At 50.6% G+C, this 281,234-nt stretch overlaps 9 protein-coding genes, 1 long non-coding RNA gene and 1 pseudogene across 19 annotated transcripts in view; 7 read left to right on the plus strand and 4 right to left on the minus strand.

The window, feature by feature from the left end:
• The first annotated feature begins 270 nt into the window (after window positions 1–270).
• LOC307202135 (uncharacterized protein) lies at window positions 271–36,169 on the plus strand. 2 transcript variants are annotated; one of them, XM_079951841.1, is made up of 12 exons: window positions 271–458; window positions 1,913–2,299; window positions 5,582–5,698; window positions 7,153–7,539; window positions 10,822–10,938; window positions 12,392–12,778; window positions 25,846–25,962; window positions 29,438–29,824; window positions 32,381–32,494; window positions 32,755–32,782; window positions 34,454–34,518; window positions 35,420–36,169. In XM_079951841.1, exons 1-12 carry the CDS (start codon window positions 452–454, stop codon window positions 35,599–35,601), a joined length of 2,295 nt encoding a protein of 764 aa, XP_079807967.1. In that variant the 5' UTR covers window positions 271–451; the 3' UTR covers window positions 35,602–36,169. The 2 variants fall into 2 exon arrangements, with proteins under 2 accessions (XP_079807967.1, XP_079807968.1); XM_079951842.1 differs by lacking the exon at window positions 25,846–25,962.
• Window positions 31,048–32,353, minus strand: LOC307202348 (gamma-glutamylcyclotransferase-like; annotated as a pseudogene). Its single transcript has 2 exons — window positions 31,892–32,353; window positions 31,048–31,524 (listed from the first exon to the last, which is right to left on the minus strand). The product of its transcript is annotated as a gamma-glutamylcyclotransferase-like (transcript).
• Window positions 36,170–37,547: 1,378 nt separating the features above from the next.
• On the plus strand, window positions 37,548–46,743 carry LOC307202249 (2-acylglycerol O-acyltransferase 2-like). The gene is made up of 6 exons (XM_079952102.1): window positions 37,548–37,692; window positions 38,866–39,044; window positions 41,967–42,171; window positions 42,885–43,059; window positions 44,685–44,884; window positions 46,147–46,743. Exons 1-6 carry the CDS (start codon window positions 37,599–37,601, stop codon window positions 46,299–46,301), a joined length of 1,008 nt encoding a protein of 335 aa, XP_079808228.1. The 5' UTR covers window positions 37,548–37,598; the 3' UTR covers window positions 46,302–46,743.
• Window positions 46,744–71,707: 24,964 nt separating this feature from the next.
• LOC307202256 (2-acylglycerol O-acyltransferase 3-like) lies at window positions 71,708–167,029 on the plus strand. 2 transcript variants are annotated; one of them, XR_013832827.1, is made up of 8 exons: window positions 71,708–71,936; window positions 73,176–73,283; window positions 75,129–75,199; window positions 75,544–75,748; window positions 77,272–77,443; window positions 80,242–80,444; window positions 80,958–81,181; window positions 166,954–167,029. XR_013832827.1 is itself a non-coding variant. In XM_079952111.1 (8 exons), the coding sequence occupies exons 1-7, from the start codon at window positions 71,870–71,872 to the stop codon at window positions 81,110–81,112; spliced, it is 981 nt and encodes a 326-aa protein (XP_079808237.1). In that variant the 5' UTR covers window positions 71,708–71,869; the 3' UTR covers window positions 81,113–81,153; window positions 155,144–155,315. The 2 variants fall into 2 exon arrangements, 1 of the variants encoding a protein (XP_079808237.1); XM_079952111.1 differs by lacking the exon at window positions 166,954–167,029 and adding an exon at window positions 155,144–155,315 and having other exon boundaries at window positions 80,958–81,153.
• Window positions 125,710–155,315, plus strand: LOC307202253 (2-acylglycerol O-acyltransferase 3-like). Of its 2 annotated transcripts, none has more exons than XM_079952107.1 (8): window positions 125,710–125,864; window positions 126,623–126,718; window positions 139,666–139,773; window positions 141,788–141,858; window positions 142,203–142,407; window positions 144,334–144,505; window positions 151,636–151,838; window positions 152,376–155,315. In XM_079952107.1, exons 2-8 carry the CDS (start codon window positions 126,652–126,654, stop codon window positions 152,528–152,530), a joined length of 981 nt encoding a protein of 326 aa, XP_079808233.1. In that variant the 5' UTR covers window positions 125,710–125,864; window positions 126,623–126,651; the 3' UTR covers window positions 152,531–155,315. The 2 variants fall into 2 exon arrangements, with proteins under 2 accessions (XP_079808233.1, XP_079808232.1); XM_079952106.1 differs by lacking the exon at window positions 125,710–125,864 and adding an exon at window positions 126,194–126,402.
• Window positions 161,166–167,029, plus strand: LOC307202255 (2-acylglycerol O-acyltransferase 3-like). The gene is made up of 7 exons (XM_079952110.1): window positions 161,166–162,080; window positions 162,398–162,505; window positions 163,674–163,744; window positions 164,089–164,293; window positions 164,922–165,093; window positions 165,991–166,193; window positions 166,738–167,029. Exons 1-7 carry the CDS (start codon window positions 162,014–162,016, stop codon window positions 166,890–166,892), a joined length of 981 nt encoding a protein of 326 aa, XP_079808236.1. The 5' UTR covers window positions 161,166–162,013; the 3' UTR covers window positions 166,893–167,029.
• A 12,994-nt stretch (window positions 167,030–180,023) lies between these two features.
• On the plus strand, window positions 180,024–196,646 carry NAT16 (N-acetyltransferase 16 (putative)). Of its 4 annotated transcripts, none has more exons than XM_079951994.1 (5): window positions 180,024–180,157; window positions 185,460–185,600; window positions 189,442–189,660; window positions 192,641–192,865; window positions 195,411–196,646. In XM_079951994.1, the coding sequence occupies exons 3-5, from the start codon at window positions 189,472–189,474 to the stop codon at window positions 195,966–195,968; spliced, it is 972 nt and encodes a 323-aa protein (XP_079808120.1). In that variant the 5' UTR covers window positions 180,024–180,157; window positions 185,460–185,600; window positions 189,442–189,471; the 3' UTR covers window positions 195,969–196,646. The 4 variants fall into 4 exon arrangements, with proteins under 4 accessions (XP_079808120.1, XP_079808121.1, XP_079808122.1 ...); XM_079951995.1 differs by lacking the exon at window positions 180,024–180,157 and adding an exon at window positions 182,325–183,414; XM_079951996.1 differs by lacking the exons at window positions 180,024–180,157; window positions 185,460–185,600 and adding an exon at window positions 192,006–192,199 and having other exon boundaries at window positions 188,598–189,660.
• A 45,025-nt stretch (window positions 196,647–241,671) lies between these two features.
• On the plus strand, window positions 241,672–246,274 carry VGF (VGF nerve growth factor inducible). 2 transcript variants are annotated; one of them, XM_079950986.1, is made up of 2 exons: window positions 241,672–241,760; window positions 244,322–246,274. In XM_079950986.1, exon 2 carries the CDS (start codon window positions 244,343–244,345, stop codon window positions 246,083–246,085), a length of 1,743 nt encoding a protein of 580 aa, XP_079807112.1. In that variant the 5' UTR covers window positions 241,672–241,760; window positions 244,322–244,342; the 3' UTR covers window positions 246,086–246,274. The 2 variants fall into 2 exon arrangements, with proteins under 2 accessions (XP_079807112.1, XP_079807113.1); XM_079950987.1 differs by lacking the exon at window positions 241,672–241,760 and adding an exon at window positions 242,568–242,667.
• Window positions 246,275–247,895: 1,621 nt separating this feature from the next.
• Window positions 247,896–251,167, minus strand: LOC307201688. Its single transcript, XR_013832740.1, has 3 exons — window positions 251,069–251,167; window positions 250,296–250,551; window positions 247,896–248,336 (listed from the first exon to the last, which is right to left on the minus strand). It is a non-coding gene; the product is annotated as an uncharacterized lncRNA (long non-coding RNA).
• A 5,163-nt stretch (window positions 251,168–256,330) lies between these two features.
• AP1S1 (adaptor related protein complex 1 subunit sigma 1) lies at window positions 256,331–268,516 on the minus strand. Of its 2 annotated transcripts, none has more exons than XM_079952215.1 (5): window positions 268,400–268,516; window positions 266,036–266,214; window positions 264,420–264,528; window positions 261,487–261,624; window positions 256,331–257,114 (listed from the first exon to the last, which is right to left on the minus strand). In XM_079952215.1, exons 1-5 carry the CDS (start codon window positions 268,400–268,402, stop codon window positions 257,067–257,069), a joined length of 477 nt encoding a protein of 158 aa, XP_079808341.1. In that variant the 5' UTR covers window positions 268,403–268,516; the 3' UTR covers window positions 256,331–257,066. The 2 variants fall into 2 exon arrangements, with proteins under 2 accessions (XP_079808341.1, XP_079808340.1); XM_079952214.1 differs by having other exon boundaries at window positions 261,481–261,624.
• Window positions 268,517–270,044: 1,528 nt separating this feature from the next.
• The window catches only part of SERPINE1 (serpin family E member 1), a 13,304-nt gene continuing 2,114 nt past the window's right edge, over window positions 270,045–281,234 (minus strand). Inside the window, exons 3-9 of the mRNA XM_079952025.1 lie at window positions 278,510–278,743; window positions 277,518–277,712; window positions 276,458–276,656; window positions 275,170–275,270; window positions 274,270–274,356; window positions 273,267–273,350; window positions 270,045–272,070 (exon numbers count right to left, since the gene is read on the minus strand). Of these exons, the coding sequence (XP_079808151.1) occupies window positions 272,033–272,070; window positions 273,267–273,350; window positions 274,270–274,356; window positions 275,170–275,270; window positions 276,458–276,656; window positions 277,518–277,712; window positions 278,510–278,743 (938 nt within the window). The 3' untranslated portion in view covers window positions 270,045–272,032. The remainder of the gene's footprint in view (window positions 272,071–273,266; window positions 273,351–274,269; window positions 274,357–275,169; window positions 275,271–276,457; window positions 276,657–277,517; window positions 277,713–278,509; window positions 278,744–281,234) is intronic.

Raw genomic sequence — 281,234 nt, forward strand, 5'->3', positions numbered from 1 at the left:
AAGGAGATCCCTTCTGGGAACTCCCACTTGAATTCTATATTATTCTTTTTAAGAATTTGTACCTGTGGCTTATAGGGGTCTCTCCATTTCAACAATCTAATTGGAATGTCTTTAAAGATAATTATGTAGCTGCCGTCTATAGATAATCTTTTTTCTCTGTTTTTTTGGAGCACCAAGTTTCTCATGTCTCTATCCTTAAACATTATCAAGCAGTCTCCTGGGAATTTCCTTGCCTTGGTCGTTCTCACTTTCATTCTGAAAGCATTCTCCTGCTCCTGGAGGGTAGGACTCGAACCCGTGGCTTCACCTCTTGAATTATTATTCTTATTTACCCGCAACAGGGAGTACGGACTCATCCAAAACGCCGCACGGGGCGGCAGTTGGCGAGAGCAATGGGGCGTTTCAGAGATGCAAGCGCTTGGAACCGGACCCTTCGAGGTGGATCGGAGGAATGCAAGGTTGGAAGGGGGCACAGAAACCCCCCAGGGCACTCCCACCCCCCAGGGCAGAGGGGGAACCAGGGCCTTCCTCCTAGGACCAGAAAGTGGGCCGGCTGGATTAGGCCAGAGGGGGGCCACCTGGCCCAGCATCCTCTTCCCCCAGGGGCCAACCAAAAAGTGGTGTTGGGGGATGAGTGTTCGGACCCCTGGGCTCTCACTTGTGGGGTGCCTCAGGGTTCCGTCCTCTCCCCCATGCTTTTCAACATGCAGCCGCTGGGAGAGATCATCAGGGGGTTTGGGCTGGGTGTTCATCAGTATGCGGATGATACCCAGCTCTACCTCTCTTTCAAATCAGAAACAGTGAAGGCGGTGAAGGTCCTGTGTAAGTGGAGGCAGTTGGAGGACGGGTGGCGGCTAATGGATTGAAGTTGAATCCTGACAAGACAGAAGTACTGTTGTTGGGGGACAGGGGGTGGGCAGGTGTGGAGGACTTTCTGGTCCTGAATGGGGTAACTGTGCCCCTGAAGGACCAGGTGCGCAGCCTGGGAGTCATTTTGGACTCACAGCTGTCCATGGAGGCGCAGGTCCATTCTGTGTCCAGGGCAGCTGTTTACCAGCTCCATCTGGGACGCAGGATGAGACCCTATCTGCCTGTGGACTGTCTCGCCAGAGTGGTGCATGCTCTGGTTATCTCCTGCTTAGACTACTGCCATGCGCTCTACGTGGGGCTACCTTTGAAGGTGACCCGGAAACTGCAATTAATCCAGAATGCGGCAGCCAGACTGGTGACTGGGAGACCACATAACACTGGTCCTGAAAGATCTTCATGGCTCCCAGTACGTTTCCGAGCACAATTCAAAGTCTTGGTGCCGACCTTGAAAGCCCTAAACAGCCTCGGTCCAGTATATCTGAAGGAGCATCTCCACCTCCATCGTCCAGCCCGGACACTGAGGTCCAGCGCCGAGGGCCTTCTGGCAGTTCCCTCATTGCGAGAAGTGAGGTTACAGGGAATCAGGCAGAGGGGCTTCTCGGTGGTGGCACCCACCCTGTAGGCCTTGTGGAGTTATCAAGCCATCACTGTTTTTTTAATACAAATAATGTTTGAAACTGTTGCCCTTTTTGAAACTAAATTATACTGTCTGTGTACTCTTGCTGCTGTATGGAAAAGCACATGAAATACTTTGTAAGTAAACCATTTTAACTTACCAAACATGTGGTCTCTTTTATGCCATGGGAGGTGGGAAACTTTTGGAAGCGACTTAAAAGGAGATATTTTAAAGGTAAAACAGGGTATATTGCCTGTTTTGTGATTTTCAATCTCTGTTGTGGCTCTATCACCAAAAGCGCTTTCTCCCAAACTTGGATTTATGCCTCCAGATCATTTTCCTTTTATCCGTTAACCCAAATACTAAAATAACCAGTCTTTTCTTCTGTTTTTCTTTCTCTCTCTCTCCGTTCTGCTTCCTTGGCAGATTGTACCACTTGCTTCCCGGAATACCACATCTGGCAACCTTGCCATCTCACGGCCAGGCCAAACGGATCCGTCACCCTGCCCTGCACCTTCAACTACACCTGGGAGGCTCAAGAGACGGCCCAGGTGTATTGGCATGTAGAAAACTTTCATGGAGAGTTCCTCTTCAAGCACACCCACGACCCCACCCACAGGTACACCCACCCAAACTACACAGGGCGGGTGTCTCTGGTCGGGGACCTGTCAAAGGGGCTCGATGCGTCAATCCAGATTGAGAATCTGCAGGAGTCGGATTCCAATCTATATTTCTGCAGCGTCTCCGTACAGACACTTCATGAAGGTGTGCTGTATTGGCGAAACATTGAGGGGACAAACCTCACGGTCACAGGTGAGCTGGCACATTTTTAAAAATGATGTTCATTTTTGAGTTTTTCAGTTTTACAATTACACTTCCATCCCCTTCTTATACAATAGTTCTGTTTGACTTCCCACCCAGCGTTCCATGACTGTTCTTTTTACATTTTGTAAAAGGTAAAGGTAAAGGTACCCCTGCCCGTACGGGCCAGTCTTGACAGACTCTGGGGTTGTGCGCCCATCTCACTTAAGAGGCCAGGGGCCAGCGCTGTCCGGAGACACTTCCGGGTCACGTGGCCAGCGTGACATCGCTGCTCGGCCAGAGCCAGAGCCAGAGCCAGAGCCGCACACGGAAACGCCGTTTACCTTCCCGCTGGTAAGCGGTCCCTATTTATCTACTTGCACCCGGAGGTGCTTTCGAACTGCTAGGTTGGCAGGCGCTGGGACCGAGCAGCGGGAGCGCACCCCGCCGCAGGGATTCGAACCGCCGACTTTTCGATCGGCAAGTCCTAGGTGCTGAGGCTTTAACCCACAGCGCCACCTGCGTCCCTTTTACATTTTGCTTAGCTTCAAATACATTAATTATTCCTTCACCCTATTTTCCACACTCTCGCATCTTTCATAGTAACAACTGTTGGTCACAAAGTACCTCCCCACCTGGAATTTATATTTGAGGTCCATTTTTTTTGCAAATATTCCTCTAGGTATTCTCACTCACTCCCCATCAATTTATTGTCTTGGTTTCTTATTTTAGATGTCAAGCTATACAGGTTCGATTAGTTTGTATTGCCGTTGCTCTGTCCCTGGGGTCTCTCCCCATTTATTGGGGAAGGTAAATTTAAAGATTTTATTTAACTCATTGTATAAAGGTAACAGTAAAGGAACCCCTGACCATTAGGTCCAGTTGTGGCCGACTCTGGGGTTGTGGCGCTCATCTCGCTTTATTGGCCGAGGGAGCCAGCGTACAGCTTCCGGGTCATGTGGCCAGCAGGACTGAGCCGCTTCTGGTGAACCAGAGCAGCGCATGGAAACGCCGTTTACCTTCCTGCCGGAGCGGTACCTATTTATCTACTTGCCCTTTGACGTGCTTTTGAACTGCTAGGTTGGCAGGAGCAGGGACCGAGCAACGGGAGCTCACCCCGTCGCGGGGATTTGAACCGCCAATCTTCTGATTGGCAAGTCCTAGGCTCTGTGGTTTAACCCACAGCGCCACCCGCATCCCTTTTAGCCTTAGCCTAGTTACATAATCTGCACTGCAAAATACAAAGCAGCTCATTGCTCTTCAACAAATCAGCAATGCGATGAGCCATTGGTGCCGGGCAGTGAGGTCTGCCCTTTCTCCAGAAGCCATGAAGGCTGTGGGCTTTTTTTGGTAATTCATTCCCAAGTACACCTATGAGAAATTCTTTCTGTTTCTTGGGGAAGGTAAATTTAAAATTTTTCTTTAACTCATTGTACACCACCTCCCTAAAGTCTTTGGCCTATTTGCAGTTCCACCATAAATGAATAAAGGAACCCTCTGCTTCAAGACATTTCCAACACATTTTTAAAATTTATTTTGTACATTTAAGCCAATTTAACCGGTGTCAAATACCATCTATACTGCATTTTATACCTATTTTCTCTTATTTGATAACATGCTGAAAGAGTCCATAATTTCCCCCTCTCATCAGTTCTGATATTACGCCTTAATACTTTGTTTAATTCTTATGTTGTTTGGTTTTTTAATTAATTTTTGTTCATTTTCCATGATTTGTTTTAGGATTTCTTTCTTTTCTTTCTCTCTATTCTTCTTTTTAATTGAATTTTGTTGTATAAGAAACCCTCTCATCACCGCCTTGCTTGCATCCCACACTATACTCATCTTCGTTCCCTTGTTACAATTGTCCACAAAATATTCATTCAATTTCTTCTGTGCCTCCTGTACAAATTTTTGATTGTCGAATAGATAATCATTCATTCTCCATCTGAATGTTTTTTCTTCGAAGCCTTTGAGTTCTAATTTAATCGGGCTATGGTCTGAGATTACTCTTGGTTCAATTTCCACTTGTAGGATTCTTGGAGTTAATTCATTAGAAATCCAAATTTGATCAATTCTGGACATTGACTGATTTGCATCTGAATAAAATGTAAATTGTTTCTCCAATGGGTATCTTAGCCTCCAGATATCTATTAAATTACAGTTCTTTACCATTTCAAAAAATGTTTTGGGTAGTTTACCTTCTTTCGTTCCACTATTTCTCAGTCTATCCATTTCTGTAGAAACTACCCCATTCATGTCTCCCATCACTATTATCTTTTGATCCACATATTCCAACAATTTTTCTTCCAAACTTTTGTAGAAATCAGTTTTATTTCCATTGGGTGCGTAGATCCCGACAATTATTATTTTTTCGCCTTGCCAAGTGATTTGAACAGCAATAATTCTTCCTTCTTCATCCTTGAAGATTTGTTGAGCTTCAATTTTACTTTTTATGTACAAAATCACTCCTCTTTTCTTTTCTTTATCTGAAGATATAAATTCATTTCCGAGTCTTTCGTTAATCAGAATTTTTCTATGCCTTTTTGCCACGTGTGTCTCCTGCAAACAAATTATGTCTAAATTCTTTTTCTTTAAAAATGGTTCCACTTTATTCCGTTTTTTTATCGTTCAGTCCATTAATATTCCAATTCCATATTTTTAAAGCCATGTTGTTTCCAATTAATAAAAATAATAATTTTCCCTAATTTTTTATTATAATCTTTCCTCTTCTTCCTCTTCCTCTTCTTCTTCTTCTTCTTCTCCTTCTTCTTCTTCCTCCTGTTTTTCACCATTTTTCATCTTTCCCTTCAAGTCCTTCACTCCCTTAGCCACCACTCCTCCTACTGCTCCTTTAAGTTCTTCTTCTTCCTCTGTTAGTAATTCTTTATATTTTCTCTGGAATTTGCCTATCTCTTCCGGGCTGGTCAGTCTGTGCCTCTTGTTTTTGTAAGTAAAGGAGATCCCTTCTGGGAACTCCCACTTGAATTCTATATTATTCTTTTTAAGAATTTGTACCTGTGGCTTATAGGGGTCTCTCCATTTCAACAATCTAATTGGAATGTCTTTAAAGATAATTATGTAGCTGCCGTCTATAGATAATCTTTTTTCTCTGTTTTTTTGGAGCACCAAGTTTCTCATGTCTCTATCCTTAAACATTATCAAGCTGTCTCCTGGGAATTTCCTTGCCTTGGTCGTTCTCACTTTCATTCTGAAAGCATTCTCCTGCTCCTGGAGGGTAGGACTCGAACCCGTGGCTTCACCTCTTGAATTATTATTCTTATTTACCCGCAACAGGGAGTACGGACTCATCCAAAACGCCGCACGGGGCGGCAGTTGGCGAGAGCAATGGGGCGTTTCAGAGATGCAAGCGCTTGGAACCGGACCCTTCGAGGTGGATCGGAGGAATGCAAGGTTGGAAGGGGGCACAGAAACCCCCCAGGGCACTCCCACCCCCCAGGGCAGAGGGGGAACCAGGGCCTTCCTCCTAGGACCAGAAAGTGGGCCGGCTGGATTAGGCCAGAGGGGGGCCACCTGGCCCAGCATCCTCTTCCCCCAGGGGCCAACCAAAAAGTGGTGTTGGGGGATGAGTGTTCGGACCCCTGGGCTCTCACTTGTGGGGTGCCTCAGGGTTCCGTCCTCTCCCCCATGCTTTTCAACATGCAGCCGCTGGGAGAGATCATCAGGGGGTTTGGGCTGGGTGTTCATCAGTATGCGGATGATACCCAGCTCTACCTCTCTTTCAAATCAGAAACAGTGAAGGCGGTGAAGGTCCTGTGTAAGTGGAGGCAGTTGGAGGACGGGTGGCGGCTAATGGATTGAAGTTGAATCCTGACAAGACAGAAGTACTGTTGTTGGGGGACAGGGGGTGGGCAGGTGTGGAGGACTTTCTGGTCCTGAATGGGGTAACTGTGCCCCTGAAGGACCAGGTGCGCAGCCTGGGAGTCATTTTGGACTCACAGCTGTCCATGGAGGCGCAGGTCCATTCTGTGTCCAGGGCAGCTGTTTACCAGCTCCATCTGGGACGCAGGATGAGACCCTATCTGCCTGTGGACTGTCTCGCCAGAGTGGTGCATGCTCTGGTTATCTCCTGCTTAGACTACTGCCATGCGCTCTACGTGGGGCTACCTTTGAAGGTGACCCGGAAACTGCAATTAATCCAGAATGCGGCAGCCAGACTGGTGACTGGGAGACCACATAACACTGGTCCTGAAAGATCTTCATGGCTCCCAGTACGTTTCCGAGCACAATTCAAAGTCTTGGTGCCGACCTTGAAAGCCCTAAACAGCCTCGGTCCAGTATATCTGAAGGAGCATCTCCACCTCCATCGTCCAGCCCGGACACTGAGGTCCAGCGCCGAGGGCCTTCTGGCAGTTCCCTCATTGCGAGAAGTGAGGTTACAGGGAATCAGGCAGAGGGGCTTCTCGGTGGTGGCACCCACCCTGTAGGCCTTGTGGAGTTATCAAGCCATCACTGTTTTTTTAATACAAATAATGTTTGAAACTGTTGCCCTTTTTGAAACTAAATTATACTGTCTGTGTACTCTTGCTGCTGTATGGAAAAGCACATGAAATACTTTGTAAGTAAACCATTTTAACTTACCAAACATGTGGTCTCTTTTATGCCATGGGAGGTGGGAAACTTTTGGAAGCGACTTAAAAGGAGATATTTTAAAGGTAAAACAGGGTATATTGCCTGTTTTGTGATTTTCAATCTCTGTTGTGGCTCTATCACCAAAAGCGCTTTCTCCCAAACTTGGATTTATGCCTCCAGATCATTTTCCTTTTATCCGTTAACCCAAATACTAAAATAACCAGTCTTTTCTTCTGTTTTTCTTTCTCTCTCTCTCCGTTCTGCTTCCTTGGCAGATTGTACCACTTGCTTCCCGGAATACCACATCTGGCAACCTTGCCATCTCACGGCCAGGCCAAACGGATCCGTCACCCTGCCCTGCACCTTCAACTACACCTGGGAGGCTCAAGAGACGGCCCAGGTGTATTGGCATGTAGAAAACTTTCATGGAGAGTTCCTCTTCAAGCACACCCACGACCCCACCCACAGGTACACCCACCCAAACTACACAGGGCGGGTGTCTCTGGTCGGGGACCTGTCAAAGGGGCTCGATGCGTCAATCCAGATTGAGAATCTGCAGGAGTCGGATTCCAATCTATATTTCTGCAGCGTCTCCGTACAGACACTTCATGAAGGTGTGCTGTATTGGCGAAACATTGAGGGGACAAACCTCACGGTCACAGGTGAGCTGGCACATTTTTAAAAATGATGTTCATTTTTGAGTTTTTCAGTTTTACAATTACACTTCCATCCCCTTCTTATACAATAGTTCTGTTTGACTTCCCACCCAGCGTTCCATGACTGTTCTTTTTACATTTTGTAAAAGGTAAAGGTAAAGGTACCCCTGCCCGTACGGGCCAGTCTTGACAGACTCTGGGGTTGTGCGCCCATCTCACTTAAGAGGCCAGGGGCCAGCGCTGTCCGGAGACACTTCCGGGTCACGTGGCCAGCGTGACATCGCTGCTCGGCCAGAGCCAGAGCCAGAGCCAGAGCCGCACACGGAAACGCCGTTTACCTTCCCGCTGGTAAGCGGTCCCTATTTATCTACTTGCACCCGGAGGTGCTTTCGAACTGCTAGGTTGGCAGGCGCTGGGACCGAGCAGCGGGAGCGCACCCCGCCGCAGGGATTCGAACCGCCGACTTTTCGATCGGCAAGTCCTAGGTGCTGAGGCTTTAACCCACAGCGCCACCTGCGTCCCTTTTACATTTTGCTTAGCTTCAAATACATTAATTATTCCTTCACCCTATTTTCCACACTCTCGCATCTTTCATAGTAACAACTGTTGGTCACAAAGTACCTCCCCACCTGGAATTTATATTTGAGGTCCATTTTTTTTGCAAATATTCCTCTAGGTATTCTCACTCACTCCCCATCAATTTATTGTCTTGGTTTCTTATTTTAGATGTCAAGCTATACAGGTTCGATTAGTTTGTATTGCCGTTGCTCTGTCCCTGGGGTCTCTCCCCATTTATTGGGGAAGGTAAATTTAAAGATTTTATTTAACTCATTGTATAAAGGTAACAGTAAAGGAACCCCTGACCATTAGGTCCAGTTGTGGCCGACTCTGGGGTTGTGGCGCTCATCTCGCTTTATTGGCCGAGGGAGCCAGCGTACAGCTTCCGGGTCATGTGGCCAGCAGGACTGAGCCGCTTCTGGTGAACCAGAGCAGCGCATGGAAACGCCGTTTACCTTCCTGCCGGAGCGGTACCTATTTATCTACTTGCCCTTTGACGTGCTTTTGAACTGCTAGGTTGGCAGGAGCAGGGACCGAGCAACGGGAGCTCACCCCGTCGCGGGGATTTGAACCGCCAATCTTCTGATTGGCAAGTCCTAGGCTCTGTGGTTTAACCCACAGCGCCACCCGCATCCCTTTTAGCCTTAGCCTAGTTACATAATCTGCACTGCAAAATACAAAGCAGCTCATTGCTCTTCAACAAATCAGCAATGCGATGAGCCATTGGTGCCGGGCAGTGAGGTCTGCCCTTTCTCCAGAAGCCATGAAGGCTGTGGGCTTTTTTTGGTAATTCATTCCCAAGTACACCTATGAGAAATTCTTTCTGTTTCTTGGGGAAGGTAAATTTAAAATTTTTCTTTAACTCATTGTACACCACCTCCCTAAAGTCTTTGGCCTATTTGCAGTTCCACCATAAATGAATAAAGGAACCCTCTGCTTCAAGACATTTCCAACACATTTTTAAAATTTATTTTGTACATTTAAGCCAATTTAACCGGTGTCAAATACCATCTATACTGCATTTTATACCTATTTTCTCTTATTTGATAACATGCTGAAAGAGTCCATAATTTCCCCCTCTCATCAGTTCTGATATTACGCCTTAATACTTTGTTTAATTCTTATGTTGTTTGGTTTTTTAATTAATTTTTGTTCATTTTCCATGATTTGTTTTAGGATTTCTTTCTTTTCTTTCTCTCTATTCTTCTTTTTAATTGAATTTTGTTGTATAAGAAACCCTCTCATCACCGCCTTGCTTGCATCCCACACTATACTCATCTTCGTTCCCTTGTTACAATTGTCCACAAAATATTCATTCAATTTCTTCTGTGCCTCCTGTACAAATTTTTGATTGTCGAATAGATAATCATTCATTCTCCATCTGAATGTTTTTTCTTCGAAGCCTTTGAGTTCTAATTTAATCGGGCTATGGTCTGAGATTACTCTTGGTTCAATTTCCACTTGTAGGATTCTTGGAGTTAATTCATTAGAAATCCAAATTTGATCAATTCTGGACATTGACTGATTTGCATCTGAATAAAATGTAAATTGTTTCTCCAATGGGTATCTTAGCCTCCAGATATCTATTAAATTACAGTTCTTTACCATTTCAAAAAATGTTTTGGGTAGTTTACCTTCTTTCGTTCCACTATTTCTCAGTCTATCCATTTCTGTAGAAACTACCCCATTCATGTCTCCCATCACTATTATCTTTTGATCCACATATTCCAACAATTTTTCTTCCAAACTTTTGTAGAAATCAGTTTTATTTCCATTGGGTGCGTAGATCCCGACAATTATTATTTTTTCGCCTTGCCAAGTGATTTGAACAGCAATAATTCTTCCTTCTTCATCCTTGAAGATTTGTTGAGCTTCAATTTTACTTTTTATGTACAAAATCACTCCTCTTTTCTTTTCTTTATCTGAAGATATAAATTCATTTCCGAGTCTTTCGTTAATCAGAATTTTTCTATGCCTTTTTGCCACGTGTGTCTCCTGCAAACAAATTATGTCTAAATTCTTTTTCTTTAAAAATGGTTCCACTTTATTCCGTTTTTTTATCGTTCAGTCCATTAATATTCCAATTCCATATTTTTAAAGCCATGTTGTTTCCAATTAATAAAAATAATAATTTTCCCTAATTTTTTATTATAATCTTTCCTCTTCTTCCTCTTCCTCTTCTTCTTCTTCTTCTTCTCCTTCTTCTTCTTCCTCCTGTTTTTCACCATTTTTCATCTTTCCCTTCAAGTCCTTCACTCCCTTAGCCACCACTCCTCCTACTGCTCCTTTAAGTTCTTCTTCTTCCTCTGTTAGTAATTCTTTATATTTTCTCTGGAATTTGCCTATCTCTTCCGGGCTGGTCAGTCTGTGCCTCTTGTTTTTGTAAGTAAAGGAGATCCCTTCTGGGAACTCCCACTTGAATTCTATATTATTCTTTTTAAGAATTTGTACCTGTGGCTTATAGGGGTCTCTCCATTTCAACAATCTAATTGGAATGTCTTTAAAGATAATTATGTAGCTGCCGTCTATAGATAATCTTTTTTCTCTGTTTTTTTGGAGCACCAAGTTTCTCATGTCTCTATCCTTAAACATTATCAAGCTGTCTCCTGGGAATTTCCTTGCCTTGGTCGTTCTCACTTTCATTCTGAAAGCATTCTCCTGCTCCTGGAGGGTAGGACTCGAACCCATGGCTTCACCTCTTGAATTATTATTCTTATTTACCCGCAACAGGGAGTACGGACTCATCCAAAACGCCGCACGGGGCGGCAGTTGGCGAGAGCAATGGGGCGTTTCAGAGATGCAAGCGCTTGGAACCAGACCCTTCGAGGTGGATCGGAGGAATGCAAGGTTGGAAGGGGGCACAGAAACCCCCCAGGGCACTCCCACCCCCCAGGGCAGAGGGGGAACCAGGGCCTTCCTCCTAGGACCAGAAGGCGGGCTGGCTGGATTAGGCCAGAGGGGGGCCACCTGGCCCAGCATCCTCTTCCCCCAGGGGCCAACCAAAAAGTGGTGTTGGGGGATGAGTGTTCGGACCCCTGGGCTCTCACTTGTGGGGTGCCTCAGGGTTCCGTCCTCCCCCCCATGCTTTTCAACATGCAGCCTCTGGGAGAGATCATCAGGGGGTTTGGGCTGGGTGTTCATCAGTATGCGGATGATACCCAGCTCTACCTCTCTTTCAAATCAGAAACAGTGAAGGCGGTGAAGGTCCTGTGTAAGTGGAGGCAGTTGGAGGACGGGTGGCGGCTAATGGATTGAAGTTGAATCCTGACAAGATAGAAGTACTGTTTTTGGGGGACAGGAGGTGGGCAGGTGTGGAGGACTCCCTGGTCCTGAATGGGGCAACTGTGCCCCTGAAGGACCAGGTGCGCAGCCTGGGAGTCATTTTGGACTCACAGCTGTCCATGGAGGCGCAGGTCCATTCTGTGTCCAGGGCAGCTGTTTACCAGCTCCATCTGGGACGCAGGATGAGACCCTATCTGCCCATGGACTGTCTCGCCAGAGTGGTGCATGCTCTGGTTATCTCCTGCTTAGACTACTGCCATGCGCTCTACGTGGGGCGACCTTTGAAGGTGACCCGGAAACTGCAATTAATCCAGAATGCGGCAGCCAGACTGGTGACTGGGAGACCACATAACACTGGTCCTGAAAGATCTTCATGGCTCCCAGTACGTTTCCGAGCACAATTCAAAGTGTTGGTGCCGACCTTGAAAGCCCTAAACAGCCTCGGTCCAGTATATCTGAAGGAGCATCTCCACCCCCATCGTTCTGCCCGGACACTGAGGTCCAGCGCCGAGGGCCTTCTGGCAGTTCCCTCATTGCGAGAAGTGAGGTTACAGGGAATCAGGCAGAGGGGCTTCTCGGTGGTGGCACCCACCCTGTAGGCCTTGTGGAGTTATCAAGCCATCACTGTGTTTTAATACAAATAATGTTTGAAACTGTTACCCTTTTTGAAACTAAATTATACTGTCTGTGTACTCTTGCTGCTGTATGGAAAAGCACATGAAATACTTTGTAAGTAAACCATTTTAACTTACCAAACATGTGGTCTCTTTTATGCCATGGGAGGTGGGAAACTTTTGGAAGCGACTTAAAAGGAGATATTTTAAAGGTAAAACAGGGTATATTGCCTGTTTTGTGATTTTCAATCTCTGTTGTGGCTCTATCACCAAAAGCGCTTTCTCCCAAACTTGGATTTATGCCTCCAGATCATTTTCCTTTTATCCGTTAACCCAAATACTAAAATAACCAGTCTTTTCTTCTGTTTTTCTTTCTCTCTCTCTCCGTTCTGCTTCCTTGGCAGATTGTACCACTTGCTTCCCGGAATACCACATCTGGCAACCTTGCCATCTCACGGCCAGGCCAAATGGATCCGTCACCCTGCCCTGCACCTTCAACTACACCTGGGAGGCTCAAGAGACGGCCCAGGTGTATTGGCATGTAGAAAACTTTCACGGAGAGTTCCTCTTCAAGCACACCCACGACCCCACCCACAGGTACACCCACCCAAACTACACAGGGCGGGTGTCTCTGGTCGGGGACCTGTCAAAGGGGCTCGATGCGTCAATCCAGATTGAGAATCTGCAGGAGTCGGATTCCAATCTATATTTCTGCAGCGTCTCCGTACAGACACTTCATGAAGGTGTGCTGTATTGGCGAAACATTGAGGGGACAAACCTCACGGTCACAGGTGAGCTGGCACATTTTTAAAAATGATGTTCATTTTTGAGTTTTTCAGTTTTACAATTACACTTCCATCCCCTTCTTATGCAATAGTTCTGTTTGACTTCCCACCCAGCGTTCCATGACTGTTCTTTTTACATTTTGCTTAGCTTCAAATACATTAATTATTCCTTCACCCTATTTTCCACACTCTCGCATCTTTCATAGTAACAACTGTTGGTCACAAAGTACCTCCCCACCTGGAATTTATATTTGAGGTCCATTTTTTTTGCAAATATTCCTCTAGGTATTCTCACTCACTCCCCATCAATTTATTGTCTTGGTTTCTTATTTTAGATGTCAAGCTATACAGGTTCGATTAGTTTGTATTGCCGTTGCTCTGTCCCTGGGGTCTCTCCCCATTTATTGGGGAAGGTAAATTTAAAGATTTTATTTAACTCATTGTATAAAGGTAACAGTAAAGGAACCCCTGACCATTAGGTCCAGTTGTGGCCGACTCTGGGGTTGTGGCGCTCATCTCGCTTTATTGGCCGAGGGAGCCAGCGTACAGCTTCCGGGTCATGTGGCCAGCAGGACTGAGCCGCTTCTGGTGAACCAGAGCAGTGCACGGAAACGCCGTTTACCTTCCTGCTGGAGCGGTACCTATTTATCTACTTGCACTTTGACGTGCTTTTGAACTGCTAGGTTGGCAGGAGCTGGGACCGAGCAACGGGAGCTCACCCCGTCGCGGGGATTCGAACCGCCAATCTTCTGATCGGCAAGTCCTAGGCTCTGTGGTTTAACCCACAGCGCCATCCGCATCCCTAGTTACATAATCTGCACTGCAAAATAGAAAGCAGCTCATTGCTCTTCAACAGATCAGCAATGCGATGAGCCATTGGTGCCGGGCAGAGAGGTCTGCCCTTTCTCCAGAAGCCATGAAGGTTGTGGGCTTTTTTTGGTAATTCATTCCCAAGTACACCTATGAGAAATTCTTTCTGTTTCTTGGGGAAGGTAAATTTAAAATTTTTCTTTAACTCATTGTACACCACCTCCCTAAAGTCTTTGGCCTGTTTGCAGTTCCACCATAAATGAATAAAGGAACCCTCTGCTTCAAGACATTTCCAACACATTTTTTAAATTTATTTTGTACATTTAAGCCAATTTAACCGGTGTCAAATACCATCTATACTGCATTTTATACCTATTTTCTCTTATTTGATAACATGCCGAAAGAGTCCATAATTTCCCCCTCTCATCAATTCTGATATTACGCCCCATATCAACAGCCCATTTTATCATTGCCTCCTTAATGAGTTTGTCTTTAGTCTCCCACTCTAGCAGTAGTTTATATATTTTAGAGATTAGTTTTTTATTGGGCCCCAAAATCACCCTTTCAGATTCTGATCCTTCTTGCACAAATCCTCTCTCTTTGTCTTTTTAAAGCTTCTCCTTTTTCTGGAAGTATTGAAATGAGTCGTGTATCCAATTAGACACCTCCTCCCTATCTTTTAATTTTATGTTGTCATCTTTGTATCTAAGGAGATCTTTGTACTTTCCCCATATTCTGTCCACGTTTAGCTTTTTCACTGCAACCGCTTCCACCGGTGAGATCCAACCAGGAGTCTTTCTTTCCAAAATACCTTTATGTCTCATCCAAACCTTCCATAGACTCCTTCTAATCATGTGATTCAAAAATCCCTTGCACACGCTAGTTTTCTTACACCAGAGGTACACATGCCATCCATAGAGCAAATCAGCTCCTTCTAAGCCCAGTACATTTGCATCCTTCAATTTGACCCACTCCTTCATCCAGCTTAGACAGGTTGCTTCATAATATAATTGCTTGAACACCATTCGTAAAGGCCAATCCGATGTCCATATAATCTAGGATCTTTGTCATAAAGGTCCATGAGACATTGTCAAAGGCCTTTTCCCAGTGGTGGCAATGTTATTCTTGAACCTCAGTCGCCATACATGGTGACAAGACATCTCAAAGTGTTCACATTCTGACAATCCCCAGTCACAAAATGCGCCTGGCGCCTGGCTAATTTCAAACGCTGCCTCAGCCCACATCTCTCTCCACAGCAGCCCCCTTCTCCCCAGGGTTAGCACTCCATTCTGCTTGGTTCAAAGGGCCCCCCGGGGGATGGCAGTGGAGCCTGAGCCTGAGGCAGAGCAGAAAATGGGGCTCCACCCTCTTCCAGTCGAAGGGCTAAGTGACCACCCGAGGCAGGTAGACCCACAAGTGCTTCCCCACCACCACCCTAGACAGCGAAAATACCACACCACAGAAAACACATTAGCTACATCTTCCCAGAGAGAAGATGGAGCCAGCTTGCTTCCTGCTGCTCCAGAGGGCAGGACCTGAAACAATGGCTCCACATTGCAAGAAAGGAGATTTTGACTAAACATTAGGAAGAATTTTATCAGGGTAAGAGCTTGTTCAACAGAGGAACGGTCTCAAAAAACAAACAAAAAACAACAACACAGAGGAATGGCCTCCCCATAAGGTGGTGGCCTCTCCTTCCTTGGAGCCTTTTCCTTGGATGGCCACCTGTCAATCACAGCTGAAGACCCGTTGTGATTCTGTATGGCAGGGGGTTGGGCTGGATGACCTTGAAGGTCCCTTCCAAACATGCAATTTTATATTTCAACGAGGTGCTGCTCTCTCCCCAATGCTGAGGAGGTGCAATTGCAAATGGCAGGCACCCAGATCAGGAGTCCCTTGAGAGTGCATGAATCGGCTTGTGGGCCCCTGTGGGTGCCCCCCCCATACTTGAAGGAAATGCCCTTGTGCCAGGCCACTGCAGTGTGTGCCCGTCCTCAGCCTCTGCCTTTTGCATCAGCCTAAGTCTTGCTTTCTTCCTGCCCCCCAGGTCCTCCACTGCCGGACCCCCCCAGCTTCAACTTCAGCCTTGTAGGTCTGGTGATTAGGGGAACCCTTGTAAGTGCCCTCCCTCTGGGGCTGCTGGCATTCCTTGTATGGAGAAAAGGTAGGGGGGCTGTCGTGGGGCAGGGAGGGAGGGGGCAGTTACTGCGCTAGGGTCTGTCTCTCCCTCCAACCTGGCCCTTCAGAGGCAACAGCCGGGAAGCCCCCCCTGCATTTCTGTGTGATGCAGGAATTCATGTATAGGTTGGGGGGGTGTTTGCCCCTCCAGCAGATATCCTGCACCTGCAGCCCACTACCAAAACCAGCACAATCGCTTTTGTGACTTTTGTGACTTGTCCCCACAAAACACTTCATCACAGTTTCTTCCTATCTATTCAAAGGGCCATGATAGCAAATGTAAGAATTCACTGATAAATGGATCTCTGTACTGGCTCACTGGGAAAACACCAGAAATTCCTATAGACACGTGAGCTCAGCTCCTCAGCAGCCCCTCTGCCTGAGGGATAACCCCTGGCATCCTGATACCTGAGGGCCAGACAGGTAGCCATTCCAGAAATAACAAGCCCAGAGGAAGACACCTGGCTTGAGAGCAGTACATGTGAAAAGGATCTAGGAGTCTTGGTTGACCACAAACTTGACATGAGCCAACAGTGTGACGCGGCAGCTAAAAAAGCCAATGCAATTCTGGGCTGCATCAATAGGAGTATAGCATCTAGATCAAGGGAAGTAATAGTGCCACTGGATTCTGCTCTGGTCAGACCTCACCTGGAGTACTGTGTCCAGTTCTGGGCACCACAGTTCAAGAAGGACACGGACAAACTGGAACGTGTCCAGAGGAGGGCAACCAAAATGGTCAAAGGCCTGGAAACGATGCCTTCTGAGGAACGGCTAAGGGAGCTGGGCATGTTTAGCCTGGAGAAGAGGAGGTTAAGGGGTGATATGATAGCCATGTTCAAATATATAAAAGGATGTCACATAGAGGAGGGAGAAAGGTTGTTTTCTGCTGCTCCAGAGAAGCGGACACGGAGCAATGGTTCCAAGCTACAAGAAAGAAGATTCCACCTAAACATTAGGAAGAACTTTCTGACAGTAAGAGCTGTTTGACAGTGGAATTTGCTGCCAAGGAGTGTGGTGGAGTCTCCTTCTTTGGAGGTTTTGAAGCAGAGGCTTGGCAACCATATGTCAGGAGTGCTCTGATGGTGTTTCCTGCTTGGCAGGGGGTTGGACTCGATGGCCCTTGTGGTCTCTTCCAACTCTATGATTCTATGATTCTATGAAAAGGGTGTGATGAACTTGGCTGGGAAACAAGGAAATGTAAATATCTCTTTTGTTCCACTTGATGGGTGTTTGGTGGAGGGCAGGGGGAACCATGGGGCAGGGTCCAGGATGCTCAGATTACTGCCACCAGACCTCCCCTTTCATGATGTAAACGTGATGTATGAGTGATGTAGTTTAGGCGGGGTGTAACATGGGGATGAGCAGCTAATAAAAGTTTGGTTTCTCTTTGGGGGGGGGGGAGGAATTTGTTCATTATTATTATTATTTTCCAAAATATAGTCTGGCCCCCCACAAGGTCTGAGGGACAGTGGACCGGCCCACGGCTGAAAAAGGTTGCTGAACCCTGGCCTAAAACTTGCCTCTCTAAGCTGCAAAGGGATGCTTGCTGCTGAACTCACAAGGAAGGAAGGAGAATTTCTAATGCTCTCTCAGCATCTATTCACATCCCTACAATCCCAACATTACAGATCTCTTAATGTTGGGTCACCCGGTCCAAGCCCTGGGAGTTCCCCTGCCAGCCAGACTTGAATTTGTTCATTATTATTTTTCCAAAATATAGCCTTTCCCACCACATGGTCCGAGGGACGGTGGACCGGCCCATGGCTGAAAAAGGTTGCTGACCCCTGGTTTCGTGTTCTAGCCAAAGGCCATGTCAAATTTGTATTCGGCAAGAGTATTAATAAAATTATACAGAACATCCACCCATAGGCTTAAAATCCACAATATAAAAACTTGACTTTGCAGAGTTCCTGATCATTAAAATGCAGTTTCCCTTGTGCATCTCCAACAGCTCCAATTCTAACAAGATTTCGCCTTTTAAAGATTTTCCAACATCCGTGAGTTAAGAGAGAGAGACAATGCCAGGGACAGCAACAAACGTACTGTGGGATATTTACAATTCTCTCCTCGCATCTCTACACATCCCTACACCTAAATCTATCTTGATTTCAGATTAGACCTCCGAATCATCAAAACAATTTATAGCAATTTTATCCAACTCATTCTTTTCCTGTTGTTGTTTTTCCCAGCCTGTGCCAAGAGAGCTGCTCCATCTGTCACAAAGCCATGATTGTCGCTCAAAAGAAACCGACCCATTTCTGCCGGCGTGTGTGAATAAATGTCTCAGAAATCGATGTCTTGGATAACCACAGGGTGCCTACAAGGTCTTTTCATAGTGGGCTGTATATAAATTTAATTAACAATAACAAATAAATACATTTATTAATGAATCAAATATATTTATATTATATTATATATCAAATATATTTAATTAATATTAACAATAGCTGTCTCACGGTGCCAGAGGTTAAAGAAAAATAGGGGTCGCCGCTGCAGCCCACACCTCACTCGAGGGTCTTGCAGTCCTGCAAGGTCTACTTGTGGGTCAGGAGGAAAGCAAGAAACTGCGGCCAGGTATATAGAAAGCAGGGCAGCTAGTAAGCCTGATATTTATTTTGCTGAGGTGGCTCTCGAAATTCCAGGACACTTGCTGTTGCTCAGAGAACCACTCCGGTTCACTCTGTGCGTGACGTCTTTGGTTTGAGTTCCATTCACAAACTATTCCATTCATTAAACTATTTCCATTCACAAAACAGGACTTAGCCCGTGTCTCCACTTCACTGTCTGCTGTTTGACGGACAAGGTCGCTGTTGAGTAAGGGGGTCACAGTTTCTTTAAATGTTCAAGGACAAGAGGAGGCAATCCCCCCCCCCATGATTTTTATTAGTTTTCCAAATTATTACAAATCAAATTGAATTAATTTAACACAATTTCTTAAAATCTGGTTTCCCGCTCTGGTTCCAAGCATAGGCTCATCATCATTTCCTCGCATATATTTAGAGTCCAGTTGACGTCGTTCACTTGCCATTAGACATTCTTCCAGCTGGCCACTTTTTCCACCTTACAAACAGCGCCTCCGTTACATCTTTAAAATAAGTAATCCGTTTCACACGTGTATTCCTTCATGTACATTTTTGTTCCAGACCTGGTGTGCTGGGAGAGCTCATTACAGTGGTACCTCGGGTTATATATGCTTCAGGTTACAGACGCTTCAGGTTACAGACTCCGCTAACCCAGAAATATTACCTTGGGTTAAGAACTTTGCTTCAGGATGAGAACAGAAATCATGCTCCAGCGGTGCGGCGGTAGCGGGAGGCCCCATTAGCTAAAGTGGTGCTTCAGGTTAAGAACAGTTTCAGGTTAAGAACGGACCTCCGGAATAAATTAAGTACGTAACCAGAGGTACCACTGTACTATCTTCCATTATTCAGTTCTTTGCAGTGTTTACCTGGATGGTACAAGGTCACATTCTGTTCTTTCCGCTGTTTACAGACTAGCGTGTGAGCTGCAGCCATAAATAACTCACAGAGTGCATCTCCAGTCTCCGCCATAAAAATTCCGCTCTGGAGTTCTTCCTCAGCACACAAGATTTTTTCTCAAATTCAGCCTCTTTGCCAGATCTGTTCGGCAGCAGTTCATTCTTTTTTCACTGTGTTGCTCCATTCACACTCCTACTCCAGTCCAAGAATAATTTTAAATAAAGTCCATTCAGCCTCGGTTGAAGATTTGTTAAGTTCCCCTCTTTCCCGAAGTAACAAACAGAATAGCACAGCAGCGGCTGCACACACCTCTTTCATTTTGCAGGGGAGGACAAGAAGAAAAGAGACAATTTGAAACCCATAAGAAAGCACAAAGCACCTTGCCCTCCCCTTCCTTTCCCGGCTGTTGTCAGGATTCTCAAGCTTCAGGGGGAAAAATATTCAGATACCTTCAAAGAGCCAAGCCCAGTCCTTTCGGCAACTGACTGATTGCAGCCCCATCGCATATGTCGGTCCAGGAGCGCCTCTTGATTCATGCCAATTGCCCGAATTATGGAGGAAGTAGGCAGACCCTTGCGCTTCAGCGGCGCAACGGGGTGCAGGGAGTGTGGGATGTAAAACTGCAGCCAAGCACAACATTCCTACAGTGGACGTGTCAGGGGATGTTTTGTCCCACTCAGGAGAAGACTTCTAGTTTCCTCCTGAGCTGGGACAGACTTGAAGAGGGTGCGGTTTGTTGTTCTAGCATGGAGGAGCCCACGGCCTCCATGTTCGGATCCGTGTGTCTTCTCCATTTTGGATGTTGCTGTGTGTTTGGAGAAGCGGCTGCTTAGTCGCAGTCACTTAGGACTCACTTCTTTATGGAATGCTTCTAGTTGTTATGTAACCTAAGTCTGCCTTCAGGGATATGCCTGTGAACCTGAATGAATCTGTCAGTAAACTACTTTTATATTAACATTAGTCACATTCATGTGTTTGTTCTTTTTAAGAGGGATTAGAAAGGTGGCGCTGTGGGTTAAACCACAGAGCCTAGGACTTGCCGATCAGAAAGTCGGCTGTTCAAATCCCCGCCACGTGGTGAGCTCCCGTTGCTCGGTCCCTGCTCCTGCCAACCTAGCAGTTCGAAAGCACGTCAAAGTGCAAGTAGATAAATAGGTATCGCTCCGGCGGGAAGGTAAACGGCGTTTCTGTGCGCTGCTCTGGTTCGCCGGAAGCGGCTTAGTCATGCTGGCCACTTGACCCGGAAGCTGTACGCCGGCTCCCTTGGCCAGTGAAGCGAGATGAGTGCCGCAACCCCAGAGTCGGTCGACTCCTCAGCTCGGGAGCAAGGTGGCACTCTCGGGGTGGGGAGGGGTTGAAGTCCGAAGTGGAGGCAGCGGCAGCAGCCCTTAGCCCTCATCTGGAGAGCTCTCAGGCTTCCTGGGCAAAGTGAAGGGCAAGGTTCAGGCTCTCCGGGCTTTCATAAGCCCAACTTGGGATGGTCCTCAGACGGAGGTGTGTGGCAAACCCAGGAGTCGCCTCCGGGGCTGGTGGGTATCCAACGCTGCCGCTTTTAGTTGATACAATGCTTGCCTTGCCCAGGGCACTGGCAACCCGTGCTATGCCACTGCTCAGGGGAGCCCCTCTAGGCCAGCCTCCTGTTCTCACAGTGGCCACCCAGGTCCCCCAATGGGAAAACCACAAAAGCAGGACCTGAGCACAAGAAGGTTTCCAGAAGGTGGCATTCAGACGTTTTGCTGCCTCTGACTGTGGTGACAGAGCAGAGCCATCTTGGCTAGCAGCCCTCAATAGCCCCCTCCCACTCAATAACAATAACAATAACAATAACAGTTTTTTATTTATATCCCGCCCTCCCCAGCCAAAGCCGGGCTCAGAGCGGCTAACAAGAATAAAAAGTAACGCAGCATTCTAAAATCAATTCATTCTAAAATCAATTCAGAATCAAATAAATGGCAACCATTGGGCTAGAGTGCTATGAGGATTACAGAAGGAGAGAGGGGGTCAGGCTGTGCCTCGGCCAAAGGCCTGGTGGAACAGCTCCATCTTGCAGGCCCTGTGGAAAGATGTCAAGTCCCGCAGGGCCCTAGTCTCTTGGGACAGAGCGTTCCACCAGATCAGGGCCACGGCCAAAAAGGCCCTGGCCCTGGTCAAGGCTAGTCTAATTTCCCTGGGGCCCGGGATCTTCAGAGTGTTTGCAGACCGTAAGGTCCTCCGCGGGGCATACCAGGAGAGGCGGTCCCGTAGGTACGAGGGTCCTAGGGCTTTAAAGGTTAAAACCAGCACCTTAAACCTGATCCTGTACTCCACCGGGAGCTAGTGCAGCTGGTATAGCACCAGGTGAATGTGATCCATGAATTGGCCCAGTCCTCTTTCAAAGCCATCTGAGCTGGTGGCCACTGCTGCTTCTGGTGGAAGGGAGTTCCACAGTCTGCACGGCGTGAAGGGTTTTGTTTCATCTGCCCTGAGTCCTCCAAGATCCAGCTTCGTTCAATGTCTGCAGGTTCCACTGTTATGGCACGAGGTGCCAGGCAAAGTTTCGTAATTCCACTCTACCCCCCTCCCCCACCAGCTGGGGCCTCCCTCTTCAACTTCCCCCTTTCCCCCCCCCCCCCGGGCTCAAGTCCAGTTGCACCATTGCCTCAGAGGAAGGAAGGAAGGAGGCTGGTTCTGTGGCAGTGAGTCAGGCGACTTGGGGCATCTCGACTGCCCCCTCCTTGCTGCCCCCCCCCCGGCACTTTGCTTGTGTCACAGCAAAGGAGGAAGCGGAAACAACATCCGTAGCATTGCAAATACTTAATGGGCATTTTGATGGCATCAGCAAGCATTTCAAGGGATCCTGAGAACAATATCTGGAGGGTACGGGGGGGGTCGTTGGTTGGCTCATTGTGGCAGGATCAGGCCAAAGAGGGATTCTTGAGCTGTGGTTCTGGCATTGCAGTGGGCTGGACTAGATGGCCTTTGGGGTTCCCTTCCAGCTGTGCCATTCTGTGTCCCTGAATCCCCTTCTCACCTCACAGGGGGTCCAGCAGGTGCCTGTTTCTTGCAAGAAGGGGCAATCTCTTTCTTGACTGAAAGCGCTCCTGAGAATCTGATCTTTTCCCAGCAGGGCAGAAATAAAGACAGCCTAAGCACGTGGCGCTAAGGGTTAAACCACAGAGCCAAGGGCTTGCTGATCAGAAGGTCAGCGGTTTGAATCCCCACGATGGGGTGAGCTCCCGTTCCTCGGTCCCTGCTCCTGCCCACCTAGCAGTTCGAAAGCACGTCAAAGTGCAAGTAGATAAATAGGTACCGCTCCGGCGGGAAGGTAAACGGCATTTCCATGCACTGCTCTGGTTCGCCAGAAGCGGCTTAGTCCTGCTGGCCACATGACCCGGAAGCTGCATGCCGGCTCCCTCGGCCAATAAAGCGAGATGAGCGCCGCAACCCCAGAGTCAGCCACGACTGGACCTAAAGGTCAGGGGTTCCTTTACCTTTAAAGCGAAAAACGAGGCAATAAGCCCAAGAAGAGGAAGGAAAATGAAATATTCGTTTTCAAATGAAGCAACATTAGCCGCAGAAATCCATATGCCTAATGCCCACAACCAGGGCAAAGGGGGCACCAGTCAGTGTTGTGGTGGGATAGCCAGCTCTGCAGGGAACCGTAGAACGGGAGAGTTGAAAGGGCCCCCCAGGGGTCATCTAGCTGAACCCGCTTGCCGTGCAGGAATCTGAGCGAAACCATTCCAGGCAGGTGGCCCTCCGTCCTCCAATGAGGATGTCCTTGGGCAAGGAGGCAGGAGCCCGCCTGGTGGGGCAGCCTTGCCCCCAGTCCCAGGAAGGTGGGGGCCTCATCCATTGCTGGGCTGGGGGGCTCAGAGGCCTCCCAGATTTTCAGGCGAGCGACACCCCACTTCCTCCTCCTCCTCCGTTGCCTATCTGCTGGCTGTGACAACAGGACTTCCCTATCAGATGGGCTCTGCTGTTGCGCAATCTGCCACCCGAATCTCCAGCGCTCAAGGGAGAAGAGGCTTGCTGGATTTGGCCGTGTGTGGCTCCTGCGACTGCAGCCGGGCTTCCGGGGGGGGGGGTCTTGTTCCTGCTCCCTGAAGCCACTAGAGAGCCCCAGCAGCAAAGGATATGATCCACCAGGGACTGCTGCTGCTGCTCCTGCTGGTCCTGGGCGGAGGTAAGTGAAAGGGCCAGGCAGAGGAAGGAAGGAAGCTCGGGGGGGGGGGGACAGAAGGGGAGCCCTCCTGGATCAGGCCAAAGCGGCCCACCTAATCCAGAATACTGTTCTCACGGTGGCTGAAGAAAGCAGATGTAATAAACAAAAATCTGTCCTTATGGGGGACACAAGAGCCCTTCTAGAGTCCTTTGCAGGTTCTCCATCGGTCGGAGAAAATAACAGAGGCCAACCAGAGAATATTGAGAAGCAAAGCAGCTAGTCTGATCTATATTGAACTCTTGCAACAGGGTGCCCCCTTCACACGCAGGAAAGGAGGAGGACCCCGAACCAAGGTGTGCCCGCCCTTATATAGACATTTTAAATTGCCCACCCTGGAGTCCAAGATACATCATACCTACATCGCGAAAGGGCGGTCTACAACAGAAATCTGAGTGCATTGTTTACCTCCTGTCTGGCAGGATACCTGTTAATGCCCACTTGATTGGATACCCTGGGGAGCCTGGCCAGTCTTTCTTAATGACAAATACTTAGTTCCTGGGCCAGGTCACAGGCTCACACCCTATTCATACACAGACATACCCTTAAGACAGGATTTGTGAAGGAAAAGACAATGGGGAGGCTTTTCCATTTGACTTTCACTTTGCAGAGAAAACATTTGGTCAGCCAAAATGGCTTCATGGCTGTTTCCCTTTGCTGCTTCAGGCATGTGGTATATATATTTATGTACGTGTTTGCTTGGTACATTTTATGAACATTTATTATATACATAAGACCTTAAATTTTTTATTTCACAGGATTAGAGCAGGAGAGTGACTCTCCCCTCCTGCGGCCCCCGGCACCTGGGGGGGAGGGTCCTGCTTGGCCCTTGGAGACTCCTTCCAACTCTTCAGTCCTATGGTTTTAGGGGCGCATACTTCCAAAGCTGGCTTCATGGGAGGGAGTCTCAAGTCTGAGGCCAAAGCTTGTTGCTCTTCCAATTCCCATCATCATCATCATCCCTGACCATTGGCCATGCTGGCTCCTAGGAAAACAGGGCGCTCCCCTAGACCGAGTCTAGACCTTTGAGGTCCATCCAGTCCTTCTTCACACAGTACATACCATATTTTTCACTCCATAAGATGCACCTGTTTTTAGAGGAGGAAAACAAGGGAAGAATATATTCTGAACAAAACAGTGGATTTATGATTTTTGTGGTTCATGCTATGGCCACAGACGTGATTTGACAGTGATTTTGGGGTAGTCCAATGCAAAAATCCTGAGGATCCTTTTGGATTCGTGCTTTGTAACCATGTTTTTGCACCACTGCGGCCCCACAAAACAGAGGGTGCGTGGTTTTTTTGGGTGCAGGCTGTAGCCATGGACATGCTATGTGACCTGATGGTGAATTTGGGGTGACCCAATGTAAAATTCCTGAGGATCCATGGGCTGTTACCTCCCCCCTCCCAGGCAGCCTCGTTTATATCTAGCCTCCCTCATCTCGCTCCCGATCGCTTGCCGGTCAGCGGCTTTCTTTCAACAACCCCTTCCCTCTTTCAAAAAAAAAAAAGAGCATGATCTGCTTTTTGCCCCTGGGCAATTCGGCTCCAGGGACCACGCATTCACTCCATAAGACGCACAGACATTTCCCCTTACTTTTTAGGAAGAAAAAGGTGCATCTTATGGAGCGAAAAATATGGGTAGTTAGACTGCGGAACTCCCTCCCACCGGAGGCAGGGATGGCCACTGACTTGGATGGCTTCAAAGGAAGATGAGACATATCCATAGCCCTGGTCTGCCTCCATTTCTCAGAGACAGCGGTGCTTCTGAATGCCAGTTGGTGGAAACCGCAGGAGGATTGTGTTCGAATCCTGCTTGTGCGTTTCCCATTGGGGCATCTACTTGGCCCAGGCATAGGCAAACTCAGCCCTCCGGATGTTTTGGGGCTACAACTCCCATCATCCCTAGCTAGCAGGACCAGTGGTCAGGGATGGTGGGAATTGTAGTCCCCAAACATCTGGAGGGCCGGGTTTGCCTCTGCCTGGCTTGGCCCCTGTGAGGACAGGAGGCTGGACCACATGGGCCCCTGGTCTAAGCCTGCAGGGCTCTTGGTCTATGTTCTTAAATGATAAATTAGTCCCCTGATTTGCCGGCACAAAATACTTTCAGTTGTGTCCCTCAGAGCCACCCCTGCTGACACGAAGGGAAAGGGCCATGCGATGATATTTCCTTCTTCCTGAAACCACCAAGAGCTTTTGCTACTTCCTTTTCAAAGCAGAAACCCACAAACTTCTGCCTTTTGGGGTCTGTTTAGTCTGGGAAAGAGGAGACTGAGATATTGGCCATCTCCCAAGATCTCCCCATGGAAGAGGGAGCAGCCTTGTTTTCTCCTGCTCCTGGAGGGAAGGACTCGAACCCGTGGCTTCACCTCTTGAATTATTCTTATTCTTATTTACCCGCAACAGGGAGTACGGACTCATCCAAAACACCAAATGGGGCGGCAGCTGGCGAGAGCAATGGGGCGTTTCAGAGATGCAAGCGCTTGGAACCGGACCCTTCGAGGTGGATCGGAGGAATGCAAGGTTGGAAGGGGGCACAGAAACCCCCCAGGGCAGAGGGGGAACCAGGTCCTTCCTCCAAGGACCAGACGGAGGGCCTGCAGGATCAGGCCAGAGGGGGGCCTACCTGGAAGCAGAGAACTACTGTTGTGGCGCGTGTCCCTGAATAGCTCTCTCCAAAAGATTTGCAAAATCCTCTTTTAATGCCACCCCCTCCAACCCACTGGGACCCCTTTCCCATCTGAGTTGCAGAGGGGCAAATGGAAACAAGAATTTTAAAATAACAATAGCCCAACTCACCATACGTCCAGGTTTTCCTGGAAAACCTGGACGTACGGCAGCCCTTTTTCTAAGAGATGGGTCAGATGAGCCACGAATGTTGCAAGATTCAAGACAGATAAAATGAAGCCCTTTCCTCACAGACTATGGAACTCTCTGCCACAAGAGGCAGGAATGGCCACCAGCTTGGATGGCTTGAAAAGAGGATTGGGTGAATTCATGGAGGAGGAGAGAGCTCTGCCCTCCTCTGTTGGGGGCAGTGATGCTTCTGAATCCCAGGAGTGGACAATGTTACTCTTGTGCTCAGACCCTACTTATGGGTTTCTCTTTGACCACGGTGAGGTTGGGATCATGGACTAGATGGCTTGGTCCAGCTGCTGCAAGCCTTTTCTTAGTTTCTTATGGTTCCTAAAGGGAGCCTCCATGGGCAGAGCTAGTCTATCTTAAAATACTGGAGAATAAGAGTGGGAGAAGGTTTTGCTCTCCCCTACTGCCTGGGGCTTTTCAATGTTCTGTTTTACCTGTTTTTGTGGGATAAATCCAGCCTTATATAACCAACCTGATTAATTGAAATTGAAATACTTGATTGTCACTTGTACAACTTGCATACAGTGAGATTACATGAGCACCCCCAACTCAGCTCTCTTTGTCTTAATTCCCCTCGTTTACTGATGCACACCCACCAAACCCGAAAGTCCATTGCCCTGTTGTTATCTTTTCATTCAGCAGCCCAACAGCCCCCGGATAGAAGCTGTTCTTTACCCTGTTGGTGCGACTAATCATGCTTCCGTATCTTTTGCCTGAGGGCAGGAGATCAAGAAAGTGCTGGCCAGGGTGTGAATCATCCCTGAGAATTTTCCTCACTCTTCTTCACTTTTCTTCCGCTATTTCATCCAGCGGATTCACAGGATAGCCCATAATATCTTGTGCTGTATTCACCACCCTCTGTAGGCACTTTCTATCAGATGATGTCAAACCAGCGTACCACACCGTGATTAACCACCTGGGTTGTATTGATTTTCCAAGTAAGGTCTTCACTGAGATAAACTCCTAGGAATTTAACGGAAGAGACTCTCCCCACACAGCGGGGCTAGTTCTCCTCTCTTCCTCCAAAAGTCCAACACCATCTCCTTTGTCTTGCTGGTATTAAGGTGCAAGTTGTTCCCTAGGCACCATGTAGATATTTTTTGGACCTCCCCTCTATACGCTGATTCGTCTCCACCTGTTATTAAACCCATTATGGTGGTGTCATCTGCAAATTAATAATTGCATTAGACGGATCAGATGCATAGCTGTCAACCGTCCCTTATTTGGCGGGAAAGTCCCTTATCCCAGCACCGTTTCCCGCTGCTGTCCCTTATTGATGATGTCCCTGAAATTTCCCGGGTTTCAAAGGAAGCAGCTCCTCTCCCTCCCTCCCTGCCGGCCAGGGAGGAGGGAGGCTCCAACTGGGTTGCTTGGCTGCCCGGCCTGCCCCCCTGCGGCCTCCTCTCACCAGCCCCGGTCCCCGGGAGCCCCTGCCCGCCGGGACTGAGGAGCCTTGAGAGGAGAGCGAGAGCAAGCATAGAGAAAGCAGTTCAGAGAGAGGAGGAGGAGGCGGAGGCGTGGGCAGGTGTTCCAAGGGCTACAAGGGTAGGACCGCAAGCGCTTCTCCCATAGATTTGTAGTGGTAGACTAGCATAGATGGTCTGATCTGCGGGTTTACTTTGGGCGCTATTCCTTTCTCCCGCCCCGCCTGATGGAACTGAGAGCTGCAGATGGAGCACGAGAGAAAAGATACAGAACTGCAGCAGCATCTTCGTAGCTTGGACTTTGTTTTGCGTGAAAAGTGGTGGCTTCTTGTAGTTATTTATTGCAGTGTTTCATCAGCTGGTGTCTTGAGCAGCAACCTCTGGAAACAAAGACCTAAAAACCGGCGCTGCTCTCCCAAATTATCTGTAACCCTTTTAACTTCGTATTTCAGCTGGTTGGCTAAAATCCCTTATTTTGGCTGCTGATCCCTTATTTTCAAGGCTGCTGGTCCCTTATTTTCAAATCTGTAAGTTGACAGCTATGGTCAGATGATACACAATCGTATGTATACAATGAATACAGGTAGGGACTTAGCACACATCCCTGTGGGGTGCCAGCGATGATTTTTAAGGAATTCGATGTTACGTGTCCAATTCTCACTGTTTGTGTCTGATCTATCAGAAAGTCTTTAATCTATTTTTAACTCTAATGCATGGAGAGGTTAAGATCATAGAGTCAGCTGTCCTGACAGGTTACTAGGTCACATGCCCTCAACTTGGGAGGAAGAGTTATCAAACTTTGTTCTTTCTTTCTTGTTGTTTCACCGTGTGAACTTCCCAGTAAGGATGTTTGAGCTAGATGCTCTGAGCTCAGACCTTATGGAGAAGCTGTTTAGTCCTGCTGGCCACATGATGCTGAAAGCTGTCTGTGGACAAATGCCAGCTTCCTCAGCCTGAAAGTGAGATGAGCACCGCACCCCATAGTCGCCTTTAACTGGACTTAACTGACCAGGGGTCCTTTACCTTTACCTTTTTTACCATTGTGTTTCTGTACAAATAATTTTGAAACTATTACCCTTTTTGAAACTAAGTTGCACTGCCTGTGTTCTCTTGCTGCTGTATGGGAAAACACATGAAAATGACCTTTAAAGACTTTGTAAGTAAACCATTTTTAACTTACCAAACAGGTGGTCTCTTAGGGAGGTGGGAAACTTTGGGAAGCGATTTAGAAGGAGATATTTTAAAGGTAAAACAGTTTATATTCGGTTGCTGCCTGTTTTGTGATGTTAAATCTCTGCTGGGGCTCTCTCGTTAAAAAGTACAGTGGTACCTCTAGATGTGAACAGGATCCGTTCCAGAGCCCTGTTCACATCTAGAAGCAAACGTAACCAGCGATGGTACGTCTGCGCACGCGCACGTCGCTTTTCACCGCTTCTGTGCATGTGCGTGACATCATTTTGAGCATCTGTGCCTGCGCAAGCGGCAAAACCCGGAAGTAACGCGTTCTGTTACTTCCGGGTTGCCGCGGAGCGCAACTCGAACGCGCTCATCCCGAAGCACATGCAACCCGAGGCATGACTGTACCTGCTCCCAAACTTGGATTTATGCCTCCAGATCATTTTCCTTTTATCCGTTAACCCAAATACTAAAATGACCAGTCTTTTCTTCTGTTTTTCTTTCTCTCTCTCTCCGTTCTGCTTCCTTGGCAGATTGTACCACTTGCTTCCTGGAATACCACATCTGGCAACCTTGCCATCTCACGGCCAGGCCAAAGCAGTCCATCACCCTGCCCTGCACCTTCAACTACACCTGGGAGGCTCAAGAGACGGCTCAAGTGTATTGGCGCTTAGGAAACTTTTACGGAGAGTTCCTCTTCAAGCACACCCACGACCCCACCCACAGGTACACCCACCTGAACTACACAGGGCGGGTGTCTCTGGTCGGGGACCTGTCAAAGGGGCTTGATGCGTCAATCCAGATCGAGAACCTGCAGGAGTCGGATTCCAATCTATATTTCTGCGGCGTCTCCATACAGACACTTCATGAAGGTTTGCAGCATTGGCGAAACATCAAGGGGACAAACCTCACGGTCACAGGTGAGCTGGCACATCCTCAGGAGGAGCCCTCTGTGCCTGGATCTCTCTTGGCCCTCTGCCCCACACCTTTCTCCGCAGCAGCCCCCTTCTCCCCAGGGCTGGCCCTCTTTTCTGATCGGTTCAAAGGAGTATGGGGGGGGGGTGGCACTGGTGCCTGAGGCAGAGCAGAAAATGGGTCTCCACCCTCCTCCAGCCGAGGGGCTGCAGGGTACCCAAAGGTATTACAGCACCTGAGGCAGGGAGTTCCGCAAGTGATGCTCCTCCCAGGCAGCAGAAATAACACAAGAGGTTGAGAGCATAGCCGCCTTCAAGCATCTGAAGGGTTGCCCTGTGGAAAGTGGAGCCAGTCTGCTCCCAGGTGCCGCTCCGGAGGACAGGGCTCGATCCAGGAGTAAACATGAGGCCCCTCCCTCCTTCCTTGGAGGTTTTCTATTATTAAAGCTCAAGGGACCCCTGACCATTAGGTCCAGTCATGGCCGACTCTGGGTTGCGGCACTCATCTCGCTTTCTTTGCCGAGGGAGCCGGCGTACAGCTTCCGGGTCATGTGGCCAGCAGGACTAAGCCGCTTCTGGTGAACCAGAGCAGCGCACGGAAACGCCATTTACCTTCCCGCCGGAGTGGTACCTATTTATCTACTTACACTTTGACGTGCTTTCGAACTGCTAAGTGGGCAGGAGCAGGGACCGAGCAACGGGAGCTCACCCCGTCGCGGGGATTCGAATTGCCGACCTTCTGATCAGCAAGCCCTAGGCTCAGTGGTTTAACCCACAGCCATAGGCGCCGACTCCATGGGGCCTGAGGGGGCCCGAGCCCCCTCAAAAATTCGTTTGGGGGGGCTCTGCCCCCCCAATAATTTAAGAAAAACAAAGCCACTCCCGATCTAGAGAGGGGGTGGGGTTGCGGGCTCTCGACCCATCAACAATCTCGCGGGGCTGGCGTCAGCCACGCGAGAAGCGGGGATTCCCCCTAGCTCATTAATATTCACCGCCCACGGCGGCAGCCAATTGGCTGCCGCAAAGGGCGAGCCCTCACAGGTTCACTTAAGGTCGGGGCAGCCCGGGGCTCGCCCCTTTCGTTCCCCCAGCAGCAGCGGTTTGGAGGTCTTGGGCCCCCCCAATATTTTTTATAAGTCGGTATGGGCCCCCGCCCCCCCAATATTTTTTATAAGTCGGCGCCCCTGCCCACAGCGTCACCCGTGTCTATTATTATTGTTATTCTAAAATGTTTCTTTATTATTTCATTATCTCGTTTTCACCAAGGGCAGCTTCAATTTCATCAAAACCTGGCATGTGTCCTGCATAGTCATTCGTCTGTATGGAGTCTAATTTCTTCTGGTAGTCCACTGGCAAACCGTTCTGCTTTGCACCCATAGAAATGACCTTTTTATATTTCGGGGAAGGAAGGCCTAAGACATGGTCTGTCATTTGGTAGCTACGACTCTTAAGTATTTTCCCTTCTTGAGTCTGGACTGTAACTTCTGTTGGGATGTAAATAGCTTCTTCAACTCCCTCTTGTCTATCCAGAGAAGGTAAATCGGTAGTACCCATTCTCTATACGACTCTCCACACTTCATCGCCAGGACTGTGGATTATAGTTGCTGTACTTCCATGCCAGTTAGATGAGAGCCAAAAGCAAGTTTGTAATCCAGTAGCTATGCCAGAGTGAGAAAAACTGCAAGCGGATCTCTTAACATTATGCTCTCCCACAACCAGTTACTAAAGGTAAAGGGACCTCTGACCATGAGGTCCAGTTGTGGCCGACTCTGGGGTTGCGGTGCTCATCTCGCTCTATAGGTCAAGGGAGCTGGCGTACAACTTCCGGGTCATGTGGCCAGCATGACCAAGCCGCTTCTGGCAAACCAGAGCAGCGCACGGGAACGCCGTTTACCTTCCCGCCAGAGCAGTACCTATTTATCTACTTGCACTTTGACGTGCTTTCGAACTGCTAGGTTGGCAGGAGCAGGGACTGAGCAACGGGAACTGATCCCGTCATTGCAGGGATTCGAACCGCCGACCTTCTGATCAGCAAGCCCTAGGCTCAGTGGTTTAACCCACAGCGCCACCCGCATCCCTTAACCAGTTACTACCATAGGCAAAATACAATCAGCTTTCATTCCCAAAGCTTTGGACATCCCGCCTTTCACCCAATCCGGTTGTTGTACAGTGCTTAAAGGTTTCCATCTGCTAGAAAGGAGCCCTCAGCCCTGCCTTCCTTGGAGGTTTTTAAACTGAAGTCAGATGAGCACATCTCAAAGGGCCTTTGGCTGCGAGTCCTTCACTGCAGCGGGTTGGTCTGGATGACCTTTGGGGGTCCCCTCCAACCGTACGATTCTCTGTTTCTGCAAGATGTTGCCTCTTCTCGGGCGTCTGCCTCTCTCGGCCTAACACTGACGCCCAACTCAGGGCGCAGGGAACTGTCTCCATCCGGGGGCTGCTAGGTGTGGGCCCCCCTCCTCAGAAGAAACGCCCTTGTGCCTGGCCACTGCAGTGGGGAGGGTGCTTGCGGGTGCCCCCTGCTTTTGCCTCAGCCCCTGCTTTCTCTCCCCCCACAACCAGGTCCTCCAATGCCGAACCCCCCCAGCTTCAACCTCGTGGGTCTGGCGACCGGAGGGGCAGCCGCTGCCGCCGCTGTTGCTCTGGGCCTGCTGGCATTCGTCGCCTGGAGAAAAGGTACAGGGGCTGTTGAGGGGGCAGGCAGAGGGTTGGGGTTGTGCCAGGGACCGGCTCTCCCTCCGACCTGGCCCTCCAGGTGTGGCTTCTTCCCAGTGTGGCGATGGCTCCTGCATCTTACCTGCAGAGGCACCCTAGCCCTGCTGCCTTGTGAGGCTCAGCCTGGGCCAAACCACTGCCCCCCACCCATTCTCCAGGGCTCCCCCCCCCCAGGATCTGCTCTCTCTGAAGGCCATTTTCTCTTCTCTGTTCCTCCCCAGGTTGCTGCCCAAAGTGTACCCAAAGGAGGTGAGTGCCTTTCCTGCCTCCTGCTGGTAATAGTGCCACTGTATTCTGTAATAGTGCCACTGTATTCTGTAATAGTGCCACTGTATTCTGTAATAGTGCCACTGTATTCTGTAATAGTGCCACTGTATTCTGTAATAGTGCCACTGTATTCTGCTCTGGTCAGACCTCACCTGGAGTACTGTGTCCAGTTCTGGGCACCACAGTTCAAGAAGGACACGGACAAACTGGAACGTGTCCAGAGGAGGGCAACCAAAATTGTCAAAGCCCTGGAAACGATGCCTTATGAGGAACGGCTAAGGGAGCTGGGCATGTTTAGCCTGGAGAAGAGGAGGTTAAGGGGTGATATGATAGCCATGTTCAAATATATAAAAGGATGTCACATAGAGGAGGGAGAAAGGTTGTTTTCTGCTGCTCCAGAGAAGCGGACACGGAGCAATGGATCCAAGCTACAAGAAAGAAGATTCCATCTAAACATTAGGAAGAACTTCCTGACAGTAAGAGCTGTTTGACAGTGGAATTTGCTGCCAAGGAGTGTGGTGGAGTCTCCTTCTTTGGAGGTCTTTAAGCAGAGGCTTGACAACCATATGTCAGGAGTGCTCTGATGGTGTTTCCTGCTTGGCAGGGGGTTGGACTCGATGGCCCTTGGGGTCTCTTCCAACTCTTCTAGGATTCTATGATTCTATGATTCTATGGTCTCCTTCCTAACTGCGGGGGGGGGGGGCTGACAGTGACCCTAGATTGGCTCTGTGGGCAGGGCATCCTGTTAACAGAGAAATCTGAGGTCTCCCCTGGACGAAAAACAAGGACCCCAGCCAGGAATCCCAGAGCAAAACAGCAGCCAGTCGGCTTGGTCTTGATTGAAGACTGTCGCGATGGGACTCCCACCTGCCACCAGGTGCAACAAGATGGAAGCCCCAAACAAAAGAGAACCCAAACTTTTATTAGCTGCTAATCCCCATGTTACACCCCCCCCAAACTACATCACTCATACATCATGAAAGGGGAGGTCTGGTGGCCATAATCTGAGCAGTGAATTCTTACATTTGTTATTCTTCAGCAGAGGCCCTTTGGATAGATAGGAAGAAACTGTGACGAAGTGTTTTGTGGGGACAAGTCACAAAAGTCACAAAAGCGATTGTGCTGATTTTGGTAGTGGGCTGCATGTGCATGATATCTGCTGGAGGGGCAAACACCCCCACCTATACATAAATTCCTGCAACAGGCCTCTTCCCTCTCTTATATCATAACAATGCAGTAATCTCTCATTACACCTGTTGCTCAGTTCAAATCCTGCCCACAAATTCATCATTCTATAACATTTCTTTGCATAGACCGAAAAAGGCTTCCATTCATCCACAAAACAATCGTCATTTGGTTCTCTTATTTTAAATTGTTATGTTTTCTGATTCAACGCTGCCCATCATCCCTTTACCAATTATTCGTTCTTCTTCGGTGGGAATTTCTTCATCTTTCCATTTCTAGGTATAAGGAATTCTAGCTGCTGTAGTTACAGGCATAAACAACCATTTTAAGCCTGGTGGCGAAAATCTGCCTCTTTCCTTTTACATCAGTTATTCTTTTGAATTCAGTCCTTCTTGCAAGGCCCCCCTACAGCCCCAGGTGCTTTGAGGGGGGGGGCAACTATGTGACCACCCAGAACTTTTCTTGCAGGAGCGCTTCACCCCAGAGCAAGAAGACACCAGAGGAGAGAGAATATGAGGAGTTTCCCATTGAAGGTGAGCTGGGGTGGAAAAGCAGATAAAGGGTAAAGGGACCCCTGACCATTAGGTCCAGTCACGGCCGACTCTGGAGTTGCGGCGCTCTTCTCTCTGTAGTGGCCGAGGGAGCCGGCGTAAAGCTTCCGGGTCATGTGACCAGCATGATTAAGCCACTTCTGGCGAAGTAGATAAATAGGTACCGCTCCGGCGGGAAGGTAAACGGCGTTTCCGTGCTCTGCTCTGGTTCGCCAGAAGCGGCTTAGTCCTGCTGGCCACATGACCCAGAAGCTGTACGCTGGCTCCCTCGGCCAATAAAGCGAGATGAGCGCCGCAACCCCAGAGTCAGCCACGACTGGACCTAACAATAAGGGGCCCCTTTACCTTTAACGTGCTACTGGATGTTCTTTAATTCTTTAATTTATTTCGACTGCCTCAGACCAGCATGGCTACCTACCTGAATCTCATAATGCTGTAACTCTGGGCATACCGTGAAGCAGAAAATTCAGGGCAGATAAAAGGAAGTTGCACCTTCGTGCAGCGTGAAGTTAAACTACGGAACTCCCTGCCACAGGAGGGGGAGAGTTGCTCTTGTAGCCGGGCCCCGCTTGCAGGGTTCCCTTTGGATACTGGACTAGATGGGCTGGTCTCTTGTGGCCTGATGCAGGTAGCCAGGCTGTTCTGATGTTCTTGTGGAACCTCCATGCCCAGAGGCAGCCTACCTTGATTCCTAGGTTCTTAGGCACGGTATTTGGCCCCTGTGAGGACAGGGTGCTGGTCTTTTCCTCTGAGCAGTCTCCTCCTCTGCCCAGGGCCTGCCTGAGCTGCTCTGCCGCTGGAGGGAGGAGGAGGAGGAGGAGAAGGGTGATATTCTGTTCCTCTTTCTAACCTGCGTTGTCCCCCCTCCCTCCTCCTGTTCCAGGTCCCAAAGCCCCCCGTCCCGCCTCCCCCCAACCTCCTCCTCGCGCCCCACCGCCGCTTGCCCCCAAAGACTCCGGCGGCCTCCTGTACGCCGACTTGAACTTGGCCGGAGGCAGAGGCAAGAAGAAGATGCCCGAGGGAGGAAGGGCCGAAGAGAGCACCTATGCCATCCTGCGCCACTGAGAGGGGGCAACGGACGACTGGGGGGCCCACTTTCCTTGGCTGCCTCCAGCCCCCTCCTGCCCCCAGCCTCCTCCTCTTCTGCTTCCTTCTCCCTCTCCTAGGTGGGAGCGAGCGACCTCCCTTGCAGGATCAGGGCCCTGAGTGGATGGCCGCCTGCTGGAGCCTGCTGGAGCCGGCCTGCTCTGCAGGGGTGTCATAAGGAGCCCTGAGACAACCAGAGGGGGGGCGTACTATAAACGCTCCCCCCTCTGCTGCCAGCCAACTGCCCCCGAATAATGCCCGAACGAATTATTGCAATACGGGATCACAGCGGCAAGAGATGTGCAGAGAGGGAAAGACAGCTCCATCAGTCAAGCGTGAGACCCTTGATCTCCAGGTGGTGGGTTCGAGTCCCAGGTGGGGCGGAAGATTCCGGCACTGCAGGGGGCTGGGCTGGATGATCCCGATGGTCCCTTCTAACGCCACGATTCAATGACCTATGACTTATTATTATTGCCCCCTGTGGAAGAATGGTTGCTGAAATTAAGGGATTTGGCAGAGATGGCCAAGTGGACTTTCTGAATTAGAAGGGGAAAACATTGTTGCGTTTATGAACGATTGGAAGCCCCTTACGGACTTCCTGTGCGAAAAAGGAAAACAGCGGGTTTGAAGACTGAAAAGTTTGGTTTACGGAAAGTAGGAAAGTTGAATGTTGTTATGGAGTAAGAGGTCTGCAGTTTTTTAAGCTGATACTTAGAATAAGGTTACCAGACGTCCCCGTTTCCCGGGGACAGTCCCCGGATTTACAAATCAGTCCCCTGACAAAATCCATTGAAGTTGAAAAGTGTCCCTGCATTCATTGAAAAAAAGTCTGGTAACCTTAATCTGGTAACCTTAAGTAAAGACTTTTTGTTGTTGTTGTAAAAAATAGCGCTTGCTATTAGATGTTGATTTCTGTATGTTGCTTTTTATTCCATTTTTCAAACTTTAATAATAATAATAATAATAATAAACAGCTTTGGAAATAATAATAAATAATTCCAGTTGGTGGAAATCAGCAGTGAGGAGAGTTGCTGTTTGTCGCTCTCTCAGCTCCTCCTCCTGTGAGTGCAGGATGAAGCCCTGGCACTTTTCTTGAGGCCAACAGAGAGCAGGGCACCCAACCTCTCAAGGGAAAGGGGCGATTTTGGGGGCCAAAGGACCTTTTCTACTTGCATAATAATAAAGTACCAACGGGTTCGTGTGTCTCCATTCCAAATATTTGCAGAGGCAAGGACTGACCCAATAGGGTGGCATTATGGGATGGAATGATGGGAGGGGGGGGCAGGGGGTACTGCATGCTGGGGCACCTGCTTGGCCACTGGGAAAGAGGCAGGGGGCATCTTGGGCCTGATCCTGCTGCTGCTGCTGCTGCTCTCTTCCCACATTCAAGACACCACACCTCCCTCTGGGGCAGAGCCAGGTGGGGACACAGGCCGGCTGGTAGGGCTGGTGTCATGTGAAATCCGGGTAAAGGAGTGCCCCTGAGCACGTGCAAAGTGATTCCCTCCAGGCTGTGCTTCCTTTTTCGGTCTGTGTCCCCTTTAACTTGCTGGGAAGGGGGCGGAGGTTCCTAAGAGAGAGGCGGGAGGGCCAGGCCACCTGCCAGGGATTGGTCAGGGGCTGGACTAGATGGCCTTTGGGTTCCCTCTCAGCCCCACAATTCTAGGGTTCCTTAGGCCCCGGAGTAAAAGCGGCGTTTCAGCTTCCTTGCCGCAACCCAGCCCCAAACAGCCCGCCCGCCCGCCCGCCCGCCTCCTCCCTGCGCTTTTACAGGCGCAAATCCAACCGGCGCAGCTTTTGCCCGGTGGGATCACAGCCGGCCAGGTGAAGCCTGCCTGTTTGGGAGGCGGGCGGGGCGGCTGCCCGTCCAATGGGAGCCTGGGGGGCCAGGCGGGGCCGGACTTTGCCCCTGATAAGCGCCGTCTCCGGCGCCGGCGGCGTTTTCTGCCTCCGGTCTCTGCCCCGCGGCGCTCGCCATGCTGGTCCAGTTCGCCCCGCTGCGCCTCCCGCTGCGCCGCCGCCTCCAAACCGCCGCGGTGCTGCAGTGGGTCTTTTCCTTCCTGGCGCTGGGTGAGGTCTCTGCCAAGGGGGGGGGGGGGCGGGCTCCTCCTATGGGGCAAGAACCCAGGGCGCTGCTGCCTGGGGGGCGCGTGGGGAAGGGGCTGGTTTCGGGGGGCGCTGCCCGCAGGTGGCGAAGAGGCAGGTATTCATTTCGGGGCGAGGGGGGAGGAGACTTTCCTGTGCCCATTTCAGGGGGGGGGGCTGCAGGATTTTCGCTTTGGGGGGGGGCTGTGCAATTCCGGGGATTCTTTAACACAAAAAGTCGAGGCGGGGAGAGTTTGGCGTCTTTTGAGGGGTTTGTGGGCTGCCTTGCTTGGCTGAACGTGCGTTGCCTCGGGGGGGGTCCCCTCCTAGCTCCCCACTAGAAAAGGGGCGACTTTGCCAGCTTGGGTGAAAGCAGGGTGCAGAATCCGCACTGCTAAGAAGGTGTCGATTTGGAGGAAGCAGGGAATGAGCTTTGGGTTGGCTGCGCAGGTGGGTGGGAGGCTGGGAAAGGGGGGGGGGCTTGGAGAGGGGTCTCTTCTGCAGCATCCCATCAGCGTCTGCTCCAGAGCCACGGCCACAGCAGAGTGCCTCTGAGCATGTGCAGAGAGAGGTCCCTTGTTGCTGGCTTCTGAGTAGGCATTCATCGCCACTTTCCTGTTTTGTATAGTTTGTTTAGCTTTGCATACTGACCTTCATCTGGGGGCGGTTTGCAACTTAAAAATGCAACGTAAAAAAACCGCAAAATAAATAATAAACGAGAGCAAATACAAAGAAATGCATATTTCAAAAGGTATTGGGTGTTAACCAGCCAGAGGCTGAGGCTGAGCTGAGACATGGAGCATGCGCAGAGCGCTTTTCCTTTCAGAGTGCGGGGCAGCCCAGCCAGATGGGTGGGGTATGAATAATAAAATTATCATCATCATGTTCAAGAGAAACATTTTAATGTATTGTGAAGGAGCAAGCTGAAACTCCCTTGAACGGGACCCCAAGGGGTCATCCAGCCCAACCCCTTTGAGGCAGGAATCGGCTGTGGTGGAGCAGGGGCCGGTCCCTTTCCCAGCAGCCAACCTCTCGGAGGGGCTTGTGGTGTGGGATCTGCAGGCATTGTATGTGTGCTGGTTTTCCTGGGTGGGGCGAACACTGAGGACTAGCCTCTTGAGGGCACCTAACCTAACGCAGGCTTGCCTCTCTCCCCAGCACAATGCTGCCTGGTCTTGTATCTCGTCTTGCTCCTGGGAGACGGCTGGGTGCTGGCTGTCCTCTACGCCGCCTGGCTGTACCTGGACTGGGAGACCCCGGCCAGAGGGGGCCGTCGCTCCAACTGGGTCCGCAACTGGACTGTGTGGCGCTACTTCCGAGACTATTTCCCCATGACGGTGAGCAGGGCGCGCGTGTGTGTGTCTTTGGGCTGTGAAATCTGAGGGCTCCCTTGGACAAAAAACAAGGGCACCAGCCAGGAATATCAGACCAAAACAGCAGCCAGTCGGCTTGGTCTTATTGAAGACTGTGGTGACAGGACTCCCACCTGCCACCAGGGGGAACAAGATGGAAGCCCCAAACAAAAGAGAACCCAAACTTTTATTAGCTGCTGATCCCCATGTTAAGAGGGACACGGGTGGCACTGTGAGTTAAACCACAGAGCCTAGGGCTTGCTGATCAGAAGGTTGGTGGTTCGAATCCCCACGACAGGGTGAGCTCCCGTTGCTCTGTCCCAGCTCCTGCCAACCTAGCAGTTCGAAAGCACATCAAAGTGCAAGTAGATAAATAGGTACCACTTCGGCGGGAAGGTAAATGGCGTTTCCGTGTGCTGCTCTGGTTCGCTAGAAGCGGCTTAGTCATGCTGGCCATATGACCCAGAAGCTGTACGCCGGCTCCCTCGGCCAATAAAGTGAGATGAGCGCCACAACCCCAGAGTCGGCCACGAGTGGACCTAATGATCAGGGGTCCCTTTACCTTTAATCCCCATGTTGCATCCCCCCAAACTACATCATGGTTACATCATGAAAGGGGAGGTCTGGTGGCAGTGATCTGAGCATCCTGGACCCTGCCCCATGGTTCCCCTTGCCCTCCACCAAACACCCATCAAGTGGAACAAAAGAGACATTTACATTTCCCTGTTTCCCAGCCGAGTTAATCCCACCCTTTTGTCTTCATCTGGGTTTGTTCTTTCTGGCATGGCTACCTGTCTGGCACTCAGGTATCAGGATGCCAGGGATTATCACTGAGACAGAGGGGCTGCAGAGGAGCTGAGCTCACAGGTCTAGATGAATTTCTGAAGTTTTCCCAGTGAGCCAGTACAGAGATCCATTTATCAGTGAATTCTTACATTTGGTATTGTGCAGCAAAGGCCCTTGGAATAGATAGGAAGAAACTGTGATGAAGTGTTTTGTGGGGACAAATCACAAAAGTGATTGTGCTGGTTTTGGTAGTGGGCTGCATGTGCTTGATATCACCTGGAGGGGCACCCCCCCCCCGCAACAGGGCCTGGCGTGCCCTGTGCCCTCCTTGGCAGGGTGGCGGTGCAGAGAATTGCAGCCTGGCTGGTGTCAGACGTCTTGCTCTGCCTTCCTTTGGCGGCCAAGGGGTCTTGGCGTTTGGGCAACCCAGGAGCTCCAGAGACACTGCCCAGGCCTGTGCACTTTGATGCTGCAAACACAGACTTCACCCCAGGAGACAGAGAGTTGCCAAAGGCAGGAGTCGGAAGGGGGACCCTCAAGGGACATCTAGCCCAACCCACTTGCATTGCAGGAATTGCAGCTAACGAATCCCTGATCCGGATGGCTGGCCAACCTCAGTTAAAAACCCTCCTCAGAGGGAGTCTGGACCACTGTTGGAATGCCTCTTGCAAACAGAAAGTTGTTATCTGTAAAGTCAAATAAGAGAAATGTATAACACATTGAGAATTAATTGGTTAAAGGGATGAAAATCTATTATGCAGAGAGATATAATCTATATATCCTTCCGGCTTCTCCACATCCTCCTTTGGCCACTGCCCACCTCCCCATGCCCTCGCCGGACTTCCCTCTCTGCCCCACTTGACCTGGGCACAAATTCCACCTCTGTTTGAACAGCAGGAGCAAACATTCAGGAAAAGCCACATTCCTTCTGTCCTGTGGAATAGAGAAGACTTCCCTGGAGTCCTTCGCAGACCCATAAAAGCTCTGCAGCCCCATGGGAGGGGGTCAGTGTCTGCCCCATATTGGAGAGGTGTGTGGGAGGCGGAGGCTGCAATGGCAAGGCTGAGCTGAGACACGGAGCATGCGCAGAGTGCCTTTCCTTCCACAGTGTGGAGCCGGCGCTGCTGCAGCTGCCTCCTAATACCCTCTTTGCATTTGTAAGGAAACTCTGGAACTCCCTGCCTGTTGATATCAGCTTTTGCAGGGCTCTTTTTGCTGAGAACATTTCTGCTTAGAAACAGACCTTCGGGATAGCTCAGATACTTAGACCGTGGTGCTGATAACGCCAAGGTTGCAGGTTCGAGGCACAGCTGCCTACTCCTGCATGGCAGGGGTTGGACTAGATGATCCTTGGGTCCCTTCCAACTGTTAGTCCAAGGCCTGTTTTTAGTTGATTGCTAGCTTTATTCTTCGATTGTTCTGAAGAGTTGCTTTTACCAGTATTTTTATTGACAGCCTCTCTTCAATTTAGTTGGCCTTGGTGAAGATTTGACGTTTTCATCCCCAAAAAGTTTTTGATTTGAGTTTCTACTGAAATGAGGCTGCATTTTAACGTTGTGTTTTAATCCTGTTTTTATGCTGTATTTTAATCAATTGTTTTTTATACCTGGTGTTAGCTGCCCTGAGCCTGGTCTTGGCTGGGGAGGGCAGGGTATAAATAAAACTTATTATTATTATTATTCACCAATTGCTCTCAGGTTTTTTTTTTCCTCTGTGTGTGCAATAAATAAAACCCCACAGGTGTGCTGCAGGTTTCCATCTGGGTTCAGAAGTGGGGCTCCCCAATGGGGCTGGCCCTGGGAACCAGAGAACGGCTTTGAGCCACAGAATTGTAGGGTTACGTGGGACCCCCAAAGGTCATCCAGCCCAACCCTCTGCAGTGCAGGGGTCCAGTGACAACATCTGCGGGAAACACCCATATCCCTCTGGGGTAATTCATTGCGGGGGTCACCATATAGCCCTCTCCCCCTACCACCTTTGGGTGCCCTCCCCTGCCCGAAAAGTGAGGTGTGTGAGGAATCTCCCCTGCCTCCCTTCATGCCCCCTTGTGCTGCCTGCCCCCCATGTTTCCGGCTGCTTCCTCACCCTGCCCCCCCTCCTTCTCCCCCCGCCCCACGGCAGCTGGTGAAGACGGTGGATCTGGACCCCTCGCGCAACTACCTCTTCGGCTTCCACCCCCACGGAGTGCTGGTGGCTGGCGCCTTCGGGAACTTCTGCACGGAGGGCACCGGCTTCTCTGTCCTCTTCCCAGGACTCACCCCACACCTGCTGATGCTGCCCTTCTGGTTCAAGGTCCCCTTCTTCCGAGACTACATCATGAGCGGCGGTGAGAGGCTTGGGGGACCCGGGCAGGGGGCTGCCCGGCTTGGGTGGGTGTGGGGCAAGAGGAACCTCCACGTGCCATTACATGAACTGAATATTGCATACGGTTCTGGTCGCCTCGCCTTGAAAAGGATATCGAAGAGCTGGGAGAAGTTCAGAAGGAGATGATGGAGCGACTCGCCTATGAGGAAAGGGGGGGCTTTTAAGCTTAAAGACAAGCAAAAGGCTATGAAATCATGTGTGGCATGGAGAAGGTGGAAATAATAATAATAATAATAATAATAATTAATAATAATGAATTGAATTGATTTTAAAATGAATTGATTTTAGAATGTTGTGTTACTTTTATTATTGTTAGCCACTCTGAGCCCGGCTTCGGCTGGGGAGGGCGGGATATAAATAAACTTTTATTTATTATTATTATTACTACTATAATTTATTGTTTGTAGGCCACCCATTCGACTGGGTTGCCCCACCCACTCTGTGGGGGCTCAACAGCAAATAAAAACACCACAGAGGAAAGGTTTTCTCCCTTTCTCAAAGCACTGGGACTTGGGGGAATCTGAATGTTGGAAGGTTCTGGACACAGAAAGGAAAGTCCTCCTTGTAGCACAGACTGTGGAACTCCCTGCCACAGGAGGCGGGGATGGCTACCAAGTTCGTTGTCTTTAGAATTGTAGAGTTGGAAGGGAGCTCTTTCTCTCTCTTTTCCCGCAGGGCTGGTTTCCTCGGACAAGAGCAGCGCCGCCTACCTCCTTGGCCACGAAGGCGGGGGCCAGGTGGCCGTGATCGCTGTTGGGGGGCCTCCCGAGTCGCTTGATGCCCGACCCGGAGCTCTGACCCTCCAGCTTCGCAACCGGAAGGGCTTCATCAAGATGGCGCTGCAGCACGGGTGAGTTTTGGGGCGCAGGGGGACCTCGCCTGTTGCTCCTCGCGACTTGTCCGTAGCGAAATCCCCTAGCCCTGATCAAGCCGGGCTCTTTTTAAATATAATTTTATTAAGGCTTTTCAACATGCAATTAAAAATAACAAAAAAAACAGAAGCAAAACAAAGATATCGGAAAGAGAACGAAGAGGAAAGCAAGAGGAAAGAGAGAAAGGAATAATAACAGGAGAGAGGGAGGGAGATGTAACGGTGGGGGGGGGGACGTATTTGATCCTCTGCTAAATTTGCCCTTCTGACGAAGAAATGACCCGTCCATCATTTTAATGGTAGGTTTATCGTAGCTGTGAAAGACAGAATAACAACAGGAAAACCCCCCAGAAACCCAGAAGACAAAAGTCAGAGATTGGTGTGCATTATAAATAAGTATTTGATCCCCTATCAACTAGCCAGATGTCAGGACTACCTGGTATCTTCACAAATACTTATTTCACTCATTATATATAACTCACATCAATCTCTGACTTTTGTCTTCTGGGTTTCTTCCCTGTTGTTATTCTGTCTCTCACAGCTAAAATTAACCTAACGATAAAATTATGGACGGGTCATTTCTTCGTCAGAGGGCAAACGGGCGAATTTAGCAGGGAATCAAATATTCCCCCCCCCCCACTGTAAAAATGACTTGCAAGTATCCGCCCATCAGTTATTCCTGCAAAATTCCTCGTAATAATCTGACGTTCAATCCTGAGTAATGCCCAGATATTCCTCCCTCTGCTAGCTGACGCTTTCCCAATTTTAAATCCAGGCACCACAGGTTAATTCCTTTTCCTTCCCACCCAAAAGTCAAAAATTATTATTTATTGTAAGTGTCAGCCTTCATCTTCCTCCAGTCCCAACCTCACAACTTCACTGCCAGATTTAGAAAGAAATATTCACTCCTTATTCTTTATTCCTCATGAGTTTTTTTTGCTGCGTTTATAGAAAAAGACAGTGCTTAGGGAGTCCTCGCATTTTTGACTCAAGAAAATCACCATTTTATAGTTCAAATCAGGAAAAATAAAGTAAATGGACAAAAGTACAAAGATTCACAAAATATTTAGGCGTATGCGTACCCCTGCGTTACCCCCCCCCCAAAAAAATCTATGGGCTACTTTTAAAATGAGGCTGCATTTGCATTTTAACCTGTATTTTAAATTGGCTTCCCCCCTCCTATTATGTTTTTACTGTAATTTTATTGGTGTTAGCCGCCCTGAGCCCGGCTCTGGCCAGGGAGGGCAGGGTATAAATAAAATTTATTATTATTATTATTATTATTATTATTATTATTATTATTGTTATTGTTATTGTTATTATTGTTGTTAAAGCAGTGGAATAAGACCCATAGCTGTAACTGATTACGAATTATACCAGCAGGGCTCTTTTTATGGAACCTCCTGTTCCAAAAGCAGTCTATCAGGTTCCTAGATTTCTTAGGGGTATTTGGCCACAGGCTTCTCGACTGGGTGCCCCCCCCCCCCGGCCTGATCCAGCAGCGTCCTTAAGGTGCAGCCTGCTGGCCAGGCCCCCATCTTGCGCCCCATTGCTCATTCCCTCTCTCTCTCTCTCTCTGCCCCCCATCTCTCCCTCCCTTCCAGAGCTGCCCTGGTCCCCGTCTTCTCCTTTGGGGAGAACGAGCTCTTCAACCAGGTCTCCAACCCCCAGGGCTCCTTCATCCGGGCAGCGCAGGAGCGGCTCCAGAAGGCCATGGGGCTGGCGTTGCCCCTCTTCCACGCCCGGGGGGTCTTCCAGTACAACGTTGGGCTCCTGCCGTTCCGGAGGCCCATCTACACCGTCGGTGGGTACAGCACGGGGGCAGCGTGGGGGTCTTGACCTGTTTGTCAGCAGAGTCGACTCCTTTGGAAAGTTGACAATCCACCAGCCTGGGACTCTTTGGCCGCCATCTGCATTGCAGCGGGTTGGGCTAGATGGCCTCTGGGGGATCCCACCCAACCCGCGTACGGTTCTTTGCTTCTGCCACCTCGGAAGGTGGCGGGCTCTCCTTCACAGGAGGATTTCAATCAGGAATTCTTCGGCTGTCACTCCCTGCATTTGAGAGGGTTGGGCTGGATGACCTCCAGGGAACCCCTTCCGACTCTACAATTCTATGCAAAGCCATTTCTGGACGAGGCCAGTGGGGCCTCCCCTCCTAACCACCCAACCTGGGCCTCTTCTGCCTGCCCCACGGCACCTCTCGTCTCTGCCCCACTTTGCTCCTGGGCTGATGCAACACCCCCCCCCCCAACGCTGACTTCTGTACTGTCTCTGCCTTTTGCAACCCCCCCTCCCCTCTGGGCCTTCCTGGCAGCAGAGCTGTCGCGTTGGACTTTGGCCTTGGCAGAAAGGGGGAATTTCGGGCTGACTCAGCGTGCTGCAACTCCCGGAGGGGTGGGTCTCTCTTTGCAGAAGCCAAAAACCGGACCCTTTGACACCCCCCCCCCTTTGGCTGGGAAAGGCTAACCCTCCCTCTGCCGCCTTCCTTTCCCAATCCCCGCCCAGACTTTTTGCTGCAAGCTTTCACATTTGTGACCCAAATGCTATGGGGGGGGGGGCTGGTGTGTTTGCCTTGGGATAGAACTGTAGCATTGGGAGGGTCCCCTAAAGGTCCTCTAGTCCAGCCCCCTTTCACAATGGTGGAGTCATAGCGAAAGAATCCCTTGCCCCAGCAGCCCCCTAAGCCTGGGGTGTGTGTGTTTTATGAAGGGGGGGGGGCAGTCAAGCACTTGGCTGTGCAACTAGCATCCTTCAGGGCCGAATCCTGGCCTTGCCCACTGAGTCCTGCTCTAACCACTTAGCCAGCGGAGGAGTTTGTTGTGACCCGCTCTGAGACCGGCTTCAGCTGGGGAGGGCAGGATATAATTAAAAATTTATTATTATTATAAAAGAAGCCATCAGTGTGGGGTGATGTAACCCCAGGGGACAGAATAACAGAATTGAGTTGCAAGGGACCCCCAGGGGTCATCCAGCCCAACCCCGTGCAATCTGGGGCAAGCCAAGCAGCTGGGATACTTCTTGGTGTCGAGTTCGAGCACTAACACTCTCTCTGTCTCCCACCCACAGTGGGGGCTCCGATCCTTGTGCCCAAGACCCCCCACCCGTCATCCGAGGCCATCGACGAGCTGCACAAAACTTACCTGGAGAAGCTCAACCAGCTGTTTGAGGAGAACAAGGCCGCATACGGCCTCCCCGAAGACAGGCACCTCGAAATCGTGTAGGGCACGGTGGGGGAGAGAAACCCACAGACACCCCGCCCCCACCCCGAAAGAAATCCCCTGTGGGGAGCCTATTTCCTGGACTGCATGAAGGGGTTTCTGGCGAAGGAGACGGATGAGGAACCATTCCAATACTGGGGGGGGGGGTCCCCCAGTCTCAGGAGGGGGGCACCCTGATTTTTGACCCTTGAAGATTCCAGGGAAGGAGGTGGAGGGGGGTGATGTGCACTTATATGGGGGGGGGAGCTGGTTAATGGCTGCTTTTATGAAAGCTGTACACTTGCCTCCTGGGGGTAGTTCCCTATTCTGTGCCTGCCTGAACCAAGGGGGGTGTGGGTTGCCCCCCCCCCCATGTATGAAATGCTCCTTCAGCCTCTAAGCAGTTGCCTCCCCCCCTTGTTCTCCTTCTGCAGAAGTAATAAAGGGCAGAATTGTCTTTTCAAAATGATGTGCGGCGCAGGGTTTGTGCAAAAGACAAAAGGTTGCCTCCCCTCCTTGCCCCCTTTACCTGGTTCAGAGATGGGCTGCCACCTTCTTCTCCTACTGTGCCCCCCCCAACCCACTCCCGAAAAATACAGCATGGAGAAAGCCGTAAGGCTGAAATAATTATTTGCATAGCGCAGAGTTAAACTGCGGAACTCCCTTAGGCTGTCGATGGCGCCTAGCCAGGAGGGCTCTGGTCTGAATGTCAGAGCCTGAGAAGCACAAGGAAGGGAGATTTGTGGGTTTCTCAGCTGGCAGACCACGATCTTCCTAATCTCAGGGTTGTGGGTTTGAGCCCCGCCTTGGGCAAAAGATTCCTGCCTTGCAGGGGTTTGGACTAGAGGACCGCCAAGGTCCCTTCTGATTCAGCCACTGGGGGGGGGGGGCAGGATGCTGTGCTAGGTGGGCCCCTGGCCTCATCCTGCCTCTGTCTCTTTTCCCTCCTGCGCTTTGTGACAGATAGTGGCATTGCCTCGCTTGACCTATCCAGCTGTTCCAAAGGCCATGTCGGAAAATGGATCCCAGGAGAGGCTGTGGTGGCGTCGGCGGCGGCCTCCTCTAAGGCTAAGAATAACCTTTCTTGCCCAAGGGCTGGCTGGCTGGGGAGGTGCGGAGAGGCCTAAAGCAGATGATTACTGGCTGCACGCAGAGTCACGGAACTGTAGAGCTGGAAAGGGACCCCGGGGTCATCTAGTCCAACCCGCTGCAGTGCAGGTATCGCAGCCGAGAGCCGAACCAGAGCTGGCATCCTGCAGGCGGCTTAACACTTGCCCTGTGCAGCCGGCCACATCAGCTGCAGCTCTTCAACTCTGTTGGGTGAGGAGGAAGGCTGCTCTGCGCATGCTCAGAGGCGTTCTTGGCTAAGCAATGCATGCACTGAGCAAAGGTGGTCAAATAGGTTCAGGGGTGAAGCCCAACAGCTTGGGATAGGGAAGACCCTCCCTCCTCCTTGCTATTTGATGCTGGCAAATACGTTTTGGCGTGCAAGTTGGAATGCGGGGGGGGGGGGAGTGTTTCATTCCCTAGCCCCCAGCTTCAACTGGACAAATGTGGATTTAATACACTAGATTCCTCCCCGTCATGATTTAAATGTTGCCAAAGGAGAACCCTCAGTGGAACCAAACAAGAATCATCAAATTATAGAGTTGGGAGGGGCCCCGAGGGTCATCTAGTCCAACCCCTTGTAATGCAGGAATCACAGGTGAAGAACCCTCTGGCAAGTGACCATCTGGCCCCTGTTTAAAAGCCTCCAGAGAAGGAGAGTCCACCATCGAACGGCTGTTGCTGTCAGAAAGTTTTTCCTGATATTTAGTCGGATTCCCCTTTCTTGTCATTTGGATCGGTTGAGTTATGGAGCAGCAGCAGAGACTCTTGCCTTCCACCTTCATTGGGGACAAATTCCTCTTCCTTTGCCGAGATTCCTCGCTGGAGGGCGGAATTGGAGAGAGTTGTGCAAAGAGAGAGAAGATCTGCCTCCACATCCTCAGAGCCAGCCAAGAGGTGCTGCTGATGAAACACTCTTGTCTGCCATTTTCCCGGAGTGGGGAGCAGAAAAAACGCCCCCAAGCCCCACTCTAGGGACTTACGCTGCCTCAACGGTCAGATTAAGATCAGAGGCAGCCAACACAAGTAAACACAAAGTAAACACAAAGAGGATGCTAAGCCTGAGGTCAAAGACCAGGCAATAAATCACACCGGTCAAAGATGGAGTTAACACTTTATCAGCAGAGCCACGATCTGCACCGAGTTTGTCGGGAGTCAGGCCTCATGAGCACAGCCCCTCAACCCCAGTAGGTCTTGCCCCATGGACCAGTTGCCAAAACTGAAAATCCTTGCCTCCCCACAGCCACCCAAGTCCCCTCCTCTCCAGGGCTTTCTTTTTGCAAGCAGTCGGAGACTGTGCCTGCACACAGCCCACCCTCTCCTATGCCTCTCCTGGTTGTGGGAGATCCCGAAAAGAGAGGAGATTGTTGCAGCAGCAGCAGCAGGAGGAGGAGACACCTGTGACCTTTCACCATCTGACTCATCTCTGCCTCTTGGCCTCCCTCCTGCCTCTGATTCTGCACTTCTAGAAGACTCCCAGCTCCTGAATGGGGTAACTGTGCCTCTCAATGACCAGGTGTGCAGCCTGGGAGTCATTTTGGACTCACCCCTGTTCATGGAGGCGCAGGTCAACTCTGTGTCAAGGGCAGCTGTTTATCAGCTCCATATGATATGCAGGATGAGACACAACCTGCCCTCGGACTGTCTGGCCAGTGGTGCATGCTTTGATTATCTCCCGCTTGGACTACTGCCATGCGCTATATGTGGGGCTACCATTGAAGGTGACTCGGAAACTACAACTAATCCAGAATGCGGCAGCAAGAGTGGTGAACTGGGAATAGCTGCCAAGACCATAAAACACTGGTTCTGAAAGACCTACATTGGCTCCCAGTATGTTTCTGAGCACAATTCAAAGTGTTGGTGCTGACCTATAAAGCCCTAAATGGCCTCAAAGGCCCAGTATCCCTGAAGGTGTATCTCCACTCCAATCGTTCAGCTTCTGGTGGTTCCCTCCCTTCGAGAAGTGAGGTTACAGGGAACCAGGCAGAGGGCCTTCTCGGTGGTGGCGCCCGCCCTGTGGAACACCCTCCCATCAAATGTCAAGGAGATAAAGCACTACCTGACTTTTAGAAGACATCTGAAGGCAGCCCTGTTTAGGGAAGTCTTTTATGTTTGATCATTTACCGTGTTTTTTATATTCTGCTGGGAGCCGCCCAGAGTAGCTGGGGAGGCTAGATGGGTGGTGTGCAAGTAATAAATTATTATAAATTATTCTAAATATTCTCTGCCATAGACTCCCCCTGCTCACTAAGCCCACTCACCCCTTCTGCTTCCAACACCACCTCTTCTCTGTCTTTTCCCTCTGGCCACTCATCGCCATCCCACTCCCTGGGGGGCTCTGGGCCTTCTTCCCATGGGGGGGGGGGCGTCTCCCAGGTGCTGCAACAGGGTTCCTACTTCCAGAGGCAAGAGCAGAGGGACCCCGTGTTGTAAGAAAATTCTGGCTGGCTTTTACAGCCCGCATCCCCACCCAAGGGAATTTGCGTCCATCAAGGTCAGCTGTTGGTCGGAGATATATCGTATTTTTTGTCCCATAGGACACACCTAGTTTTTTTTGGGGGGGAAGTAAAGGGAATTTTTCCCCCCTTTATTCCCCCCCCAAAAAAAACCAGGTCGGGGAATCCAAACCAGGTCGGGGAACAGCGGGATGGCGGCGCTGCGCCTCCCCGCTGTCCCCCGAGCTTGTGGGGCTGCCGGGTGCCTTCCCGAAGCGCCGGGCGCTCTTCTTTCAGCGTGCCCCACGCTCTGGGAAGCAGGCTGCTATCCGCAGCCTAGAGAGCCCTGCGGGAACTCCCCCGGGGCTCCCTCGGCTGCGGATATCTGCCCGGTGGTGAGGCGTTCTGCTTCAGGGCACCCCGCGCTCCGGGCAGCAGGCTGCTATCCGCAGCCTAGGGAGCCGTGTGGGAACTCCCGCGGGCTCCCCAGGCTTGCTGATAGCTTGCTGAAGCCTGGAGAGAAAGAGGGGTCGGTGCGCACCGACCCCTCTCGCTCTCCAAGCTTCAGCGAAAGCCTGCATTCGCCCCATAGGACGCACACAGATTTCCCCTTCATTTTTGGAGGGGGAAAAGTGCGTCCTATAGGGTGAAAAATACGGTACATACATGGAAGTCCCCACAAAGGAAGAATGGATACAAAAACTTATGGAATATGGAAGAATAAGAAATCAAGATAAGAAACTTTTTACAGAAGAATGGAAATGGTTTAGTGAATATTTACAGATAACTTGCAAACAGATAAAAACATTAGCAGGATTGTAGTAATGACCTGCAGTTTGAGAAGAGTATATATTTAAAATAGGTGAGCAAATTATATGAATTTGCATATGCAGAAGATATCATAGTTTTAAGGAACCGCAGAAAGAGGGGGAAGGAAGTTGATTCCCCCCCCCCATGGTAAATCTTTATTGGTTTAAAATACAAATACAGATAATTTACAATGAAGTCAAGTTTTGAAATGTTAAAATGATTGTGAAATTAAGGAAATGTATAAACCTGAAAAGGACACAAACTATTGATTTTTATTGGCCTGGTAGCAGTGTCTCCCCACCAAATTGCGAAGTGAGGAGGGACGCCCACAAAGGTGTGTAACACCTTTTAAAACCTCAGAAAGCATCCCCCCATATTTGGCAGAAAGGCCACCCCAAAGCATAACAAAATGTCAAGGAAGGAAGAATTGGCCAGCAAAATTTGACGGCCTGACTTCCCACCTGTCCATTAGGATCCTTGATAATGGTCCTTTCTAATACATCCTTTAGGGATGGCAAAAGTACTGTGGCCCCAGAGATGATTGCCACCCCATTCCTTCCTGCTTTGCAAGTCTGCTCTATTTTTGGCAAGCACCTGTCAGACAGGTTTTGTAGCCAGGTGATCCATCCAGGAGTTCCTGCCTCCGTGGAGAGACAGGGTCTTCTAGGTTGACCAGGGTTTAAACATGGCCGTCATGCTGTTTGCAGGTTCCGTTCCCCCTGCACTATTTCTGCTTGTGTTTCATTGATAAAGTGTGTAAAGCTAGAGATACAGGGCTTAATCAATCATATGCCCTTTTAAAATTTGGAGAGTTTTTTTGGGGGGGAGTGTATTGGGTTGTTTTTTATTTTTATTATGTATTTTGTGGTTTTTATATTCTGTGAACTACCCTGAGAACTCCAGGTACAGGGCGGTATATAAATTCAGCAAACAACTTCATTTGGACACAAGCTGGAAATGGAGTAATAATTGACCCCTCGCTGGCTGACGGATAAGGTCCCAGCAAGCTCCATTTTGTAAGGCTGCAGTAGCAGCAGGAGCTCCTGTAGGGGCCGCTCTTGCAAAGGAAAAATAGGGTCCTTTAAGACTTTAAAGGGGGTGTCATGTTTTGGTGCTTGTGGACATGTGATAATTTCAGTTCCTGAAACCAGGTCACAGGCTCACTCTATTTGTACACAAATACACCCTTAAGACAGGTAAGGAAAAGACAATGTAGAGCAAGGATCCTCAAACTTTTTAAACAGGGGGCCAGTTCACTGTCCCTCAGACACTCTTGGGGGCCAGACTATAGTTTTTAAAAATGAACGAATTCCTATGCACACTGCACATATCTTATTTGTAGTGCACTAAAAACAGGAAAAATACAAAGTTTAAAATGAAGAACAATTTTAATCAGCATAAACTTATATTTCAATGGAAATTATGGGCCTGCTTTTGGCTAATGAGATAGTCAGTGTCCGGTTCCATTTTTGTCACTGCTAGTCGTGGGAAGTGATGCAAGTGTTGGATCTGCTTGGGGATTTCACGTGTTTCATTCGGGGAAAAGTCTGTTCACAGACATAGGTGCTGCCAAAGATGGTTGCAAATTTGAGGGCATGATTCCTGAGATTCAGATGTCTCAGAGGGGAGAGATGCACAGAAATTACTGAGCCTGCTTGATTTGGATGCATCTTTCAGAGAGTCACAATTCTGTAGTTCGATCAATTCCATTTCGTAAATTGGATCAGCAGTTTCAAAGTCAATGAAAATGGGTTCTGGGAAAGCTGTATGCCCTGATCATGGATGTGAAGCTCTTTAAATCAAGTTTGAAACTCCTTTTGCAACATTTCCAGTAAATCCACACGTTTCGTGGGGAGATGGCCGAAGTTTTCCTCCTCCACTTGTTTAAAGAGGTCTAATTTTGCTTGAAACGCTTTCACAAGTGAAAACATATCACAGATGAGCTTCCCCTTTCCTTGAAGCTGAACACTGGAAACTGTTCAGTAGCTCTGTTATGTCTGTCAGAAAGGCAAGGTGCCATTTCCATTCTGCCGACATGGGGATTCAGGGCACAGTTCGAAAATGGTTACGCTCCTTTCTCTCAGGTCGGGGACAGAAGGTGCCGCTAGGGAGGGAGTTGTTGCCACAGCACTCCTTGTTGTGCGGAGTTCCGCAGGGCACAATCCTTTCCCCGATGCTTTTCAATATCTTTATGCACCCCCTTGCCCAGATTGTCCGGAGCTTTGGGCTGGGTTGTCATCAATATGCTGATGACACCCAACTCTATCTGTTGATGGACGGCTGCCCTGACTCAGCCCCAGACATACTGACCAGATGCTTGGAAGCTGCGGCTGGATGGTTGCATGGGAATCGGTTGAAGTTAAATCCTTCAGAGACAGAGGTCCTCTGGCTGAGTTAGGATGACTTGGGGTTGGGGGGCCAATTCCCATCTCTTGTGGGGGCTCAATTAGTGCCAGCGCCTTCTGTCAAGAGCTTGGGTGTAACCTTCAGTGCCTCCCTTTCCATGGAGGTGCAGGTTGCAGCCATAGGAAAGGTGGGATTTTCCCATCTCTGCCGTATTAAACAGTTGGTCCCTTCCCTTTCTCACCCTGATCTGACCACAGTGATCCATGCGATGGTTACCTTCAGACTTGATTATTGTAACTCGCTCTATGTGGGGCTGCCCTTGAAGTTGACCCAGAAACTCCAGCGGGTGCAGAATGCTGCAGCAAGGCTCCTTACAGGGTCCTTGCTGCAGGATCACATTCATTCAGTGATCTACTAACTGCACTGGCTCCCAGTGGAGTACAGGGTCAGGTTTAAGGTGCTGGCTTTGACCTTTAAAGCCCTATGCAGCCTAGGACCCACGTACCTACAGGACTGCCTCTCCTGGTATGCCCCACGGAGGACCTTGAGGTCCACAAATGTCCAAACATTTGGTATGGACTCAGTCTGACCCTTGTTTCCCTCCCCTTATGGTTTTGATCTATGGGCTACTTTTAAAATGAGGCTGCATTTTAAATTGCTTTTTAACCTGTATTTTAAATTGGCTCCCCCCCAATTGTTTTTACTGTAATTTTACTGGTGTTAGCTGACCTGAGCCCGGCTCTTGCCAGGGAGGGCAGGGTATAAATAAAATTTATTATTATTATTATTATTATTGAGCACTAGTACATCTTTGTTTTTCATAAGCATAAAATCTGAAACATGCGGAAGTCATAAAAACGTTTCAAAATTCCAAATGACTTCTGTGTGGTACAGAATACAGTGGAGCCTCGCAAGACGAAAAGAATCCGTTCCGTGAGTCTCTTCGTGTTGCGGTTTTTTCGTCTTGCGAAGCAACCCTATTAGCGGCTTAGCGGATTAGCGCTATTAGCGGCTATTAGCGGCAAAGCGGCAAAGTGGCTATTAGCGGCTTAGAAAAAGGGGGGGGGGAGCGAAAAAAATCGCAAGACTCGCAAGACGTTTTCGTCTTGCGAAGCAAGCCCATAGAGAAATTCGTCTTGCGAAGCGCCTCGAAAAACGGAAAACCCTTTCATCTAATGAGTTTTTCGTCTTGCGAGGCATTTGTCTTGCGGGGCACCACTGTATCTTCATGATCAACATTTAACTCAGACAGAAATTCCTGAAACTAACTGTGGTTTAGTGCATAAGCTCTAATGAAGTTAACACAAGATACGGCAGTTTTCATGACAGAGTCAAACTTCAGTGATTTTTTACAACACAGTGCTTGTTGGTGGATGAGGCAGTGGTATGGCTGCTGGATGTGAATGGTTGTGTTTGTCCATCTCTTGGTTAGTGCGTGCAACCACTCCTCTCTTGGGCCCCACGATGCTAGGAGCACCATCAGTTGGCACACTGGCTAGTTTAGCCCAGCCCAGATCCAAATCATGCAGTTTGGCAACCTTTTTCAAAGATATCCTCTCCTGTTGTTGTTCCCTTGATGCTTCACAATGCAGCAAGATCCTCTGTGACTTCAAAATTTTCATTTGTCCCACAATTAGTTGTGCAAAATTTTCATTTGTCCCACAATTAGTTGTGCAGAATCATGAACACCAGTGCTTTCGTCAAGTACCAATGAAAAATAAAGTTGTGTTTTTTTTTAGTTTTGCCAATGTTGATGCAAATTTCCCCCCATATCTTCAATCCTACGTGTAACTGTACATCCTGAAAGAATCAATGTACTAAATAAATCAGCCTTCTCTGGACACATCTCTTTGGAAGCAAAAAGAATGCATTCTTTAACAAATTCTCCCTCTACGAAGGGTCTTGAAAACTTGCTCGCAATGATGATTTATTTAGCTGCTCTTGCTTCACAAAAGTATTTTGCTGAGTTGTCAATCCATATTTCAGTTTCAATATTTCAGAATCAATTCTTTTTTTTGACATAATGATTTCCTAGGGATTGAAAATTGCTATTAGTAAAATACCAATAAATAGAGCTACAAAAACAATGTAACAGCAATAATGACTAAAATAAAAAACATCAGCACTGAGCAGTAATGCAAATGGTCAGTGCTCATGCTGTATTTTCATTATATTAAACCTGATGGATTTATTTCCAAATATATCTTGCAGTGCTAGTGATAATGCACATTAAATACGTGGGAGCCCATTTCAAAACCTAGTCATGGCTGACCCCCAACCAAGGAGGCTGGAGGAGGGATGCCTCAGCAGCTGCCCGCCTCAGTCCTGAGGGGTGGGGGAATGAGGCTCCCTGGGCCCAAAATGGGCACTTCTCTGTCCCACCTCAGATTGTAATGGCTGAAAAGGGAAAGCGGGGGGCGGCCAACCTTCTCCCCCCCCCCAACTGCCTCACCTGAGTCGCTCGCCTTGTGCAGTGCAGCTGAAGGAATTCTCAGCCATGGACTATAGAGAATGCAAAAGCGCTGGCCCGCCTTCTGCACGTGCACAGGATCACACCATCCCTCTCTTGCGTGTGCACTGCCCCCCCCTCCCCGCCACCAACCAACCGCTTGCGGTATCAATAGACACCAGATGCAGAGGTCGCGCACGGGACGCCATACAGTGGTACCTCGGGTTAAGTATTTAATTCGTTCCGCAGGTCCGTTCTTAACCTGAAGCACCACTTTAGCTAATGGGGCCTCTAGCTGCCGCCGTGCTGCCAGAGCACGATTTCTGTTCTCATCCTGAAGCAAAGTTCTTAACCCGAGGTACTATTTCTGGGTTAGCGGAGTCTGTAACCTGAAGCGTATGTAAGCTGAGGTCCCACTGTACTTCCTTTCGCCACAGACCCGTTAGACAGCGGCGGGTTCTGCAGTTGCTGGGCAGGCCGGGTTCCGGACCCTGGGGGGCCAGATCTGGCCCGCAGTCATAGTTTGGGGACCCCTGCAGTACACTGTCACCAACCCATGTGGTTGCAAGGAAGAGTGAATCTGCTTGAGAAGTGCATACACACCAGTTCTTTCCCACACGTTCCTTGAATCAGAGAAAGCGTTGTCTGTACTGGTATGCAGTGTGTCCGAGTAAACATGGAATATGCCAGGGATAACAACCCAGTAATTTTGAAGTTTGAAAAGAGGCGGATTTAACTAGGCACTGGCATGAGATTAGTCTTTGGAGCAAACTACACATTATGCCACTGCATTGTGGGGGCCCCTCCCTTATCCACTGCTCAGGTGTCTGTGCCAATTTACTTTTTTAAAAAAACATTCAGGCAATTGTTAATTGTATCATGTCGTTTGGTCCTTTGCTCTTTGTTACCCACACTGTGAAAATAGGGCCTTCAGTCAAGCTGAAGCATTAAGTCTTCATACAGACAGGAGCTTTTAAAATGAAAAAATTGTTCAGTAGCACCTTATAGAGCAACTAAGTTTGTTCTGGTATAAGTTTTCGTGTGCATGCACACTTCTTCAGATACCATGCATGCACACGAAAGCTTATACCAGAACAAACTTAGTTGCTCTATAAGGTGCTACTGAACAATTTTTTATTTTATTTCGACTGCATCAGACCAAAATGGCTACCTACCTGAATCTACAATCATGGAAGGAGCTTTCAAGTTTTCAAAAAACTTAAAATTAACACTAAGAAGCTACAGAAAAGACTTCCAAGGAGTCACAGGCAGACAAACCTAGAGATGTCCCACATACAGCAAACCCACTAGGAACCCCGTTCCTAGCATAGGAAAAAGCTGCAAGGGGGGCGGGTTGATTTATGCCTTCTCTGACACCACGTTCATTAGCAACCAAAATGAACGGCCAACACTGAAGGCAAGATGACACAAAGGAACCAAAACCAAGCAAGCAGGCAAAGACCTGCTCCTGCATGCCTATATACACAGCTTACAGGTCAAATCTGTGTCCAGGGCAGCTGTTTACCAGCTCCATCTGGTACGTAGGCTGAGATCCTATCTGCCTGCGGACTGCCTTGCCAGAGTGGTGCATGCTCTGGTTATCTCCCGCTTGGACTACTGCAATGCACTCTACGTGGGGCTACCTTTGAAGGTGACTCGGAAACTACAACTAATCCAGAATGCGGCAGCTAGACTGGGAGCGGCCGCCGAGACCATATAACACCAGTCTTGAAAGACCTACATTGGCTCCCAGTACGTTTCCGAGCACAATTCAAAGTGTTGGTGCTGACCTTGAAAGCCCTAAACGGCCTCAAAGGCCCAGTATACCTGAAGGAGCGTCTCCACCCCCATCGTTCTGCCCGGACGCTGAGGTCCAGCTCCGAGGGCCTTCTGGCAGTTCCCTCATTGCGAGAAGCAAAGCTACAGGGAACCAGGCAGAGGGCCTTCTCGGTAGTGGCGCCCGCCCTGTGGAACGCCCTTCCAGCAGATGTCAAAGCGATAAATAACTACCTGACATTCAGAAGACATCTTAAGGCAGCCCTGTTCAGGGAAGTTTTTAATCTGTGATATTTTAGTGTATTTTTGGTTTCTATGGAAGCCGCCCAGAGTGGCTGGGGAGGCCCAGCCAGATGGGTGGGGTATAAATAATAAATTATTATTATTATTATTATTATTATTATTATTATTATTATTACCTACATAACGGAGCTGGATACATTATGCGCAGGGGAAGGAGGGAAAGTGCACAGGAACTAGCATTTCCTGCAGCTCAGCACGCTGAATTTTAATAAGCCTGGCTGTTTGTAAGAATATTGAAGTGGGGGGGGGATTAAGGATAGAAAGAAAAACCACTGTTAAGCCTTCGCCAGCCCCCCTCTATTCATGTCACTGCTCTTCCACTTTTTTTTCCTCTGCAGCAGGCACCCCCAAATTCAGTCTTCCAGATGTTTTGGGGCTACAGTTCCCATCATCCCTGACCACTGGTCCTGCTAGCTAGGGATCATGGGAGTTGTAGAACCAAAACATCTGGAGAGCCAAGTTTGGGGGTGCCTGCTCTATGGCTTCTTTCTCACAAAACTCATCCTGTATACCTGAAGGAGCATCTCCACCCCCATCGTTCAGCCCAAACACTGAGGTCCAGCGCTGAGGGCCTCCTTGGTAGTGGCACCCCCCATCAGATGCCAAGGAAATAAACAACTACAGTGGTGCCTCGCAAGACGAAATTAATTTGTTCTTTGAGTTTTTTCGTCTTGCGAATTTTTTGTCTTGCGAAGCACGGATTCCCATAGGGTTGCATTGAAAATCAATTAATGCGTTCCTATGGTCAAAAAAAGTCCAAACAAAGCCAAATTTGGTACAAAAAGAGTTTATTAAGTGCTCTTTAAAGCCACACATACTGTAAAGAGCATTTCAAAAATTGAAGGAATAATTTAAGTTTCTAAACATGACAGAAAAGCATTTAAAAATCACCAAAGTGTACAGTACTGTACATACATTTTCTAAGACTCTGGGGGACAACTCGAAGAAGGTTCCTCTTCCACTCTTTGCTTCTTGCTGAAGAACCTGTCCATGGTCTGCTGCTTCATCCGCCTTTTCAGCACCTCCCTGAAAGGCGACATGACCCTCGTATCAAAAGTGTTCGCAAGGTCATTATTTCCTTGACATCTGATGGGATGGCGTTCCACAGGGCGGGCACCACCACCAAGAAGGCCCTGTGCCTGGTTCCCTCTAACCTCACTTCTCACAGGGAGGGAACCGCCAGAAGGCCCTCGGAGCTGGACCTCAGTGTCTGGACTGAATGATGGGGGTGGAGACGCTTCTTCAGGAATACTGGGCCTTTGAGGCCGTTTAGGGCTTTCAAGGTCAGCACCAACACTCTGAATTGTGCTCGGAAACATACTGGGAGCCAGTGTAGGTCTTTCAGGACCGGTGTTATGTGGTCTCCCAATCCCCAGTCTAGCTGCCACATTCTGGATTAATTGCAGTTTCCGGGTCACCTTCAAAGGGAGCCCCACATAGAGTGCATTGCAGTAGTCCAAGTGGGAGATAACCAGAGCATGCACCACTCTGGCCAGACAGTCCGCGGGCAGGGAGGGTCTGATCCTGCGTCCCAGATGGAGCTGGTCCTTGAGAATAAGCCCGATTACACATAAACAGGGTCAGTTTGGCTTTAGGTCTTTAACTTCGCTCCTTTCAGGGTGTGTGGCAAAGGCTTCTGTGCGTGCTGAGAGGTACTCTGCTTTTAAAAACTTTTCAATACATGCAGAGACCATTTTGCTCAGGGCCCTTCTCTTTCTCCAGCGAAATGCAGAGCTTGCCAGCAAAACTCCATAAAGGGAGCCCACTGACTGAATTCCTATATTAGATGCTCTAAGCTACTTTTTGGTATGAGTAATTCACAACAGACCACTTCATTTATTAATGAAATGTTTGTTTTATGTTTAGGAAATACAACCGGACAGCTGTCGCTATTCAGTGTACATTGGTACCTCGGGTTAAGTACTTAATTCGTTCCAGAGGTCCATTCTTAACCTGAAACTGTTCTTAACCTGAAGCACCACTTTAGCTAATGAGGCCTCCTGCTGCTGCCGCACCTCCGGAGCACAATTTCTGTTCTTATCCTGAAGCAAAGTTCTTAGCCTGAAGCACTATTTCTGGGTTAGCGGGGTGTGTAACCTGAAGCGTCTGTAACCTGAAGTGCATGTAACCCGAGGTACCACTGTATCGTTCTTCTTACTAAGGTGCATGAAGAAAATAGAGAAAGCATGTTGGCATCAGGGGATGTGAAAAATAAGCCTGTTTGGCTGACTTTGGTTAAACAGAGCACACATACAAGATATTCCCTTTGGGCGTTCCCCATTTCCTTCTTCCTTGCGAGGAATATTTGAGGACAATTAGGGAGAGTCGAAATGGCTTCAGGATTGCTCTCCTGTACTATTTCAGACTTTATATACTGGTTTATATACTGGTTTATATACTTATGTAGGTGTTTGCCTTGTACGTTTATGAGCATTTAATTTATATTTGAGACCTTAGAATTCTTACAACAATACCCTCGCCTTGAAACCCTAAAAAAGGGGCAGGAGGCTGTCGCCCCCCCCCCCCGCTCAGCCTCTCCATGGCAGCCGTTTTGTGACCGGCACCCATGGCACACCCCCACCCCCCGGGGGACCTGCCTGGACCCCACCTCTCCAGCTGGGAGCATATGGGGCAATGGCCCTGAGAGGGGAGTGATACAGAAAGGGGGTGTGCCTGTTATTCTAAAGCAGCAATGCTGCAGCAAGCAAAGGCCCCAGCAGCTCAGTCAGCTGCTTGTGGCTGCAAAGCCAGACAGGATGTATGTGACTGTTGCCATGGAAACAAAGGGGCAGTCCATTCTCCTTATTGAGCACAGGATGTGAGCTCAGTGTGTGTCATATGACCTGTACAGGATGTACATGGGTGGAGTTTGGAGTTTCTCTCTGTTTTGTTGAAGAGAGCGGACATCTTTTACTGTATGACTGCTAAAGACAGGAATAAAAGCATGTAAGATACATTTCTGTCTGAGTCTGATTCCCCTCCCTGGGGATATGCAGGGAACAGGGAGGAGGAGAAGCAGTTGGTGTGTTTTCCTCACAGCCTGAGGAAAATCGCCGGAACGGACCTCGAGTGTTTTTCCTGCCGGGAGTCGCCGGAGGGAGGTCAAAAGAATTCAGCCGGTGCCTGGAGAGATAGGCACATACCTCTGACCGAGCCTGAATTCCAACAGTGGTAGCAGAGCTGCTGGTTTCTACGATCCATGGGAGTCTGCAGAAATAGGAGCAGAGCTGCTATTTTCATCCCTCTCCATGGAAGCCTGAGATGGAGGCTGATTCTCTGCAGCTAGAAGCTGACCAGAAGAAGCTGAAAGCCAAGCTACGGAGCCCAGGTATGAGATTTTCGGGCTTAAGAGTGTGAATGCAGATGGATTAATTCTCTGCTTCATGGGAGCAACGTTTGGGAAAAACAGCTCCGAGAGAGAAGAGTCTGCATTCCAGACATTCTTGTGGTTTTTCCTGTCCAAGGAAAGGAATGCGGTTGCTTAGCAACGCAGGCCAGTTTCAAGATAAGGGCTGGAAGTCAGGCTGTGCCCAGAGAGGCTAAAACAGCTCGTGTTTTGACTAGGCCCTTACAAAGGAACTGTTGGAAGGGACTTTCCAAGCGGCCAGTGTTATTGCTGCCAGGTGCACAGAGTGTAAACAAGCCAGCTATTGGATTTTAGAGGCTTGTGTTTGAGAGTCAATGCAAGGACTCAAAATGGATGCCAAGAAAGGGGGGGGGGCTGCCTTCTCCGCCCCTTTTGACCAATGACAATTATGCATCTTGGTCTATTAAGATGAAGGCCTTGCTGCAGAATCAGAGACTGTTTGAGGTGATTGAGAACCCCATCCCTGCAGCACCAACGCGTGCTTGGGGGTCACAGGATGTGAAGGCCAGAACCGCTATAATTCTGTGCGTGTCAGACTCTCAGCTTATTCATATACAAGATTTACAGCACGCGAAAGATGTTTGGGACACGCTGAGAAGGACACATCAGAGAGATGCAGGTTCTTCAGCGTTGCTGTATTTTGAAAAGCTGACTAACCTGAGGCTTCCGCCTGATGGAGATGTTCAAGCGCACCTGACGGAAATGAAATTTCTGCGTCAGCAGATGGTGGAACGCAATTTCCGTCTGCAGGAGGAAGTGTTTTGCTTCATGGTGATCAACAGCCTGAATCGGACTTACAAAACGGTTGCCAGTCAGCTGGGGTCTCTCCCAGCAGCTGATCTAACGTCGGACAGGGTCTTTGCCGTGGTTCTTTGTGAACATGACAGGCTTGCCGCCCTGGAAGTGAAGGACAGGGGGAGACAAGAACGGAGTTCAGACACCCCCACTGCTGTAGCTACTGGAGGAGACGCTGTAGCTTTGAACGTTGTCCGATGCCACAATTGTGGACAGACTGGGCATCTTCAGCGGAACTGCAGGAAGCCACGTCAGAACAAAGGAGCCAAGGGAAGCTCCACAAAGTCTGAGGCGTCAGGCAGAAGTCATGCCAAGTCACAGGCGAAGCCTGCAAAGGCTTTGATGTCCCTAAAAGCCACACCACAAGTGGGGAATTCCTTCGTTTTAGACACGGGAGCGACAGTTCACATGACCCATCGTAGGGATTTGTTTTCGTCGTTTAAGAAGCAAAGCTTCGTTGTACAACAAGCCAACGGTCAAGAGCTGGAAGCCACCGGAATTGGGACTGTGTATCTTAAAAGTCTGAACTTGACTATAAACAATGTTTATTTGGTTCCAGAGTTGAAGTACAATCTGCTCAGCGTTTCGCAGATTGCCAAGAAGGGACTAAAACTGTCCTATGATGATCAACACTGCGAGATCTACAAAGATGGAGAGTTGTATCTTTCTGCCAAAGAGAAAGATGGACTGTATTTGTTGACTTTTGATCAAAGTGATTACATGGAATGTAATTCTTGTGATTCTAACATGATTTCTTTTGCAGATGTAGCCAAGAAGAACGCCAAGCAGGTCACCTCAAGGGTCGACAGGGCATTTCAGCGGGTGTATGCTGATGTGATTGGTCCTTTAGCACCATCTAGAGGCAATGCAAAGTATTACCTAATATGTGTTGATTCTTTTACAGGTTTTGTCTGGATTTATCTTTTGGAGAAACCGAAAGAAGCCTTAGAAAGGTTTAAAGAGTTTTGTGACAAGGTTAAAAATATGCATGATGCTGACATAGATTGTCTTTGCACAGATGAGAAGCCAATTTTTCTCTTACAGGATTTCCAGAGGTTCCTGAAGAAGAAGGGCATAAGACACAAAATTGCAGCTTCCGAAGAAGCTTGGAAGAGATGTATCTGTGTTAGGGTGAACAAAGAATTGCAAAAGGGAATGGAAGCGCAATTGCTTAGTTCACATCTGCCACATGAGTACTGGGCTGAGTCGCTAATGTCATATTGTTACACGTGGTTGAGAAAGGTTTCAAAAGAATTGGGAAGTTCTCCTTTTGAGAAACTGTTCCACAGAAAACCTTCTGTTGCCCATTTCAAGGTTTTTGGGTCTCATGTGAGGACAGAAGCTCCGGGTGGAGTAAAGAATGCCAGAGGCATTTTTGTGGGTTATGAAAAGGGTCTCTACAGAGTAATTTTGTCTGAATCTGGTAAGGTGATTCTCACAAAGTTTCTAGAGAGTGCTCCTGAACAGGAGCGAGTGATTGTTCACACATTTCCCACAGGTGATGATGATGATTCTGATGATGATGAGTTTGATCTTATTGAGTTCAGTAGTACTGATGATGACAGCGATAGCTCAGACAGCTCAGTTGTCACAGTCATTGAGAGGAAATCTCACGTAATGACTAGACCCTCAGAAGAGGAGGATGAACCACTGATTAAGCTTAGTACTGGTTCTTCAGAGAGTTCAGAGGCTGAACCAGAAAGCAAGGGAGAGCAGCACCTCTTACGTAGGTCTGAGAGAGCAACGAAGGGTGTACCACCCAAGAGGTATTCAAAAGAGTTTGCCAACCAAGCTATTGCATGTGTTGCTGTTGTAAACGACCAAGGTCAAATTGAAGCTGTGTCTGAGTCAGAGACAAAGGCACAACAGAGAGTTGCTAACCAAGGTAATGCAGAAGCACTCATTCCTTGGAAGTCACACAACCAGAGAGGTACATTGGTAAAACCAGTGGCGGGTAGTTCCAAGGATGGAACTGAAACAACAGGGGAGTGTTATAAGTATAACAACTGTTTGTTTTCTTCTCTGGATGACGCTTTGCTCGCAGCACGCATTGATGCTTTAGGGGGAGTATGTTATTCTAAAGCAGCAATGCTGCAGCAAGCAAAGGCCCCAGCAGCTCAGTCAGCTGCTTGTGGCTGCAAAGCCAGACAGGATGTATGTGACTGTTGCCATGGAAACAAAGGGGCAGTCCATTCTCCTTATTGAGCACAGGATGTGAGCTCAGTGTGTGTCATATGACCTGTACAGGATGTACATGGGTGGAGTTTGGAGTTTCTCTCTGTTTTGTTGAAGAGAGCGGACATCTTTTACTGTATGACTGCTAAAGACAGGAATAAAAGCATGTAAGATACATTTCTGTCTGAGTCTGATTCCCCTCCCTGGGGATATGCAGGGAACAGGGAGGAGGAGAAGCAGTTGGTGTGTTTTCCTCACAGCCTGAGGAAAATCGCCGGAACGGACCTCGAGTGTTTTTCCTGCCGGGAGTCGCCGGAGGGAGGTCAAAAGAATTCAGCCGGTGCCTGGAGAGATAGGCACATACCTCTGACCGAGCCTGAATTCCAACAGTGCCTTCCTTCACCCTTCCGCCGGTCACCAGAGGGTCCGAGGCGATGACCTCAAGGGCACCCAGCCCTACATCGACCCCTCAGCCCCCACACCGTTACACAAGCACCACACTCTACCCCCTAGCCCCATGAATAAAGTGCCTTTCCCTTTCTCTATAAGGGCGAAATAAGCCCCTCTTTTCCTTAAGCCTCCCTCTCGCTCCATCTTTACTGTGGGTTGACCGTATGAAGCTGTATTCCCCATTCCTTTCAATGGCTGCATTCTACCCAATCAGAACCATGCATTCGCTTTGCAGAGCCAGCTCAGCGACCTCCTGCACGCCTCATTTGACCTCTTGACAAGCTGCTGACGGCTCCCTGCTGGGAGGACAATGGAACCGAAACTCGTGAACCCATAAAAGTGTCAAATCTCGCAACAATGTATCTATTTTATTTCCCACTTCAATTATCAATAGAAGAATGGACTGAAACGGACTAAAACCTTCTAAAATTCGTATAAAATCAACCGCAGCTCCGATTTCCTTGCTTTTGGTGTCGATCGACTCAGTTTCTTCAGGACTCCATGACACCTCCTCTGTCTCCGTACTCAGGAAGACCCTAATCTGGCCAAATCGCTCTGCCCAACCTTTCCTCCGGGCAATACCAGGTGGCAGACTTTACATATTTGGACCATTGTCCTCTCATCACCGATGCTCAGGAAGCGCTTATCCACGCATATCTCCAGCTCTGCATATTCCCCCCTCCCTCCTCGGTATGTTAATCTCTGTAACCCAACCTCTCTTTAATGTATTCATGATGTAATCTGTGTAACCCAACCTGTTCTTAATGTATTCATGATGTAACTGGGATGTATTTTGCACTGTATTCCGGGACATGGAGGGAAGTTTCAAAAGTTCATGTCACCCCTTTCTCGCGGTTCAATCTCGCCTTGAACCTGTTGCGCAATAAACTTGGATCTTCTGCCGCTTGCTCCTGTCTCCGGCTGAGCTCATTTTCCTCCGCAGGGACCCGCGGACTTAGTCCGACAAGCTGGGTGGCAGAGCAGCCTCGCACCCAGAATTTTTCCGTAACAGGAGGAAGAGACTTGCTAGGATAGACCGGGCCCAACAAAAACAGGTTCCCATGAGGTCAACATTGCAACAGGGAACACTGGCGCCTCATGAATCCTGAGTTATGGGTCGAAGATAACCCCCCGGGCATGGCTAGAAATATACCCCCCATGATCGCGAAGCCCAAACCATTTGCTAATCCCGTAGCTGCTAGACAGTATCCCATCTCACGCCTAGCGGCAGAAGGGGTCTGGTTCCAGATTCTTCTTTGCTTTCCCCTTCGTTAACAAACAAACACAGTGCACCCCCACTGTCCCAGAAACTGGGTAATCCTTTGCTGAATGGTTGGCAATACTTTGTCTCAAGTAATAATTTTGTGTGGGAAGACTACGGCCCTGATCCGTTAATGGTTGTTCAGCATACGGAATAAGGTTTCGACAAATGCTTCATTCTCGTCTGTTCTTGCTAAAGGCTGTTGCAGCAACAGCACAGCACGGCTTGGATCTAAAGGCAATACAGACTGTTTCTCAGTTCATGCAAGTAGTGGGGCATCAGTTTTGCATGCTTATCTCTTGGCTGCTATGTCATCATCCTGAACTGCTGGTCATACTGCCTGGGGCTAATTAGGAGCTACAGTCCCAACAACATAAACCCAGAAGACCAAGTGTGCATGCACACGAAAGCTCATACCAAGTACTAACTTAGTTGGTCTTTAAGGTGCTACTGGAAGGAATTTTTTTATTTTGTTTTGACTATAGCAGACCAACACGGCTACCTATCTGTAACCAGAAGACCAAAGTTTACCCACCCCATGCTCTAAGCCAGTGTTTCCCAACCTTTTTTGGGCAAAGGCACACTTGTTTCATGAAAAAAATCTCGAGGCACACCACCATTAGAAAATGTTTAAAAAATTAACTCTGTGCCTATATTGACTATATATAAAGTAACTCTCTTTAATAGGAATCAAATAAACACAAAGAAAGTATTTTATAATTACTTTTTTATGAAATAGTAAGTAAACAGAAATATGAAAAATTGCGCCTTTTGTCCCTCTCCTCGAAATGCTCCAACTCAATGTTCCTCCGTGGGCTGGCCATTGGAGAGCCGTGTCACCCACACCGCAGCCCAATACAATATGAACCCTCCCCTCGCAAGCGGCAACCCCTCCACACTCCCCACCTTAAGCCTCCACACGCGCCCTGCCCAAAGAGATGCCCGCCCGCGCGTGAGGGGATCCTTTACCTCAGCATCCCACAAAAAAAAAAAAAAAGAGGGCTTGAGACTGCGGTCCCTCAGAGGCTGGGCGTTAGGAAGAAGCAGGCGCCTTCATCCAAGCAGGAGCAGCAGCAGCTGTAGCTGTAGCTGTAGTAGCGCCAAGCTGTGCTGGGGACTCCGTGCCCATGAGGGGAGGGAGGGGAGAGAGAGGAGAGGCAGCAGGTCGCCCTCTTAAGTCACGCGCGCGCAGGCACCACCACGCATCCCTCGCGCCCTCTCGCAGAGCCCCTGCTCAGCACCTCCCGCCTCGGGGACGCCCGTCATGAGCCGCTGAGAGGCCGCCAAGCCTCCAGGCTGCTCCCATTCAGCCTTAGGCGCGCGCCCGCCTCGGGAAAAGCGGTGCTGGGAGGCGGAGAGAGAGAGAGAGAGGACGCCGCTGGCCGCGTCCCACCCTCAGTCAGTCGGCTCGGAGCTACTGAGGAGAGGGAGGTGGGGACGACAGCGCGTCTGTTCCGCTCGGGGCCAGCGCGCCCCCGCCCCCCTCTCCAGAATCCCCAACTAAATACGATGCGCTAAGGGAGGGGGGAGAACCCACCCACAAAGAGGACGCCTTTCTGCAGGGCGCCTAAGGCCTCTCGCCGCCCGACTCGCCCGCCTCCCTCCCACGGCACACCAGGCAACGTCTCGCGGCACACTAGTGTGCCGCGGAACACCGGTTGGGAAACACTGCTCTAAGCAAGGAGCTCAAGAGTAACTTCTTTTTAAAAAGCAAGTTTCCTGGGAACTTTGTCAAAGTTTTTTTTTTTCCAGGTGGTTTCACTCTGGAAGGGACGCGGCACGCTCACATCAAAAAGCTGCTCCAACATGAGATTTTGAAACCTTTCCAGTCACAATGGAACACCCAGTTGCTCTTGCAAGAACGAGACCTACGCCACTCTTTCAGGGGAGGGTATTTGTGTGGGACATTCAATCAGGGAATTTCGTTATCTTGCCACCTGGTAGAGCTCCACCCGGAGCCTCCAGGAATTACCTAAAGCCTCCCCCTGGCCCAAAGAACCTACTAGGTAATAGATAAATAGATCCCTGGGCCCAAGTGGTGCAGATAGGGCTGTGGGTGACTATGCTTTTGGCCATGAGGGTATTTTTACTGCCTCTGGCCGTCAGCGTGCCCACACCCCTTCAGGTGACCAAGCAGCTAATGCGGGAGTGGGGTGCCCACAACAAGGAATAATAAATGGCTGAAATGGTGGCTTATTCTGCAAACTGAACCAATTGCACGGTCTGCACTCTGGGACCTACAGATGCTTTGGGAGGAATGGCCCTCCTCCCTGTGCCTTGGAATGAGTCCACAGTTACGGCCCCAATTTTTGGCTTCCGCCCTCTGGGAAACAATTCTTTTTTATGGAACCATTCTATCCCTTTCCAGGTCCACCGGATTACTGGATGGCTCTGTGTGAACCAGCCTGAGGGCGCCAGTAACAATCTGACATATGTGGGGGCCTCCCGTTGTAATCGCACCTTCCCAGCCCAGACAACCGTGACTGAGTCCGCACTAGGAACTCTTTCTGGCTGTAATCTAACTACGTGCCTAACGCACTTGGCAAGGGCTTCAGAAGGGGGAGGTGGTGTGTATTGGGTGTGTGGAAAGCTGGCTTATCATATCCTCCCAAAGGGATGGTATGGAATGTGCTTCCCAGCCTCTTTAATTCCTCCCATGTGGATTTATGAGCCGATTGCCACTGCACCCCGTCGGAGGAGACGCTCGGTTGACCTAGTAGCAGTTGCAGGAGGCAACTCCCAAAATTGGGGCAAGGATCAGTGGCCTCCAGAAAGGATAGTGGCCCATTACGATCCGGCCTCATGGAATCGGGGAGAAAAAAATCACAGGGGCAAGGGGGCCAATTTATAATTTAAACCGCATAATAAGACTCCAAGCGGTAGTAGAGATTGTTGCCAATGCCACGGTCACAGCCCTCTGGTTAATCGCCACCCAGTCCTTCAGCTCCGCTTAGGGCTGGACTTTCTCCTGGCACGACAGGGCAGATTTTGTGTTGCGTTAAATTTGACAGGAGGGGCCTGTTGCTTTAACATCTCTGACCATGGCGAAGCTATTCGAAATTTGGCAGCAGAAATTGAAAAAGTGGCCCATGTCCCTGTCCCTACTTGGAACGGATGGGACATGTCCTGGTGGACTGATTGGCTTCCAAACCTAGGGTGGTTTAGGGGACTTTTAATGATGTCACTAGGCCCATTGATAATTTTGCTTCTTTTCTGCTCCTGTGTACCTTGCTTATTGCAATGCTTGCAAAATACAATGCATAAAATGGTGTCACGAATGGTTCGGCCCCAGATTATACCACTAGCCCGAGAATATCAGCCAGTGCCTCCTTGGGACGGAAGGCTGTCCAAAATAAAAAAGGAATTAAGGGACAGGGTACCCAAATCCTGACTGTGTGGTCACCCCAATTAGTGTGTAGTCACCCCAACTAGGCCTCAAGACTTCCCTAGGCCTCAAGACTTCCCAAATTCTTTCTTTGAGGATGCAAACCTGAAATGCATTAGCTCTGCTGTATAACACAAAGCATAACACAAAGTAGCTGAAAGGAACAAAGCTTTCTCCTCTTCTCAGGAAAAGATGACCTAGCCGCCAGCAGCGCATCCAGCTGATGAGCCTTCTCGCAACTTTCTTGGCTCGCTGACAGGAGCAATGCACACCCGACCCGTGGGAAAGGCCTGAAAGGCTACAACCCAGTGCAAAAACCCGGAGGATCCATGTGGATCTGTGCTTTGTAACCACATTTTTGCGCCATTGCGGTCCCACGCAACAGTGGGTGCGTGATTTTTTTGGTGCAGGCTGTAGTCACGGACATGCTATGTGATCTGGTGGTGAATTTGGGGTGACCCAATGCTAAACTCTTGAGGATCCATGGGCTTTTACCGCCCCCCTCCCAGGCAGCCTCCGCTAGCGTCCCTTATCTCGCTCCCGATCGCTTGCCGATCAGCAGATTTATTTCAACACCCACTTCCCTCTTTCAAAAAAAGAAGCATGATCTGCTTTTTGCCCCTGGGCAATTCGGCTCCAGGGACCACGCATTCGCTCCGTAAGACGCACAGACATTTCCCCTTACTTTTTAGGAAGAAAGGTGTTATGTACTGAAGTTCTCACCCTGGGCCAGCAGGGGGACATTGTAGATAGTTATGCAAATGAAGGATCGAAAGTGACGTTCAGTGATTGGATAGTTTTAGAAAGTTGCTACAGTAACGTTGTACTGGAGCTCTATATAAGCAGGCTGACTGAGCCCTTCAGTTCAGTTCTGTTCTGGCCTCTGAATAAACAAGAGCTGTTTGAAGAATCGCTGTGTCATCTGATATGTTCACCCACAACTTAACAAAAAAAGTGCGTCTTATGGAGCGAAAAATACGGTAAGTGGAAATCAGTCTTCCCCCTCCTCCTCCTCCCTCTTCCTTAAAAACCCTGCTCTTCCTGGCTGGGGTCTCTTTGCTCTCTCTCCCCACCCCCAGCCAACCCACCTCCCCATTCCTGGGTTATGGGTTCGACCCCACGCTGGGCCAAATATTCCTGCATAGCACGGGGGGGGGGGTTAGACTAATGACCCTCCCCTTCCAACTCTGCTATTCTATTATTTTATATATGGGCAACTTAAAAACACTGATAGGATTGTAGAGCTGGAAGGGAACCCGGGGGGGGGGTCATCTACTCCAACCCCGCCCCCCACCGCAATGCAGGATTCGTCAGAGGAATCAGGAGCCAGGAAGAATCAAATTTCAATAAAGAATGGGGAGAGTTTAAAATGCATTTGAAAAAAAATTATTGTAAACAACTACAATCCTTCGTAGGTTTGACAGAAAACGTGTAGTAAAAATTCGAATCATGGATTGGAGCAAGGACTTATAATAACTGGAGTCAGGGAGGAGATGCAGAACCAAAATTATAACCTAAGGATCCACAAAGGGGGGGGGGAGTCAAAGGAAATATGATGTTTGCATTTTGATTCTTTGTAAAATTGAAAATGAAAAAATGAAAGAGAGGAACCTTTGGCCCAGCATGGGCTCGAACCCACAACCTTGAGATTAAGAGTTTCCTGCCATACCCTCCAAGGGTCTTGATTTTCCAGGGACAGTCCCAGAATTCCGAAGGCCCTCCAGGCTTCTCATGTTTATTTGTGAATTTTAATTGTGGGTGTACATGTTTTCATTGGATTGTTTTGGTTTTTTGATATATATTTTTTTGTAAACCAGTGTTTTACCTTCCTAATGTGCCATTAGATTATAAACTACCGTATTTTTCTCCCTATAGGACGTACTTTTTCCCCTCCAAAAATGAAGGGGAAATGTGTGTGCGTCCTATGGGGCGAATGCAGGCTTTCGCTGAAGCCTGGAGAGCGAGAGGCATCGGTGCACACCGACCCCTCTCGCTCTCCAGAATTCAGGAAGCTATCCGCAAGCCTTGCAAGCCTGGTGGGAGTTCCCGTGGGCTCGCAAGGCTTGCGGGTAGCAGCCTGTTCTAGGGGCTGGGGTCGGGGGGGGGGATATATTTTTTTAATTCATTTCCCAAAAAAACCCTGAGGTGCGTCCTATGGGCCAGTTCTCCCTATAGGGCAAAAAATACGGTACGTCTTATACAACCAAAAATAATACTGGGCTCCGATACATCAATATAGAAAGGGATGATCTACAACACGTGTTGCTGGAGGTGCCAAAATGAGAACACGCCTCTTTGAAGCGTCTGCTTATGCAATGTCTGATGCTTACAGATTTCTGGAGGAAAGTATCAGGATATATAAATGCTAATTTGTAGAGAGGCAGCCCTGCCCTGAGGCAGGAAGCAATGTCATTGCCAGAGAAAGGTTTGTGTAATTTTTGCCTCTGCCCCCGCCAGGGTCAGGTCAACTTGGGCCTCACTGCCCTGCCTGGCAGGAGACAGAGGAGGAGGAGGAGGGGGGGCAACCTTTGAACTGCACCCAACATCCCCACCCACAGGGTGCTTCAGAAACCCTGGTGATTTCTCACCCTGTCTTTCTTCCAGGGGCACCTAAAGGCCATCAGGAGGAGCTGCGCTTGTTCCCTTTGAAAGGAAGTCAGCTGCAACTGCAGATCCTCAGAGCACTCTTCACCTGCTCAGAGGCACTCTTTCTTCCCTAGAGCTACCGTGCCACCAAGGCTGCGATTCCTGCCTTGCAACTACCTGCTTTGGGATGCAGGTCAGAGGCCACCTGTGCTGAACACACCTGCGTCTTCTCCCTTCTGCCAAGGCAGGGGCCCCTCCTGGCTGGAGTCCTGCTGCAGATCCCCTCCCACAACCCGCCCTTGTGGATTTTCTCCCCAGGATCTCTTCCTGAGACCCAGGGTCAGAAGATGGCTCTGAAGAAGCACCTGGAGGCTCTTAGCGTCTTCCAGTTGGTGCTCACCTTCCTCTTCTTTGGTAAGTTGGGAGCTGGGTGGGAGGGAGGGAGGGAGGGAGGGAGGGAGGGGCAGGGAGTCTCAGGGAAGGGGGCAGCTTGGCCTCCTCCTCTTCCTGGGGCCATGGCCCTTGGGAGGTCCTCTGGCAGGCCAGGCCCCTGTAATAAAAGGAAAACTGCCCTTTTCCCATTATGGGGGACACAAGAGAGTCCTTTGCAGGTTCTCCATCGGTCGGAGAAAAGAACAGAGGCCAAGCAGAGAATATTGAGAAGCAAAGCAGCTAGTCTGATCTATATTGAACTGTTGCAACAGGGTGCCCCCTTCACACGCAGGAAAGGAGGAGGACCCAGAACCCAGGTGTGCCCGCCCTCATATAGACATTTTAAATTGCCCACCCTGGAGTCCAAGACCACCCCCAGATACATCATGCCTACATCGCAGAAAGGGCGGTCTGCAGCAGAAATCTGAGTGTCTTGTTTACCTCCTGTCTGGCAGGTCACCTGTTAATGCCCACTTGATTGGATACCCTGGATACCCTGTCCAGTCTTTCTTAATGACAAATACTTAGTTCCTGAGCCAGGTCACAGGCTCACCCTATTCATACACAGACATACCCTTAAGACAGGATTTGTGAAGGAAAAGACAATGGGGAGGCTTTTCCATTTTCCGTTGATCTTGCAGAGAAATGGTTTGGTCAGTTTGGGGTCAAAATGGTTTCTGGGCTGTTTTCCTGTGCTGCTTCAGAGATGTGGTTTATATATTTATGTACGTGTTTGCTTGGTACATTTATGAACATGTTATATATATATATAAGACCTATTTTTTTTATTTCACCCCCCTCCCCCAAAAGCCAAACCCCCTCTTCTTTTCAAAGCAGATTTGGGCCAGGTGAGTCTGGACTAGGGAGTCAGCACCGCAGGGGGTTGGGCTAGATGACCCTGGGGTGCCCCTTCCAACCTAAAATGTTCTTCTGGGTTTAGGGGTCTTCAGATCACATCCTCGGGGGTCTCGTGAAATTGGGGTTGTGGTCCCAGGCAGGGCTCTGAATCCCAGTGAGGGGGAAGCGCTGCTTGTGAGTAGAGTTGGGCGATATATCGATATATGATCCAAAACTGGTTTGAAGTCCACATTGTGATATTGGTTTTTTTAAAAAAGAAATTAATGTATTTGGTTTTTCAAATCAGAATTTTGCAATCACATATCCAGCATACAACATAAAAACAAGATTCCACAGAATCTCCTTCCCTCCCCCCCCCCCCAGGTGCCTTCTTCTCCGTTCTCCTGGTCTACCTGCTCCTCACCTCCTACTGGCTTATCAGCGTCCTGTATGTCGCCTGGTGGATCTTCGACTGGGATACGCCAGAGAGAGGCGAGTTTGATTCTTCCCAACCAGGGCCGGATTGGGGTTTGATGAGGCCCTAAGCTACTGAAGGTGATGGGGCCCTTTATATGTCGTCAAGCTGTCCTTTGTCCACAACAAATTGTCAGTTTTTTGAGTTGAATATATGCTATATGGTAATTGACGAACCTAATAGGTATCTCAAGCCATGCAAGCAGTCCATGCAGATCGTAAGGTAAAGGGACCCCTGACCATTAGGTCCAGTCGCGGCCGACTCTGGGGTTGTGGTGCTCATCTCATTTTATTGGCCGAGGGACCCGGCGTACAGCATGACTAAGCCACTTCTGGCGAACCAGAGCAGCGCACGGAAGCGCCGTTTACCTTCCCGTCAGAGTGGTACCTATTTATCTACTTGCACTTTGATGTGCTTTTGAACTGCTAGGTAGACAGGAGCAGAGACCGAGCAACGGGAGCTCACCCCGTCGCAGGGATTCGAACCACCGACCTTCTGATCGGCAAGTCCTAGGCTCTGTGGTTTAACCCACAGCGCCACCCGCGGCCCAGATGCAGATCGTAGGTACCCTATATATAGAAATGAACAAATAAAAATACCCAATAAAAGACACAATGGCAGAAGCGTTTTCTCTTTCTCTCTTGTGGGATGTAAAACACAGGAGCAGTCAATTACAGCATTCCTAGAGTGTACATGTTTAGGCATGGGGAGGGATGTTTGTCCAGCCAGCAGGTAAACTTCCTGGGATGTACTTCCTCCGAATGTGACCAGAGGTGGGTGTGGCCTCACCTGTGCAGGTAATGATAAAAGCACAGGGCAGACCAGCCATCTCTCTTTTGCCTCTCTTGCTTCTCTTCCATCGCTCTAGTAACATCTGCTAAAGATGCCCTCTTGGCTCCCAGCCAAGAGAGGAGAAAGGGACTATCTTCTTATAAGAGAGATTCTAAATGTATATTACTTTATTAAGCCTGTCTGCCTTCTGGGATCTGATAGTGAACAGAATGTGAGTAAACTCTTTTTACACTTTTATGAAAGACTGTGTCGTGTCTTGTATTTTAAGAGGGAACAAAGGGGAAATTACCAGAGTAATTGCTATAGAGGTTCTAGCGAACCTGAGCACACGTTACCGTTGCGAACTTTAAAAGGGAATGTTTTACTCTGCTGATATTTTGGGAACTTGTTAGCACAAGTTGGATAAGGATATAATTAGTCAATATATCCTCTTCTGCATCCCTGAACATTCCCACATCTCTCTCTGTGTATATGGAGGGCAGAAAAATCAGCTGCATTTATTTATGTATAATTATTAAATGTTACTATAAAAAACACACAAAATCCTGTAATTGACATGAATCAAAAGAACCCTCCCCAAAATATAACATAGAATCAGACTTGGAAGGGACCCCGAGGATCATCTCGCTCCTCATGATTGATTGATTGATTATAATTTTATTTATACCCTGCCCATCTGTCTGGCTTGCCCCAGCCACTCTGGGCGGCTTCCAACACGCACACACAATAATAATAAAACATCAAGTATTAATAGTAACAATCAGATCCTATATAAACAGTCACAATAATTTTAAAATAATTTATACCAAGTAAAGCAACATGCAATAATCCATTAGAATCCAATAATAAACACTAAAATTTATTACTTTAATAATAAATTTATTAAAATGTATTTATTTAAAATTATTACCAGCAAGTAATAAATTAATTAATTAATTTAAAGCAGGTCGGGTAGTCATCTGCCAGGGATTCCTCAGTTGCAGGGGGTTGGGCTGGATGACCCCTGGGGGTCCCCTTCCAACCCCACAGTTCTCTGACTCCGTCCCCTGCCTGAACCCTTGTCTTTGCAGGTGGGCGCCGCTGTGACTGGATGAGGCGCTGGAGAGTCTGGGAGCTCCACCGGGATTATTTCCCCATCAAGGTATGAGGAGGGGGCTGCCAGGGTCTCTGGAACCCCCGGAGACCAGATCACAGAGAAGCAGGAGGTGGCGGCCGTCAAAGGCTGCTGGCCATGGAATCTGCGCATGCCCACCAATGGAAAGCGGGGCATGCCTCTGAATGTGACATTCAGGTGTGAGAAGGGGGCTGGCAGGGCGACAGAGGGTCTGCCTTCCGAAGGATGCCCAGGGTCTCTGGAACCCCCGGAGACCAGATCACAGAGAAGCAGAAGGTGGTGGCCGTCAAAGGCTGCTGGCCATGGAATCTGCGCACTGACATTCAGGTGGGGATCCAAATGCCAAAGGCCTTGCCCCTCTTGCCTTGCAGCTGGTGAAAACGGCCGAGCTGCCCCCAACGCGGAACTACGTCCTGGGCTCCCACCCCCATGGGATCATCTGCGCGGGGGCCTTTTCAGTCTTCTGCACTGAGGCCACGGGCTTTTCCCGCACCTTCCCTGGCCTCCGCCCCAGCCTGGCCCTCCTTGCACGGCAGTTCCACAGACCCGTCTACCGGGAGTACATGATGAGCTCAGGTGAGGCCAACGGGGGGAGGAATGGTTGGGGGGGGTGGGGGGCCCCTCCCTAAGGACCATCTTCAAGAACCCTGCCTGACCCATCCAATGGGAGGAACCACCCCAGTCTCAGGAATGCCTTCCCAGAGCCCCTGGGAATAGAATTCCCCAGCAAGAATGCCTGTTTTTCCTGCCATTCTTTGCTCCTGTGCAAAAGAAAAGGGGCATTTGTTTGTGCAAATGATGATGATGATGATAATTATTATTATTTATATCCCGCCCATCTGGCTGAGTTTTCCCAGCCACTCTGGCTGGCTTCCAACAGAAAATTAAAAACATGATAAACCACCAAACATTAAAAACTTCCCTAAACCTTCAGATGTCTCCTAAAAGTCAGATACTGTAGATTCTGGCATATAAGATGACTTTTTAACACCAGAAAATTGTCTAAAAAGTCAGAGGTCGTCTTATATGCTGGGTATGGGTTTGCTGGGCAGCGGCAGTGGGCAGCGGGCTCTGCGCCGGGAGGAAGCTGCGCAGCGATGCTAAGCCGGCTTTGCTGGGGGGCTTCCTCCTGGTGTGGAGTGGAGCCCACCGCCCACTGTTGCTGCCCAGCAAAGCTGCCGCGTATAAGACTGGCCATATAAGTCAACCCCCCAAAATGGCAGCTGCCCAGTCGCCTAATACGCCGTAATCTACGCTAATTGTTTTTCTCTTTGACATCTGATGGAAGGTCGTTCCACAGGGCGGGCGCCACTATCGAGAAGGCCCTCTGCCTGGTTCCCTGTAACCTCACTTCTTGCAGGGAGGGAACCGCCAGAAGGCCCTTGGCTCTGGACCTCAGTATCCAGGCTGAACGATGGGGGTGGAGACGCTCCTTCAGGTCTACTGGGCCTTTGAGGCCGTTTAGGGCTTTCAAGGTCAGCACCAACACTTTGAATTGTGCTCAGAAAAATACTGGGAGCCAATGTAGGTCTTTCAGGACTGGTGTTATGTGGTCTCCCAGTCACCAGTCTGGCTGCCGCATTCTGGATTAGTTGTAGTTTCCAGGTCACTTTCAAAGGAAGCCCCACATAGAGCACATTGAAGTAGTCCAGGTGGGAGATAACCAGAGCATGCGCCACTCTGGCCAGACAGTCCAGGGGCAGGGAGGGTCTCATCCTGCGTCCCAGATGGAGCTGGTAGAAAGCAGCCCTGGAGACAGAATTGACCTGCGCCTCCAGGGACAGCTGTGAGTCCAGAATGACTCCCAGGTTGCGCACCTGGTCCTTCAGGGCCACAGTTGTCCCATTCAGGACCAAGGAGTCCCCCACACCTGCCCGCCCCATTTGCCCCCCAAAGCAATACTCCTGTCTTATCAGGATTCAACCTCAATCAGTTAGACACCGTCTCTCCTCCAACCACTTCCAGACGCGCTGATCCTTTGCCAGCGACCCTTTTGCGCTTTAATAGACTCGCATAATTTCAGAGTTGGAGGAGAATCGCGAGGGTCCTCTAGTCCAACCCCCTGAAAACAAGGAACCTTTGCATTCTCCCACTTCCAGGGGGTGTCCCGGTCAACAAAAGGTCCCTGGACTTCCTCCTGAGTGGCCCCCCCGGGCACGCGGTGGCCATCGTGGTGGGGGGCGCGTCTGAGATGCTGGACAGTGCCCCTGGAGAGCAGCGCGTCCACCTTCAAAGGAGGAAGGGCTTTGTGCGCCTGGCGTTGCAACACGGGTAGGGACACCGAGGGGGCAAGGGGGTGTCCGGGGGGGGGCGTGTTGGGTGCAGGTCAGCAATACATCGGGCCTAGTGAGCATGGCAGTGATTCCCAGTGGATTTTGCCCCAATGAAGCAATTGTGAGGACTGAAGGTCCCTGCCCTTCCTTGCCGTATAATATTTCATTACATTTTTCATACATTTTCACAGTAACCTTTATAACAAATAATTCCACTGTTCCATAGGTTGGCTTCCCACCTACATAGTGTTTTTACTCAAACCTTTTCTACTGTGCTGTATCTTCATCTATTACAAAAAAATTAGTACAATTATTTTGTCATTTTTCTTCTGCTGCTTTTATCTTGAATTCTGTCTGTGATTTCATTTGACTGTAATATTTTTTAAGTAATCCACAAACGGCCTCCATCCTTCTGTAAAAAGTTCATAATTCTGATCTCTTAATTTTGCTGTGAGCTTTGCTATTTCTGCCTAGTCCATGTCTTTCAAAAGCCACTCCTCCTTCGTTGGGACCTTCGCTTTTCCCCAATTAAGTTTTCTCTTAATGTATAACAGGCCGTGAATTCCATATGCTAAGGTCCCTGACTTCCCACAGCCTAGCCTACCTCGCAAGGTTCTTGGTTGGATTAAGTGCTCTCCCTGACCTGACATTGCTTCTGTGAGTTATGAGCCATAACCTGTTCTGCTGGACGTCTGTTTCGACTGTGAACAGCTGAGTGCTTTGGCATCCTGCACTCTTCTGATGTGCCACTCTGCTCCTCCCGGCTTCAGCAAACTATAACAGATAGTGTGTGTGTAGGAAACAGTTGTAGGAACGATTCAGGATGAAATTTGCCATTTCCCAAGCTTTCGCCCAGAAGCGGTGTGGTAAGCCTGAGTCAAAAAGCATCGCTTCCACCGCTTCCTGAAGTATTCTGTTCCGCCTTTCTGCCACCCCGTTTTCCTGTGGTGAATGCGGAACCGTCAACCTGTGACGTATCCCTTTCTGGCGAAAGTAATTCTGCAACGCAGACCCAGTGAACTCCCCACCGTGGTCTGATTGGAAACTGGAAACCCTCAGTGAGAATTGGAGTTCCACTGCAGTGACCCACTCCCTCAGCATGGTGGCAGCTTCACCCTTCAGAGGTATCGCCCAGCTGTTTCTGGAGTAGTCATCTGTCAAGGTTGAAACATATTTAGCGCCGCCCAGACTTGCAAAAAGGCATAAGGCCAAAATATCTGCATGAACCAACTCAAAAGGTTTCTTGGTTACCCTGTCAGACCGAGAATAACTGCACGTTTATACCTTTGCCTTCTTGCATGCTCTGCAATCCAGGAACTTGGCACATGACTTCATTTTGCACCCCTCAATGCACCCTGGTATTTTTCTCACATATCCCCAATTGCAGTGGGACATCCTCCTGTGCCACAAATGATGACACATATAGTGAGTGGGAACATTTGCACACTGTGTCTGTGCTGACCCAATGTTACCCTTACCTGCTTGAGATGTTTCCAGAATAGCCGGACATTCAACACTGAATGCTGTTCAGTGTTCCAGTCCCACCCCTGGAACTAGAGCATACATTATTCTCAAAGCAAACCTTAAACCCATCTCTAACTAGAGAAGACACAGACCATAGACAGCATTTCATCCCTAGGACCACAAATGCTTCCAGTTCAGCCTGCAAAAAAGGAACAAAAACAGAGCCAACAGTTGTCAGCTGTCTCTTGGAACCATCGGCAAGAGTGACTGTTTTTCCTTCGGAAACAGCTCTGCAGTTCCACATTTGGTCACCAGATGGCAGCAGATGATGACTGGCTCTGCTGTCGATCACCCAGCAATGTATGTTGCTCTACACGCTGTCCTTCACCGTTCCCATGGAAACCGCCAAATGATGTGACATTGCGTCTCTGTCAGTTCCCCTGGGACCTTTCCTTGCATTCCCACCCGGGCCGTTCCCCTAATCTGGTTGCCCAGGGCAACGGCCTTGGACGCATTCTGTGCAGCTTCTTTGGGACTGTTTACACAGGTGGGCCTCCGAGCCACAACGATAACGTCTCGTAGCAAAAGCCTTCATGGTGTCCTCTTTCACTGCCCCCCCCCTCTTCGAAGCAGGACTGCCTGGGCCAGCGTGCCCCCCCTCTGCCGATGTTCCTCCTCATCACATAGGCGACCCGAGACAAACTGCAATGTTAGGTCGGCAGGGGGCATGGCTTCTAGAGTTAGGCACAAATTGTCATAACTCTTGTCTAGTGAGCTCAGAAGAATGTGAACTTTCAAATCTTCTGGAAAATCCACGTTTAACTGCCTTAGTCGGTTAAACACAGCCACCATTTTTGTCACATGTTCTCTGATGCTGTCTCCCGGACGTAGCCTCAGCTCAAACGAACTTCTGGTGACATTGATTTTGGCTCCTGCTGTGGTTCTGTGATGGACCCTCTCAAGAACCTGCCACATCGCCTGGGCGGCTGACTCTTCTGATGCGTCGCTCTGCTCCTACTGGCTACAGCAGAGTATAACAGATAGCGTGTGTGAGTGTAGAAATCTGAGGCATGCGGAGAAACCCTCGTACGCAGCTCCTTCTAATCTAAGAAGCAATTTATTGTACAGCAGCAAAATAAATCAACGACCCGGGAGAGCACGGTGACATGCTGCCTCTCCCTCTCTCAAAACAGAAAGTAAATCAGCTCACATAACAAAGCGTAAAACCCCGTATTTGAACACCCCCCTAGTGATAGGACTTAACTTCACACGCTATTAACCCTATAAGCTCTGGGTCTCCTCACACCTTCTTCCTTCTCTTCCTCCTTGCAGGGCTGACCTGGTGCCCGTTTACACCTTCGGGGAGAATGACATTTTCCGACAGATCCGCTTCCCCGAGGGCAGCTTCGCTCGCCGCTTCCAGCTCGGTTTCAAGCAGCTGACCCGCTTGGCCCCTTGCCTCTTCAGCGGGAGGGGCCTCTTCTCCAGCAGCTCCTGGGGGATCCAGCCCATTGCTGCCCCCCTCACGGTGGTGGGTAAGGACCCAGCAGGCTCCCCATGCCTTCCTTAGCTTTCTCCCTGCACCCCAAAATCCCAACTTACCAAACTGCTTGCAAAGAGGCACAAACTCTTCAGCATCGTACAAAGCGGCAGGTTGTGGTGCTTTCGCCCCCTCCTAGAACTGAATCGGAGACCTGTGGAGTTGGATGGGAACCCCAAGGGTCATCGAGCCCAACCCCTCTGCAGGAATCAAATGAGCAGGCTCATTTTATGGGGCTTGCTATGGAGGGAGCGGAGATTGCACACACACACACACACACACACACACACACACACTTCTCCTCATCCTTGGAGGTTTCTAAGCAAAGGTTGGTTGGCCACTAATCACGAACTCCTGCATTGGAGAGGGTTGGGCTGGATGACCCTTGGGGTCCCCTCCATTCCTGCACTTAGGCCACCCCTGAAACCCAAGGCCAGGGTGCAAAGCTGCTGGGGGGAGGGGCAGAGCAGACCCCCCCAACCGTCCATGCTTCTTCTCCCTCTTGTAGTGGGGAAGCCTATCCCGGTCCCGCTCCGCCCGTGCCCCACCAAGGACGAGGTGAACAGCTTCCACGCTCTCTATGTCGAGGCTCTGACGGAGCTCTTTGACGCCCATAAAGAATCCTGTGGCCTCCCGGCCTCCCAGCAGCTGCTCGTCACCTAGAGGGACCCAGACTTGACCGAAGCAGCATCAGGGGACACAAGGTTGTGGTTGGGGGGGAGACACGCGGGAGTCTTTGTTCCCCCCATCCCTGTCTGTACACACCATTTCCAATAATCAATCAATCTACCTAACTGGCATGCAGAGAGTCCACAAAAGTATATGTCAAGGCATAAAACTGGAGTCTGCTTATAAAACGATATTCTAAGGCAATAAAGTTAAACAGTGTCTTTATAGCGACGTAGTTTCATAGCATCTCTCAGAAATTCTGCTACCTTTATACTTTCGCCTAAGACTGTTCCGTAGAAAGGAAACCCCGGAGAAGTCAGAGCAATTTGACCTTTTCCTTTCTGCACGGGGTTTAGATATTTGCCGTGTGAAAGGCGCAGGGTAATAAAGCACGTGGAACCCTGGTTTCCACCTGCCTTTGTGCCACAACTAAAACAAAGCCTTTCAGGGTGTGGAGTTTGCGGGAATATTCCTTGCAGGGTCACGGGTGGCGTGAGGTCGTCTTGCAAGGGAAAAAGCTCTGCGTTGGTGGGGACGTAAATATGGGTGGGCAACGGGGTGAGGGGTGTGCCAGGAGCCTTGGGCTGAAAGGGCATGGGGGAGCCGGACTGTGGTTCAGCATTTTGCCCATCCGTGCACGTTGTGCGCACTCTGTGCATGCCCCAAAGCAATCACCTTCGGAGCTTGCACCTTAATAATAATAATAATAAATTTTATTTATACCCCACCCTCCCCAGCCAGAGCCGGGCTCAGGGCGGCTAACACCAGTAAAATTACAGTAAAAACATAACAGGGTGGGGAAAACCAATTTAAAACACAGGTTAAAATGCAATTTAAAATGCAGTCTCATTTTAAAAGCAGCTCATAGATCAAAACCATAAGGGGAGGGAAAACATAAGGGTCAGACTGTGCCTTGGCCAAAGGCCTGGTGGAACAGCTCCCTCTTGCAGGCCCTGCGGAAAGATGTCAAGTCCTGCAGGGCCATGGTGTCTTGTGACAGAGCGTTCCACCAGATCGGGGTCAGTACTGAAAAGGCCCTGGCCCTAGTTGAGACCAATCGGGTCTGGGTAAAAGGCGGATCTACACGGATCCTCATGGATCCTCCACTTTTTTATAAATAACTCCAACAAATGCAGTGTCAAATCACACCTGGAAGGCACGCCTACAAACTGGACTATAAAAAACGTGGATCCAACACTTTGCTGCGCTGCAGCACCACAAAAACATGGATCCGGGGCATGGATCCTCATGAATTCATATGATTTTTATATTGAAAGAAAATAAAAACACCATGATACTGTAGACCACTTCTTAGTCTGTAGGCAGAACCAACAAAATCACGCATCCATTCTTTTGTAGTGCCACAATGGCGCAAAAACATGGTTAAAAAACACGGATCCTCATGCTTTTTGAACTAGATCAGCCCAAACTCACCGTCAAATCACACATCATAGCCAGGGGCACAGCCTGCACCACAAAAAACTCGGATCCACGCCTGCCTGGCCACTCCATGGCCCAAAAACTTGGTTTTGAAGCATGGATCCTCATGCTTTTTGCATTGCGCCAACCCAAACTCAATGTCATATCACGCGTCATAGCCAGGAGCACAGCCTGCACCACAAAAATCACGGATCCACGGTTATCTGGCCACTCAATGGCCCAAAAACGTGGTTTCAAAGCACGGATCCTCATGGATCCTCACTCTTTTCACATTGGGGCTCCCCAAAGTCAATTCTTACTTTAGATTTTTATAATCATATATCGTATTTCTCCAATAGAAACTACCTAGAATTGGAAATAATATTTAGTACACTAACCTTTGTTTAACTCCTGATAAATGTCAGCTTGCTGAGTTATTTTGTTTTTTTGTTTTTAATAATATTTATTAAAAATTTTCCAGAATAAAAAGGAAAGATAGCAAGAAAAAAAGAAAAAAAAAATTGATTTACACTTGGTTTCAGTGGCATCTTTCCCGGACTTCCCCCCCCTCCCCCTCTTGTATTCCATTTCCCTTAAATTGATTCCACAGATTCTTACCCCAAATTTTAAAACCTTATTTGTAATTTTAAATAACCCATTTATTCCAAATTAATTTATCTTATTTATCTTAATGAACCATTTCTCCTTATATTTTATATAATTCCCTAAGATCGACCCCATTTCCCTTCCACGAATTCCCCTATTTTCAAACAACAAACATGAAAAAAGAAAAGAAATAAATAATATATAATTTTACAGCCTTTGGATTCCAAATCTCCCCCCCCCCCCATTCCCCGGTTCCAATCCCCAAAGTTCATCCATTGTCTACTGCCAGCCTGGTGTATCCACGTCTATATCTCAACTCCACTTTGCCGTCTTTTGATAGCTTTTAATTTCAGAAAGTCCAATCTCGAAAAAACTCTCAGAAAAAGTCATTGTTCTTCCATCCAGACCTCTATGTTTAAGAGTCTAACTTAAATTCTATTTCTTGGTCCTTTTAAAGTCTGGATGTTCCAAATACTCCGGCTTCAAATTTGGTCCAGCTCTTATTCCTCAGGTTGCTTTTTCCTGTTCTGCTGCAGAAACCTTCTAATTCAGAAACTTCTTGTTCTCCACAGAGGCTTTTGTTATTCAGGAACATAACTTGCGTCAAGTCCCGTCCTTTCTTCAATAGATAAATCCATTGTCTCCTTTAGTATAGAAACCTCTGTAGACAAAATAATGCTTCGTTTTTGCAGCTTTCCCAAGAGATAACAGATCCTGCTCAAATTCATAGTATTTTTCCACTTGCTGCTACTGTTGCAATGTCCCAGCCTCCCTCTAGAGGGAATATGGTAACTTAATTTCTTTCAAAATCAGACCCAAAAGTCAAATAACTTGTTGCCTTTATTTCCAATAATTTATGTCCAAATTGTAACAAATCTAACCAGCAAAGCCATCGTAACAAAGTTCTCTTTTATTTTCCTGCTTTAACAGCTACTTTGACAGCTGTCAAAGTTTCTGTGTCTCTTCACCAGTCTCTCATAGCGGATCGTTCCCGGTTCCCGGGGGGGTTGCATTTTAGTTCCCACAAATCAGTCTTCTCCTCCAGCACAATTATTGTAATTTCCCTTCGTGAAGTTAAAATTTTTTTTCAGGTAAACAAGTTAATCTCTCGATCTTAGTTGTCAAATCCTTGCGTTGAGCCATCTACAACGGGGGGGGCGGACTTCCTTTTTGCACTCCCCCCGCTCGCTCCAAATTCAAAGATCAAATTTCCCTTTTAAGTCCAATCAATTTACTCACGGGTTGTTCCTTTTAGTCCAAATCCGAAATTTTCAAAGAAGAAGTCGTTGCTCTCCGCCGAATGGCATGCGGCTTCGCTGGGCAGGGGAAGCATTGGACTCACAGCACCACACCCCCCCCGTCACCCGCTCCGCAGCCTTTAAAAAGGCTCCTTCGCGGGTCGGGGGGGCGCAAACGGTGCCCGCCGAGTCACTAAGTCCATGGGCATCTCCGCCCATGGTTTTTGAGAGTCCCCGCGTCGCCGGCACGGCAGGACCCGACCCCTACCCAGCCGACTCCCTCCGGAGCTCGGAGGGAGTCCGCCATTCGGCGATGGCGCCGACCCGGAAGTCTGAGCTTGCTGAGTTATTTTGTACCATTGTGATTCAATGTTACATTTGCACTCAACAAGGGATACCCACATGACCTGAAGGTGTTGCTGTGCAATGCTAGGTCAATGATTCATAAGACCACTGCCATCCATGACTTGATCGTGGATGGAGGACTTGACCTGGCATGTGTAACAGAGACTTGCTTGGATGAAGCAGATGGTCCTGTCCTAGCTGCTGCTTCTCCACCAGGTTTCTCTTACACACAGCAACCCAGGTCATGGGGGGGGGTGAGTTTGCAGTGATTTTTAGGAAGTCACTAGCTTGCATCAGGCGTCCTACTGGAAAGACCCAGTTCTGTGTGCATGTTCTGGAAGTTGGGCAATAGGGGCAGTACAGGATTCCTTTTGGTGTACTGACCTCCCCGTTGCACCAAGGATTCCCTGCCCGAGCTGCTTCAGGTCATGGCGGATGTTCTCCTGGAGACACCTAGTTTGGTTGTCCTAGGGGATTTTAACATCCATGCCAACACGACCTTACAAGGGCTGCTTGGGACTTTGAGGAAAGCATGGCCTCCATGGGGCTGTCCCTGAATAAGTTTGGCCCAACTCAGTCACGGACGTGCCTTAGACCTGGTGTTCACCTCTAGTGACGTGGGTGATCTGACACTAAGTAAAAGTGAAACAAAAGAAGTGCCATGGTCAGATCACTTCCTGGTACAGCTGGACTTCTCTGCGACCCATCCCCTCTGCAGGGAGGTGTGACCAATTCGGATGGTCCGCCCCCGCCACTTAATGGATCCAAATGGTTTCCAGAGAGTGGTAGGGGATGCTTTATCCCATGTTGATGGCCTTTCAGCTGGTTCCCTGGTGGCCCGCTGGAATGCGGAGTTAACCAGGGCTATCGACTGTCTGGCTCCGAAGCGCCCTCTCCGATTGCATGGAGCCCGGACAGCCCCGTGGTTTTCTTCGGAGCTGAGGGCGATGAAACAATCGCTGAAACGGCTAGAGTGTTGGTGGCAGAAAACTCACTCCGAATCTGACCGGACACAGGTTAGTCGAGCCTACCAAGTGGCGATAGCGACGGCGAAGAAGACTTTCTTCACTGCCTCTATTGCACCTGTAGAAAATAGTAGCAGGAGACTCTTTCAGGTGGTTTGCAATTTAACGGAACCACCTGTACCACTGGGGCCTTGTAAAGACCCCAAGATCTCCTGCAATGCTTTTGCAATTTTTTTTGTAGATAAAGTTGCTCATATTCGGAAGGAGGTAGACACCACCGTGGGAGCAGGGCTGGGGTGGGAGAGTGCTAGAGCCCTGTCTGGTCAAGTTGCATGGAATCAATTTCAATGCGTTACCCCCAAGAATGTGGACGGGCTGCTTGGATGCGTGAAACCAACGTCTCCTTGATCCTTGCCCATCCTGGCTAATAAAAGCAAGCCGGGAAGGGCTGGGCGATGGGCTCTGCGGGGTGGGGCATTCCCAGACCTGCTGAAAGAGGTGATCATTAAACCACTTCTTTAAAAAAAAAAAAAAAACATCTTTAGACCTGGCCAGTAGGGCCAACTATCGCCCAGTCTCAAATCTTCCATTCTTGGGCAAGGTGATTGAGCGGGTGGTTGCTGAACAACTGCAGGCACGCCTGGAAGAAGCGGACCATTTGGATCCCTTCCAGTCGGGATTCAGGCATCATCATGGGACTGAAACTGCCTTGGTCGCACTGGTTGATGGTCTCCGGTGGGCTAGGGACAAAGGTGAGAGCTGTTTCCTAGTTCTGCTGAATCTCTCAGGGGCTTTTGATACAATCGATCATAACATCCTTCTGGACCGTCTAAAGGAGCTGGGAGCTGAGGGCACTGTCATACAGTGGTTCTGCTCCTTCCTCCTGGGCTGTGTCCAGAAAGTGGTGTGGGGGATGAGTGTTCAGACTTACTTGTGGGGTGCCTTGGGGTTACGTCCTCCCCTCCATGCTTTTTAACATCTACATGAAGCAGCTGGGAGAGATCATCAGGGGGTTTGGGCTTGGTGTCCATCAATATGCGGATGATACCCAGCTCTATTTCTCTTTCAACTCAGAACCAGTGAAGGCAGTGAAGGTCCTATGTGAGTGCTTGGAGGCGGTTGGAGGATGGATGGCAGCTAATGGATTGAGTTTGAATCCTGACAATATGGAAGTTCTGTTCTTGGGGGACAGGGGGTGGGCTGGTGTGAAGGACTCCCTGGTCCTGAATGGGGTAACTGTGCCCCTGAAGGACCAGGTGCGCAGCCTGGGAGTCATTTTGGACTCACAGCTGTCCATGGAGGCGCAGGTCAATTCTGTGTCCAGGGCAGCTGTTTATCAGCTCCATCTGGTACGCAGGATGAGACTCTCCCTGCCTGCGGAATGTCTCGCCAGAGTGGTGCATGCTCTGGTTATCTCCCGCTTGGACTACGGCAATGTGCTCTACGTGGGGCTACATTTGAAGGTGACCTGGAAACTACAACTAATCCAGAATGAAAGAGACCGAAGGCACATTCTTTCACCTTTGGTGGACATGCCCAAGGATTAAGACTTTCTGGGAAATGATTTACAATGAAATGAAAAAGGTATTTAAATATACTTTTTTGAAGAAACCAGAGGCCTTTCTCCTGGGCATGGTCGGCCAATTGGTGCCAAAGGATAGAACTTTCTTTATGTATGCTACAACAGCAGCAAGAATACTTATTGCAAAATACTGGAAGACACAAGATCTACCCACCCGGGAAGAATGGCAGATGAAGGTGATGGACTACATGGAACTGGCGGAAATGACTGGCAGAATCCGAAACCAGGGAGATGAGTTGGTGGAGGAAGATTGGAAGAAATTTAAAGATTATTTACAGAAATATTGTAAAATTAAGGAATGTTAGAAAGATGTTGGAATGAAGTTACATGGCTTTACCAGAAATGTTATAAAGAATTAAGTATAAAGATTGTAATTGGATTAAAGGGAAAAATAATGTTAGAATTTGTTAAGTTAAATGATAGGACAGAAGTTTGAGGAAGATGGAAAGGATTTGCTGAAACAAATAATCGAAGTGGAATACAAAAAAGGGAGGTGTGAGGAGGTCGCTGAAACAAGCAAAAGAAAGTTAATAACATTGAAAGTATTGGTTGTGCTTCTTTTTTCTTAACTGTTTTTGTTTTATTTTTGTTATGTATATGTAATATTTTTGTTTTTGGGTTGTATTGTATGGTTTTGTTATGTTTAATTCTTTTTCTTTTTTCTTTCTGTAACTTTCAAAACTTTAATAAATATTATTTTTTTTAAAAAAAGGAAACTACAACTAATCCAGAATGTGGCAGCTAGTCTGGTGACTAGGAGTGGCCACCGAGACTATATAACACATGTCCTGAAAGACCTACATTGGCTCCCAGTACGTTTCCAAGCACAATTCAAAGTGTTGGTGCTGACCTTTAAAGCCCTAAATGGCCTCGGCCCAGTATACCTGAAGGAGCGTCTCCACCCCCATCGTTCTGCCCAGACACTGATGTCCAGCACCAAGGGGCTTCTGGTGGTTCCCTCACTGCGAGAAGCAAAGTGACAGGGAACCAGGCAGAGGGCCTTCTTGATAGTGGCGCCTGCCCTGTGCAATGTCCTCCCATTAGATGTCAAAGAGATAAACAACTACCTGATATTTAGAAGACATCTGAAGACAGCCATGTTTAGTAGCCCCATATTCATTACCCAACCACCTATGCTGCTCATGGCCAGATCACTTTGGGGCACTGGCATGCTGTAAGAAGTTTCTCATGAAGCACAGATCCCCATGGATCCTTAGGTTTTTTAATGTTTGGTCACCCTGAAATCACTATCAAATCACACCTGATGTATATGACCACAGAATGAACCACAAAAACCACAGAGCACAGCCAGGGAACAAACACTATATTAAATACTTTAATCTTCATGATTGTTAAATGGGCTCCACCAAATTACATTGTAAGATCACACCAATGTCCATGGAATGACCGAAATAAAAACTATCTGGAATGGTTCTGCATTAGCAAGAACATTGTATTAAAATGACATTCATATCCATAGCTTCCACTGTGAAGAACTGCACCTGGAAATTTTTGATGCTGCTTCAAGAATATCCAAGGCAGAGATTGTGATGATCTTACCTGTGAATGTAAATTATCAAACCAACTAGATGGAGACCACCAAAGTAACCATGAAAAATAATCATCCGTCTTGCATCAATTCAGCTACAAATGGTTTTGGGACAAAAGTTGGTTGCTTTGGGGGGGGGTAATTATAAATGGAGGTTTAACTGCAAGTTTTCTTGCCAACAGAGTTTGTCAGTGCAAACTTTGAAATAGGGGGTCTCCAACATGGTGCCCATGGGCATCTTGGCGCCTGCTGACAGCTTTCCTGGAGTCCACCACGTGTTTTTAGAAAAAGAACAGGATTAGTGGTGAATTGTGCCCAGCATGACTTCAGATTGTTCATAGTACATTTGATTGACTGCAGGGGCATACGAAGGGGCAGCGGGGTGATGGTGCCCCGGGGTGCCATGCTGGGGGGGAGAGTGACAGTACGGTCGCTGTACTGGCTGCCGCTTGTGCGGCGTCCGTGTGGGCTGCCGCTCTTGCAGCAACTGTACAGGCAGCCCCTCTCGCAGCGACCGTATGGGCCGTACGGGCAGCCACTCTCCTGGCGACCATATGGGCTGCCATGCATGCACAGTCCGTACAGGACATTGTGTGCGCACCCATCATCCAGGACTTGTTACCATATTATAGCTGCCACAAAATCTATCGGCATGCCACCAGAACCAGGGAAGCCTTGCCAGTTGCAGCTCACACAGTTGAAACGAAATACAAGACAGAAGAGTAGATCAGGAAGAAAGTTCCCCAGACTGCCGGAAAAGATAACAGTAGCTCCAGCATCTGATTCAGTGCAGGCTGCTGAGGGGTTTGACTCCTTAAGATCACCAACTGACTATGAGACACCTGGAAAGCACTCAGCCTCAGATGACCTCCACTCCAAAAAGTGGGAAAGAGTATTTGACAGTGACCAATATTGATTCTTTTGATAGCAGCCCCATATTCTCAACACAAAGTGAGAAGTGTTTGGACAAATCACTGATTTATACATCAGTTCCCCCATGGCACAACTGTACCTTCCCCACACTCAGTCTACAAACCATGGGACTTGTGGGTTCAGTTGGCAACATCTGCGTGTATGACTATGACATAAACACACTGAAAGGATCAAACTGGATAAATGATTGCATAATAGATGCCTTTCTTGCCTCCAGGGTGATCATGGCCAAAGAGCTAGGTCACGATGGAACAATTTTCCTACTTACTTGCCACTTCATGCAGATATGTCAAAGGTTGCCAGTGCAAGCTCTGAAGAACTGTTTGAGATTTGGAGTGCTAAAGAAAGATGTTTTGATTATTCCAGTAAATGACAGAGAAGTCCACTGGATACTGATAGTAATCATTTTTAAAAGGAAGACCATGCTCTACCTAGATTCCAAACATGGATTGAACCACTCTGTGATTGATGCAATAACATCCTTCTTAGCATGTCTGTTTGAGATAGATTCAAAATATCCCTATAGTTTTGAGGAGTGGTCATTTTTTGCACCAACTGATATACCCAGGCAAGGTAATTCCAGTGACTACGGTCCTTTCACATGTACCATTGCCCATCTGATTGCTTCTGCTGCCCAATTACAGTTCATACAAAAGGATATGGCTGCCATTAGACCCGGGATTGCAAAAGAAATAATACAGTACAGTGGGAAAACCTATTTTGAAGGACAAGACAAATATTTTCAAGTGGAAATTGATGCTGTTCCTCCCAAGAAGAGACAAATCTTGAGAGTCACATTACTGTGTCTCGATCATGCCCACTAACCTATTGCTCAGATATTTTACCTTCCTTGTTTGAAGGCTGCTGGTCACTATGTTTTTTGAAGGAAGGGTGCAGGAAGCCCAGTGGTGACCTAACTATGGTTTACTGTGAAGGAAACTGCAAGGACTGGTACCACCGCTTTCGCATAGGCATTGATTCAAAAGATCTTCCAGAGGTTTTCGTGTGTCCAGACTGTCAATCCACTGTGGCCAAATAGATTTTGAAACTGCGAACTGTCACATTCCACAGGTTGGTATAAAACAGCAAAATCCAAACATATAGTTTTCATCATCATGGCAGGGATGGTCCTTTTCCATCGAATTCTTATTCATGGAGTTGGTTTTTATATCCTGCTTTTCTCTACTTGAAGGAGTCTCAAAGTGGCTAAAAATCTCCTTTCCCTTCCACCCCCATAACAGACACCTTGTGAGGTAGGTGGGGCTGAGAGAGTTCAGAGAGAAGTGTCACCCAGCAGCCTGCATGTGGAGGAGCAGGGAAGCGAACCCAGCTCACCAGATTAGAGTCCACCGCTCTTAACCACTACACCACACAAACGTATCTCTTAAAACTCTGGAGCAAGCTGTCCAGTTCAGCCTCATAGTGATACTGATTTGCGGAGGGAAGGTTGGTGATGAGCAAGATCTGTTCCCATTTCCCAACACAGAGACCATAGAGCAGTTTCTTTTGGGGGCTGAACCTGCAGAGTGTTTCTGTTCAGAATTTCTGTGGCAGAAATTGGCTAAGTGCCTTTATAAACATTCAGCTTCTCAAATCGAACCCCATCATGAAACTTTCAGGTGTAGCTGTTGGAGGTGGAGGGCAGAGAAGGTGCTAGTCCTTACCTCCCTCCTCCCAGCCCCATGATCCGTTGCCCAATGGGCTGAATTTCAGGGGTTTTGCATGTAAAGGACAAGCTTGTTCTTTACTTGTTTAGACTCTTTAAACTTGGGAACAGATATTTGGCTCCATGACCAAAAGGGTCAGCTTCTAGAGGACTGGAAAGATCATGATTGTACTTCTCCTACCCTCAGCCCTAACCCCGTTGAGTATTTTTTGTTATGAGACTGAGTGTTTGGGGCTGATGCTGTAGCATTCTTGTCTGGGGGCTTGATGGAAAAACAGAAAAGTGACCCTCACCTAACTCTCCAATGCCCTTCAACAAGAATGCTGTAGGAAATATTGCTAAGCCCAAAGGGAGGCAGGAATTTGCTTCAGCTCACCCTGTTAATGGAAGAGCAAAAGCTATGCGTGTGTCATTCTCAATCAGTCTACTTTCAGGACTGATTTTAGAACCCTCTTATATCAGGCCACATGGTCACTGGAGGTGGCCCCATCATGCAGACTTGACTATCCACACAGGGACCATCTTTTTTTATTTTTTTCTGATACTGGATTTTAAGTTACAGTTACATCTTTTAAAACAGCTGTCAGTATATCACACTGTATTCCACTTGCCTTCCAAAGGAACATGTGGCTCTCCCCTCATAGCGGGTTAGGTTGAGACTGCTGATCCAAAGTGATCAGTAATTTTTACGGTAATTACAATCCTGCTTTCCCTTGTACCAGCTTACCTTGACTTCAGTAAGGCCTTTGAAAAGGTCCCCCATAATATTATTGCAAAAAAAGCTAGTAAAATGTGGGCTAGACAAAGCTACTGTTAGGTGGATTTGTAATTGGTTGACGGGCTGAACCCAAAGAGTGCTCATCAGTGGCTCACCTTCATCCTGGAAAAAAATGACTATTGGGGTTCCACAAGGTTCTGTCCTGGGCCTGGTGCTATTCAATATTTTGGTAAATGATTTGGATGATGGAATAGAGGGCATGCTAATCAAATTTGCAAATGACTGCAAACTGGGAGGGGTTGCTAATACACCAGCGGACAGGGTCAGAATTCAAAATGACCTGAATAGCCTAGAGAGCTGGGCCAAAACCAACTATATGGAGTTCCATAGGGAGAAATGTAAGGTACTACACCTGGATAGAAAAAATGAAATGCACAGGTGGGGGACACTTGGCTTAACAACAGTACCTGTGAAAGGGATCTGGGAGTCTTAGTTGACCACAAGCTGAACATGAGTCCACAGTGTGATGTGGCAGCTAAGAATGCCAATGTGATTCTGGGCTGCATCAATAGGAGTATAGTGTCTAGATCAAGCGAAGGAATGCTACCACACTATTCTGGTAGGTCAGACCACACCTGAAATACTGTGTCCAGTTCTGGGCACCACAGTTGAAGAAGGATATTGTCAAGCTGGAGCATGTCCAGAGGAGGGTGACCAAAATGTAAAAGGTCTGGAACCCAAGCCCTATGAGGAGAGACTTAGGGAGCTGGATTTGTTTAATCTGGAGAAGAGAAGATTAAGGAGTGACATGATAGCCATGTTTAATATTTGAAGGGATGTAATGTTGAAGAGGGAGCAAGCTTGTTTTCTGCTGCTCTAGAGACTAGGATGCAGAATAATGGATTCCAACTAGGGGAAAAGAGATTCCACCTAAACATTAAGAAGAACTTTCTGACAGTAAGGGCTGTTGGACAGTGGAATATGCCACCTTGGAGAGTAGTGGAGTCTCCTTCTTCGGAGGCTTTTAAGTGGAGGCTGGCTGGCCATCTGTCAGGAGTGCTTTGCTTGTGTGTTCCAGAATGGCAGGGGGTTGGACTAGATGGCCCTTGTGGTCTCTTCCAGCTCTATGATTTTATGACTCTATGACACTAGCTGGTATGCTGCACTGTTCCATTAGATAGATATTGTTGCTATTTTTTAAGCCTAAGGTTATGTATAGCTGCCATCTATTAGTCTTTGAGCCAGTGTATCATAGTGGTTAAGAGCGGTGGACTCGTAATCTGGTGAGCTGTGTTCGCTTCCCCGCTCCTCCACATGCAGCTCCTCACAGGGTGTCTGTTGTGGGGAAGGAAGGGAAAGGAGATTGTTAGCTGCTTTGAGACTCCTTAAGGGGAGTGAAAGGCGGAATATCAAGTCCAAACTCTTTGTAATAGTGACATTTCCCATAAATATGCTGAGATACAACCGAATAATGTTATAGATTACAATGGGATTCATGGGATTCAAGGGCCAAGTTTATTCAGCAGTTTAAATGAATGGGGCATGGAAGTGCTTAACTGGTTCTTGAGCAGGGCCAAAACCTGGGGGAATGAATCTTCAGTCTCTGTAGCAAACAGCAGGCACAACAACATTTTGTATGGAATGCAGAGCCAGTTCTTCTCATAAGCAAGCAAGGGGAGCCCCGGAGGTGCTGGGTGCACCACTAGAACTGGCGGCATGGTGTGAGTACCAAGGTTGGTTTTGCTCTCTGCATTTTTCCTGAAGTTGTTGAGCTGTGAAAATCATGTCCACTGTCCCCCTAGAAGGCTGAAAACCATTTTTGGATTCAGGAAGGGTCACCTCGGATAATGTTAAGAGACGGTTTGCTAAGATCCTTGCAAGAATTTTGCCGGCCACAGCTAATAGAGAGATGCCTCAATAGTTTCCACAATCAGTTCTGTCACCTTTTTTTAAAAGAGATTGATAATTTTGGCGTCCCTGAAGTCTGCTGGGATTGCTTCTCTCTCCCAGATTTTTTTGATGAGCTTATGAAGTTGTTGTGTAAGTTCAGTTCCACCCACTTTGTTGTTTTTCACTTGGTTAATAGCTGTACACAACTCTCCCAGATTTGGAAATAGTACCTCAGGTTCAGAACTTTGCTTCAGGATGAGAACAGAAATCGTGCTCCAGCGGTGCGGCAGCAGCAGGAGGCCCCATTAGCTAAAGTGGTGCTTCAGGTTAAGAACAGTTTCAGGTTGAGAACATGTCTATGATTGGTTGCATTATTTTCAGGTTAATGAAATGTTTAAAAAAGACATTAAAGAAAGCGGTTATGCAGAAAAAGACTCAAAGTTTCAAACAGTTATAATAAATAATGACTGTAAAGCTTTGTCAAAAATGTATAAGATATTGCTGGAATGGCATATGAAAGATGAAGAAGTTAAATCGGTAATGATACAATGGGTCAGAGATTTCGGTTATAATATACAGTTTGATGACTGGGAAAGACTATGGAAGGAAAACTTAAGATTTACCGCTTGTACGGCACTTAAGGAAAATGTTATGAAAATGTTTTATAGATGGTACATCACACCGGTAAAATTAGCAAAAATGTATAAGACGTGTAATAAGTGTTGGAAATGTAAAGGAAAAGAAGGAACGTTTTATCATTTGTGGTGGGACTGTAAGAAAGTGAAGGGTTTCTGGGAGATGATATATAACGAAATGAAAAAGATGTTAAAATATACATTTGTAAAGAAACCAGAGGCCTTTCTTTTAGGAATTACAGGAAAGGAAATAAGAAGAAAAGATTGTAAACTTTTCCAATACGCAGTCACAGCAGCAAGAATTCTACTGGCCCAGAAATGGAAACAAGAGGAAATACTGACGACAGAAGAATGGAGAATGAAATTGACAGACTATGCAGAATTGGATAAACTAACTGGGAAAATCAGATAACTTCGAGACCAAAAGTTCATCGAGGACTGGGGAAAATTTGTTGAATATCTGAAAAGTATATGTGATGTCCAAACAACTGTTACGGAAGGGGGGGGGCATGTCTTCTTCACCTTCTTCTTCGCTATAATATATCAATTTATTTCCAATTGTCAATGTCAAAAGGGACTAAAATCTATAAAATTCATAGAAAATCAACGTGCCAGTTTGCTCAATTTCTCTAGGACTCCATCACACCCCCCTGTCCAGCATAATCCCTCAAGCAAGGTGTTAAGACCCTAATCCTGTCAAATCGCTCTGATCAGCCTTTCCTCCAGGCAATGTCAGGTGCCAGACTATGCATATTTGGGACCATCGTTTTCTCATCCCCAGGAAGTGTTTATCTGTGCATATCTCCAGCTCTGCATATTCCCCCCTCCCTCCTCCATATGTTAATCTGTGTAACCCAACCTCCCTTTAATATATTCATGATGTAATCTGTGTAACCAAACCTCTTTTTAATGTATTCATGACGTGTTTTGCACTGTATTCTGGGACATGGAGGGAGTTTCAAAAACTCATGTCACCCCTTTCTCACTGTTCAATCTTGCCTTGAACCTGTTGCGCAATAAACTTGGATCTTCTGCTGTTTGCTCCTGTCTCCGGCTGAGCTCATTTCCTCCGCAGGGACCCACGGACTTAGTCCGATGAGTTGGGTGGCAGAGCAGCCTAGCACCCAGATTTTTGCCGTAACAGTTGGCGCCCAACGTGGGGCATGAGGTTCTCCCGCGTTGCTGACCGGGGGCCCAGAAATCTTCAGCCGGCACCAGGCCATTTTGCCTGGGAAGATCCTTTGGACCCCCGGCCATCTTCCGGGCGGTAATCGAAAGCCCCAGGAGTTCAGCCGGGGAGCAAAGAGGGATCCAGCCGGCTTATTCATCAATCCCGGGATCATCATAGAAGACACGTGAGTATAAGGAAAAGGAAAAATCCAGTGCACTGGTGGGAAAGGGGTGGAAATCTCCTGGCAACTGAATTCTCTGCCCTCCTCTCTATCGCTCCTTCTCGCCTGTCTCTTGGTCCAATTGGTGAGAGAGACCGTGGACTGCTGCTCGACCCAAAAGGGGGTTCTGAGCTCTATCTCTTTCTCCTCTCAAACCCTCCAGTCAGCTGCACCAATTGGGGGTCCGAAAATAAGACGGAGAGACCCGGCTTGGAAAGACAGCCGACTCCCCGCAACCGACTCTCTCAGTTGAAGCAAGGGTCTGGAATTCTTTTTCCGAACTTCCCGAGCGTCCTTTCTAGGGGGCAGGAAGTGGTCTTGCTTTCTATCAATCCCAGCCTCACTGGTCGGTGCCACGTAACACGTGTGGCGTGCGTGAGCCCGCTTCCAAAAGCAAGGGGGATTTTCGGTTCAAAACTCTATCCAGGGATCACCCGATCTGGCACCGCACGGCGCGGGCGTTCAGTAGGGCCCCTTTTCCTGAGATTGTGGCGATAGGTAGGAGGTTGCCAGGAGGGATAGCCCATGAGGAATTGGGCAGGATCGGCAGAGTGGAAAAGGACCCCAGGTTATTGACTAAGGAAATAGGAAGGAAATATAAGGAACCGGATAGCTAGAGCTCTTTAAAAACCCACTAAGGAAGTCGCCAAGCGACGAAAGACCCCTCTTTACTATAGCCCCCTGTACAAGTTACCCAAATCCTAATCAACCCCTCTCCTTCTCCCTTCTCTATCCCCCCCCAAAAGAAAACAACAACAAAAGCAACAACAACAACGCATGCTTATATAAAAGGGTACCCAGTCAACTAAGCATTGTGAGCCCTGCCAGTTTGGTTAACTGGTGGTGTTTGAAGAGGCAAGGAGGCTCTTAAAACCATGTGGGACCTTCCTACTAATTTCACTTAATGAAGCTAAAGGAAGCAGCCCAACTCCTTGCAATAACCAACTAAAGGATGAGAATATGTGTGTTTACATGTTGTCTGTTATGTGTGTTGTGTGTTAATACATATATGAGAATATGTGTGTTTACATGTTGTCTGTTATGTGTGTTGTCTGTTCCTTCTGTCTCTGACAGACTGCCTTTCTTAAGCGCGCATAGTTTAAACTGCAAGCTTGCTTCAAAAATTTAAAACTAAGGAAGCCATGCTGGACCTTATCAGTCTTAAATAAGACCAAATGAGAATGAAGGGTGCAAATGTTTACCCCACCTCTTGCTTTGCCGCAACTTTTCAGATTGTGAGTCTACAGTCTATTTTGGAATGTGAATGTTTCTAATGTTTCTGGAATGTGAATGTTTCTAATGTGAATTAGATGTTTCTGCTGCAAAAGCGTAGTTGAGCACAACTGCTCTCTCAAGCTAAAATGCAGTATATTTATTTCATGAAGCACATAAAAGGTAGAAGCTTTGATAGACAACAATTGTCTATCTATAGAGTCCAGTCCTGATACAAGATCAACTAGGGTTTCCTGGCTTCTTATTGGAAATTACCTCCCCCACTTGGTTCTGTCTCTTTCAGATCCCCCCCCCCCCTTCTTACTTCTGTGCCAAGTGAATTTACCTGACATCTCACCTTCCTTTATATCGTTATTTAAAAATCGTAGTTCAGAGACATTAAATCAAATCCAGGACTGGTTCTATTATTTGAGTGGTTATATCAACTGAAATAACCCTATGCTTATAAAATATTCTCTCCCAGATTCTCTTCCTATTTTATCTTAGGAAACTGTTCTTCCTTTAGAGGGTTCTGTATAAAACTGGATACTTTTATTTTCCTCTTCCTTAGTACATGATAGGAGCATTGTGTGTGCTCTCTTCCCCAGTAGTGCCTGTGTACATAAGTATGTGTGTGTCTCTTTGGTAGTACAAATCTTGCTGTGAAATCTTGCTGTGAACCCCATATTTTCGAGGGTTGGACTAGATGACCCTAGGGTCCCTTTCAACTCTCCCAATTTGTGGCTGTGTGGAAGGACATGTGTCCGCAAGCATTGCAGGGTAATTCTTAATTCTGGTGTGGTGATGGAGTTGAAATCCAGCCTAGCTTCGCTCTTTAGTTTTAAAAGGTGAGAGGTGAAGCTGTGATGTTTTGAAGCACAACTGGTAATATCAAGCATTTGAGTGATTACAGTGTTTATCATTTTGTCTACTATTTAAAAATCAGACTTCAAAGTCAATTCAAAGTTTAAACACATACAAATACATATGGGCCTTGACCAATCCTGTAAATAAAGGGGCAGGAAAAATTTTGTCTGCAAATGGGAAGGCCGAAATAACTTAGAATGTTAAGAAAAATCCTATGAATTCTGACTCTCTGGCCATTTTCCCCATATATAAGGGCGTGGCATTGTTCCGCGAATGGCCAGAGGGATATTACCCCTTTCCTGTACATAAAGGAAGCAGCCGCTTTGCTTGGGCTGAACTTGCTAGCTTCTGTTGGTGAATACTTCAATTGCTGAATTTCTCCTTTTTGTTTTAAATCTAACCCTCTTTTAAAATCTACTCCTTACCCTTCCCTTATTCAAATTCTAATTTTGCCAAAAGATGCAACATTTCAATAGTATAAAAGGTTTGCTGAGACATGAACTCCACACATCCACTCTTGAATAGTCCTCCCCCCCAATGAGATTTAACTTTTATAACAGGCTTTGTGTGCATTTTAGGAACAGCATTTCCTGACAGGCCTCTCGCATGAAATAATTTTTCCCTTTTAACAGGATATGTGAACCCCGATAACAAAGTGTTTGTCCCTTTTTCCTCCCACAACAACTTTCTTTCTGTTCTGTGAAATCCCTGCTGTAGTAGTGACTTCCATCTCTTTGTGGCTTTGACACTTTAAAGTTACAAATAATCTCTTTTCATCTATTTAATCAGTTTTTCCATGATGTCTATGAAATTAATCGAAGCACAACCAAGCATTGTTTGTGGAATGGTATTTGTTTACCTTTTGCCTGAGCATTTCTTATTAATTCTGTCATTTTGGCTAGTTCAAGGTACTTGCACAACTTTAAATTGCCATTCATTTTTTCTTGGTATTAAGTCATTTCCCAGTATTTTGCTATTAACATTCTAGCCAATGTTGTCACATCAAGAAACACTCTTTTATTTTCATTGTTACTTCAGATTTCTTGAAATTGTGTGTCTTAGCATTTATTTATTTTTGTTCCTCATAGGTCATTGTGTGTGCGTGTGTGTGTTTTATTATTATTTTAACCTTGTATTTTTTACAGTTCTCTTTCTCTCCATAGTGAAGGAAAGCAAACCAACTTAGCAGATAATAACAGTAATTATATGGAAATGTGATAATAATATTGGAATGAATGAAATGCTTAATCCGCTAAGATTTTTATTATTTGCAGCTTCCCACGTAAATTGAAGGACATCCTTTTTCCCTTTTGCCCCTTCCCCTTACTAACTCCTGTCTTTTAAGTCTCCAAAACCCTGCCCCTTACAGGATGTCACTTCTACAGATGTGTTACTACAGACCTATGATGAAAAAGCTTCGCCACCACCTGCAGCAACAGACACCAAAGTTTTCAAAGTGCCCACAGCTATCCCTTTCAAAGGATATAGACTGCCGGGGGAGTGGGGCTGACAAAGGGGGGAGGAGTTGAATTGCAAGGACATTTTCTCACTTTTGAACCTCAAGATACGATACATGCGTAAAAATATCACAATTGTCTCAAGATATGCAACTGATACTATTAGTTTGTTTTGTATTATGTGTTATTATGTAGGAATGTTGAAATGTGTCTGACGGTGTGTTATTTCCACAAATGGGGGGAATTGGGGCTATTTTTGTGGCTATTTTTGTGTGTAATTGTTTTTATGTTTAATGTCTTATTCCTTACACCCCAGTGGAGGATTCTCATACATTTTATGCTTTTAACAGATCAGGCTATTATGTAGTCCAATGTTTAGAATTAGATAAATTTATAACCACATTTAGTTGTTTCACCTGGCACTCTGCCAACTTCCCTACCCATTTTAAAAATGTGCTAAAACTCACTTTACCAAGGAGAAGCTTCGGGAAGGTGTGTATGCTTTGGTTTAGCCGGAATAATCCCTTATAGAGTTAAATTGACTTATTTGGACAAGTGCCCTTTTAAGAATGGGTTTCTTTTAACAGATTGGTTTGAAAAGTTGAGAACCATGGGGCAAGATAAATTCAAATTGGACTCAGTTTGAATTGGGCAAGTGTATCCAGGCTGCAAGTAGCTTTTTGGTCCTTAAGGTGCAAGTGAGCAACTTCCCATGACTGCAAGACCAGAGCCTATAATAATAAAATCCCATGGAATGGCCAAGGCTAGGATATTTCCCTCAGGACGTGTCCAAACCTGTGCCAGCTGTGATGGGTGCCAGGCAACATGGTTAATATGAAAGCCCTAAGTGGATTCACCAGGGATTGCCACTACTGTGAGACCACAGAAGAGCTACCTTGACACCTGAGAACACAAAATGGCGGGGAACAAAGCAAACTGCATTTTTTTTTTCAGTCAGTAGTGGACCTTCCTGCTAAATGTAAAGCATAGACCACTATTAAACAAAATACGACAGGTGTCCTTTTACGCGATATCCTATATCCAGCTATCTGCACTACTATACTTGCAAATGGCCTTAAGAGGCATGATTTGCAAGTCCCTTTCAGGTTTGCATAAACCCACACCTCTGGTACGGTAGATACCAAGTTATTAGTTAGCGTATATCTATATGACGCATGTACATTGTATTGGTTCGTGTTGCTCCCTCCTTTGCTGCCCTGCTCAACCCACCTCCTTTTCCATTAGGGCCTATTCCCACTCACACGGCACCCCTACCTTCACCGAGATTTAGGGTGCGGAGAAAAGATTTGCAAGTTCTTACAGAACTTTAATGCAAATCTATCTCCGAATGGGGGACTGTTACGGAAGGGGGGGGGCATGTCTTCTTCACCTTCTTCTTCGCTATAATATATCAATTTATTTCCAATTGTCAATGTCAAAAGGGACTAAAATCTATAAAATTCATAGAAAATCAACGTGCCAGTTTGCTCAATTTCTCTAGGACTCCATCACACCCCCCTGTCCAGCATAATCCCTCAAGCAAGGTGTTAAGACCCTAATCCTGTCAAATCGCTCTGATCAGCCTTTCCTCCAGGCAATGTCAGGTGCCAGACTATGCATATTTGGGACCATCGTTTTCTCATCCCCAGGAAGTGTTTATCTGTGCATATCTCCAGCTCTGCATATTCCCCCCTCCCTCCTCCATATGTTAATCTGTGTAACCCAACCTCCCTTTAATATATTCATGATGTAATCTGTGTAACCAAACCTCTCTTTAATGTATTCATGACGTGTTTTGCACTGTAATCTGGGACATGGAGGGAGTTTCAAAAACTCATGTCACCCCTTTCTCACTGTTCAATCTTGCCTTGAACCTGTTGCGCAATAAACTTGGATCTTCTGCTGTTTGCTCCTGTCTCCGGCTGAGCTCATTTCCTCCGCAGGGACCCACGGACTTAGTCCGATGAGTTGGGTGGCAGAGCAGCCTAGCACCCAGATTTTTGCCGTAACACAACGCTAGCGGGGTTTCAAGGAGCACTGTGAAAGTTGAGATATATTGTTAAAAAGAAATAGATAGTGGGAGGGAAGACTAATAGCAATAAAAACAGAGGAAGTGCGTAATTGAGAGGGGAAAACGGATGATTGTCAGAGAAGCTGAAGGAAGTCCAAACAGATTTGTGAAAATTTTGGGAAGATTGTACAATTGTATTGAAAAATAATAAAAATTATTTTATATATATATATATATATATAAAAGAACAGTTTCAGGTTAAGAACGGACCTCCGGAATAAATTAAGTACTTAACCTGAGGTACCACTGAATACCTGAAGGAGTGTCTCCACCTTCATCATTCTGCCCGGACACTGAGGTCCAGCTCCGAGGGCCTTCTGGTGGTTCCCTCTCTGCGAGAAGCCAAGTGACAGGGAACCAGGCAGAGGGCCTTCTCGGTGGTGGCGCCCTCCCATCAGATGTTGAGGAAATAAACAACTATCTGACTTTTAGAAGACCTCTGAAGGCAGCCCTGTTCAGGGAAGCTTTTAATGTTTGATGCATTACGGTATTTTAATATTTTTTTGGAAGCTGCCCAGAGTGGCTGGGGAAGCCCAGCCGGATGGGCGGGGTATAAATAATAAATTATTAATTATTATTATTATTATTATTATTATTATTATTATTATTATTATTACCCTTTCCTCTCTAGGGGGAAAAAAAGGCCTGCGCCCTGTTGCCGAGCATCCCCGCTCCCTCCCTCCCTGCCCGCCCCGTCCAGCCCAGCCCAGCCCAGCCCACAGCGCCCCCTGGCGAGGCTGCGCTGCCACTGCCGGGACCAGGCGGGAAAAAAAGAGGCCCGTTCTCGCGAGAGTTCGGGCTCCGGCCTCTCAGGCGCCCGCCTGGCTCCGTTACAAGGGCGCCGCTCAGCTGGGCCTTGGCTTCTCCCCGCCGGGCTTCGCGTTTCCCGTCCCTCGGCGTCACTGCGCGGAGCCGCGCGGAGCCTCCGCCCCTCCCTCGAAGGAAGCGCTTTCTTCTTCCCCCTCAGCGGCGCCTTTCAAAGGGCTGCCGGGACATACCATGTGGGGGGGGGATGGGGGGGGGAATGAAGCCCGGGATTCTTCCGAGGGAGAGACGAAGCGGCGGAGGCTGTGGGACTCCGGCTCCCTTGGCTCCCCCTCCAGGCCCGCGCCTCCCCTCGGCCTTCTGCTTCCCGCCTCACATATCAGCCCCATCTCTCTCTCTCCCCCCCCCCCAGAATTACTCACTTGGTTCGCTCCAGCCCCCGTCGCTCTTCCCGCGCTTTTCTGCCCTCAGCGTCTCCCTCAACCGCCACTTCCCTCGCGCGCGGGAAAAAGGGACGTCCTTCCGCTTCCGGTCGCCTCTTATAGGCCTCCGCTCGGGGCCAAACCATGACTTGCTGGACCGGGGGGGGGAGAGAGAAAAAGAGCAGGCCAGACCGCGCCATTCCTTGATTTCTTCAGGAAACCGTCGTAGCCCAGACAGGCTTCAAAGGCCTGGCATAGACACCGAAGGCGCACTCGGGTCACTTGTCGAAACAGGAGGACGTGGAATGTACCAACTGTGCTTCTGCCCCCTTCCTTCCTTCCTCTTGGCGCTGCTCTCATTCAAAGGGTTGCTGGACCCTAGAGCTAGCAGCGCAGAGTAGCGCGGCAAGATGCACGTGGAGACGCTGCGGGTTAGATTCCGCCCCTGGAAGGGTTCATGGTCACATTTGGGTCACTTTCTGTTTATTTGGTGATTTCCGCAGATTCCCTGCGGGGCCACAGAGGATGAAAGGCTTCAGTTCCTGCAGATGTGCATGCGCTGGGCCAGGAAACACACCAAACTCTGCCTTGAGTTTCTGCAGCGCTGTTGCCTCTCTTCGCCATCCACCGTCCTAAATCAAGAAAATGAAATGCAGTAGCTTAGGTATTGTTACGGCAAAAATCTGGGTGTGAGGCTGCTCTGCCACCCAGCTCATCGGACTAAGTCCGCGGGTCCCTGCGGAGGAAAATGAGCTCAGACGGAGACAGGAGCAAGCGGCAGAAGATCCAAGTTTATTGCGCAACAGGTTCAAGGCGAGATTGAACAGTGAGAAAGGGGTGACATGAACTTTTGAAACTTCCCTCCATGTCCCAGAATACAGTGCAAAATACATCCCAGTTACATCATGAATACATTAAAGAGAGGTTGGGTTACACAGATGACATCATGAATACATTAAGAAGAGGTTGGGTTACACAGATTACATCATGAATACATTAAAGAGAGGTTGGGTTACACAGATGACATCATGAATACATTAAGAAGAGGTTGGGTTACACAGATGACATCATGAATACATTAAAGAGAGGTTGGGTTACACAGATGACATCATGAATACATTAAGAAGAGGTTGGGTTATACAGATTACATCATGAATACATTAAAGAGAGGTTGGGTTACACAGATGACATCATGAATACATTAAGAAGAGGTTGGGTTACACAGATTACATCATGAATACGTACAAATGAGACACCTGGGGGAAGGAGAGTACGAAATCACAGGGGTATAGGGTGCGGAGAAAGGATTTGCAAGATAAATAGGGACCGCTTACCAGCGGGAAGGTAAACGGCGTTTCCGTGTGCGACTCTGGCTCGCCAGAGCAGCGATGTCACGCTGGCCACGTGACCCGGAAGTGTCTCCGGACAGCGCTGGCCCCTGGCCTCTTAAGTGAGATGGGCGCACAACCCCAGAGTCTGTCAAGACTGGCCCGTACGGGCAGGGGTACCTTTACCTTTACCTTTACAGAACTTTAATGCAAATCTATCTCCGAATGGGGGACTGATACAGAAGGGGGGGGTACCTTTCCTCACTCCTCCTCCTCTTGAGTAAGGGGCCCGAGGCGATGACCTCGACGGCGCCCAGCTCTGCCGCGACTCCTGAACCCCCACACTGTTGCACAAGCACCACACTATATCCTTGACTTTATAAATAATATCTTTTCCTTATACATATATCTTTTCCTTCTATATACGGGCAAAATAAGCCTTTCCTTCTTAAGTCTTGTTCGCCCTATTTCTAACGAGTAGACCGTATCATACTGTTTTCCCCATTGACTATAATGGCTGCGCCTTAGCCAATCAAGAACGTGCATTCCCCTGCAGGAGCTAGCTCAGGGAGTTCTTGCACGCCTCATTTAAACTCCTGACAAGTTGTTGACGGCTCCCCGCTGCTACAACAATGGAACCGAAACTAGCGACCTCGTAAAACTGTCAAAGTCTTGTTACATTGTATCCATTTGTTTCCGCTTTTAATATACAATATACACTTGACCGGCAAGAAGCCGAAAACTTCAGAAAATAATATAAAATCAGCCAAAGCTTCGATCTTCTCCATTTTAATGTCATTCTACTCGATTCCCTCCGGACTCCATGATGCTACTCCCAGCGCCATAATCCTCAAACCGACAGGTCACGTACCCAGGAAAACCTTAATCCTGTCAGATGGTCCAGTCAAGCCCTTCCTCCAGGCAATGCTAGGTAATGGGCGATGCATAGCTGTGCCATTGTCTTGCCATCACCTGTACTCAGGAAACGTTTATGCATATCTCTATTACTCCATGTAATCCCTACCTTACTGAAGCGCTGATCTATGCAACCTCTACCCTGCCTACCTTACTGAAGTGATGATCTATGTAGTCCCTACCTTACTGAAGTGATGGTTTGTGTAAACCCACCACCCACTTTCCTGTAGTGATGATCCGTGTAACCCCACCTCTTGTGATGTATTTGTGACATTTTCTGCACTGTATTCTGGGACCTGGAGGGAACTTTTAAAAGTTTATGTCGCCCCACTCTCGGGGTTCAACCGCATCTTGAACCTATTGCGCAATAAACTTGGATCTCCGCATCTTGCTCCGTCTCCGGCTGAACTCATTTCTTCCGCTAGGACCCGCGGACTCCGTCCGACGAGCCGGGTGGCAGGGCAACTCCGCACCCAGAATTTTCCGTAACAGGTCCAAATATGTAAAGTCTGCCACCTGGTATTGCCCGGAGGAAAGGTTGGGCAGAGCGATTTGGCCAGATTAGGGTCTTCCTGAGTACGGAGACAGAGGAGGTGTCATGGAGTCCTGAAGAAGTGCTGATCTATGCAATCTGAAGTGCTGATCTATGCAATCTCTGCCCTGCCTACCTTACTGAAGTGATGATCTATGTAATCCCCACCTTACTGAAGTGATGGTTTGTGTAAACCCACCACCCACTTTCCTGTAGTGATGATCCGTGTAACCCCACCTCTTGTGATGTATTTGTGACATTTTCTGCACTGTATTCTGGGACCTGGAGGGAACTTTTAAAAGTTTATGTCGCCCCACTCTCGGGGTTCAACCCCATCTTGAACCTGTTGCGCAATAAACTTGGATCTCCGCATCTTGCTCCGTCTCCGGCTGAACTCATTTCTTCCGCTAGGACCCGCGGACTCCGTCCGACGAGCCGGGTGGCAGGGCAACTCCGCACCCGGAATTTTCCGTAACATTTGGCGCCCAACATGGGGCTGGCAGTACTCCCGTGCTGCTGACCGGGGCCCCCGAAATCTTCAGCCGGCTCCGGGCCATTTTGCCTGGGAAGATCCTTTGGACCTCCGGCCATCCTCCGGGCGGTAATCGAACGTCCCAAGGGTTCAGCCGGGGAGCAAAGGGAATCCAGCCGGCTTACTCATCGATCCCGGGATCATCATAGAAGACGCGTGAGTATAAGGAAAAGGAAAGCCCAGTGCACTGGTGGGAAAGGGGTGGAAATCTCCTGGCAACTGAATTCTCTGCCCTCCTCTCTATCACTCCTTCTCGCCTGTCTCTTAGTCCAATTGGTGAGAGAGACCGTGGACTGCTGCTCGACCCGAAAGGGGGGTTCTGAGCTCTATCCCTTTCTCTATAATTCTCCAGCCAGCCGCACCAATTGGGAGCCCGAAAGTAAGACGGAGAGACCCGACTTGAAAGATAGCCGACTCTCCGCAACGGGTATCCCAGTTGAAAGCAAGGGGTTGGAGTTCTCTTTCCGAACTTCCCGAGTGTCCTTTCTAGGGGGCAGGAAGTGGTCTTGCTTTCTATCCAGATCCCAGCCGCACCGGTCGGGCTACGTACCACGTGTATCGTAAGCCCGCTTCCGAAAGCAAGGGGGATTTTCGACCCGAAATTCTATCCAGGGATCACCCGATCTGGCACTGCACGGCGCGGGCGTTCAGTAGGGCCCCTTTTCCTGAGATTGTGACGATAGGTAGGAGGTTGCCAGGAGGGATAGCCCATGAGGAATTGGGCGGGATCGGCAGAGTGGAAAAGGGACCCCAGGTTACGGAAATAGGAAGGAAATACCGGATAGCTAGAGCTCTTTAAAACCTCTCTAAGGAAGTTGCCAAGCGACTAAAGACCCCTCTTTACTATAAATCCGTGTGTTAAGTATATACCAATCCTTACCGCCCTTTCTCTCCCCTCTTTCTGTCTAGACACGCGTAAAACAAAATGGGTACCCAGGCTTCCAAACGCGAGCGGGCTCACTCTGAGAGGAAGGCTTCTAGAAAGCCATCTCAGTCTCAGAAGGACCCTGACTCTCCCCTCCAATTTGTTATCACGTATTGGAAGACGATTCCTGGCCACAAATTATTATCGAAGCAGAAATTAGAGGACCTCTGTTCTGTAATCTGGCCCGCCAGCACCGCCTCCGCCAAGCCCGAATTGCGTTGGCCGGCAGGGGGTTCGTTTAATGAAGAGCGCTTGAACCACCTCAAGAAATACTTAATGGAGGAAAAGCCCCGTCAGTTGGAATATCTGGCTGCTTTTGAGGCCGTAAAGGGATTCCTCCGAGCCCCGAAAGGGACTACATCCTACCAGTTACCTATATTGAATCCCGGACGGCAGCCCATGCCCCCCCCTTTACGAAGGGCACTCAGTAGACGATGACGTACAGCGGACCCTGATTCCCTTTTACTATAGAGGACCGCCGCCGCCTAGTAGTAGCTCAAGTAGTGATGAAGAAATGGGGGATGAAGGGGCACAGAGCATTGAGAACAAAAGAGTCACAAGGCTACAGGCAAAAAGGGACCAAAAAGACCCCGGGCAGGCCAAGACTAAAATTCCCCCCTCAACGCTTCTCAACACAGTCGAGGACCCCGTCCAAGCCAGAAATAACCCTCTCCCCTCAGAACCTTGTGAGTCCACAGCAGAAACCCCAGATCACAGTGCGGGGGCTCCAGGAACTTCTGATCAAGTAAGCTCTACCGTAAGCTCCACCGCGGTCCAGATGCCCCTAAGGGCCTTGCCGATTCCACCTCTTCAACCTGATGGACCCCCGCAAATGGTTTATACACATCAACCCTTCTATACTTCTGATCTCGTAACTTGGTCAAATCAGATGCCCTCTCTGAGGGACGACCCTGACAAATGCCACCGGCAAATCAGCGCCATCTTTTCCACCCATAACCCCACCTGGCCAGACGTCCATGTCCTTCTCAACGCCCTCTTTAATGAGGCAGAGAAGGCAGACATTCTAACTAAAGCTGGGGAGGCAATAGAATCACCCGACTATCAGAGGGGATGGCCCCAAGGATTGCAGGCTCTCACAGCACAATGCCTCCGAGTAGATCCTGCATGGGACTACAACACCTCAAATGGGATCTGGAATTTGAACCTATTTAAGAAAGCCATTCTGGATGGCGTTAAGGCTGCCGGACAACGCACTGTTAATTGGACTAAAGTCCAAACGATAATGCAGGGACCAAACGAACACCCATCTGATTATTATACTAGATTGGTTTCTGCTATCAAGACGTGGGGAGGGATAGACCCCGAAAATTCACAGCATGAAGTAATCGTTAAAGGTTTCTTCAAGGATCAGGCCTGCCCAGACATTAGGAAAGCCCTAAATCTCCAAATTGGATACGACGGAAAGAGCGTAAGCGAAATCTTATCCATTGCAAAATCCGTCTACAACTCTCGAGATGAAAGAAAAAAAAAAGGAAACAAAATCCGAGGCCGAGCAGATTTTGGCCTTAAGTATGGAAACTACCTACGGCCTTAACCGAGGTAGAGGTCTCAGCCGAGGAAGGGGAGTCCAGGGTGGAGGACCCCCGAATCCCTATAGGCAATGGGGGCCAGGTGCCGGGGGGTGTTACTACTGCCAAGAGGAGGGACACATAAAAAGATTCTGCCCCTACCTCAACACACCATCCTACGGGGGACAGGACTCCAGGCCATTCCCTACCCGAACGAGCCACCCTCCTTTTCCCCCACAATCCAACCTGACCCAGGGACACATTAACCACAAACCGGAGGGCTACGCTCCGCAAGTGCCTACGAATCAAATGCCTCACACTCAACGACCTCAATCGGGCCCACGAACCCAAATGCCAACAATAAACGTGCCTACTCACCCTTGGGCAAACGCTACTGCTCCTCCCTTGCACCCCCCAAACCAGCCACCTCCCGATGATCAGGACGCCTACTGACTACTAAAAGGGGATCCCAGCCTAAGTCCAACCCAAACCATCTGCCCCGTGATAACATTGTCACCTGAGGATCCTGTCTGTACTATTGAGATCGACGGTCACCCCTATGAATGTCTACTAGACACAGGGGCCACATATTCCACCCTGATAGTCACCTGGAACCAGGGACAGTAACCAAGAAGGTAATGGGACTAGATGGGATACCCCGCACTTGCCCACTCTCGCAACCAGCTAAAGTTACCCTTGGACCCCTATTAGCAGAACACACCTACCTTTTAACTAGCAGTCCTGTTAACCTCCTTGGCAGGGACCTCCTTTGCAAACTCAACGCCACCATAAAATGTTCCTCGGGCGGCATCTACCTATATATGCCCGAGGACTCCATCCCCGCGTTCCAGGGTATCATACGGGAAGCAGAATTGGACCGCCAGTTTCCCGAACTCCCTCCAGAGTTAGAGAACGAATTACCCCCTTCCTTGTGGGGCACTGAATCAACCTCCGTCGGACTTCTAATATCAGCCACTCCCGTTAAGATCACTTACAGAACCGACCTGCCCTTCCCCTGTACCAAGCAATACCCCTTGCCTAAAGAAGCCATCGAAGCGTTAACACCCATGATTAAGGACTTCCTCGAAAAGGGGATCCTAGTTCCATGTGCCTCACCCTGTAACACTCCCGTGCTCCCCATAAAGAAGCCCTCAAAAGAGGGAGCCCCAGTCCGATATCGTTTTGTCCAAGACCTGAGACTAGTAAACCAGTTCGTAATACCCCGACACCCAGTGGTGGGAAACCCAAACTCCCTCCTGAACGCGATTCCGGCAGGGACAACTTGGTACACCGCCGCGGACTTATGCTCCGCCTTCTTCAGCATACCCCTGGACCCAGCTAGCCAGTTCCTTTTCGCTTTTACTTGGGGGCCCAGTCAATTAACTTGGACAAGGTTACCCCAGGGATACGTGGAATCACCCGCAATATTTTCAGCCATCTTACACCAGGATTTGCAGGACATTCATCTACCTGCAAACTCCGCCCTCTTGCTCTACGTAGATGATCTCTTATTATGCTCTACTAGTGAAGAGGCATGCAAGATAGACACTAAACACCTCCTATCTGAACTAGCGAGGAAGGGACATAAAGTGTCCCCAAAGAAACTCCAATACTGTAAACAAGAAGTAAAGTACCTCGGGCACATCTTGGGAGTGGGTACCCGAAGCCTCGCCACCGACAGAATTGAAATGGTCACTAAAATTCCACTCCCTAAAACAAAGCGACAGTTGCGCGGCTTCCTTGGAATGGCCGGCTTCTGTCGAGCATGGATTGCTGGCTACAGCGAAATAACGAAACCCTTAACCGCTATGACCTGCCAGGACCACCCAGACCCATTGGTCTGGGAAGAGGACGCTTATAAATCCTTTGAACGCTTGAAACGGGAACTGAGATCCACTCCTGCCCTAGGATTGCCCGACTACCGGGTCCCCTTTAACTTGTTCATTCATGAACAAATGGGAGTCGCCTCAGGTGTCCTAACCCAACCCTTTCGAGACCAAGAAAGACCAGTAGCCTATTACAGCTTACAACTTGACACCACGGCGAAAGGGGCAGTCAGCTGTCTAAGAGCTATCGCTGCTGCTGCGCTCCTCCTCGAGAAAGCTCAAGAAACTGTCCTGGGCCATGAAATCACAGTTCATGTGCCACACTCGGTCTCAACCCTCCTAACCCTAAAAGGATGTCACCATTTCTCAAATTCCCGCCTCAACCGGTACGAAGCCCTCCTATTAACCCCGTCTAATGTCACAATTAAGCGCGTCAATTCCCTGAATCCAGCCACCTTGCTACCCCTTCCCAACAATGGCACTCCACATCATGACTGCGCTACCATAGTCCGACAAGCTGAAAAACCCCGGGAAGATTTAGATCACCTCCCCCTGTAAAATGCGGACTTAATATTGTATACCGATGGCAGTTCTAAAGTTATTGACGGAGTTAGGAAGACTGGGTATGCAGTGGTGTCTGACTTCGAAGTGCTAGAGTCAAATCCAATCAACCCACAATATAGTGCCCAAGCCGCCGAGTTAATTGCGCTTATACGCGCCTGCGAGATTGGCGAAGGGAAAAGGACTACTATTTATATGGACAGTAAATACTGTTTCGGCTTAGTACATACAACCGGCCAAATTTGGCTTCAGAGAGGTTTCCTGACCGCCGCCGGATCCCAAATTTCACATGCCGCTCTGGTAGAACGACTTCTGACGGCAATTCACTTACCCGCCGCAATAGCCGTTGTCCACTGCAAAGCTCATACAAAAGGCAGGGATTTAGTCTCCAAAGGGAATAGACGAGCCGACAAAGCCGCACAGACAGCTGCCCTTCGCACCCCTAACAATGACTCTGAATTCCAAGCCGTGCAGCTACCTACCGATCTAGACTTGACAGAAATTTACAAATCTGCCCCAGGGGATGAAAGAGCCATGTGGCAATCTATAGGGGCCACAGAACGAAACGGTATCTGGGTCCTCCCCGATGGAAGAACCGTCCTTCCAAAGGCCTGGACTCCAAAATTAGCGAGAATTCTTCACCAACGGACACATTGGGGAAAAGGGAGGCTGATGGAACATGTTATTAGATCATGGTATGCCCCAGGGATAGCTGCCGCTGCCACGGCAGCATCAAAGAATTGCATAACCTGTCACCGCTTCAATCCCAAGCACGAACCCAGGAAACCACCAGGAGCTAGACCATGGACCTTTGTCCCCTTCGAGAACTTACAACTTGACTTTATCGATCTGCCTCAATGCCAGGGTTTTAAACACGCTTTAATTATAGTGGACCAATTTTCTTCATGGGTGGAGGGATTCCCTTGCCGAAAAGCTACCGCATCCGTAGTTGCTAGGGCTCTCCTACAAGATATTATTCCCCGATACGGGATACCTCGCCGCCTAGACAGCGACAGGGGAACTCACTTTACGGCCGAAATAGTGCAACTAGTGGCCAAGGCCCTCCAAATTCGGTGGGACCTCCACACACCATATCACCCACAATCCTCTGGCCAAGTAGAACGAATGAACCAAGAAATAAAAATACAGTTGGGAAAACTTTGCAACCTTACGGGCCTAAAATGGGTCAATGCACTCCCACTGGTTCTTCACAACATACGTAGTGCCCCAACTGAACGTTTAAAACTCTCCCTGTTTGAACTCTTGTTTGGGAGACCCCCTCCAGTCTACAACACGCTATTCCCACTCTCAGAACTGGAGCTGGGAGAAGCAGAACTTACTAATTATGTTATTCAGCTCCAGATACAGTTACAACGCCTCCACCAGTACGCCGCCATTGAAGGACAGAACCTACCCATCGACGTCCAAGCCCACTCCTTCCACCCCAGAGACTGGGTCCTAGCCAAGGTCTATCAGAAGGAACCGCTTCAACCCGCGTGGGAAGGTCCCTACCAAGTCCTTCTAACCTCACCGACTGCCGTGAAAGTAGGTGAAAAGAACTCCTGGCTACACCACACTAGGTGCAAGTCATCACCCCCTCCCCAAGAGCCGGAGGACAGTCTCGGCGAGGACTTCACCTTCTCGACTCCTCCCACCCCACCAACTTCATACATCGACGACGACGACGACCAACAGACCGGACCAGATCGGGGTCAGAATCGGGCCCAACAGACCGGACCAGATCGGGGTCAGAATCAGGCCCAACAGACCGGACCTGATACAGTATCACCCAACTGGACATCAGAGATCATCCCGGATTCCGACGCTATCAAGCTACGCCTGAAGCGCCTTTGACAGCTCCTTTGACAGCGCGCCTTTGACAGCTCCTCTGACAGCGCGCCTTTGACAGCTCCTTTGACAGCGCGCCTTAGACAGCCCCTTTGACAGCGCGCCTTTGACAGCTCCTCTGACAGCGCGCCTTTGACAGCTCCTCTGACAGCGCGCCTTTGACAGCTCCTTTGACAGCGCGCCTTTGACAGCCCCTTTGACAGCGCACCTTTGACAGCTCCTCTGACAGCGCGCCTTTGACAGCCCCTCTGACAGCGCACCTTTGACAGCTCCTCTGACAGCGCGCCTTTGACAGCCCCTCTGACAGCGCGCCTTTGACAGCTCCTCTGACAGCGCGCCTTTGACAGCCCCTTTGACAGCGCGCCTTTGACAGCTCCTCTGACAGCGCGCCTTTGACAGCTCCTCTGACAGCGCGCCTTTGACAGCTCCTCTGACAGCGCGCCTTTGACAGCCCCTTTGACAGCGCGCCTTTGACAGCCCCTTTGACAGCGCGCCTTTGACAGCTCCTCTGACAGCGCGCCTTTGAAAGCTCCTCTGACAGCGCGCCTTTGACAGCTCCTCTGACAGCGCGCCTTTGACAGCCCCTTTGACAGCGCGCCTTTGACAGCTCCTCTGACAGCGCGCCTTTGACAGCTCCTCTGACAGCGCGCCTTTGACAGCTCCTTGACAGCTCCTTTGACAGCGCGCCTTTGACAGCGCCTTTGACAGCTCCTCTGACAGCACATTGATAACTCCTTCCCTCTGATAATGCCTTGCTGTCCCCAGACTCTGATCATGTATTTCTCCTTCATCTTCCTCACCTTAAGGGCTTCGACCCAATCCTCATCCACACCAACCGATCATTGCACCGGATTAACTACGGGTTACCATTTTTTGGACTACCATCGAGTCGAAACCGGCGGGAAGTCGAATCCGGATCGAATGGGGGACTTTGACTTCTGCCTCCCTGAGTCTCGAACATTGTTACGCCATTCCCTCGTGCCCCGACTAACTGCCAGCGAATACTGGGAACTTTTCATCCGAGATGGACACCTACACCGGATTGGGTCAGCAGCAGTCACCCTTGACCGTTCCTACTACCGCCTTAGCTGTAAGAACGGGACCCATTTCCTTTACGGCAACGGAGAAATCTCGAGGAACCCAAATTGGACTGAAGTCGAAAAAGGGGGGGCCACATCGGCCTACACCGACACCACTAACCCCTCCGACAACTTGATTTTCGGATTCCAATGTCTCTTCATGGCCCCAGAACCCCAAAAACCCCAGCTGCAAGGACTTTGCCTGAGAGGGTTCTGCTGCCTCTGGAATCTTGGAGTCACCCACGACTGGAAAGGGGCAGAATACTTAGAAGGGTGGTATCATCCGGCACATCCTTCACGCTCCCCCACTTGGGATCACGTTGGACCTTTGAGATGCGGAGGCATAGCCCAAGACAGCCGACTCTTTAATACCACCGACCCACTTCATCCACTCGGCACGGCACCTCGCCAGCTCGGCACTGATCCCTCCCTCCCAGGGGAGGATCTCCTCTCCTCTTGGGAACAGAACTCTTACATCAAACTCTTGGGCCAGGTGGCTAAAGAGGCACCCTATCCTGAATGCTGGATATGCGCACATGCACCCAGCCACCTCCAACAAAGTCTTCCCCTCGTTCCTGTACCCGTGACCACTGAACAGTTCCGATCGGGAGACGTCGCTTCTTGGAATTTAACGGCCTTGAACTTGACCCACCAATACCTCTACCTTACTGGCCCTACAAAGGGACCCCTCTGCCGCATCTTCACTGGAGAGGGAACTTTCATTGGGTCCAGTACCTGCACCTCCAACTTAGAACTTTTACCCACCGGTCACGTCACTGTTACCGATGTGGCCGCATCCCGAACTTTCCAAAATCTCACCCTTGCTTGGGCCACCATCGTCGGACACCCTCCTGCCTGGCAGCCTCAGCCCGCTGACTCCATGTTGCTGCAAGCTTTTGCCTCCGGAAGAATGGAGTCCTACCTCAGTGGCTTGTTTTGGGTATGTGGTAATCGCGCATATACTTGGGTGAGCCCTCATATGTCAGGATCTTGCTTTGTAGGGTACATTGTCCCCGGCATTAGAGTAGTCCCACACCTACCCCCTGGGAGGCAGAGGAATAAAAGAGAACAGAAGGGACTGTCGGACCTGTCGGATGTCGCTGCCAACGGAGAGACTGTCGGTCGGGCACTCTTCCCTGCCTATGGGGCCGGCTCTAATCATGTGGACATCCTCCGACTTACCGACATCCTTCTGAAATTCATGCAAGAGGCAACCCAAATCACGGACTCTCTGATGTCAGAGCTGTCAGAGGTGAGACAACTTAGTTTACAGACCAGGATTGCGACGGACTTTCTCCTGTCCAGTCAAGGAGGGACCTGTGCCCTAATAGGCACTGAGTGTTGCACATATGTGACTGATCAGACTTTGAATATTACCGGACATTTGAACAATATCCACGAGCTGGCAGGGAAGCTGGATGAGATACGACATGAAGGACTATCCGACATAGACTTGTGGGGATGGTTGCCCAAGCTCGGATGGCTCCGACAGTTACTTAAGGTGATATTGCTTACTGCCCTTATTATTATCCTTTGCATCTCGGTGCTCTGCTGTACTATACACTGTGTCTCTCCTTGTTGCTCTCTCCTACGCTGTCCTGCTCAATCCGCCCCTCTTCCTATCCGAGCCTATTCCCGCTCCCACAGTGCCTCTGTCTTCCCTGAATACGTACAAATGAGACACCTGGGGGAAGGAGAGTACGAAATCACAGGGGTATAGGGTGCGGAGAAAGGATTTGCAAGTTCTTACAGAACTTTAATGCAAATCTATCTCCGAATGGGGGACTGATACAGAAGGAGGGGGGGGTACCTTTCCTCACTCCTCCTCCTCTTGAGTAAGGGGCCCGAGGCGATGACCTCGACGGCGCCCAGCTCTGCCGTGACTCCTGAACCCCCACACTGTTGCACAAGCACCACACTATACCCTTGACTTTATAAATAATATCTTTTCCTTATACATATATCTTTTCCTTCTATATACGGGCGAAATAAGCCTTTCCTTCTTAAGTCTTGTTCGCCCTATTTCTAACGAGTAGACCGTATCATACTGTTTTCCCCATTGACTATAATGGCTGCGCCTTAGCCAATCAAGAACGTGCATTCCCCTACAGGAGCTAGCTCAGGGAGTTCTTGCACGCCTCATTTAACCTCCTGACAAGTTGTTGACGGCTCCCCGCTGCTACAACAATGGAACCGAAACTAGCGACCTCGTAAAACTGTCAAAGTCTTGTTACATTGTATCCATTTGTTTCCGCTTTTAATATACAATATACACTTGACCGGCAAGAAGCCGAAAACTTCAGAAAATAATATAAAATCAGCCAAAGCTTCGATCTTCTCCATTTTAATGTCATTCTACTCGATTCCCTCCGGACTCCATGATGCTACTCCCAGCGCCATAATCCTCAAACCGACAGGTCACGTACCCAGGAAAACCTTAATCCTGTCAGATGGTCCAGTCAAGCCCTTCCTCCGGGCAATGCTAGGTAATGGGCGATGCATAGCTGTGCCATTGTCTTGCCATCACCTGTACTCAGGAAACGTTTATGCATATCTCTATTACTCCATGTAATCCCTACCTTACTGAAGCGCTGATCTATGCAACCTCTACCCTGCCTACCTTACTGAAGTGATGATCTATGTAGTCCCTACCTTACTGAAGTGATGGTTTGTGTAAACCCACCACCCACTTTCCTGTAGTGATGATCCGTGTAACCCCACCTCTTGTGATGTATTTGTGACGTTTTCTGCACTGTATTCTGGGACCTGGAGGGAACTTTTAAAAGTTTATGTCGCCCCACTCTCGGGGTTCAACCCCATCTTGAACCTATTGCGCAATAAACTTGGATCTCCGCATCTTGCTCCGTCTCCGGCTGAACTCATTTCTTCCGCTAGGACCCGCGGACTCCGTCCGACGAGCCGGGTGGCAGGGCAACTCCGCACCCGGAATTTTCCGTAACAGGTCCAAATATGTAAAGTCTGCCACCTAGTATTGCCCGGAGGAAAGGTTGGGCAGAGCGATTTGGCCAGATTAGGGTCTTCCTGAGTACGGAGACAGAGGAGGTGTCATGGAGTCCTGAAGAAACTGAGTCGATTGACACCAAAAGCAAGGAAATCGGAGCTGCGGTTGATTTTATACGAATTTTAGAAGGTTTTAGTCCGTTTCAGTCCATTCTTCTATTGATAATTGAATTCGGAAATAAAATAGATACATTGTTGCGAGATTTGACACTTTTATGGGTTCACGAGTTTCGGTTCCATTGTCCTCCCAGCAGGGAGCCGTCAGCAGCTTGTCAAGAGGTCAAATGAGGCGTGCAGGAGCTCGCTGAGCTGGCTCTGCAAAGCGAATGCATGGTTCTGATTGGGTAGAACGCAGCCATTGAAAGGAATGGGGAATACAGCTTCATCCGGTCAACCCACAGTAAAGATGGAGCGAGAGGGAGGCTTAAGGAAAAGAGGGGCTTATTTCGCCCTTATAGAGAAAGGGAAAGGCACTTTATTCATGGGGCTAGGGGGTAGAGTGTGGTGCTTGTGTAACGGTGTGGGGGCTGAGGGGTCGATGTAGGGCTGGGTGCCCTTGAGGTCATCGCCTCGGACCCTCTGGTGACTGGCGGAAGGGAGAAGGAAGGCACACCCCCCCTTTCCGTATCAGGGGCAATGGCCCTGAGAGGGGAGGAAGAGACTTGCTAGGATAGACCGGGCCCAACAAAAACAGGTTCCCATGAGGTCAACATTGCAACAGGGAACACTGGCGCCTCATGAATCCTGAGTTATGGGTCGAAGATAACCCCCCGGGCATGGCTAGAAATATACCCCCCATGATCGCGAAGCCCAAACCATTTGCTAATCCCGTCGCTGCTAGACAGTATCCCATCCTACGCCTAGCGGCCGAAGGGGTCTGGTTCCAGATTCTTCTTTGCTTTCCCCTTCGTTAACAAACAAACACAGTGCACCCCCACTGTCCCAGAAACTGGATAATCCTTTGCTGAATGGTTGGCAATACTTTGTCTCAAGTAATAATTTTGTGTGGGAAGACTACGGCCCTGATCCGTTAATGGTTGTTCAGCATACGGAATAAGGTTTCGACAAATGATTCATTCTCGTCTGTTCTTGCTAAAGGCTGTTGCAGCAACAGCACAGCACGGCTTGGATCTAAAGGCAATACAGACTGTTTCTCAGTTCATGCAAGTAGTGGGGCATCAGTTTTGCATGCTTATCTCTTGTGTTACAGAAGGGGGGGGCATGTCTTCTTCACCTTCTTCGCTACAATATATTTGCTCAATTTCTCTAGGACTCCATCACCCCTCCCCTGTCCTCCATAATCCCTCAAGGTGTCAAGACCTTAATCCTGTCAAATCGCTCTGATCAGCCTTTCCTCCAGGCAATGTCAGGTGGCAGACTATGCATATTTGGGACCATTGTTTTCTCATTCCCAGGAAGTGTTTATCTGTGCATATCTCCAGCTCTGCATATTCCCCCCTCCCTCCTCCATATGTTAATCTGTGCGACCCCTACCTTACTGAAGTGATGATCTGTGTAACCCCTACCTTACTGAAGTGATGATCTGTGTAACCCCTACCTTACTGAAGTGATGATCTGCGCGACCCCTACCTTACTGAAGTGATGATCTGTGTAAACCCCCACCCACTTTCCTGAAGTGCTGATCTGTGTAATCCCACCTCTTGTGATGTATTCGTGACGTTTTCTGCACTGTATTCTGGGACTTGGAGGGAACTTTTAAAAGTTTATGTCGCCCCATTCTCACTGTTCAATCTCGCCTTGAACCTGTTGCGCAATAAACTTGGATCTTCTGCTGTTTGCTCCTGTCTCCGGCTGAGCTCATTTTCCTCCGCAGGGACCCATGGACTTAGTCCGATGAGCTGGGTGGCAGAGCAGCCTCACACCCAGATTTTGCCGTAACACTTGGCTGCTATGTCATCATCCTGAACTGCTCGTCATACTGCCTGGGGCTAATTAGGAGCTACAGTCCCAACAACATAAACCCAGAAGACCAAGTGTGCATGCACACGAAAGCTCATACCAAGTACTAACTTAGTTGGTCTTTAAGGTGCTACTGGAAGGAATTTTTTTATTTTGTTTTGACTATGGCAGACCAACACGGCTACCTATCTGTAACCAGAAGACCAAAGTTTACCCACCCCATGCTCTAAGCAAGGAGCTCAAGAGTAACTTCTTTTTAAAAAGCAAGTTTCCTGGGAACTTTGTCAAAGTTTTTTTTTTTTTTCAGGTGCTGTTTCACTCTGGAAGGGACGCGGCACGCTCACATCAAAAAGCTGCTCCAACATGAGATTTTGAAACCTTTCCAGTCACAATGGAACACCCAGTTGCTCTTGCAAGAACGAGACCTACGCCACTCTTTCAGGGGAGGGTATTTGTGTGGGACATTCAATCAGGGAATTTCGTTATCTTGCCACCTGGTAGAGCTCCACCCGGAGCCTCCAGGAATTACCTAAAGCCTTCCCCTGGCCCAAAGAACCTACTAGGTAATAGATAAATAGATCCCTGGGCCCAAGTGGTGCAGATAGGGCTGTGGGTGACTATGCTTTTGGCCATGAGGGTATTTTTACTGCCTCTGGCCGTCAGCGTGCCCACACCCCTTCAGGTGACCAAGCAGCTAATGCGGGAGTGGGGTGCCCACAACACGAATAATAAATGGCTGAAATGGTGGCTTATTCTGCAAACTGAACCAATTGCACGGTCTGCACTCTGGGACCTACAGATGCTTTGGGAGGAATGCCCCTCCTCCCTGTGCCTTGGAATGAGTCCACAGTTACGGCCCCAATTTTTGGCTTCCGCCCTCTGGGAAACAATTCTTTTTTATGGAACCATTCTATCCCTTTCCAGGTCCACCGAATTACTGGATGGCTCTGTGTGAACCAGCCTGAGGGTGCCAGTAACAATCTGACATATGTGGGGGCCTCCCGTTGTAATCGCACCTTCCCAGCCCAGACAACCGTGACTGAGTCCGCACTAGGAACTGTTACGGCAAAATCTGGGTGCAAGGCTGCTCTGCCACCCAGCTCATCGGACTAAGTCCGTGGGTCCCTGCGGAGGAAAATGAGCTCAGCCGGAGACAGGAGCAAACAGCAGAAGATCCAAGTTTATTGCGCAACAGGTTCAAGGCGAGATTGAACAGTGAGAAAGGGGTGACATGAGTTTTTGAAACTCCCTCCATGTCCCAGAATACAGTGCAAAACACGTCATAAATATATTAAAGAGAGGTTTGGTTACACAGATTACATCATGAATATATTAAAGGGAGGTTGGGTTACACAGATTAACATATGGAGGAGGGAGGGGGGAATATGCAGAGCTGGAGATATGCGCAGATAAACACTTCCTGGGGATGAGAAAACAATGGTCCCAAATATGCATAGTCTGCCACCTGACATTGCCTGGAGGAAAGGCTGATCAGAGCGATTTGACAGGATTAGGGTCTTGACACCTTGAGGGATTATGGAGGACAGGGGAGGGGTGATGGAGTCCTAGAGAAATTGAGCAAATATATTGTAGCGAAGAAGGTGAAGAAGACATGCCCCCCCCTTCCGTAACAGTCCCCCATTCGGAGATAGATTTGCATTAAAGTTCTGTAAGAACTTGCAAATCTTTTCTCCGCACCCTAACTCTCGGTGAAGGTAGGGGTGCCGTGTGAGTGGGAATAGGCCCTAATGGAAAAGGAGGTGGGTTGAGCAGGGCAGCAAAGGAGGGAGCAACACTGACCAATGCAATGTACATGCGTGTTATAGATATGCGTAGGGGTGCCGTGTGAGTGGGAATAGGCCCTAATGGAAAAGGAGGTGGGTTGAGCAGGGCAGCAAAGGAGGGAGCAACACTGACCAATGCAATGTACATGCGTGTTATAGATATGCGTAGGGGTGCCGTGTGAGTGGGAATAGGCCCTAATGGAAAAGGAGGTGGGTTGAGCAGGGCAGCAAAGGAGGGAGCAACACGTACATGCGTGTTATAGATATGCGCTAACTAATAACTTGGTATCTACCGTACCAGAGGTGTGGGTTTATGCAAACCTGAAAGGGACTTGCAAATCATGCCTCTTAAGGTCATTTGCAAGTATAGTAGTGCAGATAGCTGGATATAGGATATCGCATAAAGGACCACTATTTTGTTCAATAGTGGTCTATGCTTTACATTTAGCAGGAAGGTCCACTACTGACTGAGGAAAAAAAATGCAGTTTGCTTCGTCCCCCGCCATTTTTGTGTTCTCAGGTGTCAAGGTAGCTCTTCTGTGGTCTCACAGTAGTGGCAATCCCTGGTGAATCCACTTAGGGCTTTCATATTAACCATGTTGCCTGGCATCCATCACAGCTGGCACAGGTTTGGATACGTCATGAGAGAAATATCCTAGCCTTGGCCATTCCATGGGATTTTATTATTATAGGCTCTGGTCTTGCAGTCATGGGAAGTTGCTCACTTGCACATTAAGGACCAAAAGCTAATTGCAGCCTGGATACACTTGCCCAATTCAAACTGAGTCCAATTTGAATTTATCTTGCCCCATGGTTCTCAACTTCCCAAACCAATCAGTTAAAATAAAACCACTCTTAAAGGGCACTCGTCCAAATAAGTCAATTTAACTCTATAAGGGATTATTCCTGCTAAACCAAAGCATATATACCTTCCTGAAGCTTCTCCTTGGTAAAGTGAGTTTTAGCACATTTTTAAAATGGGTAGGGAAGTTGGCAGAGTGCCAGGTGAAACAACGAAATATGGTTATAAATTTATCTAAGTCTAAACATTGGACTACATAATAGCCTGATCTGTTAAAAGGCATAAAATGTATGAGGATCCTCCACTGGGGTGTAAGGAATAAGACATTAGACATAAAACACTTACACACAAAAATAGCCACAAAAATAGCCCCCCCCCCATTTGTGGAAATGACACACTGTCAGACACATTTCAACATTCCTACGTAATAACACATAATACAAAACAAACTAATTAAATATCAGTTGCAAATCTTGAGACAATTGGGATATTTTATATATGTATCTTGAGGTTCAAAAGTCAGAAAATGTCCTTGTAATTCAACTCCACCCCCCTTTGTCAGCCCCACTCCCCCGGCAGTCTATATCCTTTGAAAGAGATAGCTGTGGCCACTTTGAAAACTTTGGTGTCTGTTGTTGTGGTGGCGAAGCTTTTCATTAGATCTGTAGTAACACACTTGTAGAAGTGATATCCTGTAAGGGCAGGGTGGACTTAAAAGACACAGTTAAAATAATAAAACACACACACAAACACACACACAATGACCTATGAGGAACCAAAATAAATAAATGCTAAGACACAGAATTTTAAGAAATCTGAAGTAACAATGAAAATAAAAGAGTGTTTCTTGATGTGACAACATCGGCTAGAATGTTAATAGCAAAATACTGGAAAATGACTTAATGGTAATTTAAAGTTGTGCAAGTACCTTGGACTAGCCAAATGACAGAATTAATAAGAAATGCTCAGGCAAAAGGTAAACAAATACCATTCCACAAACAATGTTTGGTTATGCTTCGATTAATTTCATAGACCATGGAAAAACGGATTAACTCTTTCTGGCTGTAATCTAACTACGTGCCTAACACACTTGGCAAGGGCTTCAGAAGGGGGAGGTGGTGTCTCTGCTTAAGGACATGATTTGTATTGGGTGTGTGGAAAGCTGGCTTATCATATCCTCCCAAAGGGAGGCTCTTTAATTCCTCCCATGTGGATTTATGAGCCGATTGCCACTGCACCCCGTCGGAGGAGATGCTCGGTTGACCTAGTAGCAGTTGCAGGAGGCAACTCCCAAAATTGGGGTAAGGATCAGTGGCCTCCAGAAAGGATAGTGGCCCATTACGATCCGGCGTCATGGAATCAGGGAGAAAAAATCACAGGGGCAAGGGGGACAATTTATAATTTAAACCGCATAATAAGACTCCAAGCGGTAGTAGAGATTGTTGCCAATGCCACGGTCACAGCCCTCTGGTTAATCGCCACCCAGTCCTTCAGCTCCGCTTAGGGCTGGACTTTCTCCTGGCACGACAGGGCAGATTTTGTGTTGCGTTAAATTTGACAGGAGGGGCCTGTTGCTTTAACATCTCTGACCATGGCGAAGCTATTCGAAATTTGGCAGCAGAAATTGAAAAAGTGGCCCATGTCCCTGTCCCTACTTGGAACGGATGGGACATGTCCTGGTGGACTGATTGGCTTCCATACCTAGGGTGGTTTAGGGGACTTTTAATGATGTCACTAGGCCCATTGATAATTTTGCTTCTTTTCTGCTCCTGTGTACCTTGCTTATTGCAATGCTTGCAAAATATGATGCATAAAATGGTGTCACGAATGGTTCGGCCCCAGACTATAGCACTAGCCCGAGAATATCCGCCAGTGCCTCCTTGGGACGGAAGGCTGTCCAAAATAAAAGGGGGGCGGAATGAAGGGACAGGGTACCCAAATCCTGGCTGTGTAGTCACCCCAATTAGTGTGTAGTCACCCCAACTAGGCCTCAAGACTTCCCTAGGCCTCAAGACTTCCCAAATTCTTTCTTTGAGGATGCAAACCTGAAATGCATTAGCTCTGCTGTATAACACAAAGCATAACAGAAAGTAGCTGAAAGGAACAAAGATTTCTCCTCTTCTCAGGAAAATATGACCTTGCCAGCAGCGCATCCAGCTGATGAGCCTTCTCGCAACTTTCTTGGCCCACTGACGGGAGCAATGCACACCCGACCCGTGGGAAAGGCCTGAAAGGCTACAACCCAGTGCAAAAACCCTGAGGATCCATGTGGATCTGTGCTTTGTAACCACGTTTTTGCGCCATTGCGGTCCCACGCAACAGTGGGTGCGTGATTTTTTTGGTGCAGGCTGTAGTCATGGACATGCTATGTGATCTGGTGGTGAATTTGGGGTGACCCAGTGCTAAAATCCTGAGGATCCATGGGCTTTTACCGCCCCCCTCCCAGGCAGCCTCCGCTAGCGTCCCTTATCTCGCTCCCGATCGCTTGCCGATCAGCAGATTTATTTCAACACCCACTTCCCTCTTTCAAAAAAAGAAGCATGATCTGCTTTTTGCCCCTGGGCATTTCAGCTCCAGGGACCACGCATTCGCTCCGTAAGACGCACAGACATTTCCCCTTACTTTTTAGGAAGAAAGGTGTTATGTACTGAAGTTCTCACCCTGGGCCAGCAGGGGGACATTGTAGATAGTTATGCAAATGAAGGATCGAAAGTGACGTTCAGTGATTGGATAGTTTTAGAAAGTTGTTACAGTAACGTTGTACTGGAGCTCTGTATAAGCACGCTGACTGAGCTCTTCAGTTCAGTTCTGTTCTGGCCTCTGAATAAACAAGAGCTGTTTGAAGAATCGCTGTGTCGTCTGATATGTTCACCCACAACTTAACAAAAAAAGTGCGTCTTATGGAGCGAAAAATACAGTAAGTGGAATTCAGTCTTCCCCCTCTCCTCCTCCTCCCTCTTCCTTAAAAACCCTGCTCTTCCTGGCTGGGGTCTCTTTCCTCTCTCTCCCCACCCCCAGCCAACCCACCTCCCCATTCCTGGGTTATGGGTTCGAGCCCACGCTGGGCCAAATATTCCTGCATAGCACGGGGGGGGGGGGGGTAGACTAATGACCCTCCCCTTCCAGCTCTGCTATTCTATTATTGTATATATGGGCAACTTAAAAACACTGATAGGATTGTAGAGCTGGAAGGGAACCCGGGGGGTCATCTACTCCACCCCACCCCCCACAACGCAGGATTCGTTGGAAGAATCAGGAGCCAGGAAGAATCAAATTTCAATAAAGAATGGGGAGAGTTTAAAATGCATTTGAAAAAAATATTGTAAACAACTACAATCCTTCGTAGGTTTGACAGAAAACGTGTAGTAAAAATTCAAATCATGGATTGGAGCAAGGACTTATAATAACTGGAGTCAGTGAGGAGATGCAGAACAAAAATTATAACCTAAGGATCCACAAAGGGGGGGGGGGAGTCAAAGGAAATATGATGTTTGCATTTTGATTCTTTGTAAAATTGAAAATGAAAAAGAGGAACCTTTGGCCCAGCATGGGCTCGAACCCGCGACCTTGAGATTAAGAGTTTCCTGCCATACCCTCCAAGGGTCTTGATTTTCCAGGAACAGTCCCAGAATTCCGAAGGCCCTCCAGGCTTCTGATGTTTATTTGTGAATTTTAATTGTGGGTGTACATGTTTACATTGGATTGTTTTGGTTTTTTGATATATATATTTTTGTAAACCAGTGTTTTACCTTCTGTCGCTAATGTGCCATTAGATTATAAACTACGTCTTATACAACCAAAAATAATACTGGGCTCCGATACATCAATATAGAAAGGGATGATCTACAAGGACGTCTTGCTGGAGGTGCCAAAACGAGAACACGCCTCTTTGAAGCGTCTGCTTATGCAATGTCTGATGCTTACAGATTTCTGGAGGAAAGTATCAGGATATATAAATGCTAATTTGTAGAGAGGCAGCCCTGCCCTGAGGCAGGAAGCAATGTCCTTGCCAGAGAAAGGTTTGTGTAATTTCTACCTCTGCCCCCGCCAGGGTCAGGTCAGTTTGGACCTCACTGCCCTGCCTGGCAGGAGACGGAGAAGGAGGAGGAGGGGGGGCAACCTCTGAACTGCACCCAACACCCCCACCCACAGGGTGCTTCAGAAACCCTGGTGATTTCTCACCCTGTCTTTCTTCCAGGGGCACCTAAAGGCCATCAGGAGGAGCTGCGCTTGGTCCCTTTGAAAGGAAGGCAGCTGCAACTGCAGATCCTCAGAGGACTCTTCACCTGCTCAGAGGCACTCTTTCTTCCCTAGAGCTACAGTGCCACCAAAGCTGCGATTCCTGCCTTGCAAGGGGTTGGGCTGGATGACCCCTGGGGGTCCCTTCCAACTATACCGCTTTATGGTTCTACCGTAAGTCCCACTGTTTTTGAAATGCGTCTGTTTTGAAAACGGTTCTTCCCTGCTTTTTATTGCATTTTATGCTGCTCTGAGCCCAGCTTTGGCTGGGGAGGGCGGGATATAAATAAAATATTATTATTATTATTATTATTATTATTATTATTATTATTATTATTATTATCTCCTCGAGAGCAGCTTCCTCCATTCTTCGTGGTTTGGAGAAGGGAGGCGGGCAGATGGGGCAATCGATCCTGGCACCCCAACCTTTGTCTTGTGGGCCAAGAGGGCGGGGCGGCCCTGGGATGAGGGCCAAGGGGAGGGAGCCGAGGGCCAGCAAGGCAGGTTCCAGGCAGGGCTGGGAGTCAAAAGAAAAGAATCTGACGCGCCTTGTCTCCTTTCGGAGGAGGAGAGCTCAGCCAGGTCCCCTTTGCCTCACCTGGGTGACAGCAGCGTCCTTATCGCAGGCCCACCTGGGGACCAAAGTGCAGGTGGCAGAGAGACAGACGGGGGCATTGCAGCCGCGGGCAAGACAACATCTTCTCCTGGACAAGTGAGCCTCTTTCCTCCTCCTCCTCCTGCCCCACATGCTGCCCCCTTCCCAAGGGCACGGCTGAAGGGGAGCAGCTGGGCTTTGGGATGCAGGTCAGAGGCCACCTGTGCTGAACACACCTGCGTCTTCTCCCTTCTGCCAAGGCAGGGGCCCCTCCTGGCTGGAGTCCTGCTGCACATCCCCCCCCCAACTCCCTCCCCCTTGTGGATTTTCTCCCCAGGATCTCTTCCTGAGACCCAGGGTCAGAAGATGGCTCTGAAGAAGCACCTGGAGGCTCTTAGCGTCTTCCAGTGGGTGCTCACGTTCCTCTTCTTTGGTAAGTTGGGAGCTGGGTGGGAGGGAGGGAGGGAGGGGCAGGGGGTCTCAGGGAAAGGGGCAGCTTGGCCTCCTCCTCTTCCTGGGGCCATGGCCCTTGGGAGCTCCTCTGGCAGGCCAGGCCCCTGTAATAAAAGGAAAACTGCCCTTTTCCCATTATGGGGGACACAAGAGAGTCCTTTGCAGGTTCTCCATCAGTTGGAGAAAAGAACAGAGGCCAAGCAGAGAATATTGAGAAGCAAAGCAGCTAGTCTGATCTATACTGAACTGTTGCAACAGGGTGCCCCCTTCACACGCAGGAAAGGAGGAGGACCCAGAACCCAGGTGTGCCCGCCCTCATATAGACATTTTAAATTGCCCACCCTGGAGTCCAAGACCACCCCCAGATACATCATGCCTACATCACAGAAAGGGCGGTCTGCAGCAGAAATCTGAGTGTCTTGTTTACCTCCTGTCTGGCAGGTCACCTGTTAATGCTGATACGGAAGGGGGGGGGCATGTCTTCTTCACCTTCTTCTTCGCTACAATATATCAATTTATTTCCAATTGTCAATGTCAAAAGGGACTAAAATCTATAAAATTCATAGAAAATCAACGTGCCAGTTTGCTCAATTTCTCTAGGACTCCATCACCCCTCCCCTGTCCAGCATAATCCCTCCAGCAAGGTGTTAAAACCCTAATCCTGTCAAATGGCTCTGATCAGCCTTTCCTCCAGGCAATGTCAGGTGACAGACTATGCATATTTGAGACCATTGTTTTCTCACCCCAGGAAGTGTTTATCTGTGCATATCTCCAGCTCTGCATATTCCCCCCTCCCTCCTCCATATGTTAATCTGTGTAACCCAACCTCCCTTTAATATATTCATGATGTAATCTGTGTAACCAAACCTCTCTTTAATATATTCATGATGTAATCTGTGTAACCAAACCTCTCTTTAATGTATTCATGACGTGTTTTGCACTGTATTCTGGGACATGGAGGGAGTTTCAAAAACTCATGTCACCCCTTTCTCACTGTTCAATCTCGCCTTGAACCTGTTGCGCAATAAACTTGGATCTTCTGCTGTTTGCTCCTGTCTCCGGCTGAGCTCATTTTCCTCCGCAGGGACCCACGGACTTAGTCCGATGAGCTGGGTGGCAGAGCAGCCTCGCACCCAGATTTTGCCGTAACAGTTGGCGCCCGAACGTGGGGCATGCGGTTCTCCCGCGTTGCTGACCAGGGGCCCCGAAATCTTCAGCCGGCACCAGGCCATTTTGCCTGGGAAGATCCTTTGGACCCCCGGCCATCTTCCGGGCGGTAATCGAAAGCCCCAGGAGTTCAGCCGGGGAGCAAAGAGGGATCCAGCCGGCTTATTCATCGATCCCGGGATCATCATAGAAGACGCGTGAGTATAAGGAAAAGGAAAATCCAGTGCACTGGTGGGAAAGGGGTGGAAATCTCCTGGCAACTGAATTCTCTGCCCTCCTCTCTATCGCTCCTTCTCGCCTGTCTCTTGGTCCAATTGGTGAGAGAGACCGTGGACTGCTGCTCGACCCAAAAGGGGGTTCTGAGCTCTATCTCTTTCTCCTCTCAAACCCTCCAGTCAGCTGCACCAATTGGGGGTCCGAAAATAAGACGGAGAGACCCGGCTTGGAAAGACAGCCGACTCCCCGCAACGGACTCTCTCAGTTGAAGCAAGGGTCTGGAATTCTTCTTCCGAACTTCCCGAGCGCCCTTACGGAGGGGGCAGGAAGGCGTCTGGCTTTCTGTATCAATCCCAGCCGCACTGGTCGGTGCCACGTAACACGTGTAGCGTGCGTGAGCCCGCTTCCAAAAGCAAGGGGGATTTTCAGTTCGAAATTCTATCCAGGGATCACCCGATCTGGCACCGCACGGCGCGGGCGTTCAGTAGGGCCCCTTTTCCTGAGATTACGACGATAGGTAAGAGGTTGCCAGGAGGGATAGCCCATGAGGAATTGGGCAGGATCGGCAGAGTGGAAAAGGACCCCAGGTTATTGACTAAGGAAATAGGAAGGAAATATAAGGAACCGGATAGCTAGAGCTCTTTAAAAACCCACTAAGGAAGTCGCCAAGCGACGAAAGACCCCTCTTTACTATAGCCCCCTGTACAAGTTACCCAAATCCTAATCAACCCCTCTCCTTCTCCCTTCTCTATCCCCCCCAAAAAAAGAAAACAACAACAAAAGCAACAACAACAACGCATGCTTATATAAAGGGGTACCCAGTCAACTAAGCATTGTGAGCCCTGCCAGTTTGGTTAACTGGTGGTGTTTGAAGAGGCAAGGAGGCTCTTAAAACCATGTGGGACCTTCCTACTAATTTCACTTAATGAAGCTAAAGGAAGCAGCCCAACTCCTTGCAATAACCAACTAAAGGATGAGAGTATATATGTTTACATGTTGTCTGTTATGTGTGTTGTGTTAATACATATATGAGAATATGTATGTTTACATGTTGTCTGTTATGTGTGTTGTCTGTTCCTTCTGTCTCTGACAGACTGCCTTTCTTAAGCGCGCATAGTTTAAACTGCAAGCTTGCTTCAAAATTTAAATCTATGGAAGCCATGCTGGACCTTATCAGTCCTAAATAAGACAAAATGAGAATGAAGGGTGCAAATGTTTACCCCACCTCTTGCTTTATTTGAGTGGTTATATCAACTGAAATAACCCTATGCTTATAAAATATTCTCTCCCAGATTCTCTTCCTATCTTATCTTAGGAAACTGTTCTTCCTTTAGAGGGTTCTGTATAAAGCTGGATACTTTTATTTTCCTCTTCCTTAGTACATGATAAGAGCATTGAGTGTGCTCTCTTCCCCAGTAGTATGTGTGTGTCTCTTTGGCAGTACAAATCTTGCTGTGAAATCTTGCTGTGAACCCTATATTTTGGAGGGTTGGACTAGATGACCCCATCATGTACCACCGGTAGATCATTTTCATAATATTTTCTTTTAAAGCATTACATGCAGTAAATTTAATACCGGTGGTCCATAACTGTTCCCAGTCAGCAAACATAATATCATGACCTATGTCTTGTGCCCATTTAATCATAGCTGATTTCACCGTTTCATCCTGTGTATTCCATTTTAACAGCAAGTTATACATTCTTGATAAATTCTTAGTATTGGGTTCCAACAATTCTGTTTCTAATTTTGACTTCTCTTTCTGAAATCCTATTTTCCTGTCCTGTTTAAACGTCTCATTTATCTGATGGTAATGCAACCAATCTCGAACCTTAGGTTTTAGTTTCTCATAACTCTGAAGTTTCACCCTTTCCCCATCGTATTCTATAATCTCATGATATTTTGGCCATTTAGAATCCATATTAAGCTTTTTTACTTCCCTAGCTTCCATCGGTGACACCCACCTAGGGGTTTTGCTTTCCAACAAATCTTTGTATCTAATCCAAACGTTATACAATGCTTTCCTTACAATATGGTTTTTAAAACTTTTGTACACCTTTACCTTGTCGTACCATAAATATGCATGCCAACCAAAACTATTGTCATACCCTTCCAGATCCAAAATGTCAGTATTCTCAAGAAGTAGCCAGTGTTTCAACCAGCAGAAAGCTGCTGATTCATAGTAGAGTCTTAAGTCCGGCAGGGCAAACCCCCCTCTATCCTTTGCATCAGTTAAAATCTTAAATTTAATTCTGGGCTTTTTGCCCTGCCAGACAAATTTTGATATATCTTTCTGCCACTTCTTGAAACAATCCATCTTATCCACAATCTGCAGCGTCTGGAATAAAAACAGCATTCTAGGCAATACATTCATCTTAATGGTAGCAATTCGGCCTAACAAGGAAAGTTTCAGCCTTGACCATATTTCCAAATCCTTTTTAACTTCTGACCAACATTTTTCATAATTATCCTTAAATAAATTCACATTCTTGGATGTTAAGTTTACCCCCAGGTATTTTACCCTTTTTGTAATTTCCAAACCTGTTTCATTCTGGAAACTCTCTCTTTCTTCCATTGTTAAATTTTTTTCCAACACTTTCGTTTTTTGTCTATTCAATTTAAAACCTGCTACTCGACCAAATGTTTCAATTAATTCTAATACTCTTTTAGTACTAGTGTCTGGCTGTTGCAAAGTCAATACTAGGTCATCTGCAAATGCTCTTAATTTATAATGTCTAACTCCGACCTGAACTCCTTTAACCAACTGGTCCTTTCTGATCATGTTTAACAAAACCTCCAGGACCGATATAAAAAGCAAAGGAGATATTGGGCAGCCCTGTCGTGTACCTTTTTCTATAGGTATTTCTTCTGTTACCACGTTATTTACAATTAATTTGGCCTTTTGTTGAGAGTATATTGCACCTATACCGTTTTCAAAACCTTGTCCTACCCCCATCCCTTGGAGATTCTTTTTCATAAAAGTCCAACAAATGTTGTCAAAGGCTTTCTCCGCGTCCACAAAAATCAAAACTGCTTTCCTATTAATGTCAACGTCCAGCAGCTCCAAAATGTCTATAATGTTCCTCACATTGTCTGACATATGTCTACCTGGGAGAAAGCCTGTTTGGTCCTTATGAATCTCATCTGCCAACACTCTTTTCAATCTTTTTGCCAAAATGTCTGCAAAAATTTTGTAATCCACATTAAGTAAAGATATAGGGCGGTAGTTTTTAACTTGGTTCTTCTCAGTCTCTGTTTTCGGTATAAGTGAGATGAAAGCCTCTTTCCACGATTCAGGTGCCTTTTTCCCCTTTAAAATTTCATTGCAAACTTCCTTCAATGGTTGTATCAGCCATTCTTTCAGCAATTTGTAGTATTTGGCCGTCAGGCCATCAGGTCCTGGTGATTTTCCCAATTTCATATTTTGAATGGCACCCTCTATTTCTTGTTCTGTTATTTCCTCATTTAAGATCCTTTTACTTTGTTCTGAGATTTTTGGTAAGCCGTATTTTCTAATGAATTCTTCTATTTCTTGCTCGTTAGTTGGCCCTTGTGCATACAATTTCTTAAAAAAGCTTTGAAAACAATTGTTGATCTCATTGGGTTTGTGGATAATCTTTCCATCCATTTCTAAACTTGTTACCGTGTTCATTTTCTGCCTTTTTTTCAATTGCCATGACAGAAGTTTCCCACATTTATCCGCTGACTCAAAAGTTTTTTGTCTCATTTGCTTTATCTTCCATTCTATTTGTTGGTTCATAAGTTCCATGTATTGCATCTGATGAAACTTTATTTCTCTCAAAATCTCATGAGACTTTGGTTTAGACCTCAACTTCTTCTCTCCTTCTTTTATTTTTTCTAAAATTTTTTCCTTCTTTTCATTTTGTTGCTTCCTCTTAATGGAATTTTGTTGAATTAGGAAACCTCGCATCACGGCTTTGCTTGCGTCCCAAATTATTCTTTTTTCCACATCTGTTTTCCTGTTGATCTCAAAATAATCTTTTATTGTTTTAAGGGCCTTCTTATGGATCTCTTCATCCTTGAATAGGGTGTCATTCATTCTCCATCTAAAGGAACCAGTTGTTGTTAGTTTCATCTCCATCTTGACCGCATTGTGGTCGGAGCACGTTTTTGGGCAGATTTCTACTTTTTTTGTTCTTGACGCCAGACTACTAGAAATCCAAATTTGGTCTATTCTTGTCCATGTCATTTTTGCTTCAGAGAAGAAGGTTCCCTCTCTCTCTAGAGGATTCTTTATTCTCCAAATATCAATCAAGTCCATAGTTTCAGTCATTTCGAAAAAGATCTTTGGTAGTCTCCCTTCTTTTGAAATCACTTGTCTCTGTGCTTTATCCATGTTTGTTGAAACAACTCCGTTCATGTCTCCCATCATTAGGATTTTATAGTCTAAAAAGTCAACTAATGTCTCATGCAACTTCCTGAAGAATTCGGCCTTCCCTTCATTTGGGGCATAAACTCCCACAATTAATATCTTTTCTCCTTGAATTTGTATTTCAATTGCCAGGTATCTTCCTTGTTCATCTTTAAATATTAATTTTGGAGCCAACTTTTCCTTTGCATAGATCACCACGCCTCTTTTCTTTACTTTGTCTGATGAGATGAATTCTTGACCGAGTCTCTTATTTATTAATAATTTCCTGTGTATCCTGGCGATATGGGTTTCTTGCAAACATATTATGTCTAATTGTTCTTTCTTCAGAATGTGAAAAACCTGTCTTCTTTTCCGAGGAAGGTTCAAACCATTACAGTTCCAACTAAGGAGTTGCAGAGACATTTTGTATTTAGGTAGCTGTTCCTCCAACTGCTCCAAGCTTCTGCTCTTCCTCCGATGGTGGTAGTGAAAGTCCAAATGACAAATTTGCTATATCGGGTGGTTCCCTCTCCTCCACGGTTCCTTTCTGCAAATCCTCCAAATACTTCTCTAGAAATAGTTCTTTGTCCTGAATTGTTTTTATTTTAATCTTCCTTCCATTGAAGTTAAAGGACAATCCTTGTGGAAATTCCCATCTGAATGGTATGGTGTTTTTCTTCAGCAGGTCTACTAGACTCTTGTAGTATGTTCTCACCTCTAAAATGTATTTAGGAATGTCCTTAAAAATCTGTATCTGACAATTTTGGATCACCAATGCCTTTTGGTAATGCAAATTCAATATTCTATCTCTTTCTTCTTTTGATCTCAATGTAATTAAGCAATCCCTTGGTTTTTTGTCCTGCCTTCTACCCAGTCGAAAGGCTGAAATTATCTCAAGTTCCTCATCTTCCTCCCATTCTTCCCGCCAAAAGGTTATGATATTCTCTGTGAGAAATTTCACAAGGTTGTCCCCTTCCACTTCAGGCACCAATCTAAATTTTAAATTCTTCTCTTTACGTTGAAGTTCCAGTAAGGAGAGGGCTGCATCATGCTCATTCACTTTTTTAACAATAGGCCCAAATTTTTCCTTTGTCTCTTCAGCTGTTATTTTTGCACTTTCTGCAATCTTTCGTGTTTCTGAATTTTCCTGAATTAATCTATTTATAGAATCTGTGTTCGATGCGACACTAGCCGTATTCACGTCCAACCTTGTTGTCAACTCTGTTAATTTTTTAGAGTTCTCTGTCGAAAGTTTTGTCAATGCTTCCAGGGATTGATTTATTTTAAGTAGAGCCTGAGTCATAGGATCCATAGAAGCTGGTGTTTTTTCCTGCACAGCTGCAGTTCCTGATATAGAGGCCCTTTTCTTGTGAGCTAGTTTTGCTTTCTGCCTTGTTACTATCTCATCTGTAGGGGCACTCATATCCTCAAGGTCGTTCTCACAGAGTTGATTCCCAAGTGGAAAATCCCACTGTTACTTTTTCAAGTGCAACAGTTTCAGATAGAGCCCTCTAGAGGGAGTATTCAATTGTATCCAAATGGCAAAGATGGAAAAACAACAAAGAAGCAAGGGAATACAACAGTAGCCAAAAGTTTCCAATATCCAAATTGTAAAGTCTCTGTTTTTCTATGTGGCCAAAATGCAACAAAGTACATCTAAGGTCCGATAACTTTTTTACAAGCAAGTCCCCACTTCTCAGAGTTAGACAGACCACGTCCCAGGTGTCTTGTTTGGGCAGCCCGATCCCAGGGGATTTGGCAATGGAAGTTCTTAATTTTTCATTAATTTTCCAGCAGATTAACAACGTTCCAATCCCTTCCCCCCTTCTCCTGCTAGTCTGGGGGGAGGTTTTAAGTCCGATGTCAGTTTGACAGCTTAAAAAAATTAGAAAGGTTCCCTTTAAGTGCAGCTTGATTTTCGTTGCTTTGTTCCTTCTGCAGTTCCGGGGAGGCAGACTTCCTTAATTTTTGCCTTTCCCGTTTTCAGCCAATTTTATTTTTTTAAAAGTCCCGTTACTTTTCCAATCTTACTCACGGGTGTTGTGGTCAAATTCCAATTGCAGGAAGGAATCGGCGCTCTCCGCTCATGGCGACGCGGCTTCACTCCGCTAGCTGGGTGACGACTCTCAGCACCGCGCTTACCCCGATGCCGCTCAGAAGCCTTTAAAAAGGCTCCCTCACAGTACCGGGGGGCGCAAAAGGTGCCCACCGAATCTCCTTTGTTCACAGGCTCCGCGCCTGTGATTTTAGGGGTCCCCCGCTTGCCGTAGCGGGTAAGACCCGAACTAACGGAGCAGTCCTGCCTCGGAGCTCGAGGCTCGGACCGCCATTAAGCGCTGGCGCCGACCGGAAGTCCCATTGCAGGGTAATTCTTAATTCTGGTGTGGTGATGGAGTTGAAATTCAGCCTAGCTTTGCTCTTTAGTTTTAAAAGGTGAGAGGTGAAGCTGTGATGTTTTGAAGCACAACTGGTAATATCAAGCATTTGAGTGATTACAGTGTTTATCATTTTGTCTACTATTTAAAAATCAGACTTCAAAGTCAATTCAAAGTTTAAACACATACAAATACATATGGGCCTTGACCAATCCTTTAAATAAAGGGGCAGGAAAATTTTTGTCTGCAAATGGGAAGGCCGAAATAACTTAAAATGTTAAAAAAAAATCCTATGAATTCTGACTCTCTGGCCATTTTCCCCATATATAAGGGCGTGGCATTGTTCCGCGAATGGCCAGAGGGATATTACCCCTTTCCTGTACATAAAGGAAGCAGTCGCTTTGCTTGGGCTGAAATTGCTAGCTTTTGTTGGTGAATACTTCAATTGCTGAGTTTCTCTTTTTTGTTTTAAATCTAAACCCTCTTTTAAAATCTACTCCTCCTTACCCTTCCCCTATTCAAATTCTAATTTTGCCAAAAGATTCGACATTTCAATAGTATAGAAGATTTGCTGAGACATGAACTCCACACATGCACAGAGACTAGATCAGCTAAAAAAAAAAAAAAAGAAAGGAAAAAGAGAGAGAGAGAGGAAGGAGGGGGAACTGTAGAGGGGGGGAGAGGAGGTTTATGTAAAACTTGGAACCATTGAGAGAAATCACCCTTAATGTGTCCCAAGTTTGAAATCTTAACATGCCAAACTCTTTTCACAGGTAAATATCAAAGCATTCCACCCCTCAATGGGATTTAAGTCACAGACTTTGTTTATGTGCAATTTTAGGAACAGCATTTCCTGACAGGCTTCTCACATGAAATAATTTTCCCTTTTAACAGGATATGTGAACCCCGATAACAAAGTGTTTGTCCCTTTTTCCTCCCAGGATATGTGAACCCCGATAACAAAGTGTTTGTCCCTTTTTCCTCCCACAACAACTTTCTTTCTGTTCTGTGAAATCCCTGCTGTAGTAGTGACTTCCATCTCTTTGTGGCTTTGACACTTTTAAAGTTACAAATAATCTGTTTCCATTTATTTAATCCGTTTTTCCATGATCTATGATATTAATCGAAGCATAATCAAACATTGTTTGTGGAATGGTATTTGTTTACCTGAGCATTTCTTATTAATTCTGTCATTTGGCTAGTTCAAGGTACTTGCACAACTTTAAATTGCCATTAAGTCATTTTCCAGGGACGCGGGTGGCGCTGTGGGTTAAAGCCTCAGCGCCTAGGACTTGCCGATCGAAAGGTCGGCAGTTCGAATCCCTGCGGCGGGGTGCGCTCCCGCTGCTCGGTCCCAGCGCCTGCCAACCTAGCAGTTCGAAAGCACCTCCGGGTGCAAGTAGATAAATAGGGACCGCTTACCAGCGGGAAGGTAAACGGCGTTTCCGTGTGCGGCTCTGGCTCGCCAGATGCAGCTTTGTCACGCTGGCCACGTGACCCGGAAGTGTCTCCGGACAGCGCTGGCCCCTGGCCTCTTAAGTGAGATGGGCGCACAACCCCAGAGTCTGTCAAGACTGGCCCGTACGGGCAGGGGTACCTTTACCTTTACCTTAAGTCATTTTCCAGTATTTTACTATTAACATTCTAGCCGATGTTGTCACATCAAGAAACACTCTTTTATTTCATTGTTACTTCAGATTTCTTAAAATTCTGTGTGTTAGCATTTATTTATTTTGGTTCCTCATAGGTCATTGTGTGTGTGTTTTATTATTTTAACTGTGTCTTTTAAGTCCACCCTGCCCTTACAGGATATCACTTCTACAAGTGTGTTACTACAGATCTAATGAAAAGCTTCGCCACCACAACAACAGACACCAAAGTTTTCAAAGTGGCCACAGCTATCTCTTTCAAAGGATATAGACTGCCGGGGGGTGGAGTTGAATTACAAGGACATTTTCTGACTTTTGAACCTCAAGATACATATATAAAATATCCCAATTGTCTCAAGATATGCAACTGATATTTAATTAGTTTGTTTTGTATTATGTGTTATTACGTAGGAATGTTGAAATGTGTCTGACAGTGTGTCATTTCCACAAATGGGGGGGGGGGGGCTATTTTTGTGGCTATTTTTGTGTGTAAGTGTTTTATGTCTAATGTCTTATTCCTTACACCCCAGTGGAGGATCCTCATACATTTTATGCCTTTTAACAGATCAGGCTATTATGTAGTCCAATGTTTAGACTTAGATAAATTTATAACCATATTTCGTTGTTTCACCTGGCACTCTGCCAACTTCCCTACCCATTTTAAAAATGTGCTAAAACTCACTTTACCAAGGAGAAGCTTCTAAGATACATGAAGGTGGATATGCTTTGGTTTAGCAGGAATGATCCCTTATACAGTTAAATTGACTTATTTCGACAAGTGCCCCTTTTAAGAATGTTTTTCTTTTAACAGATTGGTTTGAAGAGTTGAGAACCATGGGGAAAGATAAATTCAAATTGGACTCAGTTTGAATTGGGCAAGTGTATCCAGGCTGCAATTAGCTTTTGGTCCTTAATGTGCAAGTGAGCAACTTCCCATGACTGCAAGACCTGAGCCTATAATAATAAAACCCCAAAGGAAGGCCAAGGCAAGGACATTTCCCTCAGGACGTGTCCAAACCTGTGCCAGCTGTGGTGAGTGCCAGGCAACATGGTTAATATGAAAGCCCTAAGTGGATTCACCAGGGATTGCCACTACTGTGAGACCACAGAAGAGCTACCTTGACACCTGAGAACACAAAAAAGGCGGGGGACGAAGCAAACTGCATTTTTTTTCCTCAGTCAGTAGTGGACCTTCCTGCTAAATGTAAAGCATAGACCACTATTGAACAAAATACAACAGGTGTCCTTTTATGCGATATCCTATATCCAGCTATCTGCACTACTATACTTGCAAATGGCCTTAAGAGGCATGATTTGCAAGTCCCTTTCAGGTTTGCATAAACCCACACCTCTGGTACGGTAGATACCAAGTTATTAGTTAGCGTATATCTATAAGACGCATGTACATTGTATTGGTCCGTGTTGCTCCCTCCTTTGCTGCCCTGCTCAACCCACCTCCTTTTCCATTAGGGCCTATTCCCACTCACACGGCACCCCTACGCATATCTATAACACGCATGTACATTGCATTGGTCAGTGTTGCTCCCTCCTTTGCTGCCCTGCTCAACCCACCTCCTTTTCCATTAGGGCCTATTCCCACTCACACGGCACCCCTACCTTCACCAAGATTTAGGGTGCGGAGAAAAGATTTGCAAGTTCTTACAGAACTTTAATGCAAATCTATCTCCGAATGGGGGACTGATACGGAAGGGGGGGGCATGTCTTCTTCACCTTCTTCTTCGCTACAATATATCAATTTATTTCCAATTGTCAATGTCAAAAGGGACTAAAATCTATAAAATTCATAGAAAATCAACGTGCCAGTTTGCTCAATTTCTCTAGGACTCCATCACCCCTCCCCTGTCCTCCATAATCCCTCAAGGTGTCAAGACCCTAATCCTGTCAAATCGCTCTGATCAGCCTTTCCTCCAGGCAATGTCAGGTGGCAGACTATGCATATTTGGGACCATTGTTTTCTCATCCCCAGGAAGTGTTTATCTGCGCATATCTCCAGCTCTGCATATTCCCCCCTCCCTCCTCCATATGTTAAACTGTGTAACCAAACCTCCCTTTAATATATTCATGATGTAATCTGTGTAACCCAACCTCCCTTTAATATATTCATGATGTAATCTGTGTAACCAAACCTCTCTTTAATGTATTCATGACGTGTTTTGCACTGTATTCTGGGACATGGAGGGAGTTTCAAAAACTCATGTCACCCCTTTCTCACTGTTCAATCTTGCCTTGAACCTGTTGCGCAATAAACTTGGATCTTCTGCTGTTTGCTCCTGTCTCCGGCTGAGCTCATTTTCCTCCGCAGGGACCCACGGACTTAGTCCGATGAGCTGGGTGGCAGAGCAGCCTCGCACCCAGATTTTGCCGTAACAATGCCCACTTGATTGGATACCCTGGGGAGCCTGGCCAGTCTTTCTTAATGACAAATACTTAGTTCCTGAGCCAGGTCACAGGCTCACCCTATTCATACACAGACATACCCTTAAGACAGGATTTGTGAAGGAAAAGACAATGGGGAGGCTTTTCCATTTTCCGTTGACCTTGCAGAGAAATCGTTTGGTCAGTTTGGGAGCCAAAATGGTTTCCGGGCTGTTTTCCTGTGCTGCTTCAGACATGTGGTTTATATATTTATGTACGTGTTTGCTTGGTACATTTATGAACATTTATTATATATATAAAACACCTTAAATTTTTTATTTCACCTCCCTCCCCCAAAAGCCAAACCCCCTCTTCTTTTCAAAGCAGATTTGGGCCAGGTGAGTCTGGACTAGGGAGTCAGCACCACAGGGGGTTGGGCTAGATGACCCTGGGGTGCCCCTTCCAACCTAAAATGTTCTTCTGGGTTTAGGGGGTTTCAGATCACACCCTTGGGGGTCTCGTGAAATTGGGGTTGTGGTCCCAGGCAGGGCTCTGAATCCCAGTGAAGGGGGAGCGCTGCTTGTGAGTAGAGTTGGGCAATATATTGATATATGATCCAAAACTGGTTTGAAGTCCACATTGTGATATTGGTTTCATTTTTAAAAAAAATTATTTATTTGGTTTTTCAAATCAGAATTTTGCAATCACATATCCAGCATACAACATAAAAACAAGATTCCACAGAATCACCCTCCCTCTCCCCCCCCCCCCCAGGTGCCTTCTTCTCCGTTCTCCTGGTCTACCTGCTCCTCACCTCCTACTGGCCTATCAGCGTCCTGTATGTCGCCTGGTGGATCTTCGACTGGGATACGCCAGAGAGAGGTGAGTTCAATTCTCCCCAACCAGGGCCGGATTGGGGTTTGATGAGGCCCTAAGCTACTGAAGGTGATGGGGCCCATTATATGTCGTCCAGCTGTCCTTTGTCCACAACAAATTGTCACTGTTTTTCGTGTTGAATATATGCTATAAGTTACAGATAGGTAGCCGTGTTGGTCTGCCATAGTCAAAACAAAATAAAAAAATTCCTTCCAGTAGCACCTTAAAGACCAACTAAGTTAGTTCTTGGTGATTGGGTGATTCCTGTAAGACCTATTGCAGTCGTTAAGAGTCGTCAACAGGCTCATCACAGCTATCTGCCAATCACCCAATCCCACCACCCTTCTGAGTAATACCCCTCCCCACCTTCTCACTATATAGAAGGGTCTGGTGACTTCTGTTTCAGTGTATCTGAAGAAGTGTGCATGCACACGAAAGCTCATACCAAGAACTAACTTAGTTGGTCTTTAAGGTGCTACTGGAAGGAATTTTTTTATTTTGTATATGCTATAAGGTAATTGACGGACCTAATAGGTATCTAAAGCCATGCAAGCAGTCCATGCAGATCGTAAGGTAAAGGGACCCCTGACCATTGGGTCCAGTCGCGGCCGACTCTGGGGTTGCGGCACTCATCTCGCTTTATTGGCCGAGGGACCCGGCGTACAGCTTCCGGGTCATGTGGCCGGCATGACTAAGCAGCTTCTGGCGAACCAGAGCAGCGCACGGAAACACCGTTTACCTTCCCGCTGGAGCGGTACCTTTTTATCTACTTGCACTTTGACGTGCTTTCGAACTGCTAGGTTGACAGGAGCAGGGACCGAGCAACAGGAGCTCACCCTGTCACTGGGATTCGAACCGCCGACCTTCTGATCGGCACGCCCTAGGCTCAGTGGTTTAAACCACAGTGCCACCTGCGTCCCAGATGCAGATCATAGGTACCCTAAATATAGAAATGAGCAAACCAGGGATATTTTAGGGAACAGGCTAGCAGGCGGGGCCCGTGACTTACATCACAGGAGCCTACACAACACAAAACACTGTTGCTGTAGGTAGGTTTTATTTTATTTGTTTTTTATCTTATATTTCGGAAATGTACATCCAGGTTTTTTTCCTTTAAATTTTTTGGGGGCCCTAAGCTAGAGCTTGTTTAGCTTATAGGTAAATCCGGCACTGCCCCCAACCCTACCCGGAGGTCAGGTGAAAGGCGCCTCTCCTTGTCTGGGAAGGGTGCTGAGCCCCACACCCAGACCCACACAGCTGGAGCTGCTGCCTCGCCCTGCCCCTCCTCCTCCAGCTCACCCCCTTCCCCTGGGGCAGCGTGTGACCATCCCAAACCTGTTTTCCTCACTGCTATTGACTGTTGTCTATTTTCCAAGACAGCTTCCAATAGATGACACAATGGCAGAAGGCATTTCATCTCTCTCTCTCTCTCTGTATGGAGGGCAGAAAAATCAGCTGCATTTATTCATGTATTTATCATTACTTATTAAATTTTGCTATAAAAACACACACAAAATCCTCTAATTGACACGAATCAAAAGAACCCTCCCCAAAATATAACATAGAATCAGACTTGGAAGGGACCCCAAGGATCATCTTGCTCCTCATTATTGATTGATTGATTGATTGATTATAATTTTATTTATACCCTGCCCATCTGGCTGCGCTGCCCCAGCCACTCTGGGCAGCTTCCAACACGCACACACAATAATAATAAAACATCAAGTATTAATAGTAACAATCAGATCCTACATAAAAAGTCACAATAATTTTAAAATAATTTATACCAAGTAAAGCAATATGCAATAATGCATTGGAATCCAATAATAAACATTAAAATTTAACATCAGCACATCATAATTAAATGAATTTTTAAGCAGAGGTCGGGTGGTCACCTGCCAGGGATTCCTCAGCTGTGATTCCTGCACTGCAGGGGGTTGGGCTGGATGACCCCTGGGGGTCCCCTTCCAACCCCACAGTTCTCTGACTCCGTCCCCTGCCTGAACCCTTGTCTTCGCAGGTGGGCGCCGCAGCAACTGGGTGAGGCGCTGGAGAGTCTGGGAGCTCCACCGGGATTATTTCCCCATCAAGGTATGAGGAGGGGGCTGGCAGGGTCTCTGGAACCCCCGGAGACCAGATCACGGAGAAGGAGGAGGTGGCGGCCGTCAAAGGCTGCTGGCCATGGAATCTGCGCATGCCCACCAATGGAAAGCAGGGCACGCCTTTGAATGTGACATTCAGATGAGAGAAGGGGGCTGGCAGGGCGACAGAGGGTCTGCCTTCCGAAGGATGCCCAGGGTCTCTGGAACCCCCGGAGACCAGATCACAGAGAAGCAGAAGGTGGTGGCCGTCAAAGGCTGCTGGCCATGGAATCTGCGCACTGACATTCAGGTGGGTGTCCAAATGCCAAAGGCCTCGCCCCTCTTGCCTTGCAGCTGGTGAAGACGGCCGAGCTGCCCCCGACGCGGAACTACGTCCTGGGCTCCCACCCCCACGGGATCATCTGCGCGGGGGCCTTTTCCGCCTTCTGCACCGAGGCCACCGGCTTCCCCCGCGCCTTCCCTGGCCTCCGCCCCAGCCTGGCCGGCCTCACAGGGCTCTTCCGCATACCCGTCTACCGGGACTACCTGATGAGCTCAGGTGAGGCCAACGGGGGGAGGAATGGTTGGGGGGGTGGGGGGCCCCTCCCTAAGGACCATCTTCAAGAACCCTGCCTGACCCATCCAATGGGAGGAACCACCCCAGTCTCAGGAATGCCTTCCCAGAGCCCCTGGGAATAGAATTCCCCAGCAAGAATGCCTATTTTTCCTGCCATTCTTTGCTCCTGTGCTAAAGAAAAGGGGCGTTTGTTTGTGCAAATGATGATGATGATGATAATTATTATTATTTATACCCCGCCCATCTGGCTGAGTTTTCCCAGCCACTCTGGGTGGCTTCTAACAGAATATTAAAGACACGATAAAACACCAAACATTAAAAACTTCCCTAAACAGGGCACCCTTCAGATGTCTCCTAAAAGTCAGATACCGTAGATTCTGTCATATAAGACTACTTTTTAACCCCAGAAAATTCTCTAAAAAGTCAGAGGTCGTCTTATATGCTGGGTATGAGTTTGCTGGGCAGCGGCAGCAGGTGGCAGGCTCTATGTCGGTTTTGCTGGGCGGCTTCCTCCCGGTGTGGAGTGGCCAATTTAGGGGGTCATCTTATACGCCCAGTTGCCTAATACGCCGTAATCTACAGTAATTGTTTTTCTCTTTGACATCTGATGGGAGGTCGTTCCACAGGGCGGGCACCACTACTGAGAAGGCCCTCTGCCCTATAGCTTCACTTCTTGCAGGGAGGGAACCGCCAGAAGGCCCTTGGCTCTGGACCTCAGTATCCAGGCTGAACGATGGGGGTGGAGAAGCTCCTTCAGGTATCCTGGGCCTTTGAGGCCGTTTAGGGCTTTCAAGGTCAGCACCAACACTTTAAATTGTGCTCAGAAACGTACTGGGACCCAATGTAGGTCTTTCAGGACTGGTGTTATTGTTACGAAAAGGAGCAATGCAGCAGCGAGCTGCAGCTGGCTGGAAAAGCCAAACAGGATGTTGATGTTTGTGACAGTGGGAGCAAAGGGACAGTCTATTCACTGTACTGAGCACCGGATGTTAGCTCAGTGTGTCACTTGACATGTACTGGAAATACAGGGGTGGAGTTTCTCTCTCTGCTGTTGGTGTTTGGAGAGTGCAGACATGTTTCTCTGTACTGCTGCATAGACAGAAATAAAGGCATGTAAATACATTTCTGTCTGTCTCTTTCCCCCTCCTGGGGAAGATAGGGAGGAGGGAAGAGTGGTGTGTTCTTCTCACGTTTGAGGAAGATCGCCGATAGAGACCCCGCCTGTCTCCTGCCGGGAGTCGCTGACAGAGAGGTCAACAAGTAATCTGAGCCGGGTGCCTGGAGAATGGCACATTCCTCTGACTAGGCTTGAAGATTACAACAGTTATGTGGTCTCCCAGTCACCAGTCTGGCTGCTGCATTCTGCATTAGTTGTAGTTTCCAGGTCACTTTCAAAGGTAGCCCCACATAGAGCACATTGCAGTAGTCCTGGTGGGAGATAACCAAAGCATGCACCACTCTGGCCAGACAGTCCAGGGGCAGGGAGGGTCTCATCCTGCATCCCAGATGGAGCTGGTAGAAAGCCGCCCTGGACACAGAACTGACCTGCGCCTTCAGGGACAGCTGTGAGTCCAAAATGACTCCCAGGTTGCACACCTGGTCCTTCGGGGCCACAGTTGTCCCATTCAGGACCAAGGAGTCCCCCACACCTGCCCGCCCCCTTTGCCCCCCAAAGCAATACTTCTGTCTTGTCAGGATTCAACCTCAATCAGTTAGACACCGTCTCTCCTCCAACCACTTCCAGACGCGCTGATCCTTTGCCAGCAACCCTGTTGCCCTTTAACTGACTCACAGAATTTCAGAGTTGGAGGAGAATCGCGAGGGTCCTCTAGTTCAACCCCCTGAAAAGCAGGGAACCCCTGGAGATGTTTCACACCCACAAGCACCTTTGCTTTCTCCCACTTCCAGGGATGGTCCCGGTCAACAAAAGGTCCCTGGACTTCCTCCTGAGTGGCCCCCCCGGGCACGTGGTGGTCATTGTGGTGGGGGGCGCGTCTGAGTCGCTGGACAGTGTCCCCGGAGAGCAGCGCATCCGCCTTCAGGGGAGGAAGGGCTTCGTGCGCCTGGCGCTGCAACACGGGTAAGGGCACCAAGGGGGCAAGGGGGTGTCCGGGGGGGGGGCGTGTTGGGTGCAGGTCAGCAATACATCGGGCCTCGTGAGCATGGCTGTGCTTTTCAGTGGATTTTGCCCCAATGAGCAATTGCGAGGACTGAAGATTCCTGCCCTTCCTTGCTGTGTAATTTTTTATTACATTTTTCATACATTTTCACAGTAACCTTTATAACAAATAATTCCACTGTTCCACAAGTTGGCTTCCCACCTACACAGTGTTTTTACTCAAACCTTTTCTACTGTGCTGTATCTTCATCTATTACAAAAAAATAGTACAATTATTTTGTCATTTTTCTTCTGCTGCTTTTATCTTGAATTCTGTCTGTGATTTCATTTGACTGTAATATTTTTTAAGTAATCCACAAATGGCCTCCATCCTTCTGTAAAAAGTTTATCATTCTGATCTCTTAATTTTGCTGTGAGCTTTGCTATTTCTGCCTAGTCCACTCCTTCGTTGTGACCTTCTCTTTTCCCCAATTAAGTTTTCTCTTAATGTATAAAAGCACGTGAATTCCATATGCTAAGGTCCCTGACTTCCCACAGCCTAGCCTACCTCGCAAGGTTCTTGGTTGGATTAAGTGCTCTCCCTGACCTGACATTGCTTCTGTGAGTTATGAGCCATAACCTGTTCTGCTGGACGTCTGTTTCGACTGTGAAGAGCTGAGTGCTTTGGCATCCTGCACTCTTCTGATGTGCCACTCTGCTCCTCCCGGCTTCAGCAAACTATAACAGATAGTGTGTGTGTAGGAAATAGTTGTAGGAACGATTCAGGATGAAATTTGCCATTTTCCAAGCTTCCGCCCAGAACCGGTGTGGTAAGCCTGAGTCAAAAAGCATCGCTTCCACCGCTTCCTGAAGTATTCTGTTCCGCCTTTCTGCCACCCCATTTTCCTGTGGTGAATGCGGAACCGTCAACCTGTGACGTATCCCTTTCTGGCGAAAGTAATTCTGCAACGCAGACCCAGTGAACTCCCCACCGTGGTCTGATTGGAAACTGGAAACCCTCAGTGAGAATTGGAGTTCCACTGCAGTGACCCACTCCCTCAGCATGGTGGCAGCTTCACCCTTCAGAGGTATCGCCCAGCTGTTTCTGGAGTAGTCATCTGTCAAGGTTGAAACATATTTAGCCCCACCCAGACTTGCAACGAGCATAGAGCCACAAATATCTACATGAACCAACTCAAAAGGTTTCTTGGTTACCCTGCCAGACCTAGAATAACTGCATGTTTATACCTTTGCCTTCTTGCATGCTCTGCAATCCAGGAACTTGGCACATGACTTCATTTTGCACCCCTCAATGCACCCTGGTATTTTTCTCACATATCCCCAATTGCCGTGGGACATCCTCCTGTGCCACAAATGATGACACATATAGTGAGTGGGAACATTTGCACACTGTGTCTGTGCTGACCCAGTGTTACCCTTACCTGCTTGAGACGTTTCCAGAACGAATAGCCTATTCTGACATTCAACACTGACCAACTGGTTCCCACCCCTGGAACTAGAGCATACATTATTCTCAAAGCAAACCTTAAACCCATCTCTAACTAGAGAAGACACAGACCATAGACAGCATTACACCCCTAGGACCACAAATGCTTCCAGTTCAGCCTGCAAAAAAGGAACAAAAACAGCCAACAGTTGTCAGCTGTCTCTTGGAACCATTGGCAAGAGTGACTGTTTTTCCTTCGGAAACAGCTCTGCAGTTCCACATTTGGCCACCAGATGGCAGCAGATGATGACTGGCTCCGCTGTCGATCACCCAGCGCTGTACATTGCTCTGGTCGCTGTCCTTCACTGTTGCCATGGAAACCGCCAAATGATGTGACGTTGGACCAAGGCCATTGCCCCGGGCAACCAGATTAGGTGCAGCTGCTGGGTGACCTTGGGCCAGTCACACTTCTTTGAAGTCTCTCAGCCCCACTCACCTCACAGAGTGTTTGTTGTGGGGGAGGAAGGTGTTATGTACTGAAGTTCTCACCCTGGGCTGGCAGGGGGATACTGTATATAGTTTTCACTCAGGTCTGTAGATAGTTTTCACTCAGGTCCACGTCAGTTATTTTAGGCGGGAAACCCTGGGTTGTTGTTGCTACAATGTAGACAGCCGGCTGCCTATAAAAGCAGGCCGGCTGAGCTGTTTGCTGTGCAGTTCTGTCCAGTGTACAAATAAAGAGCTGCTCTGGAGAAATTGCTGTGTCGTCTGCTATGTTCGCCCACAACTTAACACTGGCGACGAGGATGGGATCGATGGACATCAGAGCACAGCCAGATGCGGCCAGCCTCTGAACTGAGCTGAATCACTGAGCTGAATCACAGAGCAAAATCACTGAGCGAAATCACTGAACAGAACCAATTCAGAGCTGACTGTTCTGGCTAGAGCACGGTGTTCCATCCATCGCCCACCACGTTGGCATCGGAATCATGGCTTCACTTGTGCCTCTACCGCCATTTGCGCCAGCCTCTGAATCATGGGACTCCTACCTCGCTCGGTTCGACTGCTACCTCCAAGCCAACGAGCTGACACAAGTATTACAGGAACGTAAGCGGGGCCTATTCCTCAGCCTCTGTGGGCCTGAGGTGTTTGAGACGGCCCGAGCATTGGTTGCGCCTGAAGCAGTCCAGGCAACACCGTGGGACACGATCCAAGAGAAGTTCTGCAACCACTACGCACCAAAGCTGTCCAAGATTGCTGCCCGCCATGCGTTCTACCACCGGAACCAGGCAGAGGGGGAGTCAATCAACAATTACACCACCGCCCTGCAACAAGCTGCAATGCACTGCGAGTTCCGAGACTTAGACGATGCCCTGATGGATCGAATCGTCTGCGGGGTCCGGGACATCCATCTGCAACGGCGTCTCCTCGCCAAGCCAGACCTCACGCTACAGAAAGCCATTGAGGAGGCTGTGGCCTCAGAAGCTGCTGAACACTCCGCCCAGGAGATCCGCAAGTCCAGCAGCCCGCGTCTTGCTAGGGAGCCAGTTCCGGTGCATCATGAAGAGGCCAGCAGTGATGAGGCATCCTCCAGTGAAGACGATGACGTGCACCAGACAAAGCGGGAGCGCAGGAAGTTCCAACAGAAGTCCAAGGGCCAACCGGAATGTGCCGGCTGCGGAGGCAACCATTCCCGTGCCAAGTGTCGATTCAGAGACGCCATCTGTAGGAAGTGTTCCAGAAGGGGCCACATCGCTAAGGTCTGCCGATTGGCTCCGTCTGACACCCCCCCTTCATCGACTCGCAAGTCCAAGTCTTCACTCCAGTCTGCCAAGGAAAGCTGTTTCGCTCTCACCAACTGCCGCTGCCCGTCTGGAACCACGATTGGCCAAACCGACTCACCTACGCGATGCAAGCTGAATGTCACGGTGCTCATTGAAGGAGCTCCATGTGATATGGAAATCGACACCGGGTCTGCCCTGTCCATCGTGTCTTGGAGCACCATCAAAAGACTGGTACCCAGAGTGTCCAAAAGGCAACTCGACTCTCACCGCGTACACCTGAGAGACTACCAGGGAAACGACATTCCCGAGGTAGGCGTTGGCCAGTTCCGGATCGCCTTCAAGGATTTTTCGGGCCTGCTCCGACTAGTGGTGGTCGAAGGTCAGCGGCCAAGCCTCCTAGGGCTAGACTGGTTTGATGCCCTCGGCATGGAAGTCACCGGCATCAACTGCATCTCTAACGGAGAGACTGAGGGTCTGATCAAAGACTTTGCCAAGGTTTTTGACAGCACTTTGGGGCAACATACAGGTACACCCATCTCCTTTAGCCTTGATCCACAAGTCACCCCCATCAAGCTAAAGCCACGCCGGGTTCCCTTTGCTCTCAAGGCTAAGGTGGACGAACAACTGGACAAACTGATCGCCCAAGGAGTTTTGGAGCTGGTTGACCATGCCAAGTGGGAAACCCCCATCATCACGCCTGTCAAGCCAGACGGGTCAGTGAGAATCTGCGCTGACTACAAGTGCACCATCAACAAGGCACTTCAGCATCACGCTTATCCAGTTCCTGTTGTCCAACACCTGCTGCATTCCCTGGGTGAGGGTAAGGTCTTCGCTAAGCTGGACCTTGCCCAAGCCTATCAACAACTGCCCGTCGATGATGCCACTGCTGAAGCCCAGACGATCGTCACCCACCGAGGGGCATTCCGTTGCCGCCGGTTGCAGTTTGGGGTGAGTGTGGCTACTGGCATCTTCCAAAGCCTTATGGAGCGTCTCCTGCAAGGGCTTCCGGGCGTGGTACCATATTTTGATGACGTCTTGGTGTCCGCAGACTCACACCAGCAGCTGTTCGAGCGTCTCCGTGCCGTGCTGACCAGGTTCCAAGAGGCCGGGCTCAAGGTAAAGAGGGAGAAGTGCCAGATCGCCGTTCCACAGGTAGAGTTTCTGGGCTATCTTATCGACGCCTCCGGCCTTCACCCGACGACATCCAAGATCCGCGCTATCCAGCAGGCCCCCACCCCAAAGAACAAGACGGAGTTGCAGGCGTTCCTGGGGCTGCTGAATTTTTATAACATGTTCCTGCCCCACAAAGCCACAGTGGCTGAGACTCCTTAGCACAAAGACGCCTTGGGCCTGGGGTCATCGGGAGACGGCGGCCTTCAACGCGGTCAAGGCTCTCCTTTCACCGGACCGTGTGCTGGTACAGTATAGTGAATCCAGGCCGCTGGTCCTTGTCTGCGACACCTCACCTTTTGGCATCGGTGCTGTCCTTCGTCACCGTTTTCCAGACGGAAGAGAAGCACTGCTTGCCTACTTTTCCAGGACTCTATCTCCGACGGAACGGAATTACAGCCAGCTTGACAAGGAGGCACTGGCACTTGTGGCTAGAGTGAAGAGGTTCCATGAATACCTCTACGGCAGGACTTTTGACCTCATCACTGACCACAAGCCGCTCCTGGGCCTCCTCGCTGGTGATCGTCCAACTCCACCGGTCCTCTCGCCACGCATGCTGCGATGGACTGTTTTCCTGGCTGCCTACCACTACCGGCTCGTCCATCGCCCGGGGAAATCGATGGGCCATGCCGACGCCCTCAGCCGTTGCCCTCTTCCAGCGTTTGTGGAAGACCCGGCTCCAGCTTCATCGCTCCTCCTGACTGAGGATCTTCCAGCAGCGCCTGTATCGGCTGCCACTGTGGCCTCCGCATCTGCCCAGGATCGCACCATCAGCTGGGTGCTCAACTGGGTGTGGAGGGGGTGGCCACAAGGGCCTTTTGCATTGGAGTTCCAGCCCTTCGCAACCAGACAACATGAACTCTCGGCTCATCACGGCTGTCTGCTGTGGGGAGACCGCGTCGTGATTCCCCAGGGACTCCGTCAGCGCGTCCTGGAGGCTCTGCACGTTGGCCACCCGGGAATTGTCAAAATGAAGGCGTTGGCTTGGTGTTACGTCTGGTGGCCTAATATGGACAATGCCATCACTGCCTGGGTGTCCGCCTGTCAAGCGTGCCAAGAGTTGAGGCCTGCACCACCGGCAGCTAAGGGACACACCTGGGAGACGCCAAAGACACCCTGGTCGAGGGTGCACATCGATCTGGCTGGCCCCTTTCACAGCCGGACCTTTATGGTAGTGGTGGACGCCTATTCCAAATGGCTGGAGGTCGCCCTGATGCCCTCCACCACTACCGAGGCCGTCATCCGGGTGCTGCGAGGCCTGTTTGCAACGCATGGATGTCCTGATGTCCTTGTCTCTGACAACGGACCGCAGTTCACGTCAGGCACTTTTGAGCGTTATCTTTTGGGACTGGGCATCCGCCATGCCCTAACGGCACCCTTTCATCCATCCAGCAACGGGCAAGCGGAGAGAATGGTGCGCTTGGCAAAAGAGGCACTGGCGCGCCTGGACCGGGGAGACTGGCACGAGCGGGTCGCCGAATACTTGTTCGTGCAACACATCACCCCTCATGCGGCCACAGGGCGGAGTCCTGCTGAACTGCTTATGGGCCGCCGCCTCAGGTCACTGCTCGACCGGCTGCACCCGGACTTTGCCGTTGGCGCGTTGGCACAGCCTGGGGCTTCGGCCACGGTCATTTGTTCCAGGAAACCAGGTCTTTGCCCGGAACTTTGTGGGGGACATTCCTTGGGTGCCAGCCACAGTAGTGGGAGTCACTGGACTTCGCTCGTACCAGGTGGCACTCGAAGACGGACGCTTGTGGCGCCGGCACATAGACCAGCTTAGGCGCAGGGTTGGGGACTTGGACACTACCGTGGTGCCCCCAACTGCGCTTGTGGCTCCAGAAGAGACACTTACAGATGGCGAGGCTCCACCTACACCTCCCTCGCAAACTACCAGCGTGGAGCCGAACCAAGCCGCTTCAGAGGGTCTGCCAGACTTACCACAGACTCAGACCACTCCACTTGCGGAGGCTCCACCCACAGCAGCGGATCCAGGGGATTTGGTTACAACGCCACCTAGGGTCGCACCACAGCCTCAGCAAGAACTGTGTGGCCCCCCGGACTTGGCTACCAGTCCCCGGCGGTCTGGCAGTTTCCAAGCGCCCAACTTATTTAAAGGACTATGTTGTTGGACACGTATCACTGTTGGTCTAAGTATGGGAAATGTAACCAATATGCTTTTGTGCCTAATTGAACCATTACGTGTAGTGCTGTATATAAGGAAACCATTACGATTGTAACTAACGCCTTATCTCGGTGGGGAGGGGTGTTATGTAGTGAAGTTCTCACCCTGGGCCAGCAGGGGGATACTGTATATAGTTTTCACTCAGGTCCACGTCAGTTATTTTAGGTGGGAAACCCTGGGTTGTTGTTGCTACAATGTTGACAGCCGGCTGCCTATAAAAGCAGGCCGGCTGAGCTGTTTGCTGTTCAGTTCTGTCCAGCTTACAAATAAAGAGCTGCTCTGGAGAAATCTCTGTGTCGTCTGCTATGTTCGCCCACAACTTAACAGAAGGGAAAGGAGAATGTTAGCTGCTTTGAGACTCCTTAAAGGGAGTGAAAGGCAGGATATCAAATCCAAACTCTTCTTCTAAGAAGCGATTTATTGTACAGCAGCAAAATAAATCAACAACCCAGGAGAGCGTGGCGACATGCTGTCTCTCCCTCTCTCAAAACAGAAAGTAAATTCTTCCTCCTCTTCCTCCTTGCAGGGCTGACCTTGTGCCCGTTTACACCTTCGGGGAGAACGACATTTACCGACAGATCCGCTTCCCCGAGGGCAGCTTCGCTCGCCGCTTCCAGTTCGGTTTCAAGCAGCTGATCGGCTTCGCCCCTTGTCTCTTCAGCGGGAGGGGCCTCTTCTCCAGCACCTCTTGGGGGCTCCTGCCCATGGCTGCCCCCATCACGGTGGTGGGTAAGGACCCACAAGGCTCCCCGTTCCTTCCTTAGCCTTCTCCTTGCACCCCAAAATCCCCCCAACTCACCAACCTGCTTGCAAAGAGCCATAAACTCTTCAGCATCGTACAAAACAGCATGTTCTGGTGCATCTCCCTTTCACCATCTCTTCGAACTGAATCGGAGACCTGTGGAGTTGAATGGGACCCCCAAGGGTCATCTAGCCCAACCCCTCTGCAATGCAGAAATCAAACGAGCCGCCTCATTTTATGGGGCTTGCTATGGAGGGAGCTGCGATTGCGTGTGTGCGTGCACACACACACCGACTTCCTTCTCCCCTTCCTTGGAGGTTTCTAAGCAGAGGTTGGGTGGCCACAAATCAAGGGGTTGGGCTAAATGACCTTTGGGGTCCCCTCCATTCCTGCACTTAAGCCACCCCTGAAACCCAAGGCCAGAGTGCAAAGCTGCTGGGGTGGGGAGGCCCTGGCTGCCATGGGGTGGGGGCGAGGGGCAGAGCAGACCCCCCAACCACCCATGCTTCTTCTCCTTCCTGCAGTGGGGAAGCCTATCCCGGTCCCGCTCCGCCCGCGCCCCACCGAGGACGAGGTGAACAGCTTCCACGCTCTCTACGTTGAGGCCCTGAAGGAGCTCTTTGATGCCCATAAAGAATCCTGCGGCCTCCCGGCCTCCCAGCAGCTCCTCGTCACCTAGAGGGACCCAGACTTGACCCAAAGCAGCATCAGGGGACACAGGGTTGTGATGGGGGGAGACACGCGGGAGTCTTTGCCCCCCCATCCCCATCTGTACACACCATTTCCAATAAAAGGCGCCGTGCCTGATGTCTGATCTTGGGTCCTTGATGCCCGAACCCCCTTTTTGTGCTCGCCTGCAGAGCCCAAGGCCGGTTGTCTCATTCACACGTGCATTATTAACCTGAGGTTTGCAGAGCCCAGCAGCCAGAGAAGCAAGCCGTGGCCCTGTTAGAATACCTGCTCCATGACTGCAGTCATGGGATTGTTGTCTTTTACATGACGGTGTATGTTTTGACTCCACAGAGTGGGAAGTGACGGAGTCAGGATGTTTGTGTTCCGTGAAGTGGGACTATTGTCCTTTGTTCTTTTTCTCCTTACTGTCTGATGCTAGAGAGAGAGGGAGCCATGTTGCAGTGCTCCGTGTGTGTTTATATGTAAATAAAGTAGATTAGCCAAAATGCTGAGTTCTGTTACGCATGATGTGCATACTCTGCAGATCCCTAAGTGTGCCGGTGTCGGTTGGGATCGGTCCAGGCTGAAGAAAGCTTTTGAAGCTCCCGAACGATCAATCAGGAGGGAGAGAACATGCCAGTCGGGCATGTTTCTCTGCCAGGGTCCTACTCGGGTGTAGGCCGAGCTCCTGACAGGCCCTGGATCCATGGCGCTGGCTTGAGGGTGCTGCCCACACGCCCTCCGGGTGAGCAGCTAGGAGCTTGCCTGTCTGCAAGAGAAAAGATCATTTGGACACGCAGGCCTAGCTCTTACTCGGAAAAGGGGGCTGTTACGGAGATTACGGGGGGGGGCACATCTTTAAAGTTAAATATTACAAATATTATGCCTGAATGTATCCTTTCAACTTGACAGCTCAGGGAAGTTACCTAGCTTTAAAATAATATAAAATCATCTCCTTTCCCAGTTTCCCCCATTCCAAAGCTATTTTCCCTTTGCAAAAGAACTCCAGGAAGTTCCCAGAGGTGACAATTGCTGGGCTCATTGTTAGCCAAGGGAAGCCAAATCTCATCACCAGACTTGTCTCAGGCTCCAGACATGCAAAGGAACTTCTATTGTACTTTTGGGTGGTGGGTACTTAAGACATACTTGTCTATGCTTATCTTATACCTGAGCCTTGCCCCGCCATGTCTGCTTATGCTAATCTTGTACCAAGGACTTGTCTGCGCATGTTTGCCAAGGTTAACCCCTCCCCCTTTTGTGACATGTCAGTGATCTAGCAATGATGCTGTACGAACTATATTCTGGGATATGGTGGGAAAGTTTTAAAAGTCTTTGTCACCCCATCCTCGGGGTTCAAAATTTGCTCTTTGAACCTACTGCGCAATAAACTTTGGTCTACAGCTATTTGCTCCGGTTGTCTGGACTCCTTCCTTTATTCCGCAGGGACCCGCGGGCTCTGCCCGATGAGCTGGGGGACTGAGCAGCCTCGCACCCAGATTTTTCCTTAACAGGGGCCCTGCTCTTTGGCCAGGAAAAATAGGGAGGGTAAGCTAGGCTTACTGCCAACCTAGCAGTTCGAAAGCACGTCAAAGTGCAAGTAGATAAATAGGTACCACTCCGGCGGGAAGGTAAACGGCGTTTCTGTGCGCTGCTCTGGTTTGCCAGAAGCGGCTCAGTCCTGCTGGCCACATGACCCAGAAGCTGTACGCCAGCTCCCTCGGCCAATAAAGCGAGATGAGTGCCGCAACCCCAGAATCGGCCACGACTGGACCTAAGGATCAGGGGTCCCTTTACCTTTACCTTTAAGCTGGGCTTGGGGATCAGTTTTCCCAAGGGGCTCGAGGACCCTTCTCTGACTGCAGGAGCAACGCAGGACATGCCCGTTTTGGGTGGAGGCAGGGCGGGGGTTTGTGTGTGCCAGGAGTCTCAGGCCAAAGGGGGGTGGGAGAGAGGGCCCACAGTTCAGCATCCCCCTTTGCCCACCCATCGTGTGCAGTCTGTGCATGCCCCAAGGCAACCCCCAGTTTGCACCCTGGTTTTGAGTAGAAATCTGGGTACTGTTATCCCCCAAGGTCCTCGTGCAGGTCAGAGAAATAAATGCAAGCAAAAAGCGGCTATTCAGCCCCATCGTCCTTTCATGGTTGCCAAGGGGACTTGAAATCTGGGTATCCCTGGTTGCACTGCGCCCCGTGAGGCCCTTTCCCCAGTCAGGATAAATCAAGAGACCGCAGCCACGTATAGGAAAGCAAGAAGCAGCTACTGAGCCTTGTCTTTATTCTTGCGATAAGATTTCAACCTCTAAGCCCGGAAAGAATAAGTCCCAAACAAAGGCATGTAACTCCTTTTAGAAGTTACATTCCCCCCTACAATTCATTTCAGAGAAGCCTCATTTCAACCTTATTCTTCGCCTTAAAACAGGTGGAGTGACAGACAGACCTTTGAGTCCATGACCTGTCACCTGTCAGTCAAGGTGTCAGTGTATTGCCTGCCTTTTCCTCTCGGAGCAAATATTCTACTTTCCTTTTGGCATTACAGTTATGTCAGCTCAGTTCTGCTCATCCAGTCTCTTGTGCCAATATGGTGAGTATACAGTATTGTTTTTCTGTCTGTCCTTTATCAGGTCTGGTGGCCCATTGACAGCTGAGAGGAAAAGATCCGAGTAGGTGCTCTTCTGCTTCTGGGATCATGGCCACCCCTGCTCTGCCCAGCACTGCGGCTCAGAAACACTTTATTTATGCTTTTGTATTTCTTGTTTTACCCTCCTGTACAAAATAAAACAGTTTGTTTGGATATTTACAGTGTTTTTCCATTGCTTTCCATTCATATAATAGGGTTTTATTGACTTAACTGATGATTTCCACAAACCTGGGAAAGCTCAGTCGGTAGAGAACGACGTTAAATAAATTGGAGTTCTTGTTATTAAAAATACCAAGAGAAAAGCACACCAAGAACTCTGGCCAATATAAGTTTCAATAGTGGGAGTGCTCCCTACTCGCAAATCAATAGTCAATTGTAACAAAAACTAATCCATTCAGAAGTAAGTATTCTGACACGGATTACAAACTCAAATAGAGATTACAAACTGAAATAAAGATTACAAACTCATAAGGATATGTATAACACAATAATTTGTTACAGTATTAGAGATAAGAGTTTATGAGTAGAGAAAAGTTCACGTTAGTCCATAGTCAGATTTGACATAAAGGTCGGAGTTTCAAACATTGAGCAGAAATCAGAAGTCGATTATGGATCAGAGACCCTGTTTCGATGTATTCATCTTCATCAGCTAATTTATAAAGGGCCGTGTAAGTTTGAAGAATTCGTGTAAATATATCCTGTTATTTTCTACGTTTCTCAGAGATGACAACTCAGTGTGGGTAGATCAACCTGTATCTTGAGCTTTTCTGTAAAGCAAAAGATTCCCATGTTGCACCGGGTTGGACTAGATGACCCTCGTGGTCCCTTCTACATCTACAATTCTACGATTTCATGGTTCTGTTTTAAGCTCTGCTGTTTGATGGGTGAGGTGTTGGCCTGCTCTTTGCAGAGGGTTTTTCTGAGCGCTGCAGAGTTTGCCTGCTATTTACGCAGCTCTTCTTATAAAGGCCATTGTCCATTAAGGGGATTTGAAATTTAAGGGGCTGCCAGCGCTGTTTCTGATTGGGTGGCTGTCAAACGAAGTGGCGCCTGATTGGTCAGTTTTCAGGTTACAAGGGAAATGGAGATTTCTCGCTGTATTTTGGCAGAATGTTGTGAGTGCACCTGTCTATGTATGGGGGGATGAACTTATGTTCGTGTGCACCTGGTTTGGGGAGGGGAGCGGGCTTGGACTAGATCTCCCTCCTAACTCTATAAATTTACAATTCCATGTGGAGGGAGGGCCTTCCACTGAGATCTGGCTAAAAGGAGCAAGGCTGGGTGGTGAGCCCCTTCCAGGCTACACAGAGGAGAGCAAATAGGGAGAGGCTGCCCTGTCCTGAGGCAGGAAGCAATGTCCTTGCCAGAGAAAGGTTTGTGTAATTTCTACCTCTGCCCCCGCCAGGGTCAGGTCAGCTTGGGCCTCACTGCCCTGCCTGGCAGGAGACGGAGGAGGAGGAGGGGGAGGGGGCAACCTTTGAACTGCACCCAACACCCCCACCCACAGGGTGCTTCAGAAACCCTGGTGATTTCTCACCCTGTCTTTCTTCCAGGGGCACCTAAAGGCCATCAGGAGGAGCTGCGCTTGGTCTTTTTGAAAGGAAGGCAGCTGCAACTGCAGATCCTCAGAGTACTCTTCACCTGCTCAGATGCACTCTTTCTTTCCTAGAGCTACTGTGTCACCAAAGCTGCATTAATTGCATTTCAGCAAAGCTGAGGGGGGGGGGGTCTTGAATCTCCAGTCACACTTGCCAGGCTTGTGCCCCAGAGAGGCCAATTTGCTGTTGCTAACACAGTTGTTTCATTTCACCCGGGAAGCACACTCCATTGTCTCTCCAGGCAGACAGATGCCAGCCAAAGGGGTTGGGCCGGATGACCCTTCGGGTCCCTTTCAACTCTTCTGTTTTATGACTCTACAATGAGCGTCATGGTCTCTGCCGCTCTGTGCTCTGTCGACACTGTAGTGTTTTAAAAAATCATCTGTTTTTAAAATGGTTCTGAGCTGCATTTTACTGCATTTTGTGCTTTTCCTTGAACCATGTGCATGGAAAGAGATTAATTTATTAATCATTATCATGATGATGGAACGGGACCAACTCTGAATTACAAAGATGTCTGCTAACGTGACCATGAAGGCTGGCAGTCATCTCAACCCTGCCGGTTGCAAATCCCTTGTCGGCAGCTGTGGGGCCTGGAGACAGAGAAGGAATGACTGCTTTGGGGAGCAGGGTAAAGAAGCGCAGCACAACCAGACGCCTTCACCTGCCCCGGCTGCAACAAAACATGTCTCTCCTGCATCGGTCTCTAAAGCCCCAGCAGGTGCTGTGAACTTCCAAGAGTTTGACCTAACCCTCAAAGGCGCCCTCCTCCATTGTCTCCCGAGACAGACAGGTGCCAACCTGGATGATAATAATAATAATAATAATAATAATAATAATAATAATAATAATAATAATACAGTGGTACCTCGGATTATAAGGGATGCGGGTGGCGCTGTGGGTAAAACCTCAGCGCCTAGGACTTGCCGATCGCATGGCCGGCGATTCGAATCCCTGCGGCGGGGTGTGCTCCCGTCGTCCGGTCCCAGCACCTGCCAAGCTAGCAGTTCGAAAGCACCCCGGGTGCAAGTAGATAAATAGGGACCGCTTACTGGCGGGAAGGTAAACGGCGTTCCGTGTGCTATGCTGGCTCACCAGATGCAGCTTTGTCACACTGGCCACGTGACCCGGAAGTGTCTGCGGACAGTGCTGGCTCCCGGCCTCTAGAGTGAGATGAGCGCACAACCCTAGAGTCTGGCAAGACTGGCCCGTACGGGCAGGGGTACCTTTACCTTTACCTTGGATTAAGAACTTAATTCGTTCCGGAGGTCCGTTCTTAACCTGAAACTGTTCTTAACCTAAAGTACCACTTTAGCTAATGGGGCCTCCTGCTGCCGCCGCGCCGCCGGAGCACGATTTCTGTTCTCATCCTGAAGCAAAGTTCTTAACCTAAAGCACTATTTCTGGGTTAGCTGAGTCTGTAACCTGAAGCGTATGTAACCCGAGGTACCACTGTAATAACAACAACAACATTATTATTATTATTATTATTTGTACCCTGCCCATCTGGCTGGGTTTCCCCAGCCACTCTGGGAGGCTTCCAACAGAATATTAAAATACAATAACCCATTAAACATTAAAAGCGTCTGTAGTAATGTTGCGGACACACGCCCCTTCCTCACCCGTCCTACAATCCAGCAGGACCAGGCTGAAAGGGGGGAGGTGGTGCCACTTTTTTCAGGACAAACACATCAAAAGGGGTAGCTGCTGCCACCACTCCCTTGCACCAGGGGATAGCAGAAGATTAACCCAAGGGAGAAGTTTACTCTTCTTAGTTACCGGCTGCTCCACCCTGCTTTCGCTTCCACAAAACGCAGGCAGAAATTCAACAGGTTCCGCAAATCACAGGCAGGAATTCACAGGTTCAGTAGGAGGCTCAATGGTTAGGCTTGGATTCAGGCTTCCCCCCCAGAAAGGCACACAGAACAAATAGGAAAATCCTCTTTTTTAAAATTTATTTAAAAAACAAGATTAAACATACTTCAAAGTAAGCACATCTCTTATAGCATTTCAGACAGAGAAAATAACAACATTGTAAAGCATCGCTGGGACGCAGGTGGTGCTGTGGGTTAAAGCCTCAGCGCCTAGGGCTTGCCGATCGAAAGGTCGGCGGTTCGAATCCCTGCGGCGGGGTGCGCTCCCGCTGCTCGGTCCCAGCGCCTGCCAACCTAGCAGTTTGAAAGCACCTCCGGGTGCAAGTAGATAAATAGGGACCGCTTACCAGCGGGAAGGTAAACGGCGTTTCCGTGTGCGGCTCTGGCTCGCCAGAGCAGCGATGTCACGCTGGCCACGTGACCCGGAAGTGTCTCCGGACAGCGCTGGCCCCTGGCCTCTTAAGTGAGATGGGCGCACAACCCCAGAGTCTGTCAAGACTGGCCCGTACGGGCAGGGGTACCTTTACCTTTACCTTTAAAGCATCGCTAGTTAAACATACTTACAAAAAGGAGAACACAAGGAAAGTTAGAGCAGTTGGAAAAGTCCTCTGCTGAATCCGCAGCTCAGGAAGACAATAGGATTTCTTCATCACAAAGGACCCGCATATGATGGGACAGAAGGGCAGATATGCTGGGCACCTGCAGGCTCCTTTCCTAGGGTTTTTATTCTTTAACCCCACGTGGAATTGAGACCCCAAGGCCAATCAGAATTCCTGATTAATTCAAAATTTACCAATGGTCAACTACCGGTAGTTGGGTAATAACTCAGCTTGTGGCAGCTGAAGCTTGTTTGTTCTCAAGACCTTGGGAGCAAAAGGTTCCTCCCCAACTTCTCAGAGAGACAGCAGAACCTCCTTCTCTTGTAATGAGGCTTGATGGCCCTTATTCACACAGGGACACACTTAGCAACCAGGTGTTAAATCACCACTAATCAACTAGATGAGGGACGCAGGTGGCGCTGTGGGTTAAAGCCTCAGCGCCTAGGACTTGCCGATCGAAAGGCCGGCGGTTCGAATCCCTGCGGCGGGGTGCGCTCCCGCTGCTCGGTCCCAGCGCCTGCCAACCTAGCAGTTCGAAAGCACCTCCGGGTGCAAGTAGATAAATAGGGACCGCTTACCAGCGGGAAGGTAAACGGCGTTCCGTGTGCGGCTCTGGCTCTGGCTCTGGCTCCGGACAGAGCAGCGATGTCACGCTGGCCACGTGACCCGGAAGTGTCTCCGGACAGCGCTGGCCCCTGGCCTCTTAAGTGAGATGGGCGCACAACCCCCCCAGAGTCTGTCAAGACTGGCCCGTACGGGCAGGGGTACCTTTACCTTTAATCAACTAGAGGTTTTCCTTCCTGCAGATGCATGAGATAAGTATTCACACTGCTCCCAGAAGCAGCTAGTCTGCTTAAAGTAACAAGGGCACATAAATCCTTTGGCCTTTGGTCTTCCCACAGTGCTATTCTTCAGCTTGACCAAAGTTTGTCTACTGAAATTTCCTAACTTCACTACAGCGTCCCTAAACAGGGCTGCCTTCAGGTGTCTTCTAAAAGTCTGGTAGTTGTTTTTCTCTTTGACATCTGGTGGGAGGGCGTTCCACAGGGCGGGCGCCACTACCGAGAAGGCCCTCTGCCTGGTTCCCTGTAACTTGGCTTCTCACAGGGAAGGAACCGCCAGAAGGCCCACGGAGCTGGACCTCAGTGTCCAGGCAGAACGATGGGGGTGGAGACACTCCTTCGGGTATACAGGACCGAGGCCATTTAGGGCTTTCAGGGTCAGGACCAACACTTTGAATTGTGCTCTGAAACGTACTGGGAACCAGTGTAGGTCTTTCAAGACCGGTGTTATAAGCTGGAGTGCCAGCAGAAGCCAGTGCAGGGACTCCTCCTGGCATAATGCCCCCCCCCCAAATCCACTCCAGGATGTCAGGGGAACCCCCAGAATAACATGCAGGAGGAGGGGAGGGGAGATTCTTCCGGTGGGCACACAGAAATGCTTGCACTGACAGAACGAATAATAGAACAACATAATTGCAGAGTTGGAATGGACCCTCAAAGTTTCTCCAGCCCCACTGTCATCTAGGTCAAGGTAAAGGGACCCCCAACCATTAGGTCCAGTCGTGACTGACTCTGGGGTTGCGGCGCTCATCTCGCTTTACTGGCCGAGGGAGCCGGAATACAGCTTCCAGGTCATGTGGCCAGCATGACTAAGCCGCTTCTGGCGAACCAGAGCAGCGCACGGAAACGCCGTTTACCTTCCTGCCGGAGTGGTACCTATTTATCTACTTGCACTTTGACGTGCTTTTGAACTGCTAGGTGGGCAGGAGCAGGGACCGAGCAACAGGAGCTCACCCCGTCCCGGAGATTTGAACCACGACCTTCTGATCGGCAAGTCCTAGGCTCTGTGGTTTAACCCACAGCGCCACCCGCGTCCCACTGTCATCTAGGGGCCTATAAATCTGCCCAGCCAGCCCTCCCCCTGGGCTCATGGCTGCTGAAGGACCGTAGCAGGTTGGGACACCTGCCTGGCATGCAGAAGGGCCCAGCTGCCAAGCCCCCAGGGCAGCATCTCCCGGCGAGGCAGGGAATTCCTTCCTGGAGAGGCACTGGTGCCGCTGCCAGGCACAAGGTAGATGGGCAAAGGTCTCCGTTTGAGGCAGCTTGGAGAAGGGAGGCGGGCAGGCAGGCCAATCGATCCTGGCACCCCAACCTTTGTCTCATGGGCCAAGAGGGCGGGGCAGAACTGGGACGAGGGCCAAGGGGAAGGAGCCGAGGGCCAGCAAGGCAGCTACTGGTTGTTGGGGATGGAGCGATTGGCTCTAGTGCCCTGGCTGGGGGTCAAAATAAATGAATCTGAGGGTGCCTCTGGGCACACAGAGTTTGGGAGCTGCTGGGCTTGACTTTTTAAGTTTCCTGGAGCCCGGAGGAGAGCTCAGCCAGGTCCCCTTTGCCTCACCTGGGTGCCAGCAGTGTCCTTATTGCCAACTCACCTGGGGACCAAAGGGCAGGTGGCAGAGAGACAGACAGGTGCATTGCAGCCGCGGGCAAGACAACATCTTCTCCTGGACAAGTGAGCCTCTTTCCTCCTCCTCCTCCTCCTCCTCCTCCTCCTGCCCCACATGCTGCCCCTTCCCGAGGGCACGGCTGAAGGGGAGCAGCTGGGCTTTGGGATGCAGGTCAGAGGCCACCTGTGCTGAACACACCTGCGTCTTCTCCCTTCTGCCAAGGCAGGGGCCCCTCCTGGCTGGAGTCCTGCTGCAGCCCCCGCCCCCGCCCCCCCCCCCCCGTGGATTTTCTCCCCAGGATCTCTTCCTCTTCCTGAGACCCAGGGTCAGAAGATGGCTCTGCAGAAGCACCTGGAGGCTCTTAGCGTCTTCCAGTGGGTGCTCACCTACCTCTTCTTTGGTAAGTTGGGAGCTGGGTGGGTAGGAGGGAGGGAGGGGCAGGGGGTCTCAGGGAAGAGGGGCAGCTTGGCCTCCTCCCATAGCTGTCAACTTTTCCCTTTTCTTGCGAGGAATCCTTTTCAGAATAAGGGAATTTCCCTTAAAAAAGGGGAAACGTTGACAGCTATGCCTCCTCCTCCTCATGGGGCCTGGAGGGCCGAGGTTGAGGAAGCCTGCCCTAGATGGACCCCTTCAGACACCTCCCCACAACCCAGGGAGCTTTCAACTATGGAGGCCAGCCTGCCTCTCACCTGCCTCTGGCCTCTCCCCCTCTCCCAGGTGCCTTCTTCTCCGTTCTCCTGGTCTACCTGCTCTTCACCTCCTACTGGTCTATCAGCGCCCTGTATTTCGCCTGGTGGATCTACGACTGGGATATGCCAGAGAGAGGTGAGTTCGATTCCCCACAGCCCTACCTGGAGGTCAGGTGAAAGGCGCCTCTCCTTGTCTGGGAAGGGTGCTGAGCCCCACACCCAGACCCACACAGCTGGAGCTGCTGCCTCGCCCTGCCCCTCCTCCTCCAGCTCACCCCCTTCCCCTGGGGCAGCGTGGGACCATCCCAAACCTGTTTTCCTCACTGCTATTGACTGTTGTCTATTTTCCAAGACAGCTTCCAATAGATGACACAATGGCAGAAGGCATTTCATCTCTCTCTCTCTCTCTCTCTGTATGGAGGGCAGAAAAATCAGCTGCATTTATTTATGTATTTATCATTACTTATTAAATTTTGCTATAGAAAAACCCACACGAAATCCTGTAATTGACACGAATCAAAAGAACCCTCCCCAAAATATAACATAGAATCAGACTTGGAAGGGACCCCAAGGATCATCTTGCTCCTCATTATTGATTAATTAATTAATTAATAATTATTTTATTTTTACCCTGCCCATCTGGCTGGGCTACCCCAGCCACTCTGGGTGGCTTCCAACACACATAATAATAATAATAATAATAATAATAATAATAATAATAATATATCAAGTATTTGAAATACAAAAATGTCTCCGTGACTTACATTCCAAGCGGTGTACAAACTCATAAAATCCAAGGCCTTAAAACTGCATTGCTGTTCCTAAAAATAAAATAAAATACACACATTCAGACAACAACAATGGCAAGGGTTTTGTAGGAAGGAAGGAAGGAAGGTCTTGCGGGGGGGGGCGGGCGGGCGGGGGTCCAGCCTCAGCCAGACCGCCTTCCCTCAAGGGCACCACAGGATCACCAAAGGGCTGTCACGTGGAAGGTGGAGCTAGCAGATCTCCTGCGGCAGGATCTGAACCCATGACTTCACATGGCAAGAAAGGAGATGCCGACTCCACACCAGGAAGTACTTCATGAGGGTTAGGGCTGTTCCTCAGTGGAAGGGTCTCCCTTGGGAGGTGGCAGGCTCTCCTCCTGTGGAGGTTTTTAAGCAGAGTTTGGGTGGTCACCTGCCAGGGATTCCTCAGCTGTGATTCCTGCACTGCAGGGGGTTGGGCTGGATGACCCCTGGGGGTCCCCTTCCAACCCCACAGTTCTCTGACTCCGTCCCCTGCCTGAACCCTTGCCTTCGCAGGTGGGCGCCGCAGCGACTGGATGAGGCGCTGGAGAGTCTGGGAGCTCCACCGGGATTATTTCCCCATCAAGGTATGAGGAGGGGGCTGGCAGGGTCTCTGGAACCCCCGGAGACCAGATCACAGAGAAGCAGGAGGTGGTGGCTGTCAAAGGCTGCTGGCCATGGAATCTGCGCATTCCCACCAATGGAAAGCGGGGCACGCCTCTGCATGTGACATTCAGATGAGAGAAGGGGGCTGGCAGGGCGACAGAGGGTCTGCCTTCCGAAGGATGCCCAGGGTCTCTGGAACCCCCGGAGACCAGATCACAGAGAAGCAGGAGGTGGTGGCCATCAAAGGCTGCTGGCCAAGGAATCTGCGCACTGACATTCGGGTGGGGGTCCAAATGCCAAAGGCCTTGCCCCTCTTGCCTTGCAGCTGGTGAAGACGGCCGAGCTGCCCCCAACGCGGAACTACGTCCTGGGCTCCCACCCCCACGGGATCATCTGCGCGGGGGCCTTTTCCGCCTTCTGCACCGAGGCCACCGGCTTCCCCCGCGCCTTCCCCGGCCTCCGCCCCAGCCTGGCCGCCCTCGCAGGGCTCTTCCGCATACCCGTCTACCGGGACTACCTGATGAGCTTAGGTGAGGCCAGCGGGGCGAGGAATGGAGAAGGGATTAGGGGCAGGGAGTCCACAGGGGGTCAAGACATCGGTCGGGGTGGGGGGTGGGGAAGTTGGGTGACCCCTCCCCTAAGGACCATCTTCAAGAACCCTGGCCTGGCCCATCCAATGGGAGGAACCACCCCAGTCTCAGGAATGCCTTCCCAGAGCCCCTGGGAATAGAATTCCCCAGCAAGAATGTCTGTTTTTCCTGCCATTCTTTGCTCCTGTGCAAAAGAAAAGGGGCGTTTGGTTGCGCAAATAATACACAGAATTGACCTGCGCCTCCATAGACAGCTGTGAGTCCAGAATGACTCCCAGGCTGCGCACCTGGTCCTTCGGGGCCACAGTTACCCCATTCAGGACCAAGGAGTCCCCCACACCTGCCCGTCCCCTGTTTCCCCAAAACAGTACTTCTGTCTGGTCAGGATTCAACCTCAATCTGTTAGCTGCCATCCATCCTTCAACCGCTTCCAGACGCGCTGACCCTTTGCCAGTGACCCTTTTGCGCTTTAATAGACTCGCAGAATTTCAGAGTTGGAGGAGAATCGCGAGGGTCCACTAGTCCAACCCCCTGAAAACAAGGAACCTTTGCATTCTCCCACTTCCAGGGGGTGTCCCGGTCAACAAAAGGTCCCTGGACTTCCTCCTGAGTGGCCCCCCCGGGCACGCGGTGGCCATCGTGGTGGGGGGCGCGTCCGAATCCCTGGACAGCGCCCCCGGAGAGCAGCGCGTCCGCCTTCAAGGGAGGAAGGGCTTCGTGCGCCTGGCGTTGCAACACGGGTAGGGGCACCGAGGGGGCAAGGGGGTGTCCGGGGAGGCGTGTTGGGTGCAGGTCAGCAATACATCGGGCCTAGTGAGCATGGCAGTGATTCCCAGTGGATTTTGCCCCAATGAGCAATTGCGAGAACAGAAGGTCCCTGCCCTTCCTTGCCGTATAATATCTCATTACATTTTTCATACATTTTCACAGTAACCTTCCTAACAAATAATTCCACTGTTCCATAAGTTGGCTTCCCACCTACACCGTGTTTTTACTCAAAGCTTTTCTACTGTGCTGTATCTTTATTTATTACAAAAAAATAGTACAATTATTTTGTCATTTTTCTTCTTCTGCTTTTATCTCGAATCCTCGAATTTGACTGTAATGTTTTTTAAGTAATCCACAAACAGCCTCCATCCTTCTGTAAAAAGTTCATCATTCTGATCTCTTAATTTTGCTGTGAGCTTTGCCATTTCTGCCTAGTCCATTTCCTTCAAAGGCCACTCCTCCTTCGCTGGGACCTTCGCTTTCCCCCCAATTAATTAATTAATAGCCTATAAGAAAAGCTCCTGGTCTTTTGGGAATAGACCACTTAAACATTTTCTCCATTTCATTATATATCTTTCCCCAAAAGCCTTTCGCTTCCCTAGGTCTCCACCACATATGGAAGAAAGACCCATCTATCTATTCCTAGCATTTACTTGACACATTTTTATAAATCTTGGCCAGTTTATTTGGCATTAAATACCACCTGTACAGCATTTTAACATAGTTTTCTCTTAACGTATAACAGGCCGTGAATTCCATGTGCTAAGCTCCCTGCCTTCCACCAGCCTAGCCTCCCTCGCGAGGTTCTTGGTTGGATTAAATGCTCTCCCTGACCCGGCATTCCTTCTTCCTCCTCTTCCTCCTCGCAGAGCTGACCTGGTGCCCGTTTACACCTTCGGGGAGAACGACATTTACCGACAGATCCGGTTCCCCGAGGGCAGCTTCGTTCGCCGCTTCCAGCTCGGTTTCAAGCAGCTGATCGGCTTCGCCCCTTGTCTCTTCAGCGGGAGGGGCCTCTTCTCCAGCAGCTCCTGGGGGATCCAGCCCATTGCTGCCCCCCTCACGGTGGTGGGTAAGGACCCACAAGACTCCCCGTCACTTCCTTAGCCTCCGCCTCCTGCCCCACAAACACCCCCAACTCACCAGCTTGCTTGCAAAGAGCCACAAACTCTCCAGCATCGTACAATGCGGCATGTTCTGGTGCATCTCCCTTTCGCCCCCTCCTAGAACTGAATCGGAGACCTGTGGAGTTGAATGGGAACCCCAAGGGTCATCGAGCCCAACCCCTCTGCAGGAATCAAATGAGCAGGCTCGTTTTATGGGGCTTGCTATGGAGGGAGCTGCGATTGCACACACACACACACACACACACACACACACACACAGAGGGACTTTCTTCTTCTCATCCTTGGAGGTTACTAAGCAGAGGTTGGTTGGCCATTAATCAAGGGGTTGGGCTGGATGACCCTTGGGGTCCCCTCCGTTCCTGCACTTAGGCCACCCCTGAAACCCAAGGCCAGGGTGCAAAGCTGCTGGGGTGGGGAGGCCCTGGCTGCCATGGGGTGGGGGCGAGGGGCAGAGCCCCCAACTATCCATGCTTCTTCTCCTTCCTGCAGTGGGGAAGCCTATCCCGGTCCCGCTCCGCCCGCGCCCCACCGAGGACGAGGTGAACAGCTTCCACGCTCTCTACGTCGAGGCCCTGAAGGAGCTCTTTGATGCCCATAAAGAATCCTGCGGCCTCCCGGCCTCCCAGCAGCTCCTCGTCACCTAGAGGGACCCAGACTTGACCCGAAGAAGCAACAAGGTTGTGGTTGGGGGGAGACACGCGGGAGTCTTTGTTCCCCCCCATCCCTGTCTGTACACACAGTTTCCAATAAAAGGCGCCGTGCCTGATGTCTGATTTTGGGTCCTTGGTGCCCGAACCCCCTTTTTGTGCTCGCCTGCGGAGCCCAAGGCCGGTTGTCTCATTCACACGTGCATTATTAAGACGAGGTTTGCAGAGCGCGGCAGCAAGAGAAGCAGGCCGTGGCGCTGGCTTGAGGGGGATGCCCACATGCCCTCCGGGTGGTCGGCCAGGAGCTTGCCTGCCTGCAGGAGAAAAGATCAATCGGACATGCAGGCCCAGCTCTTTCTTTGAAAAGGGGGGCCCTGCTCTTCTTCTTGTTCTTTAGTCGTTTAGTGGTGTCCGCCTCTTCGTGACCCCCTGGACCAGAGCACGCCAGGTCCTCCTGTCTTCCACTGCCTCCTGCAGTTTGGTCAGACTCATGTTTGTAGCTTCGAGAACACCATCCAACCATCTCATCCTCTATCATCCCCTTCTCCCTGTGCCCTCCATCTTTCCCAGCATCAGGGTCTTTTCCAGGGAGTCTTCTCTTCTCCTGAGGTGGCCAAAGTCTTGGAGCCTCAGCTTCAGGATCCGTCCTTCCAGTGAGCACTCAGGGCTGATTTCCTTCAGAATGGAGAGGTTGGATCTTCTTGCAGTCCATGGGACTCTCAAGAGTCTCCTCGCCCTGTTCTTATGGGCCAGGAATAAGAGGGAGGGGGAGCTGGGCTTGGGGATCAGTTTTCCCAAGGGGCTCGAGGACCCTTCTCTGACTGCAGGAGCAACTCAGGACATGCCCGTTTCGGGTGGAGGCAGGGCGGGGGGTGCCAGGAGTCTCAGGCCAAAGGGGGGTGGGAGAGAGGGCCCGCGGTTCAGCATTCCCCTTTGCCCACCCATCGTGTGCAGTCTGTGCATGCCCCGAGGCAACTCCCAGCTTTCACCCTGCTGAAGAATAGCCTTGGTTCCTCGATGAATGGAAATCTGTGTATTGCTGGTTGCAGTGAGCAAGTTGGCCCCAGAGGTCCTCCTGCCGGTCAGAGAAAGAAATGCAAGCAAAAATTGTCTCTTCATTTTTTATTTTAAAATAATATTTATTCAAATTTTAAAGATTACAAAGAGAAAATTAAAAAAACAAAAAAAGGAAAATAAAAAATACAAAAAATACAATACAAAAATACAATACAAAAATACAAACAATTCGGAAAAAGAAAAAAGAGGGGGAAAAACAGCTCAAACTTTTACATAACTTTCTTTCCTTTGCTTATTTCCTTGGCCTCCTCACACCTCCCTTTTTTGTATTCTAGTTCAATTAGATATTTCAGCAAATCCTTTTTAGCTTTGTTTTTATCCTAATAATTTATCTTAATATACTGTAATTTTAAATTCTCATCTTTCTCCAATTAAAAAAATCAATTTTTACCTAATCCTTTATATCATTTCTGCTAAAACCACATTACTTCATTCCAGCACCCTTCTAACATTCCTTAATTTTGCAATATTTCTGTAAATAAACTTTAAATTTTTTCCAATCTTCTTCCACCAAATTGTCTCTTCAGCCCGATCATCCTTTCATGGTTGCCAAGGTAGTATCCCTTGTATCTGAGTATCTCTGACTGCAGTGCGCCCCGCGAGGGAGAAGCCAGACATGTGCTCTGACGGGTTATACAGACCAGTGTTCCCCAAGCTGGCGCCCTCCGGAATTTTTGGACTACAACTCCCATCAGCGCCCTGGACTGGCACTGGGAAGAGGAACTGTGGTAGCTGCCACAAAGCCTGGGGCAAGGCTGGCAGAGGGCAATGGGGTCAGTACAAGAGGGCAGGTTGACCTGGGCCAAAACCCTGAGCTTCCATGGGGACACTGGGCACAAACTCAGCCAGCAGGAATGCTCATAGCGGGGTTTTGAATAGGCCTGCAATTCATTTCTGTCTTCCTTAGTGGGTCCCACACTCCGACTTAATGGAAGATGCTATTCTGTAGGGCAGGGCAGGGGGCACGCGCGGGATGTGTTTGTGGAATCCAGTTTGGGAGATGCTAACTTCGACCTTCTTAAGCTCCCCGGGGGAGACCCAGGATGAAAAAAGATGCGGAATGAAATGACACGCCTTGTCTCCTTCTGGAGGAGAGCTCAGGCAGGTACCCCTTGTCTCACCAGCCTGACAGCAGACTCATCTGGGGACCAAAGGGCGGGAGGCAGAGGGAGACACCTGCGTTGGAGCCGCTGGCAGGACAACATTTTGTTCAGGGAAGCTTTTATTTTTTATTTTTTTTAGATAATATTTATTAAATTTTTAACAAGAAAAGAGTTACAAAACAGTAAAAGAAAAATACAAAAAAGAAAAAAATACAAAAACCAAAATTAAACATAAAGAGAACAAAGAAAAAATAAAAATCCCTCTTTCTAATATCTTACCACTCATTTACTTATTTTCATGACTTCCTCACACCTCCCTTTTTTGTATTCCATTTAAAAATTTGTTCAGCAAATTCATACCCTCTTAGTTTACCCTTAATTGTTTATCCTCACATATTATAACTTCAAATTTTCATCTAATATCAATCCATTACATATTCTTGTTTTACCTTATTACTAGAACCACTTCATTTCATTCCTATGTCATTAACATTCAATAATTTTACAGTGTTTCTGTAGATAGATTTTAAATTTCTTCCAGTCTTCTTCCACCAACTCTTCTCCCTGGTCTCTGATTCTGCCAGTCATTTCCGCCAATTCCATGTAGTCCATTACTTGCATCTGCCATTCTTCCAAGGTGGATAGGTCTTGTGTCTTCCAATGCTTTGCAATGAGTATTCTTGCTGCTGCTGTAGCGTACATAAAGAAAGTTCTATCCTTCTTTGACACCAATTGGCCGGCCATGCCCAGGAGAAAGGCCTCTGGTTTCTTCAAACTTTTAATGTTTAATATGTTATTGTATTTTAATATTCTGTTGGAAGCCGCCCAGAGTGGCTGGGAAAACCCAGCCAGGTGGGCGGGGTATAAATTATAAATTATTATTATTATTATTATTATTATTATTATTATTATTTTCAATTTCTCCCTTTTCCTTCTCCCACCCCAACTGCTGCTTCCCTCCCGAGGAGGGATGGGCTGAAGGGGAGCAGCTGGGCTTTGGGGCGCAGGTCAGAGGTCACTTGTGCTGGACACACCTGCAGGTGCAGCTCTTGGCTGGAGCCGCGGTGCAAAGACCCTGCTGCCCCCCCAGCTCCCCCCACCCCAGGAGGCTGGTCAGGGAGGGAGGCGGCAGAGGCCGCCCCAGCCCCAGGCAGGACAACGTTTTCACTTGCGCTAAGCGACGCTGTTTCCCTCTCCCTTTCCCTCCGCGCAGGGCTGACCGGGCGCCCCTTTACGCCTTCGGGGAGAACTTGCTCGCCTCTCGGCTTCCGCGACAGCAGCTTCGTCCGCAGCCGCCAGGTCCGCTTCACCTTCTCCAGCCACTGCTGGTGGATCGTGCCCCATGCCGCCCCCATCACGGGGCTGGGCAAGGACCCGCCAGGCTCCCCATCCCTTCCTCGGCCTCCCGTCTGCCGCCCCGACTCACCCACCTGCTTGCAAACAGTGGCGTAGCGTGGGTTGTCAGCACCCGGGGCAAGGCAAGTCATTTGCGCCCCCTAACCCGTGGATTTGCGCCCCCTAACCCTAACCCCCAGATGTTGCGCCCGGTGCGGCCGGCCCCCCCTGCACCCCCCACGCTACGCCACTGCTTGCAAAGACCCGCGATCTCTCCAGCCTCGGGCAAAGCGGCACCTTCTGGCGCGCCTCTCTCGCGCACCTGCCTGCACCAAGCCCCCTGCAACTGAGCGGGAGACCCGTGGAGTTGGAAGGGCCCCCCGAGGGTCATCTAGCCCAACCCCCCTGCCAGGCAGGCAGTGGCCTAGCGTGGGTTGTCAGCACCCGGGGCAAGGGAAGTAATTTGCGCCCCCTAACTCATGGATTTGCGCCCCCTGACCCTAACCCCCAGATGTTGCGCCCGGTGCGGCCGCCCCCCCCTGCACCCCCCACGCTACGCCACTGCAGGCAGGAATCAAACGAGCCGCCTCCTTTTATGGGGCTTGCTATGGAGGGAGCTGCGACTGCGCACACACAAACACACACACACACACACACACACACACACATATACACAGGCCGGGGGGGGGCATATGGGCCACTTGGCCCGGACCTCCGATTCCAAAGGGGACCTAGGTCACCATATTCACAATCGCTAGGAAAGCATTTTTAAATGTAAATACTTAAAATAATCCTTTCCCCTACGTATTTTTTAAAAGCACTATTGTATGTGTATATTTTCCATTTTGTCTTTATATGCAGATACGGTTTAAGCCTTGAAATAAAATTATTTGTCAGCGTAACTTTTGTGAAAATTATTTATATATGTACTTATTTATAAGACTTCAGTTATCCCCAGGGTAAAAAAAAAATGGGGGGGGGGCTGTGCGCGCGCGCACACCCCGACTTCCTTCTCCCCTTCCTTGGAGGTTTCTAAGCAAAGCTTGGTTGGCCACTGATAAATAATTCCTGCACTGCAGAGGGTTGGGCTGGATGACCCTTGGGGGTCCCTTGGGTTCCTGCACTTAACCCACCCCTGAATCCCAAGCCAGGGTGCAAAGCTGCTGGGGTGGGGTTGAGATCTTGGGAGATGCAGCGGGTGCAATGGTTAGAGCAGACCCCTCCAAACCACCCCTTTTCCTCTCCCTCCTGCAGTGGGGAAGCCTATCCCGGTCCCGCTCCGCCCGCGCCCCACCGAGGACGAGGTGAACAGCTTCCACGCTCTCTACGTCGAGGCCCTGAAGGAGCTCTTTGACGCCCATAAAGAATCCTGCGGCCTCCCGGCCTCCCAGCAGCTCCTCGTCACCTAGAGGGACCCAGACTTGACCCGAAGCAGCATCAGGGGACACAGGGTTGTGATGGGGGGAGACACGCGGGAGACTCACCCCCATCCCCAGCTGCGCACACCATTTCCAATAATCAATCAATCAATCAATCAATCAATCAATCAGTCTCCTTAACTGTCATGCAGAGAGTCCATAAATCAAAGCATAAAACTGGAGTCTGCTTATAAAACGATATTCTTTAAGATAAAACTAAGGCAATAAGAGACATCACCTTGCCTACAAAGGTCCATATAGGTAGAGCTCTGGTTTTCCCAGTAGTGATGTATGGAAGGGAGAGCTGGACCATAAAGAAGACTGATCGCCAAAGAATTTATACCCCGCCCACCTGGCTGGGTTTCCCCAGCCACTCTGGGTGGCTTCCAACAGAATATTAAAAATACAATAACCTATTAAACATTAAAAGCTTCCCTAAACAGGGCTGCCTTCAGATGTCTCCTAAAAGGCAGGTAGTTCTTTATCTCCTTGACATTTGATGGGAGGGTGTTCCACAGGGCGGGCGCCACCACCGAGAAGGCCCTGTGCCTGGTTCCCTGTAACCTCACTTCGCAGGGAGGGAACCACCAGAAGGCCCTCGGAGCTGGACCTCAGTGTCTGGGCAGAACTATGTGGGTGGAGTTACAGATAGGTAGCCGTGTTGGTCTGCCATAGTCAAAACAAAATAAAAAAATTCCTTCCAGTAGCACCTTAAAGACCAACTAAGTTAGTTCTTGGTATGAGCTTTCGTGTGCATGCACACTTCTTCAGATACACTGAAACAGAAGTCACCAGACCCTTCTATATAGTGAGAAGGCGGGGAGGGGTATTACTCAGAAGGGTGGTGGGATTGGGTGAACACTTCAATCTCCCAGGACATTCTATACAAGATCTCAAAATAGCTGTTCTATTACAAAGGAATTTCAGAAATAGACTGGAAAGAGAAGCTGCTGAATTGCAACTTATTACCAAACTTAAAACCATGGAGAGACCTGGTCTGAACAAAGACATTGGATTCTTATCTCATTATACATGACAAAGCCATTTTTCACCTTCTCACCCCTTGCTTTTTCCTGTAAGACCTATTGCCGTCGTTAAGAGTCGTCAACAGGCTCATCACAGCTATCTGCCAATCACCCAATCCCACCACCCTTCTGAGTAATACCCCTCCCCACCTTCTCACTCTATAGAAGGGTCTGGTGACTTCTGTTTCAGTGTATCTGAAGAAGTGTGCATGCACACGAAAGCTCATACCAAGAACTAACTTAGTTGGTCTTTAAGGTGCTACTGGAAGGAATTTTTTTATTTTGTTTTGATGTGGGTGGAGACACTCCTTCAGGTCTACTGGACCGAAGCCGCATGCACAAGGCAGCAGAGGGCGCTGATATGGGTGTAGAGTATGTGTGAACGGGGAGACACGTGTATTGTGGTGGTGAGCTGCATTGTGCAGCCGCGCACATCCACGCGCTCTCGGCCGGCTTTGCAGGAGGCGCTCAGCCCCCGCGCAGGATTTCTGGAGGGTTAGGATGCGAGAGCCGCCTTCCTTCTCCGGCGCGCAAAAGCGAGACGCTGCGGTTAAAAGAGGCGAGGCTGCTTCGCTCCGGGCGGAAAATGTGGGGCGCTTCTTCCTCTCCCTGTGGGGCAGCATCAGGCACCGCTGGGATTCGAACCCAGGATCTCCTGTTTACTAGACAGGCGCTTTAACCAACTAAGCCACGGCGCCGCGCCTTGCCTTCCCCCTCGGCGGCCGGAGCTGTTCATTGCAAGGGCGGAGGGAGAGGCGCAAGACCCGGCGCGGATCGCATTCGGGCGGAACGGAGGGCGGGAGAACGAAACCCCGGACTGGAGTACAATTTCTTGATGTTTCGTTTTGCGCAGAAACGCCAGTTCCAGAGAGAGAGAAAGGATCTATTCCGGGGGTCCAACAAGGAAAGAAGAGGCGGGGTGGCGGGAGGGGGGTGCAGAGGCGAGAGGGACCCCACCCCCCCGGCTCCAAATCCAGCTCCATAATAATAATAATAATAATAATAATAATAATAATAATAATTTATTTATACCCCGCCCATATGGTTGGGCTTCCCCAGCCACTCTGGGCGGCTTCCAAAAAATATATATATTAAAATTCTGTAATACATCAAACATTATAAGCAATAGATGAGATGTAAAAAGGAGTGCCTGCCCCGATGACGCTGCAATCGGAATATTGGGGGCAACGGCGTGGATGCAGGGGAAATGCCAGACCTCCCCTCCCCCCTTACCCCCCCCCCGGCCTGCCTTTTGCTTTACCGGGGAGCAATCTCAAAGGGATCCTTTAGTTGCGACCCCTGTCCTGCCGGGGGTTGGGCTGGATGACCTTTGGGGGTCCCTTCTGCGATTCGCGGCCCGCGGGGCTGCGAAGGGAGGATGCTGCCCGCTGGGTTAATTGACGTCCCCTTCTTCCCCTCTCCACCCCCCCCCCACTCCCGCGCAGCCCACCCCCCACCCCCTTGCCAGCCCCCACCCCCGTCCTCCTCCTTCCACTCCGTTGCTTCATTTTAACGAGCGGGAGGACCCGTGCCAGCCACACGGGGTGATGCAATGGGGCGCTTGTCTGGAGGGATGCTTTGTGTGCGCGCAGGGGGGTGAGGGGGGGGAGAGGAATGTTCCTGGCTGCTCTTGCCCCCCCCCAGCTAATGACCTGCCTGCCATCGCCTGCCAAGGGTTGGTTAGGGGGCCACCCACAGGGCGCGGGGGTGGGGGGCGCGCCGGCTGCCAGCACCCAAACTCCAGTCGGTTGCCATCCTCCAACGGGGGGGGGGGGCACAGCACACGCAGGGCGGGGTCTGGGAGTCCGAGCCCCGAAGGATGCTGGGGGGGGGGGGAGATCTCTTGCGATCTCTTGCGATTCTGTTCCTTCTCAGCTCCGCAAGGTTGCAACTTGGTTGCAAGATTGCAAAGGAGGTTGCAAAGTTGCAAAGGAGAGAGCGAGAGCGGCCTGGGCATGTGCAGAGTGCTCCCTTTCCATGCATAGGCTTCGAGACAGTTGCGAAGGGCGCCGAACTCTTGCGTTTCCTTCTCAGCTCCTAGCAGAGGAGAAGGAGCGCCTCTGACCATGTGCAGAGTGCTCCCTTTCCATGCATAGGCTTCGAGAGGAGAAGGAGCGCCTCTGACCATGTGCAGAGTGCTTCCTTTCCATGCATAGGCTTCGAGAGGAGAAGGAGCGCCTCTGACCATGTGCAGAGTGCTTCCTTTCCGCGCATAGGCTTCGAGAGGAGAAGGAGCGCCTCTGACCATGTGCAGAGTGCTTCCTTTCCGCGCATAGGCTTCAAGAGGAGAAGGAGCGCCTCTGACCATGTGCAGAGTGCTTCCTTTCCATGCATAGGCTTCGAGAGGAGAAGGAGCGCCTCTGACCATGTGCAGAGTGCTTCCTTTCCGCGCATAGGCTTCGAGAGGAGAAGGAGCGCCTCTGACCATGTGCAGAGTGCTTCCTTTCCGCGCATAGGCTTCGAGAGGAGAAGGAGCGCCTCTGACCATGTGCAGAGTGCTTCCTTTCCGCGCATAGGCTTCGAGAGGAGAAGGAGCGCCTCTGACCATGTGCAGAGTGCTTCCTTTCCGCGCATAGGCTTCGAGGCAGCTGCGAAGGGCGCCGAGCTCTTGCGTTTCCTTCTCAGCTCCTAGCAGAGGAGAAGGAGCGCCTCTGACCATGTGCAGAGATGTCCTCCTCTCGCGCGCAAGGGCTTCCAGGCAGGCAGCTCCCGGGCTGAAAAGGAGCAGCGCCTCGGCCGCGTGTCCCCCCCCCCTCCCAGGCGCGCAAAAGGAGCCCCCGCTCGGCGCCCGCTGCTCTTGACCCCGACGTGATTCGAACACGCAGCCTTCTGATCTGGAGTCAGACGCGCTACCGTTGCGCCACGAGGTCGGCCGTGCCAGGCGCTCCGGGCAGGCCCTTGCAAGGCGGCGGCGCTTCCCTTCCGGAGCCTGCCCTGCCTCTCTCCTCCTCCGGAGCTGGACTCTCCTTCCTTGAGGCGGCAAGAGAACTGTGGAGTTGGAAGGGACCTCCAGGGGTCATCTAGCCCAGCCCCCTTCCAATGCAGGATCCTCAACTCGATCATACATGACAGGTGGCCATCCAACCTCCAAGGAAGGAGAGTCCAGCGCCTCTTGTGGCAGTCTGTTCCACCGTCGAACAGCTCTCACGTCTCAAGGGAAGTAATAGTGCCACTGTATTCTGCTCTGGTCAGACCTCACCTGGAGTACTGTGTCCAGTTCTGGGCACCACAGTTCAAGAAGGACACTGACAAACTGGAACGTGTCCAGAGGAGGGCAACCAAAATGGTCAAAGGCCTCGAAACGATGCCTTATGAGGATCGGCTAAGGGAGCTGGGCATGTTTAGCCTGGAGAAGAGGAGGTTAAGGGGTGATATGATAGCCATGTTCAAATATATAAAAGGATGTCACATAGAGGAGGGAGAAAGGTTGTTTTCTGCTGCTCCAGAGAAGCGGACACGGAGCAATGGCTCCAAACTACAAGAAAGAAGATTCCACCTAAACATTCGGAAGAACTTCCTGACAGTAAGAGCTGTTTGACAGTGGAATTTGCTGCCCAGGAGTGTGGTGGAGTCTCCTTCTTTGGAGGTCTTTAAGCAGAGGCTTGACAACCATATGTCAGGAGTGCTCTGATGGTGTTTCCTGCTTGGCAGGGGGTTGGACTCGATGGCCCTTGGGGTCTCTTCCAACTCTATGATTCTATGATTCTATGATTCTATTCCTTGTACTTTGACTCCATTGGTTCTGGTCCTCCCCCAGGAGGGAAAAAACAAGTTTGCTCCCTCTTCTATGGGGCAGCCCTTTAGATATCTAAAGATGCCTCTTATCTCTCCTCTCAGTCTCCTCTTTCCCGGGCTAAACATCCCCAACTCCTTCAACCGTTCCTCATTAGGCTTGGTTCACAGACCCTGGATCACCTTGTTTGCCCCCCTCCCAGCTTGTCAATATCCTTCTTAAAATGTGGAACCCAGAACAGGACACAGGACTCTAAATCTGGCCAAGGCAAAACGATCCTTCCAGAGGGAGGTATCCGACAGGCAGACTGCTTTAGTTTATCAGTCGATTCAACCCCTGATATGTTTCCAATATCGATCACCTTCCTGTCATTGTTAGATCTGTTTCTCCTCGCGATGATGGATTACCAGTTGAATGCTCTCTGAGTTTGATGGAGCTGGAAGATCACACCAGTGAAAGTATGGCTGAGCAGCTAACACTACTTCCGTGAACTTGAAATAGATTTCAGTAAATGTAGAGTACAATATTTTGATTGGAAAATATAAGGGCATTCAACAACAAAAATCTGGGAAGGAACAAGCTTGCAAAGTTTATTCCATGTTCTGGACACTCCCCCTAGATTTAGTTGGACCAACCGCAGTTGACCCATGCCTGGATGCAGTGATTGATTGATTGATTGATTGATTGATTGATTTGCAACAATACATGAGCTTTATTGTTTTTTTCTCAGCTGGGGGAAAAATTTGCTTGTTGAGTTATAAGTTCCTAAACATTTAATCAGACACAAGATGAGAGGTTCAAGTCAACTCTGCAATTGTATGGTTTCTATTATTCTTGAGGCCCTCAAGCATATTTACTGTGATGAAATTGAGAAAGGAGCTACTAGATGGGAGGCGGAAAATTTTCTGCAAAAAAATGGGAGAATTTGAATTCATTTCCATGCTTCAGATTTCATAAAGTTAGCAAGGCCCATTTTGCAAATTTCACGGAGCACATGTGCAAATATTTACAGCTCACTCTTGCAGTTCGTATCAGTCAGGCTAATTTTGATGAAGTTGAAGAGCAAGCGACATTTACTCTACCGGATGCAGAACACAAAACTGTCAAAAGAAGGCAGAGAGTGCGAAAAAAAAATCAAAAGAAAGCTGAGACAAGCTTTGAAGCCTCAGACGAACTTTCTGCAAGAGGCAAGTTTAGGGTAAATCCATTTATCCCTGTCATGGATGCTCTTGTGTCCAACCGAGACAGACGTGCAACGGCGTGGAGGAGGGAAGCTGGCAATTTTTCATTTTTGGTGAACCTGCGAGCAACCAAGGATCGGATTCACAATGGCGTCAAGACGTTAATGCAAGAATATCCAAAGGCTGTTGACCTTAGTCTAGCCGATGAACTTTTGCACGTACTTCCGCCTGCGCGTCAAACAAGCTCACCTTGAGAAAGAAAATTTCAGCCACCAAGACGTGTATCCAATAATATTCCTGGAGAAAATTCGGGTGGCGTTTCCAAATGTGGAATTGGCATATTGTTCCCGTGTGCTGGTGGCAGACTGTTTTGTAGCAGACTAAAAAAGGATTAAAAAAAAAAAAGATCTGCGGCCTCAAGATCAGTTTTCTGATCTAAGCCTTCTCTGCATAGAAAATGATAAACCGAATTTAATGAAATAATTGATAAGTCTGCATTCAAAAGAGCTCGAAAGAACTTTGAATATAGTGTAGGATTATAATATAGCTGTGATTCCCCATTGAATGTTCTGTGTGGATGTCGTTATTAATTCCATGCTTTTATATACTTATTAAAGGTTGCATATTTATAAACAATCTTTTTATCCACGCTAAAATCTCCTTCCACTGAGTAGATAAAGAAGAGGACGAGGTTCTGCTCAGGGGCTTCCCGGAAGAGGCACCTGCTCGCGGACCGTGGGGGGAACAGGAAAGGGGAGAGGGAACGTGGACGCGTAGAACAGACTCTGAAGGAGAGCAAGTCTCGAGGTGGAGAGGGAAGGGACCCGCAGGGGCCATCTAGTCCAACCCCTGCCGTGTGACAGTGGCCGGGAAGGGAGGAAGGGAGGAAGGAAGGGGGGGAAAGAAAGGAAGGGAAGAAGGTAAAGGGAGGAAGGGAGGAAGGGAGGAAGGAAGAGCACAAGGCCGGCACGTCAAAGGGCCAAAGTCATCGAGCGAGGAAAGAAGAGCAGGAAAAAAGAGAGGAAATAAGAGCCCGTAGAAGAATGAGAGGAATAAGAGCTGGTATCAGGCTCAAGCAGACGAGGAAAGGCAGAAGCGGAGGGCAGAGGAGTGGAAGAGGAAGCAGAAAGGAGGTCTAGGAATCCCCCGTCACCCGGGGGTCCCGTGTGGTGCTGGCTGGTGAAGGGGCACCTCCATGCTGCCCCACTTGCGATCGCTGGGGTAGTCGGGAAAGGGGCGCCCTGGGGGGCTGGTCTGGAAGCGCTTCCGGATGATGCCTTTGGCCAACGCACCGCGCCAGTCCTGGCCTGACCCAGAGGCAGCAGCGCACGTCCTGGATGGGAGGCTGCGCGTGTAGAAACGCGGGCGTGTGTGAACCTGCCCGTCCCCTGGGATTGCGCTGGGCTCCCTTCGGATCTGCGGGTTTCGAGTCCTGCACCTCCCCCGAGTTTGTCTAAGACTAACGGTTTGAAAAAATTAATGTATTCAATTTGTATAGCGCCTTCCCTCCGCGGATCTCAGGGCGGTTTACAACAGAAGAATGCAAGATAAAAAACTCACACAAAATACAATACCCACCCCTTCAAAACCTCCCCCGCCCCATTTAAAAGGGATGTCAAAGGCTTGGATGAAGAGGAACTTTTCCGCCTGGCGCCTAAAGGTTGCACAACGAACCTCACTTTTAATTTGAAAGAAAAAGCAGAGGCGATAAAAAAATCCGCACCCAGACCGGACAGGGACCAGAGTGCGCTTTCAGCGGCGGGGTCTGCGAGGTCTCCCCGTCCCCCTCCCTCCACGCGCTGGCTGGGTGGGCAGTCCCAAGCGGCCTCTCCCTCCTGCATTGTTGCAGCGGGGTGGTCTGGATGACCCCTGGGGGTCCCTTCGCGGCTGGGGAGCCTGGCTGCGCGCCTGCTTGTTGCTGCTGGGGGACTCCTCTCTTGCGCGACCTGCCAGGGGCGCTCTGGAGGGGGGGGGCTCATAACAGGTGCCGGGGGGGGTCTTCTGTCTCCGGCGCTAACTCGGGTGGGGTGGGGGCGCCGTCCTTCCAGCCAAGCCTGCGCGGGAGCATGGCGGGGGAAGGGGGTCGTCCTCCCCCGCCCTGCGCCCTTGTCCCCAAATGCCCTCTCTCCCCCCATCCTCCTCCTCCATCCTCGTCTCTGACGTCGGGAGAGAGCCCCCCCCCCGCCGCCCCGGAGGCCAGGAGAGGGCGGGGCTTCCCGGCGGTGGGCGGGGCTTCTCTCCATCTTTATAGGGGGAGGCGGAGGAGGGCTCTCCGCGCGCAGCCTGGGCGAAAAGGGACCGAGGAAGAGGAGGAGGAGGAAGAAGACCCACCGGCCCAGCCTCGGTTCCCGGCCTCCGCCCGGCTCCCCTTCTCTTCTTGCGCGCAGCAGGTACTGCGGATTGGGGGGGGGGGGCGGCGCGCAGCTCACCCCCACCAGCCCAGAATCTCCGCGTCCTTTTTCATTCCGGGAGGGGGAATGAGTTTCTATAGGGCCACCCATTTTTACGGATTTTCGGGAAGGTGCGCGAAGGGGGTCGCCTGGGGAGGGGGCCTGGGAGCCGCCCTGATCTTTGAGAGGGAGGGGGGCTGAGCGAGGACTTCCTTGCATATTTCTCTCCCCCCCCCAGTCTTGCAGGACCCTCCCGGCATTGTCTCCTTCCCGGCTGCCGATGGGAGCCCCCCCCCCCCCGTCGAAGTGAGCGACGCCCCCATCACTTCCCCACTGCAAAATCTCTCGGGGAGTCGCTCCTGGCTATGCCCTCCCCCGCCCCTCTTCTGCCAGTTAATGCCCCTCCCGGGAATGGCCCCAGATAAGAGGGGGTCCATTTCCGGCCACCGCCTCCCATCTCCTCCGAGAGAAGCCCCTCCCCGCAGGGGGCCTGTGGCTTTGCCTGGGGAGGGGGCCTGTGGTTCGTCCTGTGGGGGGTGGGGGGAGGCGGCGAACAGCCGGCTCGCCCAGAGATGCTTGGCGGCGTCGGCGCGGATCCCCAATTGAATTCTCAGGTGCCCCCCTCCCGCTCCGCTTTCTCTCCCCCCCACCCTGCCGCCCCACTTCCAGGGGAGGGGTGGTGTTACATTTCCTTTCTTCGTGCCTGCTATTTATAGGGCTGGGCATGTGACTTGGGAAAGGGGGGGGGCGTCATCGGCACAGATGGAGCCCAGAGGGGGGGCGAGGGAGGGAGGGATGGGAGATGGAGGGAGGGCGGCCAGGAAGGATGAAGGAGGAGGGGGAGGGCCTCATGGCTACCCCCCCCCGCCTCTCCCCCCCCCACCCCACGTCAGATCTTTGGGGGTGGGGAGGGCCATCAGGATCTCTCTGCGTTGCTGCAAAGCTCCTTGCTCCCTCCCGCGCCCCCCCTCCGGCACCATCTGCTTGATATGGAACTGGTTCAATGCTGGGGAATCGGGGGCGGGGGCGGAGTCTGGTGAGGTGATCGTTTTAATTGGCCCCCCTGGTTAATTTCCATTCCCGTCAGTCTTGGCAGTTCCTGATTAATCCCCGTGAAGATCGATGGGGATTGATTGTGGGGGGTTGAGGAGCGCGGCGCCAGAGGTCACGCCAAGGGTATGGGGGGCGCAGCTTCCCCTCTCCCCCCCTCCCTACAGGTGGAGGGGCTGCCTCCCCCCCCCCACGTCTTCCCCACACATATCTCTGCCCCATCGCAGCGTCACCCGATAGCCAGGGCGCACAAAAGGCGGCAGCTCTTCTTCACAGAGAAACTGCGGAACTCCCTCCGGCTGCAAAAGAGGACCAGGCAAATTCAGGGAAGAGGCGGCGTGTTTCCTGCTTCTCCCTCGGTTGCCGGAATCAGATAACGCAGCGAAAGTCTCTGCGCCAGGGCAGTTTCTAGGAATCGCAAGGCGGTGGGGGGGGGGGAGAGCGCCCCGAGGGAGCGGGTCGTTGGCCATCCTGAGGACAGAATGCCGCTGGGCCAGACGGGAGCCCTTTGGCCAGTCCAGCTGCAAAGCAATATTTATTTGATCATGGGAAGCAAATCTCCTAGACGAGACAGAGTGCCACAAAGTGGGTCTATAGCTGTGTGTGCACGCATATAATCAAAGTGGGGCGTGTGGGGTGTTAGGCCAGAGGAAAGGCCTCTGCTGAGGGACATCATTCTGGGCGGTAGCGTGTCCACCTTCGGTCCATGAGACCAAGACGGGGTCCAGCTGCCAAGAAGGCAGTTTCTGGATCTGCTGTAGAGGGAAGTGAGGGGCAGGTGGGGCTGATCCACCTGGGAAGGGAGCCCTTCAGGGAGAAGGAAAACGCTGATCCTCAACCTCCGCTGCCTTGTGGGACATCTTCGGGAGAAGAAACGACTCGGGAGTAAACCCTACACAAATCCACAGTGATGGTTGGAATGTTCCTTGTTCCTTGTTCGCCTCCTAGCAGCTCCTGCGGCCAAACCGGCGCCCAATGTCTTGCTCTGCTTTCCTTTGGACCACACCAATGAGGCTGAGGGGGGGGGGGTCTGGTCATCTGGGCAGCCCAGGGACCCCAGATGCACGACACACGTTTGGCCTCAGAGAGGTCATTTCGGTACTTCACCCCTGGAGGCAAACTCCATTGTCTCTCGAGACAGGCGGGTGCCAGCTGTCAACAACGATCAAAATCCAAGCCCCAGTGTTGTGCCACTGAGGAGGGCGTGACGGCTCAGGCCAGGCCAGGGTCATCAGCAGAGGGGAGATCTCTGTGTGGGTTCAGGACCACCAGCGGAGGGCAAACAGCCAAGTTGCCCTCAGAAGATTCTGCAGAGAGACGGGCTGAGTTTCATAAGAGGCCTGGACATTCATTGACCGGAGAGGTCCGCCCCCCTTTAAAAAGTGTTGCCGCCTGGCAGTTGAAAGGCCAGGTCCACCTTTGGCAGCCGTTGCCTCCTTAGGGGCAAAGGGATTCCTAGTTGTGGAGATGCCACTCTCAGTGCTCTCTCGATCCGAAAGGAGCCTCTGTGGACCAGCCCTCAGGGTTTGGCAGTGGAGGTGTCCCCGTGGGGCTCAGGGGAGAAGAGGTAGACAGGCTCCTCCTCAGGAACTGAATTGGTTTGCTTAGCTTATTATTAGTCACTGTGGGGCCATCACTGAGAAGGCCCTGCTGTGTGGCTGGCCTGTCCGCTGAATCTCCTTCACTGGCGGGGGCACTTAAGCAGGCCTGTGATGCAGCTCTCTGGGGGTGCGGTGGGGGCAGGCTTGCATGGCTGCAAGTGCCCCTATAAGTAGCCCATTCCCAAAGCAGACAGCTTTGCCCCCGATGCCCAGAATTGCACAGAGGCCCCTCCTCTGTGTGCCCTTCTCAGGTGAAGCAGAAATCCTTCCTTCTTGCCGTGTGTCACATGATTCCTTCCAAGGCCAAGACCTGGCAATGAACGCGGTTCTTTGGCTGGTGGCTTTGGAGCTGAGAGGATGGGGGGGGGGGAGAACCTGAGATCTCCCTCACGTGAAGCCCCTCCTGCCGCGGGAGCAAACGGATCCCTCTGACCCACCTGCAGGGAGATGGAAAATATCGGTCTTTCGTGTGTTTCCGCCTGGTTTTATATTCCAGGCCTCGTTTCTCCCAAGGCCTCTTTCGTCTCCTGGCTGAAGAGGCCTCCAGTTCCGCAGCATGGAATATTCATGATCAGTTGCTGAGGAAACGCGATCCCGGCATCTCAGGTGCGAGTCCTTACCTGGGTCAAGGGCTTCCGGAGCTCAGGTCCTGCAAGCCAAGGCTGAGCTTGGGTTTCCAGTATCCCTTGTGGTCACGGGGTGTGTGTCTGTCCTTGCCACAACCCCACAAAATCAGCCACTCTTCTGCTTGCTGAGGTCCTGGTGTCTTCCTCTTTGACCTCTTCACTCACCACCCCCCTGCCAGCCCCAGAGGTCACAATTTGAGGAGAGAGCGAAGCTGCAGTTCCTATTAGAATGACGAATTGTAAAGCTGGAAGGGTCTGTGACAGGTGCCCCCCCTCAAACCTCTGCTTCCACACCTCCAAGGAAGGAGAATCCATCATCTTCTGAGGGAGTTCCTTCGACAGTCAGACGGTTCTTACCATCAGAAAGTTCTTCCTGATGTTTAGTTGGAATCTCCCTTCTTATAGTTTGAACCCCTTGGTTCGGGGGTTCCTGAAGCAGCAGGAGACAAGCTTGCTCCATCTTCCACAAGAAAGTCCTTCAGATGTTTGAGGATGGCTCTCATATCATCTCTTAGTCTTCTCTTCTCCAGCCTAAACAGACCCAACTCCCTCAACCGTTCCTCTTCAGGCGTGGGATATTCTCTGAGTTCCTCTGGCAGAGAGAGGATGGTGTCCGTCAGTAAGGGAAGCCATAGGGCTGCTTTCTTCTGCCTCGGTCAGACTCCACCTGGAGTTTTGTGTCCGGTCCTGGGCACCCCAGTTGAAGGATGTTGACAAGCTGGAAGGAGCACAGAAAAGGGCAAGCAAGACGATGGAAGGTCTGGAAACCAAGCTTTGTGAGGAACGGTTGAAGGAGCTGAGGATGTTTAACTTGGAGAAGAGAAGATGGGAGAGTGTGGGATGGGAAACACAAGAGCAGTCAAGTACAACATTCCTAGAGTGAACGTGTTTACACATGGGGAGGAACGTTTGTCCAGCCAGCAGGTAAACTTCCTGTTTCCTTCTGGGCAGGGACAGACTTCCTCTGCATGTGACTAGAGGTGGGCGTGGCCTCACCTGTGCAGGTAATGACAAAAGCACGGGGCAGGGCAGCCATACATGTATCCAAGAAGCAATATCTGCTTAGCCAAAGATGCCCTTTTGGCTTCCAGCCAAGAGAGGACAAAGGGACTGTCTCCTTATGAGATAGTTTATAGGTATATGTTACTTTTCTAAGCTAAGTCTGCCTTCTGGGATCCTATTGTGAACAGAATGATGTGTGAGTAAACCTTTTTATACTTTTATGGAAGACTGTGTTGTGTCTTATCTTTTATGAGGGAATAAGGGGAAAATACCAGAACAGTTATTATAGAGGCTTTAGCGAGCCTGAGCAAAGGCATCCGCTGTGAGTTTAAAAAGGGGAATGTTACTCTGCTAAATTGTGAACTTGTTTACACAAGTTGGAAAGGCTATAATCAGATGGTATATCCTCTCCTGCATCCATGAACATTCCCACAGAGAGGTCATCTGAAGGGATGGCACATGGGAAAAGGAGCCAGCTTGCTTTCTCCTGCTCTGGACTGTAGCACCCAAACCCACGGCTTCAGTGTTACAGGAAAGGCGATTCTGACTCAACATCTGGAAGAACTTGGAAGACATTAAGAGCCGTTTTGACAGTGGAACGCTCTCCCTTGGAAGGTGGTGAACGCTCCTTCCTTGGAGGTTTTTAAGCAGAGGTTGGAGGGTCACCGGGGAGGGATTCTTTGGTGAGGATTTCTGCATTGTGGGTGGGGGTTGGACTAGATGAGCTTTGGGGGATCCCAACTGTACAATATGAGGGGAGTGGGGAGCTTACATGCCCCCAAGGCCTCATCCCATGGCAGAGTGGTGAAATTTTGTGTGTGTGTGTGTGTGTGTGTGTGTGTGAGAGAGAGAGAGAGAGAGAGAGAGAGAGAGAGAGGGAGAGAGAGATTGGTCTTATGGAAGCATAGACCTTTTTTGTGTTTTTAAAGTCAGCTGGGAGCACCGTTTGCTCCCCATCCCGCTCACCCCAAGGCAGACTGAATCAAAACCCCTCCCTTCATTGTCCTGATTTTGTCTCCAAAGCGCCTGGGTTGAGGCCAGAGGCTGCCAGAGCCAGGAGCAGCGCCACCACCACCACCAGTACAACCAGTACCACCAGTTCCCCACCAGTGAGAGCGTCCCTGGGAGCAGATCAGCCAAGTAACAACGACCCGTAAAGCAGAGGTTTCCTTTGTTTTTGTTTCCGTCTGGTGTCAAACTTTTCACAAGTGCGGGAACAGGGGGTTCAAGGCACAGCGGCTGACTCGGGGGGGGGGCAGGGGGGCAGTTCTGGATTTTGGGGGAGGGACAGTGAGCAGCACTAGGGCCACATCAATGGGGCTTTTTTCTTCGAGAGTCAGGATTGTATCTTGCTGTGCCTTGAAGAAGAGACTCCCCTGTGGGGGGGGGGTCCTCCTGACTGCATGTTTTGCTTCCTAGTAACATACCTGGGGGGGGGGCAAACTGTCTAGTTGTAAGCCCCTTCTGGGAAAAGGGAAGCCTGGGGGCACCCCACTTTCTAAATGCACAACATGGAATGGAATCGTCCCCCGACAGTTGTCGTGGATTTGGCCCACTCGGCACCTTCATTTTTGAGGTGCCAGCAGCAAGTGGTTTGCTAGGACTCGTATACTGTCTGGAATAAATGGAGTGGGGGATCCTCGCCCTAAGTGCAGGAGCTCCGACTTGGCCCCCAGGTTATGGGGGTCATGATATCATATGCCCCGCAGCCTCGGAACCCAGCTTCGGGTGGCACCAAAGTTTTGTGGGTGCCCTATAGTTGGCACCCCCTTCTTTGATGGGTGGCTGGAGGGCTCTGAAGGCATTTTTTAAATTTCTCTTAAGTTCCCACGCTTGGCAAATGCGGGGTGGGGTTTGGGGAGCAAGTTCCTAAGCTGCAGCTGACAACCCACCTACTTCTGAGTAAACCCACTGGAGTTAAGCAAGGGGCTCGGGCTGTGGCTGGGGCACGATAGGAAAGGAGATGTTTGCTTCCTCGACTTAATACTGCTTCCACCAGAAAATTGGGGTGCAGACCAGGCTAGTCCTTTCCTGGATGAGAAAAGGCTCCCCCCGATTTTTCCCCCGTGGATAGATGCTCATTTTGTGGTGGAATAAGGGCTGGGGCCATTGCTGCAACTCCCAAAGCGAGGGGGAAGGCTGCCTAAATTGACACGCTGGGCCTTTTCTCCTTCCCACACCAACTTCGGACAGTCCGAAAACTCACTCTGCCCACCCACCTCTGGGCTCTGCAGCCTTCGCCCCCTTTCAGATAACACAGAACCCTTCAGAATAGGACATTCTCGCTTCCTCTGGTCTGGCTGCAGTTACAGCTGCCCACTTAAGCTGAAATCTTATGGCCCCCACCTGCCCCCTCCCGCCAGCCGGTGTGTGAGAATGTTAGAAGATTCAGGGCGGGGAAAAGGTTCACGCAGCACGTAGCCGAACTATATTTCGGCATACCTGACAAGCCAATGGAAGAGAAAGTGCTATCATTTAGAACTTGTGGCTCCCAGTACATTTCCGAGCACAATTCAAAGGGTTGGTGCTGACCTTGAAAGCCCTAAATGGCCCCAAAGGCCCAGTAGACCTGAAGGAGCGTCTCCACCCCCATCATTCTGCCCGGACACTGAGGTCCAGCTCCGAGGGCCTTCTGGCGGTTCCCTCCCTGCAAGAAGTGAGGTTACAGGGAACCAGGCAGAGGGCCTGCTCAGTGGTGGCGCCCGCCCTATGGAACGCCCTCCCACCAGATGTCAAAGAGAACAAGAACTACCAAACTTTTAGAAGACATCTGAAGGCAGCCCTGTTCAGGGAAGCTTTTAATGTTTAATAGGTTATTGTATTTTAGTGTTTTGTTGGAAGCCGCCTAGAGTGTCTGGGGAAACACAGCCAGATGGGAGGGGGTATAAATAATAAATTATTATTATTATTATTATTATTATTATTATTATTATTATTATTGACATCCAATGTTGGAGTATTCAGGACTCAGAAAAGCAAGTCCTTCTCCACGCAACTGCGGAACTCCCTGCCACAAGAGGCAATGGGCGCCACCAACTTGGGTGGCTGCAAAAGAGGAGGAGGTGAATTTACAGAGGAGGAGAGGGTTGTTTCCTGTCTCCAAAGTCGGAGGCGGTAAATGCTTCCGAACACCAGTGGCTGAAAACCACATGGGGGGGGGGGCAGGCGGAGACTGCGACTCTTGCACTCGGGTCCTGGCTTGGGGGCTTCCCAGTTGAGGCACCGAGTTGTCCCCTGTGAGGGCAGGACGCTAGATGGGCCGCTTTGGGCCTGATCCAGCAGGTTATGCTGACATTCTTCTGAAGGTATCCTTCCCCGCCTCTCCCTGGGGGTGGGAAGCTTGCAGGGACACAGAGAGGCTAGTTCTGCACTGGTTAGATCAGGAGAGCGGCCCCCAGGTTATGGGGGGGGGCCTCCATGTGGGACGCAGGCTCAGCGCACCTGATTTGGGGAGGGGAGGGTTTTCTGTTGTGACACTTCAGGTAAAATGATGGACCTTGTTGCCCTGGAGGTGCTTCCAGGGGTTACCTGGATTTTTCACCTGACGGGACAATTGGCAGGGAGAATTTGTGGGGAGGGTGAGAAGGACCAGGAAGAGCACATCTCCATATCCAAGCTGAGTTCTGTTCACACGGTTTGAATCTTGTTATTCTGCACAGAGTTGGAAAATCAGAAACGCCCTGTCTCTGTGATGCCCCTTCTTAGTTTCCCCAGTAATCCCAGTTTCTGGAGTGGGTGGGTGTTAATGGATGAACATTATACCTCCATGAAGAGACCTTACCTTTGCTAACCTCACCTTTCGGAAAAACACACTTTCCCCCCCCCCTTTCCTTTTCCTTTCCTTTTTTTGCCTTTGAAACGTTTGTTTTTCCTGCAAACACGATTTGGATGAAGCGGCAACAGCGAAGGGTTTGGCTTTGACACACCGGCAATAAGGAACAAAGGCAGCCCATAATAGGATGTCTGCTTGTTTGTATTTTGTATGCACCCTAAAAAACATTCCGGTCCGGAATGGCATCTTAAGGTGTGGCTCTGTGGAGGGGGGGGGGGGGAAACGCGTCTCAAAAGAACCGGGTAGAAAGAAGAGCAGAGCCACAGAGAGGAACTGTAAACAGAGAAAACAAGATTTTTGGGGGTGGGTGGGGAGGAATCATACACCTCCAAAAGCTTTGTTTGTGTGTGTGAGACAGACAGACAGACAGACCAACTGACCGACCCCAGGCAGTGGGGGGGCCGAAGCTCAGAGCCTGGGATGGGTGCAGTGCTAAACATGGCCTGCCCCACATTCCCCCCTTGCTTGATCTCCCAAGGGGGGGAGAATCAGGACGGATACCAGGAAGATTCCTCACGCAGCACTAATTAGACTGTGGAACTCCCTCCCACAAGAGCCACCAACTTGGAAAGAGGATCAGAAAAATTCACGGAGGAGGAGGAGGAGAAGAAGCCCATCATGGGCTCCTGGCCTCAAGGGTCTCCCTCCACCGTCAGAGGCAGCAAATGCCAGTCTCTGGAGAGGGGCGAGCTCATCTCTCGCACTCGGATCCTGCTGGGGGTTTCCCATAACAGGCACCCGAAAGAACAGAAGGCTGGACAATTCCTGCCTTGCAGGGGGTTGCAATAGATGGCCCTCGGGGTCCCTTTTGACTCTCCAATTCTAGATGGGCCGTTAGCCTCATCCAGCAGGGCTCTTAGGATCACAGAACTGTGGAGGCGGAAGGGACCCGAGGGTCATCTATCCCAACCCCCTCCAGGGCAGGGACCGCACCTAAATGCCCCACTGCCAGGCCAGTCCCCTTTTGGATTTGGGACCTGTGGGTTGCGGTGGGCGGGGGCCACGTCTCCCCCTCCCTCCCCAGGCAGCAAAGCGCCTGGGGTGCCCCCCCCTTCCTTGCCCTTCTGTGTCTGTCTAACCGGCTTGTTTTCAGAGGCCCCTGGCGCTTGGGGACCCCCGGCCAGCGCAGAGACCCCCCCAGGGTGGTTTTCATGGAGGTTTATCTCCCTGCAGCCGCACAAGTCTGTAGCCTCGCGTGTAGACATGAAGCTGGAGAGCCCCAGCGCCGACTCGCAGCTGGAGTTTGTGGTGGCCACGGAGAAGGAGTTTGAGGAGATCCTGGCCATGTCGAAGGGCATCTACGGGGGGCTGGACTACCTCCCCAGCCGCTACCATGCCTGGATCCGGGAGCCCAACCGCACCGTCGTGCTGGCCAAGAAGAACGGAGCTGTGGTGAGAGCGGTGGGGGGGCCGGGCCGGCCAGATGCACCCTCTCCCCCCTCCCAGGGCCCCCACGGTGGTCCCTGGGAGGCCGGGGGGAGAGGACCTCTGCCACCTGGGGGGCTGAAATGGACGGGGGGGGGGGTCATCTTGGTGGGTGCTGCTATGGAGCAACTCGGACTAAGTCGCTGCCTGACAGGATCCTTGCACTGCAGCGGGTTGGGCTGGATGACCACATGGGGTCCCTTGCAACTCTTGTGGTTCTAGCCTTAGCGTTGTTGTTTTCCTGCAAGGGAATAGGAATGGCCGGATGCAGAAGCAAAAAGCCTCAGAGCCTGCAAATGAAATTTAGCTGCAGCTCCTGCGTTGCAGGGAGGGTTGAGCTACATGACCTTTGGGGGTCCCTTCCAATTCTACGGTTCCCACAATTCGTTGCAGGTTATTTAAGGAGAGGCCAGGTGCTTCAGCTGTGATTCCTGTGCTGCCAGGGTCGGGCTGGATGACCTTTAGGGGTCCCTCTCAACTCTGCGATTCTGCAAAAAAAAAAAAAAAAGAAGGAAAAAGGTGATCTATAACCACAAAACCACCATGGAGGCGATTCAAATGATATAGTATCTCTGGCAGGCTAGGGATCAATAGGAAAAGAGCCATTGCGCAACCACATTTGAAATGATACGGTGTTCCGTTCTGGTCGCCTCACCCCGAAGTGGATATGGCAGAGTTGGAGAAAGAAGAGAGCAGCCAAAGCGATTGAGGAAGATGAGCGACTCCCCTGTACGGGGAAGGTTGCTGTGTTTGGGACTTTAGAGAGCAGGTGAGGGAGTTTGTGAAATTATGCAGGGCGAGGAGAAAGTGGAGCGAAAAAGGCTTCCCTCCCTCTCTCCCAACGCAGGAACTCGTGATCACCCAGGGGATCTGGTGCTGGAGATTCAGGGCAGAGAGAAGGAAGCCGTTTTTCATACAGGGCACAGATAAACTATGGCTGCCAACTTGGATGGCTTTAAAAGAGGGCTAGAGAAATTCGTGCCTAGGCATCTAGATCCCAGCTGCTGGAATCTGCAAGAGGGCATTCGGATCCTGTGTTCGAATCCTGCTCGTGGCTTTGCCTTTGCGACACCTGTTTGGCCCCCGGATGCTGGACTAGTCGGGCCCCCCACTGGCCTGATCCAGCTTCCTCAGGGGTCTCCTGGCCCCCTTACGCTTGGGGGAGGCAAACTGCATTTCCACGGCCCCGATCCAGGCAGATCTTCCGAGGAGGCGCTTGCTCCTGCGATTTTCCGTGCCTTTTGCTCCATAGCAGGGTCCTGAGCAGCGTGAGACCTCCTGGCGCCCCCTCCCACTTCTGTGCCCCTGGTGCCAGCTTCAGTGGGGGCAGAGAAAAGGGGTCCTTTGTGACCCACCCCCCAGATCGCACTCTTCACACATGTCGGGTTTGGGGTGGGGAAATTGGGGGAGCCTGGAGCTTATGGGTAAGTCTGTCGCACACGCATGTGTAACGCCGGCACCGCAACTGGACATGGCTTTCGCACTCACCCCCTCCTCGTCCTGGGGGGGGGGGGAGAGCAGCTGAGAAATGGAGCCAAACTCCATTCAAAATCTGCCGCCAGCCGATTCTGCCAATTTAAGTGGGAGCCCAAATCCTACAGGATGTATGCGATTGGACCCCACCCCCTAGCCTTAATTGCATTTGGTAAGGACAGTGTGTGTGTATGTGGTGGGGGAGCACCCCCCCAAGAAAAATTATGGGATGTTTCCCAAAATCTGCAAATCTCAAACACATACGGGTCATCCTGCACGAAATCTTAGTCTGGACTGTTTGGGGGAGAACGGTAGGCTTATAGCCTTTCTCTCTGTGGGCCGTTACATGGTCCAATTATTATTATTATTATTATTATTATTATTATTATTATTATTATATCCTGAGGATGCTGTATGCCTCCAAGGCAAGGGTTGGGCATTAAAGCCCTTGCTTGCTGGGGTCACGTGAGGGTGGAAAGAGGTTGGCACGCCTTCCATCGCCCCTCCCTCGGCCCAAACCCACAGGCCCACTTAACAGTGACTCCCGGGCTGGGCTAGATGACCTTTGGGGGCCCCTTCCCGACTGCAATTCCTCCAGTTCCGGTGCCTGGGCGTTCCTCACCTCTTTTTTTCTCTCTCTCTCTCCCGTCTACTGATGATTTAATGGGATTCTGTTTCCAGCTTCATTCTGGACTTTTCCTTTCTCTCTCTCTCTCTCTCTCTGCCTCCCTATCTCTTTCTCTCTCTTTCTCTCTATTTTTAAAAATAATTTTAATAAAAAGAAAAAAAAAAGCAATGGATAAAAACCGAATGATTTTCGCTGGATTTTATTCACGTAGGTGTGTGGGGGATCAGGCCCCCCGTCCAGGAAGGTGGCGGGGGCTCCCTCGGAGGAACCGTGGAGGGGCTGCTGCAGCGCGGATCCTAAATCCTTACAGTTCGGCCTCAGGACCCAAGTTTCCAAAATAAATGTCTCCCTCTTTCTGTGTCTCTGCTCTTGAGACCCCCGTAGCGTAAAGGGCCCCGTCCAATGGTACTAGTATGATCAGCTTACTCTGTGATCTTCCCTATATATAAATATATATCTATATATATAAACCCCTCTATATGCCTGTGTATATTTGTTGTTGTTCTCTTTTCATGTAATTGCTTAAAAATGTGTGCCAACGCTTGGCATTTGAACAGCGGTCTCCCCCCACCCCAGACCTCTCTCTCTCTCTGCCTCCATCCTTGCCCACCCCCACCTCACCCGCCCCCACCTGCCCCCCTCCCTCACCTAACTTTGTTTAATTAACGCCACCATTTTTTTCCAATTACAGATTTTTTCAAGATTGTAGGTGACTTGGTGCAGCGCACTAAGGGTTAAACTCTCTGCTCTCTCCCCTCCCCTCCTCCTCCCTCCCCCCCCCGCCCTATATCTCCCTCTCCCCATCCCTCCTGTCCCCCCCCCAACCCACCCCAACCCACCAACCAGATTGGGCTCCAGTCGGTCTACATCATTGACGCCGGGGAGACGGCTTTGGTGGAGGGGCTCCGCGTGGCCCCCTGGGAGCGAGGGAAAGGGGTGGCCGGGGTCCTGCAGCGCTTCTGCTCGGAGATGGTCAAGGAGAAGCACCCCGAGGTCAAGGTGTCACGCTTGACCCGGGACGACAAGCTGGGACCCAAAGACTTCAAGAAGTACCGTGTCATTGCCAAGCAGGTGAGGTGGCAGCACGGACAGAGGTACGCCATCCCTGTGTCAGAGCACAGGGAGGGAGGAACTTTGCGCATGCACAGAGTCACTGGGGATCAAGCCTGGCTGACAGCGGAGCTCCCAGGGCTTGGACCGGGGGACCCAACACTAAGAGGTCATAGAATTGTAGGGATGTGAATAGATGCTGAGAGAGCATTAGAACCAGTGTGGTGTAGTGGTTAAGAGCAGTGGACTCGTAATCTGGGGAACCGGGTTCGCGTCTCCGCTCCTCCACCTGCAGCTGCTGGGTGACCTTGGGCCAGTCACGCTTCTCTGAAGTCTCTCAGCCTCACTCACCTCACAGAGTGTTTGTTGTGAGGAGGAAGGGAAAGGAGAATGTGAGCCGCTTTGAGACTCCTTCGGGTAGTGATAAAGCGGGATATCAAATCCAAACTCCTCTTCTTTAGTTCTTAGAGATTATGCTTCCTTCCTTGTGAGTTCAGCAGATTGCATCCCTTTGCATTTTAGAGAGGCAAGTTTTAGGTCAGGGATCAGCAAACCTTTTCAGCAGGGGGCCGTCAGACCTTGTGGGGGGGCAGACTATATTTTGGGGAAAAAATATGGATGAATTCCTATGCCCCACAAATAACCCAGTGATGCATTTTAAATAAAAGGGCACATTCTACTCACGTAAAAACACGCTGATTCCCGGACCGTCCGTGGGCCGGATTAAGAAGGCGATTGGGCCGGATCCAGTCTCCGGGCCTTAGTTTGCCTGCCCATGTTTTAGGCTTTCAGTTTAAGCGATCCTGGATTGCTTTAATGCGGGCTGGTTTTCCCTGGTATTTCCCCCTTTTCTCCCCTTAAAATAATAACCACACACAAACCATCTTGAAAAAGAGCATTTACAGTCGTACCTTGGTTCTCAAACGCCTTGGTACTCTTCTGTTTTGGCTCCCGAACACCGCAAACCTGGAAGTGAGTGTTCCGGTTTCCAAACGTTTTTTGGAAGCCGAATGTCCGACGCATCTTCCATGGCTTCTGATTCAGTGCAAGAAGCTCCTGCAGAAAATTGGAAGCCACACCTTGGTTTTCGAACATTTTCTAGGTGTTTGAACGGATTCCGTTTGAGAAGCAGGGTACGACTGTACTCTTGTTGAAGAGTAACTGATACAGCAGCCTTGTTCAGGCCAGCTTAAAATGCTAATTCAGCTTCCAAGATATCTTCAGTCTGGCTTAAAGTGATGTCTGAGCTTTGGAGCTCAGACATGCAGATGTTCTTATATGTTGGCTTGTTGGGAAGAGTGACGGAAAAAGAGAAGAAAGAGAATATTCGCAGGCAGGTGGGAGGAGATACCTGGCTACGCCCCCCACCCCGTCAGGGCACAGAGCGGGTGTCCCTCACAGAGTCCTCTCAGCACCCACCATGTGCCTGTCTAGCAAACCTGAATCATTGGTTTGACTGCATTGCATTGTGTCCTTTCATACCGCATCACGGTGTGGTACGCTGGTTTGACATCAACTGATAGGAAGTGCCTACAGAGGGTGGTGAATACAGCGCAAGATATTATGGGCTGTCCCATGAATCTGCTGGATGAAATAGCGGAAGAACGTTGCCTCAGGAGAGTGAGGAAAACCCTCAGGGATGAGTCACACCCTGGCCGGCACTTTCTTGATCTCCTGCCCTCAGGCAGAAGATAAATAGAAGCACGATTACTTGCACCAACAGGGTAAAGAACGGCTTCTATCCCTGGGCTGTTAGGCTGCTGAATGAAAAGATAACAACAGGGCAACGGACTTTGGGGTTTGGTGGGTGTGCGTCAGTAAACGAGGGGAATTAAGACAAAGAGAGCTGAGTGGGGGGGGGGTGCTCATGTAATGTCACTGTATACAAGTTGTACAAGTGACAAGTATTTCAATTTCAATATCCCACAGGAAGGGAGCCCCAGGGTCATCTAGTCCAACCCCCTGCAGTGCAGCTGGCCCATATGGGGATTGAACCCACAGCCTTGGCATTATCAGCACCACACTCCAACCCACAGAGCTATCCTGCAGTTCTATGACTCCAGGGGCCTCTCCCAGAGTGGAGCGAGGGATGGTGCTTTCTGAAGAGGCTTAGACAGCCTTCTGGGTCCTTGAACCTGTGTCAAATAGGTTATGGGGTGCAGCTGCCGTCTGCCCCCCATCCCAATTTGGCACCTCTCACCTTCCATCGCGAGAGCCCTTTTTTGTGGCAGCCTCTCAGCTCAGCAACCCGGTTTGGGCAAACCAGCCGTGCCCCCTCTTCCCATGCATGTTTCAGGACTGAGGTCAGGTCCCAAGTGGGGGGGGTGGGGAGACTGCAAAGAGAGAGCTGTGGGGTGGGGCTGTCTCTGTCTCAGCAGGTAGAGCTGCCTTCAGTTGGCCTCTGGTCCTGGGTTGCTTGTGGTCTGATTCCATCTCAGGACCTTTCCAGGTGAGGAGAATGCTGCCTTCAACTCCTCCACCACCTGGTGGAACTTCTCCTCCTTCTCCTGCTCTGAATTCTCCTCCTCCTCTTCTTCCTCCCCTTCCTCTTCCTTCCTCTCTCCAGGGGATCCTGCTGGTGCGTTTCGATGCCCAAGAGCTCCTCTCCCGCCTGGACGCTGTGGTGTTGGCGCTGGCTGAGGGCGGCTTCTGCCCGGAGCCGTCCGAGCTCCTCCTGGAGAGCGAGGTCCCCGAGGTGGTCCTGCAGGAGTCCTTCCAGAGGGAGGTTCTGCCCAACCAAACCATCATCCAAGACTGGCAGCCCTTCAAGGCCACCGCCGGCAACCTGGGCCTGCTGATGAAGAAGGACCTCTGCTGGGTGGTCGACCAGAAGGCCCGCCCCACCGTGGCCACCCTCAGCACCCGGCCCTTCCCCATCCCGCTGGGAGAGGACTGGTTCTACCTCAACATCGACGCCTTCGGGCGCGACCTGGCGCACGTCAAGAGCCAGCTGCTCCACCACCTGCGCCTCCAGGTGCCGGCCGCCCAGCAGGGGAAGGTCATGTGTCAGCTGTTCCTGGAGCCGGCCCTGTGGTTAGACATGGCCACCTTCTGCCAATCGGCCCTGGGCCTGGAGCTGGCCAAGGACTACACTGAACAGTACCTGCTGGAGTCCGACATCTGAGGGGTTGGGGGAGGCCAAGGGGGCAGCGGCGGGGGGCTCAGGGGTGGGGGGGAGAGGGAGGAGCGGTGGGGCCCCCTCCTCCCCTCCCTCCCTCCCTCCCTCCTCCATCCCCCACTCCCCTGCAACGCAGCACTTTCTGAGCCTTTTAACATTTTATCCTGGAAATACTTGGTTACCCCGACCCAAACCCAGTGCCCCCCCTCTACCCCTGACGTAGAGGATGAAACCCCAGTTCTCCCTCCCTTCCCTGGGCAGCAGTTAGCAATGTGGTTGGTTCGGTCCAGGGAGATGGATGGGGCAGCAGCAGAGAAATTGGGGGTGGCGGGCCTTTGAGGAGGTTCTCGCCAGAGCGGCTGGCTGGTCCTTGGCAAAGCCTTGCCCACCCCCACCCCGAGCAGCAGGCACCCATGGGTGGGAGAGAGAGCAGGGGGCCTCTGTGGCTGCCTCTGTTTTGAGATAAATAATCAAACAATCCAGGTCTTAGCGCTGTGGAGAAACCAAGAGGAGTTTGGCCCAGATTCCATCTGCTCTTTGCAGCCCTCGGCTCTGATGATCATGAGCTGCTGAGATTCCACCTGGACCAGATCCCATCACTGCAAGCTCATCTCTAGGTCCATGAGGGCCAGAAACCTGGCTTTCTTTAAAACGGAGGCTGGGGTTCTCCTGGACGTTGTGGTGCAACAGGCACTTTTAAGGGAAGCCCATATGAGGTCCTGGGGGGAAGGGACCACTAGAGAGTCACTGGCTCCTCCCAGACTTTAGTGTGTGTTTTCGGGTGGGGGGCAGCGATAGTCGCACAGCAATAGCCCCTTTCACTTGTGCATCCCACCTCCGCCCCCTTCCTCCTCCCCCCCCCCCAGCCAGGCGCTTAGCAACAGCTGACATGGTGACGGAGGAGGCCCCCCCCTTGCAACGGTTGACATGGCAGCGGCTGAGGGAGCCTAGCAACGAGGCTGACGCACGGGGCGGCGCCTGGCAACGGTTGACGTGGCGATGGAGGCCGGTGATGTGATGACTGATGGCGGAAGGCAGCAAGGTCGCCGCGACCTCCCCAGCCCCTCCAAAAGGGACCTTGCGGGGCTTGGCGGACCCCCCCCCCACTGCCCCCTCCCCGTGATCTTGCCTTGCACTCCCCCCAGCCCCCCACCCCTTTCCCCCTAGCGCCGCTTTCAGACTGACTAACGTGCAATATTAGATTCTTGTAAATGGAGATATATTTATAAATCTATGGTGTGCAAAATGTGTGGGGAGCTTTCTTGCGCTGCGCGTGGCGGCCTGCCTGCCGGAACCCTTGGGGGTCGGAGCCGACAGGTGATCCCAGAACACACACAACATTCCCCCCCCCCAAAAAAAAAATACACACCTGCCTGCATTTCCTCTGGTTTGTGGGAAACTGATACCCTGCTCTCTGTGTGTGACATGTCTGGAGGTGATGCCAATTTTGAGGAGAGATGGGGTGGAGGGGGGCTTCTATTCTGCCTTGCAGGTGGGCTTAGATGATGATGATGATGATGATCAGCTAGCCAGTCACTCCTGGTGGGAGACTGTCCTCTAATCACCTGCCCCTACTAAAAGCCTTTGCTTGGCTGTTCTGCCCCATTAGAAATAATGATTAGCAGGTTCTTTAGAAGGGAATCTTCACTCTCTCTCACACACACATTCACAGAATCATAGAACTGGAAAGGGATCCCCAGGTCATCTAGTCCAACCCCGTACAGTGCAGGAATCTTTCGCCCAACGTGGAACTCAAACCCACAGCCCAGAATTCAAGGGTCGCCTTGTCTGTCGATTGAGCTCTCCATAACGAGACATATTTATTTATACACTGCATTTTCCGCAAATGCATCCTTGCACACGGGGCGGTTCACATAAAGAAATACAACAGCCTAAAGATAGACGCTCTATATCTACGCATTACAAAAAGTATACACGTTTGCCAGCGTTTTTTCCCGCTTAAGATTGGCAGTTTCATTTGAAACGTCTTTGGAAGATACAGGACAGTATATCTTGCAACTGCCTTTGGAATATTGTGTTCCGCTCTGGCGGCCACAGGAGGGGAGAGTTGCTCTTGGGCCCCGATCCTGCTCGTGAGTTACCCATAATGGGCATCTGGTTGGCCAAGGAATTGAATTATGAGCAAGAGAAGAAATTAGAGACTATGGTATTGTTGTTATGGTATGAGAGGCCCCTGCGAGAACGGAAGGCTGGGCTTGGTGGGCCATGGGCCTGGTTCTGCAAGTTCTTCTTAATGTCCTGGCGCTTTTGAGCTGTTGTGGGCATCCATATGTCTCCAGAGATGATGGCATAGCCCTCCAGGAGTGAAACCAAACCAAGGCATTAGCAGCATCAAAGTGGCCTCTCTGGGGTGCAAGCCTGGGCTGTGTGCCTGGAAGTCCTGAGCTGCCCTGATGACAAGACCCCCCTCTTGGCCTCACTGATGTGGTCCAAAGGAAAGCAGAGCAATCCAGTTTGGCTGCCAGAGTTGCTGGAAGGAGGCCGACAACGAGCCGCCGTCCAACTACCTTAGGGACTCTGCTCATGATCTGTAGACAGCTTGTACCTGAGCCCTGGGTACCTCTAAACACAGTTCTTGAATGTAAGTTGAAATACACAGCTCTCGTGTAAGGTCAGGGGGTAAACCCCTCCTCATTTATGTGTTTGTTTGTCCTGAAATCTTAGGAGACTGAAGAACCTAGCAAAGAAAGTGGTGGGGGTCGGGGGGGGGGAAGAGTGGAGGGAATGGCTGAAGCACAAATGGCACCCCATCCCCCCAAAAAAAGCTTTGCTCCTTTGATCACCATACTGCTTGGATCTTCATACTGCATTTCTTTTTAACCATCATGCATTTAGAAGACATCTTGTATAAGCTCTGTATAGGGAAGTTCTAAGATGTTTGATGGTTTTTATATATGTTGGAAGGGGCCCAGACTGGCTGGGGGAACCCAGTTAGATGGGAGGAGTACACTGATGATGATGATGGAGGAATAGGACAGGGGTAGGCAACCAAAAAAGCAGAGACATCACCTTGCCAACAAAGGTCTGTATAGTTAAAGCTCTGGTTTTCCCAGTAGTGATGCATGGAAGTGAGAGCTGGACCATCAAGAAGGCTGATCGCTGAAGAATGGATGCTTTTGAATTCTGGTGCTGGAGGAGACTCTTGAGAGTCCCATGGACTGCAAGAAGATCCAACCTCTCCATTCTGAAGGAAATCAGCCCTGAGTGGAATGGATGCTTTTGAATTCTGGTGCTGGAGGAGACTCTTGAGAGTCCCATGGACTGCAAGAAGATCATACCTCTCCATTCTGAAGGAAATCAGCCCTGAGTGCTCCCTGGAAGGACAGATCCTGAAGCTGAGGCTCCAAGACTTTGGCCACCTCATGAGAAGAGAAGACTCCCTGGAAAAGACCCTGATGTTGGGAAAGATGGAGGGCGCAAGGAGAAGGGGACGACAGAGGACGAGATGGTGGGACAGTGTTCTCGAAGCTACCTGCATTAGTGTGACCAAACTGCAAGAGGCGGTGGAAGACAGGAGTACCTGGCATGCTCTGGTCCAGGGGGTCATGAAGAGGCGGACACGACTAAACGACTAAACAACAAAGGCAACCTAAGGCGCGGGGTCGGATAAATTGTCCAGTAGCACCTTAGAGACCAACTAAGTTTGTTCTTGGTATAAGCTTTTGTGTGCATGCAGACTTCTTCAGATACACAGGTACTTTGGACCTAATTGTTAATTTCAAACATATTCACCTGGGCCTATTGTGAAAGCCCCGGTTCTGCTGATGATGAGCTGCAAGGTTTGGGTGCTGAGATTTCACCTGTAATGGATTCCATCTTTGCAAGATCATCTCTAGGTCCATGACAGCTTATTTGGCGATCACTCATAGCCAAGTGACTACGGTTTTAACAGTGAGTCCGTAAGTGACTGTGGAGGCCAATTCTGGATCCACACGTCCTTCCACAGTGGGGACATTGGTTTCCGGGCAGGAATTGATCCCTGTGTGGATTTGCCAAGAGTACCTTCCTCTTAACACGTTTCTCCTTTGCGTCATGAGTTCGAGTGTCTTCAAAGCCCACAACACCTTTGGTCAAGGCTCTTCTCCAACTGGAGCTCTCGCAGGCCAGTGTTTCCCAATTGTCACTGTTTATACTACATTTTTAAAGATTTGCCTTGAGAGAGTCTTTGAACCTCTTTTGTTGATCACCAGCATTACGCTTTCCATTTTTAAGTTCGGAATATTATTGCTTTGGAAGATGATCATCAGGCATCTGCACAACATGACCAGTCCAACGAAGTTGATGTTGAAGAATCGTTGCTTCAACACTGGCGATCTTTGCTTCTTCCAGTACACTGGAATTAGTTCTCCTGGACGTTGTGGTGCAACAGACACTTTTAGGGGAAGCCCATATGAGGTCCTGGGGGGAAGGGACCACTAGAGAATCACTGGCCCCAGTCAGGACTCCTCCCAGACTTTAGTGTGTGTTTTTGGGTGGGGGGCAGCGATAGTCGCACAGCAATAGCCCCTTTCACTTGTGCATCCCACCTCCGCCCCCTTCCTCCTCCCCCCAGCCAGGCGCTTAGCAACAGCTGACATGGTGACGGAGGAGGCCCCCCCCCTTGCAACGGTTGACATGGCAGCGGCTGAGGGAACCTAGCAACGAGGCTGACGCACGGGGCGGCGCCTGGCAACGGTTGACGTGGCGATGGAGGCCGGTGATGTGATGACTGATGGCGGAAGGCAGCAAGGTCGCCGCGACCTCCCCGGCCCCTCCAAAAGGGACCTTGCGGGGCTTGGCGGACCCCCCCCTGCCCCCTCCCCGTGATCTTGCCTTGCACTCCCCCCAGCCCCCCACCCCTTTCCCCCTAGCGCCGCTTTCAGACTGACTAACGTGCAATATTAGATTCTTGTAAATGGAGATATATTTATAAATCTATGGTGTGCAAAATGTGTGGGGAGCTTTCTTGCGCTGCGCGTGGCGGCCTGCCTGCCGGATCCCTTGGGGGTTGGAGTCAACAGGTGATCCCAGAACACACACAACATTCCCCCCCCAAAAAAAATACACACCTGCCTGCCTTTCCTCTGGTTTGTGGGAATCTGGTATCCTGGTCTGTGTGTGAGAGAGATGGGGGGCTGCTATTCTGCCTTGCAGGTGGGCTTAGCTGCACTTAGATGTACTTTAAGCTGCTCATAGCATCTGGGAAAACCCAGCCAGATATGCAGGGTATTAATAATGGGTAGGCAAACTAAGGCCCAGGGCCTGGATCCAGCCCAATCGCCTTCTCAATCCGGCCCACGGATGGTCCGGGAATCACCATGTTTTTACATGAGTAGAATGTGTCCTTTTAAAAAAAATACATCTCTAGGTTATTTGTGGGGCATAGGAATTCGTTCATTCTTTTTTCAAAATATAGTCCGGCCCCCCACAAGGTTTGAGGGACAGTGGACTGGCCCCCTGATGAAAAAGTTTGCTGAACCCTGGTATAAATAATAAAATTACTGTATTTTTCCGTGTATAGGATGCCCCCGTGTATAAGACGGCCCCTACTTTTGGAGACCCCTAATTCAGAAAATGGGCAAATGCACTATCCGTGTATAAGACGCTCCCATATTTTTAACCTTATTCTGGTAGGAGACCGTCCTCTAACCACCTGCCCTTACTAAATGCCTTTGCTTGGCTGTTCCGCCCCATTAGGAATAATGATTAGCAGGTTCTTTAGGAGGGAATTCTCACTCGCTCTCTCACACACGTTCATAGACTCATAGAACTGGAAAGGGATCCCCAGGTCATCTAGTCCTACCCCGTACAGTGCAGGAATCTTTCGCCCAACGTGGGGCTCGAACCCCCGAAATACAACATCCTAATAATAGAAGCTCTATATCTATGCATGACAAAAAGTATATTATTGTTGTTGCTTATTAAATTTGCGTAATGCTCTTCTTTGGGTGGTTCCCAAGGCTGAAAACTGGATAAGAACACAAAATAAGTAATGAAAACAAGAGCAACAGAAACCTATGAGCCCCTTGCTCCCACAAACACATTTTAAAAGGACATAGGATGTTAAGGTATCATTTCACTGCAACATCATACTTAAAAAAAAATAAATAGAAGCAGCACCAAACCTCCAGCTATTAGCAATTAATTTAACACAAACTCTCGCTCCTCTTTCGCTCCTCCTACTCCTGTAATAAGAGCCTGGCCTGAGACAGCAGCAGCTCAGGGCTTGCATTTTGCAGAAGTTTCTCTCTGGGTAGGAAACCTAAAGCCCAGGGGCCAAATCTGGCCCAATCGCCTTCTCAATCCGGCCCATGGACGGTCCGGGAATCAGCGTGTTTTTACATGAGTAGAATGTGTCCTTTCATTTAAAATGCATCTCTGGGTTATTTGTGGGGGCCAGGAATTCGTTCATATTCTTCTTTTTTCAAAATATAGTCCGGCCCTTCACATGGTCTGAGGGACGGTGGACCGGCCCCCTGCTGAAAAAGGTTGCTGACCCCCGGCCTAAAGCATCCAGGGGTGTGTGTGTGTGTGTGTGTGTGTGTGTGATTCCTCTCCCACAGAACCATTTCAGCCATTCTTAAGATTTATACCCCCCGGGTTTTTCCCACATCCCCACAGAGGGCTGCTCCTTGATCTCCACCCTCTGGGAAACAAACCTGGCACCAAAGTGCTGAGTTCTCTGAAATCCTCCTCACCGTAACAGAGATCGGGGGAGCAGTGGGTGGGGAGGACAGCCCTTGTTTCCCATGGTTCTCTGGGAATCTGCTCGGGAACCAGATGCTGGCAGAATAGCTGCCCTCTCCTCTGATGTCCTGGGCGACTCACCCCCTTGCGTCCTGTTGCACCTGGAGATTCAACCTGAGCTCCGTCCCACCTGTGTAAGAAAGGAAGCCTGTGCAACAGAGACCTGGGCACCTTTCCATCTGGTTTAGCCCACAGCCTGCCAGGGGAGGAAACTGCAGTTGAGCAGCGGAGGAGGGCATTGGGTTTCCACACAGGGAGGGAGTGCCAGAATCGATCCCTGGCAGAACCCCCAGAAAAAATCAGGGCTGGGTGGTGTTGTAAACAAAATCTGCCCTTATTTCCTTATGGGGGACACAAGAGCCCTTATAGAGTCTTTCATTGGTTCTCCATCGGTAGGAGAAAATAGCAGAGGCCAACCAGGGAATATTGAGAAATGAAGCAGCTAGTAAGCCTGATCTTTATTAAGGCTGTTGCAACAGGGGGCTCCTCTCCCACGGAGGACCCCGAACCAAGGCGTGCCTGCCCTTATATGGGCATTTTAAATTCCCTGCCCTGGAGCTCAAGACCGCCCCTCCATACATCATACATACATCACAGAAGGGGTGTAACCCAAGACCACCTCCCCACAAACATCATACCTACATCACAGAAAAGGTGGTCTACAACAGAAATGTGAATGTTGTTGTTTTTCCTGTCTGCCAGGTTATCTGATAATGCCTTATCTGATTCCCTTTCCTGGTAGTCTGGCCATTCCTTTGAGATGGTGATTTCCCAATTCCTGAGACAATGGGAAGGTTCCCTCGCCCCCTCCCTCCTTGCCCAGAAAACATTTGGTCAGTTGGGGAGTCAAAACGGTTTCAGGGCGGTCTTCCTGTGCTGCTCCAGACATGGGGTCCACATATATATGTACGTGCTTGGTTGGTACATTTATGAACATTTATTATATATATAAGATCTATTTATTTCTTTATTTCAGTGGGAAGTGGATAGAGACCCAGAACTGAAGATTTGGAAGGGATTGCCCGGGCATCCCAATTGGTCTGGCCCAGCATCAAAAGTGCTGCTCTGCCTTTCTAGTGAGATGGGTTAGAGTGCCTCTGAGCATGTGGCAGAAAGACTTTTCAGCAAGTGGGCCTTCCTGGCACCTCCTGTTTCTTAGCCTCCCCCCAAATGGGACCGATGGGAGCTGGTCCCCAACTACAGAGTCCAGAACTGGACACACGACTTATGCCCTGGTCAGACCCCGCCCCAAATAAGGTGTCAATTGTTATAATAATTTTTGGGTCATATATATATATATATATATATATATATATATATATATATATATATTAATAATAATAAATGTTCATAAATGTACCAAGCAAACACATATATAAATGTAATAAACCACAAAACCCACAGGAAAAGTCCTAAAGCCATTTTGACTCTTTCAGTTGCCTCAAATATTTCTCTATGAGGTCGGAGGAAACCTCCCCATTGTCTCTGTCCTCACAAATCCTGCCTTAAGGGCACATTTGTGCCTAAAAATGAGAGGCACAAATACAAGATGGGTGACACCTGGCTTGAGAGCAGTACATGTGAAAAGGATCTAGGAGTCTTGGTTGACCACAAACTTGACATGAGCCAACAGTGTGACGCGGCAGCTAAAAAAGCCAATGCAATTTGGGCTGCATCAATAGGAGTATAGCATCTAGATCAAGGGAAGTAATAGTGCCACTGTATTCTGCACTGGTCAGACCTCACCTGGAGTACTGTGTCCAGTTCTGGGCACCACAGTTCAAGAAGGACACGGACAAACTGGAACGGGTCCAGAGGAGGGCAACCAAAATGGTCAAAGGCCTGGAAACGATGCCTTCTGAGGAACGGCTAAGGGAGCTGGGCATGTTTAGCCTGGAGAAGAGGAGGTTAAGGGGTGATATGATAGCCATGTTCAAATATATAAAAGGATGTCACATAGAGGAGGGAGAAAGGTTGTTTTCTGCTGCTCCAGAGAAGCGGACACGGAGCAATGGTTCCAAACTACAAGAAAGAAGATTCCACCTAAGCATTAGGAAGAACTTCCTGACAGTAAGAGCTGTTTGACAGTGGAATTTGCTGCCAAGGAGTGTGGTGGAGTCTCCTTCTTTGGAGGTCTTTAAGCAGAGGCTTGACAACCATATGTCAGGAGTGCTCTGATGGTGTTTCCTGCTTGGCAGGGGGTTGGACTCGATGGCCCTTGGGGTCTCTTCCAACTCTTCTATGATTCTATGATTCTATGATTTAAGGCGTGAATAGGGTGAGCCTGTGACCTGGCTCAGGAATTAAGTATTATCATTACAAAAGAACAGCCAGGCTCCCCAGGTAATCCAATCAAGTGACCATTAACAGGTAACCTTCCAGACAGGAGGTAAACAATGCACTTATATTTCTGTTGTAGACCACATTTTCTGTGATGTAGGTATGGTGTTTCTGGGGGTGGTCTTGGACTCCAGGGCGAGCAATTTAAAATGTCTATATAAGGGCGGGCACATCTGGGTTCTGGGTCCTCCTCCTTTCCTGCGTGTGGTGAGGGGAGCACCCTGTTGCAACAGTTCAATAAAGATCAGGCTTACTAGCTGCTTTGCTTCTCAATATTCTCTGGTTGGCCTCTGTTATTTTCTCCTACCAATAGAAGACCTACAAAAGGACTCTGTATGGGCTCTTGGGTACCCCATAAGGGAAAAGGAGCAGTTTTTTTACTTATATCACCAGTTTGGGGCACCTGCATTTAAGATGGGTATTGACAAGCTGGAAGGTGTGCAGAGGTAGGCGACCAAGATCACACTCCCCCAATGCTTCTCAGGTGAAAATAGGGACATTCCATTACAATCTCCTCCAACATTTCTCCAGTGAAAAGAGGGGTGTCCTATACCATGCCCCCCCCAATATTTATCCAGTGAAAATAGAAACATCCAAAAACACCACCTTCAAAGATCAACTCAGAAAATAGAACGGCTTCTGTAATTCTGGGACTCTCCCTGGAAAATCGGGACACATTGAGGGTCTGCGAGATGATAAACAGTCTGGAAATGAGGCCTGATGAGGAACAGTTGAGAGAGTTTGGGTGTTTAGCCTGGATGAGATGAGAACGAGAGGAGATATGATAGCTGTCAGGGCCTGGCTGGACGAAGAAGAGGAGGAGGAAGGCTCAGAGTTCAGGGATTGGTGGTGGGACACTGTTGCAGGAATTTATGTATAGGTTGAGGGGTGTTGCCCCTCCAGCAGATATCCTGCACATGCAGCCCACTACCAAAACCAGCACAATCCCTTTTGTGACTTTTGTGATTTGTCCCCACAAAACACTTTGTCACAGTTTCTTCCTATCTATTCATAGGGCCTCTGCTGCACAGTACCAAATGTCACAATTCACTGATCTATGTACTGGCTCACTGGGAAAACTTCAGAAATTCATCTAGACCTGTGAGCTCAGCTCCTCAGCAGCCCCTCTGCCTGAGTGATAATCCCTGGCATCCTGACACCTGAGTGCCAGACAGGTAGCCATTCCAGAAAGAACAAACCCAGATGAAGACAAAAGGGTGGGATTAATGTGGCTGGGAAACAGGGAAATGGAAATATCTCTTTTGTTCCACTTGATGGGTGTTTGGTGGAGGGCAAGGAGAACTATGGGGCAGGGTCCAGGATGCTCAGATTACGGCCACCAGACCTCCCCTTTCATGATGTAACCGTGATGTATGAGTGATGTAGTTGGGGGGGGTGCAACATGGGGATTAAAAGGTAAAGGTACCCCTGCCCGTACTGGCCAGTCTTGACAGACTCTGGGGTTGTGCGCCCATCTCACTTAAGAGGCCAGGGGCCAGCGCTGTCCGGAGACACTTCCGGGTCATGTGGCCAGCGTGACATCGCTGCTCTGGCGAGCCAGAGTCGCACACGGAAACGCCGTTTACCTTCCCGCTGGGAAGCGGTCCCTATTTATCTACTTGCACCCGGAGGTGCTTTCGAACTGCTAGGTTGGCAGGCGCTGGGACCGAGCAGCGGGAGCGCACCCCGCCGCAGGGATTCGAACCGCCGACCTTTCGATCGGCAAGCCCTAGGCGCTGAGGCTTTAACCCACAGCGCCACCTGCGTCCCTAACATGGGGATTAGCAGCTAATAAAAGTTTGGGTTCTCTTTTATTTGGGGCTTCCATCTTGTTCCACCTGGTGGCAGGTGGGAGTCTTCAATCAAGACCAAGCCTACTGGCTGCTGTTTCGCTCTGGTATTCCTGGTTGGGGTCCTTGTTTTTTGTCCAAGGGAGACCTCAGATTTCTGCATTAACAACACTGAGGTCTGAGGGGGGAGACTGGGAGGAGGTGATGGATGCTGAAGGGGCAACGGGGTTTAGTCAGCAGGAAGAGCCTTTGACAGGGAGCTGTTCTGACTCCGAGGATGAAGCAGAGGAGGGGGCTCAAGAGGCTTCTGGAGAATCCCAGGAGACTCCCTCTCCCTCCTCCTCCCCCCTCCCCCGTCTCCAAGAATGTGCAGAGTAATGAGGGCAAAACAGAAGGCAGAGGTGTGCAGACACAGTTTGGGAATGTATGGGCAATCTATCCGAAAGATAATTGCATTTCGAGGAGTGATGTGATCTAGCATGGTCATTTATCCCTGCCTCTGCTTGCTTCCCCTTCTCTATCTCTTGTTCTGCTCTTTGATGGCTGAGAACAACCTTTTAATGTCCTAATCTGTGGAAGGAAGTGATAGGGCTGGGTACCGCCCTCCTTTGAAGTGAGACATTGGGAGAGGTAGGTAGCTAATGAATAATCTGCACGTTGGCACTCAGGCAAACCACACAGGTTAGCTATCTATGAATCGGATGGTGTTGGGCATAGTTTTGGGAGAAGCTCCTGCACAAAGTGATGGCCACAGGGCCCTGCAACCTGAGGCTGCCTGGAGGGGGGGGGTCACTTCGCCAATTCTTGAGGGCTTCACAGTGGCAGATCAAAGTGCTTGCTTGGTAATGTATGTAATGCTTGCTGTTTAGAACGGAATCTTTAATCTTCTCACTCACTTGTGTTTTGTATTATTTCTGAATCTCATTAAAAGAGCCACCTTGCATTTAGCAAGACAGGGACCGCTTGTCTCAAACATCTGGGAGAGAAGGACCCTTAGGAGGAGTGGAAGGCAGGGAACGTCAGCCCTGGCAACTGCTCCATCCCAAGACCTGCTGGGAAGGGTTGGCAAAACCACCAGGCCGGGATGTACCGTATTTTTCGCTCCATAAGACACACTTTTTTCTTCCTAAAAAGTAAGGGGAAATGTCTGTGCATCTTACAGAGTGAATGCGTGGTCCCTGGAGCCGAATTGCCCAGGGGCGAAAAGCAGATGCGCTCTTTTTTTGAAAGAGGGAAGTGGGTGTTGAAACAAAGCCGCTGATCAATTGCCGATTGGGAATGAGATAAGGGACGCTAGCAATAAAGGAGGCTGCTTGGGAGGGAGGAGGAAAAGACAGCGAACTTGCAAAGGGGGGAAACAGGAAGACTAAAGCAATGAGGAGAGAAATTGGAAGAAAAGGAGGAGCAAAAAACTGCTCCAGCTAAGGAAAAGACACTAAGGCAAACAAGAGGGAAGGGAGTGTTGAAAGGAAGCAGCTGATTGGTGGGATCGGGAGAGAGATAAGGGAGGCTAGCGATAAAGGAGGCTGTCTGGGAGGGGGGAGGTAAAAGCCCATGGATCCTCAGGATTTTTGCATTGGGTCACCCCAAATTTACCATCAGATCACGTAGCATGTCCATGGCTACAGCCTGCACCAAAAAAATCACGCACCGACTGTTTTGTGGGGCCGCAATGGTGCAAAAATGTGGTTACAAAGCACAGATCCCCATGGATCCTCAGGATTTTTGTATTGGGCTACCCAAACTCACCGTCAAATCACATGTCTGTGGCCACAGCATGAACCACAAAAATCATACATCTACTGTTTCGTTCAGAATATTTTTTTTCTTGTTTTCCTCTTCTAAAAACTAGGTGCATCTTATGGAGAAAAAAATACGGTAACTTCACTGATAACATAGACCTGCTTCCTTTATTGCTGACTCTGGCCCTGACCAGGGTGGGGGAAGCTACTCTGAAGCATTAGAAGAGCCCTCCCTGCATGAGACACACACCTGGCTTGGGAACCTTTGGGGGTCCACCTATAGCTCAGTATTGTCCGCACTGGGTGGCAGCAGTGACTTTCCAAGGTTTCGGGGACATGATATTTCACAGTCCTGCCTGGAGAGGCCACCATGGGGCTGAACCTGGGACCTTCTTCTGCATGGAGAATCACAGAGGTGTAGAGTTGAAGGGGACCCCAAGGGTAATAATAATAAAGTTAAAGGGACCCCTGACCATTAGGTCCAGTCATGGCCGACTCTGGGGTTGCGGCGCTCATCTCGCTTTACTGGCCGAGGGAGCCGGCGTACAGCTTCCGGGTCATGTGACCAGCATGACTAAGCCGCTTCTAGCGAACCAGAGCAGCGCACAGAAACGCCGTTTACCTTCCCGCCAGAGTGGTACCTATTTATCTACTTGCACTTTGACATGCTTTCAAACTGCTGGGTTGGCAGGAGCAGGGAATGAGCAACGGGAGCTCACCCCATCACGGGGATTCAAACCGCCGACCTTCTGATCAGCAAGTCCTAGGCTATAATAATAATTCATTATTTATACCCCGTCCATCTGGCCGGGTTTCCCAGCAACTCTGGGGGGTCCCACCAGAATATTAAAAACATGATAAAACATTACAAGCTTCCCTGAACAGGGCTGCCTTCAGATGTCTTCTAAAAGTCAGATAGTTGTTTATTTCCTTGACATCTGGTGGGAGGGCGTTCCACAGGGCGGGTGCCACTACCAAGAAGGCCCTCTGCCTGGTTCCCTGTAACTTGGCTTCTTGCAGTGAGGGAACCATCAGAAGGCCCTTGGCGCTGGACCTCAGTGTCCGGGCTGAATGATGGGGGTGGAGACGCTCCTTCAGGTCTACTGGGCCTTTGAGGCCATTTAGGGCTTTCAAGGTCAGCACCAACACTTTGAATTGTGCTCAGAAACGTACTGGGAGCCAATGTAGGTCTTTCAATAGTGGTGTTATGTGGTCCCGGCGGCCACTCCCAGTTCCCAGTCTAGCTGCCGCATTCTGGATTAGTTGTAGTTTTTGGGTCACCTTCAAAGGTAGCCCCATGTAGAGAACATTGCAGTAGTCCAAGCGAGAGATAACCAGAGCATGCACCACTCTGGAGAGACAATGCAGGAATCACGGCAGGAATCCTGCCTTTAGCCCTTTAACGACCAACTCCTCTTAAATCTAGAAAGCAGCTGACACACCAGATGTAAATTTACACCAGCAGACAGAAACTTCTCTCAGTCATAGATTACAACCGTCTCAGAGATAATTAAGAAAAGGAGGCTTTTGCAGACCCTGGTGCCTTCAGGGAAAGTGTGCCCCCACGATAAGTCACTCACCCCCGTCCAGGTTCCCAGCAGCTGACAGCTTCTCAGTCTCCAGATGTAGAAAGTGGTTTTTTCGGAGAATCAGAGGTTAACTCCATATCTCCAGAGTAAATCTGATAGCTGAGATTTATGCCTAGCTATCACCAATCACCACAAATACCGGATAGCTCAGTTGGTTAGAGCATGGTGCTGATAATGCCAAGGTTGGAGGTTCAATCCCTGTATGGGGCAGCTGCATTGAGGGGGCGGACTAGATGATCCTCAGGGTCCCTCCCACCTCTGCAATTCTATGTTTCTATGATCATTGCCTCAGTCGGCACTTGCAAGCAAAAGACCTTCAGTCCACTGCGTTCCTCACCTGGAAGCATGCCGGAATTGCTTGAGTCAAGAAAGTTTTAAATTATCAAGGGAGTTCTGAGTGCTAAATTTTTTTGTTTCCTTAAAAAAACAAAAGTTTTCTCGAGAAAAGTGTGGGAAAGGAATGTGTTTTGGTAAGAGGTAATGCTGTGAAGATCTTAAGGTATGGCAAATATATCATTGGACATTCCACTCACTGTTGGCATTCTTCTCCAGATGTTTGATGAGCAAACACAGTGGATTAGATTTAAGATTTGATGAAATGGGGAATGAAAGCAGATCAGAGAAGGGTGGAAAGTGGAACTAGAGAGGACACAGAGACTTTGGAGAACAACATGGGTGAAGGATTGCCAGAAGAGGAGGGTGACATGATAAGAGTTGGAATCAACAGAGGGTGAAATGGACAAATCAGGGGTCAGCAAACTTTTTCAGCTGTGGTCCGGTCCACTGTCCCTCAGACCTTGTGGGGGGCTGGACTATATTTTGAAAAAATAATAATGAACAAATTCCTTTGCCCCACAAATAACCCAGAGATGCATTTTAAATAAAAGGACACATTCTACTCATGTAAAAACACGCTGATTCCAGGATTGTCCGTAGGCCGGATTTAGAAGGTGATTGGGCTGGATCCAGCCCCGGGTTCTTAGTTTGCCTACCCATTGGATAAATCCTGCACACAGATGTTTAGAGGAACGAAACAGCCAAATGGCAGAGCTGTGATGTTGGAGGAGTGGAATGAAGCCATAGATGGGGAGGTGAAGGAATAGAGGTGAGAGAGAAAGGACTGTGTGTACAATTTGGGGTGAATCCAGAGGGAAAAGCTATCACACCTCTGGCGCTTTTCTCGCAAAAAGAATGGAAGAAGCGTAAACGGAAGGAGAAATTCTTTTTTAAAAAATTAGGGTGAAAAACCACCGCAAATACAACAAGCAATTGGATCGGACGATACGGAACTGGGGTGCAAATTAATGAATACATAACAAGAAAGGAACTATGGGGTAATTTCTCAATATACAGTCACAGCGGAGAGATTCTTAAGCAGACAAAGATGGAAAGACTTGCTAGTCTTGCTAGTCTTTCGATATGCAATCACAGCCGCAAGAGTGTTACTGGCCCAGAAATGGAAACAGCAAGAAATACCGACCGTGGAAGAGTGGAGAATGAAATTGTTAGATTACGCAGAGCTAGATAAATTGACAGGGAAGATTAGATACTTAAGAGACCAAAAGTTCATCGAGGACTGGGGGAAATTTGTGGAATATCTGGAATATTTAAGTGAAGGACAGATGACGCTTAAGGGATTTAAAGAAGCACTGTAAAAAAGTAAGAAATATTGTCTAAAGGGAATAGGAAAAAAGAGATAAATAATGTCAATATAAATTTGAGAAATGTGTAATTAAAATTATGACTATGGATGATTTACGGAACAGCTGAGGGAAGTCCAAAAGAGAAATAAGTTATGAAAACGATGTGAAATTAATGTATTTTGTTTTGTTTTGTTTGCTGATGTTGATTAATAAAAATTATATTTTTTTATTATTTTTTAAAAATAATTTTTATTCATTTTTCAAACACATAATAAAACCAAATCATATAAAATCATATAAAAATTATATGGAAAAAAAAAGGAAAGACTTGCTAGTGTTTAATATGGATGGATGGCTGATGAAGCTGTATGTTTGATGAGAGGAAAAACTCTTCACAACATCAGCTGCTTCATCCTTGCAATCCAGCACCCACATTACATTCTGTTTGTTTCCACATTATTATTCGTGACCAGGAAGCCTTCCTACCTCCATTTCCCCCTTAAAATTAACTCCCCATCCTTCTCCAGTCACTCTGGGGACGGACAAAAGGTCATTTGTGAGTCAGGGCAAATGTATACGGTATCATGTGCTATTGTCTTTGTCCATGGGGTTTTCTTGGCGGGGATACTGGAGTGGCTCGCCGGTTCCTGCTCCAGGTGGATCATGTTTGGTCAAAACTCTCCACTATGACCTGTCCATCTTGGGTGGCCCTGCACGGCATAGCTCATAGCTTCTCTGAGTTATTCAAGCCCCTTTGCCACGGCAAGGCAGTGATCCATGAAGGATCACTGCTTTTTGGGAGAAAAGCAATGACAAACCTAGAAAAGCAATGACAAACCTAGACAGCATCTTAAACAGCAGAGACATAGCCTTGCCAACAAAGGTCTGTATAGTTAAAGCTCTGGTTTCCCCCGTAGTGATGTATGGAAGTGAGAGCTGGACCATCAAGAAGGCTGATCGCCAAAGAATGGATGCTTTTGAATTCTGGTGCTGGAGGAGACTCCTGAGAGTCCCATGGACTGCAAGAAGATCAGACCTCTCCATTCTGAAGGAAATCAGCCCTGAGTGCTCACTGGAAGGACAGATCCTGAAGCTGAGGCTCCAATACTTTGGCCACCTCATGAGAAGAGAAGACTCCCTGGAAAAGACCCTGATGCTGGGAAAGATTGAGGGCGCAAGGAGAAGGGGACGACGGAGGACGAGATGGTTGGACAGTGTTCTCGAAGCGACCAGCATGAGTTTGACCCAACTGCGGGAGGCAGTGGAAGACAGGAGTGCCTGGCGTGCTCTGGTCCAGGGGGTCATGAAGACACGACTAAAGGACTAAACAATCATGTGCAGCATTACCCTTCCATCGCCACTAGGTGTCGCACAAGCCACAATTCCAGATCCTCTTCGACTTGAGGAGGAGACCTTTCTGCTAAAATCACGGTATCAGCCTTAAAACTATAAATAATTCTTTGCTGGGTGGGGCATGCGTGAGTTGGCACCAGAGTCAAGAATAAAAGTACCTCTGGACCATCCTCCTTAAATTACTTGCATCCTCAGGAAAGGAATTGAAAATAAAAGTGCCTGTATCATAATGCCACAAATATATATTGTGGCCTCATTTGGAATACTGTGTCCTGTTCTGGTCGCCTCACTTCAAAAAGGATATCATAGAGTTGGAAAAGGTCCATGAAAGAGCCACCAAAACGACCAAGGGGAGGGAGAGACTTCCCTGGGAGGAAAGGTTGCAGCGTTTGGGCATTGTTAGTTTAGAAAAAAGGCCAGTGAGAGGCACGATGACAGAAGTTTCTAAAATTATTACTGTCATGGAGAAAGTGGAGAGAGGAAAGTTTTCCTCCCTCTCTCATGGCACTGGAACTCGTGGGCTGAATGATGGAAGCTTTGGGATAGATAAAAGGAAGGGCTTCTTCACTCAACAGCCAGTTAATCTGTGGAACTCCCCGCCACAGGAGGAGGCAGTGATGGCCATCAACTTGGATGGCTTTAAAAGAGGACTGGACAAATTCATGGAGGAGGAGAGGGCTGTCGATGGTGTCAGGAGTTCAGCCTACACTCGAGTAGGACCCTGGCAGAGACACATGCCTGACTGGCATGTTCTCTCCCTCCTGGTCAATCGTTCGGGAGCTTCAGAAGTTTTTTTCTGCCTGAACATCACAGCGACTGATGCCAACAGACATTGGCACACTTAGGGATCCGCAGAGTCTTTGCAGCTTGAGTAACAGACCTCAGCAACTCAGCATTTTGGCTAATCTACTTTATTTACATATAAACCCACACGGAGCACTGCAACGTGGCTCCCTCTCTCTCTAGCATCAGACAGCAAAGAGAGAAAGAACAAAGGACAATAGCCCCACTTCACGGAACACAGGAACACAAACATCCTGTCTCCGTCACTTCCCACGCGGTGGAGTCAAAACATACACCGTCATGTGATAGACAACAATCCCATGACTGCAATCACGGAGCAGGAATTCTAACATCCTCCCCCAAGTCATGATCTGTGTTGCCCGACCGGCATGTTCCCTCTGCTGGGGTCCTACTCAAATGTAGGCTGAACTCCTGCAAACCGTATACAGTGGTAGCTCAGTTTAAGAACAGTCTTGTTTACGAACGATTCGGTTTACGAACTCTGCAAAACTGGAAGTAGTGTCCTGGCTTGAGAACATTACCTCGGTCTAAGAATGGAATCTGAATGGTGGAAGGGCACCGGCGGCGGGAGGCCTCATTAGGGAAAGCGCGCCTCGGTTTAAGAACGGTTTTAGTTTAAGAACGGACCTCCGGAACAGATTAAGTTTGTAAACTGAGGTACCACTGTATGTGTTTTTACTCTGCTAGAAAAAGGCTTCACAGCCTGCTAATTTTTGTATTTCTCCCACACACATGCGGTAGGAGCTTTAAATGTTACTCTACAGATTTAAGCCTCAAATCTGTCTCCCATATAATGTGGCTATTCAGTTCCATAGAATTCTAGAGTCTGGAGGGACCCCTAGAGATCATCTAGGCCAACCCTCTGCAACAGCTAAATAATTCTGGACAGATGGCCACCTAGCCTCCGCTTAAAAACCTTCAAAGTAGGAGAGTCCCACCACCTTCTGAGATGTCCTCTTTCCTGCTTGGGCCACACTCAGAAACTTACTCAAATGATCTTCATTTCATTTCACTTTTAATTTGTGCTATAAGAATTCTAAGGTCTCAAATATAAATTAAATGCTCATAAATGTACAAGGCAAACTCGTACGTAAGTATATAAACCACATGTCTGAAATGGTGCAGGAGAGCAATCCTGAAGCAATTTTGACTCAAATATTTCTCTGCAAGGAGGAAGGAACTGGGAAAAAGCTTCTCCATTGTCTTTTGCTTATGTGTCCTGAGGGCTTATTTGTGTATGAATAGGGTGAGCCTGTGACCTGGATTCAGGAACTAAAGTATTTACCATCACAAAAGAATGGCTGGGCTGCCCAGGTAAAGCAATCAGTGACCATTGTCAGGTATCCTGGCAGACAGAATTTCTGCTGTAGAGCGCCTCCCTCTGTGATGTATGTAAGGTGTTTTGGGAGGTGGTCTTGGGCTACAGGGTGGGCAATCTCAAAAGCCTATATAGGGGCTTGTGCACCATTGTTCTGGGTCCTCCTCCGTCCCCCTGCATGTGAAGGGGGCACCCTGTTGCAACAGTTTAATAAAGATCAGGCTTACTAGCTGCTTTGCTTCTCAGTATTCTCTGGTTGGCCTCTGTTCTTTTCTCCCACCGATGGAGAACCCACTTAAGGACTCTATATGGGTTCCTGGGTACCCCATAAGGGACAAAGGAGCAGGTTTTTTCCTATAACATTTGCATACCGTCTTTCTGCATTACCATAGGCAAGGCGACTTACAACAACAATCAGATCTTCTACTAGGGGATGTATCTATTTCATTTTTAAGGCTGACAGTTCTTGAGAAATAGACGTTTTTACAGGCGCCACTGGATTCCTCCTACAAACTGCTCCCATTTCGCTGGTCCTGAGTCACAGGAGAGCAGTTTAAAGGTTACTGCAATATGGAGGATAATCTCTTCGTCTTGGGAAATTATCTCAGGAAGATTCCTCCTTTTGCGCAGGGAAGCTGGCATCTGGGCCGGCCAGAAAGGATAATTCAACTCCCGGTAGCTGAGTCATCGTCTCAGCCGTTCGCTGCCATTGTTTCCTGGGCTCTGACTTTCCCTAATCTCTGCCTTTTGTGCAAAGCCTTTTCCAATCTCGTGTTCGCAGCTCCAGAACCTGTTGACTGATATGCAAAGTTTGGGTGTGTGTGTGTGCGGAAGTGATCAAATAGCAGCACAGGAAAAAGGCAGTGGGGGGCGGTGGGAGAGATTGGATGTTCACTTCTCTGCCTGGTTGTTGTTTTGTTACTTTCCAGTTGCAAATGGATCAGCTATAAAAAAGAGAACATGAAAATAATAATATCAACAATGACAACAGGTTGGTAGAGCAGGAGACTCCTAATTTCAGGGTTGTGGGTTTGAGCCCTGATTTGGGCAAAAGATTCCTGCACTGCAGGGGGGCTGGACTAGATGACCCCATGGGACCCCTTCCAACTCTACAGTTCTCTGATTCTCTCACCAAAACAGGGGGAAATAACCCCATGTTAAAGCTCTGGTTTTCCCAGTAGTGATGTATGGAAGTGAGAGCTGGACCATAAAGAAGGCTGATCGCCGAAGAATGGATGCTTTTGAATTCTGGTGCTGGAGGAGACTCTTGAGAGTCCCATGGACTGCAAGAAGATCCAACCTCTCCATTCTGAAGGAAATCAGCCCTGAGTGAACACTGGAAGGACAGATCCTGAAGCTGAGGCTCCAAGACTTTGGCCACCTCAGGAGAAGAGAAGACTCCCTGGAAAAGACCCTGATGTTGGGAAAGATGGAGGGCACAAGGAGAAGGGGACGACGGAGGACAAGATGGTGGGACAGTGTTCTGGAAGCTACCAGCATGAGGGAGGCAGTGGAAGACAGGAGGGCCTGGTGTGCTCTGGTCCAGGGGGTCACGAAGAGTCGGACACGACTAAACGACTAAACAACAACAACAACCCCTTCTCAGCAAGCTGTGTGGCTGGACCAATGGTGGTGTAGTGGTTGGAACGCTGGACTACGACCTGGGAAGGACCATGGTTCGAAAACCCACTGAGCCATGAAGCTCACTGGGTGAGCTCTGGTCAGTCAGCCTGGCCTACCTCACAGTGCTGTTGTGGGAGTAAAATGAGGACTAGGACCTGGGAGGGAGGAGGGTTCGAATCCCCACTGAGCCATGAAGCTGACTGGGTGACTTTGGGGGCTGGCCCCCTGCATCACAGCCTAACTTCTACACCACAGGGGTCTTGTGGGGATTAAATGAGGAGGAACCAGGAGACAGGAAGAACTTTCTGATGCTAAGAGTTGTTTGGAAAGGACCCTTGGGAGGTGCAGAATTCTTCTTCCTTGGAGGTTTTTGAGCAGAAGTTGGGTGGGCATCTGTTTAGCTGAGATTCTTGCGTTGGAGATGGTTGGGCGAGAGGACCCTCAGGTCAACTAGACCAGGGTTTCCCAAACTGGGGCCACAGGATATTCCAAGGGGACCACAATGTGAAAATTGTGTAAATGGGGGACCACAGAACGAGGCGAGGGAAGTGAGAAGTGAAGAAGAAGAGAAGAAGAAGAAGAGTTTGAGTTTGATATCCCGCTTTATCACTACCCAAAGGAGTCTCAAAGTGGCTAACATTCTCCTTTCCCTTCCTCCCCCACAACAAACTCTCTGTGAGGGGAGTGGGGCTGAGAGACTTCAGAGAAGTGTGACTAGCCCAAGGTCACCCAGCAGCTGCATGTGGAGGAGCAGGGAAGCAAACCCGGTTCACCAGATTACGAGTCTATCACTCTTAACCACTACACCACAAAACCCTGAAAGGCTGGCTCTCCGCTTGGCCAATCCCAAGTGGATAAGGGGGGCTAATGCTCCTTTTTGGCACATGTGTTTTCCTGGAGCAGTTCTGGTTTGTGTCCCGTGGGAGAGGGTGATCGCTGAGGCTCCTGTTTGTGTATCCAGGACCCCCAGGTCAGGCAAGTGTGGTGGTGGGTGACAATGGGTAGAGCTGGAGCTGCTTGTTGCTGCCGCCAGTGCTGGGCCCGGTGACAGCCTGGGCCTGACTCTGCAACCCACCCCAGTGCCTAGTGGATCAGGGCCTTCGGATGTTGTCAAGGGGTGCAGGGCCTAGCTGACTGGAGTCGTCTGGTTAGGGAGCAGGTTTTTGCTAGGAGAGGGGAAACCTCATATCTGTATTGATTTTTACTTATTTTGGGGGGACAGCTGCCCCCTGCCCATGCCCATGGGGGGGCCACAGGAAGGAAACGAGGTCGGAAGGGAGCCATGGTTGAAAACCTTCCCCTCCTGGGATTCGAGGCAGCACCGGCCTCCCCCATTTGGAAGAAAAGTGACGTCCCCCCCATCTTAAAGTGGGAGGGGGAGAGCTCCCATCCAACCATCAAGCCCAGTGTCTAAAATGGCCTTGATTTCTACACTGCCTTTGGGCTGCATGACCCCTGAGGGAACCTTTTCAACTCTGCAAACCCGAGGCTACGATTCCAAGCCCTCGGAAGGCGGTGGGCGAGCCTTCACTGGAGATTTCCAAGCCACCTGCCAGGTAAGATCCTCACAGAACTCTAGCCCAATGGTTGCCATTAATTTGATTTGAATTGATTTTAGAATGAATTGATTTTAGAATGCGTTGTTACTTTTACTGTTGTTAGCCGCTCTGAGCCCGGCTTTGGCTGGGGAAGGCGGGATATAAATAAAATAAAATATTATATTATTATTATTATTATTATTATTATTATTATTATTATTATTATACTGCGATTCCTGCATTGCTTGGGGGGGGGGGTTGGATTAGATGATCCTTGGAGATGTCCCTTCAAACGCTCCACATCTTTGACCTGAGTGACCTGCGGGTGGAGCCCGCCTGCCCGGGCTGCTTCCACCCTGCTGTCTCTTCTCAGCGTATTTCCCCCCCGCCGCCCCGCTTTTAAAATAAACAAGCAAACATGGTCTGAGCACAGCAGGCCCCTGCAAAGGACGCCCCCGCCTCGCACGAAGAAGGATCCTGCAAAGGCAGTTCGGGAGGGATAAGAAGTTATTGGTCACGGAGCGGAAACCGCCGCGTCTGACGGTGTGTCCCTTTGACGAGGCGCTGGGAGGCGAGAGGATGAAGCCAGGGCCGGGGAGGGGGGCGGCACCTGCGCGGGAGCAACGGGGCACCGCGCTGCCCCCCCCCCCCGCGCTTTGAAGAGACTCCTCCGAGTCGGGAGGGGGGGGGACGCGCGGAGAGGCTTTCGCGGAAGGTGCCTGCGATGGCGTCATAGAGGGCAGGGAGATTAATTGCCAATCAAAGCCCCGGGATGAGCTCAGCATGACAGCCCAGAGGGAGGCAGAGAGAAAGAAGGGGGGGGGGAGAGGGAGAGAGACAGAAAGACCCGTCGCTGCCTCTGCTGCTGAGAGTAGGGGGCACCCAGAGGACAGCAGCAGGACCCCAGCAAAGTCTCCTGACTAAAGGAGGAGAAGGAGACAAGATGTCTCTGCAGTGATGCTTCTAGGTACCAGTTGCTAGAAGCCTCAGGAGGGGAGAAAGGGCTCTTGCGCTCGGATCCTGCCCCAGGGTATCCCCATTTGTGGCATCTACAGTAAGGTTGCCAGACTTCCCCGTTTCCCAGGGACAGTCACCGGATTTACAAATCAGTCCCCATACAAAATCCATTGAAGTTGAAAAGTGTTCCCGGATTCATTGACAAAAATCTGGTAACCTTAATCTACAGGATACTGGACTAGGTGGGTGTCCCCCCCCCCCGGGGGGGGGTGGCTGATGCAGCAGGCTGGACCCAGCTAGGGTCGCCCGGATTCAGGACAGGCAAGAGAGGAAGTCAGGCAGTGCAAAGTTAATCTCTGGAACTCCCTTCCACAGCAAGCAGGTGGGCAACCAGCCCCAGGTGGCTTTCAAGGGGGTTAGACAAATGCAGAAAGCAGGGGAGGGCTATGAATGGGCAATTAATGGTTGCTAGCCATTGACAAAGGGCCATATAAAGCTATGACTTTCCAAGTCATGATGTATGGAAGTGAGAGCTGGACCATCAAGAAGGCTGATCGCCCAAGAATGGATGCTTTTGAATTCTGGTGCTGGAGGAGACTCTTGAGAGTCCCATGGACTGCAAGAAGATCCTCTCCGTTCTGAAGGAAATCAGCCCTGAGTGCTCACTGGAAGGACAGATCCTGAAGCTGAGGCTCCAGTCCTTTGGCCACCTCAGGAGACGAGAAGACTCCCTGGAAAAGACCCTGATGTTGGGAAAGATGGAGGGCGCAAGGAGAAGGGGACGACAGAGGACGAGATGGTGGGACAGTGTTCTCAAAGCTACCAGCATGAGTTTGACCAAACTGCGGGAGGCAGTGGAAGACAGGAGGGCCTGGCGTGCTCTAGGGGGTCACGAAGAGGCGGACATGACTCAACGACTAAACAAGAGCCATTGATGGCGATGTCGCATACAAGGAGCAGGAGGAAGACTGGTGCGCTCAGAACCTCCTTCTGGGAGGCCTCTGGCTGGTGTTGCTGGGAGCAGGCTTTGAAAGCCACAGTCTCTTTTCTTTCTTAACAAATTAGGTTTCATTAAAGATTTTTTTTGGTGATCGTAGAATCATAGAGGGACCACGAGGGTCGTCTAGTGTAGTCCAACTTCCTGCAATGCCCAACCTTTTGCCCAGTGTGAGGCTTGAACCCACAGCCCTGAGATTAAGAACCTCATGCTCTACCAACTGAGCTATCCCAGAACACAACCCAAACAAATAAATAAGAAAAAGTACATGCAGCACCTCCACTTTCAGTTATCAAGACACTATTGTCATAGACATTGGTGCGGAAGAGGGGGGGGGAGAGGGGTAATGATCTTTTCACTCTGTCACATAGTGTTTGTGCAGGGTTTTCGTGTCGGCGACTTGTGGGCAGGTCCTCATTTATACGGTCATTTGTTTTTAATGACAGCAGCGCACAGTAGGAGCTGACAAGCCAGCTACTCTCCGCAGCTGGGAGCATGAAAACGAGACACCGGAAGGACCTATCAGGAGTGGACACAGCCAACTGGCACCCAAATGTGTGGGGAACTGCCCTGCCAGAAAAGTTGACCAACCTTACAGGGACCAGCAAAGGAACCATAGAACTGTAGAGCTGGAAGGGGTCACGAGGGTCATCTAGTCCAACCCCCTGCAGTGCTCGAACCCATGACCCTGGGATTAAGCGTCTCATGCTCTATTGACAGAGGCTATTTGCATGGTTGCCCTTTATCGCATACACAGCACAACAGGACAGTGACCTGTCCGCCCCCCTCAACAGCATGCAGTTAACATTGCTAATTTGGCCCAACAACAACAACAATAATATAATTTATTATTTGTACCCCACCCATTTGGCTGGGTTTCCCCAGCCACTCTGGGCAGCTTCCAACAAAGATTAAAAATACATAAAAATGTCACACCTTAAAAACTTCCCTGAACAGGGCTGCCTTCAGATGTCTTCTGAAAGTCAGATAGTTGTTTATTTCCTTCACATCTGGTGGGAGGGTGTTCCACAGGGCAGGTGCCACCACTGAGAAGGCCCTCTGCCTGCACCTGTCGCTCTTGGGGCTAAGCCCTGGGGGCCCATCCCACAGCAGCAAGTGCCACAGATGAGTCTTTTGCTTGCCTGCTCATTCGGCTGCTCATGAGAGACAGTGTGGCTCTGTGGTTAGAGTGTTGAACTAGGACCAGGGTTTGAATCTCCGTTCAGCCATGAAGCTCACCTTGGGCCAGTCACTGCCTCTCGGCCCCACCTACCTCACAGGGTGGTTGTGGGGGTTAAATGAGATGGAGGGGGAGACCATGTGGGCTACCTTGAGCTCCTCGGAGGAACAGGTGAGATATGAATGCAATAAGAAAAGAAAATAGGCCACAAGGACTGAGGGGCTTTGCCGAATCCACCGGACTCCCCATTTCACTTGCAATTCTCTCACCGCCATGGAAGAAGAGGGGTTGTATGCCGTCTCACCACACGGCCAAAGCAGCATCAATGCTTCCCCTGCCACAAAGCCATTAGAGACAGCGATGCTTTCTCATCTTGGGAGTTGCCAGTCAAGGCTGGCCATGCGCTTGTTCTGTGGGATTTCCCGTCAAACTCACAAACGCACGATTGCCAGACAGGCACACGAGGAGCTGACGCTCATAGAGTTCCTGAATCAATACAGAAAGGACTGTGTGAGGCCACCTCCTTAATGCTTTGGCGGGAATGTCTAACAAAGGAGATGATTTTATGTACTTCCTTCCTGCCTGAACTCTCTCTCTCTCTTCTTTCAAGCCAGCGATGTGAGCAGACACACATGCCTGGGTTCTACTCAGAGCCCAGACTCCATTTTGGAAGCTAATTTTGTCTTTTGTAACTATTTTCGCCAACATATTACATTCATGCATTTGCTGCCTGCACTGAAATGTAAGTAAAACCTTTGTTTAACTTACAAAAATGTGTCCTTCATTCTTAGCAACAAGGACAAAGAGGACCACAAATAATTGGGGATAAAACGTGTAATTTCTAGCTTCCAGTAAGCTGCAAAAGGGCATAAATGTTCTTACTCTGCTACAAGGGCTTCATAGTCTGTTTACTCTCCTTCCTTGGAAGTTTTTATGCAGAGGTTGGATGGTCATCTGTCATGGAAACTTTAGCTGTGATTCTGGCATCTAGAGAGAAGTTTTTATCCGCCTCACATAACACAAAAACCCATGGACATCCAGCTCAGCTGAATGCTGGAGGATTCTGTGGGACAGGTTTTAATGGGTAGGATTAATTGCAATTAATTGAAACAGAGTTTCAAAATCCCACTCTTGACAGTAAAAATTAAAAGCATGGGAACTGGGCTGCAAAGCCTACTTTTGAGCAAGTCCAGCTATGAAGCTTCCCCCTTTTTACCCCACTTAACAAAGAATCAGGTAACAATTTATAAAGTAAGTTTAAAAGTAAGGTTGACTTCCTTCATAATCATGCTCTGGTTCACAGCAACAGTAGCTGAAAAAACTATGCAGGCAAAATACATTTACAGCATAAACAGCTTCAGGCATGTGCAGTGGATGCTCGGGTTTTGAACATGATCTGTGCGGTGTGCACGTTTGCAACCCGCAGCATTCACAACCCACAGTGGCATGTCTGTGCACACACGGGTTGCAATTCGGTGCTTTTGCGCATGCGCAAAGCATGATTTAGCGCTTCTGTGCATGCGCAGCCGCCAAAACCTGGAAGTAACCCATTCCAGTACTTCCAGGTTTCGGTGCATCTGTAACCCAAAAAAACGCAACCTGAAGTTTCTGTAACCCGAGATATGACTGTACTTAAAGCTGGAGCAATGCTGGTCAAATGAAGGGAGAGAGAGAGGAACAGGAAGTACATGCTCTAGGAGACGAGGGGAAATGACATCACAAGGAGCCCTCTCTACCAATTGTATTTCTATGGTCTGAGTATCTGCCCATCTGCAGCACAGCTCTGTGGACTTAACCCTTTCTCATGCTAACAAGCAAGAATATGCATTTGTTAGGTTTGGCGTCTAATCTCCCACAGAACAGGGGCCAAACAGATGTCCAAATTGAAAACCAGAGCACCAGAGCAACTCTCCCCACCTGTGGCATTCAAAAGTATCGCTGCCTCTGACTGTAGACGAATTATCAAATCATAGATTTGGAAGGGACAATGTGGGTCATTTTGTCCAACGTGGGGCTTGAACCCACAACCCTGAGATTAATGCTGTACTGACAGAGCCATCCCAGCAGACAGTTGCATTTGTTTGGAAGCTTGACCCCAGCCTAGTGCATGCTCCATGTGGCTATTTGGGTTATGGGTGTGCAAGGAGGCTGCAGGGGAGATGGGTTCCTGCCACACTGCCACCCCCTTCACCGCAGAACTTACTGTCAGTGTCTGGCCTGGCCCTGAAAGGCTGAGAGGGTGAACCACAACCCTGTGGAGCCCAGAGCAGAGGCGGATTTAGGGGAGCGTGACCAGTTCTCCTGCACTGGGCGCTGAGCCAAGAAGGCATTGCAACCACAAGAAGCGAGAAGCCAGCAGCGTCAACAGAGATTCATCAAATATACACCCTCAGCATGAACTGTTGCCTAGAGTGTCTTGCTCCTCACATCTACTCTATGTGGGATGTGAAACACAAGAGCAGTCAAGTACAACATTCCTAGAGTGAACATGTTTACACATGGGGAGGAATGTTTGTCCCGCCAGCAGGTAAACATCCTGTTTCCTTCTGGGCTGGGACAGACTTTCTCTGCATGTGACTAGAGGTGCGCGTGGCCTCACCTGTGCAGGTAACGACAAAAGCACAGGGCAGGACAGCTATCCTCCCCCCTTTGACTACATGCATCGACATCGAAGAAGCAACATCTGCTTAGCCAAAGATGCTCTCTTGGCAAAGGGACTGTCTTCTTATGAGATAGCTTAGAAAAGTTACATACACCTGGAAACTAAGTCTGCCTTCTGGGATCTGATTGTGAACAGAATGATGTGTGAGTAAACCTTTTTATACTTTTATAGAAGACAGTGTCATGTCTTATCTTTTATGAGGGAATAAGGGGGAAATACCAGAACATTTATTACAGAGGCTTTAGCGAGCCTGAGTAAACGCATCCGCTGTGAGTTTAAAAAGGGGAATATTACTCTGCTAAATTGTGAACTTGTTTACACAAGTTGGAAAGGCTATAATCAGATGGTATATCCTCTCCTGCATCCCTGAACATTCCCACAGTCTATTTTCTAAGTCTCAGGTCCTTCCCTCTGCCTATGGCGAGTCCCAAGGAACCCTCTCTGTTTCTGCCTGGTTTTCTGTTCTGTTACGTTGACTAACCATCCCTTCTTTTAGGGATGGAAGCTGGAGCTGGCAGGTTTTCAACAGCCACACTGTTGGTTGGTGCTGGTGTTCCCTCTATTAAGTCTGACTCCAGTCTTCGCTCAGGGCTGGGACCTTTGCTTATCTGCCCCCATTCCTCTCCCTCCAGCCTCCCAGACTCCAGTATTTCCCAGCTCTCCTTCTCCTCTGGGGCGTATCCAGTCTCCCACCACCACGAACCTGGGTCCAAACGGTCATCTCCTGCCTTTCTCCAGAGGCCTCATAGCCTCTCCTTCTCACTCAGCCAGACCCTGACAAAAGGAAGGTGTGTGTGGGTGTGCCGATTTTTGGTGCCGCTGAAATTTCAAAGCCCAAAGTCTGCCCAGCGGCTTCGTGGCCCTCTGCCCGCCTGCCTCATCTTCCCCTGAGCTCCATCAGGGGAGCCCGTTTCCCAGAAGGCCAGCCCTGCTGGCTGACGAGAACCGCCCATCCATTAAAGGAGGCTGGAGTGCGTCAGCTCCAGGCACCTGCTCAATGGGTAGCTGGCAGCCTGCCGAGATGGCTCATAGCCCATGTGCCCGTCTGCCCCCTCCACACCTGCCCTGCCCGACTCGGGGAGCTGGGTGCAAGTCTCCCAACTGCTGGGGGGAGCACAGAAGGGGAGAGTTGCTCTTAAAACCAGTTTCTGCTTGTAGGCTTCTCCCCTTTGGGGCAGGGCTCAGCAAACATTTTCAGCAGGGGACCGGTCCACTGACCCTCAGACCTTGTGGGGGGCCCGACTATATTTTGAAGAAAAAATATGAACGGGTTCCTCTGCCCCACAAATAACCCAGAGATGCATTTTAAATAAAAGGGCACATTCTACTCATGTAAAAACATGGTGATTCCGGGACCGTCCGTGGGCCAGATTTAGAAGGTGATTGGGCCTCATCCGGCCCCCGGGCCTTAGTTTGCCTACCCATGCTTTGGGGTGTTTGGAGGGGAGGACTCGAACCCATGGCCTCGTGTTACGAGGAAGGAGATTCCGACTCAGCATCAGGAAGAACTTTCTGATGGTAAGAGCAGTTTGACAGTGGAAGGTGATGGGCTCTCCTTACTTGGGGGCTGTTAAGGAGAGGTTGGGGGGCCATCCATCAGGGATGCTTTAACTGAGGTACCTGCATCCCAGGGGGTTGGACTAGATGACCCCAGGGGATCCCTTCCAACTCTACCATTCCATGACTATTCATGTTTATACCCCGCCCATCTGGCTGGGTTTCCCCAGCCATTCTGGGCAGCTTACAGCATAAATTAAAACATAATAAAATATCAAACATCAAGAACTTCCCAAAACAGGGCTGCCTTCAAATGTCTTCTAAAAGTTGTGTAGTTATTTATCTCCTTGACATCGGATGGGAGGGCGTTCCACAGGGCAGGCGCCAACACCGAGAAGGCCCTCTGCCTCGTTCCCTGTAACTTGGCTTCTCGCAGGGAGGGAACTAGATTCTGTGATTTGGCTGGCCCCTGCCTGGGGGGGGGGGACAGGATGCTGGGCTAGGAGGGACCCCGGGGCCTGATCCGGTAGGTTGTGGTTAGCTCTCCCTCTCCCTCTCCCAGCCTCAGCCACCCAGCCCTTTCTTTCAGGGAACAGCAACGCCCCTCCTTCCAGGGTTGTTGTGAAAACTACCAGGAGATCAAGTTGCAAAGCAGAGTGCAGTTTGCTTGTTACAGAGGCCTCCTCCACATCCTGGTCTAGCCCGCAGGGCTGTTTGGAGGAAAGGTAAAGAGCTTGCATTCACAGTTTCTCCCCACCCCACCCCCATACGCTGTGAGGGGTTGCCTGTAGCTACTGAGAAAGATGGAAAGGTTTTTTTCCCCCTGCACATTCTCAGAGGTAGAGCTCTATTAGGCTCCCACCACGTCGTCTCCTTCCAGGGAAGCCCTGGATGATTCTCTAAAGTTCTGTGCTGGGGGGCAGCAGGCTCCGAAGACCCTCCCACCTCCCCACAAGTGATCCAGAGTCTCACCTGGGAGACGGGAGGGAGGTCCACTACTGACCTCTCCCACCCTGGCCAGATCTCACCCCTCCTAGCTGTCCTTTCTCTATGGGGCGCCTCTGGTGGGGGGGGGGGGTTGAGGGGCTTTCGTGGCCCCCCAGCCTTCCTCCTCTCCGTCGCCCTATATTTAGCTGCCGCTGGTCTCTGAAGCGCTCTCGGAGCGGCGTGACTCACTCTCTGCAGCCGCTTCCTGCGTCACCGGAGCGGGAGGAGGAAGAGGAGGAGGCTGGGGGGGGGGGGCAGTGCTGACCGGCGGGTGGGAGCAGCTTTCAGATGCAAACCCCTCACCCCAGGAGTGCACCCCAGGCCCGAATGCGGAGAGCAGCCCCGAAGCCTCTGCTGTCCCCGGTCGAAAACCTATTCCGGGGCTCATAGCCTCACTGAGCCCAGTTCCCAGTACAACCCAGTGCCCGGCGCTGCACGCCTCTTTCTGTGAAGTGGGGAGGGAGCCAGTTGCTGCCTTCCCCCCCCCACTCCATTCATGGAGGAGCGAGTTGCCTCCTCCACCTTTCCTTAGAGCATGTACAGAGTCCCTTTCCCTCGCCCCCAATAAGTGCAGGGGGTTGTCGCCCACGTGCCCTTTGCTAAGAACCGGGATACGGCCCTCGGTACACCCCTCCCCGCCGCATCCCACCGAGGTAAGGGTCGATTGGTCCGCGCCGGTTCCGCCACGCAGCGACAGCGAGGTTTGTGCGGAGGAATCGTTTTTTGCCATTTAATCCTGACCCCATCGGCACGCGGCTCTTTCAACCTTTGACGGCGGGGGGGGGGGGAGTGTTTGCTTCTCGCGCTCCTGAAATGGCCCCCGGCACCTCTTCTGAGAAATTAATCGGTTCCTTTCCCCCACCCCCCGCCCGCCCCGCCCCGCGCTCCAAGGTGGCAGCGAAAGGCCGAGGCGACACCGGAAAAGCGGTTCATCCTTCGCAAACCTTCATTAACTGTGACTCATCCGTCCGTCTTCGCCCCCACCTTCGCCCCCACCCCACCCGAGATACCTGCAGTGAGCCTGTTTGCATGTGGATATTTGTGGGGAGGGAGGGGGGACGAGAGAGAGAGTGGAAAGAGGCCAATACTCTTCTGCAGGGATTGGAGCTCGCTCGCGTGCGCCTTCCGCCCGCCCCCCGCCCCATCCTGTAATGGCATTCATTTCTCCTGCCTGCCCCCCCCCCCGCGCTCCCCGCCTCAGGACGAAAGCGAAGTGGCAAGCAGCTGATAACACTTCGGAGCGCGCGCGGCCGCGTGATTCATCGCTTCCTAAAGCCCTAAACGGAGATCGGAGCGTAACAGCGAGGGAGAGAGCGCGGCTCTCCAGATCACACGCAAACTCCCCCCCCCCCACCCACTATACACGCGTCCACGCAACGCCACCGCCGGCACGCTCCGTTTCATTCACACCACCCATTCAGAGGTTCGTTTCACGCTTTCCTGAGTGCCCCTGAGCAGCTGCAAAGTACTTTTCCGGAACAACTGCAAACAACCTTATTCTGTGTTTCGTATTTCTGACTTCTTTGCATGCCAATAAAGGCTGATTGATTGATTGAACTGCAACCAGCCCCTCCACCGCTGTCTGTAGTAGCTGGGACTTCCAAAGGGGGGGCAGGTTCCAAGTCATGTTTGAGCCCCCACAGCACCTCTCCTGAGCCCCGCCAGCGCCTGAGAGGAAGCCGGGAACCGCCAGGGAGAACCGCCCGGGGCAGCCGTCCGAGGTGCTGAAGGAAGCCGCTCCCTGAAGCAAGAAGCCGGCAAAGGCGCCGGGTGACCCCGTTTTCCTAGGCCCCGATTCCCCCGTAAACGCAGCCCGCCTGACCGAGAGGCCGAGCCCGCCGAGCCCCACGCCCTGCCTGCTTCTCGCGGGTTCGTTCCCTGTCGGCCACGCGGCGAGAGAGAGATTTACAAAGGGCAGAAAGCGACCGGGCTGCTGCAGAGAGAGCGCGCCGGCAGGTTCCCTCGCCACGCCGGAATGCGCAAAACTCAGGCAGGCTCCTTCTAGTCCCGGGCACAAAACGCAAAGTTCATTTACACCCCTGAGAAACACTTTATGCGCGGCCGGTCATGGGATCGAGGAAAGAGCCCTGCTCAAAGGATCCGGACCTCTCCGTGGTTCCCAGGTGCAAAGAAAACGTGATCCTAAACAGGCCGGATCCTGCCGGAGAGGACAAAACTGGCCCCTCTCCCGTGCAGGCGCTTGGCACTAGCTCAGCCGTTAAAAAGTGCTGATAGATCAACACCCCTCCCCTAAAATTTGGACAACCGGCTCTTCCACCTGCACTCAGATCGTGACAGATTTTCAAGCGGGGTGGGGGGCACATCGGAGCTGTTGGATAATGGGGCGGATGACCTCGGAAAGTGGTGGGTCTCCTTCCTCGGAGTTTTATAAACAGGGGGAACCTGTCAGGGACTCCGTGACTCCCGCATTGCAGGGAGGTTGGGCTCGATGACCTTTGGGGGTCCCCTCTCCAACCCTTTGGTTCTGCGCTTTCAAGATTTGAAGCACACCGGCCGTATAAGAGGAGAGCGCGCAAATATTGCAGCAACAGGCTCTGAACGGAGTGTGAGATTTTGTAGGGAAGAAATGGCTCTTGCGCTTGGAGTGGGAGCGGGGTGGGTCCGTTGCAAAGAGCAGGGGTCCCGCATTGTAGGGGAGAGCGGGGGGCGGGCGGGCGCACACCAGGGACGGGGAGCGAAGCACCCCAGGAGTAGCAGCGTCTAGAGGCGGCGGAGAAACAGCTTCGCCTGGTGGGCTGCAGCAGCGCCGGTGTAGCGTGACACGTCTCTCTCTCCGCTGGCACGTGCTGCGCCACAGCCGCCCACTCGCCCACCGGGACACACACGCGCGCACACAAGGCCCGCGCTGGGGCCCCCATCTCCGGCTATTTCCAGCTCCCTATTTTGCCATCACGTGCCCCACCAGCTGGAAGGAGAGTGACCAGGAGGAGAGAAAGCCAGGATGCCTCTTCTGCAGCGTGTGTGTTTGTGTGTGTGTGTGTGGGGGGGGTCTTTTTGCCTCTCACCTTGACAAGGATGGAGGGGGGGGAGGGAGGTGCTTCGCCGCTTTATTTGGAGGCCTCCTCCTCCTCCTCCTCCTCACTTCTGGAATTTCTGCCACGGGAGAGGCAGGTTGGCAAGAGCTGCCCTTTCCGTGCGCATCAGCCTTTCACACGACCCAGCCAGCACTCTGGTGAAACTCAGAAGGCATGATGCAGGGCGGGGGGGGGGGGCAAGAGCGCCACTCTCTCCCGAACGCCTGTCACCATGGAGGTTCTCCTGAGCCCCGGACAGAGCTCCGCCCCCCCCCGCCCCCCATGGATCTGTCCCTTTTTAAAAGCCTCCTTAGCCCGATGTCAGTGAGCCAAACCCTGGCCGGCACGAAGCACGCGCCTCCTTTGCCCCACCCCTGAATCCGATTCCACTCCGTCCCAGTGGGAAGCCTGCAGATTCCCAGAATGGTAGAGTTGGGAGGGATCCTCAGGGATCATCTAGTCCAGCCCCTCTGCAGTGCAGGAACCCCACCGCGAAATCGCAGCCTGGGGGCTCCAAGGAAGAGAGTGGGGGGACCCTCCTCTCCACAACATCCCTGCTTCTTAATATATAACCCCCCCACCCCCGCCATAGCCTGCTCTTCCTGGGGGAGGCGCCTCCTCCTCAGGCAACTCAGTTGCCTCTTACAGGAAGTTTCCCGGAACTCCGATCCGGCTTTTCCCTCTCCCTCGCCCTTAGAAGGGGCTCCCAGGGTCGTTCTAGTCCAGGGGTCAGCAAACGTTTTCAGCAGGGGGCCGGTCCACTGTCCCTGAAACCTTGTGGGGGGCCGGACTATATTTTGAAAAGAAAAGGAAAAAAACGAACGAATTCCTCTGCCCCACAAATAACCCCGAGTTGCATTTTAAATAAAAGGACACCTTCTACTCATGTAAAAACACGGTGATTCCCGGACCGTCCGCGGGCCGGATTGAGAAGGCGATTGGGCCGGATCCGGCCCCCGAGCCTTAGTTTCCCTACCCATGCTTTGGTCCAACCCGGGGAGAAGCTCCACTGACCCCCCCCCAATTTCTTTTCACCAACCCCCCAACGCCCACGCCCTCACATCCCTTCCATTCCTCTCCTGGCAGAGATCCCAGGAGTCCGGTCTCCCCTTTCCTGGCCCATCCTCTCTCTCCTGAGCTGGGGCCAAGGGCGAACCGCCCCCCCCCCCGCGCCACGGAGCTCCCCCGACGCGAGAGGGAAGCGCCAGCCGAGAATGAGTCTCCCTCTCAGCCTCTCCCCCCCCCCCCCCGCCCGGCCGCCCGCCTTGCTCTTTTCGCTGTTGGCAGCGGCAGCGGCAGGCACTCACAACACGCGCAACACACGCAGACACACAACTAGCTCCGGCTGCTGCTTTCCTCCTCCTCCCCACAAATCCCCCCGAGTCGAGGCAGTGGGAGGGGGGCCGCCTCCCTCCTGCCCCTCCCACCCCAGAGCTATAAACTGTGCCTAATTAACCAGAAAGGATGTCTCATCATCATCATCATCACCGCCATCATCATCTCCTCCTCAATGGCTTGGCTCGGCTGCTGCCCGCCTGTGACTCACACGCTCAGCCTCCCGCCCCGCGGAGAGAGAGGGGGGGGGCGGCTCCAGAAGCAACAGCAACGCAAGAACATCAGGAGGGCCTGGCTGCTGGATGAGGCCGAAGGGGGCCCATCGAGGCCAGCGTCCTGTCTTTACAGTGGCCAGTCAGCTGCCCCAAAGGGAAAGCAGGCTAGTGGCCATTGATAGTCTCCTCCTGCTGCATGTATTTGCCCCCATCGTCTTTTAAAGCCATCCAGGCTGTGGCCGTCCTGCCTCCAGTTCAACTCTGCGCTGCATGAAGAAGTAGAAAAAGCGGCAGTAGCACCATACCAGCCCCCCCCCCCTCCAGCTGACCCTGATATCACCCCTCCAACACATACAGCACTAACAGGCAGCAGGGCCACCCACCCACGTTGTTAAAGTAAGAGCACTAAAAGCCTCACACTGGGCTAAACTGGAGCCTCCTGGCCCAGCAATGCCTATCTGAGGAGCCAGCCCTGGCCTGCAGCCAGCCTCCTGAGCCCACTTGCTCCACATGCTAGAGACGGCTCCTCTCACCATGATGTCCACTGCCAATCAGCGCAGGCAGTACTGAACTGGGTGGACCACTGTGCATAAGCCAGTTCCCGACATACATTGCAGGGGTTGGGCTAGATGACCCTTGTGGGCCCCTTCCAAAGCCACAATTCTAGGATTCTATACATGGTGGGTGTGGGAGGGTCTGCAGCCAAATAATGAACGGGTCTCTGTGAGGTCATATCCTCTTAACGTTTGTGGCGGGAAGGGGAACAATAGAAAACTTAATATTCTTTCTGCCACTGCACACTCTGATTCTGACCTACAGTGGGGTAGCATCTCTGCAAGCTCCATTCTGAACTGAACTATGGACTTTTGTACAGGATTATCGCCTGCCTGCTTTTCATCACCGTCTCTGTTGAAACATGGCAAGACTTTTAAAGTGAGTAAACCACATATTTTTCTTGTTTAACAGTCTGAGAGTGGTTTCTTTGTTAAGATGGAAACATAAAGGGAGAACGTAATCCAGGCCTGCCTAATGTATCCTTGGGTGTCATCATTTGTTCCAGGAGCTTGTACAACCTTCTCCTAAAAGCTTCTAGAGATGAGCTGTGCACAGATGGTGATATCACTCTGCTGAAATAGGTATTTGCATTCTCAGACAAAGTGAGAAGGGGGGGGGATGAATAAAATACCCTCTCCTGCTCATCAAAATCCACCCAGCAGTGCCTTGAGAAGCCGGAGTGATGCTGCCGGCCAGATGCAGGAACACAAGAGGGGCAGGTGGACAGACAGTCTTTGCCCTGGCAAGGCAGCTCCCTTAGTTGCGTCCGGGAAAGCGTAGTGGGGCTTGCCCTGAACCCATGGCCACTCCACACATCAAGAGGGCATCCCCACCTCACCTCTGAGGACGATGCAAACATCTGCACATGGCAGGCTGCAGTGGGGCAGGGGGTCCTGATCCAGACCTGTGGGTGGGAGAGGGTTCCCAGATTTGCAGCTGACCCACACGCCTCTCTTCCCCCCTCCCTGGCAACCTGGCGAGGCTCCAAGTCCGAATGGAGCCTCTTTGTAGGGATGGATCCGAAGCAGGTGCCCACATGTAAATTACCAGACCAAAATATTGCCTCAGGATTGAGTCAGTGGGGCATCCCTTGTACCCAGGACTCGGCTCTGCAACCTCTTTCGAATCAGTGTGGCAATGACATGCAGCCTCTCTCTTGCCCTCCAACCTCCGCTTATGCTGCCCAGCAACAGAGAATCACCTCCAAACCTGGGATTCAGGGCAAGCGGGGCAGAAGCCCCAGCATCTCCCCTGCTATAAACTGGGGCTGGGGGGCTGGGGGACCAGCAAACCGAATCCCTGGTTGTGTCTCTGCCTTCTCTTTCCTCTCCGCTCAACGAACAGAGGAGCGCCCCAGGCCTCTGACTCACGACTTCTGATTTCTCGCAGAGAGTGTTTAGTGCCATAAATAATCTTCGCAGGAGTCTGTTATTCTTGATGGGTGCAAAAAATCACAGCTTATTTGTTTACCAAAAAAAAAAAAAAAAAACCCCGAAGAAATATTCCTGGGCTGTGGGGAGGCTGGAAATCTGCTGCCACCCCCATCGCAAAAGTCTGTCCACTTTGGGGAAGGGCAGAAGAGGTCAAAGGTTCAGAGGGAGGCAGGCAGGCAGAGGTCAAGATGTGTATAGGGGGGCGGGATTCAGGGCAGCTGGTTGTGTTGAAGGACAGAGTGGGGGGGTGGGGGGAGTGAATGAGACATGGAGGGATGTGAGGGGAGGGCAAGCAGGGCCTCTGAGAGAGGGAGAGCTGTTTCTTAGAATCGTAGAATTGGAAGGGAACCCAAAGGTCATTTTGCCCATTGCAGGAATTGCAAACTGGAATAAATGGGTAGAAGAGAAAGGGGGTGAATGGATGAACGAATGGGCAGAAAGAGGAAGGGCCTAGGTGGAGGCAGGCAAGAACGTCCCCAGAACAGAATAATGGAGAAGAAAAGGAGGCAGGTGTGATGAGGAGGCAGGTGTTCTTCATCTGGGGCTGGGGGGAGGCACCCCCCACTTCATGTCATCCCTGTTGGGGGACTGATCCGCTAGCGAGTCACTGTATGATGTCATATCCTCTAAACTTTTGCGGCAGGAAGGGGAATGATAGAAAACTTCTTCTTCGTCTCCCACTCTTCTCCTTACCTGTGATGGGGGGAAAGATACCTGTGAGCTCTCCCAAGAGAACACACACCATTTTTGGACTATGCGCTTTGGTAACTGTTCAGCATTACGGCCTGTCTGATTTTCATCACTGGAGCTGTTGAATCCTGGCAAGACTTAAAGGTGAGTAAGCTTTATATTTTTGTTGCTTACTTAAACAGTCTGAGAGTGTTAAGAGGGAAACAGAAGGGAGAAGAGTGATCCAAGTCTGCATAGCACATGTTTGGATATCTTAATTGTTCTAGGTCACACCTTTTTGGAATTTTGTATTTTGTAACTAAGAAGTACTATTTTGATGTATTTGCTGTCTGCGTTGAATTGTAAGTAAACTTTTTTGGTTTTGCTGAAAGGGGTGGTTCATTCTTTGCAACGGGGACAAAGAGGGGTAGGTCAGCAGACCACAAACAGGGATAAAAAAAGTGTAGCTTCCTAATTCCTAGCTTCTAGTAAGTTGCCAAAGAGGTTTCACAGCCTGTTTACTCTCACAATTCTCCCACACACATGGGACAAGAGGTTCAAATTTTAATTGACAGCTATAAAGCTCAGTCCATCTCCATCATAAAGGCTGCAGCATTTTGGACTTTCCAGCTTAGAGAAAAGTTGAGTAAGAGGCAAAGTGAGAGAAGTTTGTAAAATTATGGATGGCATGAAGAAAGTGGAAAGAGAAAAAATTGCTCCCTCTCTCCTATCACAAAGACTCGTGGGCATCCAGTGGATCTGAACACTGGAAGATTCAGGGCAGCTAGAAGAAAGTCCTTCTTCATGCAGTGCAGTGTTAACATGTGGAACTCCCTGCCACAGGAGACCTGGGCAAATTCACAGAGGAGAGGGCTGTCAATGACTACTAGCTGTGAAGGTTCTGCTCTGCCTCACAGCTGGAGTCAGTGACACTTCTGAATCCCAGGTGCTGGAAGCCTCAGGAGGGAATAATTCTGCTCTTGCGCTCAAGTCCCCCTTGAGAGTTTCCCAGAAGAGGCAACTGTTTGGCCACTGTGAGAACAGGACGCTGGACTAGATAGGCCGTTGGCCTGATCCAGCAAAACCTAATTTAGGCCAGGTGGGGAAGGAGCTCACCCACAGGGAGGAGCAAGGCCATAGGGAGCATTCCCCCCTCCAAGCCCCTCGGCCAAACTTCTCAGGAAGATTGTCTGGGTGTGTGGCCCCTGCAACCTCTGTAAGGGATTGGGGGGCCACGGCCTGGAGTTTGCCTTTGCAAACCTTCCAGATTTTATTCCGTGGTGAATGGCTGGTGTGACCCCCCTTTGCACAGGATTTTCACTTTGTGTGGATTTTTGGGGGGGCGGGTGGGCACTGAGGTATTGCAGAGTAGTGGGCCGCATAGGAGGGAGGGGGTGTAGCTGACAGAGCAGCCAGAAAGCGAGCGAAGTGGTCCTAAGCAGACCACTCATTCCCTCCGCCTCCTCTCCCATCTGTCCACCCACCTACTGGATCTGGCCAAGCATGAAATTGAATCCGGGAGCCTCTGTTGAATTGGGCTGCCCCTCTGTTCCGCAGGTCCAGCACCCCCACCCCACAATTCCTCCACCTGCGGCTCCTCACTCTGGGCCAGCCCCCTCCTGCTGCAGTCGAGGAAGAGAGGCAGAAACCCAGGGAGAGCAGCCCTGCTTTACGCCAGCCAGGCAGGGATCCAGCCCCTTTGATTCATTCACACAATCAGAGGCTCCTGCTGCAGGAGTGACTCACTCACCAGGCATCAATCTAAGCTCTGACAGCCCGGAAATCCGGCATTAGCCCCGGGAGGGAGCAGCTAATTTTCCAGGAGAAAGGATGGGAAATGGCCGAGGAGGAGGAGGTAGGAGTGATTGTGTGAGTGAGTCAATGTGGGCATTGGACGAGGGCTTCAGGTAGCCCATGACATGAAAAGGGACCAGGGGTCACATGTGGGGAGGCTGCTCACACACCCCCACCCTCGGAGCCCAGGCTCCCTTCCCTATTGCCCCCTGCAGGCTCACAGCTTCTAGACCTCACTGCTCACCCCAAGCCCATGGCTTCTCACCTCACCCTTTATGGAGTAAGGTAAAGGGTAAAGGGACCCCTGACAGTTAGGTCCAGTCGTGGCTGACTCTGAGGTTGCAGGGCTCATCTCGCTTTATTGGCCAAGGGAGCCGGCGTTTGTCCGCAGACAGCTTCCGGGTCATGTGGCCAGCAGGACTAAGCCGCTTCTGGCGAGCCAGAGCAGAGCACGGAAACGCCCTTTACCTTCCCGCCGGAGCGGTACCTATTTATCTACTTGCACTTTGACGTGCTTTCGAACTGCTAGGTTGGCAGGAGCAGGGACCGAGCAACGGGAGCTCACCCCGTCACGGGGATTCGAACCGCCAACCTTCCGATCGGCAAGCCCTAGGCTCTGTGGTTTAGACCACAGTACCATCTGGGCAACTCAACCAACAAGGAACCACTCCTCTGGTCTCCGCGGTCTTAACAACCCTGTTTCATGGAGGAGGGGGCTATCGATGGCTAATAGCCAGAGTGGCACTGCTCTGCCTCTGAGGTCTGGGGCAGCAATGCTTCTGAACCCCAGTCGCTGGAAGCCCCAGGAGGGAAAAGGGCTCTTCTGTTTGGGTCCCGCTTGCTGACGTTGCAACAGGGCATCTGGTGGGCCACTGTGAGAACAGGGTGTTGGGCTGGATGGGCCCCCTTTGGCCTGATCCAGAAGACTCTTCTAATTCTCTTCTATGTGGAGGGGCAGAATAAGGAGTTGTGGCTTGTGCCAGCAAGGGGGTCTCCATTGGCCCGTGGTGGGTGGAAGAAGTGGGGGAGAGACACAGTGATGAAAACCAGGCAGGCAATCATCCTTAAATGTTTACCAAAGGAGGGGGGTAAATAATAAATAAAATTTTGATTACCTCCTTTGGTAATCCTCAAAGGGGCGCTGTGGGTTAAACCACTGAGCCTAGGACTTGCCGATCGGAAGGTCGGTGGTTCGAATCCCTGCGAGAGGGTGAGCTCCCGTTGCTCAGTCCCTGCTCCTGCCAACCTAGCAGTTCCAAAGCACGTCAAAGTGCAAGTAGATCAATAGGTACCACTCTGGCGGGAAGGTAAACGGCGTTTCCATGCACTGCTCTGGTTCGCCAGAAGCGGCTCAGTCCTGCTGGCCACATGACCCGGAAGCTGTACGCCGGCTCCCTCGGCCAATAAAGCGAGATGAGCGCCGCAACCCCAGAGTCGGCCACGACTGGACCTCATGGTCAGGGGTCCCTTTACCTTTACCTTTGGTAATCCTCACAGAACTCTAGCCCAATGGTTGCCATTACAGTGGTACCTCAGGTTACATACACTTCAGGTTACATATGCTTCAGGTTACAGACTCCGCTAACGCAGAAATAGTACCTCGGGTTAAGAACTTTGTTTCAGGATGAGAACAGAAATCGTGTGGCAGCAGCGGGAGGCCCCATTAGCTAAAGTTGTGCTTCAGGTTAAGAACAGTTTCAGGTTAGGAACGGACCTCCAGAATGAATTAAGTACTTAACCCGAGGTACCACTGTAATTTGATTTTGAATTGATTTTAAAATGGATTGATTTTAGAATGCTGTGTTACTTTTATTGTTGTTAGCCACTCTGAGCCCGGCTTCAGCTAGGGAGGGCGGGATATAAATAAATTATTATTATTATTATTATTATTATTATTATTATTATTACAAATATCCGCAGTCCAGTTCAAAAGGGGGACTGCTCTCTGGATGAGAGCAAAGAAATGTCTCCCTCCATCGCAGGTAAGAAAAAGAGTGCGAAGTAGTGGAAGGAAGAAACAGAGGGGAAGTTTTGATTGTTCCCCTTCCTGCCACAAAAGTTCAGAGGATATATGGAGTCTCCTGCCTGTGATTGGGCGGCAGGTCCTCCCAGAAGAGTCAGATCTCAGTGGCAGAACACCTGCTTGGCATGCAGAAGGTCTCAAATCCACACATTTCCACACAGGGCGGGGAGCGAGAGGTCCTGCAGGTGAGCCTCTCCACTTTGGTGCACCTGACAGAGAACAGGGTCTGGGAACTTCTTCCACTCCTGTTGTTTGTGGTGGAGCTGTCGAATTTAAATGGGGCCACACAGGAAGTAACTGCATTTAACTTTGCGCAACGCAGGGAGGTCCAGTCTTGCACACAGGAAGTGATGCAATAAGGGAAGGGACCCAGGACTGCATTTTGGGGTGTGAGGTTCTTGTGCGGCTCTCAGAAAGGCTGCCTGGAGAGCATGGGTACCAGGGAGGGAGGGAGAAAAGGTTGTTGCCCCCAAATCCTGGTCGGCCTCCATGGAAAGCAGGAGGGTGTTGAGCTAGGTGGATTTTTGTTCCGCTCCAGATAAAGGGCTGTTCCTGTGAGGAGGGGGTTGCAGCATTGGGGGGCTTTTTCAGGCAGTTTATGCAGGAGTTTATGCAATTATGCGTGGCATGGAGGAATAAAAGTTTCCCTCCCTCTCCCATGACACCAGGATTTGTGGACATCTGATGACACTGAATGCTGGAAGCTTCAGAATAGATAAAATAAAGAGTTTAGATGCGGAACTCCCTTTCACAACCAACAACCTAGATGGCTTTAGAAGAGAGTGGGACGGATTCATGGAGGAGGCGGCAGAATTCCTTTTGAATCTCAGTTGCTGGAAACCACAGGAAATGGGCCCTGGCCTGATCCAGCTGCAAGTTTGTCTTATGTTCTTACGTTCTTACAGGATGGCAATGTATGGTCCTGATGCATGTATGGACTCTGGTTTCATAAATCTAGCCACATGGTGGACTACTAGCGTCTCTCTCCAAGGAAGCCTTCGCTCTGCAGGAAGGAGCCTATGGATACTATAGCAGCTTAAGACAAAAATCACTCAATTATAGAGTTAGAAGGGGCCTCAGGGGTCATCTAGTCCAACCCCTGCAATGGAGGGCTCTTTTGCCCGACGTGGGGCTCAAACCCATGTCCCTGAGATTAAGAGTCAAGAGCCAGTGTGGTGTAGTGGTTAAGAGTGGGGAACTCATAATCTGGTGAACCGGGTTCACTTCCCCGCTCCTCCACCTGCAGCTGCTGGATGACCTTGGGCCAGTCACACTTCTCTGAAGTCTCTCAGCCCCACTCACCTCACAGAGTGTTTGTTGTGGGGGAGGAAGGGAAAGGAGAATGTTAGCCGCTTTGAGACTCCTTCGGGTAGTGATAAGGTGGGATATCAAATCTAAAACTAAACTCCACCAACTGAGCTTTTCTGCCTGCACTGAGGTTCTTCCTCCCCCCCCAAGTTTCAAATCGCATTTTCACAGTGCTGTACAACTGAGTGACTCACTGCTTGTCTGCCCCAGGGGGTGTAAGGGGAGGGGGGATATCGTCACCTGATGTGCATTACCTGTCTGCTTCCCCACACACCTGCAATCCACCCCCACCTGGAACTCCTGTTTGTAAAGCCGCCCTCTGCACATGTTCAATGGCCGGCTCAAATGTCCACCTCTCGGCTGCGCTGAAAAGGGGATGTTGGTGTGTCTTCAGTTTCCAGTTCAGATTGGAGCTGGCTTGAGGGGAGAATGCATGAAAATACACAAATAGTTACAGGGCGAATATGAATTGTGGCTAACGTCATGTCTATACGTCTTCAGAAACCAGCAGTGGGAGCAGGGAGGACAGAGGCGACGGCAAGATGTACACAGCTGTTGTTTCTATCCTACATTTCAGGAGAGAGAAATCTGCTGGCAAACCTTCTCCTTAGAGCTGAATGCTCGACAGCCACGTCTACCAACAATTTGGTCTGTGTTTAGCATCCAGAATATTTCATACCTTCAGCGGGTTCCAATATTTGATGTTATCCGACAGCTTGCATGCAGACGGTTGCTCTGCTTTGAGGGTTTATCATGGCTGAAACCTACCCAACCCAAAAAGGGTCTAGAAGGTTGCTAAAAAATCTAGAAGCAGACACCTTTCACTTGGGGGGGGGGGCAGGTGAGAAGGTGGGATTTCATTCAGGCAATGAGATGTTGTTGAGTCCCAAGTATTTGTGAATGTCCCTTTCAGCTTTAAATCTGGGCTGCTGAGGAGCCCCTGCATCTGGGTTGGGGGGTGAGGGGCCAGAGTTCGCTGAAATGGGGCAGGAAGACCCCCAGAGACCCTTTTAGTGTTGTGTGCGTACATGGAGGGCTTCAGGGACCGAGCCACCTTGCTCAACTGCAGCTAAGGAGGGGGGGGGGTGTCAGTGACCTTCCCGTGGATGCTTGCCCACTCCCAGCATTGTGCAGCGTAGATCCCTCCACTGCAGCACGGGGGGGCGCGCAAAATGAATCCCCTCATTCATTGCAGCAAAACAGGAATGACAGTGTTGGGGGAGGGGCAGAGAGGGAACCAGCATCTTTGGAGGAACGTCAGAAAGGGAGAGGTGTGTGTTGGGGGGGGGGTTCCACCTGTAAGCATCTCTCCCTGCCCTAAGCTCCCCTCTCCCCACATATGGGGCTGTTGCAGCAGCCGGAGCAGCAGCAGCCACCGCAACGCCCACCCCAACCCCCACTCCCAGGACCGTGAAGGGGGCGTGAAGGACGCAGAGGACTGCAGAGCGTGCGGAGGGTGACTCATCGCCCCTGCCCTTCTCCCCACCGGCCACCCCCCCCCCCCTAGGCTGGAAGCACCCGGTGGCACGTACCCCCACCCAAAAGTGTGGGGCGGGAGCTGATCAACCTGGGAACTAAGAGGAGGAGCGCCGTCCAGGGATGGAGGGCAGGATTAAAATGCGGCGCTGGGGGGGGGGCGCTCTTTGTATGAATGGGCTAGCACCGCGGTGAGAGGGGACTGGAAGGAGAGAGGCGCGGGAGCGCGCAGGTGGGAGGGAGCCGGGAGTGAAGCGCCCGGGCCGTCGGGAGACCGAGAGCCAGCCAGCCAGAGCGCATCTCGCCATCGAATCGCTCGCAAGAGGCGAGGGCGCAGAAGGAGACCCGCCGGTTAAAGCGCGGAGGAGGAGGAGGAGGCGCGCCCCGGGTCCGCACTGGCGCGCGCGCGCGCGGGCAGGAAGGCGACGTGGACTCTCCGGGCAAGCGCCCGTCTGAACACACGCGCGGAGCACACGCGTCCTCCTAGCGCGCCCCACCTCGTCTGGTTACCTGCGTGCGCGTCCACAGGCGCCTCCCGCAAAGGGCGCCCTCCGCGCCCCGGCCCCGAGGTAAAGGGCGCGGGAGAGAGAGGGGTTCTCTCGGAGCGGCGCCTGGGAACAAAGGGGTCTTCGCCCGCCAGCGCGCTCCCGAGCGCCCACACCGGCCAGAGGCGGCGGCGGGGAAGCCTCCCCCAGGCCCCTGGAGCCGAGGCTTCCTCCGTGTCTCCCCCAGGCCCGTCTCCCAGCCCGCCGGTCCATTCACGAATCCCTCTCTCCTCCTCCCGATTCTTCTTCAGTCATTCATTCACCCAACACTGCACTCTCTTCCCATTCATCCCCTTCATTCATTCCATTCGCTCGCTCGCTCGCTGGACTTTTTTTCCTTTTCTTCCTCCACCCCCCCGGTTCTGCGCAGGCGCGGGGCTCCCCTCCAATCGTGCTCGAATTTTATGAATGAACATTGACGTCAATGGGGCCCCCCACGTGGGCCCGGCTGGAAGTACAAAAGCGGCCGCCCAGCCCAGCCGCTCTCCAAGGTGCTGAACGGCAGCGCAGCCCCGGCGAGCCAGCGAACGAGCCAGCGAGCGAGCGGCGCCGGGAAAGGGCCGAGCCAGGCGGGCGGACCGAGCGACTCCAGAGGGGTGGGGCGGACCCGAGACCCCCGGCCGGCGCAGCTGCCACGGAGCCGGTAACACGTCCCCCTCCCTTGCAGAGTCATTACACAGGCGGAGAGAGGGGGTGGGGGTCCTAGAGGACAACCCCCGGCCCGCCTCGCCCATCCCTGGAAGGATGGTCAGAGAGGGTGGGGGGCGCTGAAGGAAGCGCTGCTCGGTAGCGGTGGTTTAAGGCGAGGCGGCGGCTGCGCCTCTCCAGGATGGGAACCGCCGGTTGGCGAGGAGGGCGTCTGCTCCCCCCCCCCCCCGCAGCCCCGAGATGGGCTCAGGATGGTCCCCTTGGAGGGGTTCCCGAAGAGGGGCGGGCGCCATTCGCTAGCGACAGGGGGAAGCCGGTCGTAGAGGGGGAGAGAGAAATGGAGGGGGGGCTCGGCCGCTTCGAGATATGGCAGGTAGACGGACGCAGATGTGGGGCAGGGGATTCTATCACTTGAGGATGGGCGGGGGAAGGAAAAACGCTTGTGGGGAAAAGAATCGGGACCTGGAAAGGAATTGTGCGAACGCTGGAGATGGGGAGGAATCCGGGGGTGTTGTTGGGAAGGATCTCTTGAAACTGGGGTGGGGCTAAGTTATGCAGAGGGGCTGAAAATGGGGGGCGGGGGCTGCTACAACGGCATTGGAGCGGGGGTCAGCTTTCTAAAGGTGAATGGCTGTTGGGAAAGAGGGGGGCAGCGGAGGGTCTCAGCCGGCAGAGGGAGCGGCGGCAGCAGAGCTGAGGATGCCAGTCATCTCCTCCCCTGCATGTGTGGGCGGTGGGTGTGGGGACTGCAGAGAGGGGGGGGGGAGCGAGCGAGCGAGAGACGAGCCAGCAGGTCTTTCGCGCGCTCTCTCTGATGTGGGGAGGCGCCGGGCGACGCTTTCGCTTCCCCAGAACCAGTCAGGCCAGTGACCCACAGCTGAGAGATAACTGAGGAAGAAAAGGTGGGCTTGGGGAACGCGAGCAGGGGTCTTCTTTGTTCTATAATAACTCTTATATGCGGGGTGGGGGGAAACGAAGATCCCATCGGTCCCATATAAAGCCGAATAGCGGGGTGTAGGAAAGAACACCCCAATCGATGAAATGAGGATGTTAGGAGCAGCTCCAGGAAATTGTGGTGGTGGGTGGGAGGCAGGGAAAGAATTATGGGGACCCCAGATCTAGCTGCAAGCGGACCCCCGCAGACTCCCCTCTTCCACAGCACGATTCAGACGGGAGAGCCTGCTCGTTCCCCTCACAGTATGGGGAAAATCTAGGCTTGGTGGAAAAGGCAAAAACGAGGGTAATAAAACTGCCAGTTCAAAATGCACTTCCGATAAACAGCAGCCCCCCCCCCAATTGAACACACCTAGGCTGAGAATGCAGGAATGTAGCCGGGTGCCAAGAAGATGGTCCTGGCGACGGAGGAGTGGGGGTGGCGGCACCCTCCTACCCCCCCCTCCCTCTGCTGAGCACGATGAGCGGGCTCTTCCGTCTCGTGGCATCCCTTGGCAACCCCGGCGGAGTTGGGAAAGTGAGCGGGGGGGGAGGCGAGGAGAGAGAGATGCATGGCGTAGTGTTTTGTACGTGCGCGCAGAGAGAGACGTTTTGTCGAAAGGAGCTGCCCGGGTGTGTGTGTGCGCGCGCGCGCACCGCTTGCAGGCAGGCAGGCAGGCAGGCAGGCAACCCTACGAGGCGAGCAGGATCCCGGAATCCGGCGGCGATGCACGGAATTGTCAATGAGAGACCCATTACGAGCGTACAGTACACGACGTGCCTCTCCGCCGCTCAGGCAGCGAGAGCTTCGGGGGGAAACAAACCCCCACGATGCAGCCGGGTCTTAAGAAAATGGGAGTGGGGGGGCGGGGGAGAGATGTGGGGACGAGAGAGGACCACGTTAACACGAGGGCTGGAGCGCTGCGCCTGGTGTGGGGCTGGAAGGAACCATTTTCCGAGGGAAAAGCGGGGGCTCAGCCCCACAGAAAGGGAAGTCCTAATAAGGAAGAGAGGCTTGGTCCTTCGGGGAAGTGAGAGCTGCTCGCCAGAGGACCCCGCCACCCCCTCCTCGGTGACAGGGCTGTGTCACCTAGCCCGGCCAGACCCCTCCAAAGCCTGTGGGTCGAGGCACCTCCCCTCCTGCCGTTTCGTTTTCCAAGTTCATTAAGTTTGTGGGTCTCGCCAAAGGCCGTGGCAAACTTGCAAGATGCAAAAGTGTTAACAACATAACACAGCTCAGCTCAGCTGGTCAGAGCCTGGTGCTGAAAACGTCAAGGTGGCAGGTTCGATCCCTGCAGGGGACGGCTGCCTATTCCTGCACTGCAGAGGGCTGGACTAGATGATCCTCAGGGTCCCTCCCAACCCCAGGATTCCACGGCACGTGGGGTTTTTGCTCTTCCACAAAGCCACGCAATCTGTGGGCGTGAATCATAGACTTCTAAAGGGACCCGAGGGTCATCCAGTCCAAGCCGCTGCAATGCAGCGCTCTTTCGCCCTATGGCTCGAACCCTGAGATCAAGAGTCTCCTGCTGTGTAGAAAAGAGAGAGAGAGAGAATGGGGAGGGGGGGTCTCCTCGACTTCATGCCGCTCTGACCTCGCCTTTGTCTGTCTCCCCTGCTCAGCACCTCTCTCCGCGTGGCAGGATGCCGTGCCTTCACCACCTTCGCAGAGCTGCCTGGCTTCTCTCTCTCTGCCTCCTCCTGGCGCAGTCCCACCTCCGCGCCGCTGCGCTCCCCACTGGAAGGGGGCAGGAGGAGGAGGCCCGCCCAGGCGGCGGCGGTGGCGACAACGACCGTGAGTCCCCCCAGCCTGAAGACTCTCCAGCCGGACGGGGGATCCTGCAGGGACCCCTCGGCGCCGAAGACCAGAAGCGGGGCGGCCCCGACGAAGGCGACCTCTTCCAAGACGTGGACCCCAAAGCCTTGGCCGCGGTCCTCCTGCAAGCGCTCCAGGCCGAGGCCGGCAAGCCCAGAGACGGGCAGAGCCTGAACCCGGAGCCCGGCGCCAACGAGGAGCGGGTGCGCAGCGAGACCAAGAGCTCCGACGCGCAGGAGCAGCCGGAAAAGAAGGCGCAGGGGCCGCGCTGGGAGGCGGGCGAAGACGGAGGCCGAAAGCAAGAGGAGCAGGAGGAAGAGGGCGAGGCTGGGGAGAGAAGCTTCGGGCAGCAGGAGCTGGACGCCCTCAAGTCCATGCTGGAGGAGCTGCAGCGCTACAGCTCGGCCGCCAAGAGGGCGGAGCCCCCCCAGGGCCCGCCGGCCCCCCAGGAGCGGGACGACGTCCTCAAGGAGCTGGAGGAGTACGAGCGGCTGAGGGCGCACGCCAAGCGCAGCCCGGGGGCCCCGGGAGGAGAGCCCTGGGACGGGGCGCGCAAGCTGCGCCAGCAGCAGCACCTGGAGCACCAGCTCCTGCAGAGGCGCTACGAGGAGCTGGCCGAGAGCCGGCGCCAGGCGGAGGAGGCGCGGAGGGCGGCGGCCGAGGAGGAGCGCCTGGCGGACATGGCCTCCGACCTGCTGCTCCAGTACCTGTTGAAGGACGGCGAGGAGGATGAGGACGGGCGCCAGGGGGCCAACGCGCAGGAGGACGACGAGGACGACAAGGAGGAGCAGCCGCAGCGGGGCGGGATCCGCCGCAAGGGCAGCGGGCTACTCTTCGAGGATGAAGAGAGCAACGTGGCCGAGGACAAGCGCTCCAACGAGGCGCCCGTCGAGGAGGAGGAGGACGACGACGACGACATCGACCCCAACACCATCGACCGCCTGATCGAGCTGTCCAGCAAACTGCACCTGCCCGCCGACGACGTCATCGACATCATCAACAACGTGGAGAAGAAGAAGAAGGAGGTCCCCGACGTGGCCCCCGCGGGAAGCAAGGCCAAAGGGCCCGGGGCCCCTCCGCTGCCGCCGCCGCCGGCGCGCAACAAGCCCAAGAAGGCTCCCGCCTACGCCGTCTACCGCCCGGAGCCGCGGCCCCCGCAGAAGCCCTACTACCCTCCGGCGGACTACAAGTCCTACCACCACCGCCGCCTCCCCAAGCAGAACGAGGCGGCCTGGAACGAGGTGCTGAAAGGGGACGAGTATCCGGCGCCCAAATGGTACCCGGCCCGGCCCAGCGGAGGCAGCAGCGGCCATAGAGGAGGAGGCGGCGGCGGCGGCGGCGTCAGCAACTACGCGGGCAGCAACAAGATCTCCAACTACATCAACCCGCGGACTTTCCAGCCTCCGCCCTACGCGCGCTTCCGCGGCCCGCTCCCCGGCCCCGTGGTGCCCCGGGAGGAGTTCTACGACGACGGCCAGACCCGCGAGGAGGAGGAGGAGGACGGCGAGGACGAGGAGCTGCAGAACTACATCGAGACGATGCTGATGAAGCGCCCCAAGGCTTTCCAGTGAGAGCCGCCCGGGGGTCCCCTCCGCCCCTCTCCTCGCCCCCCGCCCAAAGAAACTTTGCCATCCACCGTGTTTCCGACATGAAATTCAGGTTCTTGCATGAGTCAGGAAAACAGAGTCTCCCCCAGCGAGCGAAAGGTCCGCGCGGAGGACGCCCGGTTGCGACCCCACCCTCCTCCTCCTCCTCCTCCTCCTCCTCCTCCTCCTCTCAGCCAGCTACCTGGTTGCCTCCTCACCCCCCACCCTTGACACCAAGCCGCCACCCCCGGCCCACACCCTCATCAGGTGCGCATCTCAGATATCTGGCTTCCAGAGGGGAATGAAAGCTCAGACAGAGGGACATCTGTTTTTCCGCTGCAGTGAGTCACGTCAGAGCTCCCCATGCAGCCATGGGGCAGGACCGCCCCCCCCACCCGCCTGTCCCAGCTGTACAAAAGAGCAGGCAGCAACCCTGTCAATGCAAAATTATCAATAACCCCCCCTTTCTTCCTCCAGGGCAGCCTCATAGCAAGCATTCCAGGTGTAACACAGCAAATCCTAAGGGGTTTCCAGTTGAAACCACACCTCTGTCTGGATCTCCCTCCTGCCCCCTTTGGAAACAGCCCCCCCACCCCCAAAACCGCACAATTTCATGGGCATAGCCAGTATTTTTATTAGGGGGGCAAGTTTCATGTTAGGGGGGCCAGAACCTCAGATAGTTAAGTATTTTTATTGATTTGCTTGATTTAGGGAGGGCAGCTGCCCCACCCCCCATGGCTATGCACATGCACAGTTTTACAGCACACTCAAGAGAGGAGCCCCCCCCCAAAAAAAAAATGGAGAGGGGGGAGAGAGAGAGAGAGAGAGAGAGAGGAATTAATAATTGTGGCCACATCTCCCCAGGTGTTTGTGATAATGAAGGCCGCCAGGTGGCACTGAAAGCGAGGACCCAAGAGGATCTGATCCTGCACCCTGAGCAGGGCAGCAGGGAGTAGTTTACTCTAGCAAAAACCTAGACAGATGTTTCCCAAACTTGGGTCTCCAGCTGGTTTTGGACTACAATTCCCACCATACCTAGCTAGCAAGGCTAGAGGAAAGGATTGTAGTACAGAAACAGCTGGAGACCCAAGTTTGGGAAACACTGGCCTAGAGTGAGGCTCTGAGCACCGCAAAAGCTCCTCACACAGCTGGATACAGAGATAACACCCCTTTTATCTGCAACAAGAAGAATAGCAGAATCCTAAGGGTCATCTAGTCCAACCCGTCCTTCAAAGCACACACACACGTTTTGGAAACCTAACGTAGCTGCTAAAAACCTTACCCTTCTTTGCTCATCCAATATTTAGCCTACCAAAAGCGGAGGGGGTAAAAGATGCGACCCAGAAACTGCACACAGAAGTGCCCCCCCACTCCAATTTCCTGGCTGCAACCCCGTTCAAAGAAAGTTGTGTGGAAATTCAGGGCTGCTGAGAAGCCGCAAACATTGAGGAGTATTTGCCCTCAAATACTCCGAGAGGAGAGGAGGACTTATTCTCACGGACCTAAATTAACCCAGTTCACTTGTGTTCAGTTTACAAACCCTCCCGCTCAAACCAAACTTTCCTCTGCTTAGTAGGCATGGGAATCTAAAGAACCAGGCTGGAAGCTAAATAAAATTTGAAACCAATGTTTAAAAGGAGCCAGGGGGGTGTTTCCGGCCCCTTGGGGCAGACTTTTGGCTCCAGAGCCTGGCTGAGGTTTATACCGCCTTAAATCAGGTGGAAGAGGCAAAATTGCTACAAAATGCACACTCCTTCCCTTCAAGCGCTGGGGGCCCAGAGGCTCTCTGCTGCTGCCCCCTCTCCCCACTGAGTTCTGTCCAGAACGAAAAGATTCCCTGTCTGAGACGGAGGAGGACAGGGCAGCAGAAAGAGAGACAGAGAGGATCCTGACCACAAACTGCCTTACCACAAACTCTTCCCACGCCCCCCGAGCCGTTCCTTCCAGCCCCCAGGCGTGGGGCACCTTGAGCTCCCCAGGCACCCCACACCCAGAAACAAGTTGGAGAGGGGGAGGCTTTGAGCATGCTGTATCGATACCTACTTGTGTAAGTCCATGACCATCTAAAGCTGCACCTGAAAGGGTCCACCAGGGCGGGTTTCCGGAGAGCAAGCCGGGGGGGGGGAGGGGGAGGGTGGCGGTGAAGGAAGCAGTCTGCACGCGTCCAAAAAAGAACCCCCTTCCGCCGGCATCAGTCCCAGAGTGTGCGAGTTTCTTCGCTTTGTGGCGTCCAGTCCTGTAAAATAATAATAATAATAATAAAAAGAGTTGTTTCGATGTCCTGATCCATTTTGTTGTACTTGAAATAAAACACCTTTGGCCTCTTGTAAATAGCATGTGGAATTCCTAGTTTTGCTATAAAATAAAAGCAACTATTTTATTACGAGTTACTCTCATTATTTGCAGATCTGGAGGGTCAGTGGTGGCGCAGGAGGGGGGGCATTCAAGGTGTGGCGTGACCCCCCCCCCTCCAAAGAGAACCCGGCCACATTTCAATGGTAAGTTAAGGTGCACCTTTCTGCACAGGTATCTGGTCTGTGTGTGTGCGCGCAGGATGAGATTAAAAACCTCCCTCCTGTTGCAGCCACCCTCGCCACTGTTCTCATTTCTTCCTGATGCAGCATGACTTACAGCCTAGAAATGATTATGCATTGTACAGTATCCTTGCATTGCACTGTACATAACCCACCCTGGGAGCACATGGGGAAGGCCTGGCTTGAAATCCCAATTTAGAAATAAATTAACAATAACCTCTAGGGCTGGGTGATGTCTGGTTTTCAACATTGCAATGTTGTTGTTGTTGTTGTTGTTTCGTCGTTTAGCTGTGTCCGACTCTTCGTGACCCCATTGCAATATATCATCAACTAAGCAGAAGGACGCCATGGTATATCACCATGTCTGAAATAAGGCATGGGCTGGCTTCAGTTTCCCATGCACTGCTCTTGTGATTCACTCCCCCCCCCCCCCCGCATGAGGCAGGGGAGAGCTGAGATGGCAGAGGTTTTATTATGAATTATTATTAATTATTTATTTCATTTCTATACCGCTTTATATTTTTAAGAAAAACCTCAAAGCAGTTTACAGCATTTTAAAACATCAATAAAACAATCCAGAACCAAACATTTCTAAAGAAAGTCAAATATAGCGTATACAGCAGTCAAGGCAACATAATTAACAGAAAACTAAAACATTATCTTAAATATTTCAAAATAAAACATTACAAAGGAGGTCAGCTACAGAATACATATGAGACGGCAGAGTTACCCGGGGCTGAAGGAACCAAGAGAAACATTGGCTGGCTTCACAGGTTTCCCCACATTGTGATTTTTGCATAGCACACGCACACACATCATGATTTGCGATACTTTTGCCGGGTCAACAGTGATGAAACTGGTATCACAATATGGACTTCAAACTGGTTTTGGACAATATGTCAATATATCACCCAGCCCTAAAAATCCCCCTTGTAACCTCCACACCCAGCAGAGGCATGGACTTATCCCAAGAAGCTGCAGGATCAGGCCAGGGGCCCAACTCGTCCAGCATTCTGCTTGCATTGTGGCTAACCAGGAAGTGCCAAAGCGACTCTCCCCTCCAGCGGTTCCAGCAGCTGGCATCTGGAAGCGTGCCAGGCCATGTTGAAGTTTATTCCCGCGCTGCCTTTCAGCTAGAAAAGTCCTCCAAGGCAGCTCACAGAGAAAAACGCAAAGGATGATTCAAGCCGGGGAGGCAGGCGGGTGGGATGAAACTTTCCCAAATTTAAAACATTTTGGAAGAGTCTAAGATGCATTTGTGTTCCTGCCCAAAAAGCAAAGGCAACCCCGGGGAAATTGTCTGAGAGAGCAGGAGCAGTTCCTGCTTCTTCTAAGGGTCCTGAGAGGGGCTGAGTAAGGGCAGGGAGTAGGTGGAAGAGGTCAACAGAATCGGCTTCTGAGCATGTACAGAGTGGTGGCTGAACCTACCCACAGACACGCTTGAGAAAGAACAACGAAATATGTTATGGCACAGTCTTACCCAGTCCAGTTCCATCTGCTCCATTAAGTGTTATCCTGAATTATAGGTATATATATACACAGGGGTTTTGTTGCAGGGATTGTAAGCAGAGAGGTTACAGGCAAGAGAAATGCGGAATTCTCTCTGACCTCCCTGTTTACACACAAACACTCCCCAGCACACACACACCCAATATACATACCTGTAACTCAGGATAACACTTAGTGCACCTGTGAAAATCTGTGCAGAAACAAAGGGGCTCAAGGTTATTTTTTTGCTGCAAGTGCTGAAGGCAGCGGGTCTCGAAGGGCGGGGCAGGAGACAATGGCAAGAGCGGCGGACCATCAATATGATATTTTGGGGAAAATTCATGCCCTTGTGTGGCTGCATTATTTCATCCTTTCTGGACGTCCCGTCTGTGATCGTATCGTAAAGCTGCTATGTCCTGTGTTAGAATTCTCTCTTTTCGTTCTGCGACGAAAAAGTTCAGCGTGGCGCTAGCAAATTTTTTGGGTGAAAGTGCGGCCCAGAGAAAAAAAGTTTTGAGAACTAGTGAACTACTGTTCTAAGGGGTCCAGCCGCCCGCGGCTCCCCCCCCCCGAAACAGCTGCGCTTTCAGGCGGGGGGGGGGAGGAGCTGCGTTGCACCTCGGGACCCTCAACTGAGTCACGGGATATTCTGAGCTCGCTCTGCGCAGAGCTGGAGGAGGCAACCCCGCAATTGCACCTCGGGGCGGAGGGGGGGGCCGAGCCGAACCTCCACAACTTTCAGGACTGAGGAGCCCTGTCCCCCCCACCCCAAAAAAATCAGGCCTTCCCCAAGGCAGCGGATGGGAACCCCACACTTTCCCATCCCGCTAGGGTCGCCTCGCCCGCCCCCTTGGAGGGCCACAGCCCGGACCCGAGGAGGCGGAGTTGGGGGGTTCGGAGGAGTGCAAAACGAAGCGACTAGCCCCCACCGCCTCCCGCCACTCACCCGCGCCGGAAAGCTCCCCGAAGAGCCGACCCGTCGCAGCAGCGGGACAGAAAGGCGCCTCCGGGCTGGGGCCTCGCCTCTGGCCCCTGGGGCCGCCCCCTTCCCGGCTGCCCACCCCACCTGCCGGCCTGGAGGGGAGGGTCTCGCGGGACTTGCGGCGCGGGACTCGAGAGGGTCTCCTGGGCAGCTGTCCAGTGGGGAGAGCGGGAGCCCCTCCCAGCCCCACCGACACTTTCCTCAAGGGGCAAGAAGAGGCTCCCTGACGCTGGATCGGGTCCCAAAGAGCGGAGCCCGCTCCTTCCTCCTGCTGCTGCCGGTGCCGCCCCCTGGACGAAGGTCGGGGGTCCTTCTGCACTGTCGCAAGAGAAGCCCCGACGGCGCCCCCGCTTTCTCGCTCCTTTCCTCGGGCGATTTAGGGGAGAGCGGCCGCCCAGGTTTAGGGGGGCGCAACAAGGACCAGGAGCGAAGGGAGATGGCGCGGGTTTGGGCGTCTCACGGGGCGCCCCCTGGAATCTGAATGGCCAAATCGCTCGCCGAGAGTCGGATCAATTTGAGCTGGTCCGGCCCTTTGTCCCACAGGCCGAGGGGGGCGCGGGGCAGCGCTAGCCCACCCGACGAAGCCAGATGGGGAGAGTCAGACTCAGCGGGGGCTGCCTGGTCCTCAGGAGCAGAAATCGCCCCAGCACTGCGGAGAGTCAGGAGTTAGCCCGCTCGCTTGCTGGAAACCTCTAACATAAGCGAGCAAACACAAAAAGCCCTTCTCTAAACTATGCCGCCCCCTCCCCCCCAAAAAAACCCTTACAGTATTTATTTCCTGATTTGCTCCGAAAGAAAAAGCCAGGAAGCTTGTGGGTTATTTCACAACAACCGCGGGTTTTTGTTTTTAAAATGTGGAGCATTATTACCGTGTGCCTCTGTTGCATTCCATGGAGCGGGGGGCTGCTGGAAAACGGGGGGTGCGAGAGAGAGGGGGCACACACCAGTCCCGGGGGGAAGCTCCTTTTCTTCCTTCCCCCGCTTCCGTCGAGGGCGAAAACCCAGAGAGAGCGGGGCTCAGGATGCTGGGAAAACGTGGATTTCACTTTCGAAGGAGCCCGAGGCGTTTCGCCCCGTCTTTCTATTCCGGGGTTAATCCGAGCCGGGATTTGGAGCTACAGAGATCTCGGTGAACGCTTCCATGGGAGATCAGCCTGCAGAGATCTTGGCTGTGTCTCCTCCCAGATACATTAATTAATTAATAACTGTGGGGTCCCGAGATTTATGCAGGCTGGTCCTCTCCAACCCCTTCTGAAGGCCTTTAGCAAAAATTGGGCGAAACGCGTTGAGCTGGCTGTCCCCTCCACCGATGGTGCCAACTTCAAAAAAATATATTGGGGGGGTAAGCCCCACCTGACATAATCGATGCAAGATGCCGTGCGCACGCACACCATTTGAATGGCAATGCCCATCAACTTTGGGGGCACCTGCCCACCTCAGATATTTTATTGGGGGCTGAAGGGACCTTAGGAGTTGCCTCCTCTGTAGGCAAACTAAGGCCAGGGGGCCGGATCCGGCCCAATCGCCTTCTAAATCTGACCCACGTGTTTTTACATGAGTAGAACGTGTCCTTTTATATAAAATGCATCTCTGGGTTATTTGTGGGGCATAGGAATTCCTTCTTTTTCCCCCTTCAAAATATAGTCCGGCCCCCCACAAGGTCTGAGGGACAGTGGACCGGCTCCCTGCTGAAAAAGTTTGCTGACCCCTGGCTTTGGGGCTCAGTTTGTACCATCTCTTGGGTTTTTGCATTTCCTTCCCTCCTGCTCCTCCCCACCTCTAGCCCCAAGGAGACCCACGTTGCATTCACCCCCAGCCCACCCAAATTTCCTCCCAGCAGCCACAGCAGGGTTAGTCTTCCAACAAGCCAGGCCTGAGGCGGCTGTTGGGGTGACCTCTTGCCCACTAAGACCAGGAGGCCAAGCTGTGCCAGGGGACACAGGGGAATTGTGCCAGGGGACTTGGCCTCCATTATACAGCGGCAATGATAATAATAGTAATAATAATATTAATAAAGCTGAGATTCCCGCATTGCAGGGGGCTGGCCGGATGACCCTCAAGGTCCCTTCCAACTTCACAATTCTGATTCTGTGATTCCTGGCACCCACAAAGTCCTTGTGAACTCCAGGAGGAAGTTGAAAGAGGGCTGTTCAGCTCTGTGTGCTCGGGTTTAATTCGCCAGATCGGACTTTCAACCAGATCCCCTGGAAAACCAAAGTGAGGTGCTCTAGCTTTCTGCTGGGGGGGGGGGGTTGGGGTGTGAGAGGAAGGGCTAGAGGCAGGGAGGGGCACCCACGACACTCGTCCAAAAACCCCAATGTGCCCAAACGTACATTGTCCTGAGCACCTCCTTCCCAAAGCCCACTTATCTGACACTGGGAAGGCAGTGCAAGGGCCAGAGGGCGCATAAAAATTTCCCACTTGCTCCCGCCCATGACAAATGCAGTGTGCAGCCCAGGGGTTGAGTGGGAGTACAGTGCTACCTCAGGTTACATACGCTTCAGGTTACAGACTCCACTAACACATAAATAGTACCTCGGGTTAAGAACTTTGCTTCAGGATGAGAACAGAAATTGTGCTCCGGCAACGCGGTGGCAGCAGCGGGAGGCCCCATTAGCTAAAGTGGTGCTTTAGGTTAAGAACAGTTTCAGGTTAAGAACGGACCTCCGGAACGAATTAAGTACGTAACCAGAGGTACGACTGTACTTTTGTGGCCCACTTGATCTGGGAGGTTGGACCGCCCTGACGTAGAACAGGGGTCAGGAACCTGTGGCACCTGGGCCACAAACAGCCCACAGGTTGTTTAAATGGCCCCCAAGCCGCCCCCCAACCGAGCTGCCTGCTCGGCGAGTCCCCATGTGCTGTGCAAAACCGACACAGCAGGGACTCGCTTCCACAGCGCCAGAAAACGCATCCACGGAGATGCGATTCGGCCCATAAAGCGATCTCCGCAGGAGTGATCCGGCCCAGGCGAGGTAAACCTCACTGACCCTCTCTCTCTTCCCGGCCCTCCTCTCCCCTCCCAGTCCCAAACAGCAGCCACAAACCCCCCATGGGTTGCCAGTTTGCTCCCGGGTGGGGCCCAAGCTGAACCTCGCCCGCCTTAAGCCCCAAATACCTGAGAGGCTGTCTCCTTCCTTGCAGGCCTTCAACCCCAGGTGTTTCGATGCCCTCCTGGCAACTCAAATATCCCCAGAAGGTGGGTCTCCTCTGGCAGCCCCCAAACTACAACTCCCAAACACCTCTGTTTTGGTGAACCTGGGCACCCAAGATGTCTGTGTTTCCAGGGCCCACCCTCTTCCCGCGGCTGCAACCTGTTTTAAGCCTTTTTCAATTCCGAATTTTAGAACCGGGACCTGCTGGCAAAGGATGGGTGATAAATTTTAAGGCGTTGTCAAGCTGGAATGTTGATTGGCAGAGCAGGTCCGACCGAGATGATCCAGGGTCTGGAAAGCGAGCCTGATGAGGAACGGTTGAAGGAGCTGGGTTTGCAGCTGGCCTCTTGCAAAGCTCATCTCAGTGGGCAGCTGCACTCTTGCAAAGCACATCTCAGTGGGCAGCTGCACTCTTGCAAAGCACACCCACCTCAATGGTTTTGGGTCCAGAGGTTCCTCTTCCTGAAAGATTCGGGGAGTCAGATCCCTGCCCCAGGTGCTGCCTTGGTCAAACCCCCGGCTGGAGTTCTGGGCACCCCAGTTTGGGAAGGAGACTGGCAAGCCGGAAGTTGGGCTGAGAGATTGACAGGGGTCTGGGAAACGAGCCTGATGAGAAACGGTTGAAGGAGCCGGGGATGTTTAGCCTGGAAAAGAGACTATGAGAGGTGATATGGTAAAGGTAAAGGTAAAGGTAAAGGTACCCCTGCCCGTACGGGCCAGTCTTGACAGACTCTGGGGTTGTGCGCCCATCTCACTTAAGAGGCCAGGGGCCAGCGCTGTCCGGAGACACTTCCGGGTCACGTGGCCAGCGTGACATCGCTGCTCTGGCGAGCCAGAGCCGCACACGGAAACGCCGTTTACCTTCCCGCTGGTAAGCGGTCCCTATTTATCTACTTGCACCCGGAGGTGCTTTCGAACTGCTAGGTTGGCAGGCGCTGGGACCGAGCAGCGGGAGCGCACCCCGCCGCAGGGATTCGAACCGCCGACCTTTCGATCGGCAAGCCCTAGGCGCTGAGGCTTTAACCCACAGCGCCACCTGCGTCCCTGATATGGTAGATGGCTTCAAATTCCTTAAAGGCTGTCACATGGAAGAGGGAGGGCAGGACCCAAACCCATGGCTTCAAGGTGCGAGAAAGAGATTCTGAATAAGCAGTAGGAGGCTAAGACCCATTTGACGGTGAAACAAACTCCCTTGGAATCATAGACTTGTAGAGTCAAAAGGGACCCCTGGTGGTCATCCAGCCCAACCCGCCCTGCAAGGCAGGAATCTCAGCTCAAGCATCCCTGACAGATGGCCGTCCAATCTCTGCTTAAAGATCTCCAAGGAAGCAGAGTCCCCCCGCTCCCAAGTGAGTCTGTTTCACTGTTGAAGAGCTCTTATTGTCAGAAAAGTTCTTCCTGGCGTTTGGCCAGAATCACCTTTTTTGTAACTGGAAGCCCTGGTCAAAACAAAAAAAATCCTTCCAGTAATTCCTTCCTTTCCACCTTAAAGACCAACTAAGTCAGTTCTTGGTATGAGCTTTCGTGTGCATGCACACTTCTTCAGATACCTGCACACTTCTTCAGATACTTTTAGTTGGTCTTTAAGGTGCTACTGGAAGGAATTTTTTTGTTTTGACTATGGCAGACCAACACGGCTACCTATCTGTAACTGGAAGCCCTGGGTTCGAGTCCTACCCTCCAGACCAGGAGAAAACAAGCTTTCTCCCTCCTCCAGCCCTTAGGTTCTTTCATCTCCTCTTTTCCAGGCGAAACATTCCCAGCCTGGAAAAGCGGATGGAGGGCTTCCCTGCCAGGGCTTCCTTCGCCACAATTCCTGCATTCTTAACGGGTTGGGCTGGATGACCCCTGGGGTTCCCTTCTGACTCCGCAATTCTAAGAGCGATGCAGATGAACCCTGTTTATGCTCAGGTGCTCCTCCCGTACGACGGCAAATGACCTGCACCTCCGCCAGCCGTGCCAAGCGACCTCCTGGCTGGACCCCCTTTGCTCTTTCTGCCCCCACTTCTGAGCTGGCGCTGGAAGCATCTCAGTCTGTGCTGGAGGGGCAAGAAACACAGCCAGGCCACCATCTTCCTCACACGCTTTATTCCAAAACAGAGAAGACACTCGCACTCACGCCTTGGGTCCGGAAAGATCATGCCTTACTGGAAAGGGGCTGGGGAGGGGGGGAGAGCGGAGGGGGGGCTGCTGGTCTTCCAAACGGCAGGCTCCTCTGAATCTCTGGCTACCTGCGTCCACATGCCCCACATACATGTGGGGCGCCTGGCCCCCCCCAACAAAAAAAATGAGAAAGAGGGAAAGGGAGGGAAGAAGGCAGAGGCGCTGCTGCCACCCCCCCCCCCCTCCTCTGGGATCTGTCACATGCTGCCCGGGTGAGTCACAGGATTGGGGGCGGCAGGAAGTGCCACGTTGCTGGTGTGAACAGATTGGGGGTGCTGGGGGGGCGGTAGGAGAAGTAGGAGAGTTTGGAGGGGCACAGAAAAAACGATGGAGAATGGAGATCATTCGGTGCCCCTGAATTCCACGCTGTTCTCTCTCTCTCTCTCTCTCTCTCTGCCCCCCAACAGGCGGGGGCAAAACGCCTCCTTGCCCCCCCAAACACTCTGACGCAGGGCACCCCCCACCCCACCCCCAGCTGGTGGTTCAGTATTTACATCGTGTGGTTTGCAGGTTCCTTGGCCAGGAGGCCGGCTGCAGAGCTTGCGTGGCCGCCACAGGCTCTCAGCCCCACTGCGTGTGGGGGGCAAAGGGGCGCGAGGGGCAGTGGCGGGGGCAAGGGGGGGAGCCGGCTCGCGATCCCAAGTCTACGCCAGGCCCATCTCCTCCAAAACGCTGCGTGGAGACTCGTCTTCCTGTATTAGGGAGAGAAGCAGAGGGGAGACGGGTTCAGAGGAGGAGAGCGGGAAGTGGGGGGAGAGAAGCAGCCTGCCCCCCTCCCCATAAGACCCCCAGCCCAACCACTACCCCAACACTTGAGTCCGCACTTGGGAAAGGTTTTCTGCGCTTGCTCAGAGGTGCTCAACACGCCCCCAAAACAACTAACAAGGCCTTTTTCCATTCTAAGCGTTTGGGGGTTCTTGATGTGCCAACATCCACCATGCAGGGGGGTTTTCTTCGGGATTCAGAACTTATAGGGTTAAGATGTTCTGTGACGCCTCACATTCTGACGTTTGGAAGGAGGGAGGAGTTCTACTTGTTGTTCTCTCTGTGTCTCTGAGAGAGAGAAGGACGCCATGAATGCTAGCAGTCCAGGAGAATCTGAGAAATGCTGAGCTGTAAATATTTGTTGCAATAAAGAACTGATGAACACACAGTGCTTGGTGTGTTTGGATCTGAAGCAGACTGCAACAGTTTTGATCCGCTGTGTTTTTACTCTGCTAGACGAAACCGGAGAAGAAGAAGGTCTGCAGCTGGGAAGCGTGCCGGACCACTGGGGCTAATTGGGGCCATAAAGCAATTAGATGGCCAGTGCAATTAAGATCTTATCAGATCTTCACAGGTTATGGGTGACCTAATTAGCGCTAATAAAACTGTTGCTAAGAGTCTGCCGGTGAGCTTTGAAGTCTTGAAGTCAGCTTGGCAATAGCTGGAAGACGCTACTGAGGCGGCAGAGGTCTGCGTTCTGTGTTTTGCCTGCTGCAGAGAGGCAAGAGTCGCTGAGGCAGAGAGCTGAGAAAGCAGCTGAGGAATCGGGTGCCGGAGAGCTGACTGGTGAAACGTGAGTACAGCAGCTGGGGCCCCGGGAAAGAGGAGAGAATGGCAGACAGCCAGGTCTTTGAGGACGTTCCGCTTGAAAAGCTCACTTTAAGAAGTTGGGCAACCTGGTCCAGAAGAGTAAGGGGTTGGTTTCTGGTTACTGGGCTTTGGGATGTAAGCCAGAGAGAACCACTTCCCTTGAATTCAGGTCCTGAAGGGACAGACGTTACAGGCTTTGAGGCTGCGTTGCCTGAAGATAGCCAGCAGAGAATGCAAAGAGAGCTTGCTATGCTAAAAGCATGCGTACATGCATCACTTTTGCCCAGTTTGGAGGGCGTAAAGTCAGCAAGGGCTGCCTGGGAGGTGCTGAGAAGTTTGTGTGAAACTTCAGCAGGATGCCAGAGCCCTGGAGGAGTCATGCAGAGCCTGGAGATGGCTGTAGCCCCAGTCCCTGAGGTGCAAGTCGGGGGGGCTGAGAATTCCAAAGGCAAGCTTCAAAAGTTTTCCACTGTGAGTGCTGAAGTGGAATGCAGTTTCAGCGAGGGCAGGGCTGGCACAGAGTGCTCTTCCGGAAGAAGGGGGGCCAGGCCAGCTGAAAGGAGCCCTGGGCAGTATTTTTCCACTGGGGATCGTCGTCATGTAAAGTCAGGAAGGCTGCGGAGAGCTAGACGCTTCAAGGTCGGCCACCTGGACAAAGTGAAGATAAGGCCTAAAGAGTCGCGTGGGAACGCAGAGGCCAGTCCGGTCTCCAAGGCAACGGAGGAGGCTACTTCTACGGAAGCTGCCAAGGTCCTGAGCAAGGGGGAGTTGGTTGCCAAGACAACCAGACAGAACTGCTGCAAAAGCCCAAAGACAGGGGGCAGCGGGACGTTTGTTGCCAGTATGGCTTTGTTTGAAGACAGCTCTGAGAGACACACTAATTTTCGTTTTCTAATCGACTCAGGAGCGAACTGCCACCTGATCCCAGAGACCCCTGCAGTCGAGATGTGGAATTGCAAGGCAATTCCGGCTGGAAAAACTGTTCAGTTTGCAAGTGGGGAAAAGAAAAATGTGAATAAAATTGTAAATGTGTTGTTTTCTGTTTTGCAGGAGCAGATGGAAGTTTGCATTGTGCCGGGAGTGCAACACTGTATTTTATCTGTGCCTTATTTGTTGAAAAAGGGGTTTAAGGTTTGCTTTGAACACGATGTTTGTACAATCTCCAAAGGAGGGAAGCAACTGGTTAGAGTTGCAAAGGGGCAGAATGATCTCTTCATTCTTAAAACGTCCCTGGAGGGTGAGGGGAAGGTTGAGAAAGCACAAGCCCTGCGTGCTACAGTTCCCACTCATGTTTCATGTTGTTGTGTGTGGCATAAGAAGACAGCGCATGCCTGTCTTGAAGAACTACAGGTGCTACCTGAGGTTTCCAAAGGCTGTAGAATTGAGGAATGTGCAAGAGTCCTAGATTGTCAGGCTTGCAGACAGGCAAAGATAAGAGGGTGCAGTTACCCCAGGGTGGAGAGGGTAACCACAAAACCTTTTGATCTTGTGCACATAGATCTGTTGGGTCCCATGAAGGAACCAAGTTTGGGAGGGGCCAGGTTTCTGCTGACACTGCAGGATGATTTTTCGCAGAACACCTGGACACATGGTCTCAAGTCCAAGGAAGATGCAGCACAGCTGATTAGGTGTTGGATTGAGGAGGTGGAACTAATGTTCTCCACCAGAGTCAGGGAAATTGCTAGTGACAGAGGTTCACAGTTTACTGGGTCTGCTTTGCAGAAGTTCTTTCACAAGAAAGGGATAAGTCACACAGTGACTTCTCCTCAACAGAGGGGGGTGGCAGAGCTCAGAAGTGAAGCTCTGGTTAAGGCTGCACAGGTGATGCTGTCAGATTCTGGGTTATCTCCAAAGTTTTGGATGGAGGCAGTTAAATATGTGAGCTTCACCTGGAATCGGTCCTACAATTCAGTGGTAGGAGACACACCGTTTTTCATGCTTCACGGGAGGAAACCGCAGGTTCACTTCCTCCGTGAGTTCGGATCAACGGCCTTGCTGCCGGTGCCTGAAGCTTTGCGAGGGCCAGGTGAACCCAAGTTCCAGAAAATGATCTTCTGTGGGTATGAGCCAACGGCTCGTGCATGGAGGTTTGCGTATCCGTCAGGTGATCAGAGTAAGCTGCTGATCAGTAAACACGCTGAGTTCTGTAAGCAGGAGGAAAGGTCAAAGACCCCTGCCAGACGCGATATTCTTTCAGAATGTCTTTCTGATTCAGAGCAGGAAGGTTCTGATGAGGAGGAAGGAGAGCCAGGGGCTGAGTCTGCTGATGACGATCAGCCCACTGACCAAAGTCAGGAGCAGGATGGGGCATCTCCCCAAGTTGTAAAAAGGGAGCCCAAGAGTGAGCCTAGTTCTCCTGTGAGGGTAATTCCAAGGGTTCGAAGACGCGTTAAGTCAGAGGGGGAATCCCAGGATGCAAAGGACACACCTGCTGACCACAGTGAGTCAGAGGAAGTGCCTGAGTTTGTGCCCAGGAGGTCCAGTCACACAACGAAGGGAATTCCACCTGAGAGGTATCAGGCCACAGGTGCGTGGGTAAGTTTCGCACAGTGCGAATCTGAGAGTTGTGAGGATGTTCCACAGATGCCTGACAGGGACGCCAGGAGAGGGCGCAAGGCATTGGGGAAGAGATTGATCTCACAGAGGTCTGCAAAGGTACATCCACAGGTCTTGTCAGAATGCTCAGCGAGAGGGGGTGTTGGGATTCAGAACTTATAGGGTTAAGATGTTCTGTGACGCCTCACATTCTGACGTTTGGAAGGAGGGAGGAGTTCTACTTGTTGTTCTCTCTGTGTCTCTGAGAGAGAGAAGGACGCCATGAATGCTAGCAGTCCAGGAGAATCTGAGAAATGCTGAGCTGTAAATATTTGTTGCAATAAAGAACTGATGAACACACAGTGCTTGGTGTGTTTGGATCTGAAGCAGACTGCAACGGTTTTGATCCGCTGTGTTTTTACTCTGCTAGACGAAACCGGAGAAGAAGAAGGTCTGCAGCTGGGAAGCGTGCCGGACCACTGGGGCTAATTGGGGCCATAAAGCAATTAGATGGCCAGTGCAATTAAGATCTTATCAGATCTTCACAGGGGGGTGGCAGTGGCTGAGGGTGCCAAGGCTGCTGCGTCTCCCTCCTCCCCACCCCGAGGATTTGCACTCGGCCCCAGCGGCAGGCGGCTGAGTCGCTCACGCCCACTGCAGAGAGAGGGAGCGAGGGCTGCCGGTGACTCATTGCATGCAGAAAGCAGCAGTCGCAGCAGCCAGGAAGACAGCTTTCTTGGGGGGCTCCTCCAGCAGCAACACCCCCCCCCCAAAAAAAAAAATTTCCTCTGCGGAAGCAGACAGAAACTAGGCATGGCCAGGGCAGCAGAAACAACAGGTTGCTTGGCTCCACAGCTGGAGAGAAGTGTATGGCTTGTCTCCAGAGGGGGGTGCAGGGAGAAGGGCCCCCCCAGTTCAGGCATGCAGGACCCCCATGCAGGGGCCCACCTCTACCTCCTGCAAGAGGTCCGCCTGCTCAATGGCTTTGAGGACGCTTTTCTTGGAAGTGTCCTGAACTTCTCCCCCCATCAGGAACTCATCCAAGATGAAGTAGGCCTTCTCAAAGTTGAAGATGATGTCCAGCTCACACACCTGTCCGGGGGGGGGGGGGAGAAAGGGGGCGTGAGAACCAAGCAGGGGCCCCCAACACACACACACACCCCACTGCTCCCAGGATCACAGCTGTCAATTCCCCCCCCCCCTTTTTAAAAAAAGGGAAATTCCCTTATTCCGAATAGGATTCCTCGCAAGAAAAGGGGAAAGTTGACAGCTATGCCCAGGATCCTGACCCTCCAATCTGGCTGCATTTCCTGGGGGGGGGGGGGGGGCGGCAAGCGGCTCTGGCGCATTAGCAGCAGGAATTAGCTGGGGCGGCTGCCAAGCCCTCGTTAAGCCCAATTAGCAGCCATGCTTAGCTGGATTTTGTGGGTCTAAGAGCAGGCTTAGGAGAGGGTGGCTGGAGGGGGGCTTTCTATGGGGCAGGGAGGTGGAGGGGCGGATTAAGGAATCAAAATGAGCGCAAGAGTCATTAGTGGCGGGTTTTGGCCTCTGCGGGCGGGGAGCCAAGGACCTCTTAGGACCCCCCCCCCAGGTCTGCCAGTGCCCCCCAACTGCCTCAGCTTAAACAGAGCTGAACGTTGGAAGGTTCAGGATGGAAAAAACTTCTGGCGCAGAGTGGAACTGCGGAACTCCTTGCCACTGGAGACAGCGACACCCAGCAACTCGGTTGGCTTTAAAAGAGAACAAGACAACTGGAGACAGCAAAGCCTCTGGGTACGAGTTGCTGGAAAACGCAGGGCTCTCTTGCTGGGATCCCACAAGCTTTTAATGCCTGACGTCTCATGCAGTTTGTAATCTTTTGCTGGAAGCAGCCCAGAGTGGCAGACCCAATTTATTAAGTAATAAATTAATATTACTACTGCTGCTTCCCCTTCGGGACACCTGGTTCATCACTGTGAGGTGGCCTGACCCAGCAGGGCTCTTCTCATGCTCAGTTGATAGAACGCGAGACTCTTGATCTCAGGGTCGTGGGTTCAAGCCCCAGGTGGGGCGAAAGATTCCTGCCCTGCAGGGGGCTGGACTGGATGCTCTCTGGGGGTCCCTTCCAACTCCACGATCCTATTATTCTAAGCCCTAAACGGCCTCAAAGGCCCAGTAGACCTGAAGGAGCGTCTCCACCCACATCGTTCAGCCCGGACACTGAGGTCTGAGGGACTTCTGGCGGTTCCCTCATTGCGAGAAGCAAAGCTACAGGGAACGAGGCAGAGGGCCTTCTCGGTGGTGGCGCCCGCCCCGTGGAACGCCTTCCCACCAGATGCCCTGTTTAGGGAAGCTTTTAATGTTTTTTTGTTTTTTTAAAATGTTTTCTTTTAATGTTTAATAGGCTATTGTATTTTAATATTCTGTTGGAGGCCGCCCAGAGTGGCTGGGGAGGCCCAGCCAGATGGGTGGGGTATAAATAATATTTTTTTTATTTTATTATTATTATTATTATTATTATTATTATTATTATTATTAAAATAAACCACTATCTGACTTTTATAAGACATCGGAAGGTTTGAAATATGAATTTGGTATTACAGTGGTGCCTCGCAAGACGAAATTAATTCGTTCCGCAAGTTTTTTCTTCTTGCAAGTTTTTCGTCTTGCGAAGCACGGTTTCCCATAGGAATGCATTGAAAATCAATAAATGCGTTCCTATGGAAACCACCTTCAGACCAGGTCCGGGGACAGTCTGTTCTGAAGGCTGGCGCTGGGAAGAAAAGCCCTTCTCCCCACCTCCCGCCCCGCAAGCTCCGGGGACAGGAGGGCTTCGCTGCCGACCCCCAGCATTTTAAAAGCCCTCGGGACAGCGGAGGTCTTCTGAAGGCAGGCGGTGAGCGAAAGTCTTTGCTCCCCCCCGCCTGCCTTCAAAAGCCGTCCGGGATAGCGGAGAAACGCGCTGCGCTTCTCCGCTATCCCGGGAAGGCAGGCGGGGGGGAGCAAAGACTTTTGCCCCCCGCCGGCCTTCAGAAGAGGTCCAGGACCAGCATTTTAAAAGCGGTCCGGGCTTCCCTGCTATCCCAGACCGCTTTTAAAATGCTGGCAGTGGGGAGCAAAGCCTTTCGGCCCCCGCCGGCCTTCCTGGACCTCTTCTGAAGGCCGGAGGGGGGCGAAAGGCTTTGCTCCCCACCGCCAGCATTTAAAAGAGGTCCCCGGAGATTTCCCTATGGGCTTTCTTCTTGCGAAGCAAGCCCATAGGGAAATTCGTCTTGCGGAACGACTCAAAAACGGAAAACTCTTTCGTCTTGCGAGTTTTTCGTTTTGCGAGGCGTTCGTCTTGCGAGGCACCGCTGTATTGATTTTGGAAAGTATTTTTTCTCTTCTTTCTATTTCTTGTTTCTTTTCTCGTATCTTTCGTTTCTTTTCTTTTCCAGTCTGCACTTTGAAAAATGTGTAGGTAAATGTTTTTTTATGTATTCTTATGTATTGTTTTTATTTTCTTGTAATATTTAATAAAATTTAATAAAACTTTATTTTTTTTAAAAAAAAAAGACATCTGAAGGCAGCCCTGTTTAGGGAAGTTTTTGATGTTTTATTGTATTTTTAATCTTTTGTTGGAAGCCGCCCAGAGTGGCTGGGGAAGCCCAGCCAGATGGGCGGGGTATAAATGATAAATTATTATTATTATTATTCCAGGCATCTCTGCTCTAGGGTTCAGGACTGAAAGGATAGAGTTGAGATAACGTCCTCCCCTACACATACAGAGAGACGGGGGCAGAATGCTGCTGCTTTTTACACCAACAAAGAAGCAGGAGAAGAGCGCTCTGCAGTCACGGAATCCTAGAATTGGGACCTCTGAGGGTCATCTAGCCCAACCCCAGGAGAAGCCCCTCCCCACAACTCACGCTGCCAAAGTATTTGTCCAGCAGCTCTACGTATCGGTGGATGAGCTCCAAAGTGATGAGTTCGTTGTCTTGGCCCTCGATGGCGCAGCAGAAATACAAGCTGGCGTACCTGGGCAGGAGGGCGGGAAAAGGGGGTCAGGACTCCAGCTCTGCTGCTGCTGCTGCCTGCCTCACCTGGGGGGCAGCCCCCTCCCCGCCGCGCCCCCTTGAAGAGTCCGCCAGCTGCCCACCACCACCCAAGCCTGCCTTGCTCTCCCTGGGGCAACCGCTCAGCCATTTCCAGGTGAGGGGGGGGGCAAAGCAGGTGCCTATGCTGGCTGGAAGTGGGGTGTGTGGGGCGCAGGGCCCTTATTAACCCCATGCGCACCCACAGAGGCCCCCTGTGACCACAGAGGAGCCAAGGTGAGCTCGGGGTGCCCCCTGCAGGAAAACGCTGTCCCTGCAGGCACCCATAGAAAGGTGTCCGTCACCTGGGGTTCACCTGCCCACCCCACCCTCTGCCCCACAGCAGCAGTGATGGGGCAATAATGAGAAGCATAGCTGCCAATGTTTTCCTTTTTTAAAGGGAAATTCCCTTACTCCAAATAGGATTCCTCGCAAGAAAAGGGGAAAGTTGACAGCTATGTTCAGAAGGCTTCTCCCTTCAGCACAGCCCCGCGAGGCCGTTCAGAGCACAGAGAAACCTAGGGCCACGTTCCGCTTCTGGGCAAGCCTCTGAGGGCCACACACTCCAGGGGGCGGGGCCAGAGGTAAAAGGGGGCGGAGCTGTTGCTGTTAAAAATATATATTTTAGTATTGTACAGTGGGGTAGTTCCTGCTGAGGCTTCTCCCTCTGCAAAGCCACGAAAGAGACGCCAGCAGAGTTCGAAGGAATCAGCCGGGCAAAGAAACACAAAGAAGAGCTGGCAAGGGCCACACAGAAGGGAATGGGGGGCCACACACAGCCTCTGGGTCTGGGGCTCCCCCACTCCTGCTGGAGATAAAGTAATTCGTGGGTCTAAGTGTCCTTCATTCCCTAGGGAGGGGGGATGCTTATTCTCCGTTCCTGCCCCCCCCAAAAACAGAGAGAGAATGAGACTTCCCCCCCCCAAACGCACAGGGACCAACTCAGGGTGAGCAAAGCTTGGGGGGGGGGCTTTCCAATCCACACCCCAGGGCAGCTATGGAGAAAGAGACAACCAAGTCGCTCCCTTCAAGGTGGGGGCTGGGGGCCCAGAGAAAGTGGTGCCCCTTTGGGCCAAGGGACCTCCTGCAACAGGAGCAGGGCAGGGCCTTCTCAGTGCAGGCACCACATCTGCAACACATTTCCCCCTGGCAGAGCTGCCCGGAGCCAGACAAAGGTCCCTCTGCTTCCTCCGGGCCTTTTCCAAGCAGCTGCTGCCTGTTTCCGGCCTCCAAACCTTGTCCTGACGCTCTTGTGGGCAAGACGGAACGGGACCCCCAGGGGTCATCCATCCCAACCCGCTGCAACGCGGCCAAAGGGTCCCTGATGACAGACCTCCAGTGGAGGAGGAGAGGCCGCCACCTTCCAAGGATGGCCGTGTTGCAAGGGACCCCCAGGGGTCATCCAGCCCAACCCGGAGTCGCAGCGGGTGGGGAGCGGGTTCGAGAGTCACCTTTTGTAGACCACCTTGAGGTCCCTCCACTCCAGGAAGCTGCACATCTTGGGCTTCCGCGCCAGGACCACCTGCATGAGCTCCCGCACCATCTTCTTCTTGTCCTTGTCGGATGTGGCCAAGTACCACTTCTGCAGGCGCAGTTTGCCCTGGCGGCTGAAGAGGAGCATGAAGCGCATCTGGGGGGGGTGGAGAGGAGAGGAGAGTGGGGGGGGGAGGTCAGGGGGGGCCTCCTCTGGCAGCAAGCAGCAACAACCCCCCCCAAAAAAAACCCCAAGAAAATTATATCCTGCAAAGCAAGGGGGTTCCCTGCAAGCACAGAATGAGGCCCTTCCAATGTTTCTTTTTTTGGGGGGGGGGCCACACAGACGCAGCCTCCCCAAAAGCAGGCACAGATCAGAACTGCCGCCTCCAGAGGCAGAACAAAAATTCCTTCATTTATTACATTTCCCCACAGTCTTTCCTCCACAGATCTCAGGGCGGTTTTTAAAAAAATGGTTGGGGGAATTAGGGGAGTGGTCCTTGGTTTCTTCTTATTCTTATTTTTACTATGCATTTTGTGGTTTTTATGTCGTGGTTTTATGCTGCGGGCTGCCCTGAGATCTATGGTGGCGTACAAAACCAGTAAGCGATAAATGAGTAATAATTTAAAAATGCAATATATATATATATATATATATATATGTATATATATAAAACCAATACACAAAGGTTCCCCCTCCTCTTCCTAAAGAACCCAGGAGTCCGGGCCCCACTCCCTTTCTGGACTCGTCTGACACCCCCTTATGCCGGAGAGATGATAATAATAATAATAATAATAATAATAATTAATAATGAATCCCGCCCTTCCATAGCCCCTCTGGCGAAAGGATCTCTTTCCTCTTCTTAGGATCTGGCTAACGGCTCATCTCTCGTCCAGCCTCCTGCTCTCACTGGGGCCGACCAGTTACCCCAGTTATGAGAAACCAGCAAGCAGCGGCTGAGCTCCCAGGACCCCTCTCGCCCCCTGGGGTTTCCTGAAACTGGGATCTACAGCCGTGGCCACAGCCAGCCCTCTCCTCCTCCAGGAATTCACCTTTTAAAGCCATCGCTCGGCTCCTGTGGCAGGGAGTTCCGCAGGGCAACTGTGCGCTCCTGGTGCCAGCTGCGTGTGTGGGAGGGAAGGCGGGCGGAGCGCAGCTGAGCAATCCTCCCTGGGAGAGTCACCAACAAGCCTCAACAGGTGAGCCAGGAGGGGCAGCTCAGGTAGGGAGAGGCGGCTAATCCCCACCCTCTGGAGCAGTGGGAGAGAGCGAGAAGGGGCTTTGCAACACCCACTAGGCACCACTTCCCTCTGGGCCTGCCCAAAACGCCTGGAAAAGGCGGTGACCCCGAATCCACACATTGGGTTGGAAGGGGGACCCCAAGAGTCATCTAGTCCAACCCGCTACAATGCAGGAGACTCGAACCCACAACCCTGAGATCCAGAATCTCCTGCTTTACCAACTGAGCTAGCCTTGCCTCTTTATCAGCGGCCCCCCCCTTGATAAAAAGCACACCCTGAAATCCTGCCCCACAAGTGCTGCCTTTGCCCCCGCCTCTCCCCCCCCCCCACCCCAGAGGCCTCGCCAGCCAATTCCGCTAATGGCCAAGGAGGGGGGGAAGGAGCTGGCAGGCGAACCCGGCAAGGACGTGCCTTTTCCGTGGGGCGGGACGGAGCGGAGGCGCCGGGGAGAGGCCGGGTGGGGCAGCGGGAGGGAGGTGGGGCGGATCGGGGCTCCGGAAACCCCCCTGGGCGAGGTGGGGGGCGCAGCGGACCCCCACCCAGGGGACCGGCTGCTTTTGTGGGGGGCGAGCAACTCACTTGCTGGGGGTCAGCGGAGACCAGCACCCCCTCCCGCCGGGGACCGGATCTGTGGGGTCTTCCTTTGGGGGGGGGAGGAAGAATCTCTTCCGCCTGCCAAGCCCTCCCTGGGCGCTGCGAGGAGGGAGGGGCGGAGGGGGGGCGCAGCGGACCCCCACCCAGGGCACCGACTGGTTCTATGGGGTGGGGGGTGAGCAACTCCAAGCCTTGCTGGGGGTCACCCCGCTCCCGCCGGGGACCCCCCTGCCCCGTGGGGGGCAGATCGGTGGGGTCTGCCTTTGGGGGGGGGAATCTCTTCCGCCTGCCGAGCCCTCCCTGGGCGCTGCTCCCCCCGCCGTTTGCACATGCTCAGGGGCGCCCTTGCTCTGGAGGGAGGAGAGGGGGTCCCTCTGCTCTGGGAAGGATCCAGCCCCACCTTGCACCCGGGGCCGGAAGTGGCCGCCCTGCCACGTGGGAGCCAGCCCCCCTCCTCCCCCCGGGGCTCCGGATGGGGGTCCCTCCCCTCGCCCCCCCCCGCTCACCATGTCGGGCGTCGGTCCGTGGCGGGCCGTTCCGCGCGGCCCCTGCGGCCCTCCGGCTCCTCTTCCGCGGCCCGAACCTGCCCAGGTGCCTCCCGGCCGGACCCGCCCCCCCTCCGCCCGCCCCCCGCCCCGGGGCCGCGCCTGCGCACTGCGGCGCCCGCTTCCGGGGCGGGAGGGGCGTCCTCTCGCTCCCCGTCGCCGAGGCAACCGGGCGGGGGCGGGGCCTGTCTCCCCGGGCGACGGGAGGGGCGGGGAAGCCGGAGAGGAGCAGGGAGGGAGGGGCTCCTCCGGTGACGTCATCCGGGAGGGAGGCTGCGAGGGAAGGGAGGAGTCTCCTCCGGTGGGGGGGGGGAAAGGGGAAAGGGGAAAGGGGGCGCAACGGAAGACCCCCCCACTTGCATATGCTAATTTATGAGCCCCCGACCCAGGGTCTGCTGCACTGCATGGGGTTGGGCTGGATGACCCCTGGGGGTCCCTTCAACCCCTCTTATTCTGCCCCCCTGACAAAGCCACATTCAATCCATTTTTCCCTCTCCCCTCCCCCTAATTTCTTTTTAATAAGAGGTGGTGGTGGAGTGGAGTGGTTACAGTTCCTTGGAGGTTTTTATGCAGAGGTTGGGGGCCCCTCTGCCTTGGGGGCTTCAGCTGAGATTCCTGCATTGCAAGTAGGGGGTTGGGCTGGATGACCCCTGGGGGTCCCTTCCAGCTCTACAATCCTATGATCCCATTATAGACACTCCGCTTCTGGAACACTTGCCCCCCCCCCGTCTCCCCCAACCAGTTCCTCCTCCTTGGCCTCCCCACCCTTGCCATTCAAGTCCCCATGAGTTCCATCTGCAGCTCCTGCACTGCATGGGGTTGGGCTGGATGACCCCTGGGGATCCCTTCTAGCTGCAGGTCACTTCAAACCCACTTATTCTGCCCCCCTGACAAAGCCATTTTCCCCTCACCCCTACCCCTACTTTCTTTTTCATAAGAGACGGTGGTGGAGTGGAGTGGTTACAGCGGAAGGGTCTCCCTCAGGAGGGGGTGGTCTCTCCTTCCTTGGAGGTTTTTGAGCAGAGGTTGGGGGGCCCTCTGTCTGGCATGCTTCAGCTGCATTGCATGCAGGGGGTTGGGCTGGATGACCCCTGGGGGTCCCTGCCAACTACAATTCTCTGTTTCTATGATTGCTGGACTAAGACTTGGGAGAGGCCTGGGTTCGAATCCCTGGGTGACCCTGAGGAGCCAGTCCCTGCCTCTCAGGGTTGTTGTGGGAATTAAATGAGGAAGCGGGAGAACCACACAGTGCCACCTTGAGATCCTTGGAGTAAACAGGTGGGGGTACCAGTGCAAGGAATAAATATCCCACACAGCAACCCAGATCAAAACCCTGTCAATAAATAAATAAATAAATAAATAAATAAACCCCCCCCCCAAAAAAATTCGGACTGAAACAGAAGGAAGAAGGTCTGCAAGAGGGAGTTTTGTGTGGCTGCCCCATAGTCGCTTTTAGGCAATAAACCGAGTCTCTCTTCCCTGGGTGCCAGAGGCTGCTGTAGGTTGCACCAACCTGTAGGTTTGGGAATGGGCTTGGAGGGGTGTAGGAGAAGCCCAGAATCAGGACCCATTTTGCACAGGAGAAAACTCAGGACAGACACAGCCGTCAGGATGGTCGTAGTGTTTTTATTTCCTATCAAAAGTAGAATGCAAAATACTCTCCCCACAAACACACACACACACACGTATAGAAATAGTTATATACATATACAAATATAAATCAGATTTCTGTACAGAAAAGTGAAAAAATAACCTGCTCTAGGAATAGAATTCGATCTCTCTGTATAAATACTGGTTTTTGGGGCAGGGGGGAGGCGTGACCTCCAAGTGCAAGGCAGAGAATAGCCGTGGGGCAGTTGGTCAGTGGAGGGGGAAACAGACGTCCTTCTCAGACGCCCTGGGGAGCCTCTCACAAGAGATGCATGCTCCTGAGTCAGCTAAAATCACCAGGCACCTGAAACTGAAGGTGACTCCCAGGCCCCAATTCAATATCTAAATGCTGGCACTTTTACTTACTGAGGAGGGGGGCACTCAGAACTGGCTTGCTCCCAAAGCGCATCCAGATTGCTCTCTTTCAGCGCCAGCACTGCACAAAACCAGCTTTCCTTTGGGATGTCCTTCCCCACCTATGTGGGGGGTGCCCTCTACCTCCCCCCCCCCAATTTGTACCAAGCTCAGCCTTCAAAGGCTCTCGCTGGGGGGTCCCCGGCAGCCGCCCTGCTCAGCAGATCCAGAGGGGATAATCCACTTGGAGGGCAGCCAAGCCTCTGGGCAAAACATCGCATCTGCTGGGCTCAGCAATCCCAGTGCCATTTTTACAATTAACTGGAAGCTGTCCTGGGAAATCACAAGGACGGGGGGGGGGGGGACTCAGGCCAAAGAGCCATTAAGCAGAAATGGAGGGGGGGCCCTCAGGCTGGCAAACGCTGCTGGCAGGGCGCCATTCGCAGCAGCTTCTGGGCCCGTGTGGGTCACGGCAAGCTTGCCTCAAAACTTTGCAGGGTCTCCGAAAGAGAGGCCTTGGGGTTTTTTTGCTTGGAGAAGACCCCATGGCCCTTGGGGGTCTGGGCAAAAGGGCTCCTTCTGTGTGCCAGAGAAATTGCAGAATCCTTAGCATCTCAAAGGTCTCCGTGTCAGGAAAACTGGGCAGTGTTAAGGCCAGGCATGTTTGGGTTTGAAAGACAGGAGGAGATTCCTTTCGGAACGTTTGGAGATGCATGCAGTTTTCTTAGCCCTTTCCAGGGCTGGCATCTTGCAAGAAGGAACGGCAATGAGCGGTTTGCCCCACGGGATGGAAGCTGCCCTTCCTCAGGGGGGCACAAGAGGAGGAGGAGGGGAGGTTTGCCCACAGCTCCCTCAACATCATCATCATCACCACCCCAACAACATATTTCATTAAATTCAAACAGTAAGCCAAACTTATATTAAGCCTCTCTGTTAAAACATACTTCATAACAAATGTCCATCTCAGCAGTGCAGAAGGAAAATGGACGTATTCAAAGTGCTAATCTGTAGCCCCCACCCATCCATATCCAAGGGGGGGCGACACAACCCTCATTCCCCCCCTCGCTCCAAACACATACATACATACTTAATAATAATAATAAAGAGAGAAGGCAGAGATCCCTGCTCTACTCCGGCGTAAACATCAAATGAAGCCACTAGCCCTGACTGCGCAGGGTTCCAGTCCAGTGTGAGGTAGGGGGCACACATCATCTGGGGATTTTTTGGCATGGCCACAGCCCTACCCCATCCGGGGGTAAGCAAGGGTGCTCAATTGCTCCCCCCCCCCGGCAAGGAAGACTCTGGCGGAGGCAGAAGCGGCTGTGCGGACATTGTGGTTGGAGCCTCGTCTTTCCAAAGAGCGGGTCTCCCAGGGGGCGGAGGGGTCTGTGGAGGGGGGAGCCTCTTCCCAGCCGAAAGACCAACTGAGGCTTCTTCCCTGGGGGGGTGAGAGGCCGCTGCGCCGGGTGTTACCACTAGGCAGCAGGGCAGGTCATGGCTGGCGACAGGAATGTAAAGGGAGGGGAACAGAAAGGGAGGAAAAACTTCTTCCGGCTCCTGAGAGATTCTGGCTGAACGAGGTGGGGGCACTCAGGGCTCCATCACTTGCCCCATGAACAGGACGGTGCCTGTAAAGGGGAGAAAGAGACGTGTTGCAGGAATTTATGTACAGGTTGGGGGGGGGGTTGCCCCTCCAGCAGATATCAGGCACATGCAGCCCACTACCAAAATCAGCACAATCACTTTTGTGACTTGTCCCCACAAAACACTTCATCACAGTTTCTTCCTGTCTATTCAAAGGGCCTTTGCTGCACGATACCAAATGTAAGAATTCGCTGATCAATGGATCTATGCACTGGCTCACTGGGAAAACTTCAGAAATTCATCTAGACCTGTGAGCTCAGCTGCTCAGCAGCCCCTCTGCCTGGGTGATAATCCCTGGCATCCTGATACCTGAGTGGCAGACAGGTAGCCATTCCAGAAACAACAAACCCAGAGGAAGACAAAAGGTGTGATGAACTTGGCTGGGAAACAGGGAAATGTAAAGATCTCTTTTGTTACATTTGATGGGTGTTTGGTGGAGGGCAAGGGGAACCATGGGGCAGGCTCCAGGATGCTTTCATGATGTAACTGTGATGTATGAGTGATGTAGTTTTTTTTGGGGGGGGGGTATAACATAAAAGTTTGGGTTCTCTTTTGTTGGGGGCTTCCATCTTGTTCCACCTGGTGGCAGGTGGGAGTCCTGTCGCCACAGTCTTCAATCAAGACCAAGCCGACTGGCTGCTGTTTTGCTCTGATATTCCTGGCTGGTGCCCTTGTTTTTTGTCCAAGGGAGCCCTCAGATTTCTACGCTAACACAGGAAAAGGTGGGATATAAAATGCATTGATGACTATATAATATAGGTGGGTTCAAAGGTCACTCCTGCCTTGGGGGAAAAAAATAAAATAAGGCTGGGTGGTCCCAGAGGCAGCCACCAGGAGGCAGCCTTGCACCGTTCCCAAACACAGCCTTGCTCTGTTTACAGGGTTTGTCATGCGGAAGGTGGACAAATTTGTTTTCTGCAGAAGCAAAACCACAAATTGCAGGGAAGGAGATTTCAACTCAACATCAGGAAAACCATCCTGAAGACAAGAGTCGTTTTACAGTGGAACGGACGCCCTCGGAAGGTGTGGGGCTATCCTTCCTGGGAAGCTTTTAAGCAGAGGTCGGGTGGCCGTGGGAATCAGGGTTTCTTGAGCTGCAATTCCTGCCTTGCGGGGGGTTGGGCTAGATGACCCTTAGGGGTCCCTTCCAACTCTACGATTCTGTGAAAAGCGCTCTTACCGGTTGGGTTGTGTCGCACGAGGAAGAGGAAGGGCCTGTCCATCACAATCTCCAGGGGGGCCATCCGGGCATAGATGATGACAGCTGAGGAAAGGAAACACGATTCTTATTGCATCATACTTTCTATTTCTCTTTAGTTTTCTTTCTGTTTGATATGTTGCTTTTTTATTTTTCTGTTTAGTTTAGTTTGGATTTTACTGTATAGTTTGTTGACGCGGGTGGCGCTGTGGGTTAAACCACAGAGCCTAGGACTTGCAGATCAGAAGGTCGGCGGTTCGAATCCCCGCGACGGGGTGAGCTCCCGTTCCTCGGTCCCTGCTCCTGCCCACCTAGCAGTTCGAAAGCACCTCAAAGTGCAAGTAGATAAATAGGTACCACTCCAGCGGGAAGGTAAATGGATTAATATAATAAGATTTTTAGAAAGGAAGAGGAGTTTGAGGGCTGCATCGATGTGAGGAACTGGAGGACAGCCTGGGAAATGAGCTGGGTCTTTGGGGTCACCCCAGGAAAGAGATGCAGTGTGTGTGTGGGGGGGGTATCTGGATGAAACCTCCAAAGACCCCCTAAGCAATTGGGTCAGCGCTCATCTGCTCTGCTTTTGGGGAAAGGGGAGAGGTTAACAAGGGCATTTTCTGCTGCGGCTATTTGGGATGATGCAGGAAATGAGGTTCCATCTTTGGTCACCTGCTCCAGGTGTCTTTTGGATACACCCCCCCACTCCAGGCTTTCCCCGGCCATTCAAGGTGGGCCCGGCCTGCTTGGCGTTCTGTAACCTTGTCTTTTTGGTACTTCCCGATGTTATCTGGCACACTGACAGCATTATTGCATACCTGAATTTTATTGCTCACTGGTTTTTATATTAAGCAGTTCAGAACATTTCTGAAGGGGAAGTAAGCTGATCAAAGCTCTGATAAGCAGGTTCAAAACTCCGCCCCCCCCCAAAAAAAAATACAACGGCAGGAAGGAGAAGTGGGTCACCCTTTCCCAGTAATGGCGGCCTCACCTGTGGCAGAGGAGGCCTCCGTCCCGCTCTCATTCACGTCGATCTTCACCTTCTGCAGGGCCTGAGCCACGAAGAGGGATTCTTGGTCTGCAAAGGGGGACAAGGCAGTGAGCAGGGAAAGGGGGCCACAGAAAGGGGGCAGGAGGGGGCAAGGGGGGCCGTTGGCTGCCTCGTTCTCAGCTGGGATGCCCGAGAGTTTTCAAACAGAGGTCAGATGGGCGCCTACAAGGACTTCTTTCGCTGCAGTTCCTGCATCCCATGTGGGGTTGGGCTGGATGACCACTGGGGGACCCATCCAGCCCTACAATTCTATGCGTTGTTTGAGGTTTCTAAGCAGAGACGGGAGGCATATCTGCCAGGGATTCTGTTGCTGTGATTCCTGCGTTGCTGGTGGAGTTGCACTGGACAACCCTTGCAAGCCCTTTCAAACTCTACGATGCTAAAAGCAAGCTGGGCATCAATATAGCCCCCGCCGCGTCCTCTGCAACAGTGCACTATATTTTTATTTGGAGTGTGGAAGGAGAAAACAGCTCTCTGATCGGGTGGCTGCTTCTGCAGCACACCCCTAAAAACCTTTCCACTCCAAAATGCTGTTTGACTTTCCTGTGTCGTCTGGGAGCCCTCGGCACATGCTCAACAGCTCCTTCCTCTTTGTTATTACTTTAATAAGAGCTTGCTCAGCACCCTGCTCTCACAGGGGCCAACCAGCTTCCCAAAGGAGAATTTCCCAGCACAAAAGCAGCTCTCCCTTCCTGTGGTTTGGAGTATCCAGGATTCAGAAGCATCGCTGCCTTAACTCTGAAACACGTTCTCACGTACTGCAGTTGGGGAGCCACAACCAGGCACCCCGGGGTGCAGATGACCAGAAGGGCCTTCACACAGGCATCAGGAGGGACTGACCTGACAGGCTGCTGAAGTTGGCTTTTCTTGCGTCGAACATGTCCTTCATTCCCAGGGTCTCCAGGGGCCCCCGGAGGTCCGCTTCGCTCTCCAAGGAGAATCTGCAGAAAAAGGAAGGCAAGAGGTGAGGGTGTTTGTGTCACAGCCCAGGCAGCCACCGGCTCCACACCATGGCTGGGAAATGTGGCAGGATCTGCACCCAAATCACAGCTGGCCTGATTGCTAGATAATCACAGACAGGGGATTCCAGAATGTCACATTCTCTAAACTTTTGTGGTGGGAAGGGGAATAGTAAAAAGTTAAACTTTACTTCTCGCTGTCACTGCACACACTTCTTACCTATAATAGGGTAAGATGTCTATAAGCTTCCCTCCAGAATAATAATAATAATAATAATAATAATAATAATAATAATAATAATTTATTATTTATACCCTGCCCATCTGGCTGGGTTTCCCAGAAAGCACACTCCATTTTGAACTGGGCTGTAGAGTTTTGTAACGTTTAGGGATTACTGCCTCTTTGATTTACCCCACTGTAACTTTTGAAACCTAGCAAGACTTTTAATGTGAGTAAACCCTACGTTTTTCTGGCTTACTTAAACAGTCTTGAGAGTGATTTCCTTGTTAAGAGGGGAACATAGACGGGAGAAGATAATCCAAGTTTGCATCCTTGCATATCACAATTGTTCCAGGAGGTTATATAAACTTCTCCCAAGAGCTTCTACAGATAAGCTGCGCACGGGTGGAGATTTTACTCTGCTGTAATAGATACTTAGGGACGCGGGTGGCGCCGTGGTCTAAACCACAGAGCCTAGGGCTTGCCAATCAGAAGGTCGGCGGTTCAAATCCCTGCGACGGGGTGAGCTCCCGTTGCTCGGTCCCTGCTCCTGCCAACCTAGCAGTTCAAAAGCACACCAGTGCAAGTAGATAAATAGGGAAGGTAAAGGGCGTTTTCGTGCGCTGCTCTGGTTCGCCAGAAACGGCTTAGTCCTGCTGGCCACATGACCCGGAAGCTGTACGCCGGCTCCCTCGGCCAGTAAAGCGAGATGAGCGCTGCAACCCCAGAGTCGGCCACGACTGGACCTAATGGTCGGGGGTCCCTTTACCTTTACCTTAATAGATATTTGCATACTAGTGAGGGAGAGGAAGGATAATTAATAAAATATCCACCCCTGCTCATCTAAATCCATCCAACAGGAGAGATGGGGGCCTGGCATGGACCCAGGGGAGTCTTGGTTCCCCACATTCCCACCTGCCCCCCTCAGGTGACGTGTTGAGGCACCTACTTGGGTAGGACCAGGAGCCTTGTCACTTCTGTCATGTTCCTCTTCCATTCGGCCACCAGCTGGGAGTCGATGATGTTGGTCAGGGCAGAGAGCGGGGTGTCCAGCTCAAAGGGGGCAGCAATGAGCATGCTGAGGGTCTCCCCCTGGTAGGGCAACTCGATGACATCGTACTCCACTCCTGTAGGGCTGGAGAATTCGCCTGCAGAGGAAAGGACAGGAGGGCGTAAGAACAGAAGGAGAGACTGCTGGGTCAGGCCAAAGGGGGCCCACCTGGTCCAGCATCCTGGCTAAGAAATCTAGGACTCTAGATAGACTGGACCTGGACCTGGAGGTTCCATAAGAGGAGCCCAGCTGCTGGATCAGCCCAGTGGCCTATCTAGTCCTGCCTCCCGTTCTCACAGTGGCAAACCCACAAGCGGGACCTACGCACAAGAGCAAGTCTTCCCTCCTGAGCAGCTGGGATTCAGAAATGCTCTTGATGCAGAACATCGCCATCCTGAGCAGTAGCCATTGTATAACGGTCTCTGGCAAACAAGCAGCCTGATAAGCAGCAACGGCTTTATGTTGCTTAGAAGTTTAATTACAAGAAGAAACACATCCAGAGCACGTCCCCCCCACCTGCTCTCATTAACAGTAGTTGCTCAGTCTGACTCATTCTTCCACCAGGAAGAACGCCAAAACCCCGCCTTTCTTCTTCTTCCCTTCCGTTGTTCTCTGACCTTCTCTCATCTCCTAGTTTGGGGACTGAACGCCTGTCCTGTCTTCTCCCCAATCCCCGAAGACACAGCCTCGGGCTTATCTGCTAGTTGCCTGGCAGCGCTCCTGTCGACTTCTAACTCTCCCTCTCCTTGGGAGCTAACAGCTTCTTCCCTGGGAAGGAGGGGGCCAGGCTGTGCTCTCTAAACTCAGCTCCTTGCTCGCTTAGTTCAATTTCTGAGGCTGCGCTCTGGGGGGTCACGTTCCTGACACATTGATAACCTCATTCTCCAGGAGGAGGAGGAAGAGGAAGACCCCTTCCCACCCCACCTCTCGGCAAGCCCCTCTTGACACCGCTGCTCACCGTAGTTGCACTTTGCCGTCTGCTCCATCATGGGGACGGAGAGGGTGCTTCCGTCCAGCTTGTGGAAGAGGCGCTCCCTGGTGGCCGCCTCTGGGAAGGGCAGGTTCCAGAGGCCCTTGAAGTGGATGGCGTTCACCAGGACCAGGCGGGTCATGTGGTCCAGGGTCCCCTCAGGCAGGAAGTCCTGGATCATCCCTGGGGGAAGCCATGCATTCTGTCAGATGTGCACACCGCCCTTCGCCCACAAACCTCAGGGCGGTTCGCAGCATAAAGACACAATATGCAAAATAAAAATAATAACTGGATAGATGGCGTGGCATCTCTTGCACCCCTTGCAGGCAGAGATTGTGCAGGGACAAATTTAATGACCTTTGGAACATACTTAGCGAAACCATAGAAACCCATTAATCAACATATACTGGAGGGAAACAATAAATTTATCCACATATATATAATTCTATAACTTTGATTGTCTATATTTTTTGTTATTTTGTTCCTGTTGCTTTCCTCTGTTTTTATTACTTTTCCTCTTTTCTTCCCTTATTTATTTCAGCTCCCTGCAATACTCTCGAACACTGTGTGGAAAATTCTTTTTTAATTTCATTTTTCGTTTTCAACTTTTACAAATATTTTAGTCGGCGGGGGGGGGGGGGACTTTACAAATCTAATTTACCTTTCCTTCAACTTTCCTCCCCCTCCCTTCTGCGGTTCTTTATTTCATATATTTTTATTACTGCATATCCAATTCAAATACATTTATAAATTTTCCCTAATCCTTCCGTTTATTATCTCTTACTGCACGTGCTTATATCAACTCCACTAATGTTTTAATTGGTTTACAATATGTCCTCAAATCATAAAAAATAGCCCTTTCTGGCAAGTGGGCTGGATCCTGCGTTGTCCCCCCCCCATGGGTCTGCCTACCTGTCAATCATCGTAACTGTCAATCATCGTGACTGTCACCCTGCAGTGCTGCCAAGGGAGAGACTCACCTTTCGTGTGGTCCTGCACCCAGCTGTTGATGATCCTGCGCGCTTCCTCGCTCTCCGTGAAGTTCACCTGCTTGACCGTCTGGCGGAAGACCCGGTGGAAGTGGGGCATGAACCCCGGGCTGAGCTCCAGGTCCCTCTGCACAAAGAGGGCGTCGGCCGTGTCCACTACGTCTTTGTTCCTGGGGTCCGTCAGCGCCTTCTGCAACCAACGCAGGGCTCTGGGGATGCCCCACTCTGCAGGGAGGAAGCACCCAGTGGGGGCAGGAGATCATTAATAATAAATAATAATACATTTTTATTTATACCCCGCCCTTCCTGGTTCAGAAAACCAGGCTCGGGGCAGCTAACAACAAATTTAAAACACTTAATTGATGCAACAAAAAAATAGCATAAAATACAGTTGTTGTTGTTGTTGTTGTTTAGTCGTTTCCAACTCTTCGTGACCCCATGGACCAGAGCACACCAGGCACTCCTGTCTTCCACTGCCTCGGAATTCAAAAATCAATTTAGGGAGGAAATCCATCCAATAAACATTAGTTGATCACCAAGGCTAGCTGGCTAAATGAGTCCTATTTGGGCTAGTGAGGAGACCAGGGGAGAATTAGCTGTGGGATCCCAGAGCAGGGAATCTTCATAAAAAGGGAAGGAAGGGGAATAAAAGATCAGGCTTAATTCAAATTAAAGGCCAGGCGGAATAGCTCTGTTTTACAGGCCCTGCAGAAGGAGGAAGGGCCCTGGTCTCCTGGGACAGAGCATTCCACCAGGTCGGAGCCACCACTGAGAAGGCCGTGGCCCTGGGGGAGGATAGTCTGACTTCCTTAGGGCCTGGGACCTCTAAACTATGATTATTCATGGACCTTAAGGTCCTCTGCGGGGCAGACCAGGAGAGGAGGTTCCGTAAATATAAGCGTCCCCCCCTTTTCTCTCTCTCCATTTGTTCCACCTTTTCACGGTCCACTGCAGCTCGTTTCTCAATGCACCATCTACCCAAACCAATGGATTCACATGACAAGGAGGGTGATTCTCGAAGGCACTACTTGGCAGGGTGAGGCTGGCGACTGGAATGTCAGAACTGAAGGTTATAACCGGTTCAAGAGGAACAGACCAAACAGGAAGGGAGGAGCAGCAGCATTGTATATAAAGGATGTGTACACTTGTGGAGAAATCCACGACTTGGAGCATGGAAGGCAGGTTGAGAGTATAGGGGTATAAATTTCAGGAGAGGAAAAACAACAATGACCTTACTGTGGGTGTCTGCTATAGACCGCCAAACCAGAAGACTTGGGTGATGCCTTCCTAGAGCAGACTACCCAAGATTCGAAAAGGAGAGATATAGTAGTCATGGGAGACTTTGACGACCCCAATATCTGTTGGGACTCCCAACTCTGCTAAGAATATACAGTCCAAAAATTCCCCGATTTCTCGCTGGCCATTTCATTTCCCAGAAGGTGGAAGAAGCAACAAGGAGACCATCTGTCTTGGACCTGGTCCACACCAACAGGGAAGAACTGATTGATGAAGTGGAAGCACCAGGAAACCTGGCAGAAAGTGGTCGTGTTCTCCTGGGTTTCAGGATACAGAAGTAAGGGAAAGCTGAGCATACTTAGACACGCAATCTGGACTTTAAGAAGGCCAATTTTGAAAAGCTGAAGGAGCTACTGGGTGAGATCCCAGGGTCAGAAATACTCAAAGAGAAGGGAGTCCAAGATGGAAGGGAGTTTCTAAAAGGAGAAATGCTGAAGGCCCAAATGGCAACAAGAAAGAAAAGTGGGAGGCATCTAAGGAAAGTGCTGTAAGGAGCTTACAAATGGAAGTTTTCTACCCCGCTTCTCTCTCTCTCTCCACCCCCCATCTCTTTTCCCGCCTCTCTTCTCCCCCAACCTTATGCTGTAAAGGGTAAAGGGACCCCTGACCATTAGGTCCAGTCGTGGCCGACTCTGGGGTTGCAGCGCTCATCTCGCTTTATTGGCCGAGGGAGCCGGCGTACAGCTTCCAGGTCATGCGGCCAGCAGGACTAAGCCGCTTCTGGTGAATCAGAGCAGCGCACAGAAACGCCATTTACCTTCCCGCCAGAGTGGTACCTATTTATCTACTTGCATTTTGACGTGCTTTCGAACTGCTAGGTTGGCAGAAGCATGGACTGAGCAACGGGAGCTCACCCCGTCATCGCGGGGATTCGAACCGCCGACCTTCTGATCGGCAAGTCCTAGGCTCTGTGGTTTAACCCACAGCGCCACCCGCGTCCCATACCTTATGCTGTATACAGCATCAAAGTCTCACATCGAATATAACTGATCTGTAGAAAGGACTTTACGATCCGAAAATGCACAAAAGTACGTACTTTTGTAACCCAAGAAAATCTTTAATAAAAACATTTTTAAAAAAATAAGGACAAATGTCAGGTTCTACACTTAGGCAGGAAGAGCCAGCTGCATCACTGGAAGATGGGGGGACACTTGGCTTACTAGCAGTGCATGTGAAAGAGATCAGGGGGTCTTAGTGGTCTACAGGCTAAACATGAGTCCACAGGGTGATGCAGCAGCAAAAAAGGCTAATGCTATTCTAGGCTGCATCCACAGAAGTCTAGTGTCAAGGGAAGGCCTAGTACCACACTATTCTGCCTTGGTCAGGCCACACCTGGAGTCCTGTGTCCATTTCTGGGCACCTCAGTTTAAAGAGGACATTGACAAGCTGGAAGGTGTGCAGAAGGAGGCAACCAAGAGGA

This window comes from Podarcis cretensis, assembly GCF_951804945.1.
Source record: "Podarcis cretensis genome assembly, chromosome: 13".
Taxonomy (NCBI): domain Eukaryota; kingdom Metazoa; phylum Chordata; class Lepidosauria; order Squamata; family Lacertidae; genus Podarcis; species Podarcis cretensis.

Bases quoted from the DNA above. Each gene is read 5' to 3' on its own strand.
- LOC307202255 (XM_079952110.1), top strand. From the start codon at position 162,014: ATGGCTCTGCAGAAGCACCTGGAGGCTCTTAGCGTCTTCCAGTGGGTG. The intron at 163,745-164,088 runs GTATGAGGAGGG...CTTGCCTTGCAG, and splicing joins GGGATTATTTCCCCATCAAG to CTGGTGAAGACGGCCGAGCT. The intron at 166,194-166,737 runs GTAAGGACCCAC...TCCTTCCTGCAG, and splicing joins TGCCCCCCTCACGGTGGTGG to TGGGGAAGCCTATCCCGGTC.
- LOC307202135 (XM_079951841.1), top strand. The intron at 32,495-32,754 runs GTACAGGGGCTG...GTTCCTCCCCAG, and splicing joins ATTCGTCGCCTGGAGAAAAG to GTTGCTGCCCAAAGTGTACC. The intron at 32,783-34,453 runs GTGAGTGCCTTT...CTTTTCTTGCAG, and splicing joins CCAAAGTGTACCCAAAGGAG to GAGCGCTTCACCCCAGAGCA.
- LOC307202249 (XM_079952102.1), top strand. From the start codon at position 37,599: ATGCTGGTCCAGTTCGCCCCGCTGCGCCTCCCGCTGCGCCGCCGCCTC. The intron at 42,172-42,884 runs GTGAGAGGCTTG...CTTTTCCCGCAG, and splicing joins AGACTACATCATGAGCGGCG to GGCTGGTTTCCTCGGACAAG. The intron at 43,060-44,684 runs GTGAGTTTTGGG...CCTCCCTTCCAG, and splicing joins AAGATGGCGCTGCAGCACGG to AGCTGCCCTGGTCCCCGTCT.
- LOC307202253 (XM_079952107.1), top strand. From the start codon at position 126,652: ATGGCTCTGAAGAAGCACCTGGAGGCTCTTAGCGTCTTCCAGTGGGTG. The intron at 139,774-141,787 runs GTGAGTTCAATT...TTGTCTTCGCAG, and splicing joins CTGGGATACGCCAGAGAGAG to GTGGGCGCCGCAGCAACTGG. The intron at 144,506-151,635 runs GTAAGGGCACCA...TCCTCCTTGCAG, and splicing joins CGCCTGGCGCTGCAACACGG to GGCTGACCTTGTGCCCGTTT.
- NAT16 (XM_079951993.1), top strand. From the start codon at position 189,058: ATGGCCCTCGGGGTCCCTTTTGACTCTCCAATTCTAGATGGGCCGTTA. The intron at 189,661-192,640 runs GTGAGAGCGGTG...CCCACCAACCAG, and splicing joins CCAAGAAGAACGGAGCTGTG to ATTGGGCTCCAGTCGGTCTA. The intron at 192,866-195,410 runs GTGAGGTGGCAG...TCCTCTCTCCAG, and splicing joins ACCGTGTCATTGCCAAGCAG to GGGATCCTGCTGGTGCGTTT.
- AP1S1 (XM_079952214.1), bottom strand. The intron at 264,529-266,035 runs GTGACTCTCGAA...CCTCCTGCCCAG, and splicing joins CTCAAGGTGGTCTACAAAAG to GTACGCCAGCTTGTATTTCT. The intron at 257,115-261,480 runs GTGGGCCCCTGC...TCCCTAATACAG, and splicing joins ACCTCTTGCAGGAGGTAGAG to GAAGACGAGTCTCCACGCAG.
- VGF (XM_079950986.1), top strand. From the start codon at position 244,343: ATGCCGTGCCTTCACCACCTTCGCAGAGCTGCCTGGCTTCTCTCTCTC.
- LOC307202256 (XM_079952111.1), top strand. From the start codon at position 71,870: ATGGCTCTGAAGAAGCACCTGGAGGCTCTTAGCGTCTTCCAGTTGGTG. The intron at 71,937-73,175 runs GTAAGTTGGGAG...CCCCCCCCCCAG, and splicing joins GCTCACCTTCCTCTTCTTTG to GTGCCTTCTTCTCCGTTCTC. The intron at 80,445-80,957 runs GTAAGGACCCAG...TCCCTCTTGTAG, and splicing joins TGCCCCCCTCACGGTGGTGG to TGGGGAAGCCTATCCCGGTC.